General features: G+C 49.0%; 7 protein-coding genes across 35 annotated transcripts; 5 read left to right on the top strand and 2 right to left on the bottom strand.

The window, feature by feature from the left end:
• The first annotated feature begins 213 nt into the window (after positions 1-213).
• SRPK1 (SRSF protein kinase 1) lies at positions 214-46,710 on the top strand. 3 transcript variants are annotated; one of them, XM_037884817.2, is made up of 16 exons: positions 214-547; positions 3,112-3,172; positions 20,619-20,737; positions 25,414-25,522; positions 25,978-26,065; positions 26,704-26,791; positions 28,541-28,647; positions 29,440-29,605; positions 30,832-30,857; positions 31,722-31,935; positions 33,278-33,715; positions 35,526-35,626; positions 36,806-36,913; positions 38,938-39,007; positions 42,952-43,044; positions 44,104-46,710. In XM_037884817.2, exons 1-16 carry the CDS (start codon positions 214-216, stop codon positions 44,286-44,288), a joined length of 2,307 nt encoding a protein of 768 aa, XP_037740745.2. In that variant the 3' UTR covers positions 44,289-46,710. The 3 variants fall into 3 exon arrangements, with proteins under 3 accessions (XP_037740745.2, XP_037740746.1, XP_043389357.1); XM_037884818.2 differs by lacking the exon at positions 214-547 and having other exon boundaries at positions 20,540-20,737; XM_043533422.1 differs by lacking the exons at positions 214-547; positions 3,112-3,172 and adding an exon at positions 15,742-15,950.
• A 1,372-nt stretch (positions 46,711-48,082) lies between these two features.
• On the bottom strand, positions 48,083-59,037 carry LHFPL5 (LHFPL tetraspan subfamily member 5). Its single transcript, XM_007063487.3, has 4 exons — positions 58,289-59,037; positions 49,664-49,900; positions 48,755-48,788; positions 48,083-48,368 (listed from the first exon to the last, which is right to left on the bottom strand). The coding sequence occupies exons 1-3, from the start codon at positions 58,698-58,700 to the stop codon at positions 48,772-48,774; spliced, it is 666 nt and encodes a 221-aa protein (XP_007063549.1). The 5' UTR covers positions 58,701-59,037; the 3' UTR covers positions 48,083-48,368; positions 48,755-48,771.
• A 4,615-nt stretch (positions 59,038-63,652) lies between these two features.
• On the top strand, positions 63,653-68,190 carry CLPS (colipase). The gene is made up of 3 exons (XM_007063488.4): positions 63,653-63,912; positions 65,235-65,357; positions 66,140-68,190. Exons 1-3 carry the CDS (start codon positions 63,826-63,828, stop codon positions 66,269-66,271), a joined length of 342 nt encoding a protein of 113 aa, XP_007063550.3. The 5' UTR covers positions 63,653-63,825; the 3' UTR covers positions 66,272-68,190.
• A 1,959-nt stretch (positions 68,191-70,149) lies between these two features.
• Positions 70,150-77,589, bottom strand: ARMC12 (armadillo repeat containing 12). The gene is made up of 6 exons (XM_027825921.3): positions 77,426-77,589; positions 75,103-75,251; positions 73,811-73,945; positions 73,365-73,538; positions 71,424-71,495; positions 70,150-70,556 (listed from the first exon to the last, which is right to left on the bottom strand). The coding sequence occupies exons 1-6, from the start codon at positions 77,562-77,564 to the stop codon at positions 70,218-70,220; spliced, it is 1,008 nt and encodes a 335-aa protein (XP_027681722.2). The 5' UTR covers positions 77,565-77,589; the 3' UTR covers positions 70,150-70,217.
• A 25,880-nt stretch (positions 77,590-103,469) lies between these two features.
• FKBP5 (FKBP prolyl isomerase 5) lies at positions 103,470-154,227 on the top strand. 22 transcript variants are annotated; one of them, XM_043533392.1, is made up of 12 exons: positions 103,470-103,636; positions 121,126-121,273; positions 128,874-128,999; positions 130,415-130,559; positions 132,205-132,347; positions 133,806-133,920; positions 142,945-143,101; positions 144,311-144,401; positions 145,764-145,847; positions 147,910-148,095; positions 151,096-151,335; positions 152,625-154,227. In XM_043533392.1, exons 3-12 carry the CDS (start codon positions 128,898-128,900, stop codon positions 152,709-152,711), a joined length of 1,350 nt encoding a protein of 449 aa, XP_043389327.1. In that variant the 5' UTR covers positions 103,470-103,636; positions 121,126-121,273; positions 128,874-128,897; the 3' UTR covers positions 152,712-154,227. The 22 variants fall into 22 exon arrangements, 21 of the variants coding, with proteins under 21 accessions (XP_043389327.1, XP_037740902.1, XP_043389326.1 ...); XM_043533391.1 differs by lacking the exon at positions 103,470-103,636 and adding an exon at positions 104,449-104,531 and having other exon boundaries at positions 128,895-128,999; XM_037884973.2 differs by lacking the exon at positions 103,470-103,636 and adding an exon at positions 104,449-104,531 and having other exon boundaries at positions 128,892-128,999.
• Positions 154,228-159,451: 5,224 nt separating this feature from the next.
• TULP1 (TUB like protein 1) lies at positions 159,452-205,763 on the top strand. 4 transcript variants are annotated; one of them, XM_043533381.1, is made up of 14 exons: positions 169,134-170,393; positions 173,534-173,582; positions 189,069-189,198; positions 189,736-189,885; positions 191,467-191,580; positions 192,909-193,025; positions 194,275-194,415; positions 194,992-195,089; positions 195,683-195,853; positions 197,857-197,969; positions 200,653-200,761; positions 201,214-201,312; positions 201,730-201,901; positions 204,946-205,751. In XM_043533381.1, the coding sequence occupies exons 1-14, from the start codon at positions 170,347-170,349 to the stop codon at positions 205,077-205,079; spliced, it is 1,644 nt and encodes a 547-aa protein (XP_043389316.1). In that variant the 5' UTR covers positions 169,134-170,346; the 3' UTR covers positions 205,080-205,751. The 4 variants fall into 4 exon arrangements, with proteins under 4 accessions (XP_043389315.1, XP_037741243.1, XP_043389317.1 ...); XM_043533380.1 differs by having other exon boundaries at positions 159,452-173,582; positions 204,946-205,763; XM_037885315.2 differs by having other exon boundaries at positions 159,453-173,582; positions 192,912-193,025.
• Positions 205,764-214,393: 8,630 nt separating this feature from the next.
• On the top strand, positions 214,394-271,451 carry TEAD3 (TEA domain transcription factor 3). 3 transcript variants are annotated; one of them, XM_043533655.1, is made up of 14 exons: positions 214,394-214,581; positions 240,752-241,006; positions 249,928-249,992; positions 254,013-254,075; positions 254,201-254,263; positions 257,802-257,813; positions 258,389-258,526; positions 258,982-259,025; positions 259,882-259,943; positions 262,038-262,171; positions 262,561-262,734; positions 264,373-264,513; positions 265,077-265,229; positions 266,609-271,451. In XM_043533655.1, exons 2-14 carry the CDS (start codon positions 240,871-240,873, stop codon positions 266,720-266,722), a joined length of 1,299 nt encoding a protein of 432 aa, XP_043389590.1. In that variant the 5' UTR covers positions 214,394-214,581; positions 240,752-240,870; the 3' UTR covers positions 266,723-271,451. The 3 variants fall into 3 exon arrangements, with proteins under 3 accessions (XP_043389590.1, XP_043389591.1, XP_037740892.1); XM_043533656.1 differs by lacking the exon at positions 254,013-254,075 and having other exon boundaries at positions 214,396-214,581; XM_037884964.2 differs by lacking the exon at positions 254,201-254,263 and having other exon boundaries at positions 214,396-214,581.
• Positions 271,452-275,926: the final 4,475 nt, after the last annotated feature.

Below are 275,926 nucleotides of genomic sequence, written 5' to 3'. Positions count from 1 at the left end.
GTCCCTCCTGCACGCAGCGCAGCGCCCCCGGGCGCTGTATGTCCCATTGTGCGGGCCGGGGAGGGGGCGGGGCAACGCCGGCTTTGCGTCACACTCAGCGCTTCGCTCACAGGCCGGCGCGTGCTCGGCGGTGCCGGCGCCGCCCCGCCCTCCGCCGCTTCAGTCCGTCGGACCCGTCCCCGCCCTCCGGGGGTTGCGCATGCGCTCGGGACCATGGACCAGTTGGAGGCGGGGCTGGGCTCGGGGGTGGAGCCTACCCTGAGGCCCCCGCTCCTCCCCCTCCGTCGGAGGGGGCGTTGCCGGACGCGTTCGGAAGAGCCAGGGGGCGCGGCCTTCCTCACGAGCTCGGCCTCGAGCTCGAGCGGCACCAGCGAGGGCGACGAGGACATCTGGTGGCGCGTGCAGAGGCGCGCGAAGATACCGAAAGTGCGCATGCCTCTCCCGGCGCGGCCCAGCTCGGCGCAGGCGCAGAAGCAGGCGAATGATTTAGAGCGCACGCGCGGAGGGCAGTGGGGGCTACCGGCTCTGGCCGCCATGGAGCGGAAAGGTGAGCGCGGCGCCTTCTCCCGGGCCGGGCCTGGCGGGCCGCCGGCCCCCGACACGTGCACCCGCGGCCGCGCGTCGGCCCCTTCGTCCCTCGCAGGCAGCGCCGCCCGGCTGTCCCCTGCCCCCCCCGGCGCGCCCCCCCGTCTGCCCGCCTACTTCCCCCCCCCGGGCGCGCCCCTTGCCCGCCCCCCTGCCCGCCCCCCCCGTCTGCCTGCCTTGCCCCCCCCGGGCGCGCCCCTTGCCCGCCCCCCCCCGTCTGCAGTGGCCATGCCCCCCCCCGTGCGCGCCCCCTGCCCGCCCCCCCCCGTCTGCATGCCATCCCGCCCCCCCCGTCTGCATGCCTTGCCCCCCCCGGGCGCGCCCCCTGCCCGCCCCCCCCGTCTGCATGCCATGCCCCCCCCCCGGGCGCGCCCCCTGCCCGCCCCCCCCGTCTGCATGCCATGCCCCCCCCCGGGCGCGCCCCCTGCCCTCCCCCCCCGTCTGCTTGCCTTGCCCCCCCCCGGGCGTGCCCCCTGCCCTCCCCCCCGTCTGCCTGCTTTGCCCCCTCCCCCCCGGGCGCGCCCCCTGCCCGCCCCCCCGCGTCTGCCTGCCTTGCCCCCCCCCCGGGCGCACCCCCTGCCCGCCCCCCCCCGTCTGCCTGCCTTGCCCCCCCCCGTCTGCCTGCCTTGCCCCCCCCCGGGCGCGCCCCTTGCCCGCCCCCCCCCGTCTGCCTGCCTTGCCCCCCCCCGGGCGCGCCCCCTGCCCGCCCCCCCCGTCTGCCTGCCTTGCCGCCCCCCCCCGGGCGCTGCCCCCTGCCCCGCCCCCCCCGTCTGCCTGCCTTGCCCCCCCCCCGGGCGTGCCCCCTGCCCGCCCCCCCCCGTCTGCATGCCATGCCCCCCCCCCGGGCGCGCCCCCTGCCCGCCCCCCCCGTCTGCATGCCATGCCCCCCCCCCCGGGCGCGCCCCCTGCCCGCCCCCCCGTCTGCTTGCCTTGCCCCCCCCCCGGGCGCGCCCCCTGCCCGCCCCCCGTCTGCATGCCATGCCCCCCCCCGGGCGCGCCCCCTGCCCGCCCCCCCGTCTGCATGCCATGCCCCCCCCCGGGCGCGCCCCCTGCCCGCCCCCCCGTCTGCATGCCTTGCCCCCCCCCCGGGCGCGCCCCCTGCCCGCCCCCCCCGTCTGCTTGCCTTGCCCCCCCCCCGGGCGCGCCCCCTGCCCGCCCCCCCCGTCTGCTTGCCTTGCCCCCCCCCCGGGCGCGCCCCCTGCCCGCCCCCCCCCTCTGCTTGCCTTGCCCCCCCCCCGGGCGCGCCCCCTGCCCGCCCCCCCGTCTGCTTGCCTTGCCCCCCCCCGGGCGCGCCCCCTGCCCGCCCCCCCGTCTGCTTGCCTTGCCCCCCCCCCGGCGCGCCCCCTGCCCGCCCCCCCGTCCTTGGCTTGCCCCCCCCCCCGGCCGCCCGCCCCCCCCCCCGTCTGCTTGTCTTGCCCCCCCCCCGGGCGCGCCCCCTGCCCGCCCCCCCCGTCTGCTTGCTTGCCCCCCCCCGGGCGCGCCCCCTGCCCGCCCCCCCCGTCTGCTTGCGTTGCCCCCCCCCGGGCGTGCCCCCTGCCCGCCCCCCCCGTCTGCTGCTTGCCCCCCCCCCGGGCGTGCCCCTGCCCCCCCCCCGTCTGCCTTGCCCCCCCCCCGGCGCGCCCTGCCCGCCCCCCCCCGCGTCTGCCTGCCTTGCCCCCCCCCGGGCGCACCCCCTGCCCGGCCCCCCCCCGTCTGCCTGCCTTGCCGCCCCCCCCGGGCGCGCCCCCTGCCCGCCCCCCCCCCGTCTGCCTGCCTTGCCGCCCCCCCCGGGCGCGCCCCTGCCCGCCCCCCCCCGTCTGCCTGCCTTGCCCCCCCCCGGGCGCGCCCCCTGCCCGCCCCCCCCGTCGGCCTGCCTTGCCCCCCCCCCGGGCGCGCCCCCTGCCCGCCCCCCCCCGTCTGCCTGCCTTGCCCCCCCCCGGCGCGCCCCCTGCCTGCCTTGCCCCCCCCCCGGGCGCGCCCCCTGCCTTGCCCCCCCCCGTCTGCCTGCCTTGCCCCCCCCCGTCTGCCTGCCTTGCCCCCCCCCCGGGCGCGCCCCTGCCTTGCCACCCCGGGCGCGCCCCCTGCCTTGCCCCCCCCGTCTGCCTGCCTTGCCCCCCCTTCCGTCTGCTTTGTCCCGTTTCCCCCCCATCTGCCTTGTCGTCATCCCCCCCCCGTCCGTCTGCCTTGTCGTTGTTCGTCGTCGTCCCCCCCGTGGGCCTGCCCCCATGGGCATGCTCCCTGCTTCCCCCCAGTCTGTCTGGCTTGCCTCCCTGTCTCCTCCTATCTACCTTATCCCCCCCCCCCCCCCCCCCCCCGGGGCATGGCCCCTCCTGTCTGTCTTTCTGTCTTGGCGCCGCCGCCCCGCCCCCTGTACATGCTCTCTGACTCCTCCTGTCTGTCTGCCTTATGCCCTGTGCTCTCTCCTTTATCTCTGCTTTCTCCCGACTTCATGCTCCCTGCCCCCTCAAACCTCTGTTTTCCTCTAGTATGCACCTCCCACCTCTTCCACCCGACCCCATCTCATCAGTCTGCATTTCTCTCCCCAAGTTCTGGCGCTTCAGGCCCGGAAGAAACGGACCAAAGCTAAGAAGGACAAGGCCCAGAAAAAGTAAGTCGAACCCCACTGCCAGCCAGCTGGAAACTGGTGTCCAGTGTGGGGTGTCGGACTTGGGCTTCTCTTCTTCCCACCTAAGCGCAGGAAACCAGGGGCTGTGTGTATAGGAGTAAGGTGTAAGGTCTGGTGGCTCCTTGTGGGCAACTGAAGGGATCTCCTTTTGGCTCTGAGGGCAAGGAATTTCCTCCCTCTTTGGGTCTATAGGGCATCCCTGGAGGGTAAAGTCTGAGGTTCCCCACAGTGTTGTTACCTAAAAGTCCCCTGTGCACCCCATTCTCTGTTAATGTAAGAACTAGACCATATCTATGAGCCTTAGAGGGGTCCATTGACTCTTGATCATTTAGGCTAGAAAAGCATCTCAGTTTAACTATCAGCTCATAGGATGACATATGCAAATGAGTATCCTGATTGATTTGCAGATGAGTTTAATAATGCTTTCACTAAATTTACTAACCTCTTAGAGGCGGATGGTTTTGTCCATAGTCTTCCTTTTAGTAAGCGAGATTAAAAGAAACATCTATTACACTGCAGAAATCCATAGTAGCTCCATAAATCTTTTTAAAGTGTTCAAAATATATTTCATATACTCACTGTGGATTCTGGGGAGTGGGAGCTACAAATCCTGTTTGTTTATACAAGAGGCTAAATTTTAAGTAGCGCTAGGAATTCAACTAACTTTAAAATATGGAAGAAGTTCCTATAATTGTTACATATATATTTTTGAGAACAGCTTCTGTAAGGTGAATTCATTCAATCATGTTGTATCTAAGAATATCTAACTTAGAAACTATAACTCTTCTAAACTATTATTATTCCAAGTACAAGACAATTAACCGCCTTCCGGGGGGTGGGGGGGGGGTGTATTGGTGGTACTGAAAATACTAATCTGACAGTTTTAATATCAAATAAAGTGGGGGAGGGAATCAAAGTAATGCTTTTTTGCGGAAGGTACAGAAAAGGGATTGACATCTCTGATCTTGAGCTATTCCCCATCAATCATTATAAGTTCTTACTTTATGTTCTGTCTAAAAGATGGATGTCTGAGTTATTACAGAATTAAATGTGGCCTCCATAGAGGTTTGTATATTGTATCTACAAAGATTGTGATCACTGTGTGTCTACAAAATAACTACATCACTTTCATTATACTGCGGAGTTGGTTTGCGGAGCTCTTGATTCTGTATCTCGCTTTCCTTCCTTCCTTCGGTTTCTAGATTTCATAGAGAAAAGAAATTAAGCAAAACAATTATCTAACTCACTGGAAAAATCTGCCCACCAAAGTACTAACTTTTTACTTGTACACATTTATAAACTTCCTTTCTATGATCTTTCATAAACTTATTTCAAGGCGTGACCACATCTCTTCAACTGGACAGAGCTCATTTGAGGTATCTTTAGATGGATTTTTTTTGGGTCTGGTTGTCAGAAATGGAGCAGACAGCAGCTCGCTTGTTTAAAAGGATTACTAAACCGTCTGGAGTCCAGCACTACAAAGCAAACATTATATCATAGAAATGTAGGGCTGGAAGGGACATCAAGAGGTCAAGTCTAGCCCCCTGTGCTGAGGCAGGGTATGTTAGACATACATAATATTTCTATGTGGGAGTTAAAAAATCAGGGAGCTGCATGGGTTACCATCTTTCATCATCGGCAGTACTATTTTCTTTCTTTCAAGCACTGACTTCAATTCTACAAGCATTTAATCAGATCTGCAAATTGTACACTAACAGGTTGTGAAGGTTTAAGGATAAAAATACATACCAGTATACTAGCAAATTGAAATTTAAGGTTTAAATGCAGAAAGCCTCCATCAGGACGCTGCTTAGTCCTGAATTTGTTTTGAAACTGAGTACTGGAGGTCAGCCACTTGATTTTTAGCCCACTAATAAAAATATACTTTTTTTTTTCCTCTCTTGGAGGAGGTGGGCTTTTCAGTAACTCGTGCTTTTGTGCCAGCGGAACTTCTTCTGTTATAATACTCTGTCGCTGTTTAACTCTTTCATACAAGGATTTCAAAGCACTTTACAAAGGTGAGTAACTTGTATCCGTATCTTATAGACCAAGAAGAGGAGGAGCTCTCAGGGTTGAGTCATTAAACCCAATTTCTAGTCCTGACTCTGCCTTGATCAGACAGTGGGCAAGTGGTAACAATAATACTTACTTTTTATGAAGTGCTGTGAGAACCCAAGTGAAAAATTAAATACAACGTATTGCTTTTAAAAAGTTACATAGTGAGTCAGTGATAGTCATCAATAATACCCAGACCTCCTGCAAGCTGAATTCTAAAATGTTGTCCTCTGCACATACATTGTATATCTTTACTGAATTTAGTTGCATGCCAAGGCATGGTCTTCAGATCTGTTGTATAAAGTTCGGCATTCTTAACTGACTTAGTGATTTAAATAGAATGTCCGAAGTGGCGCTAGTAACGTACGAAGCCCTCTAAAGCTTTTTTTCCCCTCCCTGCCTGTATTTTATTTGGCATGACATCACACAGAAAAGGATTTTCTGCTTGGACCTGTCCCGCTTGCGGGATGAAGGGAACACAGATGTGGTAGAAAATATATTGTTGCTAGGAAGGTAGAAAGTGTAGTGTTGAGGCAGAGACATTGTGAACTAATTGCATGCTTGTATTCTAGAGCAGGTGTAGACACCAGGTAATATCTGTGGGACGTTTGCAATAAGTTGGCGTGAAGTAATCAAAGATTTTCTCCAAATGATGCTCCTGTGTGAGTGAACCTGTTGGATGTAACTTGTTACCTACTACACCTTGTGAGATAGGAGAATGAGGATATGTGGAAAGGAAAAATTGCCTTTGAGGGGTGATTAGGATATTGTCTCCATGGCTGCCAGTTTGTAGATAACTTGTTAATCCCCTCAAGAACTGAGGCTTGCTGCGGTAAAGGATCTCACTGTTCTGAAGTTAAATGTTACAGTAAAACAGTTAAGTGTCCATTTTAACCAGCCTGCCTTGTGTAAATATAGTGGCCGTTACTTAAATTGGTTCTTGGCTTTCTATCCAGTAGGGTCAGATCTTTAATAAGGAGGAGAGACGAAAGGGCAATTGAAGAAAAATATTTTTACTTCTGAGGAGACACAGCTGCTGGTTGCTGTGGAAGAACAAATTGGGATTAATCATAAAATACTGTAACTTGGTGGTGTGTGTATTCCTGTCCTTACTCTGGGAGGATGCTGGCTCTTGTCTGATTAGCAACCTTTTGAACATCTGGCTAAGCAGCTTTAATTCTAAAAGCATTTTCCCTACTACAGTTGATCAACATGCATGTTGGACTCAGTCCCTAGCTAGAGAGTGGCTGACATGGTTAATGAATTAGTTTGTCACTCATGTTTTGCCAATTTTTAGTGCAAATCGTTCTCTAAAATATACTAGGTATAAACTGTTGGTGAAATAGCAAATACTTTGTTGAGATATGTCTCAAATGGTGGAACAGAGATTATACTTAACGGAAAAATTAATGACGTATTTTGCAACAAGTCATGTTACAGATTTCACAATATCCGCTCTTTAACTTTTACCTGTTGCTTCAAGTTACCCAACAAATACTATTTCCACTTTATGGTATTTCCTATGTGTTTAAGAGGGGCAAAGGAGTGGGAGAGTGCAATCCAGTGGTAGTGTTGTTCACAGTTAGGGTGAAGCGGGCGGTAACTTATTTGAGCCATTTAGATTATAATTGTCTAGAAGGTGGCCACTTCTTGCTTTGAAAATAATCTGAATCTTTTTACTACCTTTTTCCAGGGCTTGCTTTTTAACTTTTTGAACTACTGTGTATATAAAGAATGGGTAGGGAGAGCTCTTTACATGTAAAAAATCAAGTTACTAGCCCTTAGTTATAAACTGAAATGAACTGTCAACATAGATGTTAAATTTCTGATGCTATCAGTTGAAAGGTTTTTAATTGAGAAGGCTGCTAGATACATTAACCATATACTATATACTTTAGGGTGAAGGAATAGATACAGAGTGAAGTAAGGAATCAAAGACACAGAAGTGTCTTTTAGTAACTGGTGACCAAACAGGAAAGTCATTAAAGTATCTGAGGGTGTCCTGAATGTTTGACCGTATATAATGTCTTTAGTCAGTCAATTCCATAACTCCTTACTATAGGAAGTTCTGGCATTTGTTTGACTGTTAAGTTTTTTAGTGGTTTTTTTTCCAGTGAATCCTGTCACCCCGTCAAATTCTGCCTGCCACCTCCCTTCCCCACTCCCCTTATTTTCACTGAGTACTTTACTCATGAGAAATCACACTGAAATTGATTAGTAGAATCTGGCCCTCAGTGTTTTCTCTCCTTGTTTATCCTACCTTGTTGCAAGGCACCATCTGTACAACAGCAGTTTTACAAAGTGTCCTTTTTTTATTAAATCCTTGGTAATGATGGAGTTGAGGTTGAGAGAACTTTGCAATATATTTCCAGTAAAATTCTATATGTATTCTTCCATAATCGATAGAACACTTGTTGGCATTCAAATGCATTTTAATTACCACTTTTGTTTGGAGCAAGGGCATTCAGGTTGTGACATTACCCCTGCTAAGCTTAGTGCTTGTGATTCTTTAGTGCATTGAAACTTGCAAAAACTCTGTGCTTCAGCAAGAAATAGTTTTGTCACTAGTCTGCTGGGTCATGTGAAACAGAGCAAGTGGCGACGCTGCAAAATCAGCATATATCTGTGTGACATGAATTCCTGTGAATCAAAATACAATGGGAAAATCTAATTTCAGCTCTGCTAATCTTGAGTATCCTTAAAGTTGGCTATAACAGCAGTGATATATAGCAAGAACATGTCTAAGGCAATAGCATTCTTTGATCATGTTACAAGGTTAATTTGATGAGACTTGTATCATATTGTTTATATTGGACTACATCCTGCTTTTGTTGTAGGAGTTCTAGTACTTAGAATTAGAATTGGTGGGTGTCAAGGTGATATCAGCCCACAGATGTTAGCTGTTGTCACTTTGTAGCTGTCAAAAATGCATCAGTTGTAAAGTCAATTTAACAGGGAGCCAATTTTAACTGATAATTTCTGGGCTTGCATATTCACTGAAGTGTAGATTACACCTGTAATTGTGATGCTGTGTGTCATCTTTGAGCATTAAGTGTACTTCCTGTAAATTATAATAGAACTAGATATACGAGGTCTCTGATGGTCTGTTTCTGGGAACTTTGATATTCAGTGCAGTTTGTATTGCAAACATTCAGAAGATGGAACTGTTCTCTTCCATCTGTTGTGAGGAAAGATCTGTTGTGTGATGCTGCTGAACCTAAAACTCCAGATTAAAAATGAGACTAAAAAATTCACTCAAATTCAGAGCAGTTATAGAAAGAACTATTTGTTCCACACACCAGAACCACTAACCCAGCAACCTGTCCTTGCAACAAAGCCCGTTGCCAATTGTGTCCACCTGTCTATTCAGGGGACACCACCATAGGGCCTAATCACATCAGCCACACTATCAGAGGCTCGGTGGCCTGCACATCCACCAATGTGATATATGCCATCATGTGCCAGCAGTGCCCCTCTGCCATGTACATTGGTCAAACTGGACAGTCTCTACATAAAAGAATAAATGGACACAAATCAGACGTCAAGAATTACAACATTCAAAAACCAGTCGGAGAACACTTCAATCTCTCTGGTCACTCGATTACAGACCTAAAAGTTGCAATTCTTCAACAAAAAAGCTTCAGAAACAGACTCCAATGAGAGACTGCTGAATTGGAATTAATTTGCAAACTGGATACAATTAACTTAGGCTTGAATAGAGACTGGGAGTGGATGGGTCATTACACAAAGTAAAACTATTTCCCCATGTTTATTCCCCCCCCTCCAACCCCCACTGTTCCTCAGACATTCTTGTCAACTGCTGGAAATGGCCCACCTTGATTATCACTACAAAAGGTTTCTCCCCCTGCGGGCCCGCCCCCCCCCCCCCCCCCGCTGGTAATAGCTCACCTTAAGTGATCACTCTCGTTACAGTGTGTATGGTAACACCCATTGTTTCCTGTTCTCTACGTATATAAATCTCCCCACTGTATTTTCCACTGAATGCATCCGATGAAGTGAGCTGTAGCTCACGAAAGCTTATGCTCAAATAAATTTGTTAGTCTCTAAGGTGCCACAAGTACTCCTTTTCTTTTTGTTCCATATTGAATTCCTTGAACCACAGCACAGTATAAACAGACACGATTTTTTAACCTGATTGCTAGTTTTCTTCATGTCAGACTGTTGGAACAGACCTGCACCTGACTAGACAGGTGTATGTCCAGATACTGACTAACACACTGGCTTTCCCATGCCAGATAAGATGACTGGTTCATCAAATCTGATATCCTGCTTCCTGCAGCGGTTTATATCTGATGCTTCAGAAAAAGTGAGTACTTTGCATTCTAGTTCTCTAGTGTTGTGTATGCAGGGAGTGAAAGGGTTGCAGCATGAGCAATTCAACCCTGAAGCATGGCATTTCATTACCGTTGGCATGAATAACTACAAAGTTAATAATGGTGACTATATAGCTATCGTATTTGACTTGTCTTTCTGTAGATTATCCTCTGCAGTATTTCCTTTTGATTTCTGAATGTACTGGTTACTTGAGTGATCCTTTTTCATGGGACATGGTGAATGAGGGGTTGACTTTTTTCACTGTACCATTTATAGCTTAATACCTCAAGTTCCCTCTACCTAGTTATTTTTCCCTTACATGTTAAATGATCGTAGGTTTTGAAATCTCATTTTATGAAGGTCATCTGCTCTTCTTTGTCCTTTATTAATATTGACTGTAGCCTGTTTTCAAAAGTGACTAATTTTGAATGCCTAGTGTGAGATACCTTAAAGGGACCTGATTTTCAGAGGATGGGCACTCGTCACTTGCTGGAAAGCGGGCCATTTAAGTTGTCAAGATGGGCACCCAAAATTGCTTGATATGTGAAACTTTAGCATTGGTTGGGGTAGTGCTTGGGAGGTGCAGTGGTGGACCAGGAGAGCCCCATTGTGGTGGGCACTGTACAAACACAGAATAAAGGATGGTCCCTACTCTAAACAGCACTGAAGTACAGGGACTAAAAATAAATGCAGTACTTGGACTGGAGTGTACTATTGTTTGATACGCCAGGGGCCACATGACTAAGTGGCTAAAATGGGAATGGAGTTGAGTCTGAGTTCTCTTCCTGATACTTCTGGTTCACATGGACTTCAAACAAATCACTAATCTCTGTGCTTCAGTTCACCCATCTGTAAAATAGGGGGAGCTTTCCGTGTGAAGCCCATTGGGAGCCTCTGACAGATGTTATCAATGCAAAATATTCTTCTATGTTTTCAGTCTTTCCTAGCATGCCCAAGCACTCTTGTAGGTATTCTAAAGGCTTTTGCAGTGGACCCACACATTCATTTGAGCCAATGATGACTCTTAAGAGGCTTCTATCAGTTGAGAGCCAATCACTGTAATGAGAAAATTCTATTATTTTGTGATCTGCATCAGTTATCTAAGTAAAACTTCAGCTATCATGCTGTTTAATCCACAAACGCATTTAAATTAGTCTAGAATCTGACTGTTGTTGCTAACTGAAATAAGCTAATGCCATCAGACTTCACCCACTCTCTCCCCACCTGGTCACTGGCAGCAAAGAGGAGATGGAGGAAGCAGCCACGTTGGAATTCAGAGAAGTAGGAAAGGGGATTGCTCGGGGAGGGTCAGTGGGCAGACAAGAGCCAAGTGTGGGTGTCTGCTCCAAGTGGCAGGAACGGAGGTGTGTGAGAGCAGATTGGGGATAGAAACAGGGTGTCGGTGTCCTGTCACCCTAGCATTACCACCGCTGGTGGAGATGCAGAGGTGATAGTACAGCAATGGTCCCCAACCTTTCTGTGGGAATAGCATATTGCTATTCTCAGAAGGCTGTGGCGGGCACCAGACACTCTACTGCCGAAATGCCGCTGATGAGCGCGGCCGCCAGAGAACCGGCTGTTGAAAAGCGGCAGGAAGCGTCGCCAACGAGAAATGGGAACGCTTCTCGGCAGCATTTCGGCAACCGGTTCTCCAGTGGTGTGTCCTGCGGGCGCACAAAAACGCTCTGACAGGCGCCATGGCACCCACAGGCACCACATTGGGGACCACTGTAGTATAGTTATGAGGAAACATCTCAACTAGCGTAAACAGGTACAGCATTTGTGTTACAAAACAATCTCCCATTTATTTAATCTAAATAGTGGTGCGCAATTACCCATAGTCCTGCAGGTAAGGCTCTTGGGATGTATTGGGGTCTGATCAGTCACTTCTTTCTGCCCCCAAAACAAACACTACTTAATTGAGGGCTCACAAGATGCAAGTCAGTCAGCTTCCTTCTCCCCATCTTCACACCCTGGTAAGCAGGGAGTTCACTGAAATCAGGGGCACAGGAGAATGGTATTTATGGTGGCTTCTCACTTTGCTATATTACATCTCTTCAACATCTCTTTTCTATTTCCCTTGGAATATCTGTTGGTCCTGACCTTCTCAAGTTTGTCCTCAGCTTCTTCCTTAAAGGCTTTGCCCTCTCTCAGGGCTTTGGGTTAGGTTTTTCCTATTGCTCTTTTAGTTAATACCAATGCAAAACCTTCCAGAAGCATTCAGAACACATGTCAAAAGTTGGTGACTTGCCCACAAGATTTTTCATTCAAATACAAAAGTGATTATCAAACTGCACATGACAAGACATAAATTAAACTCTGCTGGTTTCCATGGAAGCCCTTCACAGCTTGTGCAGCTGATATGGCACAGTTCTGTTTTGTAGAACTATTAAATGCTTGTGCAGGGAGTGGGAGTGAGGAACAAGAAACTTAATCATTTCACTTATGTACATTAGCACAATCTTAATGTGGAATTCAGGGGTTCTAATCTTCACACTGAACTCCCACTAAACAAAAGTGCTTGTATGCGTTGGCTGCTATGAGAAACATAGCTTTTTCAAAAAGAATTAAGAATATCTCCCCACCTGCGAGTTCTTCTCCTGACAATAGAACTCCTGCTGATGTAGTTTAACAGTTTCAGAAGTATAAAGCTATAGATGTCACAGGCCTGCTTTTGTTTGCAACTACCAATTCTGTGTTTGAACAAAAGGGAGGGAGAATAAAAACTTATGCCGAATTTGCAGGAGAGTGGGTGGATCTCCTATAATTACAAAATATTTAAGAACAAGAACTACAAGATGGTAACTTTGCTTCATAAAGTATGAATTATATTTGGTCCCCCAGCTCCTTCAAATTTAAAAAGTTTCAAGGATGTAGCTGAAACGGACTAGCAAGAAGTTGTAACAAAAAAGGTACATATGCAGGTTTCAAGGTAGCAAAATGGTAGGAGAGTACCAGTGTCACAACTTCAGTGTGTGTGTATATATATACACATACACACACACATTTTGAGGAATCTGTGTGTGTGTATGTGTGTGTGTGTGTATGTGTATATATGTGTGTGTGTGTGTGTGTGTGTGTATGTGTATATATATATATATATATATAAACTAGAAAAATTGGTGGGGAGGGGTAACCTGGAAACAAATTCTGTAATGCCAGACTTGAATTTCTACTACAGGACTGAATCCAAATAATAGTGACTTGTCAAATTTATGCAGAGATCTCAATGTTGTTGCTCTGCAAACCTTGTGGAGAAGAAAAGAATGGAGGCTGGCAACAGAAGCAGGCCTTCTTTTGATGGGATGTATATTAATAAGATCTTGCCTCACTTATTGCAGGTGCTCTAAGAAACAGCAGTTAGGCAGACGTAGTTCTCTTGTGGAGAACTTGACCTGATGTACTAATGTCAAAAGCAAAGTTGGGGTGGGTATTCAAGGTTTAAGAGCCTAGTCAAAGGCTTTAGTCTCCTCCAGGAAAAAAATAAAAACACCTTATTAACACCTTGTCTGTGAAGCAAGATCTTGCTGCGAAGGGCATGCAGACATGAGAAAACATGGGCAAGATGAGTACGGTGGAAACTGACTGACCTTTTGGAAGAACTCCAGGATGAGTCGGTAGCAATATCTTATCCTTGTAACTCTTAGGTTATGACTCTGCTGTGGAGACTAGACTGGCATAGTTAAATTACTATAGCTGTACCAGCATAATACCATGTTGAAGACACCGCCTTTGCCGACTGGAGAGTTGTTTCTGTCAGTGGAGGAATACCACCTCCCCAAGGGATAGTAGCTGAGTTGATGGAAGCCGTCTTTTGTCAACTTAGCTGTGTGTACACTAGGCGTTAGGTCAGCAAAACTACACCACTTGACATTTTTTTTTCACACCCCTGGCCAGCATGGCTATTGTCAATCTAATTTAAGTGCAGGCCGGCCTTAGTTTACGCTGGATTATTTAATACGCTCTGAAGATTGCTCAACTGAAGTCTCTCTCGTAATGGGGATAAAACCTTTCACGTAAAACTTAAACTCACGGCTAGCAAATGGCTCAAAGGTTTCATCACCTTTGTATAGATGGGGCTGATGGCCTCTGAGAGGTGACCTGCAAAACGGGGAGGCTGGGTTCTTTATCTACTGTGAAACTGTTGCACAGTTCAGTTGCAGCTACTATAGAAGTGAAACCCGAGTACTTTACAAGGAGGGTAAGAGAAGGGTGGTGTGACTTTTTAGTTAGCACTTGTGTAACAACACTTGGGGAAAAAAGCTGTTGGCTTTCATCGCTGTAGCCCTCCATTTAGCACAAGCGCCATTTTCACATCTGAGCTGCTAACAGGTACACACAATCAAGAAGACCGATGTAGCATTTCTGATATTTCCAAGGGGGGAAAATATTTTGTTAAGTTTATTTTTCGTACAAGACAGCTACAAAAAGGCACCGGTCCTTCCTTTATTCTTGGTCACCTTGGGGAAGGTTTAAATGCCTTTCTAGCTCCTTAGGAATCTGACTAGTGGGTGTGCAGAAAATAAATTCTTAGATGTGATAATGAAATGCAAAAATAGCCAAGTAAACTCAGGTTGTGTATGCTGGCAAGTCTAGAAATCTTGCACCTTCGTACTAGCTGTGGTGCAGTCTATTGATAGTAACAGCATAGAGTGCACTAACATAGGCCAGCTCAGAACAGAGGTAGATGGCACGGTGGTACCAGTGGCCAATCTACTCTAGTGCTTGGCTCTTCTTGATAACATCAATGGAGAATGGGAGAATAAGAAAAGGTTCCATGCAAGCAGGGTGTCTGATGGATAAAGACTTTATCTTCTCTTTAAACTAGCCCAGATAGAGAGGTAAGCAGTTAGGGGACAAGTAAAAGGATCCCTTTCAGCCTTCTCTCACCAGATGGCCAAACCTGAATGCCCTTCTAGTAGATTCTCACAAGAAGCTGAGGAGCCAAACTCTCTTACAACGAACAGCTGAGGTTGATGGAGTAATTGTGTGTTATATTCTGTAAATACACAGTAATTTGTGGCTATTGTGTTAAAAATACTGCATATAACTAAGACTTTTCTAATATATAGATGTTGCCAAGTGGCTTTGACAGCTTTTATTAAATTAAAAGGCAGTGTTGAATTTACTAAAGACTATTTAACTGAGGGAGTTAAGTATTCTTCAATGTTGACTATAAGCTAAATATTGATTAGGGCCCAATCCTACTGTCCTTACTGAGAGGAAGTCTTTGACTGATTGAGATTTGCCTCAGTAAGTACTACAGGGTAAGATCTATAGTGTATAATTCTGAGTACTTCTATCAGAAAGCATTATTAATTGCCAAAAAACTCTGAAATTGTACATTAATGTCACACTTCTGCTGATGTGTTTCCCCTTGTGTGTTCCACCAAGCAGAAGATAAGTGTGCCGACATACCTTTATGGCATCCAAGAAAGATGCTGAACACTTGGCATTAGAAAGCTATGTCCAGTTAATATTTTTAAACAATTTAGAACATTCTCACGTCTTTGTGTGATTTAACAAAGGATGAGGAGTTCTGTCTGTAACCACAGCTGTTGGAGTTTGGAATAACTTCAGAAAATGTTTCTTACCTTGATCAGCCTCCATTTCCTGCCTTATTGCTCTGGGGTTTCTATATCAAAAGGGTTGGACTATCAGCAGTTAACGACACTCATGCTCATTGGAAGCTGTGAATCTAGTGGACTGTTGAATATGCAGTGTTTATAGCCATGTCATTCCCAGGATGACAGAGAGGCAAGTTGGGTGAGATGTCTTTGGACCAGCTTCTGTTGGTGAGAGAGACAGGCTTTTAAGTTTCCACAGAGCTCTTCTTCAGCTCTCTGTAAGCTCAAAAGCCTCTCTCTCTCCCTACACCCCCCCCCCCCCCAACAGAAGTTGGTCCCATAAAAGGCTGTCAAATAGGCAGATAAAATCAGGAGATGCTTTTTCCAGTTCAGGAAGATAAAACTGAATCTGATGGAATTCAGCATTTCCTCGGGGGAAGACAGTAGAATCGGGTAAACATCGAGGAAATGTGCTAAATCGATTTATGTTCAGCCCAGAGTATGACTAAATTTGCAGAAAGATCAGCTGAGAACAACCCACTCCGTGTTGCTGCAAGGCCCTTTACCTGCAATGCAGTGCTATGCAACTGCAGCTAGGTGGTGGAGACAAATCCTTTTTCTCCCTCCCTCTCGCACAAAGCTTTGCTGCTTTCAGAGAGAGCCAGCACTCCACCAGTGGTGTAGGCACCTCTGCTGCCTGAACAATCTGCTAGCTGATTTGATTGTTTTTTAATGGCTCTTTCGAAAACTGTTGGTTCGTCTTCAGGGGTATCTTTATCAATGGGAGTCCGTGCTTCGTGCAGGTAGGCTTTTCTTTTGTCTCATGTGAACTACTGCTCTTCTTAAGGGCTTCCTTGGGGGGGGGGAGGACTTGTGTCCCTAGATGAAGACTTTTGTGGATTCCATGAAAGCTCTCAAGCTTGCCTTAGAATACTGCAGCTCGACGTCATCTTTTCTTCTTCCTTAAAATATTATCTGATCATGTGATTGCAGAGGCAGGCTGCAAATCTAGTTAATTCTTGAGATTAATTTAGGAGGTAGAGGGAACAAATATAAAAATTCGGGGTGCATTTTAGTGTAGTATTGAGCATGGTAGTTATAAAAATCACAATCTCTCTAAATTCTGCTGAGTAGCTATAGATCACCCAAGTGTGATTTCTTTCTAGGCTTCTTTTAGCATTTTTACTGTACTGACAGCTATTTGCTTCTTACTCCCTCATTTTAAATACAGGCAATGGGGCTCTCGTTCTCTCCTACAGCCCTTTCTGCCTCTTTGTAGGCTAGGCTGTCTGAGTGAAGGATGCAGACAGGGTGGATGTTATGAGGTTTTTTTTTGTGTGTGAATATTTGGGGGTTTGGTTTTGACTGAATTCTTGTTCTTTATTTAGTAGAGAGTTAAATCTTTTTACTTACTTTGACCATTAGGGTCCCCTTTTGATCTGGCCCTGCAGTTGGCATTTTAGAAGTCAGGCTATTATGGGGAGTCCGATGCCTTCTAATGAATTTGAGTAGTAGAGCAAAGATGATTTGGAGGAGAGAGTTTTTAAATTTTAAATGGTATGATGATCTGTCTCCATGTTATACGTGGCTAATAATAGGGGAATAATTAACTGTAGTGTAGAATGGTCATGTCTTGCAAGACTGAATCTCAGCTGTGGGACAGTGCGTGATGCAAACTATAGGGTGCATCAGACAGCAGATGGTCAATAGCCATGACATGTTAGTTCCATTTAGGATGGGGGGGGGGGGAGGGGCATCATAAATTTCCAGCAGAATGGCCTAAGTCGTTTCTGATAACTTCCTTGATGCAGGAAGAGCACTGCAAAGTACATCAGTGGTTTTCAAACATTTTGTTATGGACCATTTAAGATGAATCTTCTTGTGGCCCCATGTTCTCATCCGTATCCCATACCTTCCCTGAAGCAACCATGTAGTACTTGGTTACATGAAGGGAAAAAAAATCTTAGGGCAGTGTTGAGGAGACTGAATGTGATGGGTGTGGCTGTGGCTGCTGGATTTAAATTCCCTATTCAGTCTGCTGTCACCCTGGTTGTAAACTGGGTATTATTAGCACCCAAACTCTTCTCATTGCTGCAGCTCCCAAGGCTCTCATCCATCATAGCACATCTGGATTACTGAAACCTCTTTTTCTGGCCTTGACTGTGCAATCTTGCCCCACTCAGATCCATTCAGAATGCTGCTGCAGAGACAATTTTCCTAGCCGGTTGCTTTGACCATCTCACCCCTCTTTGTATCCCTCCACTGGCTCCCCTTCTCTAGCACCTCAAATATAAGCAACTTGTCTTCACTTTCAGGCCTCTTTAAGGCCTATCCCCTTCCTACCCATCATTTATCATTCACTCCATCATCCACTTGCTAAGTTTTCAAACTGGTCCTTGAAAGGAGCAACATCCTTAAAGCCACTTCATTGTTGTTCTTCAAATCCATCCTTAAAACTCCACTTTGCCAACAGGTAGTCTGCTGGTGTGCTGAGACAGCTACCTATCATGCTGACCAATATTGTTTCCTTGTACTCCCCCATATTTCTGTATCCATCTGTGTCCTGTCTTAGGACAGGACCACCTTTTCGTTCTATGCTTGTACAGCACCTAGCCTAGTGGGCTCCTGATCCATAAGGAGTATTGCTAGGTGCTATGATAATATAAATAACACAGCCCTAGCCATACCACGTTCCTTTGCGGTTTGGTTCTGTCCTCTTGTATTTGCTACCTGCCCTAGTGTTGGGGTAGCATACAAACTTGTTCCCTTTCTAATTTTCACCAAATAAAGTGACAGACTAGAACTAGCTGTGCAGGGTGCAGAGCGCTGCTTGGGTTTTTTCCGTTTATTTTTAGCTTAAAGCCTTGAACTAGGTCAAACGACAGTATTGGAAATCATTGATTATTGAATACAGATAGATGCATCATGGTAGTGTGGTAATCTGCTGGAAATGTTCGTGTGGTACAGTTCAGGACCAGTGATCTGCATGACTTGTCAGGCGCTGAATTCTTAAAGCGCTAGGCCTAATGATGCCCTAAAATACACAAGATCAACTGTCAGATTCTCTGGAGAACAGCAGTTCTGATAGCAGTTACATAAGTCTTAATAGGCTCCTAAGATTAATTGCCTTGTTCAGTTTATATAAAAAAAGGTTGAAATCCTCATGAGCAGTGCAGCATGTGCATGGGAAAGGGTTAAGTGAAGCTTGCCTTCACGTCCTATGGCCTTCCATTAAAATCAAACAGATCCCTTGTGCAAATGTAAATTGTAGAGTGTGCTCCATGCTGTCACAAGGTGACTAATGTGACTCCTATCGTTCAGTTCTGAACAGCTAAAACTGCAGTCCACATCTAATACTGTATTGACTGACGTAACCAGCACTTGCCTCAGGCTTAGTCTACGCTCCAGAGTTAGGTCAACCTAAGGCAACTTACATCTACATAATTACGTTAGTGTACATATTACAGCCTTGCTCTTGCTGATGTAAGTTCCCTACTACACCAACATAATAACTCCACCTCCACGAGCGGCTTATGTTGGTGTAATTAGGGCGACGCAGTGTCGTGTAGAAACTGTTACTTGTCAATTTCCCATCCTGGAGTGGGGAGCCAGATGTGCTCTCAGCCCCCTACACCACCCCTCTTAAGCTGGTGGAAGTGTTCCAGGTGTGGACGTGCACCACTGGCAAAAGGAGGGTAGTGTTGACATGAACCACTGCGGTGGTTATAAGAACGTAATGTTTCTAATGTGGACATGCGCTTGTAATCGTTGGGGTTTTTTTAGCAATGTGGGAATAGAATTTTAAGCAAGGTGGATCGGAGGCATCAATTACTAACTTACGAAAACAGTAGAACTTTAATTCACACTGAGTAGAAGATTCATTGTAAATTACTGGCTCTTGTCTTAGTATGTCATGCTATAAAGAAAAGATGATGCATTGATATATTTTGTCAACTGTAGTTTTGTTTTAGAAAGTAAGTATAAAAATGCAGTCTTAGTGATGTTATATCTTTTATTACTACAGTGTTCGTACAGTGCCTAGCACAACAGGGCACCGTTCTTGGTTCATCCATTAGTACTACCATAATAAACATGACTGATACAGAGACTGCATGCTTACTCGTGCATTATATAAGATTGGTAGGATAACTCTGTGAATGGGGTTGATTAGCTCTGAAAGGTTTTATGTCTAAGTATTTTTTGATTTGCTTTAAAACAGATGAAAGACTTTCCTTTTTTCAGGACTTTAACTGGCCATTGCTAATGGCACAGTTAATGCAACTGATAAAGCACCTATTCTCTGCATTTCCCAGTACGTTATCACAATGGGATGAAAACCTTCCTGCAGCCCTCAGTTAATAAGCATAAACTGAACACTGACAGCTAGCAACTAATGGAGAAGTGGGGAGAAAATGTTACTCTGAACCAGTTTCCATAGTTCCTTTGAGTATTTCTGGATTTAGAGGGTATCATCCCTTAAAGGGACATTAACAGCTAGTTTCAGTGTGTGGCTTTGAAACTGTCATACACTCAAATTTTAACTTATGTTTTTGGGGATTTAAATACCCCTTTACAGCATTGGAAACCAAAATATTGTGCTGATGCATGAGAACCAGAAAGTGACACTGACCAATCTAACTGTTGTCCCCGCAATTGACCCAGAACAGCATATATGGTGAAAAGCTAACTAGACTCTGAAATTTTCATCTCTAGACCTCTCAGTTCTTAGTAAGAGAAAAGAGGGATCTTTTAAATGACTTTCATCTTCTGTATTGGAGTACAAAAGGCACAGGTTTTAAAATGGCAGCCTCTTAATAATTTTCTTGAAGGGCAAGTTTTTAATTCCTCTTTCCTTACAAGATATCTTTTCAGCTCCTAAGATCTGTTTTATACCAACTCCTCCTCAAAGCAGATGGTGAAAGTCTGCTTCACTGAGAAGGGACTGCAGTATCCAAGAAATGTCACTGAATCCTCTTAATCTGGAATGGTTTAATGTAATGGGCATGACGTTAGTCTTAAACTAATTAACATTTTTTACTCATTTATGGTCCTCAGATTCAATATAAATAGTGCCTTAAAATAAAAATTGCTAAAAAACCTCACTGACTTGAAATCTTTAGTGTGAAAAGAGACTGGAAGAACTCCTGAGGGCAGTAACTTATCTCAGGGGATCAGCTGGGTTTTAACTCATTGTAAAAATTGTGCACACTTCTTGTTCTCACTATAAAAAATGCTCTGGAGAACAGTCAGTTGCGTTTCTCAGATATGAAGAGGAAAGAGCTGCTGTTTCTATGCCACCTGGCATTTCAGAACCTGGGAGTAAAAGCCTTTAAATGCGAGAGCAGGTTTTCTGAAGGCCACTTACTGTCGTTCTCTTCTCCCCTTTCTCCAGTCTCTCTCATGGAAGAAAGTGAAAGCTGTTGAATGGAAACCTAATGTGTCTGCAACTTTATGTTCATGCTCTCTCTCAGGCCTGAAACTCAGCATCGAGGCCCTGCTACTCATTCAGAGAATGATCTCCCTGAACAAGAGGAGGAAATCCTGGGATCAGATGATGATGAACAGGAGGATCCAAATGATTACTGTAAAGGTGAGAGGTTGCCTCTTTAAACTCATGCTAAATACAGTTTGGTGGCGTTCTCTCCCCTGTGGACATTAAACTGTGGTGTCTAATCTGATATGTTTTCTTGGCCAGATCTACAATTACAGACTTGTATCGGTATAACTATGTCGCTCGGGGTGTGGAAAAATCCACGCCCCATGAGTGACACAATTATACCGATCTAACCGCCGGATGTAGACAGCACTATGTCAGCAAGAGAGCTTCTCCCGTTGACATAGCTACTGTGGAGGTGGATTAGCTACACCCACGAGAGAAGCTGTCCTCCGGTAGTGATAGGCACGTCTCCACTTAAGCACTACAGCAGTGCAGCTGCGCCAATGCAGTTCGTGTAGACCCTGTCCCTTGTCTCCTAAGAGGTATGCAGAGCAGGAGAGAGTGGATAAAGAGAATTTGTCAGAATGGGAAGCTAATCTGTGACTACTGTGATGTGGATATTAGAATTGTCAGTCGATAAGATTCTTAAACTTTTCCACTCTTGTTAGTGAGGTCTCCCATCACTCAGGAAGAGGTTCCTTTTGACTACCAAACCAAGCCAGGATCAGCTTGAAATTTTTACCTCTAAGATGTGGGGATAAGTTTGGTCCTCGCTGTTCTGTTAACTTGCATACTTTGCACTCCGATCATCGGGACACTTGACAAACCCATTACCCATCTGCCTTGAGGAGGAAAGAATTAGCTTAGCTCCCTGGAAGGCGCGCTTGTCAGCTGTGGAAGGGAGACGAGTCTAAATTCTGAGACTTTAATCTCTACTTATGGTAGCATTTTTTTGGAGTCACATTAAGATGGCAAAGCCATGCAGCTGCAACTACCTAGTCTGTCCCCTCCACCACCCCTTTTTTTAAAGGTCATCTGAAAGGCTCTTTACCTGTCCAGACCTGAGCTGAGGGTTCTGTTTTTAATGCATCATTTAAAGATGTCACCAGTGCTCAGATTATTCCCACAAATGAATTTATGGGTATATTTTCTAAAACAGCACACCTAGGTGTCCAGCTCTCTTTGACTTTCAATGGGAATTGGGCACCTACCTCCTATTTTTGCCTTTGAGTACCCCTCTAGGCTCTGCAGCCCTCTGACGTGTGTGTGTGTGTGTGTGAATCTTTGGTGTGTTACAGGTAACTGGTAGCAACAGTTCACAGGCTTTGGAAATCGTGCTCTAAGGCTGGCTGTGCTCACGCCTTCTGTGTTAATCTGCACTGGTGAAGTGCTAATGTAGCCAGCAAACACTTGCCTAGCAACTGATCCAGGGCCTTTGGTTCTCCCAGTGCAATCCCTGAAAGCTGCTGCCCACTCTTCAGTGATAACTTGTCTTTGACAGCTCAGGACACTGACTCTGTCTTCTGTCAAGATGGCTACATGAAAAAAGCCAAGATCAACAAGACACAAATATAACAAAAAAGCACCTTCTAATTTTGAGAACCCTTTGTTTTCATTTTTTCCTCTGTCCCCTTCCCTTGGGATTCTCCTGAAAAGATCAGAGGAAATGCTTGCACGTTTCGGAAAATAGAGTGGAGTCAGTTATGCCCACCATACTTCTCTACCATGCTCTCCTTGCAGAGCTCCTCTGGAGTAGTTAAGGGAATGGGAAGAACTCTGGCTATACAGAGAGACCCTGAGCATTCCTGTCATTGGATCCTGAGGGAAACCCATGAAAAACTTAATTCAGCTACATAGTAAAATAAAAACAAAATGAAAGGGGGGGGAAAAAACTATCAAAGAAATGAATGAAAACAATCAAATAAACTTCTTCCCTCCCTGTAGCATATTCTGGACCTCTGGGCCCACAGATAGCTCTTCATGCAGGTCAGAACCATTCAATGCAGGCAATGAGAAAAAGCAAAGAAGGGAACAAGTGTTAAGTCTACACTGTAGACCGTAGATATTTATATATTTTGTCCACGGGGCTGTCCCTGACATTTTGGAATGGGTGTAGTAATCCATAGGCTCTACCACACCAGCAGGGAGTTCTCTGCATAGCACTGTATACACTAAAACAAATACATGGGGTAGATGTCCTACTGTGATGGACCCAAGGCAGCACAAGTTACAGTGGAGCACGTATCAACAGTACATGTAGGAAAGTGCATTGCTTTTGGTGTTGATGGTAGAAATGGTAGCGAGAGAGCGTGCCCTGGATGAGTTTTGCCAGGTAAATAACAGTACAAACATTGACAAACTGTTGTTAAATAGACTTAATTACAAACACCTGTCTTAAAAGGAGTGTTAAGACTGAAAAGTCAAGCTTTCAGAGGTTAGGAAATGCCAGAAATAAGGTTGTCCATGCAACATTAATTCAGCTCCCTTGTGCATGTGTATTGTGACAGTCTTGAATTATGATCGCATTTTTTTCACAGGCCCGTGTCTCATTCAATACATGGTATTGGATGTTGCTCACTGTTTGGATAGTTACTGAATATTTTTACTTTATCCTTACTGTTCACCAGTGTCTGTATCTTATTCACTGCACACCCTTCTGACCCTGTTTTGAATACAGAATTTATTTATTTTCTTGTGGGCTTTTTAATGACACTCATCACCAAAGGAGGAGTGTTTCCAAATTTATCATCACAACACCTTCAAGATAAGGTGGTGGTACCCCCATATTACCGATGAGGAACTGAGGCACAGAGATTAAGGCCAAAAGTATCTGCTAATTTGAGTGCCTAATTTGAGACCACTAGGGTCTGATTTCCCCCCAGAGTGCTTATGGGGGTTATAGCACTTGATCTATTTAGAATAGATCTCCATGGCCTTCAGTTGCAGCAGAGAGTGCTCAGCACTTCTGCAGCTCAAGCCCCAGGTATCTCCAATTGTGTACTCAGGAAATGAGGAACAAATTAATAGCCACTTAGGAGAGATTTCATTTTCAGTGACTTGCCCAGTATATTATTGAAACTTTATGGCAGAAGCAGAGAGAATTCACTTCTCCAAAGTGGCATTCAACTTCCTTAACCATCCTTTCCCTTCCTGCAGTCTCCTGCCTCCTTCACAACACTTACTCCAATTCTGCAACAAAATGAGGTAGGGGCTCCACAGACAGCAACTCATTCACTACACAGTTGTGATTTAATCCCTGAGCAACATCCATTTTGTGCATTGAATGAGGCAGAGGTTTTGTGGGGGGGAAAATAGTATGTGATCATGTTACTAAAGACTCTCAATGCATATGCATAAGTGGACCAAAGAAATGTTGCACAGGAAATCTTAATTATAGCATTTTCCAAATTCTTAGTGCTTGATTTTGCACCTTTAATATCTTTATACATTTTCCTGTGTTAGAAGAACATCATTTTGAAAAGAAGCTGGACTCCCACATGGGTCATGAGAATGGTTGGACCCTTTAGATCCACAGCACAGACTTCTGCCACTTGAGCTAATGGAGTAGCTGATAGCAGTAGCAGGCTGTCATCTTTGTGGATCAGCCACTAGAGGGAGATGAAATTTACATTTTTCTAGGGGGTTTCCACAGATACTTGTCATTGGCAAGTATGTTAGACTCTGGAATCCAGGGTTCAATTCCAAGTTCTCTAGGATTGTGTTCTGATGGTTGCAGAGACCCCTCTGTCCCTGTCCCCTCCCGCCTTCTTTAGTTTCCCTGTCCCTGGCTTTTCATCTCTCCGCATATTTCAGTGATGCTACTTTCTTCTCCCATGCTGCCCAGACACCAGGAGCGAAGACATTGGGAATACAGGAGAGACAATATCCCTGCTCTCAGTTCTGGTGTCTGATGCCGCAGCTCCCTGGAGCAATTTTAGGGAAAGTTCTAATCATGCTCATTTTGCTGGTGAGGATAGTACATGTGCAGTCCAGCCCACACAGGATCTGCTGGAAATGTTCGTGTGGTACAGTTCAGGACCAGTGATCTGCATGACTTGTCAGGTGCTGAATTCTTAAAGCGCTAGGCCTCATGATGCCCTAAAATACACAAGATCAACTGTCAGATTCTCTGGAGAACAGCAATTCTGATAGCAGTTACATAAGTCTTAATAGGCTCCTAAGATTAATTGCCTTGTTCAGTTTATATAAAAAAAGGTTGAAATCCTCATGAGTAGTGCAGCATGTGCATGGGAAAGGGTTAAGTGAAACTTGCCTTCACATCCTATGGCCTTCCATTAAAATCAAACAGATCCCTTGTGCAAATGTAAATTGTAGAGTGTGCTCCATGCTGTCATAAGGTGACTAATGTGACTAGTGCATCTGAAACCTTCAGAGAAGTTAGCTGCTGAACTCTTAACGCATCTCTGCTCAGCATCTGCAAACAGTTTTCAGAGGCTTATAGTTGGGTCCAATTTGGGGATTTTTTTTTTTCCCCACTGGGGTAGGAAAAGATTCATCTCTGAAACCGGCATGACCACCTCCTTTGCCTATAAAAGCACCTTCATACTAAATCATTCTAGTTCAACTTTAATTAGAGCATATTTTCATATGAACTTAGTGGGGTTTTTTACAAAATGCCAAGGAGGAAGCAGTGAGGCTACTCTAGCAGCATTCACATGGAGAAAACGCTCATGTGCCCGTTACGTTTAACTAGCCTATCAAAATGTGTTGAGTGAATTTTTCCTAAGCCTTGGTTCTTGCTCCATCTGTCTGTTCTTTGACATCCATATGATGGTTTGAACTGATAACTTCCCATTTACTTCTTCCAGGTGGTTATCATCTTGTGAAAATAGGAGATCTATTCAATGGGCGATACCATGTGATCCGGAAACTAGGATGGGGGCACTTTTCCACTGTGTGGCTATCTTGGGACATTCAGTAAGGTTTTTGTTCTTTTGCTGGCATTTCTGCCAAGAATCCAGAGTAGATAATCTTTGCACAGATAAGACTAGCAGACTTCCCTTATGATCTTGCATGTGCTGTGCATACAATGTCAGAAAAGATTATTGTGTTAGCTTGTGCACAGGTATTAATATTTATGTTGCATGCATGTATGCAGAAAGAATGCTTGTGTGTTCAGCTGTTTGTTCCAGCACTTCAGGCCAGTCAAGGTATAGTTTACCTTAAATGTATAAGGCAAGGAAAATAACTGGGTGTTGTAAGAGCCCTAGAGACAGTTTTCACATGAGTGAATTGGAGCTTATCTTCCTGTGTTGCTAAAGAAGCAATCCTTAATAACCGGGTCTTGGATGTGCATGAATTAAGAGAATTCTGGAGACCATGTCTTTGAATAGGAGATCAGTTATCACTAACTTGCTATGTCTGTGTTTAAGGGGGAAGAGGTTTGTGGCGATGAAAGTAGTAAAGAGTGCTGAGCACTATACAGAAACAGCACTGGATGAAATCAAACTGCTGAAGTCGGTGAGTGCCTGAAGGCAGAAAGCTCTGTTCAGCTTTGTCCATTTTCAGAGTTAATACCCCACTCAGTTTGGAAAATGGATCCTGTACTCAAGGATCATCTCTTGGTTCCATAGTAAATGGGAGGAGTGGGTTACAGACCTAACTGACTAGTGTAGTCTCTAGCTGGGCCCTATTTTTGTTTGATCCATAAAGGGGTAAAAGTAAACAAAGCTGACAGATTTACTTAAGGAACATAGTCCAGGTTTTAACTTTTTACGTGGTGGTACTTTATCCCCTCCATGGGACCTGGCCATAACCAATATTCGTGGTAGTCCCTGATGGTCATACAATAATTGAAACTCCTTGCCTCCTAATCTCCACTTTGCACCTCCCAGAGCTGGTGGCTTTGCTTTTCATTTAAGTTTTATTGGTCAGATGATAAAATATTAATGTTATGTGCTGTTTAATGGGTTGTAGGGAAGGTTGGGGGCGGGTATGCACCATTCTGGGATCCACCAGTGCTACTTAGCACAGCTCCTACTTCCCCCTTTCCTGAGGGCCCCTGAAGAGAGGGGAAAACATATTACACGCTCAGTGATGTCTAGCCCAGGAATTTTATGAAATGATGTATTTCGTGTTCCTTATCTTCATCCACGCAGGTCCGCAACACTGACCCCAATGATCCAAATAGAGAGATGGTGGTTCAGTTATTAGATGACTTCAAGATATCAGGAGTGAATGGCTCCCGTATCCTTTTATAGAACAAATGACAGAGCACAGAATTGAAATAGTGTGGGAGTTTCTTGTGCAGCTCTCTTGCCAGTGGAAGTGAACAATGTCCATGCAGCTGTTTTACTGTCCAAAACAAATCTCCAATAAAACAGACCTCTCCCAGTGGGCCTTATAGCTCCCTGCAGAGAATAGGCCTAGAATAATCCATCACCACGTAGGTTGTGAAGGACAGTGCTGCTGAGTCATGATTTAATATGCAAGACAGCATGACTGCGCTTGATTAGAGCTGAGTGACACAGTGTCTTGGGGTTTTCCTCTTTCATCCTTGACCAGGCCACATGCAGCCTTTTATTAAAATTCCTGACTAAAAAATAAAGCATTGTACAATATCAGAGATTTATCTGCTCGTGCTGAATGCAAACTGTAGGCTTATAATTTAGCAGCATAGGTGAGCTTCTAACTAAGAGGGTCTGCTTTGGCAGCCTTACAGGCCCGATATAGTTTCTAAAGCGCAACCTTATGACCTGCTTGGGAACTCTTAATATTGGATTGTCAAAGATCCCATGTATGTTTGTAGTATCAAGAACAATGGCAGACTCTCAAGTGTGTTGCATGACATGAAGCACTTTACTGGGGTTCTCCATAAAGTGTGTTCTACAGTTCTGGCCCCAGAACTTTCCTTTGTACCCTACATCCCTCCTTTTCAGAATGAGTGACTTTCATTTACTTCGCTGGGAGTAATATTGCAGAGGGAGAATCCGACCCTAGACGGTAAGCTTTCTAATGTTTATAGCTAAAGCGAAACACAGGACAGCACTATGAATAAAGTCCAGCTCTGCTGCTTAGCTGCAGTGGGAAAGCATATTCTCTAGAGAGCACAAAATCAGAGCAGCTCAGTCCATTGCTGCAAAGAAAGTGATGGAAACATTTCTGTTAATCTTTCCTTATATAAAAAGAAGAGTCTTAGAGTCTAATTGCGACTTGACGCTGCTCCTTCTATGTTGCTTTAAATTCAAGCAAGAAGAATGCATATACACGCTACCTATGAGATGAAGAAAAATGTCATGAACTTTAAGAGCTAGGCTTTTGAACAGCAAATTGTTAATATTGAATCTGTCGCAGAAGTGGCCTCATCAGTTTATGCCATTTTTACCTGTGAAACACACAGTATTGAAGTTCGGGCCTGTGAAAAGAAAAGGAGGACTTGTGGCACCTTAGAGACTAACAGATTTATTTGAGCATAAGCTTTCATCAGCTACAAGTAGCTTTAGGAAAAAAAAAAAAGCTGGGAGAGAAATAATGTGGCTTGATTTATGGATTGAGAATTCAGCTCTTTGGTCAGAGTTCAAATTTTGCTATAAAGAGATCTGGGGTGAGAGCCAAGATCATTTGGGAATTTGTCGGCTCAGCTAGGCAGTGTGTTTAAATGCTAGCAGCAGTTCAGACATAGCCCATTGTACAGATGGCCTCTTCCCATAATTTGGGATTACTGCTATGATAACACCATTGCTCCAAATGAGCTGCATTCTTAGGTATTTTAAGTTTTATATTGCCACTAACAGTGCCGGTCATTGTTTTCTCACACGTTTGCTGCTCCAAATACCTAGATGGCTACCTGTGCTTGGAAGGAAAGGGAGTTGGTAGGAGCTGCAACATCAGGAGGCAGAGGTAGTTTCTTGGGGTTAGATTTATTTTCAGCACTGTCTAAGAATCCTGGGGCTCTTTGGGTCAGGATGTTCCACTTTCTCCTTGACCCTACTGCAGATATTTGTATGGTGTTTGAAGTTCTAGGGCATCATCTCCTGAAGTGGATCATCAAGTCAAATTACCAGGGCCTTCCACTCCCATGTGTCAAAAGAATCATCCAACAGGCACGTTCCAGCTCTCACTGAATTAATACCCTGACCCCAGTGAGAACTGTTTTGTGACTGTAATTGCTTTTCCATCAAATGCAGGGAATGAGACTTGAAGACAAATTCATAGTGGTACATGTTTTCACAAAATAACTAAAATAAGTGGTTTCAGTGGTCAGTACCTGCATTCTGTTTAGCTGAGGAGGTCTGCTTTGAACAGTGAGTGTGCGTAACATAAATCCCTGCATGCTAGCTATAACAATTTAAACTTAACAGCGCAAAACTGGCTGGCTTGGCTTTTCACCCCTTCTTCCCCTCCAAATCTTGTTGCCCCTGGGGGGAAGGTAAGTCCCCTCTCCTTTCCCACAATGAGTAGTTCCCTTTATAGCTTTATAAGCTCACTCTTCACTGACTGCAGCACTTGTTTATGGGGGAGAAGGAGGACCATGTACTCTTTCCCCATACCCTTGTAAGTAACTAAGGGGGAAATGTTTCTGGGGAGGTCAGATGGGAGGGAGAAGGCTTTGAGTATTAAAATTCAAGGAGCTTAATTCTTACGTACCTATAGGTTGAGGAATAGAGGCAAAGATAGCATTTTATTATAATTGCCTAGTTAAAGTTGTATGCAAACTTCCTTTTAACTCAGTAGTAACCATGCTCTGGGATAATGGCCTTGAGGTTTAACTTAAAAGAACTTCCTGTTTGTTACCTAGATAACTATAGAACTTCGATTATTTTCTCACCCTTTCACATCTGGTTTGCTCATTATGTGCATCTTTGAATATCTGTTTTCTTCTCTCCTATGTGCAGGTTCTACAGGGTCTGGATTACTTGCACACAAAGTGTCGGATCATCCATACAGATATTAAACCCGAGAACATTCTGCTGTGTGTTAATGAACAGTACATCCGCAGGCTGGCTGCGGAAGCAACAGAATGGCAGAGATCTGGGGCGCCCCCTCCTTCTGGCTCTGCAGGTGCCTTTTCTCTAGTAGTTGTCTCAGCATTGGGAAGCAAAGGAACAGCATTGCCAATCATTTCTATAAAGCCAGTTGTAAACTGCAATACTAGTCATGTGTTCCCACAAGAAGCTTGCCAGTGTAAAAACAGAGTACATGATCATTAACACCCGCTTTTAATGTTGGTCTGACATAGATTATGTGGTAAAATAGTCATTTGTAAAGCATTCTCAAAGTCTCCTACAGAAAGCACTATATAAATGTCATGTTACTTTCTTAAGAGCTGTTTTGAGTGCATGTGATGGGTCAGCGCTCATGTGTGTTCTATAAAAGCTTACCTCCTTGAGTGCTCTAGAAAGTGGAAAATTCCTTTCTTTATACAATTCTATGGATGTATTTTGGCAAACTCTTGATGAAATGATATGAGCGCTACCCATTTACCATCTTGCAGGACAGGCCTGAAAGGGGATTAAACTGTTAGAAGTGGTTTCCTGGTTGTGTGAATACAATATGTAACTTATGGCAGAGGCCAGGCTTCATTTTTTGTTTGGAGTCTCCACGTACATTCTCAACACTCCTCCTTGGCATCTTCATATGTGCCAGTGCACAGTCCCCAGGAACTGTTGGTTGCTGGCAGGCTCTATGATATGCAAAGTGCAGCTTCCAACTGAGGCCAGCACAGTACAGCTTGGGCTGGCTAGGCGAATAGGCTCCCTCACAGTTTTGGTTTTCTGACTGCCAGGGTCCCAGTTGACATCTTGGCTTAAGCAAGGTGTACAGTGCATGAAGCAAATATCCTATCATGCTGTTACCCGCTTTACGTCCCCTTTTTCTGGTCACCAGTTAAGTGAATCTGCTGTCCAGTCTGGTTAATTGAAGCTTGACTCATCTAACAAATGTTCTGCAGTCTATTCTTTCTGGCAGGTTGCTGCTATCCCTTTTTTGAGAATTGAGGCTTTCAGAATTGGAGGATGCACTTGAGTTTTGTTTCTAATCCATATAGAAATAAGACATTGATGTATTCCCTATATACATAGGGAAAGAAGGAAGCCATCACTGTTTATTCTTTCAGTACAGCTTTACATTTCAACGGTACCTAGTATCCACAGGGAAACAAAATGGGCTCTGTGGAAGACGTTCCTGGCTTCCAATCATTCTTTATTTTTGCTCATGTGATATTTTTATTGCAGTGTGATTGCAATCTATAATACAAGCATACTAACTTATTTCTCTTTCTCTTCCAGTGAGTACTGCACCTCAGCCCAAACCAGTAAGTATGATAACTCTTTTCTTCCTTTATAAGCAAGTGTAAATGTGTGCGGTCTACATACATTCAGGTGTACAGCTTGTTTAGAATTGTTTTATGCTTTTTGTTCTATAATACGGTAAGTGGTAGGGAATCCTACTTTGAGACCCGAATAGAAGAACTTGAAGTGTGAACAAGTTCAGCGTATGGCTGTTAACACACTGAACATTTAAATTTCTGTGTTACAGGTACAGCTAGTCACAGAATGATGTCCAATTACAGTAGTTGTACAGTACCAGCTTCCCAAGATCACTAGCATTTTCCAGAGTTCAGTGTTCCTCGAGCATCATCAATCATTAACTGTGGTTAATGAGGCTGTGTGCTATTAAAGTGGCCCAAGTGGGATGAAGCTTTTAAAAATGAGTGATCTTTAGTAATGTCAGCTATTTTGCAGATATGAATCTGTTCCATGTACTATGACAAAGCTGTTGCTATCTAGTCGGCGTTTGGCCTGTGAGAGAGAGGTTGCATCATCAGAATTTACATCTCAAAAATGCCACCAGGATTGATACCTGTCATGGCATTCCCAGTGGATGGTCCCAGGATTGCATGGGTTACGGAGACTGAACTCCCTTCGCTCTTTCAGGTCAGGATGGCCTTTTCAGGTCAGGGCTGAAGCCCATTGGCTCAGCAGTAGGTGAAGGCCTTCCCAGCTGCAGTATCTGTTCTGTGGGTGGAACAGGACTTTTCAGTCTCCAGAGTTGTCAGGTGAAGACTTCACGCAAGCTCTGAAAGAATTCACTAAAAACTAAAACCTGACTGTAGCTTGGATTTTTATTAGAATAAATACCAAGCCAGATGTGTGAGAGAGTTGTCATTTCCCTGCAGGCTGACAAAATGTCAAAGAATAAGAAAAAAAAATTGAAGAAAAAGCAGAAACGGCAGGCGGAGCTACTGGAGAAGCGAATGCAGGAGATAGAGGAGATGGAAAAGGAGGCAAGCCCTGTACAAACACAGCCTGAAGAGCAGGAAGAAGCTCGGAACCCTCTTGAGATGCTCTTAAAAGAGAACCCACCTGATGAAGGGGTACCAGGAAAGCTGGGTATGGATCCAGAATATCACATGGGCCTGCATGCAAGTGTGTGTGTGTGTGTGCGCTTAGAAGCACAGTAACGTTCCTTCAACCACACTGTTAAAATTGCGGTGTACATCTCTGCTGGCCTTGAATGCTGGCCGCTGATCTGCAGTTGAATTGCCACCGCATTCCACTAACGCTGTATCCATGCTATGGATAGTAGTCTACATTGCAAATGCTGTAGTGTAGACGCTTACAGTGACAGAAGGCATTTTTCTGTCTCATAGTACATCCACCCCACCCCAAGACTGTAGTGAGATCAGTAGAGGAATTTTTCCATTGACCTAGCTTGGGGGTTAGGACAACCTAACTGTGCCACACGGCGCAGTAAATTTTTCACAGCCCTGAGGGGTATAGCTAGGTTTACCTAAGTTTTTAGGTGCAGACCAGGCGGCGGCTATTCCAGTATAGCTATGTCAGTGCAGCCATGCCAGCATAACTCCACAGTGTAGACGCAGTCTACGCTGACAGAAGGGGTTTTTCCATCAGCGTACAAACACCACCTCCCCAAACAAAGTTCACTATGCCGACCTGACCCAAATTGTAGCTATGTCAGCCAAAGAACGCTTCCGTTGACATAGCTACGTCAGTCAGGAGTTAGGTTTTTTTCACACCCCTGACCGATATAGCTGTGTTCATCTAAAGTGTAGACCAGGCCTGAGTCTGAGCAGGGACCACGGAGTCTTGTGCTGGTAAAAATGGGTTAAAGAACCATTGCATTCAGCTGTTCTGTGTGAATGTGATAGATTTTTGGGCTTACTTAAGGTCTTGCTATAGCTGTTACTCAGTCCATGTGTTATGTTTCCCTGTCCCTTAAGAGTCTTAAGAGTCTGGCAACAAAAATGATTAGGGGTCTAGAGCACATGACTTATGAGGAGAGGCTGAGGGAGCTGGGATTGTTTAGTCTGCAGGAGAGAAGAATGAGGGGGGATTTGATAGCTGCTTTCAACTACCTGAAAGGGGGTTCCAAAGAGGATGGCTCTAGACTGTTCTCAATGGTAGCAGATGACAGAACGAGGAGTAATGGTCTCAAGTTGCAATGGGGGAGGTTTAGATTGGATATTAGGAAAAACTTTTTCACTAGGAGGGTGGTGAAACACTGGAATGTGTTACCTAGGGAGGTGGTAGAATCTCCTTCCTTAGAGGTTTTTAAGGTCAGGCTTGACAAAGCCCTGGCTGGGATGATTTAACTGGGACTTGGTCCTGCTTCGAGCAGGGGGTTGGACTAGATGACCTTCTGGGGTCCCTTCCAACCCTGATATTCTCTGATTCTATGATTCTTCTAATTCTTTCTTTTCCCTTTCCTTAGGTGAAGTTGCCCATGTTCAAGAGCGAAGTATCCTAATGGAAGGCAGCGTGGAAAAATGCATACCGGAAATCAACTGCAACGGCATGGTACAAATGACTGCCTTCTCAGACTCCAGCAACCAAGGGTCTGGGAGGCTTGAGGAGGACCTTCATAATGCCAATGACTGTGATGAGCACCCTCTGGCACAGGAAGAGGACAGCTTCCATAGCTGTAATTACAGCCAGCGTAACGGAGACTCGGAGAACAGGTCACAAGAAGTAATGTCGGACTCATGCGTGCCCTTAATTTCTGAGGTGCTAGATTCCATGGTGTATCAGCCAACTTCAAGTGAAGAGCAATCGTTCAATGAGCAGGAGATCAGCCAGTTGCAAGAGAGTATACGTGCAGAGATACCCTCAGAGGATGAGAATGAGAATAATGGCCCATCTGAGAACAAAGGTACCAGAGGACTCCTTTAGGAGATCTGTCCTTTGGAGTCTGTAATGTGGCATTAATAGGAGGCTTTATATTGGCTGACCTGACTCTACCTGAGGCCATCTCTTTGAGCTCTGTCCTGACATCACTCTCCACTCTGATCTGCCTTTGGGGATTCCACTGTTGCAACCTTGGGTTGACAGGCAGTTATGCCTTTTGATGTGATGGATTCCAGAGTGTGTAAACGGCTACCCTGCACTCTCATCCAATTCAGTCTGTCCTTCCCAACTTTAAAAAGCACCCAGTTACTTTCTTTTCCAAGTATGTTTGTTTATGATCATAGTCATGCCTTAAATGGGAACGTTCCCCCTGCTCCCTCACTCTCGTTCAGATATTTTTGTTTTTTAAATATCTGTACATAAAGAACCGTATTGTACATAAAGAATTGGGTAAGAGTGCAGGGTTGCAGTTTACACATTCTGGAATCCATGACCGCAAAGGCACCACTGTCTGTTCAACCCAAGGTTGCATCAGATACCTAAACTAGAGTGAGAGAGGAGCGGGCTGACAGAATATAGGGTATATAGAAAAGCTTGTATTGACATCTCAGTTTTTGCCATGACAGGGCCCAAAATCAACTTTCCTCACAAGGAATAGCTGGGCTTTACTTTTCTAGCATAAGTTCCTTAAGTAATATTCCCTTCCAGAACAATAAATCCACTTCAGCGAAAGTGTAGGTGGGGAGGGATAGTTTTAAACTTGTAAGGAGGAAAGGGCTTCAAGTTTGTTATAGGGTTATAACAACAGAGATAACATACTATAAAACTAGTTTGATGGCAGATTCTGTATAATGCAGGAACAAAATTCTTTTGAGACATACCCAAAGGTGTGACTTGGTATAATTTAAATCACATAGATCCCTCAGTTAAACCATGGCTCCTTAGAGTCAGGGTCAAGTCAAAGATCTCAGCCCAAAATAGGAAACTGGGAACAATCCCTGTACTTCTCTTATCTTGTTGCATTACCCCATTAAAATGCAACCAGGGAAATGTAAGTGAATGTAAGAGCTAAAAAAGAAATTTCAACACAGTATCAAAACTCGGCCTGTACTGAGTCTATTGATGCCTCTCTGGATTACTAGAGAACTGCCTTTCCCGATGCATTTAGGAATCCTTACTAGATATAGTCGTTTAATGACTTTTTTTTCCCCTCTTTTTATTTCTCCAGTATATCCATCTTGGCTTATTCTAACTGTACACTTTAAACTTTGCAGCAGTTGGCATTGCTGCTCTGGGAAGCAATGCTGCCATCCTTGGAATTTAACTCTTGTAACTTTTTAAAGAAGGCTTCCTTAGGGTTGAGGCTCTCTTAGACACTATCAGAACCTACCAACTCTGCAGAAAGCGTTGTAAATTTTGCTGGTGACTGCACTGTCAAACAGCCAGTCTTAATAAAAACAAACTATTTATTTTAAAAAAGCCAAGCTAACAGAGCTCACAAAACAGCCATCTTCCTGCACTTGCACATCCTCTGTTATGCTAGGATTTCAGTGTCTTTTTTATTGTGCAATACAGGGGGAGGAGCTCTTGCACATATGTATACTGGGCAGAATGTACTAGTTAAGTCAATTTACTATCTTAATGCCCTTCTGGGGGAGCCTTGGGGGTTAACAGATATTGACTAGAGTTGATGGTTTGTAGCTAGACTGCATGGCGGATAGTTCTGATCATTGACCCGTATCCTTCCTGCATAGAACGATGCCTGTGGGGTTTGGGTGGCAGATGGTGGCCCTGTCCATGTGGATTTAATCAGCTGTTGTGCATATTGCATTTAGGGAAATCCACTGCTGGGAATTTTCTCCTTAATCCCCTTGAGCCCAGGAATGCAGATAAGCTCAAAGTGAAGATAGCTGACCTAGGAAATGCCTGCTGGGTGGTAAGTGTAAACCTTTCAGTGTTGAGTGACCAAAGCTACTAATCGGTTTCCAGTTGACTGGGGGTGGAGGGGGAGCTGAAGAAGACAATCTGTATTTACTTTAAAATAAAAGGTGCAAAACGTCTATGGTTCACCTGCAATGTCATGAGGGATAAAACTTAATACAAGGATTAAGTTTAGACAGTCCTCCTGATGTTCCTCTACTGTGCCTTGTTGCAGCTAGTTTTGCAGCCTGTCAAATCATACACTCTGAGGGAACTGTTTCATTTGTGATTTCTGAGCATGTAAGATAAACTGTAAATAGTTTTGGCCTTTAAAGGCTGTACTGCAGTGCTTCTAAATCTGTTAGATGTTCTTTCCTGCTTGAGATTTCAATTTAAATGATTTTAAATAGCAAAATAATTTGGAACGGTCTTTACTCCCTTGAAAAGTCCTAAGTTCAGGATCCTCTGTTTTGAATTGCAACTGTTGATGAGGCAATATCCTAGAAGAGTGTTGCTGCTCTGCTTTAGGTGGGTGCTGCAACACACCGTCTAGTAAGGGGGAAGGTTGGACTTCTGAAGTAACTGACAACTGCTTCTCAGTAGTGATTGAAATAGAAATGTGTCTCTCTGGGTATATTAATGTAGGTTATTAACCTTTTATTTAAAACTTGTTTACAAAAGCTTTGTCATTCACTTAACTTCGCACGATCATGATTTAGTCAGGTGTCAACTTGAACCCTCGATCCGCTAGCATTAGCGCCGAAATTGATAGCTGTGAAATACATCCCGTTTTTAAACATGATTCCTAGTGTTTAGGCTGCACGTCTTCATGTCTGACAGAAGCTGTTGGTGCCTGAGAGACGTGAAATAGGTTACCTGTCACAAGTCACTTGGTAACATTCATCACACTCTTGTAGTTCAACTTTAAAACTGACGTTCTCCACAGCTGCTGCTACTGTTTGCCATCATCTGAATTGTCAGGTTATTTTGTCTGAGGAAAAGTGCCTCTGGTTAGGGCATTTTAATCATTTGTTGAAATTTAAGAAACCACTTAACTGAAATGTAAAAACCAGTCTGTCATGTTTCATCAGCGAGATATCTCGGTAAATAGCACCTCTCTGGTCTTAGTTGAAGGAATCTCTTCCTTTAGCGATTTCAACCAGTTAATAAAGTACCTTTTTTAAAATTTTTTTAGCACAAGCACTTCACTGAGGACATTCAGACAAGGCAGTACCGGTCCCTGGAGGTGCTGATAGGATCTGGGTATAACACCCCAGCTGATATTTGGAGCACAGCCTGTATGGTGAGTTTGGCCATGCAGGGTGGACCCTCAACATTCAGTAGTTGCAGAGAATTCTGGGAAATTCCAGCATGCTGTGTACTGTGTGGACCACAGAATCATTTTTGCTGGCTCTGGCTATAATGGCACTTTAAAGAATATTCTTTTCTTCTCATCTTCAGGCACTGTGATTTTGGTTGGTATCTGATTTCATTCCTCCTGGGGACACTGATCTGACATCTCTACGGAGAACTCCCCTGTTATATTTTCAACATGCTATTTAAAACTAAAGGTTTATAGCCAAGTCCCCATGTTCTGTGTAGTACATTAGACCTAAATGTGGCAGAAACCTCAGAATTTGCAAAAGTACCCTTCTAAATTTTCCCTATACAGCCCACAACCTGAGCCAGTTCAGTATGGTGTCTCCTGTTTGTTTTGATTTCTGTTTTACACTGCCTTCAGATTTCAGACTTCCATTGTATTATAATGAACAGACTCCAACAAGAGACTGCTCAATTGGAATTAATTTGCAAATTGGATACAATTAACTTAGGCTTGAATAGAGACTGGGAGTGGTTGAGTCATTATACTAAGTAAAACTGTTTCCCCTTGTTTATTCCCCCCACTGTTCCTCAGACGTTCTTGTTAACTCCTGGAAATGTGCTGGAAATGGCCCACCTTGATTATCACTTCAAAAGGTTTTCTCTCCCCCACCCCACTCTCCTGCTGGTAATAGCTCATCTTAAGTGATCACTTTCCTTACAATGTGTATTTTTTCATGGTCTGTGTGTATATAAATCTCCTCACTGTATTTTCCACTTTATGCATCCAATGAAGTGGGCTGTAGCTCACGAAAGCTTATGCTCAAATAAATTGGTTAGTCTCTAAGGTGCCACAAGTACTCTTTTTCATTGTATTATAAATTCTTGTACTGAGGCATAATACATGACACACAGTTGAAGAGAAGCTGGAGGCTGTGACAGTTTGCTAAGGGGACTTGAGGGTCTTGGCAATTGAGAGAACATGTGAAGCAGTTTGAGGTTGTGGGATGAGCTCACTATATGTGGATGCCCCTTTTAAAGCAGTTATTGGCGATTGTATTAAATGATCACATTCCATATTTAACACCCAGTTTTAGTTCAATAAGCCCATTGTTTCAGGCTTTCTGCCGACTCAGGAAGAAAATGGTCAGTTTACACTTTGCTTTTGGGCATCTTTACAGCCATTAGAACTACAAACTTAACTTTATTTGTAAATAAAAGCTAAGATGGCAAGCAAGAGGGGATTCTGCAGCGTGTTCCATAATCAGAGCATAGAAAGCCCTTAGTACAGTTACCTAAAGACGCTAAACAAGCTCTTAAGGTATGAACACTGTAGAAAATGCAGCTTCATTCTCAATCAGCAAAAATCTGCAGCACATCAAAAATCTAAACTTTGGAGGCAGCGTAAAACAAATAGAATTTGGGATCAGGACAGCCAGGAAACACTGTCTTGCACTGGCTCAGGTTGTGGGCTGCATAGGGAAGATGTAGAAGTTACAGTGCTGCATAATTCTGTCTTTTCAAATCTAGAAGTAGAGAATTGGAGAAAATGTGCTTGGAAGGTGGTTGCAAAGAGCCTTGAACTTGGGGGAAATGGCCTTTTTGGAGGAAGCTTCATGAAAACAGCTTTTTAGCTTAAGTATCCTACGTGCTTATGATAGCTAACTAACAAAGCAAAGTCTAGTCTAGGAGTAAAGCTGGTGAATTCTTGGTTATGTACAGTATCTTAATAGTTGAACTTCATCTTATTGACACGTCATTTTGCCATGATCCAGCTTTGCTTAGTGAGATGATCTTATGAGATACACTAATGGATCTGTCGTATTGTATGGCAATGTGCAGTGCCTTCATCACAGAAGTTCAGAATAGATCTTAATGGCTTTCTAGATTTCACAAGGAATTGTTTCCCCTTCACATTCAAACTGCCACACCTATTCTGCAGTACTCATACATAAGTCTAACAGTGACAACTTGAAAAATGATTCAACACATTTTTTTCTTGTTTAGGCCTTTGAACTAGCCACAGGAGACTACCTGTTTGAGCCCCACTCTGGAGAAGACTACTCCCGGGATGAAGGTGAGTGTGTCTAGGTGTCTACCCTTTTAAAATGGAATACCAGCAAAGGTGGTGTTGGGTGGATGGAGAAAGCTTTGTGTTATGAGTCACTGAAGCAGAGGCTCCTTGCTTGGGTACATGTCTGCTTGCTTGAGTAAAGAAGTCCCAGGTTAATCGTATTGGAGGGAAACTTGAGGCTTTAATTTCCGGCACTAAGCAGTAAAGGTTCAGTTTCTGTTACTGGATACCTAACAAACACTCCCTTGTCTTTACTGCTGCCTCTTTCACATCTGTTTTAAGATGGGTACCTTCCTGCTCAAAATAAATAGGATCTAAACAGCTTTAATCATTTTCCTCTGCTCCTGATCTGAACCTTGTCTGTTGTAAAATTTATATACACAGGGCCGGCTCTAGGATTTTTGCTGCCCCAAGCAAAAAAAATTGTTGGCCACTCTCGCTTTTTTCATGCCCCCTCCCGGCCCTGCCTCCTCCCCGAGGCATGCCGCATTTCCCCCCCTCATTGCTTCCTGCGGCTCCCCCCTGTAATCCCCTGCCCTAGCTCACCTCCACTCCGCCTGCTCCCTTGAACACGCTGCTGCTCCACTTCTCCCCCCTCCCTCTCAGGTGAGGGAGAGGCAGCGTGTTCAGGGGAGTAGGCAAAGCGGAGGTGAGCGAGAGTGGGGGGGAGGGCAGGAAGTAACGGGGAGGAGTAGAGGAACCGCTCCCCGCCCCAACTCACCTCCGCTCCACCACCGCAGCCTCCCCCGAGCGCTCTGCCTCTCGGCTTCTCCCTCCCTCCACCCAGGCTTGCCACGCAGTGCGGCAAGCCTCGGAGGGAGGGGGGAGAAGCGGAGCAGCGGCGCGCTCAGGGGAGCAGAGGCAAGCTGGGGCAGTGGCGGCATATTTCTAGGGGCGGCATGGCCGGCACCGGAATGCCGCCCCTAGAAATGTGCCACCCCAAGCACCTGCTTGTTTTGCTGGTGCCTAGAGTTGGCCCTGTATATACATAATCTCTGATTTAAGATTCCATATTCCAAATGTGCTTGGTTAAGCTATTGACCCTCTGAGTCAGCACTAGACACAGATTAAAGACCTGGTAGTACCTCCGCAAACACACATGACGCTGAACTATTTATAATATAAATACCTCTTAAGTCGCGTTTTTCATCCGTGGATCTCCATATGTAAATCCCTTTATCCTCACTTACTGTTGGGGAAACTGAGACACAGAGAGGGAAAGTGACTTCCCCAATAGCACGCAGCAGGCCAGGGGCAGAGCAGGGAATAGAATACAAGTTGTCCGAGTCCCAGTCTAGTGCTCTTGCCACTGGACCAAGTTGTCTCAAAGAAAGGTAAATAAAGTGACCATCTCTAAATGTTAGAAACGTGCTATAGCAACAAGTGAAAATTTTACATATAAATATGCAGTGTAACTTCGGCTAATAGCTAATCAGAGTGTAGCCTTTCCTAGTGTTATCTTAACTTGCCCATTTTAGAATTTACAGATAATGGGTTTGCTGCCGAGCTATGACTGTACTGAGTCCATTTCAGAGCTCTGAATTTCAAGCAGATGCTATAAGACTTTGTTCAGAAGAAATACAATTTTTAAAATGGAGCTTTGTCTAGTGAGATGTTCAGCACCACTCCTGTAATTAATCACGGACCGTTTCATTGACAGCCGCTGGCTTTGTTTCACACTTTAAATAGATAGACCTTACGGGAGCAGTGGAATTAGCTAATATTTCATTCCATTTCCCAGTAGCTTAAACAGAGGGAACATTTCTGGTGCCTCTACCACTTGGTTCTGACTTTCTGTTGCCATTTGCTCTGTACTGCATACATTGAAGAAATAACTCACCTTGTTTTCTCTCCATGGACTTGTCAAGAATTCATGGTGCAGCTGCTGTTTCTGTCACTTTAATATCTATCAGTAAGACGACTCCCTAGGAGTAGTAATTTCTTAAAATCCATGTTTAGTTTAACAAGTAAACTTCATTTAACGTTTTTGTAGCAAGTTGGGTTTGTTTTTCTGCATTTCTTGGGTTGGTCCGAATGTCTCTGAATTGGTCCAGAGGCATCTATTTGCACCAGTAAATTCCCTTGACACTTATAACAGGTGCAGTTTGTATGCTGAAAAGCACAATCACATCACACAGCTGGTGTGTGTAATATATGTAAATCCCCCTGATCTAGGAGTCTCTGAGCAGTCTTAATAGGCACTGGAAAAATGCCAAATCTGCATCAGTGACAAGAACCTCTTCCAAACATTCCAGAGCACAGTTTTCCAGGGAGGAAAGTTTGCTTGGATTAAGTTGAGAAATTTCATGCAAGCCTCTTCTCATGAAATTTCTAGCCCAGTTCAGTAGTCAGGGGTTCTGATAAGCGTTCCAAAGATCACAAGCTTTTTATCTGGACTGCAGGTTTTTTGGTTATCCCATAACTGCAGTTTATAAAGTGATCAATTTATATCTGCTCCTTACTTTTTCTCTTTTTTTCACCCTGAATATAGTCTTGTTTAAAAGTCACCTGCGAAGGGGAACGTGTTGCTGTTTTGTTCTTTATAGTGTATAAAGGCCTCAAAGCTGTTTAGAAATGTTCTGCTTGTTTTACATTATAAATATCAGGTCTTGTCTACCCTCGTTAGGATTGGTTAGGGTTTTTTGTTTGGTGCAGGACTTTTCAGGCAGATGGAAAGCTAGTGACATTACATTCATTGTATTAACAGTAGAGTATAGAGGCTCCAGAAAAGGAGCTTTGTGCATCTACGTAATATACGTAGCATGCATGGTCAGAGTCCCTAAAGCACTTACAACTTGAATAGACAAGGATGGAAGAGGAAGTGGAAGCGAAGAGACGTGAAGTGACTTGCCTGTGGCACATGATTGTCTTGTCTCCTGTAGGCTATAATACTTCGGTCTAAATTACGTTGTTGGGTTTAGTGTGTGGGTGGTGTAGGTAGCCTGTGGTATACAGGAGGCCAGACTAGATCTCTTCTGGCCTTAAACTCTGATGCTGGCAAAGCAGTTCAGTGACGGAACTCAGAGCAAACCTAATTCTCAGAGTCTCAGCCTAGTACCTTATCCTAGCCCACACTAGTCCTGTCCATCACAGGACTGAAATCAGAGCAGTGTGGACTGAAAGTGTTTTAGTCTCTGTTTGAAATCGGTTTAAATTCAAATTTCAAACACTTGGAAGAAAAGCTCTCAACCTTTCAGGCACCCTTGTCTCTTCAGTTGAGGGGTGAGTGCCTCCAGGGTATTTCTTTAGACTCAGAGGACTCCTCCAGCATAACTGAGAGACCAAACTGGATATTCCTGATATTTCTTAAAGTGTAAACCACTTGCGCTTTATACATCATAAAGTTAAAATTCCTTCCCCTTCAGCAGATTACCTCTAAACAACTCCTCTGTCCCACGAGATTGTTGTTGAAATAAGCCTTTTACAGCCACTTGTCCTTTCTCCCATCTTTCTGTCCCTTTTATTTTATTCTTCCCCTTCTGTTTTAGACCACATTGCGCATACTGTAGAGCTTCTAGGCAGAATTCCAAGGCACTTTGCCCTATGTGGGAAATATTCACAGGAGCTCTTCGATCACAGAGGTGGTATTTCCCCCCCACCCTTTCCTCCTCCAGGCACCAGGGATGCAGACAATCGGGAGACGGAGCATCCACACCAGTTTTTTGTTCCACACCAGCCCACCTATCAATGAAGAATAGGGTTCCCCAGGTCCCTGAGTTCCTAGAGGGCTGGGAACTACAATCCAAGGATTCTCCTAGTGGAGGAATCTAACTCTGGACTTCATCCATTCCCTCCCAGTTAGTGAAGAAAACAAGTGACAAATTTTCCAAATGGAGGTGTGCATGCTGCTCTGTCAGTGTCCAGAGCTGTTGCTCTGTATGGAGTGCCTTGTATTGATATCTGTTATGTATGTCTCTCTTCTTTCTGAAATGTTTTGGAACACGCAGATCACATTGCATTGATCATAGAACTTCTGGGGAAAATACCTCGCAAGCTCATTGTGGCAGGAAAATATTCCAAGGAGTTTTTCACCAAAAAAGGTAAAAGGAAACAGCAAGTTTTTTCTAGGAGTGCCCTAATGCCTGTTGCTGGAACTACCAGGTAACTAGACCACAGCAAAGCCATAATCTTAAATCTTCTGGCTGCTGCACCAAAGATTCCCACAGGACCAAGGTGCCACTCTGTATGTGTGTTCTTATCTGGCTATTGAGTGCATACCAATGCTCCTCATCTCAACGCTCCCCAGCCATAAGCAGGTTGGAGAGCACTGCTGTGGTCAGCTTGTCAGCTTTGTGGGCTGATTTGGCATCATACAGTCAGTTTTTATCAACTAATGGCTTTAACGTGCTTTTGAATTCCTTTGTCTAGAATTGTCCAAGTCCTTTGCTCAGCTCCTGGCCTACTACTCTAATTCTGCCAGAGCAGCAGTACCCTGTGGTCATGAATATTGAGGTGCTGTTTCAAACCCCAAAGATTGTTCTTCCATGGATTTTCTGAAACGATACAACACTATTTGAGGAAGCGATAGTCCGCTGAGCAATAGGAAGCTGGCAGAATTGTATTAGCCAGGCCGAGAATCTCTTAGAGTAATACTTTTCTGGCATGGTGAGGGCTCTTTAAAGCTACCTAGTGGTTAAAGTGCATCCGTCTTCTCTCCTTTGGGTAGAGCATGAGGACTGAAGTGTGTTGTTCTCTGCTGTCAGGCAGCCTTCACATTTCGCAGTCTGAACTGGAAACACCTGTCTGCTACATGCAGAACCTCTCCCCTCAGACTGGTTCTGAGTGTCTGCAAGTCAGTACAAGTAGTGAGTGGCCTTGTGTTAGTGTCTGTATTTTTTTAGTTATAGTGACTAATCATGTTGTATTGAAACCGTGGGGCTGAAGTAGGAGGAGAGAGATGGGACCTTCTTATAAAACTGGCTGACCTCCAAGGGCAGCTTTATAAAGAGGGAAACCTGGGTTGTTAAAATTCAATTCTTTATGCCCCTAGACAGCATTTACCAAAGCAACACCAGAGTCCTGATACCTCCCGGAGTAACTTGGTAAGCCCCTGTGGTACCATTGGTGACTTACTGTTGATGTATCTGTTTTGTTTTCAGGGGATCTGAAACACATCACCAAACTGAAGCCCTGGGGCCTTTTTGAAGTTCTGGTGGAGAAATACGAGTGGTCCCAAGATGAGGCAGCTGCGTTCACAGACTTCTTATTACCTATGTTGGAGCTGATTCCAGAGAAACGGGCTACAGCAGCTGAGTGTCTCAGGCACCCCTGGCTTAACTCCTAGGGCTTCAACCCAACACCGCAGCCCTACACTCTGGTTTACAGCATAGCATACGTACACCCAGGTGTTCCAACTGCCCCACCCCAGATCCATTTTTTCCCCCCTTGTTCCTTTTCAGTGTGAAGCTCTTCCTTCAAGGCTTCCAAGATTTTAGATAAATTTAACCTGTTCAGTTGAGTTTGCTTATTTGATTAAGCGGAGACTCTTCTCAGCCAGTGGGCATCCTGTGAGCTTTGCCTTGATTGGGCTTTGCCAAAGATTAATTGAGTGACTGGAATACAAAATTGCCCCGAGTCTCTTACCTGTTAGTGTAGGCGTGAGTTGATCTGCATTAGTGTATGTTCCCTTAACTAAATTACACCCATGAAGGGGATATGAAGATCTGTGACTCCCTGACTCCAGGAGTCAGTTTTCCACTGCACGGCCAGTAGCCAGCAGGAGGATGAGAAATGGCAGATTGGTACCTGGGTGATAACTCCATGTGGAACAGAACTTGAAATCCTCCACCCATCCCCAGGTGTCTGTTGCGTTTCTTGGGTGACTTTCCACATTCTTTCCAGTCAAATAATTTTTCTTTAGTTTTAGCCACTGAATCCTATGAAAAGCTGTATTTAAAAACTATTTTTAATACCATTATTTTTCCCCAGTGTTCAGATTAGTTTCTGAATTCAATGAAACCTGCTACGCTCCCTCAAATGCCTGAGCCCTTGGACTAAAACTTCACATGGACAATTTAAAAAAAAAAAAGCAAAAGCTGGAACTGGTTAAATGCACAATCTTCAGAATAGATGTGTGCATGCTTTGTTGGCAGAGTGGTAGTTGGAGTGCAGGCAACTCTTCCTAGACATTTGAGTGAGCTGTAAGTTTTTTGGGGTTTTTTTTGCCCATACTGGCACTTCCTTTGCTTTTTCTGAAGTTGTCATTGCATCAGTGAGCAGTTGGTATTCAGTCTGGAAAGATGGAATGTACTTTCTCTTATTTTGACCATTCAGTTGTGAAGAGGGGCTGGTGGTATCTGTGTGTCACAGCCACACTGTGTTATCTGACTTCGAAACACCACATTTCCAAAGCTTAATGTAAAGATTTCTACTGTGTTAGCTTGCCTTAGGTGCTGGCCTTTAGAAGTAACTTCCCCAATGGGATTGCCTTTTATTTTCTGAGATGAATGAGTACTTGGGGATTAACACAAGGACAGCTGAACTACCTGGTTTGGCTTTTTCCTGTAGACACAGGGTCAGCTTCTGTTTCCTAAAATCACCCCAAATATGGTTGCCCCAGTAGAATATTATATAAGGTTTTTAAACTTCTCAGAGGGGGCTGGGTGTAACAGGTTTGTGGGGGCGGTTATTTTAATTCAAAGTTAAAGCATTGTAGTGTTTGCTAGTTTTACGATGCATCTCTCCTAGGCTTTCCTAAGCGATTTCAGATTCATTGCGTCCTACTCTAAAGCAAGGTTTTGGCAGGGTAGGGACTTGAACAGCCCTTCCTCACCATGGACCAAACAGGCCTTTGGGATCAAGAAGTTCTCAGAGGACAGAAGCTGCCTCAGGACTCTGGAACTCCCAGAAGGCCAAGAAGGCACTATTTGAGACAGTAACACCAAAGCTGCCAGCGAGGCTGTTACATGTCACTCTTGTGTGTGTGTGTTTGAAATCTCAGTTTATCGCAACCTTCCATCCACAAAAGCTGGTGTCCTTATTTAATCCACTTTAAAGGTATAACCATCTTGCCCTATATTTTCTTGCTTGTCCAGCGTAACACCGCCTGGGCCATTGACGAAATCCAGGCTGCATGTCCATTTAGGGGTTCTTAAGTCAGGTTCTCTATGCATAATCTAAGATTAAAGGAAATATACCAAAACAGTTTAAAACTGCTGAATGATTTTCCTGGAATCTGGAATTCCTTCCCCAGCTCCAAGAGTCGCTTCTTTTTCTGTTGTAAAGGGATTACAGACAGGACTGGACTGTGTATTGCTGACCTTCTGTTTTAATACTGTGAAGACTTTTTGGAAGGGTGAATGGAACTTCTGGTGGCGTCACTAGAGCTCACCCTGCCCTGTGCATTTCCACACCCTGGCTGACCTAAAGGAATGAGATCCTCATAGAGGGGTCTGCACGTTGGGTTCTGAGGTATCCGTTCCCCCATCACCACCAGAAGAGGACTTTTTTCCCTCTAGCTCAGTAAAAGAGCCAGCTTGTGGGTTGAAGACACAGAGAGGCAGCTGTCAGGATTCAGTCTTGTCCCTCGTGCTCACTCACTTGGGGTTCACTAAACTTCCAAATTGCCATAAAGTGCTCACTAAAGGATTTGTACTTGCTGTGTTCGTCTAAAACCTGAAGGAAAATACATTTTTATTCTTTCTACTTGAGTGCATTGTCTTTTCTTTGTAAATGCCGTACAATAAAACAGATTATTTAATAACCCACATCTATTCTATTCCTGATATGTTCCCTCGGTAGCTTCATTCAGAGCCATTGTCTGTCCATTAACTTTTGTATTCTGCTAGAGTAGGGAGCCAAGGTTCACGCATTTAGTCTTGAGACCCCATTCACATGCAGTATTGTCTGATCTAGGTAGATGAAATCACAAAATGAGTTGCAAAATCCTTATTTTGCTATCTTCTAAACTAGGAAACACTAAGACGTTGCTATAATAGTTTGTCCCCTTTAAATAGCCATGTGCCAAACTTTGCCATGGTTTTCCATTTAATAGTCCCTAATAGGGAGCCTTAACTGAGGCATCTAGAGCTTTCCTTACTGTAAAACAGGTTCTCAAACTTCATTGCACCATCACCCCCTTTTGACAACAAGTTACTACACGACCTCAGAAGGAGGGGACCAAAACCTGAGCCCTGCCAGGCCGGGGGGGGGGGGGGGGGCCAAAATCCGAGCCCTATTGCCCAGGGTGGAGGGGGATCCTAAAGCCTGGGGCTTCAGCCCGAGAACGGTGGGGGCCTGTAACCTGAGCCCTTCAGCTGTGGGACTTTGGCCCTGGACATTGGGGCTCGGGCTTTGGTCCTGGGCCCCAGGATGTCTAACGCCAGCCCTGGCACTCCCATTAAAATGGGGTCGCAACCCACTGTTTGAGAACCCTTGCTGCAAAAGAAGTATGAAATTGGAAGATCAGGGTGCAGCCTTTCTGGAAGGGACCTGATTTCTAGCAGCTGTAAGGAAACAAACCTTAAGTTCAACTTTGCTTTGTCAGTTTTGGATTTAGAGCTGGCAGTGTTGTCTTTAAGATCCCCAGATCAGAAGAGATCACAGTCCTGGGCAATCTGCAGAATGTGAATATGCAGAAGACTGCTGCAAGTGGGTGTTCACAGTGTGACATGAACTGGTAACTAAATCAAGTTATGCAAGTGGTTCCAACAATGCAGTGATAGGGTGAATTGAGCTGATTTTGAGTGACACCATCTGCTCTTGTGATATATTCTCTGAATTGCCTGCTATATCATGCTGGAGCCCAGCACATTTGTGCCAGAAAAGAGGCTTTATCATGCTTTGCCTTTAATGTTGCTCAGTATGGTGAGAGGTTGTGGAGCCAGTTGAGTCCTAAGGCCAATCTTTCGCTGCACATTAATCCAGTTTCTTGCTGAATTATGTTACTAACTGGACTGTGGCTTTGTTTGTGTCTCCTCTTATGGGTAATTTCAAGGGGCAGCTTCATAGGAAAAAGCCCGTTGAGTTTTTGTTGGAATTTGGGTGTTGAATGGTTTCTCTTGTAGAACAATACTCAAGATTGCAGGAGAAGCAGCCAGGTAAGAAGTAAGTTTTCCAAGGACACTAGCACAACATCAAAACACTGCAGCTTTGCCTTTTATTCTGCAATATTTTCTTGCAACAAGCCAGTACAAAATGTGACTGTAAGTAGCTAAAGCACACACTGGCTCCTCCCTCCTACTCCCCCTTCTGTAATTGATTGGGTCCCTCCCTCCAAATAAACACTGTGAGGGGGTCGAGTTTCCAGCAGCCCCTTGCATGGAATCTTTTCAAGAAATTTGTAGGGAGAATAGAGTTCCTTCAAAATGACCTATAAGAAAAGCATCACGTTTCTGGTAGTTACCTGGTGGGGCTCTAGATGTCCCTGGAAAGAGAAGGAAAAGGTTAAATTACAGTTTTGTTGCATTCTAAAATAGATCAACATAAGGGTTTTTAAATCCCATTGTGTGCAGTAAGTTATTGCTGCTTTAGTGCCATAAGGTACTAAAGCAAAGATGATATAACTAGAAGCAATGGGAATACAGGGTCTTGAAATGCATCCGATGAAGTGAGCTGTAGCTCACGAAAGCTTATGCTCAAATAAATTGGTTAGTCTCTAAGGTGCCACAAGTCCTCCTTTTTCTTTTTGCGGATACAGACTAACACGGCTGCTACTCTGAAACCAAAATTACCAGTAATCTTTCAGGAATCCTGCCAAATATACTTATACTTGGAACAAGTTTAGCAGTAATTTCAAATAGGATTACTTACTGTGGTGTTCAGCTTCTTCATTCATGGCCCTCCTCTGTAAAACAAAGAGCTGTCTTTACACTAGGGTGAGTGGGAGTGTAACGGAGGGAAAGAACAGGAGCAACTGTCTTCAAAAGTTGTATCAGTTTCATGTGTTAAGGGAAAAGGTGACCTCATTGAGGTGGCTAATGAGTGAGAAGGCTGTGTCTCATGCCCTGCTGCATACTGATTGTGGACCAACCTCATACAGTGTCTACTTAATGATGCAGTCTCCTTGCATTCATTTAATAGGTGTGGAAATGGACTAGCCCCTGCCTGAGGTTTCCCTTAACATTTGTTTAATTAATACATGATGCCCATGTGCTTCAGAAACCAAATGCTGTTTGCAGGATGGATAGTGCTGGATACTAATCCATTACCAAGTGCTTTTAACATACACCACCTGGTTTGTGAAATGGGATAGCAATCTCTCCACTACTGAGATGAAATACAAGTCTTAGGATCCTTGTAACCAATTTCTTCCCTGGATGAAATGAATTGACTTTCTCTGCCATTCCTGGTCTAGTCTCTTTGGTGGTGTCAGTTGCCATGTCTGGGTAACGTCTGCCTTCTCCTACCTGATTGGCCTGGAGCCTGTTAATGGTGGGAAAGTACTAATTTCTAGAAAGCAATTAGCCAGGTAGCCACAATGAGTGGGCAGAAGCCTGACCCGGCCTGTACTGTAGAACCTACCTGATCTCCTTGTTCTTGAATATCCCTTCCCCTTTATTTCCCATCTCTACACTTTCCAAGTCACTATAATTCACACCTATCATGGTATCTGGGCCCGATGGGCATGGCTGCAGGCTTTATAGGTGGCAGTGACCATTCAGGGGTTTTGATGTACCCTCTAATAGGCGAGCGGGGGAGAGAACAAAGTGAGGCCATTACCTTTATTTTCTACTTTGAAATCGTCTGGGAGGAGGTTATCTTGCCGGTTCCCTAGAACAAAGGCCAGGAAGGAGAGGATGAGGGCGTCGAGGATCCCAATAATGCAGAGGATGAAGGCCCAGCGCACGGTGCACGCCCCTAGTGTGTATTTGTCAGTTTTGTCCCCGCACATGCGCTTCACTTCATTGGAATCCCAACCATCCGGGTAGATCAGGCAACCTATCATTAGGCCGGCCGCTGCAGGGGGGAAAAACACAGGACGTGAGCACCAGTTGCACGGGGGCTAGTGCACTGCCACCTTGACGGGAGCTGGGTGGAAAGCGTCACCCAAAAAGATTCCTAGATCTTAATTCATCATTTTTTTTTTTTAATGAAGTCATTGTGCCCACTCCCCTTTCCACGAAGGTTCAGCGAGTGCTTGTGCAAAATGGAGCGTAACCGTTCACAGCTCAAAGTGGATCTTCTGTGAGCCTCTTCTCCTGGAACCTAATCATCCGTTAGCATCACGCAGCACCTCAGGCTGTGCTCCTGGACACTAACGGCAGAGCCACTGCTGTTGACGGCGCAGGATCCGGCTCGGAATAGAACCAGCACTGTCTGTTACGTGCCCATGACTACGAACCACCAGCTCCAAGAGCGAGCTGTGGGCTAAATGGACATCACAGAACAGCTCGCTGCTGAATAAACTACAGCACATCCCTTTCGACTGCTCTGTGCCTTATTCTCCACGGCTGGTGAAATGGAGAGGAAAGTTGCCTCTGTAAAGCAGTTTCTTGGCTGAAAAATACCCTACAAAGCTGTTTCTACATTCTAGCATCAATACCAGACCCACCCTCAAAGGCTGAATTGTGCTAAATGATGAGTTTATTAAAATGGTTTAGCTCTGGTCTCCAACTCAGGCAGCTACAGGTAGTTCAGACTCTTACCGACCAATCTGATTAGTTCCTCCCCCCAAACCATCTTCCCATAATAACCAGGTTGCACTTTTCTATTGTAAACCTCAAAGTGCTCCACTCAGGTGGGTATTTATCCTTCCAGTCGGAGAAGTGAGGCACTGAGGTAGGAAGAGAGAGAATCAAAAGCGCCTCACGATGAATTTTAGTCCTCGAGCAAGTGGCGTAACGCCCGGCAATTGTTGTTTTGCATCCAGTGCACGGTGTTGATGTGATCTCACTTTCCTGAAGCCTAGTTATATGGGAGCAAGGGCGGCTCTAAAGAGAAAAGTTACCCAAGTGCAGCTAGAACAGTACCGTTAAAGGGGTACAACATCCACCCCACACCCCCGTGTGCATGAAGTTATAGCAATATCCAGGTGTCGTTTATTTCCACAGCGGGAGGCGAATAAGCTACAGTAGTGCAAACTACCTTTCTAGCAGTGTAACTATCCGCAGTTGGGGTTGTCCCAGTGTAACTATTTTGGTTACCCACACAGTCAGACCGGTACCAAACCCGTGAGGCCAGGAGCACAACGCTCTTTGCGACAGGAAAGGCTGCTGCAAAACCTCCCAGTAACTTGGTCGCCTTGGCAACGCCCTTCCATTCCAGCATGAATATGCAACAGCATCCTGTCAAAGGCACCATCTCCCTCCCTAGGAATTGTCCCCTCCTAATGGCTTAAAAGAGATTTTCAGTGGACTTGTTTGGGCTGGAGGAACTTGTCTTACCCTTTGTTTAACCAGTGTTGGGCTAACCTCGGTCTAGGTGTATTTTATTGCAGCCCAAGGGATTGACCCCCAGGTTAATTTTGAAATGGGTTCACTTGGAATCCCCCGTGGTCAACTCCTTTTGTAAACAGTTAGCCTATCGCTGGGAGTGTACGCGACCCAGTGGTCTGATCCGTTCCTGGTCCTGAGCTGCTTTCGCTTGTGTGCCATGTCTGCACTGTAAGACACCGTTCCTGCTGCTAACTAGAGCAAATGCAGCAGTGGCTTCATTTTCCTTTTCGGCCGGGTAGCTCATCTGCCGAAGTCACAAAGGGGCTTTGGCTGCTGAGTACGGTCTAGACTCTCTGAAGAGTCATTACAGGTGACTCTTGGGTGCTAGCCCTCAGAGGAGGATGCCTGGGGTCCTAGTCCCAGTTTGCCACTGGCTGATTGTAAAGAAGTGGTTGGGGGGAGTTGTGGAGTTTAATTTTTCATACTAATGTTTGTATGATGCCTAGCACCGTGTGTGGGCTCCTGGCATCAAGTGATGAATATTTTGAGAGGAAAGGCGGGTAGTGGGGATGCTGACCTCAGTGCCCACATGAAGGACTCCTTGTATTCTTCCCCATTAGTTCCTTGTGTGCCACCCTCCTATCTGTGTCTATTTCAGGGGCTCCCTGCCATTCCCTCTGCCCTTCCCCCTATGCCAGGGGCTCTTTCTGTCCCCTATGTCCCCATCCCATACAACTGTCTCCTCTGCTCCGGGGCTTTGCACAAACAAACCGGGAAATGCTATCCAACCAAGAGCGGGGCCACGCCAGCTTGGCCTGACAGGCAGCAAAGGCTTGTTACTATTATGTGAGACAGGGACTGTCACGTTTGGCCAAAGGTATTGGCCAGTTGCCCACATGAGGACGTAATAAGGGCCTTGCCATGGTTAAATTAACCAATAGGCGTTGTAGGCATTTCAGATTCCGAGCAGGGATTCTCTTTTCAGATGTGTGTGCCTAACACAATGGTTGATTTGGAGCTCCTAAGCTACCCTAATACAAATACCACTGCAATGAGTTCTTCAAAATGTCCACATACAGCTCACACCAAAAGCTTTACAAAGCAACTTTCTGAGCAGATTGAAAGAGACTTCACTGCTCTTCACCCTCCCTCTCCCTCACCCCCCCCCCCCCCAACTCTCTGGGTCGGGGCCAATATGTTTATACAATATCTAGCACAAGGGCAGCCTAAAGTGCAAATGTTCTATCCATTGCAAATCCACATCCTATATAACTTCAATGCACATCCTTCTGCGAGAAACATGCACTTCCCTCGTACGCTACAGGAATGTTCCTGGGCCAAGAGCTCTGGACTGAGAAACTATTTCTCTCCATGGCACACGCCCTCTCTCCGGTGACACGCAGCTAATGGTTCCCTGAAGTCGCTGTGCGCTCGTGGTTATTGTACTTTGATATGCTGTTTAAATTCTGATGCATCAGGTGACAGCAGGTTAGCAGCAGCACCATCCATCCCTCTTGCTATTCAGTGGTGTAAAGATGCTGCGGTTGCCCCCCCCTACACACACACACACCCCTTCCCTGAAGCCTCCATGTCTCTCTGTCACTGAGATCACTGTAGGCCAGAGAACATTCTCAGGACGGTGGATAGCTGCTGCCTGGCAACGGTTTGCTGAGGGTTTTTTCAAAGGCTTGGGGGGAGGACAGTAGTAAGGGCATTTGTGCATCTTACTGGCTCTCCATAAGCCATCTCTCTTCATTTAGAAGCTGTGCCTTCCGGTACACTTAATTACCTTCCCCTGCAGCTCGGTGTGGAGGAGGAGGGGGACGGGCGGGGAAGCTTTAAAGGAATACCTACATCTTGGGCTGAGATGTGATCCTGATACAAATAAAATAGAGGCTCCACCTCACCCTTTATGCCCCTGCTCCACCTGCACCTAAAATAACTAGCTGCCTGGTGCCTGCTCAGTCTGAATGTAAGAACGGCCATAAGACCAATTGTCCATCTGGCCCAGCGTCCTGTCTCTGACAGCAGCCAATGCCAGATGTTTCAAAGGGCCTAAACAGAACAGGGCACTTAGCAAGTGATCCATTGTTCAGTCCCAGGTTCTGGCACTCAGAGGCTCAGGGACACCCAGAGCACCGGGTTGCATACCTGACCATCTTGGCTAATAGCCATGATTGACCTATCCTCCATAAACTTATCTAATTCTGTTTTGAACCCAGTTTATACTTTTGGTTGTCACAATGTCCCCTGGCAATGAGTTCCACAGGTTGACTGTGCGTTGTGTGAAGTACTTCCTTATGTTTGTTTTAAACCTGTTGCCTATAATTTCATTGGGTGACTCCTGGTTCATGTGTTCTGCGAATGGGTAAATAACACTTCCCTAGTCACTTTCTCCGCACCAGTCATGGTTTTATAGACCGCTATCCTATCCCCAGCCTCAGCTGTCTCTTTTCCAAGCTGAACGGTCCCAGTCTTTTAAATATCTCCTTATACAGAAATTATTCCATACCCCTAATCATTTTTGTTGCCCTGCTCTGTACCTTTTCCAATTCGAATATATCTTTTTTGAGATGGGGTGACTAAAACTCCATGCAGTATTCAAGATGTGGGCGTACTATGGATTTAAGTGCCATGATGATATTTACTGTCTTATTATCAATCACTTTCCTAACGTCTCCTAACCTTCTGTTAGCTTTTTTGACTGCTGCTGCACACTGAGCAGATGTTTTCAGAGAATAATCCACGACGATTCCAAGATCTCTTGAGTGGTAATAGCTAATTTAGACCCCAACATTCTGTATGTACAGTAGGGATTATGTTTTCCACTGTGCATTACTTTGCACTTATCAACATTGAATTACTGGGCTGGCTGATGGTGTCAGGGCTGTGAGCCACAGCAGAATACCATTTAAGGCACCCAGAGTTGCAGGGCGAGGGTGACACAACCCCTCACTGGCCTGGTTGAAACCCTCAGTGTCAACAAACCATTAGAGTCTGTGGCAGAGTCACAGAATTGAACCCGCATCGCCCGAGTCTCAGCTTTAACCCAGACAATCCTTCCTCTCAGCCCATCAGCTGCCACTCGAGCCTTTTATCACCGCTGGCGTCCCTTCCACGCCCCCCACCAGCTTTGAGATGTGATAGAGAAATCAGAGAGAAGCTACAGGCTCTGTCCATGGTGCTAGCACAATCTGCTGCAGGCGGGGAGAGCCCCTGACATGAGGCCGGCCAGCCATGCCTCCAGGGCTGATCAGCGGAGCTAGGACTGCAGGTTAGACTGGCGGCTACTGGACTGCTAGACCCAGATTGTGACTCAGTCAACAGGGACGACAGAGGCTGCTGAAAGGCTGAGGTGGCTTGGAGGCAGGTGTATGTTTCAGGAAAACTAAGACCGTGTGAGATGGAAGGATGGCTGTGTGGTTAAAGCACTCGGGCGATCTCAGTTCAATTCCCATCCTGCCAAAAGACTGCCTATGTGCCTTGGGCAAATCACGTAGCCCAATATTGTCATAACTGCCCAGTTCATTTGGGTGCCTAACCTGAGACATCTAAAAAAGACCCTGGTTTTCAGTAAGTGCAGAGCCCCCCACCCTCTGACAACCGGACCCCTTAAAAGTGTCTCATGTTGGGCACCTAAAACCACTCATCACTTCTGAAAATCTTGGCCTTAATCTCTGTGTGCCTCAGTTTGCTATCTGTAAAATGGGGATAGTCATGCTCCCTTTGTCTGGTCTACTTCCGTTGTGATCTCCTCAGCACCGGGCGTCTCTCGCGGTCTGCTTGCCCAGCGGCCGGGGCCTCTGTGACCTCCTTTTGTACCAGGAATATAAGAGTCTCTGCGGCCACAGAACAGTCTACCGGGCGACTTGGTGCAGCCGCATGGTTTGCAGTATTGAAAACTAGAGTGGGCAAAGCCCTAAACATATCGACTCTCAAGAACAGTTCAGCACAGGCCAGGGCGAGGGTGGTGTGGGTTGGACTGGACAATATCATGGCTTCCTTGGCATGGATGAGTTTGGTTGCCTTTGTCTAAAGACATACCCCACCCCCACCCCCCCGCCATCCCCGCAGGAAGGAAATCTGGCGGTGTGTTTGAAACATGTGTTCCCTAGGAAAGCACAGGCCTGGCTGCAGGGCTGCTGCCTCTCTGGGGCAGGTTGCATTGTCCATTTGCTAGCAGCCAGATCATGCACAGCCTGAAACCCTTCCTTCACCATGGGATTTCCAATGTCCAAACCCAAATCCTCCATCAGTGCCCCCAGCTCCAGCACACTAATGCCCTAGCGCTTCTCAGAGGGAGTTAAAAGCCAGGGCCTCCCAGCCTGGCTGTCCTCTGTCTATTTGTTCTACCTTAACTAGCATGGGCAGGTAATAGCTTTTAGCCTCCATATTTCATCTTTGATGGACGTAAGAGGAAGGTGGCTGGCTGTCAGTCATATCCCAAGCCCTCCTTTACCCTAATCAGATAAAGGCTTTATTTTATTAAGGAGATTGAACTCTCTCGCCATGTTTCTCTCTATTATTAATCTGTTTAAAAGCCACGTGTCACCTGAACAGAGCACAGCTCCTAACCCTTCCCTCTCTGATCTGTCTGCCTCCAAAGGGAAAAGATGGGGAGAAAGGACTAAGACTTCACTGCTTTCTTTAGAAAACCAAGTTCCTTCCCATGTGCTGCATTGTTTCCCCTTGTGTCATGTTAACAGCAGAAGCAAAGATATAAGAAATTGCTACTCAAATCCTCTGGGGCGGGAAACCTTTGGTTATTCAGGTTCCTTGGACTTTTGAACTGCTTCCAAGCCTCTTATCTTAATCTTTGAGTTTGTTTCCTTTAGACCAGTTGGAATTAGCTGATACCTTAAGGGCTAAAGTCTGCCCTGCTGCAGTTCCATTGCCTGCAGGGCCTTTCCACCAGCGCTGAAGCTGGCCCGACTTTCTCTATCTCCGTGGCATTTTCACCACCAGCAAGGCTCCCCGCCTGCTGAGCCAAGCAGGAACTGGAACAGGATGCTGCCTTCCTCTTTGACATCAATATTTCAGGAGGCTGGGGATGATGGGATTGGATTTCAGCAGCTTCTCACTGCAACAGGGAAAGCACACAGCCTTCACCATGCCCCTTGCCTCTGAGGACTAGCATCACTGGCAGGGTTTAATTAATGTCAGTTCCACCCAGTAAACCCCAGGCTAAGCTGAATGGGTTGTGTAGCCTGGAAAGTTGTTACCCTTCTGTCCCAAGCGTTACGGTAAGATGCGTGCCCTACTTTCTGATGTGCTGGGTAAACAAAAGGAGCACTGACCAACAGTGGCTGTAAATTGCCTCGCCATATTAGTCTGCTCATGCTTGTCAGCTCCCTGACCTGGCATCTGCTTGGCCTGTAGTGGCTGCAACCTGAGTTCATTAGGTGGATAATTTTATGTCCAATAATGCTTGCCTTACCGCAAGCCAATCAAGTCCCATACCTCAGAGCATCAGGTGCCTGCCATAGCAGTTGGGAGGGAATTTCCCTGCCCTGCACAGAACTGCACTTCTTGCTGGGTGCCTATGGGCTTTGCTTCATATGCCTCTAAAGCATCACCTACTGGCTTCTGCAGAGGGTGGAGAGGCTTAATTGACTAACAGTCTGTGCTAATATGGCAAACCTTGACCTCGTGTCCCATTTTAACTCATGCTCCTCATTTGTTCTCTGCAAGTCAGGAACCAATTACAGGGCATGAGTTTTAGAGACAGGGAACCACCCCTCCTCCAATGGCAGAGGGGGCAGTGAGAGAGGCGGGTGCTCTGGGCCTCAGACCCACATTCGTTCCTGGCTTTCTCACCTGTTTGTTTAACTGGAAAGGATTTTGTCCTTCCGCTCTAAGTAGCGCAGGAAAACCGCACGCATGCATGTTTGCTTCACCCAGCATCTTTCAGTCCAGAACTGGCCTGGCCTTGCAAGCTGATGTTTCTCTGAGCTGGTTCCTACCTTACAGAACTAAACTTTGGGCAGAAGGGGCTAGTGGAAAATTCCCCCCCGCTCCAGGGGAGGCCCCGCTGCAATCAATAGGGGAGTTCATGTAGGATGGGGCTTCTCATGATGAGTAAAGTATTCGAATGTGGCCCTTTATATCTGCCTAAAGTAAAGCTAGATCCAGCTAAATGTTTAGAGGGAACATGGCTCTGACTGAGCAGTTCTCCCCTTCGTGCGTCAGCAAGTGCAGCTACTGCACCAGCAAGAGCATGGCTTACCTAGGTGCAATGAGTCCGACAGGTCTGAGCTCACTTCCCGAGGGCCTGGTTTCCATGTTGCAAAACCACTCTCACATTTGGCCCTAAATGGCACCTTTACTGGTAATGTGGCCTAGCAGATGGAGCACTGAACTGGAACTCCGGCGACCTGGCTCTGGCACGGGCCTGCTGGGTGACTTGGGGCAAGTCACACCACTGGTCTGTGCCTCGGTTTCCCCATTTGTAAAATAGGGGTGATGCTAATGACCTCCTTTGCGAAGCACTTTGAGATCCACTGATGAAAAGTGCCCTGGAAGAGCTAGGTATTACTATTATTACTGGCAGTCTCAGCAGAGACCCCCATGAGTGTGTGGCTCAGGAAGACTATAAACTACCTTCTTCCTCTGGGACGTCACCTACCAGGGCAGGAATGAGGCACAAAGGTAGATGGGGATCTCAGATACCTGAACGGGCCTGTTTTGTGGCCCGGGAGGAGATCAGGTTCTAATTCTGTCCCTCTGGCTCCTTTCACCAGCATTAAATTGACCCAAATTGTAGAAGAAAAAATACAGAGTAAGTTTCTCTGTTCGGTCTGCAGTTGCCAGCCTTTTATATTGCTTCCCCCAGCTCTGGGAATGTCCTGATCTCAGATGGGCCCTGCAGAGGCTATGGTAACACAAACAGTAAGGAGGTGGCCCTCAGCCACGGGTGCATTTTTGCCCCTGGGACGGACGGGGTTGGGCTGTACCCCCTGGAGCTACTCACCTGCCGCCAGCTGCATCCAGGCACAGATGTTGTAGACGGTGGCTGAATTGCAGAAGAAGAACAGGCTGAAGCAGAGGATGCAGCCAATGATGAGGAAGGTGGAGATGCCCACGAAGAACATGGCCGTTTTGAAGGCACTGGAGGGGATGGTGCCAAAGTCCAGGGGGCTGCCCTTGCAGATGAGCTCGCCGGTCAGGGCGTTGCCAATGCAGTAGGAGAAGAGGCCGAAGTAGCCGGCCTGGGGGGTGTCGATGCTGTCGCCGATCCAGTAGGGTTGGATGAAGCTCACCACCATGACGATGGCGAAGCAGAGGGTGAAGAGCGCCCACAGCACCCCCATGGCCCGGGCGTTCCGGACGTAGTTGGTGTGATAGATCCGGGCTGCTTCCTGGGCTGGCAGCATCTTCCCCATGGCGCGGCTGGGTGGGCTGCTTCTGGGCTGGCCCAGGGCTGGGCGCGTGGGGCCGGGGGCTCCCTGGCTGGGGGGGCTGCCTCCTGCTGGGCGCCCAGGGAAGTCAGTGAGGGGGGAGGGTGCCCTGCACCTGCACCCCCCGACCCAGGGGGCGGCTCTGGGCCCACAGCCCCGTGTTCAGGGCCCAGCTCTGGCGAGCAAGCTCCGTGTCCAGATTCTCGGCTCCAGCCCCAGTGCTCCCTCTCCGGCCGGCGATGGGCGGCCCGGCTCCCAGCTGCGCTCCCGGGGGACCAGCCGCTTCCTCCCAGCCCCTGCCAGCCCCGTGTCTCCCGGCGCCGCTGCCTCCGCCCCCGCGCCCGCCCCCTTCGTCCCCCGGCAGCGGGCTCGGCCCCCTGCGCCTCCCCGGGGCCCCTGCGCGCCCCGCGCCCCCGGCCCGGCGCCTCCTGCGCGCTGCGCTCCGGGAGCGCGATTCAGCACCGCGGAGAGCTCCCGCCGGGGAGCCGCCCGGCCCGGCCTGCGCAAAGGGGCAGGGGGCGGCGGATCCTCGCCCTGGGGTGGGGGGCAGCTGCCCTGGGGGGAGCCCTGCCCGTCACTGGCGCCCCCTCCCCTCCGATCGCGCCCTTGTAAGCCCGCGGGTGGGGGTGGGGGGCTGGATGGAGAGATCTAGGGTGAGAACAAGCCAAGGAGCCATGGCGCATGGCCCTGCCCCCTCCTACCCCCAGGTGCCTGCGGCCCCCCCCCCCGCAGCCAAGCCCCCACCTCCCAGACACGCTCTTCCTCTGTCCATCATCCACTGCACATCAGCTGGGGGCCCCGCCCCGGTCCAAGCAACCAATCAGGGACTAGCCCCTGGATGGGGGCAGGGGGCTGTGCCTAAAACAAGGGCCAGGAAAGGTGGGGAACCAGCCAACCAGCTCTGGGGCTTGTGGGGGGAAGGACAGCGTGGTTATAGGGCCGGGTCTTCAGTGGGGGGGAAATCACGGCAGCTCCATTGAAGTTAATGGTTCATTTAGCCCTACAGAGAAGCACCCTTTTTATACAGGGGGGCTGGTACAATCTGTATAGTGGGGGTGCTGAGAGCCACTGAACTAAACTGGTTTCAGAGTAACAGCCGTGTTAGTCTGTATTCGCAAAAAGAAAAGGAGGACTTGTGGCACCTTAGAGACTAACCAATTTATTTGAGCATCAGCTTTCGTGAGTTTACAACTAAACTGTAAACCCTGGACATGATGGAAACCACTTCAAGCCCGGGGGGGGGGTGGCAGCCCCCCTAGTTCCAGCACCGGTGTTTTTATGTTTTAATTCTGGTGAAAGTGCTGGATTGACCATCCCAGATGGGGAAGTCCTGTTGATTCGCAGATCAGATACAATGCAGGCAACGCCAGTGAGTTTTCTCCTTCTTACTCAGCCTAGCTGCTCCTTACGTAGCTGTATCTATGCTGGCGATTCGGGGGGAAATCTTCCCCCCCCCCCTTGCCCTAGCCTCAGTGGTGCTAGCACTTCACAGGCCACGGCAAATGGCGGAGGCAGGATACGTGCCTGTCTCATCTAACCCTGCTCTGTGGCTAACACCAGGGGCAGAGCAAGGCCCGTGACCTGTCCATAACTTGTACTATATACCACTAACTAAAAGTTGCACTGGGGGGGGGCACGCACAGGTGCTCTGGGGGGTGCAGTCCAGAGGTGGTGGGAGGGTGGCCTAGGAATCCTGCTAGTCTTTGGGGGGAGGCAGGCAGCGGCATGTGGCCCAGGACCCTTGCCGGTGCTGGGGGATGGGGGGGAGGCAGCGGTGCGCAGCCTGGGCCCCCAGCTGGTGTTGGGGGGGCGGGTTGGCGGGGCTGGCAGGCTCCCTACCTGGCTCCGACCAGCATGTCCGTGCAGCTCCTAGCAGGAGGGAATGCCAGGGGGGCTCCACGCACTGCTCCAGCCACAAGCACTTGCTCCGCAGCTCCCATTGGCCAGGAACCACAGCCAATGGGAGCTGCGGGGACGGTGCCTGCAGGCAGGGGCAGTATGCAGAGTCCCCGACCCCTCCGCCTAGGAGCTCCAGGGACATGCCGACTGCTTCCAAGAGCCCCCCCTCAATATAAGCACTGCCCCACACCCCAAACCCCTGCCCCAGCCCTGAGCCCCCTCCCACACCCAAACTGCTGCTGCCCGGCCAGAGGGTATATTTCAGGGGCATGTGACTCCTTTGAGAGAGAGGGGTAAAATTACTAATAATATCGTATGTGCAGTGGCAGTTCCCCAATTCATATCTTAAGAAGCCTGTGACCCTGTAGGATGTGGTCTCAGGGTAGCCAACACCCTGCTATATGAGGGATTTTTGTGGGACTTTTGGACCAGAGGGCCTTAGGGTAGTCAAAACCTTGCTCTGGGGGACATTTGACAGACCAAGTACTTGAGAAGAGAAGAGAAGAAGAGGTCTCCATTAAGGACCGGTAGCTATACCTGCTTTGTTTGCCAATCAGAATACTGTGTAGGGCCAATGTAGTTCCTGAGGGTTTATGCCTGGGGAACTGAGGCTTATTAAGAAGACGTATTGTATATCCTTTTACTGCTTGTGTGATTCTTTCTCAAATTGATTGCTGTGCATTGAACAAATTATATCTGAATTTTCACTGGTACCGGTAACAATCTGCCCAGCTGAGGGCCATTAAAGATCCGTTTCAACAGTAAGGACAATAAAAAGGGGGGCTGGAGAAACTCACCTGCTGCTTACCGTCTGTTATCGCCCAGGATGGCTAACAAAAAGGCTGCAAACTGAAAGGGTAGCAAACGAGTTAATCATTGTTCAAAGCAGACGGAGTGTAACAGGTGTGAAACCTGCGCCGGTCCCAGAGCTGGGTTCCTTTTATCATCCAGTCAACCTGAGTCACTGAAATATATTTTAAAGCAAATATATCCAAGAACAGGTGCTGTTTGCCAGATCCTTCTCGAGGCTCAATGCTGCCAAGTATTTATTAGTAACGCTGTGGAGTTCTAGCGGACACTTTACGGGAGCGCAAGGTACACCTGGCCTGGCTGAGGTGAGAAGGTGGGCTGAATGTTTACAGGTTTTTGTCACAGTGCCCTGGCTAATTTGTATTCAGATGCTACTAAGTGGAATGCCCACTCTTTTAGATGCATCTGGTTTTACTGGAGAAATAAGTTTCCTCGCCCCCTTGTGGCACATTGTTTGGCACTGAAGTGGTTAAGTGGACTAGATTTACTGATACAGGTTTGCAAAGCAGCAGAATCAACTTTCATTTTATTATCGTATCCCTTTAAAATGAGCTAATAAAGGAGAGAGGATTGTCCAGTGCTTAGATCATGGGACCGGGCGCCTGGAGTTCTGGATTCTATTCCCAGCTTGGCCACCAAAGTCACCGTGTACAAGTCACTTTACCTCTTTGTGACTTGGATTCCCCTTCTGTAAAATGGGGCAACAGTGCTTCCCTAACTCCCTGGCCTGAATTCACTACTGGTGGTAAAGCGCACTAAGGTCCTCGGAAGAGAGCTGCGATATAACTGCAGAGCAAAATAGAGACAATGCAGCAAAAGTACTCAGACCATCTCATAAGTCTCCGAGCTCTTTACAAATATTAATTACGCCTAAACAACTGGGCCAAGGTGACTCGAGTCCAGGAATACCACCCACAAGCAATGACTCCCAGTGGTCTAACCACGAGACAGCATTCCCACCTTTCAGAGGAGGACTCATTGGATAGAAATGGTAGCACCTGGAAATCATTCTGTGATGTTAAATTGTCTCTTTTCTGGTGAAACCTTTGGGTTCTATTTTTATTATCTCATGTGGGCCCTTTGCCTATTTCTTCAGGCTATGGAGCAAGCGTGGCTTGATCACTTATGTGTATGTTTTGCTTAGCTCACTTGCCTTCTTTCTCATGCCAGTGAATATGAAAGTGGAAGTCTGGAAAATGTAATGCTCCCTGTGGAATGACTTAAAGAATGTAAATATATGGAGGTGGGCCCTGATCTGAACTCTACGTCCAAATTCCATATATATATCAAGGGCTGGATCAAAGCCATGACTCCCCCAAAAGCTTGGGCTTTGGAGATCTTAAGTGCCAATCCTGGAAAATCTGATCTCCTATTTCCATGTAGTAGATTTAATTTCTTGATCTCTCTGTTAAAAAACAACAACAAAACCCAGCTGTACAAAGATCTGTTTGATGGAGATATGCCCAGCTTCTGATGCTGTTAACGAAAGATTTTCCCTTTGTCATCGGAAAAATTTGCCAAATTTCCCCCAAATATTCCAATATTTGGATCATGGCTAGAGCAGAAGGTCCTTGCTTAAATTCAAACAAAAATAATTACAATGGCGAGTCTAACTAGGAAAAGGAAACTTAATTCCCTAGCCAAATCTTTCTTTTAATTCCCTTTGTTCATAAACCAAAATGTGTTGTCATGGGGTGGGCTCCCTGTCTGTACTGATGGTCCTGGTTCAGTGAGATGATTTTCATTGGTTCTCTGCATTCTCAGCTCCCAGACAGAGCAGTGCTGGCTCATCAGAACCCAACAGGGTGAGATCATTCCCCGCTTTGTGCTTGCCATGAGCTTGCTGACATAGCCTGTGAAGGACATGCAGGTGCACTGAATAATCTCCAGAGCCTTTGAGAATGATTAGAAAGAACCCAGAACAAACCGAGTGCTTCTTAGCTGGTACAGGAACCTCGAGGATAAGATAACAGCAGAGAAATGCTCTGATCCTGCACGCCCCACTGTGGCAAAACTCCCATTAACTTTAGTGGGTTTTGTGCCCAAGCAAGGACTTCAGTAACAGGCTCTAAGTCCTTGTACGGTATAAGGAGGCTTTACCAAATGGGGGCGGTGAACTACACAGGCAAATTCGGGTTAAGATTGCCTGCAAAAAGACTGCAGGACTGGGGCCTGCCTTTGTTACTCTTGATTCTTCTCTTCTATTTCCACCTTCAATATTTCAGACCATGAGAGAATTCGTGGGCTGGTTTGGCCTTAACAACAGAGGGAGGTGTGCTTATCTGATTGGGAGAAGGCTGGTGACGTGGTGGCAGACCTGCTTTATAGCTCTGGGACACTGCTGCGCACCTATTCCTGCCCTGAAAGCCCCAGACGGGTTCTTTGGCTGCCCTCAGGCCAGATGGCGAGCGCCCTGCTCCTGCTGCTGCTGCTCTCCCTCGCCTCAGCCCGGTCGTTTTCTAACGAGCGAGGCCTCATCTTCAATTTGGTAAGAGGAGGCTGGAAAATGCAGAGTTTGCGTGGGCCCGATCCCATGTGCTCTCCAGGGAGGGGAAGTCTCTTGGAGTGGAGGGGAATTAGCTGCCCGGTGGATTTGCAGGCTCTGGCTCAGAATATCCCTTGGCTTCCTTTCTGTGTTCAGTCAGATTCCTTGGGAATTTCCTGTGCTGGAGGAGAGAGGTTTTCAAAGGCATCTGTTGCAGCTTAGTAGTTCATTTCAATTTATTTCCTTCATTCTAATGACTTCATGAGCATTTCTGTGTCCCTTCCCCATACTCATAGGGGAATGACTCACAAACCCCGGATGGATTAATTCTAACTGCCCCACTCCCCATGGGGCAGGGAATTATCATTCTCTCCATTTTACAGATGGGGAAACTGAGGCACAGAGCGATTAATGGCCTGCTTTGCAGCAGTGTCAAGCAATCCTATCTCCCATTGAAGCCAAGGGGTGGGGAAGGAGCTCAGCAACTCTGAATATCAGGCCATTACTACGCATCATGGCCAAAAAGGAAGCTTATGGCAGAGCCAGGAACAGAGCCAGAATAGAGGTTTCTGGTGTCCCGGTCCAGGGCTTTAGCCATATGGAAGTTGCCACACATTGCCTTAACCACAAGCCAATTCATTGGGCTTGGGACATAAAAGGTGATGGAGCCAGTCAGAATGTGTAACCCGAACCAAGCCCTGGAAACCACAGCCAGGGCCTTTGTGGGATTCAGGGTGAAGAGGGGGAAATGTCAGATTCTCGGACTAGGACACTGGGGACGGGACACGCAGCTTCCTGGGCACATCCCGACTGTGAAATAGTGTTTTACCCTTAGCTGGCAATGGCAGATTGTGTGTGTGTGCAAGCGTGCACAATGGACTCACTTTTGGGGGTGGATTCTGCTATCCTTACGCATGATTTATTCAGGGCAAACTCCCATTGACCTCCCTGGGTGTCTTACTTAAGTCAGAACTGAAGAAAAACTTCAGGATTTGGCCTGTAGTGAATTGGATGAAATAAAACTTCATTTAGACTGTGTGTGTGTGTGTGTGTGTGTGTGTGTGTGTGTGTGTGTGCGCGCCCATAAAGTTCCACGCGGTGTGTGCGTGCCTATAAATACACGCTCCGCACCGAGATATACTCATAAGAAACCACCAGAGGACTTCTGTTCTCTGCCAGCGGAGACATGCCCGGCGTGCATGTGACAGAGGGCAGCTGCAAGGTGTGGCTCCCCGTCTGTGATAGGAAGAGGCACAGGGAGACTGACCTTAGCTCTGGGGCCCTTGGGGGTCCATGCGTCGGCTCTCACTGTGCTTTCCTTCCAGGACAATGGGGAGCTGTGTCTGCAAAGTGCTCAGTGCAAAAGCAGCTGTTGCCACAGGACTGACATGTTAAGCCTGGCTCGTTGTGCGAACCGAGCAGCCGAGAATCAGGAGTGTTCCCCCAAGGTACGTGGCACGTTAGCTCTGGCTCATGCTCCCACAGATGTGCCTTGTCCTTCCTCCTTAAGCGGCGGGTAAAGCAGCTGAGACCCGGATGTGCAGGCAGCTGATAGAGACCCACGTTTGCAAATTGTTTGTGGGTAACAACAATGGGGAGGGGCAAAGCCCCAGCAGCTCGGGGATCCCAGTCCAAACACTTGAACCTTTGTGGCCCCTTTTCTGTGACCTGCCGATAGTCCCTAGTGCTCTTCCTCCTTGTGCCACCCCCTCTAAAAATCTTGGGTGCCCTCAACACCTTCCATGCAGCTAGGGCTGGATTTTCAAGGCAGGTCCCTCCCACTCTGGGGACACCTCCTCTCCAAGGTAGCCCTCATCCCCCCTCTAGTAACAGCTGCTTTCTGAAGGAAGGCTGCATGGCTTACTTGCTCCTTGCTCTCTTGGCAGGAGCTTACCTGGTGATGGAGACCAGCAGCCCCTCTGCGGGACTTTCCTAACACCCCACTCAAAGACTGGGCAATTCTAGGGCTTTCCATTTAGCTGCCTCTGGCAGGTGAGGCTGATGATTTGTTTCCAGGCTGTGCTGTCCGATCGCACAGGAAGGCCTGATCCTGGACGGACAAAGGGTACGGGACAGGGTAATACCACCTCCGGGTCAATACAGGGAGTATCAAAGTAACAGCCTGCTAGGCAACAGACTGCTTTGCTGAGGCCTTGCTGGTAGACCGGAGGCGGCGCTGGGCATGCTGCAGTGTGCCGTACTATGACCCAGACCTTTGTGTCCCCTGCAGAGCATCTATGGGGTTTACTACAAGTGTCCCTGTGAGAATGGCTTAACCTGCGAGGCTGATAAGAGCATCGTGGGATCCATCACCAACACCAACTACGGCATCTGCCAGGATCCTAGGAGCTTGTCCAAGTAAAAGTGGAGTAATGGCGTAGGAAATGTTCCCACGCCTGCGTCCCACAGCCGTCACTCCCTTCCCACGCCCGTGCCCCGCAGCCGTCACCCCCTTCCCACGCCCGCGCCCCACAGCCATCACCCCTTCCCATGCATGCACCCCTCCTCTCCACCATATCTACTGTCTACACCAGGCACCTCTTCCCATTCTCCTTTCTCTGCACCTCTCACTCCACACCATGCAGATACCTGGCTCGTTGTCCCCAGACCCCTTTCCACCCAGCCCACACACTGATCCCTCTTGCTGTCACCAACACCTGCACCCGTCCCGCCACACCGATCCACACCACACGCCCACACACCTACACTCTGCTCTGCTGGAGTAATGCACAGGGATCCTGAATGACATTTGATTATCGGGCGTCCCTCTGTGCTGGGTCTGACAATTCAGAACACCCTGGGTGAAACAAGAACGCATCAGTTCAATACCCTCCAAGAGCAATTATTGTCTCTCCCCCAGCCCTAAAAAATAACTACCTGCGCACTGTATCTTAGGCTGACACTTTGCAAAAGGGGCTGCAGTCCCCTTCCTGGTGCCCCCTCCTGAATCCCATTGTTCATAAGCTGTGCCAACCTCACCCAGCCTTGGCCCTGACTTCCCACTGATTACATCATTGTCTCTCTTTCTGCAAGAACTGCCCGGCTTCTCCATGGGACTGCAGCAACTCTTGTGCCCATCCATGTCACCCTAACCGATCTGGCTGGGGATGGGCGGGGGGAAAGGCGTTCTTGTTGGACTTTCCAGTAAAACGTTTCTTCTCCTGGGGTAATGTGAGATCAGGCATTGTTCCCCATCTCCTCTAGTTAACGCAGAGGTAGCTAGGCCAGGATCTGTTCCAGGGACCAAGATAGAGAGAGCAAAGGGCCTGTAGCAGGTGGGAAGGGAGAGGTTGGGTGGAAGGTAGGGTAGAGGGGACTTCAGACCAACTCAAAGAAGGCTCATGCCTTGGGCAGAACAAGGTTGGAGAGGGATTTCCTCTCTCTGGGTGAAATCCACCCCTGCACAATGGGTACTTCAGGTGGTGCAAAAGCCCTGGTCCGGGGTGAATTAATCTCCTAGACTGATGCTTGCTCAGTATTCGTGCTGGGCATAGAACTGCGGGCAGTACTGTAGCTGGTTAACTCAGCCGGTCATTCTCCCTGTGGACTACACAGGGCAGATTGCAATTACCTCCGATTGAGTCCATCACTGAAATCATTCAACTAGCAGCTTTCTTTTGCTCTCCAGCCAGAACTCATCTCCCAGGATACACCCTGGCCACGCAACTCCCACAATGCACTGCCTTTCCTCCCCCTGAGAGGAGATCAGGGTGCATTGTGGAAAACTGAGTCCAACCAGGGAGCCTGGTCTACAGCGGTGAATGGGAGCATGAGGCACCCAAACTACAATTCCCATGAGGCACCGCAGCAGCCTTTCAGAATTGAACCATTTTGGTTTTCAGCCAAAATACTTCAGACTTCGATTTTTCTTTCTCTCCAAAAGTCAAATTTTTCTGCAGGGAAACCCCCCATTTTCTGACCCCCTCTAGTGACGCCACCTCCTAAGTGGTGTTACCCGAGAGCTCTCTGCATGTGTACATAATCCGTAATCATGTGTAAACAGTTAATAGATAAGGGGCCAATAGCGGGCAGAGTCCCTGGGTTTTGTAGGACAAATAAAACTTGTTAGCCTTGTGCCTTGCAAATGGCTTTCTTAGTGCAAGCTCTTCACAACTGCTGTTAATCTAGCGTCAGGAGTGAGAGTTGTTTGCTCCTCTGTTGTGTCACGCTAGCAATGGCCGTGAGCAGCAGTTCACCCCCTGCTGCACACTTCTGCGCTGCACACTTCTGCGCACACTGGGGCTTTGCCTGGTTTTCTTCTTTTTTAGAAAGGGAGTAGTGCATAGGAATAGGGCGGTACCCCTTTAGATAGGTTGTCTGCCCTCTATTGTGCTCATTGTATCCCATGTTTCAGAAGGCTCCAAAATCCGAGCACAGCAGTGATGTGTCTGTGTGGCTAGGCTTTGCATGTTGTGTATACTCTTCAGTAAATGTGATTATTTGGGTCCCACCATGCCCTGTGGTTCTTGCATATTGTTTACTGTGTAAAGAGAGGGACACAAGGGGAAACAGAGGCACCCAGCAAGTCAGTGTCAGAGCCATGAACCCAGAGCCCAGCTCTCCTGACTCCCCGTTAGCTCTGACCTCTAAACTATCCTTCCTTTTGTGGCTTATTTATTTGCACTGCTCTAACGAGAGCTTAGCCTGTATTTGCTCTGCTGTAACTGAGCGCCTCTCAGGTGTCCTTGAACTGACCAGTCATCTGTGAAATCTCATTCCTTTTACCAGGAGCGGGCCTGTACCTGATCCTCAGTCCTAATCTGGGCACCCAGGCTGGGATTTACTGGGGTGACCGTGCCCGGCGTCCCCAGGCAGACACAGGGTTTGAAAGCTGGAAGAGGGATCTGGGGGAGAACGCATTCCCCTTGGCACTAAAGTTTTCACTAGCAATGTGGGTGGACGGTGGTTTCCTTCTGGTGGTTTGTTCCTACTCGAGGCCCGGTTGGACCTGGCCGTGTGGCCCAGGGGTGCAGGCAGCTTGTGCCACGTGCAATTTCCTGGGAGCAACATGTCTTATGGCAGGTGGATTTTATTCTTCATCCACTCCCTGGCAGCTCCTTCTGTGCTGAGTGAGTGGTCAGTCAGCGTACAAGGGCACACCTGCCTCGGGAGGTTATGGGGATACTGCAGACTCTAGGGGCAACAGACTGGCCAGCGGGTGTCCTGTCCACCCCCAGGCTGCCAGTTACAGCCCTGCATGTGACCATCTTTGCCCTTCCTGATGCATGAGTGGCACTTGTCATTGGCCAGCTGGGTCCATGCCAAGCAGCCAGGACATAGGGGTGCAGCCCAGAGCCAGGGCTGGCTCTCCATGTTCTTGAAATGAGAGCAAATTCTGCAGGAGACCCTCCTCCCCTCAGGCCTCTTCCTTTGGCAGGGAATAGGGGGAGAAGGGGCCCAGGAGGCAGCTGGGCTCTAGGCCAGTTAGAGCTTTGCTGGTGGGACCTAGCACCTTGCATTTGCCCCAGGAGCTGGGGGGCAGGCAGCCTGGCATGTAGGCATAACAGCCTCTCCCCAGTCCGCCTTGCTCAGCATTCGGGCCAGCGTATGTCTACGCCCCATACTAACCCCATGCTGTGACCCAGCGTTGAGCCCAAGCCCCGCTTCCATCCATGCACCAATCGGCCTGCCTTGGGGTCAGCCAGCACGTAGGCCTCAGGGCCCAGGACCCGGCTGGAGGTGGGTCGGAGCCCGCGTCTCACCGTGACTCAGGCCCAAGTCCCTTCTGCAGCATGGACGCAGCTCGAGCCACAGACCCGAGTCAGAAGCTCTGCGTTGCAGTCTGGCCGCGTTGGCAAAGCTGTGAGACCCGGGTCCAACAATGACCCGTCCGGTTTTACAAGGCAGTGTGGATGCTCAAGCATGGGCTTGGAAACATCATATCCCCAAGCTCAGATCCCACCACTCTGGGCGTAGAGGCCTGGTCTGCCCTGAGGGTTTGCCCTGATTCCAGCCATCACAGTTTACGCTTACCCCGGTTTCTAGCAGGGGTGAGCCCTGATCCTCCCTCGGGGCAAATAGCAGCTTTGCCTGTCTGCACTGGGGGGTTGCACAGTGAATCAGGGCAAATCCCCAGCCTAGCTAAGGCCTGAATTTAGTTACCAAAGAGGGGTGCTGGGGATGTTTCCCAGGGGCTACACAGCTGAGCTAGGAGCCAGGCTCCTGTGAGATCCCCAGTGATATTGGGTTCTCCCTGGGGAAAGACGGAGACAGACAGCAACGGCCCATCGCTCCTGAGCTCTTTTATTAGCCTCTGGTGATTCTTACTGGTCTGATCTGGTTCTACCCCATCCCCGCCGCGAGCCAGCTCAGGGGTTGTCATCCTCATCGAAGTAGGAGCATTCGACATGCTGCCTGCTGCATTTGGCCTCCTCCTCCTTGCAGAGCTGGAGGCTCAGGATGACCTTGCAGGCCTGGATCTGCACCTCCTCCTCCGGGTGGATGATGAGGGAGAGCAGACGGTCGGCCAAGCGGGAGTCCTCTCCGAAGAGCGCCTCGTGGAGGGACAGCTCGTTGTACTCCCAGTGCACCGACTGGTACTGCGGGGTCAGGCGCCCCTCGCTCAGCTTCTCCACGAACACCAACATCTCATAGAGCAGGTTGCCGGGCAGCGAGGCGTGGAAGAGGTTGAGGAAGTCGGAGTGCACCTGGGGGCCCAAGGAAGGTATTGCTTTGGGCTGAGTTCCTCTCTGCCCCCCCATACATGTTTCCCCTCCATGGTTCTGCCAGATGGGAATGTGAGAGGGAGGGTGGAAGATCCCTCCCCAAAAGCCCTGCACAGGGTCCTGAGGATCTGGGGGGATTCTGGTCTAGCCAGGGCCGTATCTCTCTGCTCATCCTTGCCAGCCTCGAAAGAAGGACCAACAGCAGCAGGTGCTCTGAGCTTGAGCCAGACCCCGGAGCCCTGCCCAATGCGTGTGGAGCCGCTCTCAGGTGCTGGCTTTCTGCTCCTGCTGGGCCTGAAACACTTTGAGATCAGCCTCTTGGGGGATCCCAGACCCACCCGCCTCTCGATGGAGAAGGATGGGGCAGGAAAGTTAAGGAGGCATCTATGAACCTCAGCAAATGGGAGTGGTTCAGCTCCAGGGCCTGGAGCAGAGAGTTGTGGGGGGGGGGGGGGGGAGGGAGGGAGCGCTTTGCTGCCCCGCCCCACATTAACGCTCAGCGTTTGCAGGTGCAGGACAGCAGGGAGAGCGTGTTTTCTTTCGGTGGGTTGGGTTTTTGTCCAAATCAGCAACTGTATCCAAACCAGGGCTAATTAGAATCAGAACTTCCAAGTGTATTCGGCCTGGCGCAGAGCCCCCGTGGGGAAACTTCGGCCGGGGCAGCTGAAGTTTGGCAAAGTTATAAGCAACTGGGTCTTACAAGGGGAAAATGCCAGGCATTGCCGGTACCACCTATGATAGAGGACTCCAGACCCCCCTGGCCTTGCCTCCTCTGTGCTCCCTGCTCCCCTCTGACCCGGGCCCAGCTCCTCCAGACGCTCCCAGCCCCGCTAGCAGGCTGGCCCTTACCTGGCAGTTCATGATGTCATACAGAAGGTCTTCTTTCTGGGCCAGGTTGCTCAGCAGCTTGAGCACCTGCACCTAAGGAAACAGGGCAGGGTGTCTGAGCGCAGGACTCAGGGAGGGGAACACCACGCCAGGCCCCGCCGCTGCTGAAGCAAAGGTCAGTGTCCAGCAGAGCCACTGAAGGGAATGAGGTGGGAGAACTTGCAGCTGCTCACTCCAGCCCCAGCCTCACCCAGCAGGGGGCACTGTAGGGGATGGGCTTAGGAGCACTGGCTGTGGGGGAGCTCCCAGCTACTCCAGTCCCAACCTCATCCAGCAGGGGGCGCTGTCGGGCATGGGGCCGGAGCACTTGCTGTGGGGCACACCTGGCTACTCCAGTCCCAGCCTCATCCAGCAGGGGGCGCTGTCGGGCACGGGGCAGGAGCACTGGCTGTGGGGCGCTCCTGGCTACTCCCGTCCCAGCCTCTCCCAGCAGGAGGCGCTGTTGGGCGTGGGGCAGGAGCACTGGCTGTGGGACGCTCCTGGCTACTCCCGTCCCAGCCTCACCCAGCAGGGGGCGCTGTCGGGCACAGGGCAGGAGCACTGGCTGTGGGGCGCTCCTGGCTACTCCCGTCCCAGCCTCACCCAGCAGGGGGCGCTGTCGGGCACGGGGCAGGAGCACTGGCTGTGGGGCGCTCCTGGCTACTCCTGTCCCAGCCTCACCCAGCAGGGGGCGCTGTCGGGCACGGGGCAGGAGCACTGGCTGTGGGACGCTCCTGGCTACTCCCGTCCCAGCCTCACCCAGCAGGGGGCGCTGTCGGGCACAGGGCAGGAGCACTGGCTGTGGGGCGCTCCTGGCTACTCCAGTCCCAGCCTCACCCAGCAGGGGGCGCTGTCGGGCACGGGGCAGGAGCACTGGCTGTGGGGCGCTCCTGGCTACTCCAGTCCCAGCCTCACCCAGCAGGGGGCGCTGTCGGGCACGGGGCAGGAGCACTGGCTGTGGGGCGCTCCTGGCTACTCCAGTCCCAGCCTCACCCAGCAGGGGGCGCTGTCGGGCACGGGGCAGGAGCACTTGCTGTGGGGCGCTCCTGGCTACTCCCGTCCCAGCCTCACCCAGCAGGGGGCGCTGTCGGGCACGGGGCAGGAGCACTGGCTGTGGGACGCTCCTGGCTACTCCTGTCCCAGCCTCTCCCAGCAGGGGGCGCTGTCGGGCATGGGGCAGGAGCACTGGCTGTGGGGCACACCTGGCTACTCCAGTCCCAGCCTCACCCAGCAGGGGGCGCTGTCGGGCACGGGGCAGGAGCACTGGCTGTGGAGCGCTCCTGGCTACTCCCGTCCCAGCCTCTCCCAGCAGGGGGCGCTGTCGGGCACGGGGCAGGAGCACTGGCTGTGGGGCGCTCCTGGCTACTCCTGTCCCAGCCTCACCCAGCAGGGGGCGCTGTCGGGCACGGGGCAGGAGCACTGGCTGTGGGGCGCTCCTGGCTACTCCTGTCCCAGCCTCACCCAGCAGGGGGCGCTGTCGGGCACGGGGCAGGAGCACTGGCTGTGGGGCGCTCCTGGCTACTCCCGTCCCAGCCTCACCCAGCAGGGGGCGCTGTCGGGCACGGGGCAGGAGCACTGACTGTAGGAACACAAGACCAGCCTAGTGGCCTGAGCTCAGGATTGGGAGCCCATGTCCCCTGCGTTCCAAGCTGAGCTGGGACAGGGACACACGGTGTGGGTTTAGACAAGTCCCACTTTCCCATCTGTAAATCCCGTCTGAGGGGCGAGGGGAGTGCAGTTAATTCGTTAGCGCTTGTGCTACCGAGGGCATGGCAGAGCCGCCCAACGGCCCCCTTAGGGAACAGCTCGAGGGCAGGGTGCGGAAGCAGCTCACACCGACTCCTGTCCCAGATGGGGACTCCCCATCCGTCATGGTGCAGGGGCTCCTGGCTGGAAGGAGAAGGAATGCCCCCGTTTCTATACCTGGGTCAAAGTGCTCCCCGTCTGCAGGATCTCCACCAAGGAAGGTATCATCCGTCTCAGGAGCGGGTGGGTGTGATCCGGCAAGGGCAAGCCATTCAGCAGCCTCAGCCCAGCAATGTGCAGCTCCGTGTCCCAGATGGTGGTGACCAGCTCCAGGATCTTGGGCACGAACTCCTGCAGGGGAAGACGGAGCGGCCCCATAGCTGCTCACCTGACTCCAAAGGCCTGGGGCAAGCGCAGCTCCCTAGCAACACCCTCCAAGGCTGCCTGCTACTGTACTTTGTGCGACTCTAAAGAAGGACCCCCACACGTTTCCCTTCAGAGAGAAAGATCAGCGCAGGCAGGGAACCGATGCAGCCGACCCCAGAGGCAAAGGGCTGAGGGGTAACCTTGGAGCCAAAGGAGTCCAGACATACTGAGTGAGAGGCAGAAAGGGGAGCAAATACCTGGATTTTAATTCTAAACTTCCGGATACCAGCAAATGCCTTGAGGGCGTTCAACGCCTGGATTTTGATGCCTTTATCTTTGTCATCCAAGGCTGAGGCCACCAGTCTGATGTCCTCATAGGTACAGGCTGAGGCCTGGAGAAGTAAGACACAGACATGGGTAGAGTTGAATTAAAACACATGCAGGGACATCTTGCTTCTGAGTCCATTATTTGTGCCCACAAATGTAGGTGCTGGGGGGCTGGGAGCCATGTAAGTATCTGGGGCGGGGGGTAGGGAGGGGAGCCAGCAGACCTTCCTTTCCAATCGATCTGCCGATGGGGTGACTAGGCAGTGAGCTGTTTAACCCCGGGCAGAGCCCCACCAAGCCCAGGGCTGGAGCCCTGTTGCTGTCTCTTAACGCCGGCCATGTGCCAGCCAGGGGAGCAACCCTGCCAGGCGAGGGCCACCGTTTACTGGGGTGATGGACAAGAATCGGATTAACTCTGCCCCCCGTGTCTGTTCCACCCCATCTCACCCACTGAACCACACCAGCAAGGACCCAGAGGCCCCGAGAGGGATGTCCCATGTCTATCGCCCTCCTGGGGCACTTGGTCTAGTTAATTTTGTACAACAGATCTAGCAACAGGTTTAGCCCAGCCCCACGAGTTTATCCCATTCCCCTCTGCTCTGCTGTGGGGCTCGCGTTACGTTAAGAGGCCTGCGCCACCCCGTCTGCCGCTCCACCTCAACCTGCTGCCTATGGCCTGCTGTGGGGAGTGAGATGTCCGAAGGCGTCCCTGGCTTTTCGCTGAGCTGGACCAGTGCAGCCACTGGGAATACTAGGAGGCTCTGTCCATGCCCAGACACAAGGTCGTTGAAGCTGAGGGAATTGTGAGCACAGACCAGGGGGGCGTTGGTTTCCAACAGGGTCCTCCCAGACTTGGAGAAACGACTAAGAAACCGGCCTCACCCTGTTAATAAACATGGGAGCGAGGATCTAACCAAATCCTCAGCCCCTTCCAACTCGGTCCAGAGCCAGGCTTTACAGCTTGGGCCCGTCTCTCGTTAAACAGCATCTCCGCCTTCTTGGCCCCGTCAGGGCGAGATTCTTTGGCATCATGGAACAGCAAGCAGAGTCCCCTGAAAACTCTGTCATGCCAGCTGAGATCAGAGCCTGGCTCAGGCATTGCACCCCATTCTTTCTTTCAGCCTCCCGCCTTCCCCCGGATCCAGAATCTCTCTCCCCCCCGGCACCCAGCGGGGTTTGGAAGGAGCTCTGATTGAAACGACCAGTTGGCCTTTGCTCTCACCTCCGACTCCAGCAGGTAAACGCAGCGGGTGATGCTGTGTAATATCATGCTCTTGGCGTAATCGTCCTGCTTCTGGCTCAGGGAAACCAGGAGCTTCCGCAGCTCCCCAGAATCTTTCACAGCAAAATTCCCAGGCTCGATGGCGAGTCCTAGGTACAATCACCCAGCAATGAGTCCCCAGCGCGGAGGGGAAGGCACGCCACAGGGAGCGGAGTTCAGACCCTGGCAGCAGACGTGGAGCCACCCAGCCTGCAAGCTGAGCTCCAAGAGGAGAGCCGCCAGGGGAGGCTTTTAATACCATAAGGCAATGTTGCCTAGTGGTTAAAACACTGGCTGGGGACACAGGCTCGGGACTGCGTTCTAGTCCCGGTTCTGCTGCTGGGTGACCTGGGGCAAGTCATTTTGTTTCTCTGGGCCTCAGTTTCCCCATCTGTAAAATGGGGATAATGATACTGTCCTCCTTTGTAAAGCACTGTGAGATCTGCTGAGGGGGGTGTTATTATTATGAGACAGACAGAGACATTTCCTTGCTCAGCTCTTGGGCCATGTGTGACAAAGCCCAAACCCAGACAAGGCCAAGGGCTCTGGTTTGCCAGAAGCTTTGCCATGGTTCTTGGACCTTTCAGGCAACGTAGGCTGAGCTCCACATGAGCTCCCTTCCCGCCCCAGGATTTAGCATCTATCCCAGATGTGCTCAGAATATGCTCTGCTCCCGGCTGAGTTTTGCTCTGAGTTTTCAGGCTGGCGCTGGGGGTGCAAAGAGACCACATGAGCCAGACCCAATAAACCAAAGGTTTGTTGACCCCAAACGAACTGAAACTGAAGCATCCCACAGGCTGGGGGTCTGGCTGGGTGGAGAGGGGTGAGCAGGCATCCCTGTTCTCCTGGGCCATCCCCGTCTCCCATCCCTTTCAACGGGAACTGGGATTTTGTCCCTTTTCACCAAGCCCCGAACTGTCTGATCAGCCAACGGGGAACAGAAGGGTTCCAGGAGAGAGCCACATACCCAGGGCACCACGCTGGCATGTGAAAGGGGGTGTGGGGAGTTTACAGCATGAGTTCAAGGCAAACAATCCAGCCGTTCAGAACAGTTCTCAGTCGTGTGTCCCGTTGGGGAGCTTGACCTATGGCCCTGATCCAGTTCTCCATCCCAGCTCCCCAGACTGAGTTGCTGTGCCCACCGCCTCTCCATGAGTGGGGCTGTTCTAACCTGCCGTGGCACGAGGGGTACCCGTGCCGTGATGGGTCGGAGCATGCACAGGTGGATGGGAGGTGGACAGCAGTGGCTCACCCTGGCCCAGCGCAGAGATTTATCATTACGGCGGGCGGGGAGAGCCTAACACAGCAACCGACAAAAACTAGAGAGCCAGTGTAGGCACCGGTACCAGCACTGCCCTCTGCAAGGGGATGAAACAAAGATCCTCCTGCAAACCCACGGGGGCCAGCAGTTTGGGAATAGCCACGGGCTGCAGGTTTTGCCGATTGGTCACATAGCCTAGAGGGGCAGCCTTGGCATCAGGCCATGTGATCGTGCTGGCAAAAACTCAGTCCTGGATCAGCCACCTTTTAGGTTACCTGGGAGAGGGGGCCCCCTACTGGCAGTGAGGGAATGACACTTTCAGTGAAGGGAGCAAGAGAGGTGGGCTTTGACCTTTAACGAGGCCTCGCTCAAAATTAAGGCAATAAACAAACCAAACAAACAAAAAAACCCAGTGCAATTTACAGTCCTGACAATAACAACACAGAGGCGACAGAACAAATGTTCTGCCTCCTGAACTGTTCTAATCAATACTCCCACGGCACGTGCCATCCGTAGAAACATTAATCGTACATAAGCATGATGCTATCTGACCCTTTAAAACTTCCATTTGCCCTCCTGACACTAGCAAGCTAACACTGAGGGCCTCAGGTTCCTCTGATGAGAGGGGGCAAGTATCATCACGAGAGAGGGGCCTGGGCTGCAAAGTTAGCTTGGGATCCAAACTCCCCCAGAGGTGGTTTGAATCCAGGATTTTGGCTTGGACGCCTCTCCAATAGATGGGGAAACTGAGGCACAGAGCGGCGAAGTGCTGAGAGGGCCGGCCAGCAGCAGAGCTGGGATTAGAACACGGGGGCGCCTGTTTGCTCGAGGCCACTCCAGCAAGCACGCCGGGAGGCTCACAGGGTATCAGCGACAGGAGTCATTTGTCCTTGGGGGGGCCCGATCCCTTCTGCTAGCCCAGCGGGCCGAGTCCTCCCGTCGGGGCGAGCTGCTGTCAACGGCGCCGGTGAACGGCGCTGCACCGAGACCTCCTGGAAGCAGGCGGCTGCTCCCACTACTCACTGGCTATGCTGACAGGCTCCAGGCTTAAGGAGGGGCTGTTCAGTCCTGCTCGGATGGTCTTGTAAAGCAGATAGATGGCCCCAGCTCCTGTGGCCACACTGAGCATGTTTTTACGGGTGCACATCTCTAAGTACTCCATCTTCTTGCCTCGCTGCCTGGCGGCATCTGAGGAAACACCAAGAACCCGCTGGGGTCGGGGGGGGGGAGCTGTGCTCTAGAACCGGAACTCGCAGGGGCCCAGAACAGTGGCTTCAGATAGGCCCCCCAGCTGGAAATACTCAGCTGCTCATCACATGGTTTGTGATGTCACCAGAGTCCATCATGGCATCTGTGGCCCCTCTGCCCCGGGCATGTTTCCTACTGGCTGGGGGAGCCGGGAGGGGGTGGGAGGAAGGACTCCTGGGTTCTGTTCCTAGCTCAGACTAACCCTAACCCTTTCCCTCACCTGTGAAATGGGGACAATGATACTCCCTTTCCCTGGTAAAGTGCTTTGAGATCCATGCCTGACAAGTGCTGGGAATGGGCCAGCGCGGGAAGGTACAATGACGAGGAATTGGCCAAGTCCAGTTTTAAATGGTTCAACCAACAGGGCTCCCATCTCTTCCTTTGGGAGGCTATTCCACAGTTCTCGCCATCAGGAGGTTTTCTGATGTGAGCCTCAATGGTCCCTTGCGGCGGCTGGTCCCTTCGCTCCTAGAGACACTTCCCTTTACCAGGATTAAACTCTCCCTGATGTCTGAACCCTTCAACTGTTTGGAGCAGGAAGGGGCTCTCACCACAGCCATCCCAGATCCAAACACCTGTAGACTCTGAGGACATTCAGATCCGCAGCTGGGTCAGGATCCAACTTTTGCAGCTATCAACTTTCTCTGTCGTGAGTCTAACCGGCCCCGGATCCAGCTGTGGATCTGAACGCTGGTCGTGGAGTGGTCGACTGTTCTCATGTTCCCCCTCCCTTCCCACATCGGTCACAGGCGGGGTGATGGAGCGCGCTCTCCCCGTGCGATTGAAACCTTGGGCTGTTTGCTGGGGATGCAGCCATGGGGGCTTGTTCATTTGCCAGTGAGGGGGGGGTTGCTGCTTTGGGGTGGGAATCAATCACCGGTGTCTTTTAAAGCATATGGTGCTCTGGCCCCTGTGTGACTGTTCAGCACCCCTGACAGGATGCCAGAAGTGCTTGGAGCCAGGAGGGCAAGGCCCTATAGCCTGTGTTCTTTGGAGAGCCTGGGGGCCAAGGTGTGTGTGATCTATGAAAGGGGGGCAGTGTTGCCTAGAGCGTAGAGTCCTAGACTGGGACTCAGGAGAGCTGGGTTCTATTCCTGGCTCTGTCGCTGGCCCATTGCAGCATGCCGTGCCTCAGTTTCCCCAGCCGTAAAGTGGGATAGTGACACTGCCCGCCTTTGTAGAGTGCTTTGAGATCTGCGGATGAAAAGCACCGTATTGCAGCAAGGTGTGAGTATTTATTTAAAAGGTGTCACTGTCACTGGGAACCAGCACCTGCGTGAGGAGAGTGTGACTCTGCCCCACCTCCATCTCTCTAAAGGTGCGGGATTGGGAGCGTTCTTTGAACCCAAGGGCCCCGGCCGAATCTTGCCGTTGGATCCCTTGAGGAAGATCCAGCACACACCAGTGGAGGGCAGCAAAGTCCTGGAGATGGCCAGAGGGTTTCCGCCATCCAGCCTCCGAGGGATCCTCCGGGGCGAAGGCGGGCACCATTTCCACAGCTGGAGGGAGACTCCCTGCCCGCTGCACAGAGGGCCGCAGGGCACCCCAGCTCTCCCACCAAACCCGCGTCTTACTGCAAATGCTCCAAGTGTTTCCAAACGTCCCCTGCCCCCAACCTCACCCCCCGGGGCGTCCCAGAAACAGGAAGGTGCCGCCTGGAACGGTGCTGTGCCCCTCCACCCTCTACTGAACCCATGGCCCAGGGGGTGCTGTGCTGCCGGGGCCCTGCTCCCTCAGGTGAGCGGTAACACCCACGTCTTGACCCCGTCCCCTGGCTGCTCTGTGCCACATCAGCGGTGTGGGTGTTGGTCCCGGTGCCCTGAGCAAACCCCAGCTTGGGTCACTTTCGGCCTCGCCGGGTTCTCCCTAGAACTGGGGGCAGGATTCTTCACTTCCTGTCTCAAACTGTTAGGGAACATGGTAGTGCCCCGTCAAACGGCCGTCCCGTCCCACTCCAGAGGTGGCTGCATTTCAGCAGCGGGGGAAGTGAGCCGGCATATTAGGGCTGTCCCTCGGTCCCCTTGCCCCCCGCGGCTGGCTGGAATGTGAACGTCTCAGCTGCGTGCCATAGGTCCTGTTCTGCAGACTCTAGTGGGGAGTCTCCTGTGGCTGTGGTGGCTGGGGGCTCAGCCCTGCAGACCAGGAGTGGAAGGGCGGGGGAGCACGTGGGAATGGGCAGGCGGGGGAGGGGGTTTGAGCGATCTGGCCCAGGGCCAAACACATTCAGGATTTTCCAGCTCGGACCTATATTTACTGGTGAGGCTGCAGCTTTATTCTGGCAGCTTCTGCTGCGGTAAATATTGGTTTAAACCAAAAACCAGACGCCCGACTCTGGGAGCCTTAACAAACGCAGGAAGGGGCCCTGGCCAGGGAGGTGCTGGGGAGCTCTCAGAGCAGGGGGGCACCCTGGGGGGCAGGCACACAGGCAGCAAGGAAGGCAGAGCCTGGCAGAGTGGGGTGCTGGGGCGGGGACCCAGGCGAGTCACACCCAGCATGCAGGGGGCCTGAGTGTCCAGCCTGGCCCAGGGGGGCATTGCCGGAGCTCGTGCAGAAATGGATGCGCCAGGCTTTGGGCATGAGAAGCAGCCAGGGTGGGAGCTCAGCTGTTCAAGCAGGGGCAGGCACAAAGCAGTGGGGTGAGGAGCAGGGCCCATGCGTGCACCGGGGCAGGGATGAGGGACAGGAGCTGCCTGAGGGCGAGCTCAGTCCATGGGGTTTGCATTTAGGTCCGAGCCTGGCAGGGGCACGGTCTCTTCTCTACTGTAGGAGCAGGTCCAGCTCCTCTGGCAGTTCTGTCCCCTGCACGCTTGAGCCTCCCCGTATCTGGGGAACAGAACTGTGACTTGTAGGCGCTGGGTGCGGAGGACGGGGAGCTCTCCAGGATCAAGGGCCAGTCCCCAGCAGCACTTTGCCGGTCAGGACAGAGACCTGGCCCCGTCCCGAGGGAGGCGACGCAGGGTGGCTTGCTTGCGGCGACCTGCGTTACTAGGCAGATGGACGTCCTGTCCCGGCTGGAGCTTTCTCGGGGCGATGACTTCATCCCTAGGTGTCATGAGCTGCCGTAACGACGCTTGGAGGCTCAGCGCGACATGACTCCGACAGGACGAGGCATGCCCGCGCAGATACACCCCGTCCGTGACCCTGCCCAGTCACAGCCGTGTGCACCCAGCCACGCACCCGTGGGCACCGACACGCCAGGCTCCAAGGCAGGGCATGGCAGGGGCCGGGGTGTGCCCACAGGCTGCCTTTCCCCGGCCTGCCCGCCCAGCCCCACTGGCAGCGAGCTGTTTATGCTTCTGAAAAAACACACACACGTACACGCACACGCACGCCAAGGCCTCGCGCTCCCTTCCGCTGAGCGGCTCCCTGAAGACTTTTCGCTCTCTCTGTCTTACTTTCCCTCCCCCTCGCTGGGCTGTTTTTAATGCTGAGGGCACAGGATGTTCTGTTCTCTCTCTCACTCTCTCTCACCCCCCCCCCCGCCCCTTCCTGTTGGGCTTGTGGCCTTCACCTTTTTTAACTCTTTAAGGAGAGGGGCTAAGCTCGCCCTCCCCACTTTGAACAGCTGATGGCTCCGGCAGCCCACAGCAAAGGCCTGCTGCCAGCCAGAGGCTCTGTTTGCTTTGATGGTGGTGGGGGAGAGCTGGGCAGTAAGCAGCCTGGGATGTATTATGTGATCAAGGAGGGTTTTTTTCCCCTCTCCGTGGTGGAAATTCCCTCCCTGTTGCCCAGCGCCTGTAGTTGCTACATTCCTCTCCCCCAGCCCCTTGCTTCGCTCCCCAAGGCTTGGATGTCAGGGCAAGGGGAGGGGACGGCCTGGCCGGATGGAGACGGGGACCATTGGGCGAGAACTAGCTTCAGCCTGGGAAAATCCCTGCTGGAGCCAGGAGCGTCTTTTCCCCAGACAGGGTGTCTCGGACCCGGGGTTTATAAGCTGGATTCGTCTCCAGGGTGGCGACCAGGAGAGGCTGTGGGCTGCTCAGCCCCTCTGAAAATCTGGCCTGTGTTTAAAGCTGGGGAGCCAGCCCCTGAGCCAGCCGCTTTCAAAAAAACTTTGGCCTAAGTGACCCAGCTAAGGTCACACAGCAAGTCAATGCCAGCGTCAAATAGAACCCAGGAGTCCTGGCTCCTCCTCCTGTGTTCTCTCCATCCCCATGACCCCGCTGTCTTTGCAGTAGGCAGCACTGGTCACATCAGCTCTTCTGTTTTCCCAAAATCTATAGATTGGGCCTGATTCCCCACTCATTCATCCTGGTGTAAATAAGGAGTAACTCCACGGGGCCTAATTCCCCCCCTCACTCACCTGGCATAAATCAGGAGTAACTCCACCGGGCCTGATTCCCTCCTCACTCACCTGGTGCAAACCGGAAGTAACTCCACTGAAGTCAATGGGGTAAAAACTCCATTGTTTACTCTGGGATAAAGCAAGTGGGAGTGAGTGGCGAATCTGGCCCATTGACTTTGTAATGCACATGTGGGCTGGGTCCCACTAAATTACACTTGTTCCAAACACACCCTTCTTTGCAGAATTACTAATTCTGTCCTCGCAGATTCATAGATTCCAAGGCCAGAAGGGACCACTGTGATCCTCTAGTCTGACCGCCTGAATAACACAGACCATGGGACTTCGCTCTATTAATTCCTGCTTCCAGTCCAATAGCCGTGGTTGAACTAGAGCGGCTCTTTGAGGAAAAGCATCCAGTCACTATAATGTGGTTGCACAACCGGTTGAAAGACCGTACTCTGAGAGTCGTTATCAATGGTTTGCTGCCATTTGGGAGGGTGTATCTTGTGGGGTCCTGCAGGGATCTGTCCTGAGTCCGGTACTATTTAATATGTCCATTAATGACTTGGAGAACTGAGTGGAGAGGATGCTTATAAAATTTGCGGATGACACCACGCTGGGAGGGGTTGCAAGCACTTTGGAGGACGGGTTTAAAATTCAAAATGACCTTGACAAATCGAAGAATTGGTCTGAATCCAACAAGAGGAAATTCAATAAAGACAAGTGCAAAGTACTTCACTTGGGAAGGAAACATCAAATGCACAACTACACAATGGGGAATAACTGACTAGGGGGCAGTACTGCCGAAAAGGATATTAGGAAAAACTTTTTCACTAGGAGGGTGGTGAAGCACTGGAATGCGTTACCTAGGGAGGTGGTGGAATCTCCTTCCTTTGAGGTTTTTAAGGTCAGGCTTGACAAAGCCCTGGCTGGGATGATTTAGTTGGGGATTGGTCCTGAGTTGAGCAGGGGGTTGGACTAGATGACCTTCTGAGGTCCCTGCCAGCCCTGATATTCTGTGATTCTATGATCTGGGGGGGATAGTGGATCACAAGCTGAATATGAGTCGTCAGTGGGATGCAGCTGCAAAAGAGGCTAATATGATTCTGGGGTGCATTAACAGGAGTGTTGCATGTAAGACACAGGAGGTAATTGTCCCACAAACACCTGACGGGCTGGTCTAGGTTTATTTGGTCCTGCCTCAGCGCAGGGGGCTGGACTTGATGTCTTCCCGAGGTCCCTTCCAGCCCTGCGTTTCCATGATCCTGTGGTTTGTCTGGGAAGACTGTGATGTGCAAGCAGTGTGATCTCTGTATACTTCTGGGAATGTTTATTGATGATACATATGAATCTAGAATGGGCCTGCTAAAGGACATTTAGGCGTGACCAGAAATTTTACAAACCAAACGCAATGGCTAATTAAAGCACTTTCTCCCCCTCCACCCCCGCCCATTAGCAGGTGACGCTGACTAACAAAACGGATCAGTCCTGCACCGTGTTGCACTATAAATGCTATATAGCACCTTCCACCATGACTAATCATGCTGTAATTACTGATGGGCTGCTGAATGGTGTTTGGTCCACAGCTGGCTTGGATTTGGGCTCCTAGCACTTGGATTCAAAGATGCAAAAGCTTGCAAATGTTTTGTATGAGACTGACTTGACCAAATGGTAGAAATTGGGTGAGATTTTTTTTTTTTTTAAGGAATCTTCCATTGTCTGTAGGTCAGTATCTCCCAAGAGATTTTTGGCTCCATCTAGTCTGGAAAGTAGGGTCCCTTGGGGCTTCAGATCAAAACCAGAACACCAGGCGGGTGAGGGTGGATCTGATGGTCTCTCCCTCTACCCTACATTCCCTCTAAATTCAAAGGGATTCACATTACAGGTTCCATTTGCAGCCTCTCTCAAATTGTGATGTCCCCCAGGGCTGCCTTTGAGCCACGTTAGTTCTGAAATTCTCCCTCCCAAATCACACACTTATTCTGTTGAATTTAGGCTCTGTCTACATTTAAACCACTGCACCTGCACCACTTCAGCGGGGACACTACCTCTGCTGATGGGAGGGGTTCTCCCAGTCACTCTAGTTAATCTGCCTCCCTGAAAGGCAGTAGCTATGTCAACAGAAGAATTCTTTTGTTGACCTAGCACTGGCTACACCGGGGATTAGGTTAGTTTACCTTTGTTGCTCAGAGGCATGGATTTTTCACACTCCTGAGCAATGTAGCTGGGTCAACATAACTTTTTAGTATCGGGTGTAGCTAACTTTTTTAGTGTAGACCTGGCCTTCAAAGCCACAAAGTAGTAATCCTCTCCTGCTTCTCTAAACCCCTCCACCCTAGAATCCCAAAACCATTTAGGAGGGCTTGTCTACACTTGAATGTTAATTCGGATTAAGGTAGGGTGTGAATTTAAAGCGCAGTAGCCATTCTGGAGTAACTCCAACTGCAAATGATCTAAATTCAAGCGGATTAAGCAAAACCAGAACAAGGCACGCATGGATATGGCCATATTGAAAAATTATGCCATCTGTAGATGAGCCCTGAGCAACAGGCAAGTGTGACGGGACTGGGGCCAGGGGGTGAAGTGAGTTTCCCAAGAAGGTCACACAGGCCTCTGTGGCAAAGATGGAATCAGAGCCCAGGAGCCTTATTTCCAGGCAGTGCCTTGGGGTAGATGAGATGTGTGCTCCCTCTTCTGAACCAGATCTATACCCCAAATGGGCTCTGAGTGGGCCCCGTCAAGTCGGCCGTGTGTGTGTGTGTTTGTGTGTGAGAGAGAGACAAAGAAGGGAGTTGGAGGGAAGATCTCTTTGCGGGGGCTCCTGCTCCCTGTCCTTCAGGAACGTCCCATCAGCCCAGCCGTGGCAGCTGGCAAAGAGTCAGAGGGGAGATAGCACACCAGCTGTTCCCAACTCCCTTCCTATCAGTGTGCTGTATGGTAGCTCTGTCGCAATGAGAATTGTAACCCTTTGCCCCTGAATAGCATCGCCCGTCTGACGGGCTTTATCCCGCTCGCACAAGGTAGGTCAGCAGCAGCCCTGTTCATACTGGGGAAACTGAGGCACCAAGGGGCAGTGAGTTGCTCAAAGTCAAATGACGGGGTCCTTCCCACTCTTCCACTAGAACCCTGGTGTCCTGACTCCCAGCCATGTCCCTGGGGCATGTGACTGGCCCTGGTGACTCGAACAGGCTGCTGCTTGCTAACAGCTACGGGAACTCTGCCAGCAGTGGGGGGGTCTGTGCTCTTGTGCTGAATGCCTGGGGTCCGATCCCTGCAGCTGCCTGTTGTATTGATATGTACCACCATTCACGAGAAGAGATCGGTGGGTGAACCGGAGCTGGAGAGCTCGTGGCTGCAGTCATAGGGACGGTTGGTGTGTGTGACCCCGCTGATGGGTCAGAACATGAGTTGGCTTCACTGCGTGTTTGCAGTCAAGGCTCTCTGGGGGCGCGGGGAGCAGGCGTAAACCACTGTCAAGTAAACGCTGAGCTCCATTCTGCACTCACGGAAACTGTCAAGAGCTTCTCAAAGGATCCCTAAGTAGAGGCGATTGGCTATTGATACGTTGATCCAATACTGAACTCCATAAAACACCGCCGTCTTTAGGAATTTGGCTTTAAGCTGTGTAAAGCCTGGCTGGCTGCAGAATTTCAGTCTGCAAAAAGCACCAGGCCTTCTTTGGGAATGGGATTTGGGGAGGGGAAAAGGGGAGATGGTGCCCAACTCTGGACTAGGATCAGCCACAGACCAGGTGAGTGCCAAGGCAGGGAGCGGGGCCGTTAACATTTGCCTGTACTTCTCTCCTCCCCGGGCTTGTTAGTGGTGCGTGCTTGCTGTATCCAGGAGTAATTAAAGGGTTTGGTAGCACAGGAGGCTAATGTGACCTAGAACAAGTTAGAACAAACAATAGCCCAGGAGTTGTTAGCTGGGCCCAATCCTGCTCATGCTGGGGCCAACAGGAACCTTGCTGTGGATTCCAGTGGGAACCAAATTGAGCCTAGAATCCCTTGTGAAGAGTTGGGCTACGCACACAAAGAGGACGGGTATCACGCGCTGCTTCTCAGGAGAGGCTGCTGACTGGGTTTTAGGCGTCTTTGGACATCCCCCACCCTCCCAATCCTAGAGCAATCCGCACCGTGGAAGCTGCCAGCCACTCATCCTTCAGCTCTGCAGGGGAAGATCATTCCCCACTGCTGGCACATTCCTGTGGTCACAGAGTCCTAGCCGGGGCCACGGGATAGTACAGCAAGCACAGCAGCTGGCCTCGAGGAGGGGCAAGCGGGCAGAGGGAGTGTGTGCGTGGAGCAGCTGATGGCAGATGGAGCTGCTCGAGGAAATGGATTTCTCTGCAAAATGAAGGTCTGTGCTCTCCAGGTGTCTGTTTCTGGCCTCTGAGCGGCCCTGGCCCCAAGGTGCTCGAGGCCGAAGACAGAGATGATTGTGTCACCATAAGACATTTAGGTGTTTCATCGTGACTTTGCAGCCGGCAGTGTTGTCTAGCCCAGTGGTTAGAGCAAAGGACTGGGGTCTCCTTGGTTCTAGTCCCAACTCTGCCTGTGAGAGCGTGGGTTAATTTGCTGGCTGTTGCACCAAAGAACACGCTTCTGCCATGGGACTCCAGTCCCTGCAGGGCTTTAACTTTATTCCTTCAGTCACGGTCCTTCCCCTGACCTGGCATCTTCTGCAGGAGCCTGCCGACGCCCTGCAGCTCTCAGTCACTCATGTTCTATCACGGTAGAACCACCCTGTCGGTCTCCTGTTTCTGGGCTCCCATTGTCTGAGCTGGGCACGTTCCTTTATATGCTCAGTACACCGACATTGCAAATTAAGGTGTAACTGGGGCATGGGAATCAGTAACAATAGTAGTGAATATGTGGCGGCGTAGACTTCAACACAGACTGGCTGCCCCATACAAGCCTGCCGGGGGCCCTGGTTGTGTATTCAAGTTGCTAAGCACATCGGTCCACACCGCTTCTTCCCACCTATTACTGTCCCTCCAGCCTCACCCCTCCAGCGATCCCTCAGCCCTGGGTGCATGCGCCAGCCCCCTGCTTTTCCTGTCACCCTGCTCTTCGCCTCTCGCTCCTCACCCAATGCTTCGAGCTCTTCGCTCCCCTTCCCATCCTTCATCACGTCTCGCTGAGCCTTTCCCAGGCCTCCCAGCCCATCTCAGTCACCCCTATATTTCATAATCCCCCCACATGCGTGGAGGACACAGGTCCATGCTTATTCCTCTGCTCAGATCCATCTGCAATTTGAAACCTCAGACTGCAGTGTTGGGTGACTCCTCTGACCTCTGTCTGCCACAGCTCCTTCCAGCCCAGACGCATCACGAACCCATTAAATGTCCCACTGGCTCCTTGCTTCCGCCGAGGGCAAACGGGGAAGTCTTGCACGGCTCCCACCCTGCAAGCTCCCAGCGGGTCCCTCAGTGAGTGAGCAAACCCGCCCTTGAGGCCAGAGCTTGCCCCGAGCAATGTCCTCCAGCCCCTGGAAAGAAAACTGCCTATGGATCCTGCTACCCCAAAGAGCAAACTCCCTGTTTCTCCATGCAAACCCAGGAAGGTAAACACTGCGTACAGGCCTCCTCCCATGTCTTACCTCTGGGGAGAAAAAAAACTAAACACAAGGAATAATTTCCTTCCCACACTGGTGCTCTCACTCACTAGTGGAAACACAGGGAAAAGCTCGGCATGCATGAAATACTGCTAAGGAAATGGTCAGCTGCATTCTGCCCTGGGGGAAACGTGTAAGGGATTTCAGTGGAGGTAACGGGCTATTAACACATTTTCCCCCAGTACTGAACTCCATAAAATACTCCACAGCATCTTACATTTTGAAATTTCTTTGACAGCTCCAGGCCCAAGCCCAATCACCTGCCATGCTGACAGCCACGGAGCCAAGAACAAAGCCATGAAACTTCGTGCCCGGGGGTCTTACGGCTGGTTCTAAAGAACCAGGACGAGGCTGAAATGGCTGCCCCAGGTCAGCTCCGTTCCTGCTCTGCCTTAGGCCTGAGTACTTGAAAGCTCTACAGTTGTGTTACCGCTGTTCCCTGTGCTGAGACATGCCCAGATGGGGCAATAAGCTCGGGTTGCCCCTTGTGGACCGTGAATGGGGACTACATAATGGCTGCTTTGTGTCCTAGTTTCTCGCCACGCTGGTGCGACTCTGCTCCCGCAGCCTTGCTGGGACCCTGGGGAGCTTGCTGTGCCCTGCCACCCATATCCAGAGCCCGGGAGCAGGGATGCAAGTCTAGCCTAGAAGGGTCATTTCCTGCGTTCAAGAACGGCAGATAAAAGGCTTCCCTCCGCTGAGGTGGACAAGGGTGGATGAGAACAGGAGTGGTGGGCAAGAGGCTGCTGTCACATGGTTATCTGGTCCAGTTGGATGAGCACACAGCAGAGATTCTCAACTTATGGGCCACATATGCAGCTCTCTGTGTGTTATGTGGGCCGCATCCACACAATATATATCCTACCTGTATGGCCGTGAGGATGTCACATGGGCCACAGCTGTGTGCTGATTGGGCCGCAAGCAGCCAGTGGGCCATGGGTTGAGAACCACTGGCACATAGGAACTGCCAGCCTGATGATCAGACCCAGGGTCCATCTAGTCCAGGGTCTTGTCTCTTACAGTGGTCAGCACCAGGTGCTTCAGAGCAAGGTGCAAGACCCCCACAGTAGACAGATGTGGGATCATTTGCCCCCCTACATTAGGTGTCCTCTTGATTCATTGGTTCTGAATTTGCCACCTTTCAATTTAATTGAATGTCCCCTTGTTCTTGGGTTATGGGACTGGAAACTGCTGTTCTCCTTCTACCTTTTATCACACCCCCACTCGTTCATTTCCTTTCTAAGGTGAACAATCCCAGCCTTCGCTGGGCGGGGCTGTGGTCAGCACGCCGGGGTTCTACACCCAGCTCTGCTCTGTGTGTCTTTGGCCAAGTCCCTTTCTCTTCCCCCCCCAGTTTCTCTGCCTGTGAAATGGGGCTATGTGCTTTCTACATGACAGACGTGTTGTGAGGTTTAGTTCACCTCTGTACAGTGCTTTGATCCTCTAAGACGTCCATCATTGCGGCGTCGCAGTTATGTCTAATAACTCCGGGAGAAAGCAAGTTCCCAACACCCTCTCTGTTCCCAGCTGACTTCTCCTGAATTGCCACGAACGCTAAATTTGTTTCCATGGGTTATTCTAGGCTGGATACGTTCCTATAGCACGCTCCCCACAGTAGTATCTGCGCTCGTTCCAACAGTGCATCAGACAATGCGACCACACCTCTGTCATGTGTTGTTTGTTCTCTCAGCCTCTCCCCAGAGGCAGAATTGTGTGCAGTGGAGTGCCGGGTTTTGGTAGATTTTTAATGAAGATGCCCATTGCTGGGTGTTTATGTTGGAGGAGGCAGGTCAAAGCAGCGTGCCTTGCACTTGGAGTGGAAAGTGGTGAGGTCTGTGATGGTCCTTCGTTCTGGGGGGAGTTAATTCCACAGTCTCAGACCAGCCCCCGGAGAAAGTTCTGTCTCCCCCAAGGAAGAGCTTTGATCTTACTGATGAGAGTTTCATTGTGCTGGAGGAGCCAAGTTGTTGACCATGGCCTTTGTCCTGGAGCTTTACATGCTTTTTTCAATATCCTGGGCCCAGGCCATGAAGCCCTTTGAAGATAAGGACCGAGACCTTGAACATGATTTGGAATTCTATGGGAAGCCAGCATCCGGAGTGGAGGACGGGTGTGATCTGCTCACAGCCTGTGTGGCTGAGGACATTCTGTACTAGCTGGAGTTTCCTATGAAAGCATCAGCTCTTGCCCACGTATATCACAGTGCTGCAATCCAGCAGAGAGGTGATGAAGGCCTGAATAACTGAGGCCAGGTCTTTGTCCACCCAGATGAGATGCAGTCTCCTAGTCAAGCGCAGATGGTAGAAAGTGTTACTCATGGAAACTGCTATGAGAGAGCTCAGCATCAGAGAGAAATCCAACAGCTCGCCTTGAATACAGACTGCACTGACCAGCTGTGGGTTTGCATCAACGAAGATGCTTGCACAGTGGCTGCAAAGCTCTTCAAAATTCTTTCCTCTGCCCACCAGCATCACCTCCATTTTGCTTGGATTCAGCTTCTGCCAGCTGTTCTTCAGCCATCAGCTAATCTCCTCCGAGCACTGGGCCCTCTAGGTGGTAATGGTGCAGTCGTATGTGGTGAAGGATAGGTAGAACTGGGAATCATTTGTATGTTGCTGGCACTTGGATCCATATTTCCTGACCGGTTCACCTTGTGCTTGCATGTAGATGATGAAAAGGCCCAGAGGGAGAATTGATCCTTGTTGTTCTCTACAGGAGAGGGGTCTAGTAGTGGACGTGCAGTTTCCCATCTCTAATCACTGGGTACGTCCCTTCAGGAAGGAATCAATTTAGCTCTCAGGCAAGACAGCAGAATCTCCTGGTCAACAGCATTAAATGGTGCAGAGAGGTCCAGGAGGATGAGCGTTGATGTCTCTCCTCTATACATTGACAGGAGATCATCCATTAGTGAGACCAAGATGATTTCGGTTCTGTGTCCTGGCTTGAATCCAAACTGAAGTGGGTCTAAAACATAGATGCTGGAACTAGGGGTGCTGCTGCGCCCCCTGACTTGAAGTGGTTTCCCTCATATCCAGGATTTACAATTTGGTTCAATGGCTCTCAGCACCCCCACTATACAGGTCGTTCCAGCGCCCCTGCTCTAAAACGCTAGCTTCGGTTAGATGGGCTTGTAGTCAAAGAGTAAAGGGTGTCTGAGAACCGGATCGTTGCCTCCATCTGAACTGCCGACTGTTACTGTGTACTCCATGTATCTTCTGGGAGTATGTCAAGGAGGCTGATAAAGAATATTTGGCCTTCTACCTCATCTCTCATCCAAGGACCTTGAAATGCTTTGCAACGGCTAGTGGATCAAGTGAACACAAGCGCCAAGGAGGGGCAGAGGGAGGAATTATGAGAAGAGGGTGAATAAGCTGCCAAGATTATTCACTCTTATTATTATCTTACGATTCTCTCATTTGGGTTGTGTTTGCTTTCTCCGGACGTTCAAGTGACTGAGTTTCACCCACAGCAATGCGCAGAAATAAACATTTCAAAGTTGTGTGTACAAGTATTTGTGCTGGTATAGCCCCCGGGTGAGTGTGTGGGCCAGGTCCGCCTCTCTGCCAATCCGCAGAGGATAGGAGTCTGTTACAGCCCCTGCTAGGGTAGTGGCCTCTTTTGCTCCAGGTGCTTTCAGCTCTGGAGGTCCCCAAGTTCAGTCCCCGGTGTGTTGGCCAAGACGGCAGCAGTCATATAAGTACCTAGCCCAGTGTGGAGGAGAGGGGCATGTTACAAGTCCCTCTCTGCACTGTAACACACACTCACCAGTGGATTACACTTGCATCTTCACCCACTGGGCAAATGGGAACACCCTCATGGGGCTTATCTGCCCAGTTGTAACTGACGTAATCCAGTGCTTTATTTGTGCCAGGGCTGAGCCTGGAAATTCATAACCCCGGCACCTCTGGGCTTGCCACGTCAGCTATGAAAGTGAAAAAAAAATTTTTTTTGCTGGAGCCCTGGCACCTCTTTCATTGCAAATTAAGCGCTGAAGTCATCCAACGTTGAATTCAGAGTTAATGCAGTGCAGTGTTCAGGATCACCAGTCGCAACAGAAATTTTCTGATGAACTGGATGGACTCAGGGTCTCCAGCAAAAAAAAGAGGCAAATATTCCTGATGAATGGTTTGCTCTGGTCTAGGAATTAGCGTGACAGGTAGGAGGCCGTGTAAGTAAAAACGAATGGGATGGAATTTGCCTGGGGAAAACCTGGACACTTCCTGACAGTTTGATCTATTGGACCATGGAACATTCTCCGAGGGAAGAAATGGAATCAACATTGCTTGGCATTTTTAGCACTAAATTGAACAAAATGCTGGCAAACCACCATGCATTGCCGGGGACAAGGACTGAGGGTCGGGTGTGTGTGTGGGGGGGGATCCTGTACTGTTCGATTGCAAGACTTTTCCTCTGATTTTGGAGGAGAAACTTAGGCATGGTGAGGTGCCAGAGCTGGGTATACGGAACCCAGGAGTCCTGAATATTGTGTGCACCTTGCGCCTAGTCCCATTTCCACGAGACCAGCAGGCTCATGCGACTGTGCAGAACAGAGAGCCCTGAGAGATGGATTTGGCTTTTCACTGCAGCCCCAAGCGCTCTGCTCCGAAGCCCTCAGCCTCTCTCTCTGTCAGGTTTGTGGCTGACCGCAAGCCTGCAGGAGTGGTTTATCTAGAGACAGAGCACACCCACTTCCCCAGCTGCTGAGTCAGGCTGTTCCCTTCGCTTGCCTCGCAGCTCGGGTACATTGTGTCCCAGCTCTGCTGCGCTGGCACCTGGCCCAGCTCACATCAGCTTCTCACTCTTGTTTGTGTTCTCATCTTGCACTGAGGGCTGGTTTGCAGCTCAGCAACCCTCCCCTGCCCACCCCTCTCCTTGGCTCCAAAGGGATAGGGAGAGGAGGAGTGAGTGGGCGGGTTAGCAGGGGCACCTCTGACACGGTGGGGTTGGGGGGGGGCTGAAGAAGTGGCTCAAAAATGAATGGCCAGTTTCATAAGAGATTAACTGGGGTCATCTGTACACCGAGTACATATTATTGTAGCTTCCCCCTCCACCCCCCCCCCCCCCCGCGTCTCCTATGAGGCTAACCAGCCAAATAACGAGACCCAGTATCTAGATATGACATACAAGTTTGTAATCATCTCAAGGGAGACGTATATCTGCTACACACTCAAGATATTAGTCAGTCGAATGCATATGCTTCCCAAGGACCCCAGGTCATATAAAGATCTCTGCTCCTTTTGCATCACCCTGTGTCATTTCCCAGGGCGCTTGAATGAGGGGATTTGGCCCTTAGCCCTTGACCGGGTAGCTCGCTTCACTAGCCATTCAAATGTTGTTCTAATGCCCCTGGTGCTGTTGTGTAAAATGTCACAGAATGATCCAACCCGCTCACAATAACTAAGGGCTTCGAGTGCAGACAGAGCATGGCTCCGGAGACAGGAGCAGACGCAGCCTTTGGATGTAGTTAGCTGCGGTGGGTCTGTCGGGGTGCTCTGAAAAGTCTGGGGCAGCCCCATGGCTGTGTTAGCAACCTTGGTCATGGCAATAACCCAGGTGGCTTGATAGAGAAATTCCACCACGTTTACAGAACACCTTGAAGTCCCAGCAGAGAGCGGGGCCCCTTGTGCTAGGTGCTGTCCATATACTTAGGAGACAGTTCCTATGCCACAGCCCAGTCTGATCAGTGTGGCAGTGTGAGGGTTAGTTGCCCCCTTGCCCCTGCTCAAGCGTTTGGGCTGGGGGGCCTGCCCCTCAGCAGGAACCCAGGGAGCCCCCCTTCTCTCCCTAACCGTTGCTGCACAGAAATGGGGTTTCACTTCTGCAGAAACTTGAAGCCATAAGTAATGGGGCAGGAGCTGCACAGCCAGCTGTTCCCCAGGGCCCAGCCCCATTTACAATCTAACTAGACATGACGGAGAAAGAAAGCATTTCCCGTATTTTACAGATGGGGAAACTGAGGCACTAGAGAGGTCAAGGACCCGATTTTCAAATAAGCTCAGCACACTGGACGCTGAGCACTTGGAAATGTGCCCTGAACACTTCTGAAAACCTGGTCTCACAGGACTTGCCCAAGGTCACACAAAGAGTCAGTGGTAGAGATTGGAATTAAATCCAGATCTCCTGAATCAAAACCCAGTGCCTTCCTCATAAGGCCAAACTCCCTCTTAGAGGTTCTATTGACTCCAGAGTGCAGCTGGATGTATTTGGAAAATCATATTTATTCTCCAAGCTCTGTCTCTTAGATAGGATTGGATAGAAAAGCTCTGACTCAAAACTATAGAGACGCTCAGAGACCAATGCAGAATGTCAGGTTTCAGAGTAACAGCCGTGTTAATCTGTATTCACAAAAAGAAGTGAGCTGTAGCTCACGAAAGCTTATGCTCAACTAAATTGGTTAGTCTCTAAGGTGCCACAAGTACTCCTTCTCAATGCAGAATGTGTGACTAAAGAGGAAACCAACTTCAAAGGAGCCCACCAGCAGCTAGTTACAGGAGGACAACCTCACTGGTGGCGTGCAGCTGACCAGTGGATTTATTCTTAGCTGTGAATTCCCTGACTGTCTTGGTTTAAAAAAAAAAATCTTGGCATTATTTTTAACACTGGTTTTGGTGAATACCTAGCTGCGAATGGTGCTGTGTGCGCCCTCTTCACGTGAGGTAGGGTTAATTGTTCTGGGTCAACAATTTGTAAAATTGGCAGCTGAGGACCGAATGTGCTTCATGACTGAATGTAAAGTGCTTTAAAATCCTTGCCTACGCAGTACTGTGCATGCCCGATTCTGCGTGGTCGTTAGCCCTGTCCGCTCCTCGTGAACCCAACGAGGTGTAGCGAGTTTGCAGGACCTGGCCCTAGCCTGGAAACACTTAAGCATGTGTTTAATGTTAGTCGCATGAGTAGTCCGATTAACTTCCACGAACCTGCCGTTACAGGGCCTAAATCGCAAGCCACGTGAGCCATGGGGCCAAGTTAGCATCAAGTGGCTGGGATGTGGCTAGCTTGGAAGAGTGTGAACAGGACGTTATGCCACCCATGATGTGCCGGGAATCTTTTTGCCTCATCCCAGGGCACTAGCCAGTACCCGCACCACAACCGTGCCCACCCCACCAGCTGCATCTTGCCACGGCAGACTCCGTTGTGGCCAAGCGTACCGAGCAAAATTGAACCGGGGAGGAGGAGGCAGGCGAGCAGTCTGTGGAAAGGAGTTTTCCCAGCTGCCAGAGCTGCTCTAAAGGAGGGCACTGCGACTCGCCAGCCAGCCAGCACTCTGAGTTCTACTGTTTCTGGGTGCTGCCCTATCATCTCACTGCAGCTATCAGCAGGAAACTTTCCCCCCCACCCCCCTTCTCCCTCCCCTCCAATTCCCAAGTCACGACCTGGGAGGAGGTTGGTACAGTTTGTTACGATCAGGCCGGAATGTACTTTGTGTTACAAATGGCCTCAGGCCAGGACTCAGAAGCCGGACTTTATTTATACTTCCCTGCTCCAGGCTCAGCTACATCCTGCTGTCAGTTACTTCTGCTTTTATCTGCGAGGGGGATGATCTGGTCTTAAAAAGCCATTCATACTATTTAATGCATGGAAATAGATTTGTACCCTGCCTGTCTGCTCTCCAGGCTGCTAACTCGCAATTAATTTACAGACTTGTAAATTTTTTACAAGCCCATTTTTAAAATAGAGCAAGATAATATTTTGCTCTTTCATCTGGTGGAAGTTGTTAGAGAAGAAGTGCTTTCTAGTGAGTAAAAAATACGAGTGAGATCAGCCTCCTAGTTCTGTTAGCGACTCTGTATAATCCTGACCAAGTCTCGTAACCAGTTTGTGCCTCAGTTTCCCACTGAGTACAGTGAGGCCTACCTCACAGGGAGAGTGTGTGTGCAAATCATTGCACTGAGAGCCTCAGATGGAAAGCACTAGGGGAATGGCAAAATAGCTTCTTGATTCTAGATTTAGGGGACTTCTTTGAGATAGAAATAGACAGGATCCTAAACCAGAAGTTTATGGATCCAGAACACCTTTGTAAATCTTTATCCTGTGTTCACTGACGTCAACAGGAGCGGAACCCTCCTGTAAACAATCGCAACTCACACCTCATTTTCCCAACTGCGAGGTAGGTCATGTTATTTATTTGGAGACCTAAAAACTGCACTACGGAATCTATGGAACATTCAGATAACAAGGTTCGACCGAGTGTGAGTGCCCTCCCCATGGGGTCCGGAGTTATTGGCCTCTTCTCACACCTGAAATATCATCACCAGAAATGTGACTCAGCAAAAAGAAATGAGAATATTGTACCCAGTCTGTGGGTAGCTAGGAGTTCGCAGTCAGCACTGCCTCAGGGAGTATAGCCTCGGCCTGTGAATGGAAATAGAACTCTGGCCTCTTGCTTCAAAAACACAGGCTGTAGCCACTTGAACTCAAAGGAAAATATCAGTTTGCTGGTAGTACCCTCTGCCTAGGACACAATTGAGCAGCTGTGATCCAATCCAGCAGAGGGCAGTGGCACACAGATGCACATTTACCAATGTGATATATGCCATCATGTGCCAGCAATGCCCCTCTGCCATGTACATTGGCCAAACTGGACAGTCTCTATGCAAAAGAATAAATGGACACAAATCTGACATCAGGAATCATAACATTCAAAAACTGGTAGGAGAAGACTTCAATCTCTCTGGCCACTCCGTAACAGACTTAAAGGTGGCAATTTTGCAACAGAAAAGCTTCAAAAACAGACTCCAACGAGAAACTGCTGAGCTTGAATTAAGATGCAAACTATATACCATTAACTCGGGTTTGAATAGAGGCTGGGAGTGGCTGGGTCATTACACATATTCAATCTGTTTCCCCATGTTAAGTATCCTCACACCTTCTTGTCAACTGTCTAAATGGGCCATCTTGATTATCACTACAAAAGTTTTTTTCTCCTGCTGATAATAGCTCATCTTAATTAATTAGCCTCTTACTCCATCTTTTCATGTTCTCTGTGAATATATATATATATATATATATATATTCTTACTATATGTTCCAGTCTATGCATCCGATGAAGTGAGCTGTAGGCCACGAAAGCTTATGCTCCAATAAATTTGTTAGTCTCCAAGGTGCCACACGGACTCCTCGTTCTTTTTGCGGATACTCATTGACGCTGGTGTCAGTGGAGATTTTTGGGAGGGGGATGCGGGGACGCTCTTCACACCTGAGCCTATGCTGCTCACCACTTTCATGCAGTGACTACAAGTGTTTCTCACCTTGAATAAAGCCATTGCCAATTGGATATTAAATACCCTGATCCTGCACTGCTTATACCCTCAAACTCCCATGGAAATCAGGCCCACGAGAGAGAGAGAGAGAGAGGCAGGGGGTGGAGAAATCTTGGAAGCAGACAGCCTGCAGGATGCAGCACCAGCTCTTGCAGAGCTTGTACTTCTAAGCTTTGTCTAAGTTAGCACATTCTGTACCCTTACTGACAACAGCTAAGTATTAGCATGAATGGGGCTGCACCATTTTAGGTAGTCTCAAGACAAGCTGCTCCAAACAGGTGGTCTTGACATGGCATTGAAAATGGTTTAAGTGCTTGGATAGACAAGGATAAAACCCTTGTCATCACGGGGGTGCAGCCTCGCCCGTGGCTGACAGCTAGTACAGAATGTGCTTTGCGGTAGGCAGGCTATTGTGTAATACAGAGACCGATCTCGCAGTAAACACTGCATAGTCCCGCTGGGTTAGACCCAGGTTCACGCGAGCAATGGCAGGCAGTGCTGCCACCGTTCAGTGCGAATGGCCAGGCTCACGGTTGACCTCCACGTGTCAAGGATTCTTGTGCAACCGGATCACTTCCCCTCTCTTCAGGTTAAAACTTGGCACAGTGCAATGGCAGCCTTGGAACAAATATATTTAGAAAACGTCAGAAAAAAGAAGGAGGAAAGGGAATTGGTGTGTATGAATGAGGCAACTGCTTGTACAGGCTGTGCAATCGACACCTACTCTACCAGCGGAAAGCAATCCAATGCTAGATTTAAGTTCAAAAGGCACCCGGCGTATCCTTACATGGGAAGTGTATGGCACCTCCAGAAACAGGCCAGCTCATTTGCAATGCAGCTTCTCAGATATGTGGCAATACACACGTCATGGGATGCACGAGAACTGGCTGCCAAATCCTCAGTTATTTGGCACTTCCAAATTGGATGATCAGAACATCAGCTTACTTACTTTGCTGTTTTAACATGGTTCTTATTTTGGGGCTCAAAGCAGCCACCTTCTGAGGAACCAGTGCAAAGAGCTGAACCCCCCTGAAAGTGTCGCCGATCAAATTCAAGGCATTTTGGGGGTTCCTTTTCCCCTCCCCCCCGGCAAGCGAATACTGAGGAATGGAAACCTTGCCTGGTAAACATGACTCAAAACTTACCAACTTAACAGCGCAGGGTGAGGGGGAAACCAAAAGGAAGCCTATTTGTTTTTAATCTAAAATGTGCTGGAGGGATTTGCTGATGTGGCTTTTAGATTTAAAGCAGCATAGCGGGGACTTCTTTTTCTCCTCCATCTCAAGTGGTTAAGGCAGATAACACAGCCTATTTTTAGAATGAGACACAGATGAATAAAAATATCCCTTTTACCTCCACTCTCACGTCATATCAGATGCTGCTGAGATTCTCAATGCCACAAAGACAAAAAAGCGACAGGATCCTGCCTATGTCGAAAGGGAGAGAGAGGTCTTATAAATGGGGGTTGGTTCTGCTGTATTAATTCTTGCAACAAACTGATCTGGCTAACCCTGAGCTTGTCCTCAAAGGCCTCTCCCACACACAAACACACTGGAGCCAAGGTAATGAGCTTGGAGTCAACCTAGACAGCTCTGCCTCATGCAATCAGGTAGTACATCAAGACCAGCTGTCCCATTTAGGCAGAACAGCCAGTCCCTATGGTAGCAAAGTATTGGGAGATTATTTATGGTGTCATAGCTTGGGAGGAACAGAGATTTTCTGTAGAGGTGATGCTGTAGTTCATGGTAGAGGGTGATATTGAGCTGTTGTTAGCATGAAGGACCAACCTGGTTGCACCACATGCTCCCGCAGGAAAACTCTTCGAGAGGTGAAATTTGTGGATATTCCCACCCCACCTCGTAGGGCTGGCATTAAGCATTCACGATAGGGACAGATTTTCAAAGCAGCTCAGCATCCAACGTGTTGAGCTCTTCTGACAATCTCTCCCATGCTGTCTAAAGGATGGAGGGGAGCCAGTTTCACCTAACAAAGCCATTGCCCTGAGATCTATAGGATTTCCCTGCAGACTCGGTGTAACAATGGAAGCCTGGGAGCAACTCCATGAAAAGGCCAGCCTTTCTGCATTACTACCCTGGCTTCCCCGTCCCACCTCATGCAGCTCATTTCTGAGATGATCTAATCCCCCTCCTTGCACCTGGGCCAAGACCCCTACCAAGTGGCTTTGGAGCAGGAAGTTTTAACACCGTTGGGGTCAGAACTAATTCCCATAGAGACTTCCTGGGGGCGCTGCTCTCTCTGATGCTGATTAGCTGTGTTCCTCTCCCCTTCCTGCCCCCTTTGCTTAACAGAGCCCTGACCACTTGATAGTCACATTCAGGGAATTAGGATGGGGGTAGGGTGGGGTGGCCGTTGTTACTCCTCTCTCTCCTTACACACTTGCCAGATGCCTTTGGTTGATCTTTGTGCATGTTTCACCTGAGTTGGTCCTATATTTCTAAAAGCTTTGCCAGAGTCCCAAAGCCATAGCACAGAGATGCACAGGGTATAACTGGAGGCACTCCTTAACACGGGCCGTGTGTGGAAGGTATTGTCCAGAAGACTCGAACATGTGTACTATGCATGGCATAGAGAGTATATATTACTAGTTTAGAGTCCAAGGTTACTAATGGGGCCTAGACTCATGATAAGGGAGCAGGTCCTGGCTGCACTCTTTCTAGACACAACATACTGTACATCATTTCCTGCTATACGTGGTTTCTGTTCACATGGTACCAGTCAGCTTAGGCACCTCATGGGCCAGCTGGTAGGGGCTGAACGTTGTGCCACCCTGGCTAGTAAGATTAACAAACTTAGGCTCTGTCAGGCCAGCAGAGGAAGCAGTTTTCAGTGATAGAGGTTCTTCCCCTTCCTCCCCCTGTTCCAGATTCCCAGCCCCAGGCCCTAGATGTACATGCATAGGGATGATGGTTATCTTGAGCAGGCAAGCTGATGAGCTGCAATGGCAACTCACAATGGAAGAGGTGTAGCTATGACCCGAGCCAGTACGGGGGTACTGACATCAGATGGAGGATGAGCTGGTAACTGGTGTTACTGCACAAGTTGTTTTGCTCTACTCTGTGCAAAGAACCACCACATCTCCTACACACCGTCACTAAGAAGCTCTGAACAGCATCCTTATTAATAATAAATAATGCTATGCCATGGCTAGAACTACCTTATCCCCCCCCGCCCCCCCCGTCCCACGCCAACTATTGCCAGAGCATCTAAATATACATAGATAAAACACTCCTGGGTACCTGTAGCTATGTGAAACTTATGAGCTATATTATATGTGCTCCCGTACAAATATCCAATGTACTTTCTTATCCGGTGTTTTCCTGTGGTTAACATTAAATAACTTTTTCATAGCAAATACTAGAAGCTACAGTAAGTTTTAAATTATATTAAGGTTATATCCTAAACAGCCAAAGCCAGGAAATTGGGGCTTACACAACTGGCAAGCTCTGCTCAAGAGAAGCCCAGCACTAGAATAACAAGGTATTTGTGTTAGGATCGAGGTGCTTTGGAGTCGAATGTGTTGTCCGGGCTCAGGACTGGAGTAGCAGAGGCTGCTGCTGGTCATGACTCAGTGCACTAGGAGAGCAGGGGAGAGGGAGATGGGCAGGACTGAAAAATGTGGTTAACATAGCAGGGGGGCCCCAGTGCCAGAGCTTTATGTGAACCCAAGATTGGAGTGGTAAGCATCACTACTGGTCAAGGGAATGGTGCATTGGTAGATCTCTGTGGGGAAGCCTGTCAGCTATATACCTAGCTGAAATTGTTGCTATTAAGGCTTCACTTACTCATCTGCTCCAAATTCACTTATGAAAGCCTGAGAGAAAAACAAGCAATCTGAGGCTTCTATTTTGCTCTAAAGTCAACCACTTTAACATAAGCATTGCAGAGGGCTCGGAACATTGTGATCTTACATAACGTATGTGCTGCAATACGCTGGCACAAATAGGGTGAATCGAGGACAGAGTGGCTGCCTTAACTGTGAATTTCCTGGCTTTTGTGAGCTTACGTCAGTCTCACTGTTATTTTAATGTGTTTTTTAAACTGTAATCTCCCTTTTAAATGGAGATTAAAAAATAAAATAAAGAGGGGGGAGAAATAGGAGTAAAATGGACGCTGTATCTGTCTTTAAAGTAGCTAGACTCTGGTATGGAATGTCATCTGGATTCTAAAGATCTTTTTGAAAGAAAATTCCATCACCCTCTCGCCAAGGAATTGTAAAAAAGCGACCATTTTTGTGGTACAACACAAACCCCATGAGTGATCTCCCCCTGCTGGTGTCTAGGATAAAAAGCTGTGGACTCTTAGAATTATGCATATTTTCTGAACAAAAATAACAATAAAGTGATCGGTCTGTGTTTACTTGGGTTTTTTTGTATTAAAAACACACAATTGCTTGTTAAATGGAAAACTAAAACTGTTTGGGACACGGACGGGGAAAGAGTGTATCTTTCAATCTTCTAGAAAATGTTTAAATTCAGAGTAAAAATCATGATGGTAGACTTTCTTCTCTCATATATTTCATTTCCTTACTATCAGTGAAATTTAGTAAGATCCATATTTTCCCCACTATATTTTAAAGAAGGGAAAGCGCTGTTAAAGTGAGTGAGTCCTTGTTACAGTGAACTAGCTATCTGAACATTCAGCTTCAAGTTAAACTCCTCATTTCCAGCGTGTTCTGGTGGTGTCTAATTAAAAATGCAAAAACCTAATGTTATTCAACATTGTATCAAAGAACAGAAGCTCTAAGGAAGACTTTGATAAACATTATAAATCCATTGACAACTAAGCACATTCCTTGGTCATCTATTGTCGTAATACAGGGAAATAGCCGGGTCAAAATGCAGATTTGTAAGAACTAGCATTCCTAATATGAACAGAAATGCCTTATTTCATATTTATACAGCATTCAAGACAATGGGGTCCTGATTCTAATTCTGTCTGGGTGCTGATTGTCATTCAAATAGAGACACATTTTCAAAAGACATCAGGGTTAGATTTTGAAATGTTTACCACCCACAACTGGAGGACAGATTTTTAAGAGTTCAGCCTATTGGGGTCAAAGGCATGATCGAAAATCTGGCTACCTAATTTGGTGCCTAAGTGAGAGCTGAGCTGTCTTGAAAATCTGACTTTAGTTGTGGGTGTTAACTCCTGCTGAAAACTCATGGCCATAGCGTCTTCATGAAATATTTCTTATCTAGGTCCCTTTTGCAGTGTGTCCAACCCAAACACTGCAGCATTTGTGCTACTGCAAGAAAACCTGAAAGTGAAACTGACTAGAAATACAAGTAACTAGGCTAATTTCCTTGTCCAGGCTGAGTGATACAAAAAGGTAAACCAGGTTCAACCCTACTGAAAAAGATAGTTTAAAAAAAAAAAAGCTTTATTTTTTTCTAATCTGTGGCGACTCTCCAGCCCAGATTAGTGTTTTCATTCAACAAATTTCTTTTTTAAACCAAACAATAGCTACCCTGATTATTACAACACTTCATGGCTGCTCTGAAATAATGCCTTTCTATCATTAACTTTCAGAGAGTCACAAACGATTTATTTCTCTACAGCTCTATTTTTTTAAAGTCAAGGGAAAACATATGTCCAGCTAAGGGTGCTGCTAGTCTAATATTAAACCCACAGTAACAAGGGAAATTGAGAGTGCAGTTCGTGTTTACCTCCATTCTCCCCCTCTACCGTTGCTGTGTCTCTACACTGTGTTTATAACATGCCATGGGTGCTGCAATATCCAGACACATGCAAAGAGGTGGGTTGAGGATGGAGTTTTTGCTTTGAAAGGGGGAGGGAGGGGTACACTGACAGGGTCCTGCAGGCCTTAAATTGGGCCCCTTATTCACCAACTTTGTGTTGATAAAGGAGAATTTAGTAGGACTCTTCCCCCCCGCCCCACCCTTTCCTTTCACCCCTGGTCCTGGAGCAGCCATTTCATAGCTGTTACTGTAACAGTGTCCACAGCCCAAACAAGTGGCCCAATTTTTCACAAGAGCTCAGGCCCCCCTGAGTGTTGAACTCCTTTGAAAACCTGGCCATAAGGTGTCACCGTGGGGGAGCTGCTGGGTCCTCAGCCCTTTTGAAAACCAGAAATCTGGGCCAGCGGACCTAGGTAAAGAGTAGTTTACCCAACCACCCACTTCCCCCAGATAATGGCAGCAAAATGCAGCAGTGTCTGTGTTTGTGTTTGTATGTAAAAATGGAGGGAAGAGAAAATCAGAGGAATGGAAGCCACAAGCCTGTTGCTTGGTTTTGCTCCAGTGAAAGGAAATTGCTTAAAGGAACAGGGCCACTTCATCTGGCAAACAGAAAATAAATAATTATCTAGGAATCGCAGGTTCTATACCTGCTGCTGAGTCCTCTGCCCCCTTGTGTGGCCTTACGCTCTGCATGATCATGAAAGGTGGTAACATGTTTTTCTTTCTGCTGGTGCTGCCTCAGGGACCCAGACAAACCCCAGGCGAAACTGACTATCCAGGGGAAACCATGAAACTGACTATGTACCAAGTGCTGTCATGCTGAAAAAGGGACACAAAATAACTTCTCCAGTCTTCCAGCTGCAGTAATTTGAGATGTTACAAGTAATAATGCAGGGCATTAAAAACGCCAGACTTCCAGCACTAGGTAGCTTATGCTCAAATAAATTGGTTAGTCTCTAAGGTGCCACAAGTCCTCCGGTTCTTTTTACTCTTGCTACACTGTCAGGCGAGGAAAGTTGTGCTGATCTTCCAGTCTAAATGCCCATTAAGGTCGTATCTTTGCCCTGAACCGTTGTGCTGTTCAGTCATAATGGGCTTCAGGCAGGTAAGAGCCCAGAATGTGTGTGCAAAGTGCAGGATCTTCGCTACCTTCTGCCTGTCGCTAACACTTTTCTGATTTGATGCCGTGTGCGGCTGGGCTGCTTCAAGTTGTGGGTTGCTTGATTACCGCTGAGTTCCGTACCGTTGCTTTCGTATAGGTTTCATGTTCGTTGGGTTGGGTTTTTCCGTTGTACCACGCAACACCGGCTTGGGCTGATCTGTGGGTTTGGGGCTATGGGTTGCACCGACGGTTTGGGGGTTGCACCGGGGGTCGGGAGTTGCACGGGAGCGGTGGGATCGCATCGACTGTTGCGGGGAAGGCACCGGGTCTGAGAGGTTTGCCCTTGCACGGATGGTTTGGGGGAGGGTTGCACCGGGGCTGGGAGGCTGCACTGACAGTTTGGGGGTTGCCCGAGGTCTTGGGGGGGTTGCCCTCAGGATGTGGGGCGTTGCACCGGGGCGGAGGGGTTGCCCTGAGGATTTGGGGGGTTGCACACAGTTTGGGGGCGTTACAGGGAGGCTGCGGGGTGCACCGACGGCGTGGGGCCGTGCAGTGAGGATCTGGGGGCGTTGCACGGGGGCTGCACTGAGGATTTGGGGGGCTGCACTGAGTTTGTCCGGCTGCGGCGCTGCCCCGCTCTCGCACAGGGAGCTCGAGGCTGCGAGCTGCTCGCGGCAAAGGGGCTGGGAAGAAGCCGCCTTATTTACATGCGGGAGGAGCGGTAGCCAATGAAGAAGCGCCTCGGGTGCCCTTGACCTAGACGGGCAGGCTCGGCGGCCAACGGGCGCTCTGAGGGGCGGGGCCGAGCGGGGGCAGGCGGGGGTCTCGGGGCCGGCTCCGGCCCGGCGCTCGGTGTCAGTCCTAGCCCGGCAGCGGCGGGAGCGGGAGGAGGCGGCAGGTACCGGCGCCCCCGGGGTGGCGGGACCGCGGCTTAAGGCGGGGGCGGTTCCCCCCGACACCGTCCGCCTCTGGGGCAGTCCCCCCGCCCCTAGGGGCAGCCCCCTCCCATAGTGAGGGGCAGGGCCCCCCCACCTCCTGGGGCAGCCCCCTCCCATAATGAGGGGCAGGGCCCCCCCACCTCCTAGGGGCAGCCCCCTCCCCATAGTGAGGGGCAGGGCCCCCCCCACCTCCTAGGGGCAGCCCCCTCCCATAGTGAGGGGCAGGGCCCCCCCACCTCCTGGGGCAGCCCCCTCCCATAATGAGGGGCAGGGCCCCCCCCACCTCCTAGGGGCAGCCCCCTCCCATAGTGAGGGGCAGGGCCCCCCCCCACCTCCAAGGGCAGCCCCCCTCCCCATAGTGAGGGGCAGCTTCATGGGCAACTTTGGGTCCAGGCTTCCCCCCCACTGCACCCCAAGTTTCTCCCCTCTCCTAGAACAGCCCCCTGCTTCCCCCTTCCTGTCTCCCCCAAACCCTCCTCCTTACCCCTTACACTCGCAGACCGCCCCCTCCCCTCCACCTTGTATGACTTCTGCGTGGATGTATGTTGGGAGAAGAATTACATCACCCAAAGGAACATTATGGGGAGTGTGGGTGTTTTTTGGGGGAAGGGGGAGGATGAATTACACCCCCTCCAATAGGGGAAGTTTATAAAATGAGATGGTTTCCATTTTAATATTTCTGCCGAGAGGAAAGTGAGGGGGGATATAATTCCCCTGCTCTCCCTCCCCCCCAATAACCAGTAACATAGAGACCCTGGTCTAGGAGGTCATGAAGAACTGTGGATGGAACTGCTGTAATATTGCATTGTGTATATTTATTGAAAGCGCTGTGTAAGAGCCAGGTGGTAATAGTAACATTGGAGGAAGGTAATTGAGGAGGCATGGAGGAAAGGGGACAAAGGAACTTGGTGGGATGTGGGATCAGGAAGAACCTGGAGAACGGGTGGGTTATTTGTGCTGTGGATAAAGGATCCCCGGTAAGTATCACAGGAGGAGCCTCCTGTGTATGGAAGGTGTGTGAGATTGGAGTATCTGTGTAATTGTCATGGTCCTTACTCTTGGGAGGTAGCTCTATCTTATGCTCTGCTCCTAACCAAGGATTTCAAATCGTTTTTTACAAAACGTTGTTATCTCTATAAATGCAATTATGCAAGGATAGGGAAGGCAGTGTCCGTTGGTTGTGCTAGTTTTTTTTTGCTTTAGGATCTGCTGGCTGGGGTTACTTTTTTTTGTTGGGGGGAACAGAATGTTAAAAAAAAACAAACCAGTCAGTTTAAACTCTTGTGATGTGCCCTTTGTACTCTTGGAGACTAGGCAGAATCTGCGGGTGCTGTTGAATTCTGAAAGAGCCAGGTGAAAGGACCGGATTAAATCAAACCTTAAACAGATGATTGAGGGTGAGGGGGAAGTGTGTTTCAATTTTCACTGTACAGTCATATCGGATCTACCCTGTGCGTGCCTCCAGCAAAATCAGAGTAGATGCAGAATCTGTTTTAATCTCACTCTGCACGGAAAAAAAGTGAGTTAAGAGTCTTTGCTTTGAATATTTGGTCTAATTGTGTTACAACTGTGATATTTAAATATCATTTTGATCTGGAAATTTTAAGTTAAATTGACTCTGCAGCCACCCTGTTTTTTCCAGTCATTTAAAAAGTTATATATAGATTAATCTTCTTTGTCCCATATCTGAGATTTCACCTGTTTTCAGACTGAAATGTCAAACAATTTTAGATCAACTGATTGAGAAGTGGTCTACTTTCACTGTAGGCAGCCCTGTATCCTTTGCTGAAATATTGTTTTGTAACTTCCTACAGCAGTGCTCTTCAATGAATCGGAACATGGTCTGCAGCCATGATAATGGTGCACTAGGAGAGGATGTTTTTTAATCCAGTTGTGAAAGCACAGTGTTGTCACAAAATGAGGTTCCTGTGTAATGACACTTACCTAAAAATGTCCCATGGATTTTTAAAGTAGGCATAGAGAATATAACTCAGTGCAATTATCATATATAACCCAAAATAAACATGATTGAAGGCTCTTGCCCTTGCTTTTTCTCTCATTCCATAGCCCAAATAGCTCGGGTGAAGTTGCTATTTTCCTGCTGCTAACTGCATATTCAGATGTGCATATCAGTGCCACAAAGGAATATTATTTACCTGAAGAGCTGTAAGAGCCCTTGAAGGGTAAATTCAGAAATAATATGTAATGTCTCCAGATGATTAATTCTGGTTCATATTTCCAGTGCTATATTCAAGGTTCCTTCTTTGATGCATCATTTAATTGATCCTGTCTGTGAGTGAAATTGACCATCTTAAACAAACCCGAGCTTTGCTATGTTCAGTACCACAGTGTAGACAATGCCCTTAAGGTGCCAGTTTGGGGAGTCTCTTTTCATCAGATGAGTGAATTGATTCCATTTAAATATTGCTTCCTCAAATATCAACCTTTTTTTAGGACAGATCATTTAACTCAAAAACTTTCTCTACATGGCGCTGGGAAAGATGCTTCTACTTGATTTCAAACACTTAGGTTTGGCACTATCCACGGTGACTGTGTTAGAAATTGGTATTATAAATAGGATTGAAAACACTGTTTACCCCATCCTCATTGATTAATCAAGTTGTATTAGAGAGAGGGTTACCTGGAACCATGTGTGAACACTGCCCCATAAATATAATTGTGGACCAGGAACCAGAGAAATGCTGTTTGGCACAGGTTAAAACAAGGCTGGCTCCTTTTGGCAGACTTCATAAAGATGCAGTTGGGTTGGGTCAAAATAAGGTATTCCTAAATGGAAAATGAATGAGGGCAAAGGATGTTGCTCTCAATCTACAAATTCTGCTTTGAGTCCTGTATGTTCTGGCTTTTAATCTTTTTGAATTCTATTTAGATTCGATTTTAAACACTGTAATATACGTTACAGGCTCTTGAATTACAGCAAGCATTTGAGGGGTATAAAAACCAAGGAGGCAGAAGAAATGATTACTGAGATGCAAAACATAGTATCAAGTAGCGGTGGGATGAAACTGAGAAAAGAACAATTTGTTTGCAGTGCTGTGGGTTGTTTTTTTTTTTTTTTCAGAACAAAGATGTAGTCCCTGCCCTGATGATCTTATGATGTAATATTAGATGCAAAGTCATGAATGAGGGCAACAAATATTTAGGGTGTAGGAGGATGAAGGGGAGTGGAAGGACAAAGTGTTGCAGTAAGATCACACACTTAATTTAGGCACAAACATGTCTTGGTATTACAGTTACTTTAAAAAAAATGTTTGGGGCATTTAGGTTAAATAGCAGGAAAAAATACCAAACAGTAGGATCAGTTAGTGTGCAGTAATCTTCCAAGAGGTTGAAGCCCCACTGGCTGAATCCAGGAGGTAAATGTGCTTAGTGGTTAGAGCAGGGGACTTGAGAGACAGAGCAGGGTTTTGTGCCTGCCTCTGTCACTACATTTTGTCCCCTAGGGAAGTCACTTCAACTCCTTATCTCTGGTTTTCCCCATCCATAAAACAGGATTAAATACCCATTTGGCTATGCAGTGTTTTGAGAGCCTCTAATAAAATTATCTGTACTTACAAAGTATTTCAAACTGAGTTGGACAAAACACTAAAGGATGATGTACTATAGAGAAAAGCCCTAATTAGGCAGGGAAGGGACAAAATAACACTGTAGGTGTGTTCCATTTCTGACTCTTACTATGGCCTGGGCTACACTTAAAACTTAGGTTGACATAGCTACAGCACTCTGAATGCTTCTGTCGATTTAGCTGCTGTTGCTCAGGGAGGTGGAGTTCCTACAGTGATGAGAAAAAACCCCTTCTGTTGCTATAGTCCACCTCTATGCTACAGGGTTACAGCCGCATAGCTGCAGCACCATACCTATGCTGCTGTAATACCGGAAGTGTAGACAACCATACTCTACACAGTGATGTACATTTTACACATGGCTTTACAAAGCAAGGCATAATCCTTATCCTGAAGAACTCATATCCTAATGTGGACGAGACAGATGCAAGGCTACGTGGAGATAAAGATGAGGGAAGGAGAATGAGGAGGCTAGTTGGTGAAGAGAATGAGGATTCTTGGGGAGGAGGGATTCAGAGAAATAAAGGGTGGGGCTGGCAGATTTTTCTAAGGCCAGTGGAGAGTGTGAGAGCGAGAGTAAAATTGATAATAAGAAAGATGAGGGAAGCAGCAAGGCAGGAGAACTGGGAGGAATGTAGGAAGGAGGTGTGGGAGGGAAGACATGGAAATGTAGGAGGAGATTAGATCCAATGTCATTGGGGCTGAGTCTATGAAGGGACTTGAAGTTGAGGAAAACAAGCTTGGATTTGATACACGTAAGGAAGGGTGGGATTTTAGGAGAAGGGTAACTTAATCAGAGCAATGACCAAGGAAGATGACTTCAGCATGAGCTTTTTGAAGAGGCTAGAAAGGGGAAAGTTACAGTAAATGAGGCAAGAGCTGAAAACCCTTGTCCTCACCTTGCTTATCGGTGGGACTAGTGAGGGAAGAGTGGACTTTTGTGAGACGTTACTGGAATAAGTAACAATTTGAGTGAGAGACTGCATACATAGGAAGAAGAATCACGGATGACCTCAAAGTTGTGAGTATGGGAAAGAGGAAGGATAAAGTTTTCAATGATAAAGAAGGCAGGTGTTGCCCACCCAGAACCCTGGGTATGTCTACATGAGCAAGTAACACCCCTTGATTGCAGTATAGACATAATGATAAAAAGGGAGAAGAATCCTTTTGAGTTGGCTAGGAGTGGGTTGTTAGTGATGGAAGGCACAGTACCCTCAATGGAGAAGGCCAAAGTCTAAACAATATGCTAGCTTAATCTAAGACAAGTCCACACAACAGAAGGCGAGAGGGACACAGAGGAGAAGGCCAGGGAAGGATGATTTTAAGGAGAGATGTGAAGACAGGGAAGAGCCAGTAAAGTGAGTCCTTCAGGGAAAAGGAGAATTGTGTGGAAGGGAAGAAGACAGATTTGAGAGGAGACAGGAAGAAACTGCTATAGTCCTAGGACTTTCGCTAAAGGCTTGGGATACTAACTAGTACCTAGTGTATCCATTTGAATTCACAACAGTTCTGTCTGTTAGCAACTGTGAGACCCCATGTGTTAACATCCTTTGAATTAAGTAATAGCAGTTTTATTTAATATCTATTTATAATACAGTTGTTAGACTATTTAATGTTCTAGCTTACTAAATCGATATTTATATGGAGAGCGTTTCTGAGTTATTTTGAACACCTTTTTAAAAGTTTTTCATATGTTGTGCGCTGTAATAGAGAGTAAAAATATGCTCCCAAGAAAGAACTTTCATCCTAAATTTAAGCTCAAACAGTTAAATAATAAACCCCTGAAAAGAGATTAATGGGAGCAGTCACAAATCAAACTGTATCATTCATAAACATCAATGTGTTACTACATAACAAAGTGGGCTTTAACGGCAAGGTTGCTTAAGTCTTATGTGTGAGCCAGGCTAGGAAGGAGCATTTGCCCGGGGGATTAGTTCATGGGTGTTCGCTATTAAGACTGAAAGAAATCTTATAGGTGGTCTGGTACTTCCCCCTGCAGTGATGTTTCAGGTCCCTAAAGGGGAATCTCCTTTAATACTTCTGTAAAGTTTCCGAATTTCTCTAAGTGTTGTTGTACACTTAGCTGTATAAAATTAGGGAGAATAAAAAGTTCCGGGGCTGTTGCTACCTTAATTTATTTAATTGAATAACACTTGGGGTGAGCTTGCCAATGTTGGCTAGAAGTAGTTAGGTGCCCAACTCCTGCTGAAATACTATAAGCTGGGCACCTAACTAATCTACACATCTTTTAATTTATTATTTTTTTTAAATCTCACCCTTCATTTTGTGTCTGATATTGTACCTCCTCTCTCCCCCCCCCCCCCCCCCCAAAAAAAAAAAAGATTAATTGGTTTAAAAAAATGTATTGTGACATGGAAAAGTGTCTGTAGCTACATGGTTCTGTAAATGTTCAGTGCTTTATGGAAATAACAGTCCCTGAAGAATTTACATCTAAAATGTACGGGCTATTTTTGATATATTGAGATTGTGTAAATGTGGTTGTTGTCATGACAAAAACCACATAAACATGTTTTGAAAGCATCCCCAGTAGTTACAGAATTCTATGTATAAAAGCTCTAATCCCCTGCACCGTTGGGCCCTCAGTCAGTGATTGAAATTGTTTTTCAGACACGGTGTCCAAAAAAGTACAGGGACTACTTAAAATCACATTAATCAAGAACAATTTGCGGGCAGTAAGATTATACAATTATTATTAATCCAGAATTACGGAATGTCCCTTATTTAAAAGTTCACTTCGTTTCCCCCCAAAAGTATAGCGTTCAGACATTGGATTAGAACACAGATAGTAAACTAATAGCTCCCAGAGGCTCTGACCAGGATTGAGCCACGTTGTGCAAGGTGGTGTAAACTACTGTAGTATTTGTATTTCAACAGTATAGAATAATCAAGTGACGGTGGCCCAGCCTCACAAGTGGGCGGGTTGTGTATTCTTGTTTGAAACCTATTGAATGAGTGAATTTTATGAAGCGCTGGTGCACAGCAACACAGACACAGAGGAAAGCTTTGCAAAAACTACTTTTAAAAACAGTGTGGTCTGTTTTGAAAATAAGGCGTCAAGAGAGTTAGCTTCACCCTTCAGGGTTTTGAGCAGCTCTGACCGCCACTTGGGGGAGCTATAATAGCTTTAAACTGCAGATATCTGCTTTGATTCCATTCAAATAAATGGGAAACAGGAAAAACTAGCAAGAAAAATGCTATAACTTATTTTCTCTAGGTTACTGGGACATAGAATAATGGTGGGGGGTTCTATAAAGCCTGAAGCACTGATTGCACTTGGTCCGGTCAGTCATATGAGTAACAAGGTTTTTTTCTAAACAGCAATTGCAACTGAAATAATTTTTTGGGGCCATCCAGACTTGGGATGATGCAGGCGCTCTGCTTAACTCTCTTGTTAAAAGGCCAAACTGATTGTAGTTTTCACTATAGTCCTCAACTTCACAAAGAGTATTCCTGTTAATGGTGAAAAATGGAATACAAGAAGAGTAGTTATAAAAACACTTCTCACTCAGCCAAACTACAGCCAGTGTCCCCTCTTCTCTGATACAGTTGATAAGATTTCTGACATGTGGGTTGCCACTCCGATCCCAGTGTAAACGATTATTGCCTTGACTCTGTGAACTAGTTGCTGTTTCAAAAAGAGAGGTTTTTAAGTTTAAAACATGCTCTCCCATCCAACGATGAAATGTGCATGTCCATGAGAACACTCAGGTCCCTGAGCATCGTCTGAGGTATTGAAGACCTCCCATAATGCTGGCAGTATAGAGAGCTGAAAATGCCCCTTTTTTCCAATTAGACTCTAAATTTGCAGTATGTTACTTTTCAAAGACATCTGAGAGAGGTTTTGCTGTACACCTGATTGAGTGCATAAATATAAAAATCACCTTGTGTTGTGTGGAGATCAGTGGTGAGATTATCCCCTCTGGACTTCCTACCATGGAGGAAGGAAATTAGTACAAAACCTGCTCTTCTTGACCAAATTTGGTTGAAAATATCATCCCTCCACCTCCTGAGCCTGTGGGAGGGGTGGCTTCTGCAATCTCCATATGAGTGGAGGGGAGGGCTCGTTTGGGGAGAACGTCACCTCCCTGCAGAGATCTTTCCACTTCAGATAATAGTAATGCTTTCTCAGCTTGACAGATAGATAGATATAAAAATGTGCTCTGCCGTCGACCCCTGACTCTTCTAGGAAGATGGAGGGAGGCCCAGCTGTAGGCATGAAGAAGAGTCATCGTGAAGGAACCATGCTGCTGGTGGAGAGTCAGTAATGTCGACGCAGCGAACATACCATCCTAAAGATGCTACCAGGATCTGTGCAGATAATTCTGTGGCTTTTGGAACATCCATAGCTTATTGGAGCCGAGCTGCACTACCCACCCTCCCCAAGTCCCATGTCTGATTTGGAGAAAACTGAGCTGACACTCATGGCATTTCCGGGCCTTCCCAAAGGAAGCATGACTTGGCCGTGCAACAATCTTGTATTTCAGTATATACAGGAATTATTGTTCGCCCTGGTGCTTAGGATTCAATATCAACACTAAACCATTTATGTACACAGGGCTTAAAGAAGTCTCAGGTGTACAGCTATTACTTGGGCTGCCCCACCATAATGCCTGGTGGCTCCTGACAGATTGCTTAACAGTGGTGCTACAGTTTGCTGTGATGGAAAAACATTGGGTTAATTGGTAGTTACTTTTCCTCCTTGTGGTTACACCTGCAGTCTTTCTCGAGCCCTAAGTTCACCATTAAACAGTACAGACTCTTCTGACTTTACAGGGAACTACTTTTACTGTGGATCCAGCCTTCCCGTTTATACCAACCTCCGTTGTCTTGTAAACACTTTAAAATATTCAGTTGTGTCTGCATCTCAGCCAGTCACTTACCACATTTCACTTGCAAATCTCCCTCATGATTGTAGGATAAGATTAATTTACGCTCATAAGCCACCTCAGCTAGACCACCGATCTCTAGTGTCTTGGCTAGAGCAGAGGCCTGAGGAGTCCGCATAGGTTTTATTGCCAGGTCTGTCACTAACCTTTGTATCACTTAATTTCTGTGGGCCTCCATTTGCCCCTCTGGGAAATGGGTAGTATTTGCCTTTCAGTGATCTCTTATGCATGTTGTTTGTAAGTCACCATGAAATCCTTGGATTAAAGGTGCAGCATATGTGCACAATATTATAGTAGCAGAGTGCAGGATTTCTAATATAACAGGCATTTCGGGAGCTAGGATTCCCTAAATTACAGATCAAACCACTTGGGAGGCCCACGATTCTGCAAATACTAAAGCGGATACTTAACCTTAGTGCCTAAAGTTAAACACATGTGTAAGTCTTTGCAGATTGGGGTTTAGTGATCATTAGCTTTCTTCTAGTCTCCCTTTATATCCCCGGGCTAAACTCTTTCCTATCCTTGTGCTCTCCTTACCCTATGGAATCTGTAGAGTGTATTCTCTGGGACTGGCTGTGGCCTGTCAAGCAGCAACAGAGTTCCTCCAGATGGAGTCTTGCTATTTTCTCTCTCCTTTTTAAACTGAAACACTGGGTTTTCAAAACTCGTCCTCCGTTTTAAAGCAGCCCTGAAGAGATTCCTTATCATTCTGGATTTCTCATTTTGAGAGCTGCTGCTCTGTGCTAATGCTGATTAAATTCATGACCATACTAAAATACTCATCCCAGATGGCCCGTGCTCATTTTCACTCTAATTCTCTGCTGAGCTGCTTGCTTTGACTCCTGAGATTTCTGCTGGCTTTCCATGTCCTTGCCCTTTCCCAGGTAGAGTGAGTTTGAGGTTGGTAAATTGGTTAACAAATCCCAACCTGTGGTTGTTACACATGGAAACCCCCACAGCCAGAATAGTTGCCACCCAAGCAAATGTATCCTTTCATAAGGTCTATTTTATAATTGTATATCTAAACATATGCAAAGTATGTTAGATGTTTTGCTGGAATGTGTGTATTAAAAGAATGTCCAGGTGGTGGTCATTTCACATATTTTGGTTCTTACTGTTTATACAGTAACTTCTTGGCCATCTGAAACAGAATAGAGTCCTTATTCCCCACTTAGCAGCACTCTGGTTTGCTGTAGTGTAGCTCCTGAATGCTAGATGGCTGGTACTGAGCAATTCTTTTTAAAGTACCTTTTTATTTTTAATTTAAAACTAACTGGAAACACTTGTTCTGGAGGAAAAACTAAATGGATATGGAATTTGCAAACAAAAGGTAATAAAGTTGGGGGCTTATAATAAATAAATATGAAATCTCCTCACACCAAGTGGCTTTTCACTAGTGCTCAGTGTTGGCCTAATTGGTCTCATTGGGAATCTTTATCCTGGATTTCAACGGGAGCGGTGTTAGGTCAACGCTGAGTGCTTTTGAAAATCTCACCCAGGTTAGGCACTGGAGATACGCATTGTTCCTCTGGTGAATTAGGTTTAGCTTTCTTTCCAGCATCCAGAAATGTGCATGTGTGCTCATGTTCCTCTGGCTGTGCTCCGTTTGAGGCTGTGTTTTGATTGTGGACATTGAAATTAAAATAATCTAGAGCTATTCTTAAGAAAAAGTGACCAAGGAAGACAAACCAGAATAGATGGTAAAAAGAGATTGCAGTAACAGAATAGCAAGCAGAGGGTAGTCAGATATTTTAAATATTTTCACACCTTTTTAAAGATGACCTTCTGTAACCTGATTGGGCTGCCTGTTATAATGTTGTTATTCCTAACTTGTGAAAACCTTTGAAATCACACTCCCTATTATTATGTATTTATATTTAGGTAGTGTTTGCTAAGCATGATGCCATAATGTAATGCTGGGTTCATAATTACCCCCACAGTTGCCTATGGCAGGAATAACAGGTGTGGTGTCCGTGTTTATATATTTTATGTGGGCATCCTCACCAGGCTCTCACCCACTCAGGAAGCAAGAAACTGAAAACCGGAGGTTCAGGAAATAGCATATTGTATTGCATGTGTGTGGGTGCTCTTAAATTCTGTCTTCTGTAACCTTTCCATGCTGATGGAAATACAAAATGGGAATCAGGAAGTTTCACAGGTGATTTTAAATTCCATCTCATTGGTGGAAGCTATAAAATTCTCTCTTTTTTTTGGAGGAAAGATTGACCATGGATGTTTCTGGAGTTTTGTCTTGTGTAATATAAATCTCTCCCTTAAAGGAACTGACATTATGAAATAACATTAAGAATCTGGCATTAGATTTAGTTTTTAAAATTAAAGGTGACCTTCCTGCCTTGAGCCAAGATGTTATGTCTCGGCTGGGTACGTTCATGCTGAATGTTATGTAAGAATATGCCTGTTAATTGGGATCCTTGTGACTCAACCCACTGTATTCACATGTTACAAGGAACTTTGCCCATGCTAGTCCTTTATTTTTAAACAATTTGGAAAAATTTAAAATCAAGGATCCACTTGAAGACAGAATTTGTTTGTGCATTTTTTGTTATTGGCACAAGTGGCTTTCTAAACAACACCTGAATAAGTAGGCAAATTGTACTTTGAACTACACATCCATATAACTCCTATACCTCTTTAAAATGTCACTGCTGTTGGTGTGATTAGGTAAGGCTAGTACTGTCTTTAGTCTATCCTTCTTAGGGGTGCAGGCAGGCCCCACCAGTTCTGCTGTCTGTTGGCAACTGTATGGTGGGTACTCTTAGAGCAGCAGGATATTGGGCCATACAGTTCGCTTTCTCCTATTGCTTAAATGTGAGGGTGGCTTTTTATTCAACATATTTTTAAAAACTGCTTCTGACTTGGATTCTAACTAAAACCACTAGAAAGTTACAAGGATATTAGGTGGGCAGAATGATTAGCATCTGTGGCTAGGACACATGCTCTCATATTAGCTGCACAACATGTACTGTGCTTCCGCACGCTCTCTTTATTCTTAAACTGCTTTCAGCACTGCTTGGTAGGTAGCTCTTCTGTTGCACTGAGTTCTCTTCAGAATCTGTACTTCCTGCCAATTTGGGAGCAGACAGGGTTGGCAATAGTAGATAGTTAAGTACAGTTGTCAGGTACCGTAAGCTAAGATTACGTTTGCCTCTTGCCACATAGTCTTGTAGTCTGAAAGCGGATCACCAGGACCAGGGAAATTCCAGTGCTAGTGCATGGGTCCTCAGTGAAGTCTTCGCAGCTGTGCTGACATAGTTTTGTATGCTGTAATTAGTCACACAATATGGTGTGCTGTGCAGGATGGAAAACACTGCCAGGGAAGTGGGTATTTCTCAACAGAGTGTAGCATGTATTTAAGGTCTTCCCCGACCCCGCAGCCCTGGCTAATGCTGGACTTCCAATTATCCTTGCTTCTTGGGAAAACTGTAAAGCACAATAGGAACATAAGATTTGCCACACTAGGTTTATAAGATGATTGATACTTTGCTTCTGGCAGTACACTGTGCTTGGTACTTAAGAGGAAGGCAAATCCATAATGCGCTTATTCAATTATTATTGTACATGGGAGGATGGCAATCCCTTTCTGTCTTCTATTTTCTTATGATAGTGGTACTGTTTAGTTAACCCTGGCACAATGCTCCTTTTAGTGTTCCCTAATTAGTTTAATTATTCTTGGATTAGAAATGAAACCATGAATCTAACTATGCCAAAATGCCAATGGTCGCCTATAGATGGTGCTGTAATTACAAGTTCAGATAAGGTTCAGGCAACGTGGTGGCTGAGACCTCTAAATATAAATGAAAGGGAGCTTTGGTTGAAGAGCTGCTCTTATGCACCATGAGCATTGTTGGGATCCTTTGGCTGTTATACACTCTTTTTTATAAGATGCCCATCCACTGTAGTATGTGAGTGCATTGTATGTAATCTAAACAATTGGATACGTTTCCCCAAAAGGAGGCTCTGTGTCCTATGTATCTTAAAAGCTAACAACCTAAATTAAGAAAACATCAGCCAGGAGACTAATTGCTAGAAGAGAGAGATCCCAATACCTGTTGGCTGCTTTAAAAATGGGCATTTAAAAATGCTTTTTACCATTTGTGCATATCTTTAGTAGGCACCTGAAAAACCAACAAGTTATAGGGTTGAAAGATTCCGGGTCACCCAGGTGTTTGACTCTCTGATGGTAGCTGTAACTTCCCAGGCAAGGTAGTGAGCCTTCACTGCTCCCCTTACTGGGAAGGAATAAACTAGAGATTGCACAGGGGCCCCTGAAAAATGCATGTAGTCCTGGTTTCTGTGAGTCCCCTTGAGAAACAGCCAGCCTTAACTATGAGCTAACTGATGATAATCTAGAAGTGCATTGGGTTCATTTTAGCCCAGTGACTCATAATGCACATTGTGCGTTCGGTTCAACAATGTACATTGCAACTTTCATTAAAAAGGAGCTATTTTGATTGTTATGACTTTGTGTGGTATATTTGCTGGCTTCTTGCATAACGCCCGCACTAGAAGATAAGTATACTGTCACAAATGTGATTAAACTGGTGTTAATTTGCAATGCATAGCTTTCCCCCTGTTCTTAGAAGCTTTCCCCCCGTTCTTAGAAGAAAACGTATGAATGTTAGTCTGAAAGCTATTCTAAAAATTGCTGTACAAAATTGTGAATCTTTGAATTCAAATTCTGGCACATCTTAAAGTACATACCTGACTTATTTCCTTGTTTTTAATGGAATTTTGTTGATCTGAATTAGAGATACAAACGCTTAAAGGTACATAGAGAAAAATGGAGTTCCAAAAATAGTATGACTGTAATTAAAAAAAAAAAAAGAGAGAGAGAGAGAACTTTTTTCTATAGAGGCCCAAATGTAACATTTGGGCAGATGCACGGCTAAGATTGAATTGAACTTTATTTGGAGCTGCCTTCGTGTCTCTAATTCTGAAGTGGTTTCAGGAAGAACACTATGTGCCTTCTTGGGAACTGAGTCAGGTCTCAAAATAAATGACTAATGAAGTAATACAGTACTAAAGATTTCTTTTTATCAGATTTGCACAGCAAGGCTAGTGGAGAAATCTGTTGCTTAACAGCAACCAAGTAGAGTGCAAATTATTTTATTTATTTCATTGTTGTTGTTGTTCCAATACAGATCTGAAACCCTGCAGCTGCATAATTTGATTTGGAAGATAGAGAGCCAGTGTCAGGTTTAAGAAGGTTATATTTTCTCAAATCCAAATTGCAGTTGGTTACTGAATCAAAGACAGTTTATCTCTGACTTCACTCTGCAGAGAATGTAACTGTAGGGGCTGTATTACAGGCATCTTAAAAAAGCCTGTCACCAGGGAGGAAAAATCACTTCTTTCCCTCTGTCCTGGTGTATGTCAACATTTTGGTCCGTCAATTTTCTTTAAAAACAAAACAGAAAAAAATCCGCTTTCTCAATCAAAAGCAGGCAAAAACACATTAAACGGTGAAGGGAAACTTCAGCTGCTGCATCCACCCCCTTCCGTTTTCATTATCTAATCAACACACAGCTGCTTAATTACTTGAGTGCCATTTAATGGACCCTGTGTACCTATAGCTACTCTGCTAACTGACATGGTTGTGGTTTTAAAGGGACCTCAGCTCAAAATCTAGTCAATTTCAAAAAAGTTACAAGTAGCTTGAGGTCCTGCCCCTGACTCCCTCTGTCAGTTTACTTTATTTTATTATTGTGGTTTCACAGACTTTTTTATTTAAAAAATGTGTTTGTCTCCCATGTTGCAGTGTGAAGGATATGCTGGGGGCCATGGTTTGTTGTGGGAAGCAAAATTGTCTATGCACAGGAAAGAGTGAAACTGGCTATACAAAATGCTGCCAAGAGCACAAAGAAGAAGAAAACTATAGATATTCATCTTATTTTCTCAATTATATTAATCTTCAGTGACTTGTACTAGTTGAAAATGTTTGACAGAATTGTGCCCTTTTTTAAGGTTGATGGTGTCCCTTATTTAATAATGCTGCACAGAAGTAGCAAAAAAACCTTTTTTTCTTTAGCCTATGGGAAATAAACTGCAGGAGATCTGCATTCTTAAAATGTTGTTCTTGTAATTCGGTAAAGGCAAGCATTACAATATGTTTGGATGAGCATTTGAATTAGACTCTGTAATACTCTCTTAGCACATTCTGAACTTAAGCCTGGCTTTGAATAGAAGCTGGTTTTCTACATACCAATGTGGTGGTTTGTTTGTTTTTAACATAGTTTTTCTTTTGGGGAGAGGGGGTGCATATGATGTGGCTTTCACTTGGTTTACAAATAAAATGGCTCATAATACAATAAACATGGGGTTTACAGATTCCTTACTTACTGAAATAAATTTTTAAAAAGGCTACCAAATGATATTCCCCCCCTTAACAGCTTAGGTTAGGTTCATGGTTTAAAACTATGCCCTCTATTTACTTCTTTTTTAAGTAAATTATGGTTTAGGATTAAGAATCCCATGAATTTATTTTTATATAGCAGTTGGCTGTTTGCTGTCATAAATTCCTGTCATGTCTATTGGCAGTTTCCCTCCCGTAGAGGAAAATCATTATTACTTCAGACAATTCCAACTGTTATATTGTGTTAGGGTGAAATCTTTTTTTGATTTATATATGTTTTTATGGCTAGACATTTTGTTCCTTTTTTTTCTTTTAACATAAAGTCCTTTCTTTTTTGTTCATACAAACACCCAGCGGAGATTTACAAAGTCCAGTTTCCATTTGGAGCTTGAAAGAGTCTGGCGTGTTGATTTCTAGGAAGTGTGAATCAGGACTGATGTCATGCTTGTTTCGTTGAAATCCTAGCATGTGTAATACCTGTCTGTCTTCATAAGGTAGATTATACAGCTGCATCCTGTCCTCAGCTTTGCATAACTTTCTGTACACTGGATGTTAGCAACACCTATTTAGTGCAAATGGCTTCTAGTAAAATTCCACTTGGTAGTAAACACTTGGGTGGCAGCTGAGGGGTGGTTCGAAGAAAAACAACTTTAAGAAGGTTCCACTATATTTTTTAGACGGCCATTTTTTCCATGACAACATATGTAATGCCACATGTCTGGCAGTGGCTTTAGACAGTCTGAAAAATCATCAAAGTACAGAGGAAAATTAAAAAAAAAAAAAAAAAAAAAATGTCTGCAACCACAGAACATGGATGTAGAGAACATTCCAGAAAGTTGCTTCACAGCTGAAAATTGTCTTCTATCGTGCTTGTAATGATTGCCCAAGATTTTTCTAAAACAAGAGCCGGAATTCACTTCTGTATATATGGCTGTTTCAAAATCTGGTTAAGAAAAGTATTTCATAGTGGTGACTAAATATTCTGGATTCTAGGCACAGGAGCACAGGCTTGTAATCTATGCCTATTGTGGCCTGCTTCATTTGCCTGGCTGCGTTGATTACCATCATTCTCAGACTGGAGAGTTGAAAATGTTAAATGAAAGCCAATGTTTTCCACTGCTCACACTAATGTGCTGGATTATGTTTGGGGAAACAACAGATTTGCAAGAATAAAAGATGCAGAAACAAGTTCTGCTTTTGATCAACTCCAGAATTCACAATGATTTAGCGGAGTTAAATCTGAGGACTGCAGTCCGCACGGGGTCCTTTTTGGCTAGACCCATTGTGACTGGGTATTACTGTGTGTTCCTGCTTAATGTTCAGTATACGGTAGTCCAGGCACAACGTGTTGATTCAAGGGTGGCAGGGACAGCCTTAACTCTTGTTTTGTTCTGTTAGGCAGATCCTTATTCTTTCATATTCTGTGAACTTGGTTTATATAGTCACACTTGACGGGTATGTTTAGACCTCAGTTTTTTCTTGTTGTTTTTTTTTAAACTTGTTTGTTGTTGCTCCTACATTACAGATTGTGCCGCCAAGTTAAATTTTCAGATAATCTTTGCAATGGTAAATAGCTAAAAACAAGTAAACACCCTCCCCACTCCCCTTTTCTGGAATTCCTAAGCAGCTTTGTGCCCAGTTGCAATGGCTGTACAAAGTAAATGTTAACTGTTTTTTGTATTCCCCACAGGAAGCCATTTCCCAAACAGTTTGTTTACCAGCTGATTTGGTGGGCCGTGGAGCAGGAAAAGAGAAGGGTGCAAGAGAGAGAGAGACGTTAATAGAATCTGGAGGTTAAAAACTGAATCAAAACTTTTGGTCTCCTCCGTTTAAAAACAGTAAGTTAGAATGTGGGGGGTTTTTCTGCATGTTTGCATTCCTCTATCTTAATAGAATCATAGAATATCAGGGTTGGAAGTGATCTTAGGAGGTCATCTAGTCCAACCCCCTGCTCAAAGCAGGACCAATCCCCAAATAAATCATCCCATCAGGGATTTGTCAAGCCTGACCTTAAAAACCTCTAAGGAAGAAGATTCCACCACTTCCCTAGGTAATCCATTCCAGTGCTTCACCACCGTCCTAGTGAAAAAATTTTTCCTAATATCCAACCTAAACCTCCCCCACTGCAACTTGAGACCATTGCTCCTTGTTCTGTCATCTGCTACCACTGAGAACAGTCTAGATCCATCCTCTTTGGAACCCCCTTTCAGGTAGTTGAAAGCAGCTATCAAATCCCTCCTCATTCTTCTCTTCTGCAGACTAAATAATCCCAGTTTCCTCAGCCTCTCCTCGTAAGTCATGTGCTCCAGCCCCCTAATAATTTTCGTTGCCCTCCGCTGGACTCTTTCCAATTTTTCCACATCCTTCTTGTAGTGTGGGGCCCAAAACTGAACACAGTACTCCAGATGAGGCCTCACCAATGCTGAATAGAAGGGAATGATCACGTCCCTCGATCTGCTGGCAGTGCTCCTACTTATACAGCCCAAAATGCCATTAGCCTTCTTGGCAACAAGGGCACGCTGTTGACTCATATCCAGCTTCTCGTCCACTGTAATCCCTAGGTCCTTTTCTGCAGAACTGCTGCCTAGCCACTCAGTCCCTAGTCTGTAGCAGTGCATGGGATTCTTCCTTCCTAAGTACAGGACTTTGCACTTGTCCTTGTTGAACCTCATCAGATTTCTTTTGGCCCATTCCTCTAATTTGTCTAGGTCCCTCTGTATCCTATCCCTACCCTCCAGCGTATCTACCGCTCCTCCCAGTTTAGTGTCATCTGCAAACTTGCTGAGGGTGCAATCCACACCATCTTCCAGATCGTTAATGAAGATATTGAACAAAACCAGCCCCAGGACCAACCCTTGGGGCACTCTGCTTGTTAGCGGCTGCCAACTAGCAGTGCTTCAGAACGAAAGGTATCAAATTCTGCAATACTGGCCCATGTTAAATAAAACGAACCTTTACTATTGTCGCTAGATAAAGTAGAGAATGAAACATGCCGCTATATCACATTACATCTAAACTTTTATTCTCCAATTGAGAATATGTTTGACTTTGAACACATTCATGAGTTCCTGTGACTTCAGTGGTCCTTAAATACGCGCTTAAAGTTAAACATGTGCATAAGTGATTATTTAATAGATATGCACTGCAGGGGATCAGGGCCTATTCAGGAAGGAGATGTCTACATTGATGTAATTTGATTATCCCTTCCTTTGCACCTGTTATGTCTCTCCCACACCCCCCACATATCAACATTCCATTTAAATTAATGGCATATCAGGATGTGTGGTACATTGAATAGCTTAACAGTTGTGTTCTATCTAGGTGTATAGACCATCTAGAAAAGGGGTGGGCAAACTTTTTGGCCCAAGGGCCACATCTGGGTATGGAGAGCCATGGGTATGGAGGTGGGAGGGGGTGAGGGCCCTGGCTGGGGGTGCCGTCTCTGGGGTGGGACCAGAAATGGGGAGGTCAGGGTGCGGGAGGGAGCTCCGGGCTGGGACAGAGGTGTTTGGAGGGCGGAAGGGGGCCAGGGGTGCAGGCTCCAGGTGGCGCTTACCTCAAGCAGCTCCTGGAAGCAGCAGTGTATCCCGCTCCAGCTCCTACATGGAGGCATGGCCAGGTGCCTCTGCTTGCTACCCAATCCGCAGACGCCGTCTCTGCAGCTCCCATTAGCCATGGTTCCTGGCCACTGGGAGCTGCGGGGATGGTGCTTGGGGTGGGGGCAGCATGCAGAACCCCTAGTTCTCCCTACATGTAGGAGCTGGAGGAGGGACATGCTGCTGCTTCTGGGAGCCGTGCAGAGCCACGGCACGTGTGGAGCGGGGCAAGCCCCGGACCCCACTCCCTGTCAGGAGCTCAAGGGCCGGATTAAAATATCTGAAGGGCCGGATGCGGCCCCGGGCCATAGTTTATCCACCCCGATCTAGAAGCTGCCAAGTAATTTATCTTTCCACTTGGCTTTAATTTTTAGGACCTTCCAGGAATATTTTTTGACAGTCTGACATTAAACCTAACAATATCTTAGTCTTGTAGTCAAAGTGGTGGGAGAACAGGACCTGGTTAGGATGTGAGTCTGTCAGAATGCCAGTTTCCTTTGTCTCAGATAATTAATTCTCTTCTTTTAGCCAGAATACACATGGTCCCACAAAGAAAAATGTCAGGCTTTGACATCTCAAAGCCAGTTTACTAGACTCTGTGCAAGCGTCTCTTTCTCTCTGCCAGAAGACTTAGTTAAATGCTCAGTGAGTAGCAGATTTTCTGTCATTGCTTGTTTCAAATGAATGGAAAACGTGGATCATAGCAAGCTGGACTGGCTACGTTTGTGTCTTTGAAAGGTTTGCTATAAATTGCAGATAAGCCTGACCAAAGCACACCCTCTTTTATAGCAAAAGGCAGTTTCACTACACAGGGGTTCTCGGGCTCTTTCATAATGTGGGCCACATTTTAATAGAGAATCTTGTGAGCATCTTCCCTCTTGCTTGCTGTAATGCAGACCACCTCCCCTCCTATTCACAGTTGTATAACATCCCTGTGGTGACGACAGTAATTGCTTACATAAAAAAGTAATACTAAGGATGTACTGAATGTGTTTTTAATAGTCTCTTAATGTGATTGAGCAACTGGAAATAAAGAGAGCCAGCATCTATTGACCAACCAGTTCTCGGCAGACAGGCAGCAACTGCTGCAGTCCTTTGGCCATGGTTTCTGCACTAGACAGTTGATCATTCTTGAGATTAGGCTGGCCATAGCCTGGTGGTAGAGGTTGGTATCTGGGACTGATTTAATAAATGATCTCCTTTCAAATTCTTCTGCCCCTGGTTAATTGGTTGTGGTGATGAGAACTGCCTGAACATTGGCATTATGTAGGCAATAAGGGAGTGCTTATTCTGTTGTGATAGGTGCTTGTTGGAACTGTGGGAGAGCCCAGCAGTAACTTGTGGGCACATGGCAAAATTGTCCAGTAGTTTAGAGCACAGAACTTCGAGTTGGGACTTTGGGTTTCCGTTCCTGGCTCTGCCACTGGCACGTTTTTGTAACGCTTGGCAAGTCACATAAATCTTTCTGTACCTCATCATCTGCACCAATAAAATAGGACAATGTGTAACTGCTGGCTTGGGGAGTTCTGAGGCTTTGTGATATTTGTAGAGAATTTTGAGATCCTTGGATGTGAGTGCTGTAGAACGGTTTATAGAAGCTGTGTAGAGAGAGAAAAAGGCTACCTTGTTGGCTGGGGTAAGTACCCCTTTTTTGGGGTGCAGTAGGGTTTGGTTGGTAGCTTTTTTGTTGTTGTTTGGATTAATATCCATAGCTACAGATGAGCTCTTAAATACTGAATAAACCTTATGGTGGATGCCCCAAGGAAAAAAACCCTTCTCAATTAAAACAAAAAAAAAAAAAGAGAGAGAGATACAGGAGTGGCATTGCCCTAACTGATTCTTTGAGTGTATAGTGCACAAAATATTTATAATTTAAAAAAAAATACATAGTATAAAGATGAATATCACTGGAAAAGAGAGCTCTGAAGGAACACTGTCAATCTAAAATGCAATCCGTTTTTTAAAAAAAGATAGATAATTTCACAGTTATATGTGCCACTAAGTCCCTCTGCTGAGGTTTCTGGCTTTAGGACATTTAAAGGTTGTTATTTTTCTTTTCCCCCTGTTGCAGCCCGCGAAATCCACAGGTAACAGAGGAAATTAAATAAACACATGCTTTTTACTTTTCTGTTTGTTTGTTTATAACATGTATTTAACAACACTGTCTCTAGTCAGTTTCCCCTGTTAGCATGAGTTCAAAGTCATGTTTGCCTTTAAAGGTGGATGTATCCTTACCAAATGATTTCTCTACTTCTTAAACTTGAAAAATCCGTTTTCTGTTTATAAATCCCTGAATGACTGATTTCTCCCACTGGTTTCTATTAGCCTCAACCCCCAAGGCAGTGGGAAAGTTTCACCATTGTAACTAGTTTAATAGATCTGTTTTATGTCTAAACACAATTGCTTTCTAGTTCTACGTCATGCATTTCCTTGATTATGCGTTGCACAGCAGTCCAGCTACCAAAATAGAATAATGATTTTAAGGAAATTGCCAGGAAATATTTTTAAAACTTCAGGCAATTCCTTTCTCATCAGGGGGTATTGTAAAACATGTGTCCTTGATGGAGAAAATTGCCTTATTGTCAAAGCCTCAGCCGGTTGCGCAATGAGTCCAGACGAGCACGGTGTTGTTACACGGCTATCTGTACTTACACAAATTCTATCCTCCATCCTTCTGACCTTATTGCCAACTCACTGTCACTATTGTCTCATACAGCTTGCAAGATTTGGTATTTTTCTTAAAGCTCCAGCCCCTGTGGTTCTGCACATATGTGAGAATCTCATCTTTCTTTCTTAACAAGGGCACGTTTTTAGCCCTTTTTTGTTGCAGTGAGAACCACAAAACATGATCTGATGTACCCTAAAGGCTAATAAAGAGCCCCGCACTTATTATGGTAAAAAACCCTTATGATTTATTTTATTTTTTTTTTGGCAGGGCATGATGCATGACTTTTGAACTCTCCTCCCCTTCTACCCTCTCCACCCTGAGTAGTGTGTTCTTTCAGGTAATGTCCATGTCCTGTATCTTTTTCAATGAGAATTGTTTGCAGCAATGGGCTCCAACAGGAAATCCAGCTTACCAGGCACATTGGGCCCTGTGTGTCTCTTCTCTGCAATCCCCATCTGAACTGTGTGTTTAAAAGACAAACTTACTTTAGTCTCTCTCTGAGGCCTGTAGTCTGTGAGCAGTGGAAAGCAGAGGAACATGAAAGAGCAAAATGAAGGAGGTGGAAGTGGGAAGAGGCATAGGGCAAAAAGAATAACGTGTGGTGAGAAGAGATACCAGATCGAGGGGAAGGAAGGCAATATTGCCAGCCCTCAGTGTTCAAAAATCATGAGTCAGTACCCCCGAAATTGTGCGATTGGCTTAACAAATCATGGGTTTTGAAACCAAAACAAAAAACATGGGGTTCTTTTTATTTGGCTTTTGAACCTTTTTGGGTATGTCTCTGCGCAGCTGGGGATGTGATTCTCAGCCCAGGTACTCAGACTTGCAGTAGCTTAGCTTGACCTAGGTCGCTGAAAATACCAGTGTGGCTGTCGTGTCCTGGGCAGCGGCTGAGGCTAGCCATCTGAGTCCAAGCCTGCCCAACCCCCTACGTCCAAGCATGGGTGGCTAGCCCAAACCACTGCTCATTCTGTAGCATCAACACTGCTATTTTAGGACACTAACTCAAGCTAAGCTAATGTGACTCTGTCGACATATTAGGAATCACACCTCCCAGGTGCAGTGCAGATGTACCCAAGGGCACACTTCAGTCACGTTGTCAAGCTTTTCTCTGCAGCCATGTGGGTTAAACCCTATTCTAAAAAAAAGCTGAGATTTGTATGTAAGCAGAGGATTCCAGGAACTGGGGCTTAAAGAAAAATACCAAGTGTCTTGAGACTTGTTTTACTGCGAGTGTCAGCAACACAGGGAAAAAGAAGAGACATTGACAGGACAAAAAGGGGGAGCGGTGGGTCTTAAAAGGCAACAGTCATGCAGAGATTTTAGGATGTCAGCTCACTGGCACAAGAACTATACTTCCCTGCATGTCTGTACAGTGCTGAGCATATTTTGGATATAGATCTCAATTTTTTTTCAAAAAATGAGATGGACCAGGAGGATGGGCAAGAAGAAACAACAAGGAATCTGGGGTGGTGGTCCTGCTTTTAAAAATAGCTTTTGGTTTTGATTTTCCAAAGACACAGAAAATAATCCTCTATGGGAAATGGTTGACATATACTGTGGGCGTAAAGTAATTTGCAGTACAATGCACAAAAAGGTTAGTGTCCTAAATAACTTTCTCCGCTTGTGGGCCCTGAAACAGCTCCTCAGTGATTGGGCTTATTTGGTTGATGGATGAGAGGGAGTTTGCACATGTATGGTTTTCCATGCCCTTGTAAACAGAAATGTCTACCTTTTAGGGAATGAAGGCGTTTTCTATGTTACTTGGCATCTTGATCAGTAAACTTAACACGCATGCTGATCACCTTGTGTTTGGAAGCTTCGTGGTCATGAGGACGCTGAGCTGGTCCAAGCTGTATGTTTGTCTAAAATGTGTTCCTCTCTAAGATCCCGGAAGGAATGGCTAGTCTATCTCTGACGGGGGCAGTGCTTGTGCCTGTCTATTACAGTTGGTCAGGAGGCTGAGACTGTCATCCACGCCTTTGTCACCTCTCTGCTAAGCTTCTACTATAATGTGCTACTCTTGCAATCTAGGGATGCAGAACACAGCTGTCTGTTAGCTAACCGGAATGGGACACTTGGGGCATACAATTCTGGTGCTCAGGTCTCTGTCCTGGCTTTCTGCTCTGCTTGGGTTCCATTTCAGCACATCAGTGCGAATCTTTCAAACCCAGAATTATCTGGAGTTCATCTGCCTGAGACTCTTTGACTTTTTGTCCCATCATAGCAGTTGATTATCTAGCATGCTCTTGCTGTGGTTCCCTGGTATTCAACCTTCCAGGGCCAATGGCAAAACTCATCTGAGGGCGTTCCATGGATTGATACGCTGATTTGTGATGTCACAGTGTTGCCTCAAAACATGGCAGTGATTGATTGACAATGACAGAACATAAGGATGTGAAACCAGGCTAACTTTACACCTCTCTGTGACTCCATGTATTGAGTGATTGTGTGAGGTTATCGCTGATCTCTATTGCTAAAAAGATCCTCAAAGAATTAACAAGACTTTTAGTAGCTGAAAACCCATGCTGTCACACAGGTGTAACTTGTATTTATTAAAAACGAAAAATGGCTGCAAAATTAAATTGGACGGGAACAGACTACCAGCCCTACTGATGATTGAACCTGGTGATATTCTATCAAAAAGAGCTCTCCACCTGCTTGTAGCTGTTTCATCACTTCATGCTGATTCAACAGACATTTTAGGCTTCCGAGTGACACTCCTGGAATCCTCCTATAGAGATTGCAGTGGTGGTGAAGTCATATTGGCTATTCAGAGGAAATCTTGCATGGACAAATCTGGCTTTCATTGACTGTTAAAAAGTTGTTCCCAGTCACTAACAGTGCAATGGGAGATCAGATTGGTCTAGTCCTGTTTGCGTATACAAGGCAGATTCTGTGTTTTACGAATTTTCTTTTTAACAATTCGTGGCTCCTGTCCTCCATAGAAAGGGATGTTCCACTTTGCATATGTAGACCAGTTTTATGCTAATAGATTTTCTTTCCTGCAAAGGTCAAATGGCAGAACTTTGTAGTTAAGTTTCCTCCGTTGCTTTTCTAAAATGTTTCATACTTCTCTGTGCTGGTGCTCTTGCACTGGGTGCCTTAGAGGAGCGTAGACCTGTGAAAATACAAATTGCAGTTGAGTGTGGTGTATTGTATGTGTTTTGACAGCATCTGTGCTTATGAAAGTAGACAATGACAACTGACGAGGCCACAAAGAATGAAGAAGTCCAGACAGCAGGTCTTGCTGAACAAGGAGAGGACATCACACCCAATCAAGATCGAGGGGTTCTGAAGGTGAGGTCATTGCCAAAGCTAATGGCACATTTCAATAGCTGCTACACTCCTAATTCAGTGACTCTAGAGCACGTACACATCTGTTAACTGTCTGAATGTTAGTGGCATGGGTTGTCTTACAGCTTCCAGCACAATAAAGCTGAGATTTTTCAAAGTTGTCTAGGGGATTTAGTTGTCCAATTCCCTTTACAAAAATAGGAAGACTTAAATGGCATGGAGACCACAACTGCAGTACAGATATCAGCCTTCACTGTGAATTTCACTGCTAGTGTATGTCTAATCAGATCTTTAGCAGTACATCCGTGTAGTATATGTACGTATTACTCGTAGGCTTTTCCCTAGATCTAATTTCTATTACTTGGGTCGTCTAGTCTGCTGCTCAGCCCCTTTTCCTACTGGAGGCAAATCCAGGATTGTTCCGCAGTATATTTTCGAGGGCTTCATCCTATCTGTTGAATATAACGATTTCCCCAGTGATATCTCCTCTGCGCACATTCCCCGCTCCTTTTAGCTGAAGAACTGCCTTCTCCAAACAGTAGCATAAAAGCATTTTGACCAAAAGCGAATGGAATGATTTTACCCCTATGGATGTGGCATTCCACTGGCAGCAAGTAAATATTATTTTACTGACTAGATTCCTAAATATGGTACTTAAACACATCCCTGTATAATTGTAAAGCCTCTATAGCTCTCCCTATTGTGGCCTGTACAAATCTCTATATATGTGATGGGAAACAACTAATGCTATTTATTGATTTTTTTATTTTGGGGGGACAAATTTAATAAAAAGCTTATTTCAGTCATTACCTCTTTAGATTTCTGCCATCATGAGTTGGAAGACAGGGTTGATCTAGAGATCTGGTTCTTGCAGAAGATAGCTTGAATAGCCATGGCCATTGGGAGGCCGAATCAGCATCCCTAGATCGCCATGGAAATAAAAACGTGCTGTAAAAACGTGCTCTGGGTTCAAACGTGGCATAAAAAAAAATCTTCCCTTGAATATACCCGGGAAAGCTCAGCAATTTTACTTAAACACTGGATCAGAGGTACTTCTTCAACTGAAAAACAAGACCATGTTGTTGTGCTACCAACTATAGACCTGCTGGCTGGTACGCAACATTCATTGGGCTTGTTCTCTGGGATGGGGACTGTGCAAGGAACGGTGAGGTGGGTGTTTTGTTGCGCTGCTGGAACCAATGAGGCTGGGGTGTGCCAGCTCTGCCTTATTATTCAAAATATGCTTTGTGTTCTGGGAGTTTGGAGTTGTTGGAGAGAGGAGCTTAGCTGCATGGTTGTGTCTAGAACCTAGACATTTGCCTAGAGTAGAAGAGCTGTGGGACTCCGTCAACTGAAGCTGCCTGTTTGTTGAAATGGACTCTTCCCATCTTCATCCTAGTTGTCCTTCTCTCTCCTAGGTTGTGAAGAGGCCTGGTAATGAGGATAAATCCCCTATGATTGGAGACAAGGTTTATGTTCACTATAAAGGAAAGCTGGCCAATGGAAAAAAATTTGATTCCAGCCGTGACAGGAATGAGCCATTTATTTTCAGTCTGGGGAAAGGTAAGGAATGAAATGGAAATGCAATCTCAGGGATCCAAAATGCATTTTCTCTGGATAATGTCAGTTTGTTGATACATAATTCTATTGTTAGAGAGAGCTCATGATTAAGCGGAATGAACACAAGACTGGGAATAAGGAAATTTTAGGTTGTAATACTGGTTCTGTTGCTGAGTAGATGTGGCTGTGCGTGATTCAGTCACTGTGTGTGTCTATTCAGGGCCCCTGGGGTGTTGAGATCATATTTTATAGGCCCAAATTTCCAAATGTTTCCTGCTTTTGGGTGCCTCTGGAAATCTGACTGTAGGTGTCTAATATCTAGCAGTTTACATTAAGTCAATGGTTGATGCTTGCGTTCAGCACCTCTGAGAATCTGTCTGTGGGTGCTCAAAATCCGATCACAATGGAAATATATATTTCCTTCCCCTCTAATTTTGTGTGCTTCTTTACCCGTTCCTGCTGTCCACATAGTTATAGCCTTTTGCAAAATGGATTTTTAAAGTGTGCTTCATGTTGAGTGTGACAGGATTTGAACTGCATACCTGTCTATTTGTATCTTTTGCAGCCAGTGGTAACCTTTATACGCCCCAGCTTGAATAATGACTGAAGAACTCTCATGAAGTTTTAAAGTTCCTGTTGTCAGGCAGATGTCACTAGTAACATAAACGTGGGGAGAGGAGAGAGTGTAGCTATATTGAATTAAAAATATAAAGGCATTATTTCTAATTAGAATGCTTCCTTTTCAAAGCTCTTATGAGATGTCAGCAGATCTTCAAGGCAATTTGGTTTTGGCCTTCCTGAGCAACAAAGGAAGTTACGCTTAGACAAATGAAATTCTACCTTCTGTTTGCTATGTGGCAGGTTGAGAACAAAAAGGAATTGTTTTGGAGTACATGGCTTTTAATTATTATTATTATTATTTTATTTTAAATTAAGGACCACCATTTACTAACAGCCTCTATTTACTAAGAGTGCATTCCCCTTTATGGCCCTTAAGCTTACAGAATGGAAACATTTGCTCCTGTAATGGCTTACAGCTTCAAAATCCTTCTGTAGAAAGTGGACAGGAGAACATGGAACAGACTCCTGGACTGTGAAGTTTATGTAACTCTCTCTATAGAATTTGGGGTATTAAGCCAGAAGAACAGCTTAGTGCAATAGTCCTTCCCTCCTAGAACTCTGTTGTAGGGCCTTTCATGCAAGCTTGTGGGAAACTCGTGTGGAGCTGCCCTCATCTCCCAGAGGGCGTCAACACACCCTTTGTAGCCACTCTGGCCTTATCCCCTCCACAGCCCCACTCTAGCACCTAAATAACACAGTGTGTTATGCAGGCTCTCCGTGTTGGGGTGATGCTCTCTACTAATGTGGAGGGGGCTGCAACAAGTTTCCATGACCGACTTTTCTGACGTACGCTTCAGTGTGTCCCTAGATTATGATGACCGCTGGATCTGATGGATTCCTTGTAGTAATTGAGTTGTGTAGCTGTTGTGACTCTTATTGTATTGGTTTCATGACCACAAGTAAAGATCGTAAACGCTCAGAAATAGCAGAGCATTTGAAAAAAGAAAACGGACTGTGTCTAGAACTTGTTTTTGGCAATTTCATGTTATAAATCATTCCCCCGTATTGAAGCATGTCCTTCTTTTAGGCCAGGTAATCAAGGCATGGGACATTGGGGTTGCCACCATGAAGAAAGGGGAGATCTGCCACTTGCTGTGTAAACCAGAATATGCGTATGGCTCGGCTGGCAGCGTCCCGAAAATCCCTTCCAATGCAACCCTCTTTTTCGAGGCAAGTATGTGTAAGAGTGTTGGTATGGAAACTCCCTCCCTTGGGACATGCTGTTAAAAACCAATTCAACACAGCAGTTGGCTTCTTGAATTGTTTTCCCACCACCTTCAGCAACTCATGCCCATGCTTTCTCAGAAATATATGTCTAAACTAGAGAAGCAGAGCCCAAACAGGATCTGAAGCTACGAAGCCCAGAAAAGAAGCCTTAACTTGGAAGCATATGGAAAACACCTACACAAATAGGACCCAGACTCTGTTAATTTTCTGGGGGGAGGGGGGGGGTGTTTGTACATCTATAAAATAGGGGGAGGGCCGGTCAAAAATGTTTTCACATCATAAAAATCCATTAATACCAGTGAGCTAAATCAAAATAAGAGTTGGCATGGAGCAGCTGTTGGTCAGCCAAACTGAGCACATTTTGTACGTGTTCACTTGGCAAAACCTCTCAAATAAAAGTGTGCAAAACCCAACAGAAGTAAAGCATCTTTAGTTAATTAAGGCTCAGATTGTCCCAGCTCTGGCTGCAATTAATTGCCTTGGAGAGCCACTGGCCTCAGTGTGCCTGTTTTCATTGTCAGCAGGCTTAATGGCCTCTTTCTTAGTGGTGCTATGTCTGGCCAACAGAGACCGAGAAGGGCAACAGAAATGATTAGGGGTATGGAACAGCTTCCATGACTGGAACTGTTTTGCTTAGAAAAGGGATGACTAAGAGGGGGAGATGCGATAGAGGCCCATAAAATCATGAATGGTGTCAAGAAAGTGAATAGGGAAGTGTTGTTTACCCCTTTACAGCATGCAAGAGCCAGTGGTTACCCAATTAAATTAATAGGCAGCAGGTTTAAAACAAACATCAGGAAGTATTTCTTCACACAACGCATAGTTAGCCTGTGGAACTCTTTGCCAGGGGATGTTGTGAAGGCCAGTAATATAACTGGATTCAAAAAAATAATTAGATAAGTCATGGAGAATAGGTCCATCAATGACTATTAGGCAAGATGCTCAGGGATGCAATCCCATGCTCTGGGTGTCCCTAAGCCTCTAACTGCCAGCAGCTGGGAGTGGATGGCGGGATGGATAACTCGATAATTGCCATGTTCTGTTCATTCCCTCGAAGCATCTGGCATTGGCCACTGTCAGAAGACAGAATATTGGGATAGATGGACCATTGGTCTGACCCAGTGTGGCCATTCTTACATTCTTATGGTCTATTACCTAAGGCAGTTTTCACAGAATCGCACATCACTGTTTGAATTACATCCTTACAGGATTAGTATGCTCTAGTTTTATTCTTTCTCTGTGCTACTTTTCAGATATTATGCACATTCCAGTTTTTAATAAATTGGACCTGTTCCCTACCTTAGAGCTGGCTTTTATGGGCTTCTTCCTGTTGTCAGCTGAATTGGTTTTCCACATCTACGATCAACTGTTGCTTAGGCTATCTTTTATTTATTTATTTAGATCGAACTTCTTAATTTCAAAGGGGAGGATTTATTTGAGGATGGAGGAATCATCCGGAGAATCAAACGGAAAGGGGAAGGATACTCCAACCCAAATGAAGGAGCTACCGTAGAAAGTGAGTACCGGCTTGGCTGCAGGAGTAACTAAACTCACCGTAACAGCCAAATGCAAATTAAGCCTGTGTAATAGCATTTCAGGGGATTTGCAGCACTGTAGCCATCTCTGATGATGAAGCAGGTTGACAGGGTTGTTTCTGAGGAGTGCTGGGAGAGTCATCCATCATCGGTTTGCCAGTCTATATTTTGTACCGTCTCTGTGTGACCAGATCAGACCCTGCAGCTGTGCCAGAAGGGGGTTCCTAAAGCGAGTGTTCTAGCTCAAAGACTGGAGTGTGCTGTTTGTCCAATAGCACACAAGGTATATGGCCATGGTTTGTGTGGTTTTGTGTGAAGACAGGGTGACGTGGGGGGGGGGAAGGAGGAAGTCGAAGAGAGAGGCAGTTAACTCTGAGCCTGAGAGTGTCAGCATTTAATATGTTAACACAATTCTTCCTTCCTTGGCCAATCCAGAGCCACTGGCTCATAAGGGTTTAATGGAAAGCAGCTAGGTGCTGATGAAATGACCACTGAGGTATAACTCAGGCTTTTTTCTCTCTGAGTCACCCTGGTCCTCATTTTGTCGAAGGCCCCCTCTGGCTTTGATAAACAAACCAATACTAAATTGTGCAACCAGTTCTCCTTAGTTTGATGTGGAAACTTTGAAGAAAATTCGGCATGTACGGTATGAGAGTTCTGTCCCCTTGGTTGTCTTCCTTTATTCATTAATTTTTTTTTGAAGATTTTCCATTCTCGTGTTGCGGTCTGAAAGCCGCTGTAATGCAGTAGGGGACCATGTGTGGGCTGCTTTGTATATCCAAACTCTGGATTTTCTTGTGTATATATGCTTAAAATCACTGCCTCAATTTAGCTACTACTGTAGCTTTTACTTGAGTCCAATATCTATTAAATGTTACAGGCATCCATGTCTTGGCCTAAACTAGGTAGCTTCCTATTTTCATAGTCCTTTACAATGTTTGGGTTCCATCTATAATACAATTAAGGCTTTTCTTTCCCTCTCCCTGTGGCCAGAATACTACTGCTACCTTTGGATGGCTACTACCTGGTAGGCATAGATTAATGAGAAGGGTCTACTGAAGTCAGTACTGTTCTATGGGTTTAATTGAAGTCCTAATCTGGCCCAAAAGCAGTGATCTGAAATCCCATTCAGATTTCTTATAGCACTCTTTCCATCAATATGATGGAGTAATTATAGCTTCTCTTCTAAAGCAGCTATTTGATGTGGAGTGGAAGGATGAAGGAAGCCAAGTTTAAAGAGTACAATTGAACCATAGAATTAGAGAGAAATGGAAGCCTTGGCCATTTGAATGGCTAAATTGTACATTTAGGATTAGCTGGTCCCCCTTCTCCCTATATCAGAGCTTCTGTACGGTATGAGTTTATGAATCTTTTTGGGAGGGGAGAAATTGATCTGAATTGTCACATTCAACTTGTTAAGCCTATTAATTTAAATGTCTAGTCCTTTAGTGGGACTGATTTTAGAGAAAACTCCTTTGGACTCTAATTTCACTCTGCCTATGGAATGTTTTGGGTCGTAGTTATGTGTACTGAGACAAGTTTTGTGTAAAGTTTCAAGCTTGCTTTATTGTACCTAGAGGCCAAGTTAAAAAAAATAAATCAAAGTAGATACCAGTTTAATAGTCCTGACTGCTGCATTCCTTTTTATTGCTTATTTTTTGGTTTCATTTAAACATCAAAACCCATTATGCTTTTGTGTGCTCAGGAAGTTTGTAACGAGACACACAATTATCTTTATTACGCCACAAAGTAACAAATAGAACAAAGCACTGTTCTTATTTAGAGCACAAATAATTTGTTTTTAATCGCTACGAAGTGGTTTGATTTGTCAGAAAGAGGAAAACATATCAATTTAATCTGCAGTTTGGCTTTTCCTTAAGCATAGATTCTAGGGCCAGAAGGGACCATAGTGATGATGTAGTCTGACGTCCACAGACCATAGAACGTCCCGAAATAATCCCTAGAGCAGATCCTTTAGAAAAATATACAATCTTGATTTAAAACATCCTGATATAGCAGTTCTTTAAAGACTCCCTCAGAGTGGTGTTAGTAGTGGGCCTTTCTCATGGCACATGATTATAAATCCTCTAATTTTTTTTTAACTATTTAAAAAGTACACTTTCTTCTTAGCTTATTGCATTAATTTGGACACAGGCATAGTCAGGATAGTGGAGATTAATGCCTTCTGAGGCAGTTTTGCATAACACATGCAGCCTGTGCAAGGCAGAGGTCAAGAACTGTTTACTAATCCTATTCCCAAAAGTTGCTCTGTGCTAGCAGTTTGGTTCGGAGCAAGTTACCAATGTGGCCTTCAGTTTCATTCTGATCTAACGAGCTGCCCAGGGCCTGGGTTTCCTTAAATGTGCTTTAAGGACGGGGCACATTTCAGACCTGGCAGCCTCTTAAAAAAAGTATTTTGGTTTCTACCATGCGCGCGCGCGCGCGCTCTCTCTCTCTCTCTCTCTCTCTCTCTGAGTGTCCCATTCTAGACTCCATGTCCGGCACAAGGTGTAGGATCAGACACAGGTAGTGGGATTAGGATGGCACAAAACCAGAGGAATAGCAATGATCTGTCATAATAATCTATTTTCAATCAGACAGCAGCCACATTTTCACTCTTAAAATATTTCCATTGAGTTCTAGTAAAAACCCAGTGTTAACTCAGAAACTAGTACAAAGGTACCTGCCATCACTGCTATAATTAGACTGGAGGAAAACGTGCTTTTACCAGAACTGACATCTCTGGGTTGGATTTTCAAAGGCAATGTTATTAGCTTGAGTTAGAGGGCATAATTCAGAGTCCCACTTCCTAAGACACAGCCTAGAGTAGAATTTTTGCATTCTAGCTTTTGTTACAGCCTTTTTTCTGTTTTAATAGGAGTACAAATTGCAGTCAGCACATCAGGTGCATGTGCCAGCCACATTCAGAACACAGCGTTCTGTGCTCTTCAAAACAAAATCGCTCTAGGCACTGAGAGAACAATAAGTCAGCGCTGCAGCTGAAGTGATGTGCTGCAGCCGGGCTGGGGTTTCTTGCTGTGTTCTCCAAGTGTAACTGTATCCAAACGAGCTGCTTTAGATACCTCTTAAATGCACTTGGAAAAACAGAACAGGAGACTTTCCTGTTGCCGTTATATTTCCATATAATTAAAACGGAATAAAATTACTGTGCTTGAATTCGTAGCAAGTCTGTGAAAGGCCAGCTGGAAGCTTCATGCCATCCTGTATGTTCTATTCTTAAAGCTTGCATCTTAGATCACTGTCTTCGCATGCTGGCAGAGGCTGGCAACAGATTAACTGTGAATGCCATACTGCTAGAACCAGGGCTCTTACATCAAACTCACAGAATTATTCTGGTGAAAACAAGGATTTGGGAAACTGGGAGCGCTTGTTTCAATGAGCCCTCTTTTCCCCCTTAAGGCAGCATGGAATTGGAGTAGCAAGGAGCTCCCTCTCCAGCTCAGTCTCTTGGCTTATTCCCGACAGTGATTCCTGCTGGTTTCAATGATTATAATAACCTGGATAGCCCCATTATTGTGCTTGGTGTTTACAGGCAATAGCAGGCCAGATCTCTGCGCCAAAGCAAAGAAGGAGGGAGGCTTTACGTGGTACTGTAAGGTTATCAGGTTACTTGTTTTCAAAATGTACGCTGAGAATTGCTGTGGGAGTGTGTGAGGTGCACTGTTTTTTGTTAAAGCAGAAAACAAAGGTGACTTGGCGGTAATGGAAGAGTGTAGGTCAGGAGTCACCGAGCTTTCGGCAAGGGCTGGCTGGGATAACAAGGATTCCTTTTCACGAAAAATGGAGGTTTCTAAATCTGTTTGTGTTCCCCCACAGACCTTTTGAACCCTTTTGCAAAAAAAGGCATGCGGGGGATGGGGCAGATTTGGAGCTAGGGCTTGAACCTGGGTTTCCCACATGCAAGGAGAGTGCTCTAACCGAGGGGCGGTGTTCCCATCTGTGTCTTGCGCTCTCGTCTTTGGACCCGAGAAACCTTCCTAACTAAAGTTTCGTTAGAACTGATACGTTTGCGCAAAGAGTTTCAGTTTCAAGGAATTGGTATTTTCCCACAGAAACATTTCATCAAAAACATCCTGACCAGCTCTCCTCTCTCCAATGGGTGCCCTTTCATATCATTCATATAGGGGCCCTCGTGCAGCAGTGGGATAAGCCAAAAATCTGTGATTTCCTGTAGCTCTGTCTTGTGGTGTAGGGAACTGTGATGTTTAGTGGATCACTCCGACCAACGAGGAGTTCTGTCACTGCCTGTCCGGTAACTGTGGGTGCCTTTATGCTGTGCAGCGTTGGTTCAAGGCCCTCACATTGGTAGCCTTCCCACAAGCAAAAGGTCTCACCCTAGCTTCTACCAGCCTAGTTACTCTTTGCAGGGTGATACCTGCAGCCCATCCAGTCCCGAGTCCCCCCAGATCTGTCCTTCCAGGGTTCTTAAGTACGAGACACTTGGACTTTTTCTCTCTGCTTTGTCACCCCCCGTCCCCTGCCCCCAGGCATGAAACCAGCCACCCTGACACCAGCTTCTTTTAGGATGTGTGCTCCACACAGTTTGCACACCAGAGACCTGATTGGGTAAAAATAAACAAAAAGTTTAGTTAATAAAAAACCCCCAGATTGAAAAATGAAATTGTCAGGGAAGAAAATAAACTGAAAGACACAACCTTAGGCTTTACACTTCCATATTAAATAAAATCCCTTTTCAAATGCAAGTTTCCTGTTGCTTGGGAGCTGTTTCCCAGCGTACCCCTTGACCTGGATGCAAAACCTCAGACACAAGCCTGCTTTTTAAAAGGCTTTTTTTCTCTCTGTCCATGGTGTTTTCATGTTTATTCAGAGTGGAGGAAATTCCCTCTTGACTTGATAGCTGAGGATGTCTCAGTGTCTTCCGGTTAACTCCTAATGGTCCACCATTGTCCTTTCCTAGGCTGCACAATCAGCCATTTCTTGGAACTGGGTAGTGTAAACGCCTGGTTTGGGAGGTGCCCCTCCCCGCTTAACTGCTCCCAGCCCTGCTGCGAGGGTTAGCGAAATGTTGCAACACAGAGTATGTGCAGGATTTTGTATATACACAAATACCTACGTTCATAACCACAGTCTGTATACGTATCGCATAGTGACCTCCCAGTTCAGAACACGGCAAGTATTCATAAAATACAGCTTGCAGTCAGTTGGTTCAGCTGTTCGTTTTGGGGAAGGTTCAACCTTACGTTCTCCCCTTGGAGTCTCTTGACCCTGATCGTCATAGGATCTCTGTTACCAATTGCACGAAACTTGTCACGCTGTGCTTTCTAGTTCAGTGACTGGCCAGCCACGCACTGGCCTGCTCTTCTAGTTCTTAGCTACAGATGACCAATGCAAGACGTGTCCCGAGGCTGTTGGGCAACTCCAGAGCGTCATCACAATCCCTGTCCTTCTCTGCAGTATTCCAGGTGCAGCATCAGTGCTAAGATGTGGCTTTGTTAAGCTGATAAAGATGCATATATCTCTCTCTAGTGATTGCATTTTGTAAAAGTTCCAAACACCTCTAACTGTGATTAAATGGAAACTGGATTAGTCATCCATGTTGTGTGCTGGAATTTCCCAAAACCACACAACCGTGCAGATGCAGCGATAGCGCCAAGAAGAATGGCAGGTTCACCCAGTGCTCAAAGACGGATCTGTCTCATCAGAAGGCTGTTTAACAGCTGTGTGCTGAACTGGGGTGGTTCCTGCCAGGCAGAGGGCACAAAGCAAGATAACCTCTGCATGACAGAGGTTTGCCAGCTCTCTACAAGAGACCTCAGTAGCTCTTCCTGTGTGTCATTATTTTACTCCTATTTGTCTGTTTTATCAACCTCTGACACTGAAATGGATTCTCCTTCAGGTTGTCCTGGAGAGCATTTTAGTTTGATATTTTCTCTCTGTTCATTACCACTTGTAGTAACTTTCCTCGTGGATTGTATTTTCTAAATGGACAACCTACCCTAAATTCTCAATTACTGAGGGACCATCTTCACTCGTTGCTGTATTTGCATTCCACAACCAACTCTCTGTATAACATTTCCTGGGGGATGTACCCGAATACTTGGATGCTAATATCTAAACTGTATTCTTAAATTTATTCACCTAAATTTGGGTCATTTCTGATTATGCTCTATATGTATCTTATGACTTTAAAAACAAACTTTGTATTTGTGGATAATCTAAGCACTATACTCAGATCTACGGACACTCTTTTCTTAACCTGTGTACTATATAATTTTTTAACATTAGCTTTAATAAAATGTATAAATCTGTTAGCCCTTATGGGAAACATCTGAGCTGGTGCAGCAGCACCTGTGGAAAATGCCTGCAGAGTGTGGTGCTGATTTAGGATCACGAGAAATATGTGAATAGAACCAGAGAGTTTTAAAGATTGGGTAGGCCCATGGAATAGACACGGTTGGTCAGATGTTGGGTAAAGAAACTTTTCTAACCTGTTTAAAGATCAAAACTAACTTTAACTGGCTCACTCTCCCATGGTACCAGTATATTCCAGTTAGGCATTATGTTTCTCAGTTTTCTATATAAAACAACGTTCCTAGAAAGTTAACTTTTAATAGACGTGATGGTGACTGGTCAATTAAACAAAAATAATTAATTATATCCATCTTTGCAGACAGCTTATCCTAAGTGCAAAAAAAAAAAAAAAAAAGGCCACGCTGGGAAAAGCATCTGGATAGACATATTATCCCAGAGGAATGGGATTTGATCTCAGAAAGGGGACAATCAACCTCAGTCTGTAGCATGATAAAATAACATTTTTTTCAGCTTCTGTTTCAGTGGCCTCTCACACCACTCAGCTTAAAAATATATGTGTGACTGAATGGGAATAAGCATGGGGGGAAATTGTGGTGAGAGAAGAGATTCTATGACTATATGGCAGCCGTGTCTAGTCATTAGAGCATTGGGATGGTTTGTAATTTGGGTATTTATTACCAAACCTCCCGGGGCTTCCTAGCCAAAAATGGTCCCATGAAAGGAAATGAAGAATTACTCTTTCATCTGCTGGGAGCTGCTAGGCTACTGATAGCCTCTCACTGGAAAAAGGAAATTAGTCCAGCTGTAAAGGAAAGGCTAAAAAAATGGGGGGTGATTATGGAAAAAGTAACGCACACATTACATATCCCTACCCCACTCCCCCAAATAGAAGTACACCTGTCCAACTTCTTTGAACTTGAACATTTGTTAGACACGCCTGATTTGTTAAATGTGTGTGATCAGAGATTTCAGTGGACTTAATAAAATGATCAGAAACCACATGTAGTGGGTCGTGTGAAGATGCTTGCACCCTATGTACCTTATGGGACACCCTACCCCTATTGGATAGAGAGACCTGACGGTTACATTCATGTATGTTTCTCCACACAGAAGCTCAGTGTTGTAATGATGATTGTTTTGTCTGATGTTTACCGATCAAGGATTTATAAACCTGTTAAAACTGCCTAAATCAATAGTTTTTCAAAAGTGAATAGCTGAGCACCAGTTAGCACTGAACAGGAATTATACCTGGGTCTACAGGCTGTAAGTCAGTTTCCTTACTCAGGCCAGGGTCCTGCTGACTTCAGTAGAACTCGTATCTGACTAAGGATGGTGGGATCAGACCATGGGCAGGCTGCCTATTGAAATTCTCTCGAGGAGAGGTATTAAAGGAAAACACACCTTCAGTTATTTTCCCATTGCCTTGCTTTGCAGTTCTTCTGGGCAGGGGAGAGGGGAATGTTGAACCTCCTCACCACCAGAAATGTGGGCCACATGGTCAGTAGCTGGCTAGATTTTACATAAGCAGGGAGGAGCTGAACTTTCCAAAACCCAAGGAAAGCGAACGGCCATGTTGCATATCTCCGTGCAGGGTGTGTACTACATGAAGACAGAATAGGAATATATCCCTGAACAGTTCTAAAGCACCCCTCGCTGTAGTGACTAGGCACAATAGCATGAATACACTTCTCATTGTTGAGAATCTGCAAGTTGAAACCCAGTCTAAACTAATGACAAGTTTCAGAGTAGCAGCCGTGTTAGTCTATATCCCCAAAAAGAAAAGGAGGACTTGTGGCACCTTAGAGACTAACCAATTTATGTGAGCATAAGCTTTCGTGAGCTACAGCTCACTTCATCGGATGCATCCGATGAAGTGAGCTACAGCTCACGAAAGCTTATGCTCAAATAAATTGGTTAGTCTCTAAGGTGCCACAAGTCCTCCTTTTCTTTTAGTCTAAACCAATGTGGTTCTTGGAGTCTCCAGGCTTTACAATTCTTAGTAACTTTTATTTGAACTTACAGGAGATGTTGTGGGTGGTGGTACCACTTTGAGAGCACAGAGCACGTGAATCTTAAACAAGCAGGGAGTTCATGCTTTTTCCATAGTCTACAGATTCAGCCTGTCACATTTTGTTCAGCTATGTGTTAGGGACAGCTTTCCCCCCCCCAAATGTTAAAGATATTTTCACAAGAAATGATTTTCAACTTTATATTGCAAAAGAACGAAAACACTTCTTTTCCCAGATTGTAGTGAAATTTACACAAAATCACTGACCACTAATAGGCACTCCCTTGTCTTAAGTGGCCACTTTAAGTAATCACCAAGATTTTTAGCAGCATTGTGGTAACTGTTTGAGAGACTGCCCTGGGGAGTAGGCAGCAAACTTTTAAAGACAACTTGGTGTTTGCTTACAAGAGGTTTCACTTTATGTATAAACAAACATGGATGCTATAGACAGGATTCTTCTTACCTGTTGCCAGAAGCTGCGTACTGTTGTCACCTGAGACTGTATTTGTCTCTGTCTCAAAATAGAGCTGGGTTATTCCCTGAAGATTAAAAAATGTTAATCTTGTACTTTAAGCCCTTAAGGGCAGGGGACAGTGATCGGAAAAACAAAGTCTTTAATTGTGCAACTCTGTCGGCCCAGTGAAACTTTTCTGGCAATTTTGTGTGCCTTCCTTGCATCTCTTACTGTTTTGTTTCCCTGCAGTCCACCTGGAAGGATTTTGTAGTGGCAGAATATTTGACTGCAGAGATGTGACGTTCATTGTTGGAGAAGGGGAAGACCATGACATTCCAATTGGAATTGACAAAGCTCTAGAGAAAATGCAGAGAGAAGAATACTGTATCTTGTACCTTGGACCACGGTAAGAAACTCTTTTTGCTTTGGGTGAGCAGTATCTGTCTGAGCATCTTGCAGACAATCTCAGTAGCAGACTGTTACTGAAAAGGATATGTTTCTTTCATAGGATCTTCTTTACAAATGCCCACCCCTACGATCTCCTAGGAGCCACCAAACCTGTAAACTGATAATTTCAGTTTCTGGAAAGTTTGACAAGAGCATTGTTGTACCTGTGTGAAACTCTGTCTGTTGAATAGATAATCACATCTAATTTGGCTTTGTTCATAGTATTCATACAAGCTGTCACAAACGCAGGATTAAGGAGAGTTGAGTTGTGAGCGAGCGCTCTTGTTCAGATATTTGTATCTGAACTATTAAAGGAAATGCACCCATCACTATCAGTGCAATCCACAGCTTGTTTTTGTGCAGCCTTATAGCTTCCGCATATTACATAGACCAAAATCACATGCATGGTGGTTGACGATAGGAATATCCACATGCACCCAAAGCATCCTATGATCTAGCATACCTTCATTTTGCTCTTATGGAATAAAATCATCCTATCCTGACATGTTTAAACGCTGGGAGAGGGTTGGAATGGCATCCAGTTACTGAGATAAATTTAGGCCAAAATGACAATCTCTGGTTTGCAGGGTCAGGTGCCTACATATGGATTTAGGTGTTTAACTTTAAGTAGCCTGCCTTTCGGAGGCACAGGAAAAAGAGCACTGCCCTTGAAGGGTGACACTAAAAGAAAATGGAAATATACAATTAATTGAAGAAACAGCAGAGCTGAGTACAGTAGACTCCTAGAATATCAGGGTTGGAAGGGGACCTCAGGAGGTCATCTAGTCCAACCCGCTGCTCAAAGCAGGACCAATCCCCAATTTTTGCCCCAGATCCCTAAATGGCCCCCTCAAGGATTGAACTCACAACCCTGAGTTTAGCAGGCCAATCCTCAAACCACTGAGCTATCCCTCCCCCCCAGTATGGGTGATGCATCCCATCTGAATGCCAGGGGAATAGTACTGAATGCAGTCCTGTTTCTAAAAACAACATTGCCACTGACAAGAAACTTGGCACGGTTTCCTATTCAATGTCTGGCTTGTCTCTAGGGTTTGGTGTGTAGCTCCCCACTCGTACCTCCATGTGTGCATGAATAATAAGAATATTGAATGAAGTGCCTGATCACACACCCTTTCCTCTGACGCTTTATTTTTATGCTGTGTTTCAGATATGGGTTTGGCGAGGCAGGGAAGCCTAAATTTGGCATCGAGGCAAATGCTGAGCTTGTGTATGAAGTTACACTTAAAAGCTTTGAAAAGGTGAGAATAGAATTTCTCTCAAAACACAAACACACACACACTTTCAAAAACTACTGGAAGCTGTTCTGCATTGAAAGCGTTTAACGCTGTGTCTTTGGTGTGGCTGTAACGCAGCCCTGGTAAAGCAGTTACAGCAACAAAGATCTCGGTGTTCTTAATTTGTTCTCCTATGTTGGTTTGTTTTATTTTTTTGGATGCGTTTCAAGACTTGTTCCTTTATTTGTTCCTAGGCCTCTACTCTTTGTACTTCTTTTTATTTTTTTTTTAACTGGGCTGCAGACAAAAAAGTTCATGTCCTGCCAAACTGCTCTGAAAGGAGGGCAGGGCTGGGCTGCTGAACAGGCTGCGCCCTCTTTGGGAGGCCGGAAAATGTGCCCGTGTTTGTACAGTGCTAATGAAGAACAAGATGTACATGGGGTGGAGCAGATGCTGCCAGGCTCTGTCCTGGGGCATGTTTGTGGGAGGTAGGCATTTGTGCCTGGCTTCCCTCCCCCATCTCTTAACAGGGGAGAGGACAGAATTTCCCTTCTCCTTGTGGAGACACTTTACCCACCCCTCCGATGCTGGCTGGTATGTTGTTTTGAATGGGGTTTTGGAGCACATGGGGTTCGAATGGACCAGTCTTGTTAAACAAGTGTCCTCTTACCTGATCGTAGCCACAGAATGGCTTGCTTTAACACACAGCACTGACGAACCCAGCCAGTCAAGGAGAAATCCTAGACAGCTCTGTCCACTTGATGTGAAGGACTTGAGTCTCGGGTTACAGAACTGACCACTCATTTTGACTTTATTGCCTTTTTAATTCCTAAAGCTGAATGTATCTGGTGGACAGATAAAGGATTTATTTATGACTATAGACCCATACTTGCTTTTGTGATCCACTCCTCCCAGCTGCCTCCAGTGGGCAAAGTGGCTTCCTCCTGACACCAGAGAACAAACTCCTTCAGATAATGAGTGAGCATTGGCATGGCAAAGAATTGGTAATAGCAGTGTGGCTTGGAGTCAGCATGTCTTGAAATCTAGGTTTCTAGAAGTCAGTTTCTGTTGTTGGGATAAGGAGAGACGAGGTGGGTGAGGTGATGCTTTTTGTTTTATTCTGTTGGTAAAAGACAAGTTTTCAAGCTACACAGAGATCTTCAGGTCCCCTACGTAGATCGAAAGATTGTCTATTTCATCATCAGAAGTTGGTCCAATAAAAGATATTACCTCAGCCACCTCGTCTATCTAGTATCTTGGGACCAACACGGCTACAACAACACGACAAACAAGTTGGGATAAGGAGCCGCCCTAGAAGTCAGGAACTCCAGCTGATATTGTTTCCTGTCTCATCTTCTAACAGTTGTTATAAATGTTTGCACACAGGCCAAAGAATCCTGGGAGATGGACACCAAAGAGAAACTTGAGCAGGCTGCCATTGTCAAAGAGAAAGGGACAGTGTATTTCAAGGTTTGTAAAGACTTAGTAGAAACTGGGTCGCCAAGAAATGAAACTGGGATTCCAGTCTAACATTTTCTTAAATTGCTGGTGGACCCTTCAGAGAAACAATTGAAGGGCTTTTCAACATGGGAAGTTAATGTGCAGCAAGCTGGAGTTTGACTTTACAGTGCACGAGCTACTGTGCACTAAACCCCATCTGGGCGCACACTCATAGCACACTGAAGGTGCCTTTGTGTGCTTTAGCTTAATTGCCCGAGGGCGCTGTTAATGTGCAGAGTGTTCACATGGGGAGTTAATGTGAAGTAGCTGGCATGCTGTAAATTCACACGGGAGCTTGCTGTGCATTAACTTCCCTGTGTAGACAAGCTCTAAAACATCATTGAACAGGCATAAAATGTCACAGTTTGTCCCTCCCAAATAGTTTTAGCCCTAGGCAAGGCAAATATTACCCCTCTCCTGCCTACCCTCCTCTTCAAATGACCAATATGGTCTATTGCAAACTTGAGCTTCCCATCTTGGCGTAGCACAGAAGCCTGCGGAAGGAGCTGCAATGTAGGACAGCAGTTTGGTATTGGACTGTTCTTGCCTGATACGTGGCTCCTACTAAATAAGGAGGTATCGCTAAGAAAAGGTTTCTTCGTTTAACACTACTGTCTGCCTTTTTGGGCACTGTATGGAATAACCTTATGACTTCCAAACTTCATACCGCTAATGCTTATTTACACAGTGCAAATTTAATACATGGAACTCATTGCCATAAGATATTACGGTCAAGAGTTTAGCAAGATTCAAAAAAAGGATTAGACATTTATATGACTCGTGAGAATATCCACATTTACATTATGCCAAATACAATTTATGGGGCTATAAACCCTCCTGCTTCAGGATATAAGCTCAACACTGAGAGGAATTGCCAAGAAAATTCCTGTATAGGTTAGTTATTCTAAACTGTCTGCTGTGTGGTTTCTCATCCCTTGCTCTGAAGCATCTGGTACTGGCCACTGTGCCATGCAGGATATTGGCTTTATCTGGCATGACCATTCTAATAGCTCCTAATAATAGAGAGCTTTATTGAAAGGAAGATACGCACTGTCCATTTTGTAAGTAGAACGAAATTACTTGAATTCAGGGGCGCACCAAAATATAGCTGACCTTGAAAATCAGATCGCTTCCATCAAGGTTACAGCGGGTTTGGAGAAGATGTTTTAGTCTCCAGACTGTGCTCTGTCGGGCGATATTAGCATCTTTTATCTGTACAGTTAAGATTATTTGTTACAAGTCATGTTGTTTAAACGTAGTTGGCTGTTTTGATCGATTTGTATTTGTGTTAATGAAGATCTCTTATCATATCCTTGCCTTTCATATCATATCCTTGCCTTTCAGCCTTCCGCTTTCAGCTGTGAAGCTGTTTAATTTCTGAAACTGGATGAACACCATTGGTCCTTCTCCCCCTGTATTACAGCATGTTTCTGAATAAGCAGTTCTCTGTTCAGTCTATCTCTCATGGGAACTATGGGACACCCATCTTTTGGGTCCCTGGAAACTGCCTTTTGTACTCTAGTTTTGCCTGTCCAGCAGGGGAAAGGGCATAATCTTTCTCTACTCCCACAGTGGGCATCCTATCAGGTGGTGATGGCTTGCAAGCATCCTGCCCTCCTAGCTTCAAGGGGAGTGTCTCCTTGGAACCCTGAAAAGAGAGAGATGGCCGTTGAAAGGGAAGGACAGGAGAGAAGCACTGTCTCCCACTTGGACCAGGCTAATGCTGAGTTCATTTCCTCAGGCAGGTGAAAGCCTAGGATGGTGGGATGTGTGGGCATTCCTCCTAGCACTCATGGGAGTGGGGAGTAGAAAACAGGACCTGATTTTGCAGAGGTGCTGAGCACTGCAGCTTCTGTTAACTTTCACTGGAGTTGTGGGTGCACGGCACCTCTGAAAATCAACCCCCTTGTTTTTAATTTTAAAAGACTCAAGGTGGTTCAGATTGTTAAACTGTCTTAAAACTGTTCCAGAAGCACATCCGCTTCAGTTTGCCAAATAACAGTCCTTTAGCCTTGTCTTCCCTTCATCCCAGGAAGGCAAGTACATGCAGGCAGTGATTCAATATGGGAAGATTGTGTCCTGGTTAGAGATGGAGTATGGCTTATCAGAAAGGGAATCTAAAGAAGCTGAATCCTTCTTGCTGGCAGCCTTCCTCAACTTGGCCATGTGCTACCTGAAGCTGCGGGAGTACATCAAAGCTGTTGAGTGCTGCGATAAGGTAAAGGTACACCTGGCTAGAATAGGCTGTTTTTCTGTCCACTATCTCTCCTGTCTTTCTCCTCTTCCCTTATATTGAATTTCTCTACATTCCAGAGGCAACTTCCAAACTTCAGTGTAAGTTTAGTCTCCTCTCTGGTGGGCTGATACCTGAAACTTAAGGTTTTCTGAATGTTACTTTTTTGGAGGGGTAGATCAGTAGCACATTTTTATAAAGTTACGCACAGAGTGGTCTTGGACACATTACAACTCAAACAAAATTAAAAGCAACATAGAACAAAATTAGGACTGGCATCAAACAAGAGTCTTCTCAATTAAAATGTGAATTAAGAGCAATTTTGGCTTCTCAAATATTCAGAAGTTGATTAGTGTTTAATTCCCAAACAACCTCAGTCCAAGTAACTGCATTTTGTATCTGTCTTATTTATAATGTGCCAGCCTTCGTATGTTTAGGATGACCAGACTATCTTTGTAATCAGGAAAACAAGCAATTGAAACATTCTGTGGACTTGCAGTATTAATAACCTTATAGATTAACAAGTGTACTTCAAAATCCCAGTGCTGGGATTAAATAAGATTACTCTTGTATGTATTCTGCTCTTGAAACAGTATTCTGCTGCTAGTCATTTAACAGCGAAAGTTGAAAATAGTTACAGTAATCCATCCCTTCGTACAACATGCATACAAATCAACCTATTCATATCAAAGTGCCTATATCTCTGGAAGGGTGCGAAGTAGAGCCGAACAAATCTTTGTTACTGAGCCTGGCTCTGTCTAGCAATGTTGATACAGATCATTAAACTGAAGTTTTTTTAAAAGATGAAAAATGCTAGCAGAGTGTTGTGTTACTCCTGCTGTATCTGTTATAATGTGTCCTGTTCCAACGTACTTTTTCATCATGGCACTTGGACAGTATAGACTTGTTTTTGTAGAATCTCAGTATTTCTTGTGTGATGTTTGTGCTTTATGGATGGAGAAGTTAAAGTAACTTGAAACCAATCTGTTAAGTTTCAGGAACATACAAGCATCTGAACCAGGTCAATTTCAGATGTTTGATTATTTCTCTTGATCTGTGCTGCACATCTTGTTAACCCCCATGAGGGAATTTATGTGCACTTGTCCAGGGGAGTTTTGGTCCCAAAGATTTTAAAAAGACACAATTTCATTTTTACTAAGCTCCTTTGTAATGCTGGTATAATTTTATTTTGAACAGTGTCTTTCATGCAAACTTTGTTAAAATAAAATGCTTTACAGAATTCGTTCAGGAGATGAGTCATCCAAAGTAACTACCTGGTACAGATTGGTTGGATGGTGAAAAGCATTTCAGATGGGGATGTGTGGTCCACCCAATCTTCAGGTGTTCAAAATTTAGCCCTTTGCTCTTTTAAAAAAGAGTGTTTTTGTCTGAAATTTGGAGCCAGAGGGTATGACTTTTAGGGCCAGATCCTGCAGCTGGATCCATGTGGATAGACCACAATGACTTCAGTGGGGTTCTACCCACGCACAGCTAATTTGAATCTAGCCCCTAGGTGCTGGCCTGTGCATCAGTGACATTCTTCAGCATACCAGCAGCCTTTTGGAATGTCAACATTGTCAGCAGACATGTAAGCATATTGGGCATGCAGGCAGCAATAAAGGAGTTTGTGTAAACTAGAAGCTAGAGTGTTGAAAGTTTTTGTCTTGTGCTAAGTTTTTAACTTAAACTTAACTTAGCTTAAACTTTGTCTAAGTTTTATCTTAGACGTCTGTGGTTAGGACTCTTGCAGACTTGATTTGTAGTATAAGTTAGTCATTTGAACAGGAAAAAAATAAAGTTTAAACCTTTAAATATCAGCTTCTGCGTGTAATCATGAGTCATGGTACATTTGTTCAACAAAGCCTTTTTTAAATGAGTCTTACATTCTTTCCATGTACTAATAATGCAGTTACTCACAATTACCAATGGGCCAAATTCTGCCTTGGGTAGGCGTGTGTGTAATATATAATAATATGCAAGATAAAAATCTTGTCATAGGGAATTCTATTAGAGATACACAACTAAATGTAAATCAACTGAAGATCATTTTTAAAAAAAGAGAGAAAGTAATACAGCTGCCTCTAGAAGGTGCTTATCACAGTGAAACAAACTTGTGAAAAAACAAAGATGCTGCTAAGGATTAAACTCTAGTGGGTTCTGAGATTGTCACTTTAATGTTGTCCGTATGTGCTCCTCTAGGCTTGGGTTTGGTACTTAACCATGAATTCTTGCATTTGTGGGTTTGTCTCCCACTGACTATATTACTTTTGGGGGAGAGAGGGAGGTCCAATTATAATATTAATCAGCTGCAGTATAAGTATATGGATTTTCAACCAATACTGGAGGCCGGTGCCATTTTGTGTAGGGCAATTTAGGAGCACTGTAGAGATTTCAAGCCTTTCCTGCCATTCCAATTTCATCATGCTTCATGAGGCTTTAAAACTTGCAGTGCCTCTGAAAGAGAGACAAATTCACATTAGCAGAGCGTTTAGGAACCAGCATTGCATAGGACTCCAGGGCAAGGAGCTCTCAACATTATTGAGGTGTCTTACAGCAATGTCTCATTTTAGGGGGTTAGGTTTTGAGTTGTGGTGGAAGTATTTATCCCTTTAATCTGATCTTAGTTGGAGTAACTTCAGCAAAGTCAGTGAAGTTACACTGGTGTGAGATCAGAATCAAACACTCCATCTTACCAAAGACTAGCGTGCGACCAGGCTTTCCTTTGTTGTGCAACCTAACAGATAGCTAGGTAATGGAATTCTTCTTTGTGCCTTTTGGTGGCAGACTCTTCTGCACAAAAATACCCGATGACACCTGTGGCCATGTACATCTTTTATAAATTGTGCCTGGTGCATATTTGCTAAAATCATTCCCTCCAGCGCAGTCCTTGCCTGTGTTAACTGGAGTACAGTAAAGGGAAACCCCAGGGTAACTAGCAAAGTTTAAGATGGCATCCAGCATTAATATGGAAATATGTGTTCGCAGGCATTAGGACTGGATCAAGTCAACGAGAAGGGGTTGTATAGGAGAGGTGAAGCCAGACTACTAATGAATGAATTTGAATTGGCGAAATGTGACTTTCAAAAAGTACTGGAAGTAAACCCGCAGAACAAAGCTGCCAAGTCCCAGATCACAGTCTGCCAGAAGAAGATGAAGGAGCACAATGACCGTGACCGGAGGATATATGCCAACATGTTCAAGAAGTTTGCAGAGAGAGATGCAAAGGTTTGTACTGTGTTGACACTTGGAGCGCATCCGTTATGACTTGATAGCTGACTCAAGTTAAGTGAACTTTGATGGAGAAAGGGACCAGATTAACAGAACTGCAGATTGTATTCTTCTAACAGAAGATAAATCTATGGAAAGAGAGTCTTTGTATTTCTTGATGGTCCATTTTTGGTCTCTCTACAGCTGAGGCTGATATCACAGGTATCAGTTGTTGTTAAGGGTATTTGCAATGTGAACCTTTCCCAACTGGGAATGGGATTGGGACCAAGACTTAATTTTACGATTTCCATCTAGCAGCTGTTTGGTGGCATGCTCCTGGTCACTGCTGACCTCTGCTGGATTGAAGATGTCATTCAGTTCTATTGCTAGGCCTGAAATGTCTGATAGGAGTTGGTAGTGAAAATCCACTGGATATCAAGCATGTGTCTTGCAACATAAGACTCCATTCCCTCTATCTATAATATAAATGTCTCTTTCTTGCCACAACAGGCTGTGAAGTCGCCTAAACAAACAAGTACCTGATGCACACAGTACTCTAGCAGGAGGGAATACATGAGCTATGAAACCAATTTGTATAAATCCTTTACAGCCTTACCTTCAGAACTAGTGCCTGATAAAAAAAGAAAGAACCCTGCCAAATAATTAACTCTGCCAGACATTGCTACATAAGGATCAATTAATACTCAGGGCTATTAACTGTGACACAAAGAGGAAGTGAACTTAGCCAGTTGAGTTGCTCTCCCAGGAATAACGTTCTTCTGCTTCTATAGTGTTGGCCCAAGGTATCTGAGCATTGGCTATAGCGCCATCCATAACTCCACATAGTCTATCCTGAGGGCTTTTACCTTGTTTCCCTCTTCTACTCCCCCATGTCCCCAAACACCCACTTCGGTAACAGTCCTCAGTGATGGGACCAAATGTCCATAGAGGAGGGGTGAATGATACAACATCCTGTTCCTGTGAATTAGTTGAGAAAGTGCTAAGCGGTGAATCCAGTACCCTCTATAATGTACCTAATCTCGCTTAGCCAAGAGAAGTGGAGTGTAATCTGCATATGATGTACTAACTCTCCTAGCCAAGAAGGTACACGTTCCCAGTCTGTGCACGCTGTATGACTACCACTGCTACGCCGTTGGCGACCTGCGATTAGGAAGAGATTTCCTTTCCCATGTGTTTGCAGGGATTGTCTGTCCTCGCTAAAGCATGTGAGGACCCTTGGATTCCCTTTGTCTTGACTACTGCTTGTGTCTCAACTAACCGTGCGTGGTTTACTTGCTGTTGTGCAGGCCAGCAAAGCCGTGGGAGAGAACGAGGCGGAGAAAGCAACATGTGAAGAGGGGCTAAAAACTCCAGTGGCTGAAGGCAAAGTCTGAGGGGCACATCCGATGGAAGAGACGGTGGAAAGTTGATCCTTATGAACTTGGCCTGCGCCAAAACAGGTTTCTGCGGAACTCAGGACTCCACAGTGTTTATTGTAAAGCTTGTTACAGTTTGTGTGATCGTGGAAGCAAAATGCCTAACCCACAGCTTCACAAACAAAAATGTTTAAACAGCCCTTCTGCTGTGAGCATGGTCAGCAGCGGAGCAGAAGCAAAGGGACGGTGGGACCACTCCAAGTGGAACAAATATTTTTTAAAAAGAAGGGGGGAATGACAAAAAAAAAGAAAAAAAAACCAACAAAACTTGGCACTAAGAGGGTTTACTGAGACGGCTCAAGTCCTGCTTATTTCAGCTCACGTCAATTTTCCATACAATGTGCAGGGTCCTCTGAAATGAGTTAGAATGTAGGAGCTATCAGTTGTACAATTCAGTATTGCATTTGGTTGTACTGTAATAGCACAACTCGGGCCTATGATGTTGTTTAAAAACAAATTTGACTCAAGTGCTACCAAGTCAGGGTATCCTGTTGTACCTACTAGAACAAAGTGAAAGGCAGCGTGCATGGTTTGTGTGCTGCAGTGTTATGGACTTGAAAGCCAGAAGCAGAGAGGTTACCTTCTCCTGTAATTTCTTTCTTCTCTCTCACTCCAGTATAGACTTCAAATAGGTTTCTGTAGCACAGGGGACTGAACGATCTAGCTCTTCTGGTTACGTTCAGTGGTGATGAGCTCTTGGGGGTTGGTTTCTGTCGGGAGGTTTCTTGGATACGTTTCTGGGGATGTTACAACGTGGTGACAGGAACCGGCATTAAAGTACTGCATTTCATCATGACTTTCCCATTTCCTTTTCGGAAACTGTTACAATGGCACTCCCACTAGTGCTGCTTCAGTTACGTTTTTCATCACTTCCATTAGAACTCCTCTCTCTTCTTAGGGATTTATAATTTGGCTTTTAAAAAGTGTTTCATTCTGGGAGTTAATTTATTTACGTTTTTAAAAAAAAAATTGCACCACGTTTTAATGTTGGTGGTGTGCAAACGATTGTTTTCAGAAGCTGCTGTTTTCAGATGCTTAATTTACAACCTGCAGGTTAGTTTTTTTTAAATGGCGTTTACAGCTTATTAGGGGGTTGTGCAAAAAAAAAAAAAAGGGCAGATGAAATATTGTGGTTCAAAACGGTTATTTGGTCTCTTGCTGCACATACATGGTACCAGGAATCATAGCTTGCCAATGTATAGCTTTTATCCAGCACTCACTGGTGTTTTGGTGAGAGCTGTATTTGTTTATTAATAACCTACAAAGCACAGAAATACATTGTGACTTACAGATCTGACTGGGAATACACATTCTCAGCATACACTATTATGGCTCCTTTGAAACCTAGTACATACTTCTACCTTAAAGGGACACTGTCACTACCTTTTTAAAACAGCTTTTCAATTTTTATTTACTCTCCTTTGTTTGTAATACCCCCTTTTGAAGCTTGAAAATAAAACTTCTTTTCCTATCAGTTTTATTCTCCGTTTAGCAAATACAGAATTTTATTTTGCTATTTTTCCTTAATACTGTAGAAACCAGCGGGCTCTCTCTCTTCACTTCTCAGTCTCTCGGCCTTGCATTGTGACATGGGGAATGTGCATGGTTGATGATGGAACCAATTTGAAAATCTACTTGATCCTAGTGATGGAGTCCATTCATTATATAAAGGCACATGCTAATGCTGCCCTGGTGTACCCGTGCAAAGGTGCCATTGACTTTCATTGGCAGTTATGTACTTAAGGGCAGAATTTAGCCTCTCCTGTGGGCATAGTAGAGGGAGTTGGTTGCATTTAATTGTATTTCAGTGTGATCCTATCAAAACGGAAAGCAGGTTTAAAAAAACAACTTGGTAATGGATTTAAACAATGTTAAATATATTTAGAACTTAGAGCCCAAACCCCACTTTATAGACATTTTAAAGTAGTCTGAATTTTTGTCCTGAACAGGAGAGCAGTGCCCCTTGAATGAATCAGCTGATACGCTAGAGGGTCCATCGGGAGGGAAGACTCAAATTCTTTACTTGCACTTGCCCTTTTTTATTACGACTGTATTTTAAAATGTAACCCTTCTGCCCGTCAGAGTTGGCAGCAACAAGGGCCGGGTTCAATATCTAGGGGATCCATTCCAATAACACAATGCAAACTGGCTCGAGCCCCCACCAGTGACCTGGGACAAATATATACCACCCCCGCTGGGCGCCTCCAAGAGGCAATACTTCCCCTCTCGCAAGCACATAGTCTGAGTGTAGCAAAAAGCCTTTTAATAACAGAGAGAAACAGTGTGGCATTATGTTGGGGAAACACAACCAACAGGATTCATAACACAACCCCTGAGCAAAAAAAACCCACCCCAAGCAAATTGGGGTATGCCCTGTCCCTTTGGTTCTCGAGTCCAGCAACCCCAAATCACCCAAAGTCCTAAAAGTCCAACGACCCCAAAGTCTCTGTCCCTGGTCAGGGCAGCCCCAGAGTTCGAAAGTTTATCTGCGGAGCTTTACCTCCCACCCTGGGTGGAGATGGGACGGGGGTAAGAGGCACCTTACATGATCTGAAGCTGACCGCCCCACAGCTCCATAGGCCTTCGCTCTGCTCTGCCAGCCGCCCAACAAACTCCTTCGCTCAGCTCCACTCTGCTCCGTGGCCCACCAACAGCTCCCGCTGTCCTACGAACTGCTCCGCCAGCCTGTCCACAAGGCACTCCAGCTGTCCCGCAAACTGCTCCAGAATATATCTTCAGGCTCCCCCACTACTTAACACAACACTCAGTGATTTCAGCTCTTAGTCAGTTCGGCTCTTTGGTGAATTCAGCTTGTAGTAGGGGAGCCTCAGTGCTGGTGCACTATTAGCCCAAAGTGAGCTCAGCAGCCTGTAACTAGACTTCTAATGAAATCAAAATTAGCTCTGATATTCCACAGTGGAGAGAGGAGGAAGTGCAATTAGCATGTAAGGCCCTCACCAAGGGGCCCATGCCACCAAGTATTAATACTTGTCCCCAGCCTCTCTCCATTCACACAGTTTTGGAACCCATGACCCTTGCCTAGAGAGTGCTACTTAGTTGATGGCGAGTCCCTCCATCATAACAAAAGGCCAAGTACAGTTCCAAGCACAGTTCCCATAATCAGGGTAATAACAATTTATTCTTCCTGCCCCAATAACAGAGACACTGGGGATCCCACAGCAGCCAAAGTGACCATTTGGGCAGCTATGGCCTCAGTCTAGGCAGGGTGGGTGTGCCTATGCAAATGAGATCGGCCCCTGAAGTTTTTTTCCACAACTTGCCACACCTCACCACCAGATGTCAGGGTGGAGCTCATCCTGACACTGCTTACAAAAATATATAAATAAACCACCATGAAGCAAGACACTTAAATAATGGGAAGAACTCAACTTCAACCCACAAACCAGGGAAGATTAAAATCTGTCCTTGTCTTCTTTAAACCTTGCAGGGATTTGAGTGACTGTTCCATCTACTGTATGGTAGCTCCACAGTGAAGTAGATTCAATATAGCATTTGAGTCTGAACACTGAATGTCCTTGCTCTTGTGTCAGTTTAGTCAGACCTTGTCATCTCATTTGAATGTATTTTTGGGAGGCTTTAATCATCAGTTTGCATGCTTTTGGACAGCAAAGGTGATCTGACCCGGTGGATGGGTGAGCAGTTTGGTGCTTGGAAAGCTTTCCTTGCCACTGTAAAAGGACTTCTGCTTCTACAGGGATCTGCAAACTAACTTCTAAAGTTCATGCATGCATTAAGTTGTATGGCTAAACGAGTGCCGAATGCAGTGTATCTGCAAGAGATGGGAAAGACAAACCATGTTTGGCTGAATGTAGATTTTGTCCTTGTCTGCATGTGCAATGTGCATGTGCAACTGACCTCAGTTTGCCTGTTGCACCACAGGAAAGGTTTCTAGTGTAGACAGGGCTTTGGAGACCAACTTTCTATCCAGCCAGGCAAGTGGTCCCTCCCCTCCCCACAATGCACAGTCTTTCCAGTATGCCTAACGCCAACCTGGCGGTAAAGGTACCATCTTTAGGAGTGAGCGGGGAGGTAAGACTTCTTGCCCGTTCAGTACTGAATCTTGGATGAGACCAGTGTGCTTAAGTGACCATTTGTGATCCGGACTGGACGGACTGATTTCCTTGAGGGCCAAACAGTTATCTGTTATATATGTGCAACTGAGCCACTTTTCAACTGGGGACAGAGATGGAAGGTGCTGTATCTTATTGCCGTGGCCCTGGGACACCCAGCCCTAAATGCCGCACTTGTGTTCATACATATCACCAGTAGTTGGTTAAATGGGCTGTAGCTACAAGAATGAGGGTGACTCAGGTCACGTGGTCTCACATCACTTCTGTAATATGCACAAGATTCTCCCCATTCTCATCTAAATTCCCTTTCTAGAGTAACGGAGCCTCTTACTCAATCCACTTGCCCAATCCTCTGTCATAAACTGCTCCCCTAGTGTCCACCTTTGCTATCCAAAGCATTTTTCTCCCTGCCTGTCCCTTCTGTACCAATATTCCAGTCATGTGAATTATCCCACCAAGCCTGTGATGCCAGGTGTCATAATTGTGATTATTCACGAGCACATCTTCCTGTTGATTTCCCCCATACTTCTTGCATTCGTATACAGACATCTAAGATGTTCATTAGATTCCCCTCTATAATCTCTCTTGTCTCTCCCTGCTATGATTACTCATGTTCCTCCCAGAGTCTGACCCTTCACCCAGCTCTCCATGTGTTGGATTTACCTTCGGGCTTTTGTCTCCTGCCCCTTTTGAACCTTGTTTAAAGCCTGTCTCACAAGGTTACCCAGATACTCTTCCCCTTCCATGGTAGTGGACCCCATCTCTGCTCAGCATATGCTGCTTCATCCAGCCTGTCCCTGCTGCAGTTCATAAAGGGAGTAGAGAGCAAGAAGGGAGGAATTTAGTGTATCTGTAAGTGGTGGTGGTCTTCCTGTACCCCACTGCAAAGGCTGTGGGAGTCCAGACCCCATCACCTTAAAGGGAGAGCACAGACCAGATGAATTCAGCATCCTTTCTTCCTCTTCATTCAAACGCTGCCTGAAGCTGCAGTATCCTTCGAGCTCATCTGTTTCACCTGCTGGAGACTTCCCCAGCACTCAGCCTGGCCTCTGGATCCTCCATGCTACTGTAGGCTTGGTGCCTTGGGGAGAGGGGAGACAGATATACAGCCACAAGTGACCACGTGGCTTCCTTCTTTTGATAACTGCAGTAGCCTCGAATGAAAAAATAAGGGCATCCGGATCTTTGAGTCCAAGGCAGGGTTCCTCCGCCGTCGGCTAGTGGGGCTGTATTTATGGCAGATGCTCCTGGTTATTATAGTCCTGGGAGCCTGGTCAAAAGCATGTGTGTTCCTCTGTTTACATCATAATAAAGATGTAGCTGAAAGCAAAGCAAACCCTTTTCTCTTTATTTTGTGAAGCCAAAACTGCAGGATTTGAAGCCAATGTTACTTGGACAGCTTCTAAAGAAAATCTCCAAACGAACGGCGCCAGTCGTTTTCCAGCTCCGGCTGCCACGCTGTGGACTGCTGGGCAGAGAGCACCACCAGGTGTCTCTCAATTCAATATATTGCAGAAATACACAACCCTAGTGTTCCGCTCCTCCTGTGAGTGGAGAGTGGAGAGTGCCTCAGCTTGGATTTGGTTTAATTTCTATCCAGGTATCATTGTGGTGAGGAATGGGCAGCCTACAAGTCCGTGACCCTTGCCACTGGTGCATATACTTTGTTGCTGAGGCAGATGGTTCTGAGGGAGGTTTACTGCCAACTCTCCCCTCATCACTAGAGGGGCTACAGGGCTCTTGGCCATGCCTGTTAATGTTTTTAAAGCATTTATTATCCTGGGGGCAGGGGGGATGTTACATCCCTGGGTGTGTCAAAGCTGGAAACACTCATCAAGTTGGACAGTTTTTCTGTCTCTTTGTTGCTATCTGTGTCCTGCAGCAGCCGTCTGGTGTCCTACAACCACCCAGCTCATCTGCAGCTCTCCCCCACGGGAAAGGCGGCTGTGCTTTCCGTCACTCCGGCTCCCCTCTCTGCATCTGATTCTCCTTTCGCTTTTCTTGCCATCCCCCTAAACTGCTCATTCTCACCAATGGGAGAAGCTGTCTGAGCTGCCAGCAGAATTCTGAAGTGTAGATCAGTGGCGCTCAACCTCTCCGGACTACTCTGTTCCCCTTTCAAGAGTCTGATTTGTCTTGTGTACCCCCATGTTTTACTTCACGTAAAAACGTACAAAATCTGACCTAAAAATACAGACATGTCACAGCCACCACTACAGAAAAATTGTCCTTTCTCATTTTTACCATATAATTATAAAATCAGTTGGAATATAAATATTGGACTTCCATTTCAGTGTATAGTATGCAGAGGAGTATAAACAAATAATGGTCTATGAAATTTTAGTTTGTACTGACTTTTAGTGCTTTTTATGTAGCCTGTTGTAAAATGAGGCAAATATCTAGATGTACCCCTGGGAAGACCCCCAGGAGTACACGTACCCATTGAGAACCACTGGCGTGCATCCTATACCAGGAGTGAAAACACTGCGAGGAAGGTTAGCTATACTTTTTAGAAGCCTTCCTTCTATCTGCGGTGTTTCTGTAGGTTGGTTATCACCCTGCAGCCACATCCTTGTCGTGCATTGCACCAGTGTCTGCTCTCCAGTTAGGCTAGGATGTTGAATTGTACATCATCATGCCGTAGAATTGCTATTCCTGCTGGAGCTCATGGGGCTTCCCCCCCACCACACTAGCTAGAGAGTACCTGGCAAGATTTCAGCACCTGTTCATAGCTCTCTCTCTCTCTTTACCATAGTGCTCTGAGGTGAGCATAGAAGGGGGCGGGGGTAGCGTGCTCACTGTAAAAGCGGATCGATTCCCAGCGGGCAAGCATATGTAGATCAGCCCCTTAGCTGCACGGTATCTTTCCTTATTTACTTCTGTAAATGGACTGGTTCTCTCCTGCATGTCTTTGCGGAGGAGGAGGGGTTGCTAAGAAACCAGCAGCTGGATGACAACAGGATGGAACTAGAAAGTGATCTTGAAGCCCAGTGTCCCTCCTGTGAACCCTCTGTTCCACTCCTGACATGGCTCAGGAAGAGGGAGCCCTGTATTGCATCTGGTCATTTGAGCAGGGAGGGAGAGCGCCTAGAAATTTCTAACTACCCCAGCTAACCAGCTTGGGCCCTGGATGTTTCCTGGGTATCATTGCTATCGCTTGCATAAATGCAGATCTGATTATCACTTACAATATGATCAGTCTTTGTTTTAAAGCTAGGATATAAAATTTCTCTTTCTCCTCCCACAACCCTGCAGGCCACCAGGGTAGAGACTATGCCAAGCCTGCTGCCAAGGAGTGTTTTCTTGTGTGTTGTTTACTGTTCAGATGTTCTATATGGCACCTAAACACCTCTGCCTGTGGAGGTGGGGTTCTCGACACTGGCCACCCACAATCTGCTAAACAGTCTTCTGAGTGTCTGCTGCGTAACGTTGCTGACTGCAATCTTGTCAGTTATCGCAAGCTAAATAGGGTTGGGCTTGGTCTGTATGTGGGTGGGAGATCGGCAGGGTACACCTTGGTTGTTCAGGTGGTGGCATTGCTTATTCAGCAAACTGCTGTCTTCCCTTGGACTGAATCATAAACACACCCACTCCTCCTATGGCTGGGGACGCTGCCCTTCTAGAGGTGCAAACTTACGGATGATACAGTCAGTTTCTTGGCTTTAATGAATGTGGCCAATTTAAATCTTATTGCACCTTTTTGAAGAATAGGAGGTCTGAGCACCAGCGTCCTGGCTAAATTCCCACTTGCCTACAGAGATCTGCCCCAGTGTTCATCATGAATGGTTTCAGAGGTTCTCTGGGCCCTGTTTAGAGATGGTTGTGGTACCAGGAAGGGGCAGGATCATGGAGGTGTCGTCATACAGCCTGGCAGCTACCTACTAGTGCACAGCAAAGCTATGGAACCATATAGGAGAGGAAATGACGAAAAATCCTGTATTGAACTGAAACTGCAGAGGGGAATTTAAAGGGGCCAGGATGTATGGGCCAGAAACTGGAATTCAGACAGGATCTGTTAGCTGACTGTAAGGCTGTCCTCAGTGACTCGAGAGCATGACTGCCACCGTCAGGGCAAACTGTTAGAACCAGGGCATAAACCCCAAACTGGTGGTGAGTCCTACACTTGGAGTTCACAAACCACTTATCAAGTGTAAATCCTCATGGACTAGAACAGCCTGGAGTCACAGACAGTCCCCTAGGGTACTCTGATCTCGCCACCCAGGTAAGCACACTTTTGTGATAGATATAGACCCTTCCACCAAGGGTCACAGCACTATTCAGGTTAGTCCCCGTCTTAAAGGACCTGTCAGTTACCCTAGGTCAGTCGCACCTTTGATCTCTCACCAAAGACAATGCTTATAGCCAATCTTACAATAAACTATATACAGCATGATGAATGGGAAGAGGAAATTAGAGAATTATTTACAAGGTTAAAGCAGGTAAACGTAAAGAGACAAATGAGTTCCAATCTTAAGTTTCAAAAGGTCATAGAAGCTTCTATGATCTGCAAGCTCTGTGTGTCCATTAGGGCTAACCCAGGCTAAGCAACTGAGGATCTCTTGCTTATGCCTAGAAAAGCCTTGCCCCATGGAATCCAAGCAGCATAGCAATAATCAGTTCCCTTTTTTAAGAGGTTTTATACCCGGAGCTGCAAAGCTCAGCTGATGGTGGGAGGGGAGAATCCACTTGCCTGACTCACCTTCAGGGGAGGAGGGCAGAGCAACCCACCCTTTTGTCCTCTTGTTGATGGTATGTAAGGAAATGCCCGTTCCAAAAGCTACAGATGCTCTAAGTGAGATTAAAGCAGGCAGCAATTCATGTGCATTCAGTAAAGTCTAAACACATTCTTAGAAGGCTAATACCTATTTGAATGATGGTAACATGCAGGTGAGCCAGACGGATTCCAGCAACGTCCTTGTCAACGTTCAGTTGAGACATGGGGATTTCGGCATATCCTGGCACCTGGCCTGCCAGTGTCCCGTTCACATCCTGTCTCATGAAAAACGCCATGTGATCTTTAATGACTACACATGTGATCGGGACCGTCTCCAAAAGACGTGACTTCCACCAGCACGGTGCCACCTGGCACATTGGTTTGGTCCAGACTCAGAGGAGAGGCCACTAACTCCATGAGACCTTCCACCGAAGTATTGACAACTACGCTTATCCCCGTTTAGCTGAGAGTTGACAAACTCCTAAAAGCTTCCCAACTGGCCAAATTCTGCTCTTCAAAACCAGTCAGCTGGATTGGATGCCTTTAGCATGAACAAGGTGCAATCTTGCTAGTGTTATTTCTTATATACGACATAAGAAATGCTTTGCGCGGAGGCTATCCATGCCCTTCATCAAATACAAACCAAGCTTCACAAGATGTAGAGGTAGGGGTGTGTTTGCTGCTTCTTCTATAAATGGGGGCCAAGAAGGCACAGAGAGACTGAGTGAATTAACACAACGAGCCTTAAATAGAACTGGGACAAAAAAACCCAGACCTCCTAGTTCCAGTCTCTCAACTACTGACTTGGATTCCCTCCTCTACAATAACCACGGGTGATAGATCAGTTTGACCCAGTACTTGAAAATACAGGTCAAAGCACTGACTTGTCACCATTGTACATGACATGGTTCCTACCTCAGTGTCAAAGCACCTAAGAAGCACTTTGCTGCATGCTATGCTTTGTAAAACTCACCAAGCCGGGTGTGGGGGGAGAGGAGTGTTTGTGTGTCAAGCGAGAACATCTCATAATGTGACTTCTTGCTTAATTTATAGCAAAACTTTTTCTATAGTGGCAGTCCGTTCCTACGTTGCAAACAGTTTCTTAGAAGTGTATACGTAATGACTGTAAAAATAAGATCAGAAGTGAAACTGAACCCACGAGAAGCCGTGCTTGCATGGTTGGGTTTTACTTGCGGTTGTCTGTTTTTACTAAGCATTCGGGTAATGAAAAATGAGTGTATTGCTTTGCTGACCTCATGTACCTCGAGCACTGGTCTGTGCTTAACTGACCATTTTGCAGGGTGCTGAGACAGTCAGTTGGGTGAAGGCCTGTTAGCTATTTTATTAAGTATCGCTGCCATCGGGGTGAAAAGGTACAACAGTAAAGGAGCCCAGTGTTTTGAAAGCTGTGTACGGCATCACCCACTGCTGAGATGCAGCTGCCTCTGGGGCGGACGGTCTAATGATGCACGGCCACACCATGTAGCAGTTTTAAAATGAGATGCGAAGGAGAGAGTTAGGCAGAATGTAGTTATGCACGTGACTGGAATTCGATCATGATGCCTGGGCTAACTCCCTTACCCTTGTGCAAAATATGATGGGTGTCTAATGGCCATGGCTGCTTAGCAATTTTGGTTTGACATCCCCTGCTGGAAGAGATACCATCAGCAGTACATCACTCTACTGCCATGCTGGGCAGTTGGCTGAGGACTGGCTCAAAAGGGAGAGCACCCCCTGATTTGTTAGCCTTCCTGCAATGCCCACCTTTATTGGCTTCTGGGGAAGAGGTGGGTTGGAGGGACTGAACACGGGGGAGCTGGGGTAGAGTTTTCTGTGCTCTGGCAGATGGCTGTGGAGAGGAGAGGCGTGGAGGAAGGATTCTGGTGGCAAGGAAGCGAGTGTCGGAAAAAGGATTTGGAGGAGTGGGAGGATGTTGTAGGTGAAGGAGCCGCTGGTTTGGAAGCTGTAAGCTGTGATTGCCAAATGCCAGTCAGAGTGAATCGCTTGCTAAGAATAATGCATTAGCCTGGTCAAAGAATAACAAGAGCAATTGCTTTGGAGAGGGTGTTTTGATGTGGAGGGAAAGGGCTTACACACTGCAGTCCTCCCTAGCCTCAGCCCATCACACGGGGTCCCCTTTCCTCTTCGAAACCACGACATTCAAATAGATAAATGGTATTGTGATGACACCTGCTGGCACAAGATGCAGCTGGTTAGGAAATAAGACCCAGCAGAACACACCATGAGCATTAAGTAGGATGGTTGCTGCAGATAGGTCAGAGTTGTACTAACCTGAGGGTCAGAGTTCAGCTCTAGGCGCTGGGTTCGAGGGAGGATCGTGGCCCATTCTTGGAAGCAGTGCTGCTGCGTAGCTCAACTCCAGCAGAGCTGAGAAGGCTTCAAGAGCCTCACCGTATGCGTTGTGTGGTCTCGGTGCTTCCTGTCTTTGCCACCTTGCTGTTACCTGCGCTTCGTTAATAAACCATCACTGCCTTAGCAGCCAATGGCCTTAGCATCTCCTGAGCTCTAGACCCCCGGGATTTTACCAAGTGTTGCTTGTAGCAATGCGGGCTTAGGGGAGCATTCCCCTCCCAACAGGAATATTCTTCCTCCAAGATTGTTTTGTTCTGTTGAACTGTTCACATTCTGCCCCAACATGCAGGGATTCGGACTGGAACTTCGGTGATTAGCACACAGGGCATCATTCAACTCTGACTTACAACAAGGTAGATCAGAAGTAACTCCACTGAAATATGGCTGTACCAAGGGAGTAGCTGATCCCATTCCTACAGCTCCAGTTTGGTGACAATGCTTCTGTCACCTTGAGAAGTAGGAATGGGGCCAGAAACTTGCCTCTTTGGCTAAACAGATGGGGAAAGACAGTGGCTAAGTCCCAAATTGTCCTCCAGGCTACAGGATTCTGGAAGGTAAAATGGAGAAAAGAAACCAAAATCTGGGGGTGAAGCCACTGCAGGAGTTGAGCTGAGAAATGACTCAGGGAGTCGTTCATGGTTTAGTAGTGAAAATGGTATGAAAGTTTCCTATTCTAACACATTTAAATGAATGAAACCAACATGATTTAACAGTGGAACGGCTCAGGATACGTTAGGCTTGAACCAGTGGCTGCGATTTCCTTACTCTGGTCCTTGCCATAATAGGGGAAGAGTTTATCTCCAGTGGACAGACATTTTGACTCCTACCACCTGTAAACAAGGCCTTGATCTTCATATTCACAGTCAGAAAACTCTAGGGCGCCCAACTCTTGACGTCAGTAGACAGCCCTGAGAGACGATGAACGGCCTGCTGAATGAAAAATAGCTCATCGGTGCTGACAATGAAGCCGAATACAAGAGATTAAGTGCAATGACGTGATATCTTGCGTCCCTTCGGGCTAACCTCGGGAATTTTGGAGCTTTCCCCATAGCATTTCTTGATAAATGTTTTTTGTTTTGAGTAGGTTTCTGTTGCATTGTGCAGACCCTCAAGTGGTCACAAGAAACGCTACCCTGACTCCCAATCGGATGCATGAGGCTAGAGCCCTGTTGATTTCGCTGGAGCTCTGCGCAGGCACAAGGGACAGGATCAGGGCCTGACTTTCCATTACCACCAACTGAAGGCTGCACATGCTATAGATTTCGTCTTTCAGTCTCTTTCCATCCCATTTCTCCGTAAGTTTTTATACCATCTCTCACTCACATTGTGTTGGCTTTGGGACTCAACCGTGACAGTCGCATGACAATGGGAAAGTCAACAATACCATTGATCTGTCCTGACAGCTGAGTCGCATCAGATTTAAAAACCAAAACCTCTGTCACCTCAACAGGTAAAAAAGACCCAATGACCCTGCTCAGTCAGGCAGAGATGTGATTGCTTGCATAATATGCAAACAAAGTAACTTCAAAGGGAATGCCAGATGCTATGGAGTTGCACCCCTGTAAATTCATAGATGGATTAGATAGTACAGCCAGCTGCTAGCAACTAGCCTGTCTGTTCTTCAGGGTTCCTGGTGATGCTGTTACACAGGAAAGAGGGGAGAAAGTTCTGTCTTCGATCAGAGCACTGAATGGTTGTATCATTTCCTGGGATCCATTCACCCCCCTCGGTAGAGAGGGATGGAATCCTGTCGACTGTCCTGTCATCCGTGTTCACGCTGACGGAGGGCAGGCACTGGTACTGCCTCCTCCCAGAGGTTCCAGGCCTGGAAAGAGCCCCGATTCAGCTCATTGTATGGGTGCTCTGGCTACATGCCCTCCGTGCCCGGCACCCACCCAGTTTCTGGGCTTCTCCAGCTGGCTCTGAGCCCCAGGGTGTGGCTGGCAGGGCCGGATTAAGGTTATGAGGGGCCTAAGGCTAATGGGAGGGAAGTCATCAAACATTTCTCTCCAGATACTTCTGAGTAAGAGGTAGCATGGGGGATGCTACGCTGTCCTCCTGGGGTTCCTTCCTCCTATGTAGTGGAGTGCTCGTCTGTATGAGGACGAACACTGCAATGTGCTCCATCCTGCTCACCTCTTTCAGCCTTGTGCTTCTACCCGCAGCTCGCCACATGGCAGAGGGCAAAGCCAAGCCCTGCAGGTGTTTCCTCCGAGCTATGGACTCTACACCACAGACCCTGTCTCACTCTGGGAGGCAGCCAGCTTTTATTATGTAAAAGAAAACCACTCAGGTGTAAAATCCACTGAAGTAGAGGAAGTAGTAGTGGGGAAATTACATTGGATGGCGTTGTATTTTAGGCTGTCTTGCTCTGAAAGCAGCCTCCCCATGTTGCACTGGCTGAGGACAATGAATTACTGTTTTCACGGTGAACCCAAATAGTATTTGTGGGATGATACCCAGTTTGTGTCGTTAAACTGCAGTGATTCACCACATCAGGCCATTCTGTCACCAAGCTCTGCCACAATGAGAATCATAGAATAGAATCGTAGGACTGGAAGGGACCTCGAGAGGTCATTTGGTCCGGTCCCCTACACTCGTGGCAGGGCTAAGTATCATCTATTCTAGATGTGCGATCAGCAGCTCTGACATGCGGTTTTTTAAGCACGAGTTCTGTATGCACCAGCCCCCTGCAGTTTGCATTTGTTTGTTTTAAGCTTTCTGTACGAAAAAGGTAACAGAGAGAAGTGACACAGATCTTTAGATGGCTGCCCAGTCATAATATTTAGCACTTCTGTACTATGTTAGTTCTTCAGAATCACTGTACAAACATTAGACAAACTTAATCTAAAGCCTTTCAGCTTTTGAATGACTAGGAGTTGACAAAACAGAGCTATTCCCTGTTGTGTTCTCTGCCCCCCTGAACAAAAAGACTTCACTAAAAATCAGCATCTTAAAAGAACCATTAAGGATCTTTCAAAAGAACAGTCCAGCCAAGGCTGCTGTGGTGACCCCCTTGTTACATCAGGTCTGGTGTTTGTTTAAGGCTGGTGTAGAATGAAGGGAGAGCTTCCTCTTTCGTTTGCATGTGTAAATCAAGCAGACCTTGCTTATTTTTTTTTCCCTTAAAGTGCTCAGAGTTTAGGGGAGGAAAGTGAATGAGATTCTACTTTTACCAGGTGTGAAAAAGCAGAAGGGACTAAAATCTATTCTTGTGCAAAAATCTGTTCTCCCTCAAGTCAATAAGGCTACACAGGTAACTGTGAGCAGGAGTTGGCCTGTGTTCTCCTTCCCTTCTCAAATCACATCCCATGCTTACCCAACGTTTTCCACTTGGGGAAGAAGCTAGTTTGAGTTGGGGCAGAAAAATGAGGACTAACTTCAGGTTTCTTTAGCTTTAAGATTTTGGAATGAAACTCCAAAGACATCAAATGTGAGGTACTTTTATGATGGATTGAACTGCTAGAGAACCAGCCTTTAGCCTATTCAGCCAGTCTTTCTATCATAGCCTGCTAAGAAGTGGATTTAAAATCCTTGAGGGAGAGGGGAGGGAGAAACCTACAACATTGTGTGTTGAGCTTCCTCCAGTGCTTTTGCAACCTCTTAAAAGTACAAAGATGTGTTGGCCTGTGGAGCTAGTCTGAGCATAAGGAAAGAACTTGGTGACCTGTGCATCCCAGTACAGAAAAATACATCAAAGAAAAAGGTTGGATGTCTTTTGATTTTTAGTACAGTTCTATACGGTATTGCATACAGTGCATCGTAACTCTGAAGCCCCTCGATGGAAGGTTCTGTAAAAGTTTAAAGGACTGGTATCCAGAATGAGATGGTTTGGTTTGTTTTTCCTACAAATGTGTGGGAATTCGTTCCTTATACATGGGAGGGGCAGTAGTTCTGACTGGAGCTGGATAGCGTGTGTGCAGGTTCTGTGCAAGCTTCCACAGTCTACCGCTCTGGAACTGCCTCTTCCCTCCACCACCCCCTTGCCCTGCCCCCACCCCGGCACTCACCAGTTGTCCAGAAACGGGACCCAGCACACACAGAAGAACACGGTGACGGGCAGTAGGACCCCGGCCGCAGCGTCCTGGAGCTGCCTGCCAGCCTCAACCCAAGAGAGGGACAGAGGGAGCCTCTTCCCTCCCTGACAGCCAAGCAGTGCTCCGGAGAAATTGGGGATGGGGGGAGTTGCGGGGAGCAATGCCTGCTCAAACGACACCCACGGCTGGCACGAGTTCCCATGGTAACCAGATTTTTAGTGTCCGGTCACCAGTGTGAACCGGATCCCTGGCAGTGTGTTCTCGCAGACGCAGCAGGCTGCTGGCTGGCTGAGCTGCTTCCTAGCCACAGGGGGCTGCTTTGCCTTCCCTGCTGGCAGGAGCGCTCCTGCAGAGCTGCAGGAACAAACTCTCTCTCCCTCACCTGGACCTGGCCGTGGCCCCAGCCGCACCCCTTGCCTGACCAGTAGGACCTAAAAATAGGAGGGTCTAAGGCTGTAGCCTTATTAGCCTGTGGGTTAATCCGGCCCTGGTGGCTGGAACCCCTGTGCGGGCAGAACGATTGCTACCAGGTCTTGCAAGCTCGGCTTCTGCTAGCGGAAAGCGGGGGCTGAATATGCGAAGTGCTGAGCGTGGCATAGTTAGGTAAAGGGATTAGCTACACAGAACCGAGCCCTGGCCCGTGGGGTTTGACGCTGGAAAGCAGCTGAAGATACAGTTTGTCGTAGCCCCGATGCTGTATCTTGTGCAAATTGTGCACGCCAGTCAGACTCGACTCCCCTAAGAACTGGGGTAAGGCAGTGCAGGATCAGGCCCCAGAATATTGTCTTCCACAGCAATTCTAGGCCGGCAGGGCGGTTACATCAGGAGCCCAGCTCAGTCAGATTGTTTCTCCTAAGCAGATCAGGGTTGAAATCCCTTGTCTCCGAGGCTGAGCGATGTGCGTCTGGAGTGCCCAGAATAGCTTGCCCAATCCCCTGCTGCCTGCTTGTGTTTAAGATGAACCTGCCCATGTCGATGGCATCAGGCCACCAAAATGAGGGGAGGGAGGGGCCACGTGGGTGGAATCATTAGTGCTGATGACCCAGCGATGCTGAGGGCTTTGTCTGCAGTTTGCCACGCTAAATGGAAGCCAGGTTGGATATGTCTGCATGTGCTGCGGGCACACCGCCGCTTGCAGTGTGGGCATATGGAGATGGGGGGGGGGGGGTGTTCTGTGATGCCAGAGAGGGCGAGGCGTAACTGACCCAAAGAGATCCTAGGCCTGGTTTGCCTCTCGCGCGGGTTTCGTACTGGTGGAACGCCATTGATTGCCATGGTTTATACGGTGTGAGTCAATGGGGAGGCAGACCGGACTCTCTGTCGCACCGCAGTGACTCCGGGAAATGATGAGCCCGATGCAGGAGCTCAGACATGTTCAGAATGGGCCCTCTGGCCTTAAAATCTATGCAGCCAGCCTGTGGTGCTTTCCCTTCCCTGCTGCTGCTGCTCCAGCACATATCCAGGGATCCCTCGTAGGCTTGTACGGCTAGCCGTGGAGCTAGCAAGATGAAGGCTAGTCTGGTACTACGCATGCTGCAGTCACACCTCGGATCGCAGCGGAGATAAACCCACGGGGACTTATCCCCTGTGAATGGCCCTGCTTCTATAGCTGATCATGTATCCGGCTTTAGCTCCCTTCTCTTTCCATCCCAGCCTGGCGTGGGCCACACTGTGCCCTGCTCCAGCTTTCGTTCAGCACAGAGGTGCCATTGAAATGATCTGTGTGCTGTGTACGCGCACACTCTGCGTGTGTGTCTCTCTCTCTGTGCACGACACACATGCATTTTACACTCACTCATCCAGAGGCACAGCGGTATAGCGTGGGATCCATCAAGCTCTCTTGGCCCCTGTTTGAATGAATTGCTGTAACAGCTGCTGCGTTCTATAGAACCTCCCCGGAGGCCTGGCGGCCTGGCCATGAGCCCCTGAAATCCTATTACCGAGTTTCAAGAGAAATAAAAAGTTAATCCTCTCTGTGGCTCTCCGCCTCTCCGCGGCCACCGAAGCACTACACAGAGCTGCCTGCGGTGAAGGCTGGGCCGCTGTAGTGCCGGTGGGTAACAGAGAAAATGAATTTGACCGGCTAATCGACTTCATCGAAATAAGCAAATGTTGTGAGGCTGGGGCAGATTAATGGGCAAGCCAGAGCGGGGATTCCCCAGCCAGACAGGGTCAACTCTGTAGCTGGTCATGTCTTGCATTTAAAATCCCGCCCCTGTCTGTGTGCGGTGTTTTCAAGTCTGTGTCGGAGAGGAAGAACATCAGGGTGAGGAGAAGGGAGCGCTCCAGCCTCGCACCTGCCAATAAGGTGACTCTGTGCTCCAGGTCTGGGGCCAGCCTCGCTTCCCTGTGAGTCAAAGCCCTGCCAGCAGCTTGCCATGCCCCTCCAGTCGGAGATCCTGCATGAGGTGTGGACCTCAGACAGGTGAGTGTTCGGTTCCTTCTGCCCCTGGCTACTCACACACATTTGACATGGTCCTGGTTGGAGAGAGAAGGTGCGGGGGGTTAGTGTTTGTCTGCAGATCAGGCTCCAGGGTCACAGCGGAATACTGCAGCCTGGGTTTCTAGCCTTGGCGCTTCTGTATCCCTGAGCAGTCAGGGAGCATTGCCTCGGTCAAACAGACGTCTCCCTAGTGTAGACCCTACCCCTGATCTGGACGAACCTTGCTCTCCAGGAAACCAGTCTCTCCATGTTCATTCAGGGCCTCATCCAAAGCTTATGGAAGACGAGAGAGGCTTTCCCATGCACCCCAATGGGAGCCTACCATTTTAGGGTTCCCCCACAATCTATCAGTGTACCTCATTCTTGCTCTGGTGAGATGCCATCCCACTTTCTCCTGTGGGGAGGGATACTCTACAGTCATCAGTCAGAAGACCTAAAGTGTCCAGAGAGGGAAATTTCCATTTCCTGGGAAATTTCAATATTTTGGGGGGAGGGGCTATTCATCTGGAATCGGAAGAACGAGATGAAATTGGCCAGAGAACGAAAATTCTAAAATACGTCAATTCAGGGCCATCAAAAGGTTTATTTTCAATCATGTCAAAACAGGATGCTGTATGATATATATATAATCATATTATTATTCATATTCAAATTTAGTCTAAACGGAATGAACCGAAACGATAAACACATTTTGTATCAACTTTATCGACTTTGGGTCCATCAAAATTTTCATTGAAATCTCCGAGGAAAGGTTTTGGTTTCGACTAAACTTGCCCTGTTCTTACGGGAAACCCTCCTGCCTGTAAGCAGGCAGAATCTGTTGAACAAAGAGTGAAGAACGGGAGCTGCTCATGGAGGGGGTTGGGGGCGGGGGCCTGCTCCGGGGGTCTCCTGTTTCGGAGGGGTTTGTTGGGGCTGGCTGCGTGCAAACACTGTGCTGAGGGATCTTTGTCATCAAGCTCGCCTACCAGAGAGGCTGGCTGTACCTGGGAGCATGGAGCTAGTACCCGAGCCCCTACGCACCCCCAGGGTACACCCTCCGAGTCACTGGCACGCTCTGGACATGTGAGTCCAATTACTGAACCAGTTCTTTGTTGCTGCCCTAGCCAACATATTCCTTGGACTCCTATATGTCCCCCAGGAAACTGGGCTCTGATGGGCTCCAGACATCTGAGTTAGACGAGAGGCCTGCAGAATTTTCTTGGGCCAGCTGGTGCTTCTTAGTCCATTCCAAAACGAGCAGCAATCTGTGAGACTGCAAACAGATGCTTCCTCCAAAACCCAGGAGGGAGTGAAGCCAGTAATCTGCCATTCACCATCTCCATCAGCCACAATGGGCCAGAAAGGACCAAAGGTTGGCTATCGCCTGCCATGTCAGAGACCCGAACATCCGTTCCTGGGCCAGCGATGACAGAGAAGTTTCTCAGGGATCAGCACCACTCCCTTTGGCATTCCTAGGCTCCGAAAGGGGTTCTGTCCATCCTTGGCTGGAAGGATGGTCACAATTCAAAAAGGATGTTGACAGATTCAGGACCAAAAAAAAAAAAAAAAACCCCTACAAGAACGACTGAGGTCTGGAAAACCTGCCTTTGCAGCGAGACTAAAGAAACTCAATCCATTTAGCTTAATAAAGGGGTAGCTTCAGAGGAGACCTGATCACTGTCTGTAAGTACCTAATGGGAGAGAAGCTTTCTGAATCTTGCAGACAACGATCCAATGGCTGGAAGTTGAAGCTAGACAAATTCAGATTAGATACAAGGTGAAATTTGTAGCTAGGTATTGATTATTTTACCAGTGAAGGTAATTAACCCCTGGAATATCTTACTCGGGGATGGGGCGGGGTGTTTAAATCCAGGCTGGGTGTCTCTTTCTAAATGATCTGCTCTGGCTCAGCCAGAACTTGGTGACATTCTCTGGCCTGGGTTAGGCAGGAGGGCAGACTGGTTGATCCCTGCTGGTCTGAAAATGCATGAAAACATGCCACCAGGGGTTCCTCTGCCTGATCACTGGGCCACAAGCCTACCAAAGGATCCCTTCTCCCAACAGCCACTGTTGTGTGTGTGCATGCATGTGTGTGTATTTAACAATAAACATTACTAGCTACATTGACAGGCTGCAGTGCCATCTGCTGGAATGAGAGGGTCACCTCTCCAGAGGACGGTGGCGTCTGCCATCACCCACCCCACTCCACATCTCCAGCTCTGAGCAGCATTAGGACTTTCTGGGATAAACTAGAAGCAGCATCTCTCTCCCTCTTCCCCCCCCCCCCCCCCGAGCTTTAACAGCTGGTGCAGCTGTTCCGCATGTCCTTGAACTGCCTTGTTGCGCAGCTGGGTTTGCTAGGGGTCCATTTGCTGGTTCTTCTATTGTAAATGTTCCCAAATTCTCTGTTACCGTGACAAACAGCCACAGGTCCTGGGAGCAGCCAGAAGACCAGGCAAGGATCGGAATGGGAACTGAGACCCGTGGGAAATAAAGGAGATAGGAAACAGCATGTGGCAACTTAGGGCACACAGGGTGCCTCTGTGGATTGTCCATCTCTCGCTCAGAGATCCTCTGTTAGTGACCTGTAATACGCCAGTCTGCAGAATGCTCTCTGGGTACAGAGGTGTATTCCCTCTAGCCCACAGAGAAGAAAGAGGTGGGCAGGGAGTGTCCGGGGGAGTGGGAGCGGGCAGTGGATTCCCTCTCTCTCAGCTGGGATTGATGTAAACCTAAGGGTCAAAGTTTGTTTCCCTCACCACGATTTTCTAACAGGACTGGTGACTTTGGCTGCTTCCACTGTTGGGAGCCCAGCTTGAGGCATGCTGTATCAGACAGCACGGAGCATCCATCCACTGACAATCAAGCCCCTTTAAGCAGTGCTTAATTTGTAATGAAAGCGGTGCCGGGGCTCAAGCAATTTTTTTACATCTATAACTGATGCCACAAGCCCAGAGGTGCCGGGGCTATGAACTGCCAAGCCCAGAGGTGCTGGGGCTATGAACTGCCAAGCCCTGGCACAAATTAAGTACGGCCTTTAAGGCCACTTCAGGTGGGCCCTCGAAAATGGAGCCACGCAAAGTCACTGTGGCTTTTGGAGACACAGGCCTTCATCTCATTGCACTGTTTCCCCTCCACAGTGTGACTGAGGAACCTGGGAGCCCCCAGAAGCAGAAACTTAACAAGCAGGTAAGAAAATCTTCCCACTCTTCTCCTGCCTAACGCTAAGCCCCTGTACATCTGCCTGCCTTAGGTTTTCCTATGGCTCCCATCACAGCAGTATCTCACACAGTTTCGGAGAGTAGCTGATGAGAATGCAGGAGATTCAGACATGCCGTCTGTTTCGGGTACCGATTTGTGTTCCTGGACTGAGGTTGCTGGCAGGGCTGGGAAGATAATTGTGACTGAGAAGGTGCTTTGCAGAGCTGGGCTAAACTGTGGGTATGGGTTGTGAGCCCAGAACTGAGGGACTCTCCAGTCTCTTGTGCTCTGATAAAGCAGTTGTGTTTGTATATGAGGCTCTTAGAACTAATGGTGAGTTCTGGGAATGACACGCTGCCCTCTCTGGAGTCTGTACTAGCAGGTTCTACCCAAACACACCCATGCACAGTGTGGCCCCAGTTGATTCCCCTACACCACCTGCAGCCAAGACTTTGGCTAAATTCTTGTCCAGCTCTGAACGTGGGGCCTGAGCAGGCCCATGTGAACGGGGGTTCAAATGGTTCCAGTAGAACCAGGCATGTACAGGACCCCATGTTTTGTTTTGGTTTTTGCTCTTTCCTTCCAGCAAGTGCCCCAAATGGACCATTCAGAGCCCTCTTTAATGCTTTGCAGATTTCATTGCTCTCCACGCCAAAGCAGGGCAGCGTATTAAAGAAGTATGGGCTGGATGAATGGAGTATAAGGTGGATAGAAAGCTAGCTAGATCATTGGGCTCAGTGTGTAGTGATCAATGGCTCCATGTCTAGTTGGCAGCTGGTATCAAGCGGAGTTCCTGAAGAGTCGGTCCTGGGGCCAGTTTTGTTCAATATCTTCATTAATGATCTGGAAGATGGAGTGGATTGCACCCTCTGCAAGTTTGCAGATGACACTAAACTGGGAGGAGAGGTAGATACGCTGGAGGGTAGGGATAGGATACAGAGGGACCTAGACAAATTAGAAGATTGGACCAAAAGAAATCTGATGAGGTTCAATAGGGACAAGTGCAGAGTTCTGCACTTAGGAAGGAAGAATCCCATGCACTGCTACAGACTAGGGACTGAGTGGCTAGGCAGCAGTTCTGCAGAAAAGGACCTAGGGGTTACAGTGGACGAGAAGCTGGATATGAGTCAACAGCGTGCCCTTGTTGCCAAGAAGGCTAACGGCATTTTGGGCTGCATAAGTAGGAGCATTGCCAGAAGATCGAGGGACGTGATCATTCTCTTCTATTCAGCATTGGTGAGGCCTCATCTGGAGTACTGTGTCCAGTTTTGGGCCCCACACTACAAGAAGGATGTGTAAAAATTGGAAAGAGTCCAGCGGAGGGCAACAAAAATGATTAGGGGGCTGGAGCACATGACTTATGAGGAAAGGCTGAGGGAACTGCGATTATTTAGTCTGCAGAAGAGAAGAATGAGGGGGGATTTGATAGCTGCTTTCAACTACCTGAAAGGGGGTTCCAAAGAGGATGGATCTAGACTGTTCTCAGTGGTGGCAGATGACAGAACAAGGAGCAATAGTCTCAAGTGGTAGTGGGGGAGGTTTAGGTTGGATATTAGGAAAAATTTTATCGCTAGGAGGGTGGTGAAGCACTGGAATGCGTTACCTGTGGAAGTGGTGGAATCTCCTTCCTTAGAGATTTTTAAGGTCAGGCTTGACAAAGCCCTGGCTGGGATAATTTAGTTGGGGATTGGTCCTGCTTTGAGCAGGGGGTTGGACTAGATGACCTCCGGAGGTCCCTTCCAACCCTGGTATTCTATGGTTCTATGATTACTGAGGTTATTTTAGAGAAGCTGAAAAAATATGGTTTAGATATGACTGATTGCTGGGGACAAAACTACGGCAACAGAGCTCACCTGGCTTCAGCATACAAAGGTGTTCAAAATCTAATTCAGCCGGGAAATCAGTCCACATCTTTCATCCCACATGCTGCCCGCTCACTGAATCTTGGTCAGCAGGTGTTCCCCAAGTTGTCCTATTTTTGTGGAATCGTTCAAAGATTGTAGACCCTGTTTGCCGCTTCTGTTCATTGCAGGGAAGTGTTGAAAAAACATATTAGCATTATATTAAAGTGCCAAAGCACAACCAGATGGTCAGCAAGGATCGAGGCAGTCTGTCTGCTACAAGATCAGGTCGAGGGTGTTCTCGCCACTTTAGATGAGAACAAAGCTGGTCGCAATCTTATGGCAGAACTTAAGTCGGAAGCTGATTGCTTACAAACCACCATTGCAGGATTTTGGTTTCTTGTCGCGGGTGAGATGTGGTTTGCTATCTTACCAAAAATTAATGTTGTGAGCAAAAATGGTAGAGACCAGACCTTGGTGTGCGAATGACTTGTGGTTTACTTGTTGGCCTTCGAGACTCTTTATTGGAATTAAGGTTTTCTGGGTTTGTTAGGTGTAAGGATGGGAGCTGCTGCTTCGCAGACTGAAACGTTAGGAATATCCATGCAGCTCAAAGAGAGAGGTGAGGAAAGTAATTCCAGGCAAACTTGCAAAGGACGAAAGCTCATCAGAGCCCGAAACAGTTTTTGGATGCAAGGTTTCCTACCCTGTCTTAAAAAGAAAAGGAGTACTTGTGGCACCTTAGAGACTAACAAATTTATTTGAGCATAAGCTTTCGTGAGCTACAGGTCACTTCATGGGATGCATGCAGTGGAAAATACAGTGGGGAGATTTTATATACACAGAGAACATGAAACAATGGGTGTTACCGTACACACTGTAAGGAGAGTGATCAGGTAAGGTGAGCTATTACCAGCAGGAGAGGAAAAAAAACCTTTTGTAGTGATAATCAAGGTGGGCCATTTCTAGCAGTTGACAAGAACGTGTGAGCAACAGTGGGGTGGGTGGGAGGGAATAAACCCTGTCTTACACACAGTATTAACACAACTGGATGAGAGGAGGCCTAAGTACAGTGGAGGTGGAGAAGTATGAGCAAGAAACTGGGAAGTCTCATCAGCGAAGCCCTAGAAAGGCACGCTTGAAACTTAGCAAGCAGCTACCCTGAGATTTAAACTGAGTTTTGAGAACGAGATTGAGCACTTCACCGGGTGTTGCCGGTGAATCTTTATGGATGACTTGGAAATGAAAATGCCCATTGATCTCCTTAGCTACTTTCGCAAAAGGTCTTTAGATGTGAGTTTCCCTAACACAGAAATAGCACTGCATGTGTTGCTGTCTTCCTGTAACCGTGGCTGCTAATGAAGGGAGTTTCAGCAAGCTAAAATTAATCAAGACCTATCTAAAAATGTCCATGGGAAAGGTAAGGGTCAGTGGGGAAAATACGCCCCTTCGTTTCCCAGGAGCCACTTTTATAAACCCAAATATTTGGGTTGTTTTATATATTTATAGGGTGAGCCAGAGATGTTCTCTAAGGGTTAGAGATTAGGAGTCAAGATGGAGTTCTAGCCCCAGCTCTGACACTGATGTGGTGCGTAGCCTGGGTCAAGTCACTTCCTTGCTCCATGCCTCAGTTTCCCCATCTGCACAATAGAAGGACCGATCCTTCCTTACCTTGCAGGCTTCTTTAGAGTGGTGTGAAATCCTCAGGGGAAGGGTTTTTCTTGATTTTTAAGCCAGGAGTCACAAAAGGGTATGGAAAATTGATGAATCTTAAACTATTACAACAAGCCAGACCAAAGGACCTAAGAGGTCTAACTAAAATGCTACATTAGGCAAACGCCGACCCAGAAGTCCCCACCGGTGCAGCTCCAGCAAGGGTGTAGACCTGTCTCTACCATCACGTCAGCCAATCCTGCTGAGCCGGCCCAGTCCCTGTCTGCACTCCAACGGCTACCACCGATGGAGCCATACTAGTGTGAATTACATGCCCGTGTAGGCACCCCCCAGGCAGCCCCTCGCATGCACATGGGTGAAGCTCTATAGGTGAATGATAACCACCTGCATGCGTGGAACTGCCATTCAGGTCACCCGGAGGCTGGAGAGGGGAGGGTTTGCCACACCAGGCCCCAGTATCCCATGGTGGAACGATGCTGGCTACAGCAGCGCAAGGCTTGGGGGCAGGGGAGCGGCTGAATCAGGGAAATGGTGGGATCTCCCCAGGTTAGAGTTCCTCACGCCTGGGGAAAGTAGTCCCAGAAGTGCCACCCGGCCCTTAAGTAGAGCAGCACTTGTGGTGTCCCTGTGTACAGTACAGGTCGTGCCCATGCATGCTGCGTAAAGCAGGTCTTTGACCTCTAAGATGGGGCTAGCGCATTATCCCTGCTGACCTCAGTATCTCAGACAGAGAGGGTGATAAAATGCAGCTCCCCTGTGCAGAGAGAACGACTGTTACTCCTGGAGGCTGTTTCCATCTTTATTCTAAAAGGATTTAGTGTTGGTGAAAGATCAACAGCCTTGTAGGCTGGACTTTATTTATCAACTTAACTTTACTCCTCTCTCTAGTACTTGAGCACCTCACAAATATTAATGGATCAACTCTCAGATCCTTTGGAAGTGGAGAAGCATTATCTTCATTGTACAGATGGGGAAACTGAGGCACAGAGTGGCGCTGTGAGTTGCTCAAGGTCATACAGGAAGTCAGTGGCAGAGGCAGGTCCCAGCCCAGTGCCTTAACCACAAAACTACCTGGCAATGTGCAATGTGGGCTGTTGTTACAGGGTGTGTTTCTCTTCCAGAGTGCCTCAGCCGTGATCTGGAGAGCCAGATTCTGATCTCTGTTCCACCGGAGTAAATTGAGAGTCTGCATCAATGGGCCGCAGTGGAATGACTCCTGATTCACTCTGGTGCAACTAAATTCATAATCTGACTCTCTAGCAAGGGAAATATTGAACCCAGGACTCAGGTCCTGGTTGGTTGAAAGGGGTCTCAGTTCACCTTTCACATGTTTCTGAAGTAGGGGCAGCTAGATTTCACCCAGCAGGACTGTGCTGGGAGCTATTGATTTCAATGGGAGTTGTGAAAACCTTGGCTTCACCTCCCTTATTATTACCTGCAGAGTGGAAGGACCTGATTCTAACCTCCCACGAATTTGAATCCTTATTTGCACCAGTGTAATCGAGAGCAGAATCAAGTGTGCACGGAGCTGTACAAAGTCATAAAAAAATTAGATCTGTCCCCGCAGGTGATTAGAGTCTATCTTACACAGATCCACATCACACCTGAAGTGAGGACAGGTGATTTTATACCATTTTTAAAACTGTCTTTTCTTATCGTTATTAAGGCTACACATGAGCTCTGTTAGCAAGGTGGGATCTCACGGTTCCTAATTGACGTAATCTCTTCTGTTAATCTTTTAGTCATGATTCACTTTCCAGGTGCTTCAGAAGGGGTGAGACAGAAAATGTCTAACCACAGCTACTAATGACTATAGACCAAACACTGAATTCTCAGTAAAAAGAACAGGAGTACTTGTGGCACCTTAGAGACTAACCAATTTATTTGAGCATAAGCTTTCGTGAGCTACAGCTCACTTCATCGGATGCATTCAGTGGATGCATCCGATGAAGTGAGCTGTAGCTCACGAAAGCTTATGCTCAAATAAATTGGTTAGTCTCTAAGGTGCCACAAGTCCTCCCTTTCTTTTTGTGAATACAGACTAACACGGCTGCTACTCTGAAACCTGAATTCTCAGTGGGACTCTGATACAGCCTTGTTTGTACAGGGCCTGGCAGAATGGGGGCTCCAGCCACTACTGCAGTAACAAACAAGAAGAATCCTCTTTCATACAAAGTGCATGTCCCCAAAATGCTTTAACATGTGAAGGCACCAGGTTAATTAGCTCCCCCTCCCCTGCTGTGTAAGAGGTCTTAGGAAGAGCAGAAGATTGTTCAGGTGAGGTTTGAAATGAGCGAGCTGATGCCATAAAGAGAAACAGGTTTCCATCTCTGCACAGATGAAGGCTCCTACAACCGACAGGGCGGACCAATGAATAGAGATGCCATGGGGAAATTCAGGTTTGTTTAAAAAGGAAAAGAATTTGATGGACAGAAATCAAATGGTCGTACGGTAGGTCAGGAGACATGTCTCAGCACAGTTAGGAACCTGAGATGGGCTGATTTAAAAGACTGGGGATGTCAAAATGATCTCGGGGGGGGGGGGGAGCTAAAGGAATTGCATGGACCTTGTGCGTCTCGAAATGATGTGCTATTGCTCCTCTGTCACTTCACATGTGTCACGCAACCGACTTAGACACAGAGGCCTCTTCTCAGAGCATCAGGGGTGTTCACAGCTAAAACACACTAGAGGTCTGGGAGAGCAGGCCCACCTGAGAGGCAGACGCCCTCTGTGCCCGAGAATGAATTTGTTTGTCAGTGAACGCTCAGTGCGCCTATCTCAAGGTCTGGGCTAATATATACATGACTCCTCAGTGGGTGGAACGGTTTCTGATCCATGGCAGCAGCAGCTGGCAGCCCCATTCCGGCGCATACAGGTCTGTCGGTATTTCTGTGACAACACGCTCCTTTCCCCAGCGGTTCGTAACAGTTGGTTTACAGCTGAAACTTAGCCTGGAAGGTCTTATTCCGATGAAGGTAATTGCATTCTGCCTACCAAAATCTCCTCTTCTGTTGGAACTCGATGCCGTGGTTGATAGAGCAAAGACGGACAGGGAGCTGCTTTTCTCATTAGGACCTGACTGTGATCTTCCAATTTTCATCCAGACGGAGCGAGAAGAGTTTCTGTCCATCAAAATCTTTTTTTAAATAAGTGAATTGCATATGTATAAACTCTCTGGAATGAAAACTAGGAGCACAAAGGCCTTATCTTCTCAGTAGTCTGGATAATAATGTCCTCACCATGAGGGCTACAGAAATAGTTGGAGCACAAATTACTTTGCACATCCTTCAAGGGCGGCCACCTCTGGGGTGCAACACATCTGCTGTTTAGCAGCACACAGCAACAACACATGGCAGTTTGGGGAAGGAGAAACCAGTAGCCCGTTGAAGCTGCAGGGGAAAGTAGGGAGGCAGACTAAACGATGCAATCTGGCCAGGGCAGTGGAGGTCCCACCCCTTCTCTTGCAAAATATCCCAGCAGATCGTTAATTATCACAATATGGCGCTATTTCATTGAAGTGACTCAGACCTACTCTGTTTCCTTTTTCGTTTCGGTATCAATTTATACTTAGCCCCAGCCCACGCAGCAGCACAGAATAATAGCTCAGAATGAAACCGCTGGAGCACAGCTTGTAGGTGGGGACAGGAAAGGTGATTTGATCTAATGGTGAATATACCAGCAATCCAGCGAGAGGCTTCAGCCGGTGTTATTTACATCACCTTGCACCAGGCAGCGGGCTCTAAATCAGCACCTACCTCCCAAACGTTTATTATCTAGCTAATTGGCAAGCCATGTGGTCTTTATCTGATTAATCCTCATTATTTATAGCCCCGGCTCAATGGGATTAGGTGTGGTACATCTAATCCATCTGCTTCCTCTGTGCTCTGGCTCTGGGTGACCTTAATCTCAGAGGAACTGGTTCTCACAAGCTATTTCTGGACACCTTGGAGTCACTGAAATCTCTTTACCTGCCACCAGTTTTCCATAGGACCCCAGTCGTCTTTAGCACAGGCTCCTCCTGTCACTCCCTGGCTGTGAAGCAAGACGCCTCCTTCAAAGTCTCCGCTGTAGACGGATGTTGGGGCACCGTGATTATGCTGGGCCTGGGGGAATGTGTGACATGAGCCTGGCCAGCCCATGCAGAGCGGTGCTTTGCTGTTTTAGAGGAGGGGTGTGAATTGGCCAGCGCGCATGATGGCTCTCTATTCTTCAGCCCTCCTTTGCCCCATCAGGTCTTTCTTGGCTCTCTCCCCTTCTAGCGTCTTCCTGTTTGAAAAAGAAACACTCCCTTCCCAGCTGCTGCCCCCAGCCCCAACACTGATGCCCACAGAGGGCGCCATGTTCACCCCTGCTGCTTGCACAGCCCTAGCCTGGTCTCCTCCCAAGAGGTGGCCTCCCACACTCACCTGTAACACCCAGATGGTGGCTGTGTTTGTTACAATACATGGAACGCACCTGAGAGAGCATCCTGGTCGAGTGAGTGGCTGAAACGCCCTTCTCAGGGAAGTTATCCCTTCTCCGCCAGGTGCCGTGTAGGTGAAAAAGCTTTATCAGGCGAGGCTGAGGATGCATTCCGATCTTCTTCTCTCCTGACACGAATAGTGCCTTGGCAGGACCAGCTACAACACCTTACCAGCTGGTACCGTACCACCTACAGACCTCCATGGAGCCCTGGATGCAGATGGAACCTGAGTACACCATGCTCTGTATCCCCTAGCTAGTGATCTCTCCGCCTCCCTTCCCCTGGCTGTTTACTAACTGCCTTTTCTCTTTTTCCCCCCTTTGCTTCCATTCATTGGGCCACTCGGTGGTAAGTCATTCTGCTTTACAAACCATTGTTTCAAAACTGTTATTTTAGAGGTGGGTAAGAACCAGCCCACAGATCCAGGTGCCCCCTCCTCCAGATTTGGGACTGTTCTGGTGCCAGCACCATCGTACTGTCTAGCAGGTTGGGCTGAAACCCCGGATCAAACCCACCTGAGCTTCGGGGACGTTCTGATAAAGGCCCAAACTCTGCAGCTTGGGCCAACCTCTGTTGTTGTTTAAATTTGGTGACGCCTTGGTGAATGGCAGCAAGGTTTATCGAGGGGGCAAAGGGAATGTTTGACGAAGAAAGGCCTGAATTTGGACCCACCTGGCAAGCCAACAGGTATGCAGATACCTAGGCCTGGAGCTTAGCAGGCTTCAAAGAAGGACTGGATGGTTGTATGGGTAATGAGGCTATTTAGATTTAGAATAGTTTTGGAATGGCTATAACCCTCCTGCTTCAGGGCCCAGGCCAACCTCTAACCATTGGGGGTCAGGAGGAAACTTCCCTTAGGGGCAGGTTATCCCATAACTGCCCACTTTAGGGTTTCTTGTGCCTTTCTCTGATGCAGCTGGTGCTGGCCAGTGTTGGAGCCAGGGTCCTGAGCTAGGTGGTTTGATCAAGTCAGGTAGTTCCTATATTCCTAAGGACCCACATGTTGAACCAGAAGAAGAGAGAAGACCACCTGCTCTGAGACCTGGGTGACATGAGATTAGATTACGTATCTGGAGAGGCTCCTTCTCTGAGAGGAAAGCTCGCTGAACTGTCAACTAACCGGCAAGAATCTGAAAAAAACCTGAAGAAGAGCTCTGTGTGAGCTCGAAAGCGTGTCTCTCTCATTAACAGAAGTCGGTCCAATCAAAGATATCACCACACCCACCTTGTCTCTCTCGTGTCCTGTTGGGACCAACACAGCTACAACACTGCATACAACAAATCTGCAGAGAATTGTAGAAGCTGAGAACTTAAGGCAAGAATGGAGAATTACCTCAAACTCCCAACATCTCTGGCTACATGGGGGGAGAGGTGCGGCTGTCCTTCTGTGAAACAAAGACTCAATTAGGTTGACAGGCCAAAGGGGTTTTCCATCCAAAATTTGTTTCTATGGTTTTTAAAATGTTGTGCCCTTGATAGAGGTAACACAAATGAAGACCCTGTCACTACAGACACATAGCTTAGTTGCAGGGAGCAGAAGAGAACATGAGCCAGGATTCCTGGGTTCTGTTTCTGAATCTGCCATGTGCTGAGAGAACATAAGAAAGGCCATACTGGGTCAAACCAAAGGTCCATCTAGCCCAGTATCCTGTCGTTCGACAGTGGCCAGTGCCAGGTGCCCCAGAGGGAATGAACAGAACAGGTAATCATCAAGTGATCCATCCCGTCGCCCATTCCCAGCTTCTGGCAAACAGAGGTGAAGGACGCCATCACTGCTCATCCTGCCTAATAGCCATGGATGGACCTGTCCTCCATGAATTTATTGAGTTCTTTTTTGAACCCTGTTATAGTCTTGGCTTTCACTACATCCTCTGGCAAAGCGCTCCACAGGTTGACTTTGCGTTGTGTGAAGAAACACTTCCTTCTGTTAGTTTTAAACCTGCTGCCTATTAATTTCAGTTGCTGACCCCTGGTTATGAGAAGGAGTAAATAACACTTCCTTATTTACTTTCTCCACGCTGGTTATGACTTTATAGACTTCTATCATATCCCCCCATAATAGTCTCTTTTCCAAGCTGAAAAGTCCCGGTCTTATTAATCTCTCCTCATATGGAAGCTGTTCCAGACCCCTAATCATTTTTGTTGCCCTTTTCTGAAACTTTTCCAATTCCAATATATTTTTTGAGACGGGGTGACCACATCTGTAGGCTCATTAACTATTCATTTAATCACATGTGTGAAGTAATGCCTGCATTAGAAGGTGAAGCTGTTTGTAAAGAGCTCGGAGATCCTCAGAGAGGGCAAGACAGAAGGGCAGAAAGCTGTTAGTGCTGCAATAGCCAAATGAGCAAAGAAACAACAGGCCTATGATTAGAACGAAAGCCAGAACATTCCCTTCTCCAAAGAGTCCTTCCCTGGCAGTCAAGCCCTGTTGGTTCCCAAAAACTGTAAATCTGTGCCGCTGGAGGGGTGCCCAGACACACATGCAGTGCATGCTTCACACACCAGTATTATTTTGCTAGCAGGTGCAGTGCAGAGGCAGGGACTGGCTTGGCTTTGGGGCAACACTGGTTTTGTTTTGTTCTGGGAACGCGCCCAGCGCCTACTGTGATGGACGCGATACAGACTCTGCCATGAGTAAGCATCTCTCAGCCGCCCCTCCCTGCTCCGTCATTTTGATATTTAGTTAGAGAAGGGCCTGAGCTTTTACATCCGGAGCCAGGCGTCCTCAGGAGCTGGGCGAGGTTTGGAGCCAAGTTTAGGCTCGGACCCAGTTCTGTGCTGCCCTCTCTTGGGGAGGGAGATAGCCATCGCTAGCAACTGGACATGAGGCGCATTCTACCCCCAGAAGCTTTCAGCTGCTGGGCTGAGAGTTTCAGCACTGACACAGGGACTTAGACACACAGCTCCCATTCATTTCAATGGCCCATGTGACTAAACCCCCTCGTCCCCTTCGCCTGTTGTAATTTTTATTTTAAAGCAAAGGTATTGCCAGCCCTGCAGACTGAAACCCTCCCTTTATCCCCAGAGTAGGCACAGCACAGGTCCCAGAGTTGCAAACTTCTACCACCAAGGTGCCTGTGTGCACCTGGAGGGACTGCAGAGGGGAGCATATTCTTCAGAAGCCATTTATTCCTTGGCTTCTCTGCTGAGAGTGCCGGCAAACCAGGGCCAGCTGGTGTGTTTTGAGCTGTGGAGACCACTAGGAACTGCTGTGAGATCTCCAATTCCTGTCACAAACCCGTTTCCTTATCACTCTCTGCACCATTAATGAACCCCCCTCAGCCTCTATTGCTCTTGTCTCTGCTCAGAGAAGGAGTTGGCTATTTACATCGATATCAGGAATATGCAGTGTTACAGCTATCCCACTGTACTTGGCACTGGCGAGGCGTCAGCTGGAGTCCTGGGTCCGGTTCTGGGTGCCGCACTTCAGGGAAGGTGTGGACAAATTGGAGAGGGTCCAGAGGAGAGTGACAAAAGGTTTAGAAAACCTGACCTGTGAGGAAAGGTTAAAAAAGTGGTCATGGTCAGAAGACTGAGGGGGGGGACGGGACCTGATAACGGTCTTCAAATATGCTAAGGGCTGTTATAAATAGGACGGGGAGCAATTGTTCTCCACATCCACTGAAGGTAGGACAAGAAGTAACGGGCTTAATCGGCAGCAGGGGAGATTTAGGTTAGTTATTAGGAAAAGCTTGCTCACTGGCAGGGTAGTTTAAGCTCTGAAATAGGCTTCTAAGGGAGGGTGTGGAATCCCAGTCATTGGTGGTTTCTAAGACCAGGTTGGACAAACCCCTGTCAGGGCTGGTCTAGGTTTACTTGGTCCCACCTCAGCGCAGCAGGCTGGAGTAGGCTTCTTGAGATCCCTTCCAGCCCCGCATTTCGATGATTCTGTAATTGTCAAATTTAGGAAGGGATATTCAACTTCATGCTTTAGAGGTGCCAACCTCTTAGAGACCAGTGCTGCGGGCATGATATCCCGGCTCTGCCTCCTGCAGGGTTCTTACATCTTCCTCCAAACAGCTGGTTCTGACCATTGTCAGAGACATGATACTGAGCTAGATGGGCTTCTGGTCTGCCCAGCCTAGCAGTTCTGGAGTTGAGCAGAGAGACGTTTCACCTGTAGCCAAGCCCCATCCATTGGCTTAATTCTTCACTCTTTCCCCATAAGAACAAACAGCCATCCTGGGTCAGACCAAAGGTCCATCTAGCCCAGTGTCCTGTCTTCCGATACTGGCCAATGCCGGGTGCCCCAGAGGGAATGAACAGAACAGGTTATCATCAAGTGATCCAGCCCCTGTTGCCCATTCCCACCTTCTGGCAATCAGAGCTTAGGGACAGCATCCCTGCCATTAACAGACCTATCCTCCATGAACTTATCTAGTTCTTTTTTGAACCCTGTTATAGTCTTCGCCTTTATCACATCACAAATTGTCTGGCCCATCCCGTAACGGCATATCCCATCCCTTTGAGCCTGTTACCACCACTTTTACACTGAGGTAACTCCCTCGGCTCCGGAGAATCTCTCCTGACTTACACCAGTGGGAGTGGGAAGGCTGCAGCGCTCCCTTTCCAATTTACTCTGGGCATTTCAACAGCTAGTGACACTGTGTGATCACTAAACCCCAGAGACTGACCTGCATCAACTCTCCAGAAGGTTGAGTCATCTGGGCTCTTGGCCAGCAGCCCCTCGTCACTCTCCTCTGTATCATATTGGCTCTGGACAGGGTCTTGACATGTAATGAGATGATTGTGTTGTGCTGGGGAGATTGCTCCGATGTACTGGTTCTGGGACCAGAGGCAACTACTCCGACTGCCAATTGGCCTGCTCCTGTAGCCGACGGATGCTGCCTTCTCAGGAATTCCATTCTCTAGCAGGACAGATTTTGGGGAAACTCCGACCTGAAGACTGTGGAAGAAGCGTAATCCACACAGCCCTCTAGGCGCCCGAAAGACTTGCGGGCAAAGTACGAAGTTCAGCGGGAGGGTGGCTTCAAAAAAATGATTTTGGCGGGAGAAACTTTTAGAAGAATGTGGCCCAATATGATTTTTCGTTTGTTCTTTGAAGCTGTTTCCCCGAGGCCCAAGGAATTCTTGGAAGGATATTTTTGGATTGTTTAAAAACCAATCCCCACCCATCACAACAACAGCAAAACTGCCGCTGGAGCAGGTTGAGCGAGACAATGAAAGAGCACAGAGGTGGCCGAGTAGCCCGGGGGCATGGTAATGCCCTATGGATGGTTTCTGCCAGTCCAAATCATGGCAGGTTGGTAGTGACCAAGAGGGTTCTGCGGTGTTGTAACCAAGTGGCTGGTTGTGACATCAGGTAGTGACTCTGTTTTGGCTCTAGTGGATGGTTTCTGAACACAGACATCACCCCCTCAGTTGGCACTAACTTAGGGTGACCAGATGTCCCGATTTTATAGGAACAGCCTCGATATTTGGGGCTTTTTCTTATGTAGGCTCCCATTACCCCCCACCCCCTTCCTGATTTTTCACACTTGCTATCTGGTCAGCCTACACTAACTGTCCATCTCAACGAAGAGGTCAAAGTCTGAAGTGGCCTGGGAGCGCCCGTCCAAGCCTAGGAATGGTTTCTGGAGATCCCGGATGGGATGGCGTGAAGGCAGCATGCGCCCGATCATGGTCTGTAGCAGGACGTCGGTCAGTCTCTAGGGCTGGCCATCTCTCCCCTTATGTCAGCACAAGATTCATGACAAAAACAGTGACCACGGTGCAGTTCCATCCCCATCCATAGGGCTGCCTATGAAACAAGACAGGGAATAGAACGTAATAAAGAAGCCTGGTTTGAGTTTTGGGCGATTGTGACTCTCTCTGGACACCACCCACGGCTAGGAAAGGCTTGTCTGGCTCCTGTCTCTGGGCATGTCTCAACATTAGCCTGCTGGCAGAATGACTGTGAAGGAAAGATCCAGGTGTTAATGGTTAGCTCTTAAAGGAACACTATCAGATTAAACATCCAATTAAAAAAAAAAAAGCCAAGGGGTCCGGCCCTGTGTTTCTTTTAACCCCTGAAATGGTTTAAGATGGAGGTTTCAGAGTAGCAGCTGTGTTAGTCTGTATCCGCAAAAAGAACAGGAGGACTTGTGGCACCTTAGAGAAGAACAAATTTATTAGAGCATAAGCTTTCATGTAATGACCCAGCCACTCCCAGTCTCTATTCAAACCCAAGTTAATGGTGTCTAGTTTGCATACTAATTCAAGCTTAGCAGTTTCTTGTTGGAGTCTGTTTAAAATTTTTAAAAAAATCTAATTCTCTTATTTGGTGGTGGTGGTTTCCTTTTTGACATTTCAGATCAGATCATTTCACTCTGGCTCCCATGCCCTTGCACAACGGGGCAATGCTTGGGTTGTGGATGGTGCAGGGGCACGATGAAAAGAAATCCACGTTATTGTACAACGATGCTTTTCATTTTGTTAAGAAAGGGGGGAAAGGTTTAAAAAAAGATGAAATCAGTGTATTAAGATTGTTTGATCATCTTTTTTTTTTTCCCCCAACAAAACTTTACTTTTGAACCAGCTGGGCAGCGTCTTTTTAAAATTGTGAGGGGGAAAATGTTACTGCTGAATAGAGGACTGAGAACAGGAGAAAGATATCAGGCATGATTCTGATCTCATTCACCCTGCTTTTACATCAGGGTAACTCCGTTTACTTCAGCAGAGTTACTCCTGATGGGACTCAGGCCCAGTGGAATGACTCCTGATTTACACCAGGCTGGGCGAGATGGGAATCGGGCTCTAGGGGCTGAAGGCGGGACCCACTAAGGAAAAACTGCTTTTTTCAAGCAGCGAAGGGGATGTCTAGGATAGGGATTTCTTCCCTAGCCAGCTAGGTCCCTTCCCTGCATGCTCTGTTAGCCCCCTCCATCTGCCCCTTCATCCCTGGCCCTCACCTTTGCCAGTGCTTAACTGGAGCATTTCTTTAAAATCTCTGCTTAGTCAGTTGGCGAGTGTGTGTGGTTTTGAAGGTAGATCCAGATACTGAAGAGATTGGGCTGGGCTGATTTTTCCTTTATCTTCTGCACTCTCCCTCTGTCTCTGTATTGGACGCTTTGCCCCTCTCCTGCCTGCATAACCTCCTGCTCTCATGGTGCATCATTCTTCTCATCCTCACCTGGCAGCTCTGTTGCCTCCTAGATCTCTCGCCTCAGTTTCCACTCCCTGCATGTCCCTTCTCTCCTCACTGCTCCCTGCCCATGCCCACTCCAGCCTCTCTTTTCTACCCACTGTGGTTTTCTCATGTCCTCCTATCGCCCTGCCCCTCCTCTCTGAGGCTCGGTGGAGACCCACTTGTCCCGGGAAGCGTTCCAGTTATGCAGACTGCACCCCCATGCAGAGGGGTGCTGGCCCCCTCGTGCATGTTCTGTACTGCAGTGGGTTGCACAGAATCCTGCCTGTGGACCGTAGGGTCTCCAGGGCCGGGGCTCTGTTACTGGGTCTTTTGTACGCCTGTAAATGACGTGTCCCTCCATCCAGCGCCTCCTGCCAGGGCAGAAGCAGAAAAAGAAGCACCAGGAGCCCACGCTGGAAGCCAAGCCCAAGAAATCGAAAGTGAAAAAGTTGGACGATCCGAGCCCCGCAGAGGAGCCCAGTGCCCCCTCTCAGAGTAAGAGACGCGAGCGGCTCGGCCACAGCCGGGGACAGGCAGCCCCTGGGAGCTGCGGATGGGGTGATAATAAATAGGGGAGGGTTCTGAATCACACATCCAACTGCAGCCCCCACCTGCTGCCCTCTGGGCTGTGCATTCACTGAACCACTTACCCTTCTGTGCCGGCTTCCAGCCTCTCTCCTTCTCTCCAGCAGCACAGGGGCAGCCAGCAAAGCCCTGGGTTTGTCCCCAGAACAAGGCACAGGCCATCTCTCTATGCCTGTGCCCACGCTGGGACTAGGACTCAAGAATCCCAGCTGGGGGGGCCTCACTTCCATGGCCTCCCAGAGACAAACGGCCCCCCTACATCCTTCCCCGGCGAGACGCACCCCCATCCACTTCTCCCCTCCGCCAGTGTGCTATGGGGTAAATGGAGTCTGACTTCATTCCAAACCCCACCACACAGAGCATGTGCCCTTCCACTCCCACTGCCAGCTCCCCGCCTGTCCCGGTCCGTGTTTCTGTCCTCACTCTGGCCACTCTCTCCACATGCAGCTGTCAGGAAACTGAGGAAGAAGAAGGAGGAGAAACTGGAGGAAGAGAGCGAGAAGCAGCCCTACCCCAAATCCACCAAAGAGCCCAGGAAGAAGAAGGAAAGTCCCACGTCGCATTTCAGTGTGGCCAAAGCCTCAAAAAAGAAGCAAGGTAAGAAGGCATTGGGCCCCTTCCGCCCAGGAGGTCTCTAATGCATGCTGCAGACCCTCACGCCCACCACACCCAATCCTAGCACACAGCCATGACCAGCCACACACCAGCATACAGGCCACAGGCTCCTGCCCGTGTCACAATCCAGCCATATTACACTTGCTTTACACTGGCAGCCCAAACACAACAGCCAGGCATGCACGCCACAATGCACCCTCGCATCACAGCAATCCAAAAACAGCTACGCCACGCATCCCTGGCCAAACACAACCCTCGTACACTCGCATCGTGCTCCCAATCCAACACACTGCCCTGCATGCAGGACCTGATCCAAACACAGCTACGCCATGCAGATGCAGTCCCCTCTCTCACTCACTCACACAATCCAGCACACAGCTCTGCTCGTATCCCACAATCCAAAAATCACACTGCAACACAATCTCCATCCAAACCCACAACAGCACCATGCGCCCCAGTCCAAACCCAGCCCTCCCACATGTGCTGTGCACTTTCGATCCAAACCCATCTGAAAGCCTTCCTGAAAACACTCTTAGCACCGCTGGAGAACCGACACCCCCCCCTCCACCCCTAAAAGGCAATGAAAGGACGTGTCCTGAGAGAGTCCCCCAGCTCCCACGTAGGGTGAGTAACACCCGTATCTGCTTTCAGAGGACAGCTGCACAGAATGGGCAGATGGCTGCTGCAGTTTTCGACCCCATTCTAATGCCTGTCCTCTCATGCATACAAGGTCCATTTTCCGGACAAATATTTCACCCGCCCTGACCCACCAGGGTGGGTGTCTATGGGCAATGGCTCCATTCCTTGTGACCCTCTCTCCTGGGGAGGGAGGGAGAAGGCGAGGGATAGAGGAAAGGACTCCCCATGGGAAGCGTGTATTACACAGACTCCTAGGAAAAGCCCAGGAGGCAAGACAGTCACTAGGTGGCAGCCTTGTACCACACGCCCTCTGCAACCCCAAACTCTCGCTCTCCTGCACACAAATACAGTGGCCTTTATTTTCTAACCTACTATTTCCTATGGGGTAAACTCCTAGGGTAAAAAGCCCTGATCTACACCCCAGCATTTCCAACCAGGTTTGAAACTGGTTCAGCTGGTGTAGTGGAGGCCACGCTCCAGGCTGCCCAAACTGGTTCTCAAAGCGGTTTGACTTGGGGACGGGGGAGTTCCCAGCGGGGGCCCAGTGAAGTCAGAGCAGCCCTCCGGACTGGAGATTCCTACGTAGGCTTTTAAGCACACATTTAAGCTTTCTTCTCACCGGATTGATCCCATTTACACTGGCTGGCCAAGCTGGTTAGAAACCAGTTTTCCAGGATTCATGATCAAATTTGGTTTGAGCCCCAGCACGGACTAGACTCCCAGACACTGGATGGGTGAGGTGTAAGCAATGGCTGACATACGGCAATGGGTAGGTCCAGGTCCAGTGGGCCCCAGGCTAGTCCCCAGCAGTGGAGAAAGTTCCTCTAAACAGGGCAGGCGGAGCCGTCGTAATGTGGCGGTGTCCCTTTTTCTTTAATCTTCTTTTCATCCCCTCTCTGCGCCCCCCCACCCCCAAACTTCCAGAGGACTCTGAGGAGGAGGAGGCGGAGAACGATGACCCGCCGAAGAAGCCAAAAAAGAAGCTCCCCAAAGAAATCCCAGCTGGAGAAAGCAGGGAGAGAAAACCCAAGCTGAAAGGTCAGCAGCTGGAGCCCCGGAGAAAGGGCTGGCATGTGGAGGTGAACCCTGGGAGTGAACCCTGCTGTGTGAGTGAGAGGAAGGATGCTTCAGCGGTGAGGGTGCTAGACTAGGACTTGGGGGAGCTGGGTCAATTCCCTGCTCCCCCGCAGACTCCGGGTGTGACCTTGGGTAAGTCACTCCCCCTTTACGAGCCTCAGTCCCTGTTCTGTGCGATGGGGACCACAGCCCGCCCGGTCAAAGGGCGTGAGGTGCTCAGATGCTATGTTGAGGCAAGGCCAGGTGAGGTACCCTCTGTCTCTGGGGATCTATGTGTGTACATCAGAGTCCCTCTCCAGGAAATGCCCAAGGGGACAGGCGTGGAAGGATCCTTTTGCTGCATATTTCCATTTCCCTGTCAACCGAGGCAGCTGGGCTTGAGCTGGTGTTTCTTTGCCTGGCTTCGGGATGTCTCCGCCTTGTAAGCGGACAGCCCGGGAGTCAGATGGACCTCGGCATTCAGAGTCCTTCGCAGAACTGAGCTTCCGAAGCCTGAGGATCCACCGCCGTGCATGGCGGGGCGGACGAGGCTCTTTCCAATCAAGCACCCTTGAGGCTTAACCACAGGGGATTCGCTTCTCCCAGCCAGAGCCCGAGTCCGAGTTCCCCGCCAGCGTATGGCTGAGGGAGAGCCCCTCTGCTGGCAGGGTGTTCTCAGCATTGTCTTCCAATTAGCCTTCTCCCGGAGGGGCCAACAGGGAATCTCTCTCCCCCCTGGGTCAGTGGAGCAGGCTCAGGCTGGGTGTTATGGGACACACACTGCTAGAGAGCAGGAGATGGGGGCCTGGGACGCAGGCAGGGCATGGAGAGGGCAGCTCGGATCCAGGCAGAGCCCTGGCTCGGGGCTGGCCTGAGGGAAGCACCAGCGAGAGGTGGTGAGTTGCAATGGGTGGTTATTAGGGAAGTCAGCAGGACTGAGCAGTTAACACCCAGGCTGGGAATGAACAGGGACCACTGGCCAGCTGAGGCCCCAAGCCTCCAGGGAAGTGGCTGAGGGAGGAGGGCAGCAGAGGGCTGGGGCTCTCCTGTGTCTGCGTCTCCAGAGGCCCCAAAGTTACATGCCTGTGTACCCCTTCTCTCTCTCATCTCCTCCCTGCCCCTTGCGCTCTCCCCTCAACACACCTGGCTTTTCCCCCATTCCTCCTCCTTGCTCCTGGGCTTGTCCCCACTCCTCCCTGTTCTCTCTCTCTCTCTCTCCCCCCCCCCCCCGCCCCATCACTTACCCCTCACTATTCCCTCCGCCCTCCCTGCTTCTGCCCTCTTTCTCCCTCCTCCTTTCTCCCTCCCAGTAGGAGACAAAAGTGATTGCGATGCCAAGCCCAGAGCTGCCAAGCCCATGAAGAAGGAGCCGACGTCCATGTTCCAAGTGAGCGGGGACAAGAAGGAGAGAAAAGGCAAAAAGAAAGGTGAAGGGCGACAACTGCCCATACATCCCCTGGGTCCCCAGAGCTCTCGTCATCAACAAAGGGCGCACAAGGAGTCACCACTGGTACCACAGGAGCCCTTGGGATATGGCTAGGGCTGGGTGGTCAGTACTTGGATGAGAGACCTCCCAGGAACTCTGGTGATGCTTCAGCAGGGGAAGCGCCCTGCCCTGCCTCAGTGCTGACCCGGTTCCCCTGGCATGTGGCTGTACGACGTTTGGATGAGGCCCATGCGATCAGTAATAGACCCATGGCACGTCTCCGAAGAATGAAGGTGTTACATAAGAACATAAGAATTTCCATACTGAGTCAGACCAAAGGTCCATCCAACCCAGCATCCTGTCTTCCCACAGTGGCCAGTGCCAAGTGCTCCAGAGGGAATGAACAGAACAGGGAATCATCAAATGATCCATCCCCTGTCGCCCATTCCCAGCTTCTGGCAAACAGAGGCGAGGGACACCATCCCTGCTCATCCTGGCTAATAGCCATTGATGGACCTATCCTCCATGAATTTATCTAGTTCTTTTTTGAACCCTGTTATAGTCTTGGCCTTCACAACATCCTCTGGCAAGGAGTTCCACAGGTTGACTGTGCGTTGTGTGAAGAAATACTTCCTTTTGTTGTTTTAAACCTGCTGTCTATTAATTTCATTTGGTGACCCCTAGTTCTTGTGTTATGAGAAGGAGTAAACAACACTTCCTTATCTACTTTCTCTACACCAGTCATGATTTTATAGACCTCAATCATATCCCTCCTTAGCCGTCTCTTTTCCAAGCTGAAAAGTCCCAGTCTTATTAATCTCTCCTCATACGGAAGCTGTTCTAAACCCCTAATGGTTTTTGTTGCCCTTTTCTGAACCTTTTCCAATTCCAATATATCTTTTTTGAGATGGGGCGACCACATCTGCACGCAGTATTCAAGATGTGGGCGTACCATGGATTTATAGAGAGGCAACATGATATTTCTGTCTTATTATCTACCCCTTTCTTAATGATTCCCAACATTCTGGTCGCTTTTTTGACTGCCGCCAGCCAGATCTTGACCAAAACCCACCCTGAGTAACTCCATTCTCCTGAGCGAAATATTCCCTTGTCATGACAGATGCATACGGGCTCCATCTTCAGCGTCTCTCGATGGCTTTGAGATTCTCAGACGAAAGGCACGAGCGTTAGCACAGGCATCCGTAGTCCTCTCTTGACTGATTCCTCTGTGCGCGTGTCTCCCCCCATAGCCCCAGCTCTCACGAACAGTGAGGCAGAAGACGACTCCGATTCCAGCACCAAGCCAATCAAACCCAACACGAAAAAGGACACAGCTTCCATGTTCCAGGCGGGAGGCGACAGCCACAAAGAGAAGAAGACCAAAAAGAAAGGTGGGTGCTCCCTGAGCTGGGGGTGCACCATGGCAGGCTCTGGGCACAGACGGGTACAAGTCCCATTGCTCAGGGCCAGCAGCAGGGCAGCACATGGGCAGATACTGGACCCCTGGGGTTACAAACTCTTCCATCTTCACCAGGTGGGGGTATTATTGTGGGTCATATATTTGGGCTCTAGAGGAGGAGAATGTGTTGCTCCCTGCTGGCTACTTTAACTAGTGGAATCGGCCACGTCCGTTGACTTGCCTCGTGTACAAATGCCCCAGTGGCTGCTTGTCCAGGCCAGCAGCTCAATGTGACCGAGTTAGGATCCCCTTGCCCTCCCTTTGCTAGCAGGGTACCCATCACATTGCTTCAGTCATGGCCTGCCGCTGCCGGTTGGCTGTGCGGGCCTGCTGTTCCACGTGCTCTGCTCCCGGGGGGCAATCAATCCACCGGTGCCCTCCACCTGCCAGCGCGCTCAGCTCCTCCCCGCCATCCCGCTGCGATGCCGGCGGAGCTGGGCTGATGGGGTCTGGGCCGCTTCTGGGCAGCAAAGCGGGCGATGCCCATTGTGCGCATTTCTGTCTGCAGCTCTCCCCAAAGCCGCCAGGGAGGGGAGCGAGGGAGAGGCCTCGGAAAGCCCTCAGAAGAACTCCAATAAGAAAGGGAAAGGGAAGAAGTCCAAGAAGGTAAAAGGCCGGGGCTAATGGCCAGCACTGGGAACAGGGGTTTCCTCACAAGCTCCCTCACCCCTGGGGTACGGCAGACCCGGAGCCAAATCCAGGGGCAGTCGCAGGAGCTTTCTGGTGTTAATGCTGAAGGAGGACGGGAGGATGGGCAGGAAGCCCATCTCACAGAGCAGGGCCACAGAAAGAATGGAGGGTGGGGCTCCCTAAAGGGCTCCCGGCAGGTTCCCACAACAGCTGGGAGGAGGGGGTCGCCCTGGCAGGTTCCTGCAGTGGCCAGGGGGAGGGGGTCGCCCCGGCAGGTTCCCGCAGTGGCTGGGGGGACTGAGTTCAGAGAAGGGAGATGCTGAGGAGCCTGGCACTTGACTGGCCAGACCCAGGGGAGATGAGGAATATGGCCCAGGGAGCAGCTTTGTGACTGGAAGGGAAAGGAAAGTGCCAGAGCGAGATACGTCTGGGCACACAACACTTGGCGGTGGGTGTGTTTCTGGCTGCTAACGCTTTCTTTCCGGAAAGCCCTAGAGCGGCATGTGCCTGAAACAAGCCCTCCCTAAAGCCTTCTCCCCTTTCCATCCTGGGTGCCGGCTGGGCCACAGAAGGAGGAGAGACCACCGTCCCCTGTCATCGAAGTGGACAACCTGGAGGACTTTGTGCTGCGGCCGGCCCCTCAGGGGGTGACCATCAAGTGTCGGGTCACTCGAGACAAGAAGGGGATGGACCGGGGCCTCTACCCTACATATTACCTGCACCTGGACAATGAGAAAAAGGCAAGCAGTGAAATGAGGTCCCAGCCTATTAGACTGTGGAGTATGCCTCCCAGGGATCGGGGCAAACCCCTCACTCAGGGTGAGAGCTCAGTGGGGAATGGTTTTCCTGCCCCGTGAGAGTTTTTGCACAATTTTTCCCACCCTGAAATGAGGCAAAAAGTCCCCATCTCAGAAAACGCGGTGAGCCAATGATCATCTCAGCCAGCATCCATCAAAGTGTTCCTTTTCACGAAGTTCGAAATGTTTCACTTCCACTCGGATCTTGTAACTTGGTTTTTAACCTGGTGTCAGTTGAATTGACAGAGATGTCGAAAGGGAATGTCATTTTGAATCGTAAAGTGAAAGGTTTTGTTCTGGACCTGTGGAACCAGCCGTCCTGGCAGCTTAAGGAGGTTTCAAACGTTCTTCGAATCGGGAGATTGGTTGAAACCAACCTTTGCTCAGGCGCGAAAAACGTTTTGTTGGAGAATTCCTGAGTAGAGCTGGTCGGGACACTTAAAGCTGGACAAAGTACTATAGAGATGAACAATGGCCTAACGGGTCAGAACCATCCCGGGCGTAAGCCCATTGCCATCACTGGAGTTACACCAAGGCTGAGTTTGTCCCAATGAGTCTTTCCCATCTCTGCCTCCTGATATTCCATGGTGGTTTCCCCTCTTTGCTGCAGCCTGAGAGCAGTGTCACGGACCCATGCGGCAGCCATGTAGCTGTGCCTGCGTACTGCTGGGAGAAGGGTGACTGTCAACGCTCCTGTTCAGTTCAGGCCCACTGTGTCTTCCTGAAGGTGCACCCCTCCCAGGAGCTGATGCCCCATTTCCAATGGTGATGCTGATTCAGTGGTGCAGTTTTCACGCTGCTTCTGGAGTAGGGCTGCAGTTTGCGATTTGAAATGCATTCGTCTGCTGATGGATCTGTTCCCTTCCGTCCATATTCCCACAGTCCCCCTTGGGAGATACCCCAGGCTCTTCACATCCAGTGCGATTCTGTCGCTCAGCAGGTGCAGTTAGAAAGCCCTCGCCACAGGGGGTACGTCCAAACTGCAAAGAAAAACCCGTGGCTGGCCAGGTGACTTGGGCTCGGGATGCGGGGCTGTCCCATTGCTATGTAGACTTTGGGGCCCTCCCACCTCGCATACCCTGTGTAGACATATCCTGAGAGCCCAAGTCAATTGACCCGGGCTCTGAGACTCTGCACCATGGGTTTTAATTTGCAGCGTAGACATACCCAGTGTGTGAATACAAGGCCCGGCACAGAACCGAACTCCCCAGGCAGGGTCACCGCGTAACCAGTGTCTTTGAGAGTGTCTCCATTTGGGAGAGCCATAAGATGTCATCACAATCACAGCCCGGTGACATTGGGCTGCCACCCTCTCCTCTTGTATCTTGTTCTGCTGCAATGTGGGTCACGTAAATGTCACAAGACTGGCCCTCATGAGCGTGTCCTATTGCACAAGCCAGAATGTCCAACAGGCCTAGAATCACCATCCCCAGAGACTTTAAAAAGACCCCCCCCAAAGGAAGGTAAGGATCCATGGAAATCTAAGTCCCAGACATGAGTCTAGCAGTTAGTCTGGAACATGGTGAGCTCCCTAGTCGTTCCCATCTCTTGTGTCAGTGGGTCTAGGCCCAGCTCCTGGGAAAGCTGCCTCCTGCAGAGCACTCCGAGCTTCTCCTGTGTGGTGTTTCATTGTTCCAGGGAAGGCAACCGTCGCAGACGGTGGTGGTCCTGGAGACATGCGATCTCTATGGTAGCTAAGGCAGGTCGCCAAGAGGGCTTTGCATATCAGGACAGTGGCCTTGTACTGAGCTCTGTATTTACTAGGGAGGTCATGCACCACGTGCTGTATTCCCAGCAGCCTGTTAGTAAGCAGCTTGAGTGTGTTTTGAGCCAGGTAGAAGTTCTTCAAGGTGTGTGGCTTCAGTCCTACTTACCATGAGTTGCAACAATTGAGCAACCCCCGCTCAGCTCCTGTAATCCCGCCCCTTCCTTCCCGTCTCCGACAGGTGTTCCTGCTGGCTGGTCGGAAGCGGAAAAAGAGCAAGACCTCAAACTACCTGATTTCCATTGATCCCACTGATTTGTCCCGAGGCGGAGAGAACTTCATTGGGAAGTTGAGGTATGAGAAAAGCTGTGGCACCAGGCAAAACGGAGTCCTGTCCCGCCTCCCATTTCCATGAGTCCAGAGCAATTTCTCAGCAGGTGACCGTGCCAGGGAGTGAAGTGAGAATACCTGCTATATTGCAGCGTCTGCCCTGTATGGCTGGAATCATGCCAGCCTAGGTCTCCTGCTGCCTGGGCGATTTCCTGCATTCTCCTGTTCCTGCGGCTCTGAAGCCCCGTCTGCTGGGATTGGGTAAAACCCTGGTTTAGCAAACGCTGCTGCATGGTGAAGTGAATGCTCTGTGGCGAGTGGAGGGCTCCCGGGCCCTTCCCTCCAGACAGAACTTGACAGCCCATGTTGGGAGGGATGGGTCACGGGTTCGGATCCCATCCTGGTCGGTAATGAGTGCAAGTGGTCACCAACCGAGGGCTGTTGGGTAGGCTGCAGGCAGTGATTTGGTGGGTCCCAATCGTGTTCCCCATGGACAGTTGTTCACATCATGAAAAATGCCTTCATACTTGACACTAATCAGCCCCCTGGCTGGCAGCCTCGGCGGAGCATCCAGGGGTGGTCTGGGCCATTGAGACTGAACTCTTATCTCAGCCCCAGAGGGGTCCGTCCTGAACAGGATGGGCCCCTGGTGGGTGCAGCGTGAGAGCAGCCAGCCCTGTCCCTCTCTGGTCTGTCCCTGCTACAGGGATACAGGGAGGACTCCAGGACTGTCCATCTGGCTCCTTTCACTGGCACTAAATTGATGTCTAAAAGCTATCAGGAAACAGTGGGCAAGGGGTGATCCTTCCACCCCTGCTTCCCTCACTTCCCAGGCTCAGGTGTAGTTTCCCCATGTACGTACCCCCCTTCCTACATGGAGATGTGGCCCACACTGCACCATTCAGCTTCCCCCCCAGCTCCATTCGGGCTGGTTGGCTTACTATCTACAGTGCAGGCCCTGCACTGATACCGCACGTAGGGTGGAAACTGGTCCTTCGATGGGTGACGTGGGGAGAACATGTCCCCCATGGACATGGGGCAGGGGGAACGGGGCTTGCACTGAATCCCTCAGGTGGAGGAATGAGTCCCACACAGTTCAGCCTCCCAAAAGACAACTCTTGGAGGGAGGGGACCCAAGATTGGCAGCTGCTTGGAAACACAATGAGGAGCCGAAGAGGGTGCACGTGTTGTCTAGGTTGCTGCTTCCCACTGCGGCCCAGTTGAGTCCTTCTGACTTTGCAGCTGGGGGTCACAGCTTTTCTGGCTGGAACTGGAGCCTCCTGTGACTAGATCTGGCTTCCGGACTGGCGCTGGGGGGCAGGGAGGGGAGAACTGGCTCGTCTGGTTCTTTCTGAAGGGGAGAGAGGTCGCCTCTTGACCCTGCTTTCAGCAGGGAGGAGTCCTGCACGTCCCAGCAGCCTTCGCTGCGGGCCAGGGGAGTTCGCTGTGGTCTGTTGGAGCAGGGGGTGGGAGGCAGCTGTGTGTATGGCAGTTCAGAGACAGGTTCCACCCTGCGAGCACCCATAAATGACAGGATATTAGCTCAGTGCAATTCGGTGACTAGCGGAGGCTGGCTACCTCAAGCGTAGGCTAAGCACAGAGCTGCCCAGGGAGCCAAGACCTGCTCTGCGTGCAGAGTTGCACCAGTTTACCTAAAGGTGTGATTGCAAACAGGTTTCGTTATACCAGCGCAACACTGTGTGTGGACTCTCTTCGGTCAATGCAAACCCGTCGTCTCACATCGAGGTAGCATGAGTGAGTAACTTTGCAGGTGCAAGTTACAGAGAGAACCAGTTTAAACCCCTTTACGAGGGTCGACATGAGACTTTGCATCCCTTGTTTAAACCCTTTTAAGTTAAACCAGCGCGCACACAAGCCCCCACTTATATGGGGGTGTAGCAGGACTAGTGCAGGGGCCACGGGAGTCACCCACAAACTGACCAGTGTCTGAGACATGCTATTCTCCCGCTGCAGAGTGTATGTTTCTGCTCAGTTGTGTGTAGCAGGCGCCTATCCAGAATCTTACCCACAATGCCCCTCAAAGCACGACAATCCTGGTGTAAAGGAATCCAGGGTGCATTTGCAGTTAGGAGACCTGCTTGGTTGCTGCATTGGTGAAAAGGGTCATTGGGAAGCACGGTGGGATTGGGACCCCCAAGTCTCCTCTGTGCCTAGATCCAGCCCCACTTGGCTATCCGGGGGAATGCCAGCAATCTACACAAATGTGCAAGGCAAACTGAAGGGTGCGATGGATCAGGGGAGCTGTGTGCAAGGGGCAGCTGGGTCTGGAGGAAGCTCTTCCATGCCTTGGAGTCTCATGTGGCTGTACAGAGCTGGGCCTGGTGCAGGTTGTTCCCTATGCAGGATACAGCCCATGCCCCTCCCACCTCCCCATTAATCAGGTGCTTGTCAGTAAGTGACTGTCCTTGACAGACTCTGGTGGAGGAGAGCTGCTCCTCTCGCTCCCTGCGCAGAGATCTGGGCTTTGGGGACCACTCCAAAGACCCCACGTTCCCTCCTGTTTCCTCCCTTTGATTGTGCTGCTGGGGGGCATCTGCTGAGATACCCTGGTGCCCTGGAGACCCCTTTCAGAGCAGCACAGAGGGTAACCTAAGGAAGGACAAATAGAGGATCAGGAGAGGGGTGACGGTGCCACATACACCCCCCTCCCCCAGGTCCTCAGCCCGATTTCTGTCTTTTGTTGTAGATCCAACTTAATGGGGACTAAGTTTACCGTGTTTGATAATGGTGTGAACCCCGACAGAGCGAACGCCGACTGGTCAAACGTGCGACAGGAGCTGTCAGCCGTCGTGTATGTAAGTAACAGACATAGGCTCCTTCCACCTTCCCCTGGTAGAGAACCGCGCTCGCTGGGCAGCATCCCACAGTGGCTACTCAGACTCCTGTGCCCGCTGCAGTCTGTGCCAGACTGAGAGATTCCCGGATTCACTGCCAGTAAACGCGGCTGTCCTGCCTCCTGTCCTGGAGAGCAGAGGTTGATCCACCGGGCAGGCACGGCCTGGGCGGCGGCAGGACGAGCCTCTCCGTACACACATCCCAGCTGTGCTGCGTGCACATCTGGATGGGAGGCAGGGCAGTGTGGAGCACTGCGTATCCAGGTCACAATAGGGAGTCCCGGACGCGCGCTCCTGGTACCAGTGGGTCAGGAAAGAGCTGCTAAGTCCTGAGTGGGATGTTTGTTCTCCCTGTTCGGCATGCGTGAGCCTCCGGTGACGTACTGAGGAGACCGCTGGGGTTTGTGTTTCAGGAGACAAACGTTTTAGGGTTCAAAGGACCCCGGAAGATGACCGTGATCGTCCCTGGAATGAATTCGGACAATGAGCGGGTGCCAATCCGGCCCCGAAACGTAAGTTGGCGCACCAGCCAGCAATGCTGGGAGCAGGCCCCCGCTTTCCTCCGTGGCATAGCCCACTTCTTAGCAATCCCTAAGGGAGGTGGTAGTTCCCCACCCAGGCACTCAGATGCCACGGGGACAGGCACGGTATAAGAACTAGAACAGAATGGCAGAAGCCTACAGCATGGAGACGATTTAAAAGGGCATGGAAGGTCCAGACAAGTGCCCAGATGCACACATGGGACCATATACCGCCTTGGATCTCTGTGGCCAGCTCCCCTTGATGTCGGGAGGAGTACACGGGTGTGCAAACATCGTACACAGCCTCATCCAGACCCTGCACACCCTGGGAAATATTCGCAGGGGTAGAAAGACTCGCGCACGCCTTTCTCGTGCTGTCTCCTGAGCGTGTTTTCTCGCTGGTCCCAGGATAACGACGGGCTGCTTACGAGATGGCAGAACAAGAACATGGACAACCTGATCGAGCTGCACAACAAGGCCCCGGTATGGAATGACGAGACCCAGTCTTACGTCCTGAACTTCCATGGCAGAGTCACCCATGCCTCCGTCAAGAACTTCCAGATCGTGCACAGCAACGATCGTAAGTCCATAGGGAGAGTCACCATGCAAGGTCAATTCCCCGGTCAGGGAGCAGAGTGCGAGACACAGGCGATTCCCTGAGCAAGCTATGGCAAGACGGGGTGGGGGTTGTCAGTCAGGAGGGCTCTCACGCCATCTCTCCGGCTTAGGTTTTGTGCTTGTGAGCTTCAGTCTGGTCATTGTGAGCAGCATTATCCCAGGGCAGAGTAGCTGTGTCCCTGGGATATGAAGGGAAAGCTGATCTGGGCCTTGAATTGGCACCAGACAGGAGCTGGGAGCCTGTGGAGGATGTGGTGTCCTCGGCAGCTTTTCACGCTGAGGTCAGGAGGTGGGCTGCTGAGGTCTGTCCCCGGAGCACAGTCCTGGCGCCCTGCTCCGGGGCTCGCACGTTACTGACGTGGCAGCTCCGGTGCTGGGCACGCAGCTTACTGAGCACGGTCACTTCATTCGCCCTTTCTGCTCCCTGGGCGTAGGCAGCATCTGAGCCAAAGCGAGTTTCCGCTCCTGACGGCCCTTCAAAGCCAGCACCACCCCGGAGGGTCAGCTGAGTCTGTCAGCTTCAGGCATCAGCCGGAGAGTCAGGCAGCCCGTGGTGGGGGCAGAATCTTTACAGCGGGGGAGAAGGAACGGTCCCAGCAGGCTGAGTGGTGGGATTTGCCCCTGGAGAGGTCCTGCTCCCGCTTGGAAGCTTGCAGTCCATTTGATCTGAGAGGAGTCCGGGTGTGAGTTTCCGGACCATAATCTCACTTTAAATAAGGGGCTACGCTCTGCAAGGAACCTGCTCCGAGGGAGCGTTTGGCCCATTGTCCAAGCAGAATGGTACCCCTGAAGAGCCTTGCTACTCATAGCTCTGTGCCCATGGTGGGCCAAATTCGTGCTCCGTGTGGATCGTGCTGGAGTGGAGCACCAGGGGGAGCCAGAGGGCCAGGCAGGTTGTGCGAGGGGACTGGGGCTACGTGGGTCTGGTGGACGGGGGAGCCTGCCCAAGTTCTGCCGTTCCCCAGCCTGGCTCGTGCAGCTTGAGCCTGGAACCTTCCCTGGGCGTGGTTCGAGCTGCAAGGAAACTTTTCCCCTCCTGGCCTTTAAACAAGGGCTCCTGGCTCAGTTTCTCGCTGCTGGTCACTGGATGAATAACTAGGATAAGACCCTAGGACGAAGCTGTCCAGAAATCCCCACCCAGGCTGTCGGTGCCGCTGGCCATTCCTGGTGGGGGCCCCACTGATGGGGACAGCTCCAGGAGCAGGTCGCCCCAACCTGGGCCCGCTGGGCCCAGGCCCTGAGCTGGGGGAAGGGGGACAGGAGAGGCAGTGAGCACCCCGCACCGAAACCCATTCGATAAGCAAAGGGTAGAGCCCGGGAAGGATCACAGACCAAATCCAACCCTGGTGTAAGCAAGCCCAGCTCCCACCGATGCCAATAGCTGAGCGCCTGCTTACACCAGTGTTACATGGGCCCCTTTTGTGGCTGGTTTTGAATCCATGGCATCTGAACTCCCCGCATCCCATGTACGACCATAGAGGGAAGAATGATTTGGGGCAGTTCTCGGGGGCCTGTGCTTTGCCGGAGGTCAAGCTAGGTGATCAGCTTTGGGGAGCTGGGCTCTTTGGGAAACCTGGCCCCAAGTCGGGGGGTGTGATGAGACTCTTTGAAAATTCTGGCCCCTGGGCATAAGTGGGAGTTCAGCAATCCACAGACCTCGTACAGCCTCTGCTCCGGGGCTGGGGAGTCTCACCCAGAGGGCGAAACAATCCTGTGTTGGCTCCTTTCCAACTCGGCTGATGCTGGAGACAGAGTGACATTTTACTTGGTTGGCTTCATGAGTTGGCTGGATTTGGAAGGTCTCTGAGGATCAGTCAGAGGGTTCGAAGTTCAGACAGCTGACTGCTTGGGGGCTGTCGGGCTCCACCCACCCTGTGCCCCAGACTTAAGGCAGAGACCACCTGCGAATATCTGAGCGAGGGCAGCTCAGCGGCTTTATGAAGTGTGCAAAGCAGTGAGAGACTCTTCTGCCTGTCACCTGTCCAGTCCAATCAGGGGACGTTTGTGTCCAGAGTGTTGGATTACAGGACAGAAAGAACCTGTCAGGGGGCCTCCCGGTTATTTTTACAGATTTCCTGTCACCCTCGCTGTTGTAACAAAAGGAAGCCACGGGAGAGGCTGTGGGCTGGGGGAGTGTCACTGCAGTGCTGAGAATGGTCAGGTCAGGAATTCTAGCAAGGGATCAGTTTCCCCTTGGGAGAGGCAGTGTTTGGGGCTCCTGTGGTCTCTTACCCTATCAGTAAGGGAGCGGCGCTGAGAGGGGCAGGGCTGGTTCTGCTGATTAAATAGCAACGCTTATTGTCAGGCAAGTGGCTGAGCTCTGCCTCCACCCTGCTCAGCCCCCTCCTGCTCTGCTGCGTTTGACATTTGAGTGAGAGCCCCGAGGCCTTTCAGTCCCCCATGGCGCGGTGCTTCGCTCAGCCACCGCCTGGGAGCTGGCAGCAGGTGCAGGGCCCACACACTCAAACGCGGAGACATGACGCAAGCGGCATTGCTTCTTTGGAAGGTCACCTTCGATGGACAGACTGCAGAGGTTGGGTTCAAACTGAGCCCCTGGGCATTCAGATCCCTAGGGGTATGACTTCAGCCTCTGGGATCTGAAAAACTGAGCTGGAAATGTCACCAGATGGACTTCGTCGTGGGTTTTCCGGATGGTATAGAGGAGCACTTCATCTGGTGCCTCCTCCTAGTCAGGGATCTCAAAGGTTTCACATGCATTAATGAATCAAGCCTCTCAACCCGTTTAGTTATCCCTGGGTCACCGATGGGGAAACTGATGCGGCTCACAAGGTTCAAAGTGACTGGGAGGGACCAGGCCACTGGAGATCTGAATTCTGTTCTGGCCTCTGCTAGAGACTGCGTAGCCTTGGGCAGTCTCCTAAGCCAGAGTTCTGGCTGCCCGGCTGAGTCGAGGGTGTGGGGCTTTGACCCTTGGCACTCGGACCAGCCCAGGAACCTGTTTGTGTGCATGTTTGCCCTGGTGGCCTCTTATCTCCTCTCTTTCAGCTGACTACATTGTGATGCAGTTCGGCCGCGTGGCGGACGACGCTTTCACCATGGACTACAACTATCCCATGTGCGCCGTGCAGGCTTTCGCCATTGCCCTGTCCAGCTTTGATGGGAAGCTGGCCTGTGAATAACACACCTGGGAGCCCTACGTCCCTGAGCTGTCCTGAGCCTAGGCCAGTCGGAGGGGCTGAGCTAGACAGGGGTTTGCCTACAATATGGGGATCTGTGCTGACAATCGAGAACCCGTGAATCACTCTGCAGATGTGAATAACAGCTGGACTGGTATTACTAACGTTACCTGTGCACACCTGGACAGTGGTGCTGAAGGGGACCAAGTGGAGTCGTTAAATGCAAATATGTATCTACCGATTAGGGTGTAGCAGGTCAGATATCACACAGTCACCGTTCTGTCTTCCTCAGCTTCCACCCTGATGGAAGAGATGACCCCAAGCACTGCAGGGATGCTCTTTTAAGCTATAGTGGGTTGGATCATTACTGTAGAATACCAGAATATCATGTACTCTTGTCTCCATCGAGTCTCTGGGTGGTTCAGAACTGGCCACTGGTCCCAGACCACAAAGCAGAATTGCTCCCTCTATATACTTAGCATATGAGCCCAATGGTTACTCTGACTTCATCCTTTCAGGAAGTTCCTCGGAGTCCTGGAAGTACTTTTTTAGAGGTTTTTAGATTCTGTTTTATATATTGTAGCATTAGATTTAAATAACAAAGGAGTGTGGGAGGCAGTTAATTTGTTTTCTTTGTATGATAACGATCAATAAATGAAGAACTGTGGTAACAAGTCTCTGTTCATTAAAAAAATGAAATTGAACTTCGTGCTGGACCAGAGTGCTTTCTCTATCCCCAGAATAGGTACAGCAAGGGAATGGAAGGGTAAGTATCCCTCACTCGCACTGTCCAGCCAATGTGATTCCTCCCTCTCCAGGCAGAAGATGTATTGATTTCTTGAAGAGCAATACTCTGGCCTCTAGCTATGCAGCAGACACGGCTGGTTCATGGTATGTACTTGTGAAGGCACTTCTAACCAGCACCTGGCCCAAGCTTTGTAAAGAGCTTGCCTGGATTTTGTAGGAGCAGAGATGGACCTAATTCCAAACCTAGGCATTACCATCTCCCCCGTGCACCCATTGGGAAGTGGCCCCTTGTAACTATCTGCAGGCCCTGAATCTGGGCCCGCATCCACAACACCAGCACTCCCCGACAGGTCTACTAATGACTGGAGTATTGGGGTAAGGATAAGGTACCACCCACAGGGACCTGATTGGAGAAGCTCCGGAGTCCCTGATTGGGCCAAGTAACTATTTAAGCTAGAAAGAGACACAGTAATGCATCCGATGAAGTGAGCTGTAGCTCACGAAAGCTTATGCTCAAATAAATTTGTTAGTCTCTAAGGTGCCACAAGTCCTCCTTTTCTTTCTGCGGATACAGACTAACATGGCTGCTACTCTGAAAGCTGTCAAGTAAGGTGTCTGTGCAACAAGGTGAGTCCTGGTTTGCTGCTACCACGGACCCTGCTGTCTGCTACCTGACTTCTAGTGTTGTACCGGATCCCTGCCCTGTTCCCAGCTCCCGCCCTCAGCCTCATCCACTCCCTGTATCCTATCACCCTGGTTCCCAATGGCCCCAGCTCTGACCCCTCCTGCCTTGCTTCTTACGCCCAGGGCCTGATTCTCCATTGCCCTGTGTCTTGCATAGTCATTGATAGCAGCACAAACGGGATATAAAACACTGCCATTGTGAGCAGGTGCCGTTGGGCACTCGCTGTGCTACATAAAATGCTGAGCAATTTGAGTCTCTGTCCATGCTTCGAGGTCGTTAACCTTTCCTTACGCGCCAAGGAGTCGGCCCTTGAGGAACTCCAAATCCCCTCTGCATGGTGTATGTCATCTCCCTCCTTCCCTCCCTACAGGCCTTTCTGAATGAGAATGGCCCCAGCGCCACTTGCTTTGAGTGTCCAAATCTTGCCAATGGCTGCAAATATTGAAGCAACCAGCTGAGGCCACAGTAATGTAAAATCCCTCGCATCAAGTGGGTGGAAGGTAAACGCAGCTGGGCTGCTCCACAAAGGAGAGATTCAGAGCCAGCCCCCTCCTAATGCCTAAGGGGAGGGGACTCTCTTAAAAGACAGACTGGGCCTTGAGTTACCTTTATTGGATGAATATGAATTGCAAACACTTCTACCCCTGTTCTAGCCTCCCTGCCTAGCAGGCAGTGCAGCCTGCAGCCACACCACCTCTGGCTGGGATCCGGTTCCACCTGCCAAGCTGAGCATGATTGGGTTGGGTCCTTACTCGGAGAAGAGACCTCAAGGGGGAAATGCAAGGTGCTACGGGAAGTGCTGGCAATGACTCAGAAGGCGTGGCGCTCTTCCTTCTGAGTCAGTCCTTGTGTATTGATTAGTGGCATTGCCTTGTCTTTCTGAGAAGTCCTCCCAGCCCAGCCTTCTGACCACTCGTCACTTCAGCTCTCCAGGGTGTTTTCTGGAAGAGCAGGTACGTTTTGAAATTTGGCCAAGACACCAGGGCTAATTTGGGTAACTAGCTTTTGCCTACTGAACAGTCTCCTTTGTGCTTCGATTGGATGCCATGCTGTTCTTCACTTCCTGTCCTAAACTGCTGCCAAGTGCTGTGGGGCATCAGACGACTGTTGTCTGTCAGTGAATCATGCAGGTCGGTGTATCAGGAGGATTGGAAGGTGCTCTGTAAATTGACGCAGTAAGGAAGTCACTATTAACTGTTAAGCTGTCACCCTTTCCACTCCTTTAACAGTCATCGTTCTGAGGCGGGGAGGGACTCTATCCCTGCTTCTCTTTCATAAACTCCCTCGGTGGAGTGACAACTCAACTGTACTGCCATGGCAAGGCTCCCAAGCAAATTCATGAATAAGGCAGTGGTGATGAACGCTTGGGGGGGGGGGGGGAACCAGAGCTGCAGCCCCAAAACTAGCAGGGATCCGGGGGTCATGGCCTCTGATCTCCCATGGAAAATCTGGAGAGGCAATGACCCAGTGCTAATTATAGAATCTTAGAAATGTAGGGCTGGAAGGTACCTCAAGAAGTCATCCAATCCAGGCCCCAGCACTGAGGCAGGTCCAAGTAAGCCCAGCCACACAGTGTAGTAACGGGGTATAAAGTACCTCCTTACTGCTCACAGTGCAGAGAAGAGAGCAGCCTTCACTGAGCCACTGCACCCCTTCCTACCCTGTGGGTTGTCAGGGGTAGGTAGGTACCAGACCCTGACTTCCTACCCCTGTTGTGCCATGTGGGGTCGTGCAATAATCAGAATGACTAACGCATAGTAATGTTTGTGGTCCCAGATGACTGATTTTTAAAGACAAATTATTAAAAAAACCAAACAAAGGGTGTGCTTCAGAGGAACTCCCAAAGAACTGTCATCTTTTGCAACAGCCATCCATGTTCTCACGGGGAGTGGGTCCATGGGCTGCTATCAGCCGCCCTCTGTCTGAGGCACTAGAGAGTTTTGTAGCTCATCCCCCTTTACCAGGATGTAGCGGATCGTCCCCAGCTGTTGCCTTGTTGTATCAGGAAAAAGGTAGGGCCTAAGCATGGAGGAGATGGTGGGGATAATTCATCCTACCACCACCAGGCAACCTGGGCACCTCCAAGACTTATCTCCTACAACCACACTGTGAGAGCTGAGGACCTCTTGTGTGCTTAAAAGGTGGAGCGTTAGGCAGGTCAGACCCAATTGTTCCAGATCAGAGGGTCGGACTGCATTGTTCCAGATCAGAGGCTCTGTCCCCATTACATTCACTGTTCTTCTGTGCCTGCAGCCTCTGATTAGGGATAATCAAAGTGTAGAAAGTAAGAACCTTCAGCCCAGATTCCAAACTGGAACCAAACCTCTGCCGAGACTGGAAGAAGTCTGGATACCTTCTGAGGGTGGGTTTTTTCATGCTCTTCATGATTACCTGAGCATAGATGGAAAACGAAGAGCCAAAATACACCAAGAACAGCAGTTCAGTGCTATTTGGATCCATCAGAAAGGGGGCACCTATAAGTTTCATTAAAAGGCCTGGCACAAAACTTTCCCCAGAGTGTTTTTTTTTGGGGGGTGGGGGGGGGTGAGTACCATCCAAGTCAAACATCTGAATTTTTTCAGTTTTACCCATTATTGCCTCTGATCCCTAGAAAAATATGTTTACCTAATCCAAATACCAGCCCAACACAACCTAAACAATTATTGTAACACTACCGCAGAGAGCAAACACAAAGCTAACTGAAAAACAGACCCCACAGTGTATAAACAACAAGCACCTTTCAGAATTACTTCAACACGCACAATTCTAGCAACACATGCATGCAGCCAACAACAATTAACGCACACACCAGTAATCTCAAACTCGGTTACACTTGCAAATAATCAAAACTGAAACCAACTGCACTACAAGAAACAACCGAAAACAATTTAGGAGGGCAGGAGATACTTGGTCCTTTGTTTGCTCCGGCTGCTAGTACCAGAGACAGCAGAAGAGAATAAGGGTTGAAGCAGTTGAAATGTGCATCTGTTTTGTGCTATCGAGAGTGTGATGGATGCAAAGAAAGACCAATGCATGAAGATGGTGGGAGGGGCAAAAGGAATGTTTGCTGCAGGGAAAGATCAAAAAATAACAGACCTTATCAACTTAGTTTAGGCCTAAAATATTTTTCTTTTAAAGGGTTTTACAGCTCACACTGAGCGAGGCTCCTGGGCTGAGCGCGAGCATGAGGCCTATGCCTCACTTAAGTTCTAGTTGGAGGTCTTAAGTGTGGCAGCGTATACTCCCTCCACAGGGCTGAATTTCACCCAAAGCGAAATACTCTCAGCCATGTTAATGGCATGCCTCCCATTAGAGGCCCAGAGCATGGGCAGCTGGGGAAACCAGGAGGGAGATGCATTTTAGTTTCACAACTCTAAGACAGTTGCATGCAATGGAAAATGGAAAAAAAAATATTACACTCTAAGGTAGGGTAAAGCCTTACCTCCCAGGGCTGGTTAATCAAGGCTCCTGCTCTTCTAGCCAGTGGCCACAGGGTCACCCAGAACATTGTGGTTGGAGTCCCCAGTAGATGCTCTGCCTATCAGGCAAATTTCAGCTCTACCAGTAAGCAGGAGGGGATGAGTTCAAGGCCTCATGCTCACAGCCTGCCCACCACGAAAGTTGGCTGTGATTGGCCTGCCGCTGTGTCTGGGTCCTGATCCTGCACGACCTCCGCATACTGTGGGCCACAGACAATGACCAGGCCTCTTTTCTCATCACTTTGCCCAGCCTACATCTTGGTCCTCAGTTCTACCCGTGCACTGCCCAAACCTCTCTCCTGGTGGCTCCTGCTCCTCATTTGCCCCCTTTTGGTGATGCTCCCACACCACCCCCTGTTCTCACAATCATCACTGCCCAGGCCCCTTTCTGCCACTAGTTAAACCCGGTTCCACAAGGCCTACATGCATTAGTGTCCTCACGCAATGCAATCCAGCACTCCCTGTGCTAATGGTTCAACATGACGGATGGGGAGTTATTCTACTGCATGGAAATATATGAATGAACAGGGGTGGCAGCTCCATAAGCCCGAGGCAGGTTGGGGAGAGGCCTGGTTCTCTCACACCGGTGTAAATGAGGAGGAATGGCACTGGAACAAATGGAGTTAAACTGGCATAGGGAATTCAGACTCTGTACTTGGGGATGTTCACGTGGTGCCTGGTCTGTGGACAAGCACTTGATTATTACTGCTAGAGTAGCACCACTGGGCTGGGCACTGGACATGCACATAGTCCCTGATCTGAAGAATTTAGTGTCTCAATAGATCAGACAAACAAAAGCCCACAGAGGAGATGTAATTGACTAAACTTACCCAACAGATAAGTGACAAAGGCAGGATTAGAACTCTGGGGTCCTTAGCACCAAGTTAGTGCCTGCCCCACTAGACAATGCTGTTTCTCAGCAAGCAGGTATCTCACTCCAATACTTTTAACCAGGGCTAAACATTAGAGGCTGTGTTTTTGTTTTGTTTACTCTGGTTTGTCTATTTTAATATACTTTGTAATTTAAATCCTTAGAAGAGGAAGGGAATCCTCTGGCAGCCAATCTTGAACTCTGGCCTTCTGGATGATTAGAGTAGTCTCTTCCTTTTTTGCCATGAACTACCAGGAGTAACTGGGAAGCCAATGTTTTGTTACTGACTTAAAATACAATCTTTTTAATCGAGTCAGGACAAGTTTGGGATTTTTACAATGCTGTAGCTAGTCTTGTTGTTTTGCCTAGATTCAGACTTTCCAGGCACAGAGAAATATTATTTATGGCTTTATTGCTTGCCTCACTTTTATGTTATAATTTGGAAATGGAAGTGGCTGTTTCCCACCAGCGGAAGAGGAATAGCAGCGGCAAGTATTATGGACTTCTGACCCACGACTGGATCAAACCACTGGATCTGAATTTTGCCTCATTCTATAAGGGGCAGATCCAAACAACACAGAAGTTTCAATCTGATTCTTTAAACAAAATAAGGCCCCAATCACTCATGCACGTGTTTAACTTTACACACACAAATAGTCCCATTGCTCCTCCCATACACAAAATGACTCAGGTTCTTAAATTTTGCAGGATTAGGCCTTTATCACACTGCTTGGCCCAGATGCTTAGCAATAGGCACCTGCCAAGGGCAGGAGAGTTTGATGCTGTTTTATTCATCATGTTAGATTGCTGAATGTGCAGGGTGGCTGTAGCTTAACAGGCCTTGGTAGTGTTTGTCTAGTCCTGAGTCACTCGAATAAAACAAGTTCTAAATGAAAACTAAAAAGCAAAGCCCAAGTCTTATAAACTGACAAGAGATCATGGCCTGAAACGCTCAATCTGTGAGCAGTCATTTAACTGTGAATTTTTACCAACTACACGGAAAGCGTTTACAATTATTATTTGTATTTTGGTACCGCCTAGAGCTCCAGTCATGAACCAGGACCCCACTATACTAAGGGTTGTACAAATACAGAATAAAAAGACAGTCCCTGCTCTAGGAACAATTTATATAGCTGAGAGCCATTGAACCAATCTGTAAACCCTGTATGTGATGGAAACCACTTCAAGCCAGGGGGGTGCGACAGCGCCCCCAGCACCCCTAGTTCCAGCACCGAAGCCCTGCCCCCATAGACCTTACAATCTAACTAGACCGCAAGGGCTGTATTTCCAAGTGCTCAGCACTTGCAACCAAGGCCAGATTTTCCACAGAACTGAGCTCCTATTTAGGCACCAAAATTAGTGGCCGGGTTCTCAGAAGAGCCCAGCACACTGGGGGATGAGTTTTTCTGGAAAAAATCTGCCCATCGGTGCCACGGTGGGAGCTGCTGCATGCTTTTGAAAAATTGGTCCTTTATTAAAGTGCCTAAATGGGAGCTGGGCCCTGGAAAATCCAGCCCCATTTGTGGGTGCTGGGCACTAGGCGATACGGCCCTGAGCGCGCCTTGAAAACCTGGGTCCGGAGTGGTATGTTAATAAGATGGCGTGTGGGAAAGGGGAGGACAACATGAAGACAAGCCTAGGTGTCCTGCCCTGGTGTAATGGTAAAAAAAAAAGTCGGTCAACAAGCAAACTCCAAGTTCCCCAAATGAGAAGCGGGTCGGTAACCAGAACTTCCCGGGGTTTACCCTCAGCGGTGTGCGGGGAAGAGCGGAGGGGGCCCAACAGCTAAGTAGACAGGGAGACGGGAGCTAAACCGGGGGGAGTTTGGGGTCTGGTTCCACCTTGGGGTGCCATTTACTTGTGCACAAGGCTGCTCTTGGGAAAGGCTCCGGGGAGCCAGGAAGGGCAAGGGGAGGCCAGCAGGCTGGGGTCAGAGCAGATGCCCGGGGAAAGGGCGAGGTCCCCGGGCTCAGCTCCCCCCCAGCCCTGAAGCCTGGGTCAGGGGAGCACAGTGGGAACCCAGCGCTGAGCAGCTGGCCTGGGCCCCCGCTCCCGGCCGGCTCCCCCAGGGGGCGCTGCCGGGGGAGGCTGAGCAGCGGGGCCTGGCGTAAGCCCGGGGCAGGCGTGGGCTGGGGCGCGAGCCAGTCTCTCTGGCCGGGAACTGGAGCCGGGCGCGGCGCCAGGTCTGACGTCAGCAGCGCAGTCCGAGGCTGTGATTGGGGGGCGGGCGCGAGCTCTTCTGCTGCAGCCCCAGGGCAATGGCCAGGCCTGCGCCCCCCGCCCGCTGGCAGGGCGGGTCTCTGCCCCCCACCGCCCATGCATGAGAGGATCCCCCCGAGGGGAGACCCCTTATATCCTCCTATCCCCTCCCCTGCCCCTAGAGGGGCGCCCCAATAGCCCAGCCCCTTCCACCAGAGGGGAACCCCAGTATTCCAGCAGACTTCCAACAAGGGGGCCCCCAATCCCCCATCCCTTTCCAGCAAATGGGAACCCCAATCCCCCATACCCCAGCCCCCTTCCAACAAGGGGGACCCCCGTCCCCTCCTTCCAGAAGAAGGGAACCCCAGTATTCCAGCAGACTTCCAACAAGGGGCCCCCAATCCCCCAGCCCTTTCCAGCAAATGGGAACCCCAATCCCCCATACCCCAGCCCCTTTCCAACAAGGGGGACCCCCGTCCCCTCCTTCCAGCAGAAGGGAACCCCAGTATCTCAGCCCATTTCCAGGAGAGGGAGACCCTAATACCTCAGACCTTTCCAGCAGAGGGGGACCCCAATCCCCCATACCCCAGCCCCCTCCTTCCAGCAGAAGGGAACCCCAGTATCCCGGCCCTTTCCAGCAGAGGGGGACCCCAATACCCCAGCCCCCTTCCAACAAGGGGGACCCCGTCCCCTCCTTCCAGCAGAAGGGAACCCCAGTATCTCAGCCCAATTCCAGCAGAGGGGGACCCTAATACCCCAGCCCCCATGCCCCACCCCCCTTCCAACAAGGTGGACCCCCGTCCCCTCCTTCCCGCAGAGGGGAACCTCAGTATCCCAGCCCGTTTCCAGGAGAGGGGGACCCAAATACCCCAGCCCCCATGCCCCACCCCCCTTCCAACAAGGGGGACCCCGTCCCCTCCTTCCCGCAGAGGGGATCCCCAGTATCCCAGCCCGTTTCCAGGAGAGGGGGACCCTAATACCCCACCCCCCTTCCAACAAGGGGGACCCCTGTCCCCTCCTTCCAGCAGAAGGGAACCCCAGTATCTCAGCCCGTTTCCAGCAGAGGGGGACCCTAATACCCCAGACCTTTCCAGCAGAGGGGGACCCCAATACCCCAGCCGCCATGCCCCACCCCCCTTCCAACAAGGGGGACCCCCGTCCCCTCCTTCCCGCAGAGGGGAACCCCAGTATCCCAGCCCGTGTCCAGCAGAGGGGGACCCCCGTAGCCCAGCCGGTCCGGGGGGCGCTGTCCCGGTCCCTGGCCGGGGGAGGGCCGGCCGGGGCTGGAGGCCATGTGAAGGAAGGGAGGGAGGGGGAGGGCGCAGCCCAGCCCAGCTGCCTCCTGATTGACTCCCAACTTTCTGCTCCTCCCTTGCACAAACTTTCCCTTCCCTGCGCCTGGCTCCCTGCGCGGATTCCGGAGCCAGCCGCGCTCCCCGCATTCCTGCTGCCCCTGTCACCCCCGCCGGCTCCGGCACCCCCAGCTCGCCCGCGGCCGGCCGAGCGCTCCGGAGCACGGGGCAGGTAAGCGCCCCCCAGCCCGGGGGGGTCTTTCTTTGCTGAAAGGCGAGAGGCGGCTGCTAGCCATTGCCCCCCCCCGGGGGGGGGCCCACACACTCTTCTCCCCCCCCAGCTGATCGCTCTGGGTGGGGAGGGGCTCCCCCATGGGGCCCACACTCCCGCCCCCAGCTGATCTCTCTCTGTTCCACCAAGACTTCCCCCCCCCCGCTCCCCCAGCTGAGCTCGCCTGTCCTGGGGGGGCCCTGTCCTAAGATTAGTTCGGGGGAAGAGCCCCCCCCACCCCTGCAATCCCTACCCCGAAACTGCAGCTCCATGGGGCAGCCCTTCCCACTCTGCCTGGGCACTGGAGCTGCTTGGGGGGGCCTGGCCTGGGACGGGATCAGCCCCATTGGAACACTAGAGAGGATGAGGGGGTGGTACTGCCCCCAGCCCCTTCTCCCCACCCCCCCAGTGGGTTTGAGCCTCCTCCCCAGGGAAGCTGGTGGGTTTCACTCTCTATTAGCTGGGGTGGCTGGTTACAGTCCTTTGGTTGTGGAAGGACATTGTATCCATGGCCCCCTCTGCTGCCTCCTCCCCCCTCAGTGTTTACCCTCGGCCTGGAGGGGCTCATTTCCCCTCTGGTTAGTGGATTATTATTTTTTTAAATCCCAGGATTCTCTCTCTTCTCCCCACCCCCACCCCAAATAATTCAACAGTTTTCAGTTTCAAAACATCCAATCGCTCCCTCGGGTGCTCTCGCTTTCTGCCCTGCGCCTGCCTCTCACTTCAGTTTAAGTTTTTAAGTCAATGGCCTGTGATAGATTTGAATTTATATTTTTGCTTCTACTTTGCGCCTCTGGGCTTTGACTGTGTGATTGCTGGAGCTACAGTTCCAAAGAGGCCTTGCCCGCAATATATGATCCATAGATAGCGTGCGTAGAGCCAATAGGTTGCGTTATATAAACTGCCTCCTTTTCCCTCCAACGCGCTGCAGTAGCTCCCCCAAATATAACTGCTTCCCCTTCTGACTCCGGAGGGTATTATGTCTGTCTTTAGCAACTGCATTGTGTATATGCATGTACAACACATCCATATCACACACATACACTGGAAGATAATATGCTGGCTGTGTATTACACGCTTTGTGCCTAGTCACACAGTCACAGTACTAACGAGTCATTAATTAGATGCGTAATTTTCAGCCGTGCATCAGGTTTGCAATATTTTTTCATACTCTTGCTTTTTGGGGTAACAAACAAAGTAAACTTAGTTATATGAATCTCCAAAATAACATGCTCATTTGTGTATGCGTTTCCGTAGGTAACCATGCAGGTTTGGGTTAACTCTGTGTAAACTAGGTTGCATACACAGAAAGGGCATAGTGGGTGTCATTTCGGATTCAGGCGTGAACATCAATATTTTGGGGCACTGGGGATGGTGTGCCGGGGGGAGGGAAGGGAATGGTGCCCAGAAACATGGCTTTGGAGGCCTTGTTGGACAACATTGCTTGTCAAAAAAAAAAAACCAACCCCATCTCCACAGAAAATACAGTTCGGATTGATTAGTTCTGGGCAGCTGACCCAGAGTGCTAATGAATTAACAAACAGGGAAATGGCGAGCACAGAGGGCAGGGAAGAAAAGTGTGAGGTCCCAGTGGGGCTTCCTTTTGTCTATCATAAATAAGAGCAATGGTACATAGGTGGCGGGGCTGGGGGCAGGGCTGTGGCTGTCTGATCCTCCCCCAGAAAAGAGAGTCAGTCTAAATTGGATAGTTTTGAGTAAGTGGCCGTGGCCCTGTCCCCCATCTTGCCGCCGATCTGTGTGCGGAGCCGTGTGTCTTGAGTCAGGGTTTTTAATGCTGCAACAGAGAACGTCTTCCCGTCTCTGCTACCCCCGGCTTGTGTGTGGAGAGGGAGCGTTTGTGAGGTGGCTCTAAGGAGGGAGCGTTTGTGAGGTGGCTGAGGTACTTTGCAATGGAGGTGCTGCCTTAAGGGGAGACCTCGTAGCCAGGTTGCCGCCTCTATAGATAACTGGTCACGGCTCTGTAGGGACGTATTGCCGGTCGAGCAGGCCCAGACACGCAGGCACTTGTACCATGCAGGGAATGCCTCTCTAGAAAGCAATAGCTGGGTCACGCTTTATGCTGTGGAGTGATATCCAAGTGCCCTGCTCTTGTCTTCAGGAGCCATTTAAAGGCGTTCGTGTTGTTTCTCCCCCCAGTGCAAACCCTGTTGTGACAAAACATTCACGCTTCTCAACAGGCACTTTTCTGCCTCCTGTGAGGTAGGCTGGTATCATGACCCCCATTTTGCAGATGGGGAAAGAGAGGCATAGAAAGGGGGAAATGACTTACCCAAGGTCACAGAGCAGGTCATGGGCTGCTGTGACTAGAATCCAGGTCAGACTCCTGGGCCTGTGCTTTATCCACATACCAGTCTGTCCTTTCTTAGCTCTTAAAATGGATAAATGCTAATAAACCATCATAAGGATAGTGTTAGGAAGGATCTCCAGCACGTGCCATGCTTCGTAACCCCACTCAGCGGCTGGAGTATAACTCTCCTGTAGAAGAATCAATAGTATAAAGTAGATATATTCTATGTAAGTAGTCACACAATGTAATTTAAATACTAGGTAAAGATAAGAAGGGGTGTGTTTGTATGTATTGATATCTTGTATTTATAATATAATCTCCAACAGCTAAGGGCAGGTATCATTCAGCCTGGCAATTTTCATACCAAAATGCTTTCAAGGAAACCACCGTCTCATAGCATCGCTCTTCACCCTAAAGAAACTCTGGATTTGAACTTAAGCATATAGACAAAGATGATCAGGTCATAAAAAAAAGCAAGGTTTGGCTTGGCCTTTTGGTTGATGTGCTTAGATTGGGGGGAGGAGGGAAGGGAATGGATACAAAGGAGAACTTGACAGTTCAGGGCCTTGGCATATAGGGATTCAGGTCCTTTGGCCTCTGTGTCATCTAACTGTATCCAGCCAAGCTGGCAGGGAGCAACAACTTGACTCCATCTGATGGCAGTTTGGTGGCCTTAGTGAAGTGAGTTGGATGAGTCTCTGTTCCTAGCAGGCAATGAATGGCCCTCACTGCTTGCAGTTGCAGCAGTGAGCCCAAGGACTTGCTGTGCCATGGAGACTGGAATATCTTCTCCCGGCTACTAGGATCTTTGGGGCTCAGGGTTTGCGTGTGTGTGTAGCTTCTTCTGCCACTGCCCATGCTGTACCTGCGCTGTGGAGAGACCACTCCGTTCTGCCAGGGCTGTCGGGCTGGCACCGAATACGCCTTTAATAAAAATAACTCTAACAAATAGGGCGGGGGAAATCGCCCTGTATGTCCTGGGTATTTCTGGTGCACTCGTCACTAGGCCCTGCCTGTCTGACTCTGGTGCTCCAGACCACGTGCAGGGCTGCTCTTCTGAGTCTCTGTAAATACCTGGCATTTCTTTGTGGAAATATTGAGTGTCTGTGACTAGCTGAGTGTGCAGGGGGAAGGAGGAGGGGTTTGGCTGAGGTGCTGGCAGGTGAGGAAGCACCAGTGGCTTTGTTTGGAAAGGTGCAGACAGAGGATCCCCTCCCTGCTGTGCTGAGAAGAATCTACCAGCAGGTACATCACTTACTACCTTCCTCATCCCCTTTATACCGGGTACCCTAAAACCCCAGTCAGCCTACAGCTGGACTGTACCAGCCACCCCTTTGCTCCCAGCCATCAGAGGTACGAAGCTTATCTTTTTGCTTCAATCGCACTGCCCGTAAGCAGCGATGAATAGAAAGCAGCACCTCCTTCTGGTGACAGCCGGAAGCGGGTGCTGCTTCCCCCAGTTGTACCAGGCCTGTGGAGACCCAGTAAGAGGGGCGCATCCGAAAGCCTAATTGGGGCTGTGACACACTGGTGACAGCGGGAGATGGTGCAAGCGGCGGCTAGCAATACAGTGGAGGAAAAATGATTCCCAGCCAATGTGAGAACAGGTTAAAGCTGCACTTCCTGGGAGGTGAGGGTGGAAGTGGGCAATCAACTATAATTAATGCATTAAAAATTAAGTAACCACGCAACTCCTGTCGAACACACACACAGAACATGAGGCCAGCTGCAGGGATCCCTTGTGCTGGAATAACTTATAGATGTTGTGAAGAGCAGAGTTCGGCTATGCCTGATCCTTCTGGGCAGAGGGGAGACATGGATCTCAGCCTCCTCCTTACTGCATGTTCTTAGTCCCATGGAGGCTAGGGGTGAGTGACATTTGGGGTGGAGGGTACCTGTGGCATTTGCGGCACTGGAGGAATGCCACACGGGTGTTGAGCCCCTAAGATCTGCCCTTCAAAACATGGGCCCTGCTATGATGATTGTTGTTTATTATTTGTATTATGGTAGTGCCTGGGAGTCCAGTTATGGCCCAGGACCCAGTTGTGCTAGGGGCTGTACAGACACCGAACAAAAAGATGGCACCGTCTTCAAAGAGCTGACAATCTCCTGGAAGTTCCTTTAAGTGTTTAATAAAAAAAGGTGTCTTGAGCCTGAACCCAGTGATAAAATTCTTACTGGCTTTAATGGGAGCTAAGCATTGGTCAGTCAGTCAATCCTTGCTGGGAGAGGCATGTGAAAGGTGGCTGAAGGACATCTGATTGACTGACCATGTAGTCTGTATCCCTCTGAATGCCCTTCGCTAAGCAGCAGATTCAAACCACCCCAAGGATACCCCTGGTGCTCGCCCCATGTATTGTGGTAAATTATTGACATCCATCATGCAGAATCAGGGAACTGCCTCTCCAGACAGGGCTAGCTGCGCCGAGGGATCACTATGCTCTAGTGTGAGTATGTGCTGCTCTCCCAGTCCTGGATTTGAGCCTTGATTTTATGAGAGGCATTATTCAGTGTGGGTGCCTTCATCTGGGCTCATTAGACAATAGATGCGAAACTTCCCTTTGTAATGGGAATCGCACCTTTCCTGAGAGTCGGTTAGCCTGGATGTCTAGAGTGTTGGAAGGTGCCTGAAGTGTGTGAGCACCCAGTGTTTCTGTCACGTGATGGTGTTGACTTATGAAACTTTTTGGACCAAGGGAGGGAAGTTAATGATGGGTGAGGATCCTAAGCTGTGTTGTCACTGAGCCTGTAACCCGCACGTGGAAAGATGACCTCATTGCTAAAGCACAAAAGAGTTGGGTTCTCTTTGGATTTGGGCAAGTCGTTTAAACCCCTTTTGTGCCTCAGTTTCCCCCTATGTAAAATGGAAGTGCTACTGGTCCTGCTCACTGATACTTGTGAAGCACTTGGCGATCCCCTGCTGGAACACAGTGGAGCAGAGCAAATTGCTATGGAAGCGTGATTCTGAAAGCATGGTAATGCACGCTGAGCCAGTGAGGGAGGGTTTGTGAATTATTTGAGTGGGGGCATTCTCTGACTCCTACCTTGTGCTTCTCAGCCCATCGGGCCGTGCATTCAGGGCAGCTGTTCTGGAAGCCTCTACAGACCCAGCATAGCTTACGTGGCGCTCTGCATCATCGGTGCTGCAAAATCCTACCCTGCCCTTTCACGGCCACCATGTTGGATTCTCCCTCCTGATGGGTGAGACCTGGTGGGTAGTGCCTGGTTTTGAACAGGGAAAATGCCAAGTTCCTCCCCTCTGTAAATCCATGTTTGAGCCTCATCTGTGCATACATTGGGCTGAGAGTCGAACAAAGCTCCCAAGCTTTTGAGAAGGGACATGAGCGCTCGCTCCTCAGAAGAGTGCATCCAAAATGGCGTCTGGGCCATCCCAGATCCATGCAGACCTTGGAGCAGTCCTGTGTCTTTCCTGCGCAGCTGCCACTGTTCTAAGACATTAGCCACATGGACAATGTCTTTACTGTTCCTTGTGTGGCCTGGTGGGCTTAGCTTTAGGACTGTGCAGACTTCCTGGAAACATGAGTTCGAATCCCATTTGGATCAGCTGAGCCCTTCACCCTTCCAAGTGATGTTAATTAATTAGGGGCCATGCCATTTCTATGGGTAGGTCTGAGTGAGACCTTAAACGCTGAGGCTCACATCTTCAAACGTCTTTAGGTGCCTAACTCCCGTTGAAATGTATAGGAATTAGAGCCTCAAAGGTATTTAGGAACATAGGCCTGAGGTCCTGTCTACTGGTTGTGAATATTGAAGTTCTCACTGCCCGAGTGTCCTTGACCACATGTTCCCCTATTTTCCTTGTTTATGCAGTATCCCACTACTTGCCGCCCACTCTGTCCCCGAGGTGGGTGCGTTTCAGTGGTGCTGCATTGGTACAGTGGTAAAACACTCTGGGATCCCCTTGGATGAAAGTGAACTCGATTGCAGTAATTTGTAAAGATTTACCACCCAGTGGTATAAAGAGTGAATCCCCTTAACTGGCCCATCTCTGGGCAGAAACCAAAGCAGCCCAGTTTAACAGCTGTCTTGAAACTCCTAGGCTCTAGGACAGTGGTTCTCAGCCAGTGGTACGCATACCCCTGGGGTTACACAAAGGTCTTCTGGGGGTACATCAACTCATCTAGATATTTGCTAGTTTTACAACAGGCTACGTAAAAAGCACTAGCGAAGTCAGTACAAACTAAACTTTCATACAGACAATGACTTGTTTATACTGCTCTGTATACCATACACTGAAATTTAAGTACAATATTTATATTCCAATGGATTTATTTTATAATTATATGGTAAAAATGAGGAAGTCAGTAATAGTGACTGTGACACTTTTTGTATTTTTAGGTCTGATTTTGTAAGCAAGTAGTTTTTAAGTGAGGTGAAATTTGGGATTACACAAGACAAATCAGCCTCCTGAAAAGAGTACAGTTGTCTGGAAAGGTTGAGAGCCACTGCTCCAGGATACTTTGTGTTGCATGATACTATGTATTAAAAGTTATTACAATAGCACCTGCCCCAAGACCTGGGACCCATTTTGCTAGGGGCTGTACACACATAGTGAGAGAGAGTGCCAGCTCCTAAAACTTAGTCTAAATAGGCAAGACAGACAAAGGGTGGGAGGCGAGAAGGCGTATTATCCCCATTTTACAGATGGGGAGCTGAGAGTCAGAGAACACGTGACTTTTCCAAGGTCATGCAGGGAGTCTGTGGCAGGGCTGTGACTGAACCCAGGTTGCCCAAGCCTCAGTCCAGTGTCTTAACCACAGGACCAAAAGCAACGTTTGAAATAAACACAATCTTTGGCAGCATTAAAAGGCTTGAAGAACCATAATGAACACGAGAGCCCGACCCATCTCGCAGCCTTGATAGCACAGCAGAAGGCCACACTTTGGGAAAGCTAGGCCTGCAAATCACCCCTCCTGTGTGTAAAGGACTGTGGCTAGACTACTGGGCATCAGGCATGGCAGGTATCCACAGGTTAAAGTCATGAAATAGAGCAATCAGTTCTGGTCCCTGGCAATCATCCCAATTAGTCTAATGGTCAGGCTGGTTGAAGTGATCTTAATGCATGTCTGTAGCGAGATGGGGGCGGGTATCTACCATATAAAAAGGAGTGAAAATTGTTTACAATGAATATTTTTGTGCCGACCCAAGAGATAAAAATGTGAGCAATATAAAAAACGCCACCTTTTAAACACACAAGTTGTGCGGAACCCAAAGTTTGTCAGCAAAACTCCCAGCATCTTCCGGGGGACCTGGGGGAGGCAGAGCTGGGCAGAGAAGCAGGAGGAACAGCTTTACATGCTGTGATTATCAGAAGTGATTTGAATGTATACAGAAGGGGCTAGAACCAGAACCCCAGATCCAAACACTAGGAGGAATGTCAGATATGGACTCCACCTGTGACCCATTTCTAGCGATAGGTCAGTCTGAACTTGTAGAGGTCCCATTAGTTATCGGAGGATTTGCCTACATGGAAACATCCAGGAAAATTAATCTGAATTAACTAGGGTGTGAATTCGAAGTGGATTAGTGAAACCTCATGAAATCCCTGTGTGGCATTGTAAATCAGAATTAAAGTGGCCTTAATTCAGTTTAGTTTAATTTAGTTTGGAAGGCCACGTCGTCACTGTAGCAGAATAGGTGCGGTGCTGTAGCTATAATGCTCTAATCCCATAGTGTGGACGCAGGCTAAGGTGATGGAAGGGGTTTTCTGCCACTATAGGAACTGCACCTCCCTGAGCAAGGGTAGCTAGGTCAACAGAGGCATTCTTCTGTCAGCCTAGCTGTATCTATGCTAGGGGTTAGGCTGTCATAGCTACGGCACTCAGAGGTGTGAGTTTTTCACAATCCTGGGTGCCGTAGCCGTGTCGACCAGGACTAAGTGAATTAAGCTAAAGCAAATTAAGGCCATTTCAATTCTGAATGAGGGTGTTCACACAGGGATTTAATGCAGTTTAACTAATCCACTTCAAATTCACACCTTTAGTTAATTCCGATTGATATTCCTGGATATCCTCATGTAGACATGCCCTGAGATACCATGTGCTTAGCGGCCTAAGAGTTGGGACTACGGGGTTCTTTTCTCAGCTTTGGTAGAGACCAGTGGTTTTCAGCCTTTTTTTTTCATTTGCGGACCCCTAAACATTTTTGAATGGAGGTGCGGACCCCTTTGGAAATCTTAGACATAGTCTGCAGACCCCCTGGGGTTCATGGACCACAGGTTGAAAACCACTGGTATAGACTTTCCACCTGGCCTCGGACAAGTTGCTTCACCTCTCTGTGCCTCAGTTTCCCCTTCTGTAAAATAGGCCTCATAACCCCAACTTCTATGGATTGTAGTGAAGCGTAACAGTTTTTAAAGTGCTTTGAGATCCTCGGATTGCAGCGCTAAGCGTTATTTCTTCATGACTGTCTCTTCCTAGCTCCTCGTAAAATTAGATCCAGCTGTTCACAATAGTCACTAATTTCCCCAGAAGATGTTCTGAGCCTGTAAACTTTGAGCAACTCTGAGTTAGTGGAGGATGGGCTGTAGTTCTCATGCCAGCTCGCCAGCCATTTCTCCCCATCCCCCAGAGACAGGGAGCTCATATTGCTGACATTTAGGCAACTGTCCTTTTATTTTAGTTAAACTCAGCATTAATGTTATGAGTGGGAAGGTATGGGCACTGCATAGCCCCACTGCCCATCCTGTGGGGAGCAGGGACTTGAGTGTGGCCCTCTGCTCTGAGTGTTTACCCTCAGACGAACCCCCGAGAACTGGGCAGCCTGAGGCTATGTATCCTTTTTGGCTTCCCCTGTGTTTGTGCTGGGGTCCTCACCGTAACATAAATGCCCCTCCCCACGGGACTCCCTCCAGAACCCACCTGGGTCAGCCATACTCAGGGGCCAGCAGGGCATTTGTGGGTCAGTCCTTCCCCACAGCTCACCTGAGACGTAAGCTACCACTCCACCAGCTGCAATACTGCCATAAGGGCCTCCCCGTTTCTAGATTGCCCACTCGCTGCAGACTGGGAAGCTGCCGTGGTAGAGCAAAGAGGGAGGGAATGGTGGGGGGAGAGAGTCTGTGATTACTGGGTTGGTTAGATAATTGTGGGCGGGTGAGGGGGGCTGATGCATTGGATCAGGATCAGCTTAACGACTGGGCTGTGCTCTCCTCTGGAACTCCTTCTCTATGAATAATATCGCCATCAGTATTTTTAGCAACTTACATTCTCTATATGCAGGAGGCACTTCACCCACCACTGACATGCTGCCACCTCAGCAGTGGGGGCGTAGCAGCTGGTTTAACAGCACAGAGCTGCAAGGCTGAATCTTAGGGCAGGAAGGGAAGGAGGTGCTTGCTTCCCGTTGGAAGTGTGAAGGGGGAGTTCAGATGGCCAGGACGTAATGAATCAACCCCGGAAGTGGACCAAGACACCAGAGGTATCCCGCTCTTGTGATCAGTGCTATGGGATCTTAAATGTCTGCAAGAGATCAGGCTCCTGGTTTTGTGTGGCTTGCCCAAAGGATGGGTTTTAGATAGGCGCTTTCGGGTCCAAGTACCTAATGCTGCCTTTATTTCAGCAGGGGTCCTGATAATCGGTAGGTACTTAGCAGGCTTCCTCCTGTATTGGAAAGCTACAGAAATTCTCACCGCACACGGCGCTGTGACTAGAAGTGACAGAGCTAAGTTCTCCAATGTTGAGTGGAAATTGCTTGGAAGAGCAAGATGAGAGGGAGAGGATGTGGTGAAGGCAGTGGCCTGGGACTTGGGACTTGGGAGATCAGAGTTCACTTCGCAGCTCTGCCGTACGCTTCCTGTGTGATCGTGGGCAAGTCACTCCATCTCACTGTGCCATAGTTCCCCAGCTGCAGACTGAGGATGATAAGGCTTCCTTTGCCTTGTCTCTTTAAACTCTTCAGGATGGTCTCTCGCCATGTTTGGCCAGCACCAAACACACTGGGCCCTTGATCTCAGTTGGGGCCCAGTCTCTCCTGCAGTATAAATAATAATAAGAGCTGTTACTGTCCAGTTCTCGAAACACAAGAATAATTTATACGAGGCTCATCCTGGAGGATCTCAAGAGCTTAATAAATTGTGTGTGCGCAGCACCCCTGCAAAGCGCAAAGGGTAGCAACCTTCCAGGACAAGGCTGGGTAAATTTTGCCAGGGACTAAGATGTTTTAGTGTCCCTGCTCCGTGGATTGGATCTTGCTGTTTGGGGCCTCATCAGAAAGACCCGCATGCTGGAAGCTGCATGGTTCTTAACTTACAGGGGAGGCGGAAGCTCACTGGGAAAAGGGTCTGGATACGCCAGACCAGAAACCTAAAGGCCACAATGGTGGGAGCCTAGAAATACACAGACCACCGAGCCAGCCCTCTGGCTGTCAGTCTAGGCAAACATATTCCAGGCTCTGGGCTGCAGAAATATACGTGACCCCGTAGGATTCCCTTTTTCCGCATTAGCTGCCTCCTGGTGGGGATACCGGTTCTTGTTCGTTTCCTCACTGGCCCCTCTGCAGAGCGTGTTCCCCTTTGGTCGTTCTGTGTGGTGTTCATTCATGAGTCATCCGTTTAGCCCTAATGTGTGGAATTGCACAGTGCATTGATTGTCCACGCAGGGCCCGTTGCTGTTTCCTGTATGTACAGTGTATGGCATATGAAATACATACTCCCGTTACGGTTTCTGCAAATGTGTGAGAAGGTGAAACCCTCTGGAAGGGGCTCCTGTGGGGACCTTTATCCCATGATGCCATCTGTGTGGAGGGATTCTTCCCATGGTACCAGGACAGCATGCCAGGGGAAAGTGACTTGGAATGCGAGGAGTGCTTGGCTTCCGCCAGACGGAATGGCTTTTTCCTCGGCTTCGGAAAGGTGCGAAGGCCATTCCCCATCCCGGAGCTGGGTTGGCATGTGTAGGCCAGTGGCTTGTGCTCAGGGCTGCTCTGGTTTGGTAAGGTGCTGCTTTCAGATTACCCGCAGCACCCAGCTATGAATCAGGGCTGATGCCTCAGGGGCGGCTGTGTTTCCTAGGCACAGGGTGAGGGCAGTGATTGCAGCTGCTTCCATGGTGAGGATTGGGTTACACGGGGTGGAGGGAAGGGAGAGGCAGCCTGGGATGAGGGAGTGGGTGTGAAAGAACTGGAGCCTTCCTGTTTGCACAGGGGTTATAGACACCTTATGGCCCCTCTTTAGACTGGCTACTTTAAAATCACACAGCCTGTACGTTTGCACAGAGTCAGTAAGACACTTTTTCCCGCCCCACAGATCTAAGGCCTTGTCTAAGTCAATAGGGAATGAAATGGACCTAGCCCATTTTCACACGGATTTGAGAGTCCACACAGGAGTTGGCACTGATTTAGCGACCCCGGTTTAAAAAGACACCCTTAGTTAAGCCAATTCAATGCTGTTTGTAGGCTGGGCCCAAGGGAGAGCTAGCTGGGACACTCGCAACAGTTGCTGAGGAATGGGAGGGTGTGGGCAGTTGTTGGGATGGAGAATTCCCAAATGCGGGTTTGGAAGGAGGAGGAGCTTGGACAAGGAGAGGGGAGACAGTTCTGGACATGGAGGGGTGGGAGAGGGGGCAGTAGGAGAGAAGATGCAAAGACCAGAGTGGGCTGGAGGAATGTGCCAGTCCAATCCCTTCCTTGGGAAGGTAAGCCTTAGGGCACGAGCCCTATTTGGGTTCAGTGGCACCAGGACAATCCTTTATATGGACACCTGGAGTCCTTTGCCTCCCAGAGCATCTGAAATGATTAAGAGCTAGCGAGAGAACCCTGAGCTGGTCCACATTTGTTGTACTGAGAACATCTGGGATACCCCCACCTATACCCCCGCCTCTCCCTTGATGTTCCTGGTTCCCTGGGCTTATTGTTTTTTCCTGATCTTATAGAAATGGTTGTTTCTAGCTTAAGATATCCTAGGAGAATGATTTATGGATTTGCCTTTTCCTCTGAATTCCAACCCCTTCTTGTGACCAGGTCCTAGCAAAGTATTCGGTGGCTGTTTGGTGTGCGTCTGTGGAGTAGACGTTGTCGTTCTTACCAGGACAGCCCATCCCTAAAGCCAGCTCTTGCCCCGTTTATTCAGGCTAGAATACGTAGTTAATCACCTTGGCCAGACCATGGGCTTGCTGAGCTGATTGCCTGAACACTTTCAGCAGAGGCTGCTTCTCTGCTTCAACCTCCCGGATCTCTTCCTTGAGTCTTGTGCAGTTTAAGCCTATGGGATCTCTGGGAAATTGGCTTTGCTTGTAAGCTGTGCTGGGAATTCAAATGCTTAAAGCCACTTTCTCTGCTTGGATCGGCAGGTTCTCAAGCTCAGTAGGTCAGAGTTGCTTCTCACCGTCAGCAAACAGCAAATTATAATTGGAAATAAAGGTTTAACTTGTAATGATGTTTCTCAGCATGCTACTGGCCAAATTACATCTGGTCTAACTCATTCCCCTGGCAATTTCAACTGGAAACTTCCTGTCCTAACCACGCACTGTTTAACGGTTGCCGTGTTTCAGACGTGGCTGCGTTTCAGTGATGGGTGAAGTGACTCCAGTATGTAGGAGCTTGATCCCGAGGTGTGCTGAGCACCATTAATTCATGGCGGATGATACAGTGGGAGTGTCGGGCCTCTTGGGAACAGGCCTACAGTTTGTAAAGCCTTTTGGGCCCAAGGGTGCTGTGTAAATAAGATGATCCCTTTCCTGGTGGTGGCCATCTTGGTGACGCTGGAGGAGGCCAGTTTCCAACTAGTTTCATAATCTATAAAATAATTAATGCTTCAAAAGCTTTTATTAAAATGTAAATCAGTGAAGCTCCTCTTCTGGTTAAGCAGGATAGAAAGCAAATGGGCCACCCCCGCTGCCAGGTTATGTGGTCAAGTTCGAACCCAAGAGGGCTGCCCCGCTACCTAGCAGCGAGGCTCGGAGAAACAGCTGCTTTGCTTTAAAAAATATGGACCAGAGGCTACAATCCCGGCTCGGTTCTTCCCCAGGCAGATCCCCGTTGACTTGAGGGGGACTAGGGGCCCTGTGGGGTTTGACCCATTCAAGGTACATTTCCTGAGCTGGTGAGAGGTGCTGGGCCAAGTGAAAAGGCCTAAGCCCCATTCCTTCTGAGCCTCGGTTCCCTGGTGTCCCGTCTCCACGCCTCGCTGGTGTCGGGCTGGCACAAAAGCGGATGGACAGGAGGAGTGAGGCTGGGATGATGTGGCAGCCGGTAAGCTAATCGTGGGAGGGCATGAGAAACACTGGCAGCACTGCGTAGGTAGTGTCCTCCTTGGGGAGAAGCGGCTTTCAGGACAGAGGGGACATGTAGAGAGAGTCCATGCTGGGTCCGCCTCATCCTTCGACTGCCCTGTGATGATGTGGGGTGTCATGGAAATGGAGGAAAAAAGGAGAGGCGTGCTAGGTCTTGTTTGCAGAGCTTTGCAGACCCCTTAGTACTGTCTCCTCAGCGAGCGAGAGCTTGGTGCGTAGCAGGGGAGGAATGGGCCACTAAGCAAGGTACTGGGGTTCTGTTTTTGGCTGCCCTTTCTTTGCTCTGTGCCTCAGTTTCCCCACACATGTAATGGGGAGAATAGTACTTCACCCCCGGTTTAAAGCGCTTTGAGAGCCCTAGGGGGTGGCCCCGGTTGGCAAATGGGGTACGGCCGTGGTTGGTCTCTGAGGGTGCCATGCCTGCCCACTCAGGCTGTGGGGTGTTACTAGGCCGCCCGCTGGTGTGTGAGGGCCAGTGTCGGGCAGGAAAGTTCCTCTGTGAGGAGCAACTTTGTTAGGATGGGGTTGGTGGCTATCTGCCTCGCTGTGCACGGGCTGGGGGCTGGGCCCTTGTTTGTAACTGGTGGGTAGGAGGTGACCAGTGCATCGGGGGACACAAGGAGCCTAAAGGGGACGGGATGGACTTGGTGGTTGCCAGGGAGACCCAGGCCCTCTCTCCAGTCTGCTGTCGCTTCGGGAGCCACCATCCATCGGCGCTGCATCCCTCGTGGCCTCGCAGCCACGTGGCCTCTTGTGGTTTCCTCGCTCCGATTGCTTCCTGAGCTCCACGCCAGGCCGGAAAAGACAGGAAGTGATAGAGGAAAGGAAATTACTCAGGCTGTCTCACAAGGGAGCAGGAGTCAGGGGGAGGGGTGTCTGGGAGAGTCCCAGGACTTCCGAGTCTGGACCGTCCAGGGGCCCTTCGGCATCCATTCCCCTGTCTGTCTGAGTGGTGGGGTGGGAATGCAGGAAAGGAGGATGGATCCAGTGAGAAGTGGGCAAGAGAGACGGGCACTTGCTAACTGGCTTGTTACTGAGCTACACTTCCCTCTGAAACTTTGCTTTTAAGGAGCCTATAGTGCCACATCAGTGGCTTGGATTTCTAAGTCCCCTCTGCAGGCAGATTCCTTGCAAAGGGATATACTCTGATGGTAGCAAGCGGTAGAAGTGAAATCTGCTTCCGAGCAATGGGAATCCCTAAATATCAAAGGGCCTTGCAGCTCGGTAACAGTTTAGAAGAAGATCACAAGCCCCCAACCATTAGTATCGATTGGTCTCTGAGGTTTGGTCCCTGTGGGAGAGCTGTTGGGTAGAAATACCGTGGTGGTGTGCTCTGCTGATGAATATAATGCTTTCCACCACCACCCGCCGGATCCCATACTGCTGTTCAAGCTAAAGGCAGGGATTGCGCTATTCCTTGCTGAAAGGCAACCACTTCTGGGGTGGAGCGTGTGAGAGTGTTTTCCAGGAGGGGAAATAGTGACCGGAAACTACTCCCATGGAAACTGTGGGGATGGGGGGGTGGCTAGGGTCTGCAGAATGTGGTCACCCAACCTGCGATTTGACCAGGACACCAGGATTAACACCCTGACTCTTGGAAAAACTGCCATGAGGTCTTTCATGGCCAGGACTTCTGAAAGGCAACGTACCTCCTCGTGCTCCACGGGGGCACCGTCTGTTGAACCATTAGCGCTGCCTGCGGCATCCTTGGAACTCTCCCACCTGGGGATCCCCCAGCCCCAGCGTGTGAGGTTACGGGCCCTGGTGATAGGGCTGCAGGCTGAGGCTGTGATTGCTGGGTGGAGATCTTCTGGTGAGGGCTGGCCAGGTGGCGCAGTCACCACGGGTGAGGATCTGAGATCCCTGGGCTGGCAGCAATAACATGCACTCTGTCTTTGGGGAGAGGCGAGTACTGGCAGTCCCCCCCACCTCCACCGATGCTTGGGACAGTGCGGAGGGGCTCAGGAGTGGCGTTGGGAACCAGGATGTGTAGGGCCTTTCACGAGAGCTGCCAGGTTGGACGCTGGGTGTCAAGCAGGTCAACTCCCCTGTCCCCAAGCTGGTGTTGACAACGCTTCTCACCCCACTGTGGACAGAATCGACCATTGTGTGCCCTGTAAAGAGCATCGGATGTGGCCTATCCCAGCCCACAGGCCGTAGAGACAGTGAAAGAACCAGAGCAGGTCATTCCCGTGGCTGTTTTAATTTCTTACGCCAACATCCCTCGCCATCGAGGATTTTAGAAGCACCCTCCCTCCACGGACACCCCCTTGTTGTTCCCTGCCACCCCTGTAGGATGGAGCACTGTGAATCTGGGGATTCCTTCTCCCTACAGGCTCCCCTGAAATCACTCCACCTTCTCACCTTCTGAGCTGCACTGCCCCCTCCTTCCCCCTCAGGCTTTGCAGGTGGCAGCCTGGCTTTCCCGCCCCATCCCTGCCTCCCTCCCCCATTTCCTTCCCGTGCACACAGTCGGATAAAATGTATTAACATGCAGACAAAACAAACATGGAAGAACTGGGGGGGGGGAGGGGGGGGGGGAGAAGGCTGGGGAGGGGGCGTGGGGGAGAGGCTGAGAGGCAGCATCATGGAGAGTGCCCCCGGCAAGCGTTCTCCTTCCAGAAATTAGAAGCATATTAAAGAAGTCCTCTGCGTGCTTGCAAATTGTTTCCTCCTGTTGGAGTTCAGAGCCTGCTTTTGGGGCTGTGCATTCTCTTGGCTAGCACTCTAACGCATGAGGAGGGGCCGGAGAGCTGCTGTGTGAAATGGCTTGGGGCCATTACACGGGCACACTGTACTTGAAGGGAAATGTTTGCACCCCCGATGGCTCTGAATTCCAGTAGTGCTGCCTGTCTCAAAAGATCCCAAAGTCCTCCTTGGGCTGTGTAGACCTTGGCATCGCTGAGCTGCAGCCACCTCTGGGGTGGAATGCAGCAGCTGTCTGGCGGCACACAGCATTGCTGCACTACAGCCCTGAGGAGAGGAAGGGACGAATGAGATGGGGAGTTCTAGACAATGGGGTGGGCTCGTTCAGGTAGCCGCACTGGAACTGCAGTCAGGTTGCTGGGGTTAATGCCCCAGCTCTTGCAGGAATCATTGGGGGGTCCTTCATGGAGTGAGCAGGACCTCAGCTCTGCTGGGTCTCTGAATAAGTGCTCCTTGCATTCGAGCTCCAGTGAGGCAGAGTCTCCCACAATTGGGAGAGGGGACCCTCCTGTCCCATCCCTCAGATTTTAGTTGATTGCAAAGTCCCCAGTGGCTGCTACCCGCTCTCTGTATCACCTAGCTCCCTGAAGTGCCTGCTTGACCCCGGCACAGGGACAGGCTGGGCTGAATAATCCAAGGCACAAAGACTCCTGTCAGCCCTGCTGAGAGACCCCGTCTCTCCCCACCTCTGCCCCAGTGCTTTCCCCAGCCAGGGCATCTTTGTATCTTTGTCAGTGCCCTGCCCTCCTGTGGAGTAGTCTGGGGCTCAGGGGCAGCATCTGGTAGGATGGGAGCTCTGCTGCGATAGTGCAGGGCATGCGAGTGGCAGGGGCCCAGTGACCACCAGGCTGCTTCCTCCTGTTCCCAGATTGCTATCTGCGGCTCCCCTCGGGCAGAAAGCCGGGCTGCTGGCGTTGCTGTGGGGGGCATCATCCTGGAGTTACGCAAATGGCCGGGCCCTACTGAGGGCCCCGCACCCATGGTGATGAGCCTGCCGTGACCACACAGGATCTATAGTGTGTGTCTGCTTCCTGGCAATGCTGGGTCGACGTCCGTGTTGCCTGAGGGTGAGCCCAGGGGAGTCCTGTAAGTATTGCCAGCCCCCTCACCTCTGAGCTCCCATGACCATGGGGGGCTGGAGGCCCCCTCCCAGCCTGCTCCCATGACAATGGGGGATCTATACAGGCTTTCTCAAGCCCCCTCCCAAACAACTTTCACACCACAAACAGGGTGGGTTGCGTGGTGAATTTCCTGAAAACCTCCCCTCGGATTTGTGCTTTGGCTGGGAAGCTCACACGAGCAGCTCTAAATGTGACCCATTAAAATCCTGATGTCCCAGGGGGTGCGGGGGGCACTTGGATGATGGTTCTGCTCTGTGCCCCTCTGGATTTCTGCCCCAGCCCAGGCCTCTCTCCGCTCGCCGGCCCCTCTGACAGAGAGCTGTGCCAGGCCAGCAGGCTGCTGCTGCGCTGGAGACTTGAACCTGGCAATCGAACTCCATCCCTCCCCCTGTGCTATAAATATACCCAATGCTGTCTCCCCCAGGATGGGGCCGCAGAGCGAGGGAGCAGGCGGAGTTGGTGGGAGCTCGCCCCGCCGAGCTGGGAAACCTCCCGGATGCTCTGGTAGCTGAACGCCCTGGCCTTGGCTTGTCTCTGGGGCTGGGAATGGGGAGTGAGTCTGTCTGACTTCCCGAAGGTCACGGTGACCACCTCTTTCTCAGGCCCTTTGTACAGCTCCTTGCTCGGGTGCATGACCGTGGCCAGGGCAGCCCAGCCCTGCCGTTTGGCTGCTTCACCTGTGGTGGAGTCTGGTGAACGTCTCCCTTAGGGGGCTTGGTAGAATTCTCCCCATAGGAGTTTGTGGCAATATAATACACCCTCCCCATGGCTTCCCTTCCATCTCTCTCTCTCCTGTTCCTCTCCCACCCTGTGGGTTACTGCAAGGGCTGATCCCAGCTATCCCCATTTCACTTGACGGTAGTTTGCATTTGTGTGATGCCTCTTGTCCTCAAGGATCCCACAGGGTCATACAAAGATGTACACACAGCCCCAAAATGCAGCCACCTCTGGGGAGGAAAGTGGCTGGCCCTGCACAATGGTGAGCGTTGGGGCAATCCTCCCCTGGCAGGACCTCGCGTCAGCTGCATGGAACTCTGTAGGCCTAAGAGTGGTGAACGTGGTACTTAGACAACAAAGCCAGGTGTTTGGAGCCACGTGAACAGGTTTGGCACAGAGCAGGGAAGCCAGTTTCTCCCCTCTGCTCCTTCTCCCCTCCGCACCCCACATTAGGGGCCCCCTTTCTAACTGCAGGGCTGCTGCTCTGGCGGGATCTCCCCCACCCTCCCCCCGTGCCTAGGCAGAGAGCAGCAGGTGGGTGTGAGCTCTCGCCTGAAACTCCCCGCAGGGGGAAATTGGAGTGGAACTTGCAGCCTTGGATTTCCCCCCCTGGCTTTCTTGTCAGCAGGAGCGGATTCTGCACCAGGAGAGGTCACGCCCAGGCTGTAAGCTGAAACTTTTTGTCTTTCAGGTGAGAGGTGCAGCTCGCTGCACTAGCTCCCAGCCAGCAGCCTCCTGTCTGGGCTTGTCTGTGAACTTTTATCCTCTTTAAATGCGCGGGGGGGGGGGGCTGGGGAAAGAAGGGCTCCCCTGTGGGGCCAGCACGGACTGACCCATAAGGCAGGAGCTGAACCAGTTCACAGGGCAGATTCCCTTTACTTCCAGCTGTCCCTTCCTACCCCCTATGTCAACAGATCCTCCTGCCTTCCCAACTCTTCCGTAGCAGATCCTGCTTCCACCCCTGCTCCAATACGTCCTAGCTAGCCTCCCCTCTTTGCTCCCCAGCAGCAGGAAGCACTCTCCTGATTGCAAACCTGATTGTGCTCTAATTCTGTGGCACAGAGCTGGAGAGACCCGCAGACCAGGATGGGAGCTAGAGGCTGTTGTTCCCAATGCTTCTGCCTCTCCTCCTAGTTAATTCCGGAATGCAGGAACCCTCTCCTCTCACCTTCGCTCCAGGTGAGAATCCTCCTTCCAGTTCTGCTGCAGTAAGATGCTAAGTGCAGAGGCTTCTGGGGAGATCTCTCCCTGACAACAGTGTCCGGAGACATTCAGGGTCTGGCTGAGCCATACACCATGTGTGCAGGCTGGTCTCAGCCCCAATGTCACTGCAGAGGAGGGCAGCCCCAGCAATGGAGGGGCAGGCAAGATCCTTGCAGAAGGAGAGTTTAAATGCATAGCTTGAGTTAGCAGCAAGGAAAGGGCTTAAAATACTTCCTAAAGTGTCTGCAGGATGTAATTCCCAAGGTGGGTCATGGTTTGTTTGGAAGGGAGTAAGAAGATGGAAATAAGGAAAGGAGAACGTAGGCTGAATGTCAGGACAGCCTTCCTGACTATGATCTTTATCAGGAGGTGGAACAGGCTCTCTGGGGAAGGGGTGAATACACCACTGCTTGGGTTGGTTTAAAAGCAGCCTGGACAAAGCGCTGGAGAACCAGACGCCACCGTGCACTGGCTGCTAGGCAGGAACTGTGATGGTCTATCTCTGGCTCTAGCGTCTGGGGCTTCTGGTGCAAGCAGGGTGTGTAGGGGACGGTCTCCAGTGCAATTTGAAACAAACCTGCGCATGTGTCAGAAGACCCAGCCTAACATAAGAACGGCCAGACTGGGTCAGACCAAAGGTCCATCTAGCCCACTGTCCTGTCTTCTGGCTGGCCAATGCCAGATTCTTCAGAGGGAATGAACAGAACAGGGCAATTATAGTGATCTATCCCCTGTGGTCCACTCCCAGCTTCTGGCAGACAAGAAGTTAGGGACATTCAGAGCATGGGGTTGCATTCCTGCCCATCTTGGTTAATAGCCATTGATAGACCTATTCTCCAGGAACTTATCTAGTTCTTTTTTGGACCCTGTTATAGTTTTGGCCTTCACAACATCCCCTGACAATGAGTTTCCCCAGGTTAAAAATGAGATGTATTTGGGAGCTTCTGAGATCATCTCATTCTGTATCGTGTTGTAACCTTGCCCTTGCCTGTAAATAGGGGCATGTCCAGTCTCCAGGACAAAGCTCCACTCCTAGCTTCCAACCTCATCCTTGGATTTTTCACCTTCCATCTTCCTGCCTCCCAGTCCGGCAGCATGTTACTAATGCTCCTCAAACACTGGCCTTTGTTCCTGTCCCCACCTCCCCTCTCTCTGTAAAGCAGGCAGAAGCTGACCCCACCATCAGAAATAGCTTCCACTACACCTGCCTCCTGAGGCCAGACTCTGAGCTGCTGTAAATCCATGTCGCTCTGTTGAAGTCACCAGAGCTACACCAGTCTCCATCCGCTAAGGACCTGGCTCCATGGCACACTATAGCTCCTATCTGCATCCGTGTTTCCCTCCCAACCTATGACTCCTAAGCAGCCGGAGATCAAAGGCATCATTGCTTTAATATTTGATGCAGCATCTCTTGTGCTGTCGTATCCTGCCCTTGTACAGGGGTGTGGACTCGGGCTAAATAGGTCCTTTCCATCTCTGGGGGCCCAGTTTTCCTCTGATAAAGCAGAACGGTCTCCATTACAGTCACCCTGGTGTTTGTAAGATCACACTCTCTGTATGCCTCTATTACCCCCATGCTTATTCTCCCCCAAACTCAAGCATTCCCTCCCTCCACTGCTGCATCTCTGAGATTGGAACCCACCAGCGCCATGTATTGCTTCGTGTGCACTGACAGGGGTGTTGGTGTGTGGGGATGGAATTTGCAGTGCCATGTATTGTTTCCTTATTTTTACCTGGATTTTTAAGGAGCGGCTACAAGAACAGGTGTGGAGCCAAAGTGAGATGAAGGCAGGCAAGAAAATTTGCTCTCAGAATAAAATATAAAATAAAATAGTGGGGGAGAGAGACTGTGATGGGCCTAACGAATAAACAGCTGGCATTGATGAACTAGGTATCGTGGGTTATAGACACCCCTTGGGGCCCAGGTATCGTGCTGGCATTGCTGTACGTACCAGCTCTGACCTGTACCATCCCTGCTTTTCCAGTCCTGGGCACTCTTCCTGCACAGGTCCCGTGGTGGGACAGCTGTTCTGCAGAGAGTGCAGCTCAGGAGGTGTGTATTTGTGCACATGTGTGTGCCTGCACTACAGTGTCCTTAAAGCCCCCTTTGCATCCCCCACCCCCAAATCCTGATGTGGCCTTTGCTTAGGGCTGGTTCCTAAAGGCTGCTCAGACTCTCACTGGCTGCCCAGGGCACAAATTTGCCCCACCACCGCTGGTGATTGGCATATCTAGGTCACATGCCCTTTCCTTTGGTCATGCCCCCATCTCTGCTACACCGATACCAGCAGGGGAGAGTTGTTCTTCACTGGCCCTGCGCTGCCAGGGGATCCCTCGGTGATGGCTGGTCATGTCATGCGAGTGTCAGAGTCTACTAGTAATACAGCACAAAGTGGTCTCACCACGTTGGTGAGAATCCAGCCCAACGCAGTAATTAAAGTAGATTGAAACAGGAGCTCCTCTCTGCTTAGAGCGGAGATGGGGGAGCTAAGCTCCCCAGGCTTCCTCGCCTCCCCCTTACTTGAGCTCTTGGCCCTGTGTCTGTGTTTTGAGTGGGATGTTTGGTAGGTTACTTAAGAGGGCACCTGAAGATTAAGGAAGAGAGGAGGGAGGGAGGGGAAAGAGAGAGACGGTAGGAAGGCGGAAAGTGGATGACTGTATCCCTCTGGGGAGTGGTGATGGAAGCAGGTAGTTCTCATGGGCTGTGCTAAAACTTACTGAAGCTCCTGGGAGAATGAGAACTCCCCTAGGATGCTGGTTCCAGAGAAGGTAACTTCTCCGTTCTGAGTGGTGAGGTCACCCCATCTCATACGCACTCAAAGAGGCAGTGGGAGGCTTGGATGAGCTCCAGGAAAGAGGGTCGCCACTGGAGGGACCTGCCTGAGAAATGGGGACCTTCACGCTCAAGAGGTCTTGGTCTTGCATCTTGGTCAAATCTGAGAGCTTTCTGCACATCAAGGGAAAATCTCACCCCAGCTCTTTGCGACAGCTTTCCGCTCCTCATGCCCTCCGGAGAGCGTGCTTGCAAAGGTCAGCCAATCTCCTGACCACATTGGAGGGAGCTGATAAAGATGGCAAACTAAGCTGCGGGAGCAGAGTTTGATCCTGCGAGGCCCCTGACATTACTGGAGAACTGATATGAGGGACCTGCAGAACTTGCTGGCTTCCTGGATTTGGGAGAGGAGCGGGCCATGGCCCTGATTTTGAGGGAAGGAATCCCTTTGCCTTCTCCAAGGACAAGCTGATGTAAAAGAAGGAAAGTGACATGTTTTGCTCCAGCCTCCCTCCCCCACCCTGATCAGGTTAGGCAGCCCCACACCTCCAAAGAAAGCCCGGCATTGCTTGTTTCCCAGTTGTTGTTGTGGTCGCTGTTTTGTAAGGGCTGGGTGGAGCCTTGGATTCATCATCTCTTGCACTGTACGTCAAAGCTATGACTCGCCGCTCGCCTGCACCCTCCCTCCAGGAAATGGAATTGCTTGGCTTGGCAAGACACTGTTTTCCCAGTGGCTACCACTCACACCATGGCCGGGCCACTCTTGGATCTTCCTCCTCGTGTCTCCAACTGGGTGGGGCAGGACAGCGAGGAGAGAGCGCACTCCTGCTCTATCGTCTTCTGTTCCCCCCCAGCCCCAAATCGTCAGAGCTTTGACTGTGTTGTCACCTGACTGGAAGGAAAGCTCAGGGTGAGCTCTGAGGTTTCCCCACCAGTCGGGTCAGCAGGAGGAGATGTGTGTGGATACTAATTCAGCCATAAGCAGCGATGGGAGACCTGGGCACTAACACAGGCCTGCATGTGTTTTTGTACAGCGCCTAGCACCACCCCGTTTCCACCCTGCTTGGGGCTTTCAGCAGCCACTATCATATTAACAGTAATGGCTGGCTGGAGACTTGGTTCCAAACCCTTGGCTAGAGCATCCTGGGTGGGATCTCCTGGGAACACAGGGCTTGCCAGACTGGATCAGCCCAGGATCTCTTCGGCCCAGCATCCTGTCTCCAAGAGAGAACAGTCCCAGTCGGCTCAGAGGACGGTCCTACAGAGACAGCTTCCTCCTGACCTCCAGTAGTGAAGCAAGAGGGTTCACCTCCCTTCCAAACCTCCCTTCGAGGACCCTCCTGCGATATTCTGCAGTAGTTGCCCGGAAAACTTCAGCGTATCCCCCCCACCCCACAGTGCTGCAGGGTCCTGTGTTCAGCCACGGGGGTTCCTGTGCCCCACTGGGGTGGGAGGAAGCCTGGTGTCTCCAGGGGACGGGTGTTGTGGAGGGGAAGGCCTCAATATTTTCTCCGTGCGCTGCAAGAAGAAGAAATTCTGCTGCATCCTGACCCTGTGCAGAAACGGGGAGGGGGAAGTCTCTCTCGGTCTCTAGCGGGCGTTACCCTGCTGCTCTGTAGCCCGTTTGCCGCCTTCAGCAGCAGCTCCCTGACCCTGTTCCCCTTTGCCTCCTGAGCTAACGAGCTCTTGCCTGCACCTACGCTCCCCTCCCTTGGGCTTGCAAGCTCTCACACGCCCATGCTCCCCCCCAAAAAACTCCTGTCCCTCCCCCGCGTCCCAGTGCAGCACCCACAACCGGGGGCGCGCGCGTGTGTGTGTGTGTGTTTGGGGAGCTGGGAAGCTACACAACAGCCGCAGCAGCCTCCCTCTCCATCCCTCCCCCTTCTCTTTGGCTAACTGCTCCAATTCTGTTCTCCTTATTTGGCCACACTGCTCCCAAAGAAGGGGGGGGGATGCGGGTGGAGGACGGGGAGGGGGGAGCAGCGGGAGAGACTGGGTGACATCACGGGGCTCGGGGAGAGACAGGAAAAAAGTTACTTAAAAAAAAAAATAATAAATCCCTGCGCACTTGAACCAGTGGCTTGCTGCAGTTCCTTTAAAAGGAGATGTCTGTACTGGAGACCTCTCGCGCGCTCTCCCAGCCCCTCTGGGAAGCCTCTAGCCGAAGGAGACACCTCTGCGCTCAGCTCCCCACCAGCAGCAGCTGCTGCCAAACGTGCACCGAGCCTGCTCTGGGAGCTGGGCAGGAAAGGGGGGAGCGAGAGGGGAGGTGAAGTTGCAGGCGCTGGTTTGAGGCCTGTCTGGCAGAACCTGTCCGGGCAGCGGCGCTTCCCCCCGGGGGCCCCCCATGGGCGCGTTGTGCCCAACCCACAACACCCAGCGACCTTTCAGGGGGAGGGTCAGGCTTGTCCAAATAGACACGTTGAACCAGAATCCCAAAGCGAGACGGGGGCTGAGTCTTTCAGAGCTGCCAAAGGGATCCGGGCACCTGGCCCCCGTTCAGCTCAAGAGGAATTGGGCATCCAAATCTCCTGGGTGGCGCCCAAAATCCCTGCTGGGGATTTCAAACCCTGCTCCCGTCTACAGACTTCGCTTCCAACTCTTCCCATTGCAGCCACTGGGGGGGTTGAGCCTTTGGTGGGGGCAGGCTTTGGCCCCAGAGGGTTTTGCTGGCGAGGCTGGGCTTTGGGCCCTGAGAGGGCCCCCAGCAGGGGTGTCGTGCTCAGCAAAGGAGCCTAGTGCCGCATTGCCCCCCCCGCATTGCCTGTGCTGTGTCCCTGCACTGAGGCCCGACTATGTTGAAATGCAGCAGGCCGGCGGGGGCTCCAAAGCAGCGGCATGGCCTGCGAGGAGTGGGGTGATGGTGTAACTAGCAGGGGGGCCGCAGTGGAGGGATACCCACTGCTCTAATGCCCAATATGTAGCAGCCCAGCATTTCTCATGCTGGGGGGGGCCCAACCCAAATGGGGGGTTGCAAGAGCGGCGGCTGCTGGCCGGTTGCCCCGCTCTGAAGGCAGCGCCGCCGTCAGCAGCAGCGCAGAAGGGTGGCCTGGTATGGGTCATCACAGCCTGAAATATTTTCAAGGGGGAATCCCACCAAAAAAAAGTTTGGGAACCCCTGTACTAGCCCGTATTCCAGGGGTTCTCAAACTGGGGGGTTGGAACCCCTCAGGGGGTCGCGAAGTTATTATATGGGGGGCTGTCAGCCTGCACCCCAAACCGCGCTTTGCCTCCAGCATTTATAATGGTGTTAAATATATAAAAACATGTTTTTTAATTTATAAGGGGGCGGTCGAACTCGGAGACTTGCTATGTGGAATGGGTCACCAGTACAAAAGCTTGAGAACCACTGCCGTATTCTGTCTCCATTATTTTCCGTCTTTGCATTCAAGGTGGCAGAGAGCCGCTCCCTGCCATGTGCAGTTACCCCTTGAGAGCCGGTCGCTTGGCAGCTGGCTCTTGCGTGATGGGCCGATAATTGCCCAGTAAAGCCCTGCTCTCCTCTCTTGATACGGGTAGAAGAGGGATGCAGAGTTGGGGATGGAGGGTCCTGGAGGGCTGGGCTGTGATGTGGGGCAGGGGACGTGGTCGCGTCTCCGGGCTGGAGGTTCCTGTGGGCTGCGCTGTAATGTACCTCAGACCCATCTCTCCTCTGGCTTCAGTAGTTTCTATAGGGGCGTTGCTGCCAGCACGAGGGCCCCACGCTCTGAGCGCAGCACTCCGGCAATGCACCTTGCCTCCACCTTCTCCATCCTGTCTCTGGAGCCCACCCGAATTGGTGCGCTGTTGGAGGGGGGGAGGAGGGCTGTGCTCCCCTGGGCTCACTGGTCAGCGGGCGTTTAGGGCCCAGTCTGGCTCCGCGGCATTCAGCACCCCGGCCCTTTGTCTCATACATCCACTGCTGGCATCCCTAGCCGAGGAGGAACTTCCCCTCCCAGCCCCTGTGTCCCCCCTGCTCTTCTTTGGCTGGTCAGAGGCAGTGTGCTCTAGTGTCTACGGCTGGGGGCAGGGTGTCAGGAGACATCCATCGCTGACCTTTGCTTTGTCCCCTCAGGTTGTCGAGTTGCCGTTTGGGGCTCAGGGTCGGAGCCCAGAGCAGCCATCACAATAGCGTCCAACAGCTGGAACGCCAGCGGCAGCCCCGGGGAGGGGCAGGAAGATGGACAGGAGGGAATGGACAAGAGTCTGGACAATGATGCCGAGGGGGTGTGGAGTCCAGACATCGAGCAGAGCTTCCAGGAGGCACTGGCGATCTACCCCCCCTGCGGCCGGCGGAAAATCATCCTCTCGGACGAAGGCAAGATGTACGGTGAGTAAGACCAGGCCGCACTTGGTTTTAGAAGGGATCCAGGCTTGACCCAACGGACACTGCAGACACTGTGTGCTTATTCAAATATCCATCATTATGTTTCAGAGTGAACATCCAGTTAAGATGACTAAGAGCTGCTCACCACCTCCCTTAGAACCAAATGCTGCCCCTGCATTCCCACTCCAAAGTCCTATTAAATTGAGGATACATCCCTTTGGTTATTCTGTTTTGTCTCTGACTCCAGTTCAGGGGTAGAGCAGGGAATTTCCTTGGGTTTGCTGCCAGTGTTCGGTGGTTGGCTCTGGAGATGAAAGTCCTGTCTTTGCTCACAGAACACGTGTAGCCTGACAGAAGTGTGTGTGTGTGTGTGTGTGTGTGTCCAAGCGGGGATTAGGGATGCCCGAGATGGCAGTAGCTGGGGGCTCAGGATTGAGATGCAAGCATGGGGGGAGCCCAGACCTTGACTAGCAGAGCAAGTTGGGTCAGGATTGAGGTCGATCAGCAGAGCAAGTTGGGAGCCTATTGCTGGGGATGCGGTGGGTGGGTCGGGACTGAGCTGCCTTGGAAGAGCTGTGTGGCGCGGGTTCTGCAGCACCTGAGGCTCTGATGTTCAGTCTCTCGCATCCAGTGGATGATTGAAATCCCCCTGTGTCAGCCTCCGCGTTCTGACCTTATCTGGGTGACTGCTGGCTGGCGACGGGAGTGGAGGGTGGCAGAGAGAGAGAGAAGGTAAAAGTGAGTTTCTGAAGGGGAATTGCTCCTCCAGGCTCAGCCCCCAGATGCCCCAAGCCTGGACACGGAGGCATTAGGAGCTCTTGGTATGAGCGGTGCCTTCCCCTCTGCCCAGTCACTTTCCAAGGCTTGGCCCTTGCTGTCTGCACCAGGGGCACTAACCTAATGTCTCAACCACAGTATTTTGGGCCGTGTCCCTACCGGCCTGTGGGGACACAGAAAGGGAAGCCAAACTGGGGCAGGGGTGGTGGCCATCTTGGAATGGCTGAGACCTGTCAAGTGGTGTTGAACTCTGTTCCCCATGCTGAGGATCCACAGTCTCTGTGACATCTCTCCCTTCTCTCGCTCCCTCCCTCTTTTTTTTCTCTCCCTCCCTCCCTCTCTCTGCTTTGCCTGCCTGACTGGTTTGGTGAAGTTGCAGCCAGAGAGAGGCTCTGCGCAGGGAGTCCACACACCTGGGGCTGGGCGTGAAAGCTGGTGTGTCTGGCCTCTCGTGCAGGTCGCAAACAAAACACTTCCTTCTGCTTCCGAGGCTCCTTCGGCACCACCTTTGGATTTGTGTTTTCAAACTGCGGCTTGGCCTAGAAGTTCCCCCTGTGTCGATGGTTTCCCCAGCTCTGAATTTTCGGGGCCACAACCTGAGGGGAGCTAACTACATTCCCAGAGCCTTCTCCTTCCCCCACGTCTCCATTCAAAGCTCCTCCACTTCCATTTCCAACCCAATGGGCCACATTCATCCAACAGAGTCATGGATTTGGCCTGGTGTCTCCCACTAGAACAGGGTCTCCTTGTCAATACAGGGTCTGGCCGAGGGAAGTCTGTACCCACTGATGGCTCTGGAGTAGTGGGGCCCGTCGCCTCTTGGGTTCAACTTTAAATACGTTATTGGTGTGACAAGATAGGCAAGTGTGCCCAAGTTAGAGCATTAAGCATCTTCAGCTGGAAGCAGGAAGCCTTGTTGATACAGGAACCTGCCTCCACCCATTGACGGTTCAGTGGGTTAGGATGCAGTGCCCACGCTCCAGTTTCCATTGCTTTGTTGGCGTGACAAGCTAGACAAGTGCTTGCCTGAGTTGAGAGTGAGTCTGCGCCGAGGATAGGCCGGCAGTTGGAGTTCGGCCCAGGTCGGTGGCGAGTGTCTTTGTGCGGTGAGTTGGGTGACTCTCAGCCCAGTTCCTGGCAGGTCAGTTGTCCACATCAACACCTTCGCAACTGGCACCTTCACGGGTGTTGTCAGCGGCGAGGATATTGAAACTCCGCTCCCCTCGAGACGGTCCTTCCAATGCAGACGCGGGATGCTCCTGCAGTCTTTAGGGCTGTCAGTCCAGGACTCTTCTCCAGCACTAAAAGGAAGTCCAACCCCGTTGCCAGCATCCTCTGCTGAGATCTCTCAAGTCTCAACAGCTCAGCACAAGGTTGGACTTGCTCAGTGCTTGGATGAAACATCTCCAAGGAAACCCAGGGAGCTGGTGGGAATGGCACCAGTATTTCAGTATGGGCCACTCTGAGCCCCTGTGCAATGCGAGAGGAGGGATATGCTGCTGGAGCGGGGCCTTTCTAATGAAATGGAAAATAGAGGTTTAAACCCCCTCAAACTGTTCTGGGCTTTCTGCCTCCCTCGCTGCTGGTGACTAGAGCTGTGTGTAAACACACATGGTCTCCTCCTTCTCTGCTCCGGGCTGAGTCCTCCCGTGATGTCACAACTCCGTGTTTGTGACCTCAGACCTGTCTCCATGGGAATGGACTGTCATATTATAAACACTGTGTGTTATGACCTCAGAGGATGACTTACGGAGGTGGGGAGAAACACTGTCTAATAGTGGTTAAAGTGCAAGACTAAGCTTCAGGAGATCTGGGTTCTGTTCCCAGCACTGCCACCCACTCTACCTCAGTTTCCCCCATCCTTATAATAGCTAGAATACCTACTTTACACTTAATGTGTTCGTCTCTGTAGAGCACTTTGGAATCCTGGGAGGAAGCTAGAGAAGGGCTAAGGATTAGGATAGTTATATATTGATCATATTCTGAGAAACTGGGCACAACTCTTACACCCGATCAGAACTGGCCAGTCATGTCTTTGTACCAATCCCTCGGGAATCAGCACTGAGCTGAAGGGAATTGCAGACTGCTGGTAATGCCTGACCTCTCTCTCTAGTTGCAAAAGACCCTAAAGCACCTTACCAGTTGGGCACAGAGCACCCATGAAATGCAGCCACCTCTGGGGAGGGGGACAGTCGCCAGCACACTGCCTTTTTAAGTTCTTCCCTAAGCATTGGCCATTCCATTAACTGCTCACCTCCCGTGCACTGGTCTCACTGGCTCTCCACACCTCTCCCCCTGTTCTCAGATCTTCCTGCAGCAAAGCAAGACTTCTCCCCATCCCTGCTCCCAAGATTCTGGGCCACCCAAAGGGACCTGCTTCGCTACACCGCCTTTCAGCCCTTGCACCCCTGCTCCTCACTCATGCCGCCCAGCGGGGGCCCTTCTAGCCCAGGGCATCAGGGACGGAGGCTGGGGAGCGCGGGGATTCCAAAGCGGGTGCATTGTTTGGATTTCTCTGGGAATAGTTGGAGTGCCGCTGGGGAGCTTGGCCTCCACTCAACAAACCCAAGTGTGCAAACTGGTTTTTCCAGCCCCTGGGAGACATCTGGCAGTTGCTTAAAGAGACAGCAGCCCAATTCTGCTTTCTTCTTCCACGCTGCCGCACTTGGTTCAGAAACTGATTTTCACCTTCTTATCTCGCTGCATTCCCCCCACCACCACTTTCACTGTGCCTCACCCCCTCCCCACTTCCGCTCTCTTTTGTAGGCAGTGTTTAGAACTGGGGGCAGGGCTGCGGGGAACCTTCCTAGTCTCCCTCCTGGAGGAGAGAGCAAGGAGGGGTTCTGTTGAACCGAACATACAGTGGGCCCAGGTCTGCCTCTAGTCTGGGAGGGGGCTCAGAATAGCCGGGCGAGCTCATAGTCCTTGTGCACCCCAATCCGCCCGCAGGAGTGTGGCTTGGGGAGGTTGTGTGCTTTCCTACCCCAATCCTAGTTCTTCTGGGAGAGGAAGGATTGAAACCGCCATGACCCTTGCCTCTGATCTTTAAATTGTGATGTGAGGATGTCAGTTACTCAGCCAGACGTGAGGGGTCTATTACAGGAGGGGGTGGAAGAGATTCTGTGGCCTGCAATGTGCAATGTCACAGTAGATGATCATGATGGTCCCGTTCTGGCCTTCAGGTCTATGATCTGCGTGGCCTTGAATGAATCCCTGGGTTTGTGCTTCCCCATTTGCCTGGTGGGGCTGTTGACCCCTTTCACGGGCGTTATTTCCAGCCTGTATGAGCGCCCTGTGTGGCCCCCTAACGAGAAACCCCATGGAGAAGCCAAGGCTCTCCATGCTGGAATAGTGGAAGCAATGGCAAATGAGTCATTGGCCGAGCATAATCCAGGGGGGAAGGGGGGTCCTCTCCACAGGGGAAGGGCTTAGCTCACACCTGGCGCAGGTTCTCCAGGTCACACAGCCCCAGAGGGCTCCCTGAACCAGGGCTGGGTCAGCCGTGACCAGAGGGAGACTAACCCCAGCAGAGCCAGGGAACCCCACTGTTTATCTGGGCAAAGGGGGTGCTGTTCATCTACTCTTACCCCATTGCCTTTTGTTCCTGCCCAACCTGCTTACCTCCCAGTACTCCAGTATCCCACTAAGAGAATACTCTAGTATTCTCTACCACTAGCCCCAGACTCTCCATTGGAACCAGTAACGTCGTGGACCCTTACTACAGCATTCAGTAGTATTTTCTTCTCTGAGGATTTCTGCAGTAACATCCGCTCCTAACAGCTTACATGAGTCTCCCTACAGTATTGCTGGCCGTTGTTAGCTGTATTACGTAGGACCTAGAGGTCCCAGCTGAGACCGGGACTGCTTTGTGCTGGGCCCTGTACAGACACGCAGTATGAAGCAGTCCCTGCCCTTAAACACTTGCAATCCCCTGCTGTAGCATTCTTTCCTTGGGATGCCACTGTGCTCTGACAGGATGAGAGCTCTTGCCGGCGATGGGCCTAGACAGGACATGGCAGGGCATTCTGTAGCTTCCCTGGGTGAGAGTTTCTCCAGCCCACCAGCATGGCTACCTATCCAGGCAGGCATTAGAGATGGGATTTTCCAGAGGGATCCCAGAGCATTGTAGCTCTGGTGCGGTACTTGCTGGGTAGGGGTGCTCTGATTGCGGGGGACTGAGCTCCCAGCATAGAGAAGCAGAGGGAAGCAGTGGAAGGGGGGCAACCTTGACCTCTGGTAACCTCTAGCATTTGAATGGTAGCCAGGCTGTGAGCATGGGGAGACAGTGGAGGGCCGGGGCTTGTTGGGCAAGGGGTGTCTCTCCGTCTCTCAGGGTTGTTGCCAGGAACTCAGGGAGCCTGCGCCTTGCCCCCAGACAGCAGGTGTAACTTGAGTTGGACTCGGCCAGGGCTGGTATGCTGCGGCGCGCGGATTGGCTGGAAGGTTGTCCCACTAGGTTATTTTTAACAGAGCCGTCCAACTGGTTCACGTGGTGGTGTCAGGGGAGAGGAATTTGGGGAATGTGGTAATTTGGAGGAGGGACGTGCCCTCCTAGAGGGAATGGCACAACCTCTGGTGAATCATGGGGCCGGGACAGCCCTGCAAAGCCTGCCAGTACCAGAGAGTGAGAGAGCAGGACCCTTAGCTACCTGGTACCATAGAGACGGCGAGGGGGGGCAAGCACAGGGGCCTTCCCGCTGTTCCCAGAGACCGACACGCACAGACTTAGCTACGCAGGTACCATAGAGACAGCGGGGCCCACACAGAGCTGTCCTGCTGGTACCACACACAGGGAGCGGAGAATAGGGTTGGTGTGCGCTAGTACCAGAGAAAGAGACACACGCAGCTCCATGGTACAACAGAGGGTGCGTGTGCGCGCGCGCACACACACAGCTATGCAGCGGGAGGAGAGTTACCCACAGCACAGTTAACCACAGGGTGCTGGGGGGCGCCAAGGGAGAAGTGACACATGCAGTTAAAATAGAGGTGAGGGGAGAGGACACAGCGGGCGAAAGGGAGACCCACACAGTTGCAAAGCTCAGTCCCAGAGGGGGAGACCCGCTCACAGTGCTTGGGGAATGATGACCCCTTGAGGCCTCTGCAAACTTCCAGAGCACCTGGAAGAGGCTCCCACTGCGCAGAGAACCCTGCGATGGCGGGGCCAGAGGTGGACTGTTAATACCCACTGAAAATATTCCAGTGTCCCATGCCCATAGTGCACCGTCTGTGCTGTGCCCCACTGCGGGGCGTGGGCTGCCCCATATGGCTGCGCTGTGTTTGTAGTTCCTTGAGCCGTGCTCAAGACTGGGAGGATGGTGGGGATATAGGAGAGCTGGTGTGTCCCCACAATGGGAGGGCGGGAAATACAGTCACCTCACATTGACCCGCTCCACCCCACAGTCCTCCCCTCCCGGCAGGCTCCTGCAGTACATTGTAGGACGCCTACTGACCCTGAAGTCCCTCTCCTCCACTGGGGTCACTTTTTCTTCTTTTCTCCCCACCCCACCCCTTGTCCTCCTTTCTCCACCCTCCTTTTCCTCTCATCTTTGCCCCCGTGCCTCTATGCTCAGCGCTGCCCTCTCCTCTCAGCATCTCCTCCCTTGCCACGCTTTGTCCAGATCCAGGGATCTTCAGGGTTAGCTCCATTGCTCTCTCACACACCCTGCCGCCCCTTTTCTGCTTCTCCCCATGCCTCCCACCACGCTGTGGGGCCAGGCCTGCCTGGAGTGCAGCCTCTTCAGGTCACTAGGCCTCCCTGCTAGGCCAGGGCCCACCATGACTCTGGATCCTTCAGGTTGCTTGTCTCCCAGGTCCCGGCCTAGCTGTAACCCCCGGGCTCTTGTGCTCTGACAGCCCGCCAGGGCGTCAAGAGTGAGATCCACGCTGCCAGGGTGAGCAGGTGGGCACCTGCCATGTCCTTCCAACAGCACCTCTCCAGGGCATAGCTAGCGTTGGGCACCAATAACAACCGGGCAGCTGCCGCGCCTTGTGAGGGGAGCGATGCAGAGGCCGAGAGAAGTGGCGTCTGGGGCGCTCGGGGTTGGAGGGTGGAAGAGCAGATCTCAGACCCCGGGGGTGAACAAGAAGGGAATGGCGGCGTCAAGCCAGGTACTTAGCAGTTGTTTCCTGATGACTCTCCTTGGGCTGCGTTTCTTTCTAATGTGCAGTTTGCAATGGAGGGGCTGCAAGGGGAAATGCATCTAACAGTGCCAACGTGCCAGCCCCCCAAGGGAGCAGCCTCACTGGGCCCCTCAGATAGTGTGGGGAGAGGCTGAGGGCTGGAATCTCCTCCTCTCCCTCACGTCTTTGGGGTAGCCCAGTAGGTACAGGCAGGTCAGGCTGGGCCTCGGCCCACCTGATTCTGTGTGGCTAGAGACTAGGAAACCAGAGCCCCTGGTTGTGGGCGTTTATGGGAATGCAGGATTAGCTACACCTGCCTTCTAAGGGGAAGTAGTCCAGCCATCCCCTGTGGGGGCCAGTGTTAACCCAGGGCATGGGGAATCACTCCAGCTGTTCCCTGTGGGGAGCCCCATTACTCCCAGGCAAGCTTGCCTATGTGTCTGAGGGAAGAATGGCCGAGTGGATGGGCCACTGGGCTGGAACTCAGGAGACAGGAGCTCTGTTCCTGTCCTGCTGGCTGACTTTGGGCAAGTCACTGCCCCGTTTGTTGTGCCTCAGTTTCCCCCATCTGTAAAGTGGTCTCACAGGGGAAGTGAGGATTGGCTAATGCCCCTCACAAACTACAGTGAGGGCACCAGGGTGGCATGCTTCATCCCACCATGTAGGGGCGCGCTAGCCCCCATTGGTATGAGGGCCTGCTCAGGTCACCAGTAAGAGGGCGTGTGAGTGCTCTGGGGGCAAAAGGGGGGGGTCTGCCCTACCCCCGTAAGGGGTTGCACCCCCCTCAAGGGTCAGGGTCCATGCTCCAGCTGCTCTTTCTGGAGGGAGCATTGTTACTCCCGCATGTGGAGCCTTCCTTCTCTTGCCCTCCCCGGGAGGCATGGGACGCAGCGCAGCACCTGGCGCTGTCTGTCGCCCTGCGGCTGGCGGGATTTGCAGGGGCGTGAGGAGGGGGCGAGGGGCGCTCGTGCTTCTTCCCTTACAGTGTGAGGCCTGTTCGGAGAGCCCCTCCCCCTGCCCCCAGAAGGCGTGGGGCGTCGGGCGCTGCTACAAAAGTTGTTTGGCTTTTTGACTTTTTTTTTTTTTATCCTAAACTAGCTCCAAGGGCATTTCGACTAGCTCCAACCACCACCATCTGGTCCATTAAAATAAATCTGGCATGCTTCCCCACCCCCACATCGGTTGGGGGTGGGGGGAGGGGGGGGGAGGAGAGAGAAGAAAGCTCCCAGCTGCTCTGAGGTTTGAATTTAGATTGGCCACAGCTGGCCTGTAAAATGTGGAGCAAAAGCACTTCTGCTTCGGATTAGGCCGAGGATGTCGGGCAAGGCTGTTTAAAAGGCCAGCACTGCTGGAAATGCGGATTGGGCAATGGGGGAAAATGGGGGGCTTGCCAATGTGACTCACATCTGAACCCAGATCCCATTTCCGCAGCATGTAGAGTTGCCCGTTTCCCTCTCGGGGGGGAGGGGTGGGGAGGGGTGTCTCCGAGAGCAGTGTTCCCAAAGCACCAGGTTCCCGGTGGAGCGAGCACAGAAAGCTCTCCTGCCCCTCTTCGCAGTGTCCTCCGAGAGCGGTGCGGGAGGGAAGGAATCCCGTCCCGCAGATGCGATGGGAGGAGTTTCTGGGTGTCCCATGTCTGCGCCCAGCTCTCTGATCGGCACAAACCGCCCGCCATTCGGTGCGTGCCGTCAATCGGAACGGTCCCTCCATTGTGGTCGTTTCATTCTGTCCTGGCCCCTTTCTTCCCATTAACGCTGTCACCCGGGCTCTCACAGACCCTTCCAGCCTGCCCCACCAGCTGGCTCAGTCTTGCCTTGACAGCTGCCAGGACAGCACCACCTTCTGGCAAAGCCTTGTCACTTGACATGTGGCTTGGAGAGAAACCTTGGTTAGGCCAGGGCTGGGATGTGGGGGGAAGGCTCCACTTGGACTAGGGAAGAGAAGTGTTTGGGTGTCGGGCGCAGGGCAGAGGACCTGGCAAGACCTTACTCTGTTCTTAGTCTTGTTCTTACTTTGGCTTGCTCTAGGTCGCAATGAATTGATAGCGAGATACATCAAGCTCCGGACGGGGAAAACACGGACGAGAAAACAGGTAAAAAAACCCTGCTTTACTTTATTTGAAGAAAGTGTCTGAGCGTGAGACCTCTGGCTGATAGACTCGACCTCGAGGACAGTGCTGGGAGTCTGGCTCGCTTCGCTCGGCTTGTCGTTGCGCCCTGGGAGGACGAGGAGGGACTGTGTGGCAGTCCGGATGCCTGGGTTCCACTTCCAGCTCTGCCGCTGGCTTGCTGCGCGTCTTACGTTTCCCCTCGCTGTGCCCCCTTTTCCCTATCGGTGCAATGAGGATTACGCTGAGCTGTGTCACGGGGGAGGTTATGGGGCTCGGACACGGCTAGTCAAGCTCTCTGGGAGCTGCTATAGCCCAGCAAAGGGAGGGATAGTGATCGCTGAGACCCCCACCACCACCCCACTGCTTATCGGATGCTTGAGGTCCCGGAACTGATCTGTTCCTGCACAGTCATCTTATCTCCTCCCGTGGGCTTCAGCTCGCTGGGCAAGTGGGGCTGGGTGAGCCTCCTGTACACTGTGCCTGCCCAGCGTGGCACTCTGTGCTCCTCTGGGTGTGGCCAGGCCAACTAGAGATCGATGAGTCTCCTGCAGCAATGGCTAGCAGCCTCTTTTAGCTGGTGCAGTAGAGGCTCTTGTGCTAAGATCCCGCCGTTCCTGGCTGCTGACGTCCCACTGTGAGGTGTCAGAACCCCTGGAGTTTGGGATTCCGTTGGGATCGGCCCTGCGGTGTGTGCCTCCATAGCCCAGCGTCGCCCATCCCTGCGCCTCCTGAGAGTCCCGGTGGGCCCAGCCACGTCCCAAGCCATGTCCCGCATGGGGCAGTGACCTGACCGCCTCCCCTCCTGGGGGGAGCTGTGATGGCCAGTGGGGCATAGGGAATGTTAATTGAACCTTCAAAAGTCATTTGATTTGGGGTTTGGCTTGTGATTGGGCCTAGGGCTCATGGGGTCTTCCTGTTTTATACACACCCGGCCCTATCGCTTCTGGAGGAATCTGGGCCTGAACCCAAACACCTCTAGATTCAAACCTGGATCTGAATTATGCACATCGCCCCTTTCTTCCTACTGGGCCAGGCCAGCCTCCAGCTCTGAACGGTCGCTGGTGTGTGAGATCTCTAGTGAAATCCTGCGTCTTTCACCCCTCTCTTCTAGATCCAGTTGTAGAGCCCCTCTCTGCCAGTACTCTTTACCAGGACAGGGGGCGCTCGTGTAACCCAGGTGCCTCAGATACCCCAGTGCTGATGCACTAGAAATCTGTCCTGTCAGCCGTGGGCATGGGCAAAGAGCTCTCTCCCACCCCCACCAGAAGCTCAGACTGTTGTAAGGCTCAGTGGCGGGGGAATCATAGAGCTCCTTGTTCCCACTGGCTACCTGCGTCCCCTCCCTCCAGCCAGCCCCATGCTCCTTGCCCCCATTCATTGTATTGGGTGAGGTGTGCAGAACTGGGGACTAGCGCCAGGGCAGCATTGAAAATCAGCACCTGCTGTGGGAGCTCTGGAGTGTTACCTGCCTCGTGGCACCAAGAGAGTAGGAGTCCGGTATCCATTTCCATGACCGTGTCTGTGAGTGCTTCTGGACCAGTCCAGGGACGGAGCTGATTGTCCATAAGCCTTGGAGAGGCTCTTTTCATTTGCAACAGGTCTGGTTGCCAACAGCCATCCCGCTGCTCCCCATGCGTGAAACTCCCTCTGGCTGTGTCCAGTGCATGCACTGTGATGAGATTAAAAGAGCGGGTCACTGGTGCTGTGACTGGGTAGCGGGGTTCCTGCCAATGTGAGGGGGAAAGGAACTTGGAAATCTGACTTTTGCTCCGCGCTGGCTTGTGACAACAGGTAGCTCTAGACTGGCTGGCAAGAGGAGCTGTGATGGGGGCAGGACAGTCTAATGAACTGGGATTTAGGAGACAAGGGTTCGATCCCCAGCTCAGACACAAACACCTTGTGCAAATCATTAATCTACCCTTGTGCCTCAGCTCCCCATCTGTAAAATGGGGATAACAGCACTGCCCTACCTCCCAGGAAGGATAAAATCCATGAGTGATTGCTACTGCATTGATGGGGGCAGTATAAGCACCGTAGATAAACATATTGATCGATAATAAGGTGCTTGGATCCTACCAGGGGGAGGGCTGTCTAGAGACATGGATAGACTGAAGGCCACATTGGCGCCATGTAGAAGAACTTTTCCTGTGTGTTAAAGCTTTGAAATGATCCCTTGAAAACTTATCTGGGCTTGGCAGTAGGTGGGGGGCAGGGGAAGGTGCCGCTCGAACGGATGAATAGAGGGGAATTTTGTTAGGGAGCGTGCAGCCCTCACTGGGTCCCTCTGGAGACAGAGGTTTGAACCGAGAGCAAACTGAACCTGGTGATTTCCATCAGAAATGTTCCTCCATGTGTCAGAGGCACCTCGATGCACAGCAGACAGTCTCTGCACTGAAGAAGCAGCCTAGGGGCTGGGACTAGATGCAAGAGAGCAGGATGTAGGGGCAGCTGATGGTCAGAAGGGAGCGTGTGGGAAATGACGCCACTTTGCTGCACAGACCCTGCTCCCAAACTGGATTCAGTGTCGCCTGCTCCGTAGCATGACACACATGAGGCTGAAATTTCCAGCTCTGGGTGACCCAAGAGAGGTTCCTAACTCCCCACTTGGTGCCTGCTTCCCCTTGAATGCTCTCTTTAACCTGTATTAAGTGCATATCTGTTTCACTGGGTATTTAAGTGTGATGCTCGGAGTACCTTTCCCAAGCCTGGAGAAGAGCTCTGTGTGGCTTGGAAGTTTCTCTCTCTCACCAACAGAAGTTGGTCCAATAAAAGCTAGCACCTCGCCCCCCTGGGACCAACACAGCTATAACGACACTGCACGCACCTGATTTTCCAGGGTTGACAGCTCTCAGTGACCTCAGTGAGGGTTTTGGATTCTCACAAAAGCAGCCGCCTTTTATTTAAATGCCCAGACTTGGGGCTTGTCTACGCTTGACAGCGCTTCCGTGTAGACACTCAATGATGCCAGGGGTTCTCCTGTCAGCATAGTTAATCCATAAGAACAACCAGACTGGGTCAGACCAAGGGTCCATCTAGCCCAGTATCCTGTCTTCCGACAGTGACCAGTGCCAGGTGCCCCAGAGGGAATGAACAGAACAGGGAATCATCAAGTGGTCCATCCCCTGTCGCCCATTCCCAGCTTCTGGCAAACAGAGGCGAGGGACACCATCCCTGCCCACCTCCCCGAGAGGCAGTAGCTAGGTCGATGGAAGAATTCTTCTGTCTGCCAAGCACTGTCTACACCAGGGGTCAGGTGGGCATAACGACATCGCCCCGGGGGATGGATTTTTCCCAGCCCTGAGTGACGTAGCTGGGTCGACTTCACTTTTTTGAGTGAACCTGGCCCTGAAAATTTTTGCCTATGTTTTTCCTCCTCTTTGCACAGCACAATTCACAGAGAGGTTGGGGAGCCTGCCGGAGTCTGTTCCAGCTCCTGCATCTTCCATGGAATTATTAGCTATGCTGCAATTGCAGGGCCATATTCCGCCAGGCATGGATTGGCATGGCCATGTGGAAGGGCAAAATTTGCCTTTCAGAAACTCCCTCCATGACAGTGACGCACGAGAAGGAAAGAGCCCGGGCTGAGCGTGCCAGGCTGGCGGTTAGAGAAACCATCTCTATGTTGGTCAGATGTGTGCCCCCTTTGCTTAGAAGCCGCCAAGAGCCTTGGCGTCCACACCACCGTTGGTTGCAGAGTTAGAACCACACTGCAAAATGAAACAAGAGGGGTGTGCTCTCATGGCACATGCCCGCGCTATGGGCCAGATCCTCGGCTGGCCTAAACCGGTGTAACATTTACACCAGCTGAGGATCTGGCCCGATATTTTTGGCCACTGGTGCTCGCGTTCCATAGGAGGAGTGCTAGTTCTCCAGAACCTCGGCCAGGCCAGGAGCCTCCGCTGACCCCCGGGCTGGCCCCGTGTATCTCGAGCGCAGCGGAGTGCGGGATCATGTCTTCATTCTCTTTGTGTTTTCCTTTTTGAACGGCTTGGCGGGCACTAGGTGTCCAGCCATATACAGGTTCTAGCTCGGAAGAAGGTGCGGGAGTACCAGGTTGGCATTAAGGTACGTTGGAGACCCTGCCCATGCGTCCGTGGTGTGTGAGCATGGGGCAGCCCCTCTCCTTCCTCTCCTCTGCTCTGGTTGACGGCTCTGCTGTTTTCCCCTCTCCTTCTGCTTTCTCTCTGCAGGTCTCTAGCCACTTGCAGGTTCTAGCCAGACGGAAATCTCGCGAGATTCAGTCCAAGCTGAAGGTACGCGCTCCCCTGCTTCCCCCCACCTCCCGCTTGCCCCTGAGCAGTGGCTGTGCTGACAACTAACACACTCAGCTCTGTGGTGTGCTGCTTTCTCTTTCCTTTTTATGTCTTTCCCCGACTCCCTTCGTTCCTGGAACCAGACACTCCCTGGGGAAGGGGTGGCAGGAAGAGACTGCAACAGGATCTCTCCAGCTGGAGAGTCTAGCTGGGAAGCTCCTGAGGTCAGATAGAGGCCTCCCTGGAGAACCTCCTCCCGTGTGCCCTTTGCAGGATGGTGAGCGCTGTGCCCATGTTGGGACCTGCTTTGCATGGAGCGGGGAGTGTAGGGTTGGTAGGTTGCAAGGGCTGGCCAGAGCCTGAGTATCCCAAAGGCAGTAACGTAGTGAGCAAGGCTCCTAGGCTTTCCCCTTAGTGTTCTTCCTCCTTCCCACAAGCTCTTGCCCTGGGCAAAGCTCTGCATGTTTCCCTGTAGCTGGGAGAGTCAGGGCCTCCCCCAGGCTGCAGAGATGCATCAGAAGTTGGCCGCGGCAGGACCGTGAGGGAGCAGTGCAGGCTGGAGCCTAACCTAGCCAGGTGCTGCTCCAGACGAGTTTAGGAGCACTGGGCTAGGGGGTCAGGACAGCATGCTGGGCACCTCCCCAGTTGAAGCCATAACGTCCAAGGGGCGGGAATGAGATGCAGAGCCCACACCTGTGCCTGAGGCTGGGGGCCCGGAGCAAGGGGCTTTGCAGGGTGATGCTCCCCCAGCAGATGCTGATGCTCATGGGTTGGTCCCATGGCCGTGCAGAGTGATGCTGTCCCAGCTGGTTCTAGTGCACTCGGGCTGCGTGGGCCACTCTGGCCCAGAAGGTGTCGGGGTGCTCAGGCTATGGGGCCCGCACGCTGTGATGCTGCCCCCCACCCCTCCCCATAAGGAGACACGTGGGTGTTGGGGCCTGTGCTTCTAGTCTGTAGGGGGACAGTTGGGCTGTGGGACCGGCACAGGGAGATGCCGGGTGGGGGATATTTGAGCCACAGGGCTCATATGGTGGGGCGTACTCGCTAGTGCAGGGATGCTCAGCCAGGAGCTTTTGGGGGCTTCCCATGGAGACCCTGCTCCAGCTCATTCTGGCTGCCTAGAGGTCATGCTAGGGATCCAGGAGCCAAGGGAGCAGAGCAAGGATAAAACTGGAATGTTGTCTCTTCTCTGGTTGGCTTTTCTTTCTCTCCTTCCCTCTTTCTAAGTGGAGTTTGACTAACCTTTCAGTATCCGTTTCCACTGTGTGTTCTCTGTATTGTTGTTTGCTGGGTGCCAGAGGCACATGTGGGTGGGGTGGTGTCACAGGGCAGGGTGCGGGGAGGGGTTTTGCAACTGAAGCTGAAACGAAAGTTCTCATCAGGATGTTCCTCCTTTTGTGGTGGTTGTTCATTTTGTTTTGTGGGAACCCCACCATCGGGGCCCCATTGTGCCAGGCACGGCACATGTGCACATGCTTAACTAAAAGACCCTGCCCTGAAGAGCTCGAGTAGGAGACGAGAGACAACAGGTGGATGCCGCAAACAGAGGGGAAGAACGCACCATAATAGTGCAATAACTATGATTAGCCTGCACGGCGCAGGGGCCACTCCCAGGTGACGGAGAAATCTCTCTGCTGGTCCATATGCATTTGTTTGTTCCAGTACCCTCTGTCTTCCTGTCTCATTTAACAAGTCCAGGCAGAAAATCCCTGTAGAATTTAATAGGGAATTCTGTCCCTACTGTAGAGTCTATAGGATTGTTCAAAAGAACCTAGAGAGAGCCTCTGGCTTGCTGTTAAATTCTAGGGTTTGGGAGTCATTTCTGTACCTCCCTATCAATTTAGTCCCTATTAAATTCCATCTGACTTTTCCATAAGGACAGTAACTCCTCTGGCCCCGGGGACTCTCAGTAACTGGTGCGGAAGGAGGCTGTACTTAACAAGCCCTGCTTACTCCGTTACAAGGGGCACTTGAGGGCAATTTTGAAAGGGCGAACAGGGCCTTTGTGTGGAACAGCCGTATCTCCATTTTGTGATCCTCTTTGAATACAGCCACGTCCGACTGCCTTTCAGTTCTCACTATGCCTCAAACATGTGTCCGTGCACATTGCTCTTTTGCGCCCCACGTACAGGACTGTGTAATATTGATTTTTAAAATACATCCATCTCCTGAGTCTCTGGGGGCTCTTAAAATTGGTTCAAAATGAATCGGCCAGTCAAGCCTCAAGTTAAGCTCTGAGGCGGAAAAGCAATATATGATCTGGTGATCAGGGCATACATACGTAAAAAGCACACTAGGACAGTGGTTCTCAAACTTTTTTTACTGGTGACCCCTTTCTGATTGCGACCCCACCCCTTATAAATTAAAAACACTTTTAAATATATTTAACACCATTATAAATGCTGGCGGCAAAGCGGGGTTTGGGGTGGAGGCTGACAGCTCGTGACCCCCTGAGGTGTCCCGACCCCCAGTTTGAGAACCCCTGTGCTAGGATGACCACAGATGCGCTGGGAAAGATTACAGAACCCTCTGTTCCTGCTGAGTGAGCCAAATAGTTATTGCAAAAAGGAAACCTTGCTCCTTTTGCCAGTTGCCTCATATAAACACACAGACATCTAGGGACAGATTTTCTAGCGTTCCGCAACCACGCACTGGGCCCGTCTGAAAATGTGGCCACTTCGATTTCCTGGTTTTAACCCTCTCCCTCCTATGGCTCCTTCCCAGTGACCCTGGAGCTGAGCATGATAAGCAGAGGTTACTTCTGACGCCTGTTTTCTCATTTCACTTTGCCAGCTTTAAAACTTTTAAGAGATGGTGAATGGGAAAGGCTTGATTGTATTCAAAACACAGAAGATCCAATAGCCCAAGTGAGGATCTATGTACAGGCCTGGAAATTCACAAATCAATCCATCGTAAAACAGCTGAGAATCATTTCCTCATACACATCCCTTTAAATCCCCTCTACCCAGCACTCTTCCCGCTCCTATCCCCGCTCAGATCTACATGTGCACATCCACTCGGTTCCCAACCAAATACATGGTTTCCACCTTCACCACCCCCACTATCAAAATGGTTCCAGCGCCCCTGTTTGCATGCAGCCATGCACATCTCATTCCCCGCCTTTCTGCTGTGTGCACGTATAGAACCGGTGCTGGTGCATACGTCACACACGTACGTACATGTGTGAGCTGGGTAAGGTTGCTTCATGCCCAGCCGGCCCGGGGCTCCCTATCCACAGCTTCACGTACGAGTGCAGCCTATTCTGCTATTTCACTGGCGGCCCATGCACTACTCAGTGGGGCCTAACTGAGAAGAGGTTACCAGCCCGCATGGATCTGTTGTGCCCATTCCCAGGGAGACCAGGTCCATTAGAAACCACCCAGGTTTAGATCTGGTTTGTTTCCAAAGTTAAATCCGTCTTTCCTTGGTTCTTCGAAGGGTCAGTATGTTAATGACTCCTATAAGGGTGCAGACGCGCCTCTGCTCTGGGATTGTTGCAAACATACTAACCGTTGCTATTCCTTTCTTTTACGTACAGGCCATGAACTTGGTAAGTAGTGCTTGAGTTTGCAGTTACTTTCTTTAAACTTCTCTTCATCCCTTTAATATTCCCTGGCCCTCTCCCATGGACAGAGACCCCCCGCCCCCAAGGAAAAATCCCTGGTATCAGTGACTTGATGCGGGGGTGTTTTCTCTCTGAGTCAGGACCCAACCAGTACTGCTAAAGGTGCCCTCTCACACGTGAGACTTAAAACCGAGGCCCGGGCCACTTGTGCTCGACAATCCCTTGGGATGTTAACATGAGCAAATTCCAGTCTGGGGGGTGGGGGTGTGGTTTCTGTTCTCCTTCCTGAATTCCCCCTGCTGTTTCATTATTCTCCGTGACTTCCTGTCCTAAACTGTTGTGTAACAATGCATGGCAATGATAAACAGTTGCCATGCTCCACCCCAGAGGTGGCTGAATCTCAGGGGCAGTTGAAGGGCTCCCTTAGCATGTATAGATCCAGTTTGTAAAGTGTGTTGGGCTCCTTTGCACTGAAGGGGTAATCGGGGTCGGTCTGTCTGCGTCCCTATCCAGTTTGGGTTGGTAACCATGCTTTCTGTTCCTCCTCTCCTCTCTCAAAGGACCAGGTCTCGAAGGACAAGGCCCTTCAGAGTATGGCCTCCATGTCATCCGCACAGATCGTATCCGCCAGCGTCCTGCAGAACAAACTCAGCCCTCCTCCTCCTCTTCCTCAGGCGGTCTTCTCTGCTCCCCCCAGGGTAAGGGACTCCGCTCTCCCCAGGTGGAAGAAGGCTCTCCTTGTGTTCCCAGCCCAGCAGGATCTACCACATGGAATGGGCTAGGAACACTATCTAGGAAGGAGGTCGCAGGCTCACCTGCCACACTGGGACTTGATACAGGGAACAGCAGGGGAGGGGTGGCTGCAAGGAAGCTCACAGCTACTCCAGTCCTAGGCTGTCCCGACAGGCAGCTTTGTTGAGGAAAGGGGCAGGAGACTTGACCCTTGGGGAGCTCACAGCTACGGCTTTCCCCTAGCGGATTTCCTGCCGAAGACGCAGTGCCCAGGTTGCCTGTAGACTTACTGTGTAACCTTAAAGCCCCTCGAGCTGTTTAGTGACCTGCTCAAAGGGGCAGTAAGATGCGTCGTAGGGTGTTGGGATGTGCTGCTGTTAAGTCCCTGACTATTCCTTTGTGTGTGCTTTTGTTTCCCCAGTTTTGGAGCGGGTCTATCCCAGGACAGCCTGGACCCTCTCAGGAGTAAGTAAAGAGGCACCTCAAGTCTCAGTCAGACCGTATTTATGGCTGCTGATGCTTTAATCTGACTTGGTTTTCTCCCCCCCAAGTTCTTGTGTCAGTCAGAGATCAGGAAAGCAGTGTGCTGTTATGGGGAGAGCAGGGACTGGGCGGGCCAGGTCTCCTAGGTCCTATGCCCAACTCTGCCAGCTTAGGCAAATCACTGGTGTGCATGTTTTTAAATCTGCATGTGAGCAGTGTGTGGAGAACAACCTGATGCATGCAGCCGGCTCCCGTGTAGTCAGGAGAGGGTCAGAAACCTGTGTGCAGAACTCCCCACTACCTCTGGGGCGGGGGGTGGGGAACGTTTGTCTGGCCACTGCCCAGGCTGAGTGTGTTGATGGATGAAGGACTGCTGTATCTCTGGCCTGGGGCTGTGGCGATGATCCACCAACATCTGGCTGCTAATGACTTGCTCCTGATGATCTCTGGGGTCCGGCCAGCGCTGGTGTCTGGCTGATTGCTGTGTGCACTGAGAACGTGGGCCTCCGGATGAGCTGCATTTATACTAGACTAAGGGGGTGTGTCGGGAGGGAGGATTGGACATATCCCAGTTGCTGGGGGAGAGTGGTGGGGGGGGCGCAGAAGGCCTCTTCTTTTGGGGAGGAGAGAACGGGGCAGGCAGATGTAGGGAGATGAGAATTAGCAGTTGCTCTCTGTGTGCGTGCGCAGAGGCACACTGTGAGGATTTGGATATAGATGTTCTTGTCTTAATTGTCCAGGAAGCTCCCTACGGAGAGGAGGTGGGGCAGGGGGGTGGGTGTTCGCTTTATAAACGAGATTCGCATTAACCTGCCTAACGATGCACTTTGTTTTTCAGCATTAAACCATTTGCACAACCAGCCTACCCCATCCAGCCACCAATGCCTCCATCACTAGCCAGTAAGTGGGTCACTTTCACTGGTGGCCAGGTTTCCACCAGTGCATCGCCTCTTGGAGGCGCAGAGATATTCGTTTGCTTGCCTTAATTGCCCTGCCCTTGGCTCCTCCCCCAGAGGAAAACTCCTCTACCCCAGCTTCTGCCCACTGCTCATGTGCATGTTCACATATGCATCTCTGTGTCCTTCTGCTATGGCCACCCGAGCTCTAACTTCTGAGGGGCTGTTTCCTCCTCTTTCCATCACCTCCTGCACCAGGGATTCACACTTGACAGCAGAATTGTCTCTTTTGCATCAGAGGCACCACCCCAGCTACCAGTCCTTGAGAACTGGTCCCCCACCTGCCCCAAGCCCAAGATACTAGGGTGTCACCTCCGCGTCATAGTCTGTAATTCACCAGGGTGCAAAGCTCCCAAGACTGCTCCTGATCCTGAGTCTCCGCAGTCTGCAGGGACGAGAACCTGCCCTGTTTAATTCTGTTATGAGCAACACTCTGCCACCCGGTGGGCCCAGAAATAAAGCAACCTCCCAGCACACCCACTGACCCTTCAGCCTTTCCAAAGGTAACACAGCGTGGCTCTTTATCCCTCCCTTGTGGCTAGACCACGTCTAGAGGTTAGTGTGTCTGCTACTGCTTCCAAGGTAAGGGAGTCTGTTCTTTAGCCCACGCTGTAGAGGCTCATGATCTTCGCTCCAGAAGTCCTAGGTTCAATCCTTGTGGGTAACCCAGCCAGCGGCATTGTTACATATTGAACAAGAAACACAGGTGGAAATCCCCCGTTATCACGAAGTGTAATCTCCTTAGCCAGGAAGACGAGTTAGCCACAACAGATCCCAGGAGGGCTGGTAGCCAAGACCAGCGTTCCTCTAAGGCAGTGGTTCTCAACCTTTCCAGACCGCTGTCCCCCTTTCAGGAGGTTGATTTGTCTGACGTATCCCCAAGTTTCACCTCACTTAAAAACGACTTCCCTACAAAAGGAGACATAAACATACAAAAGCGTCACAGCCACGAGTACTGAGAAATGGCTGACTTGCTCATGTTTACCATGTAATGATAAAATCAATCCATTGGAATATAAATATGGTACTTACGTTTCAGAGTATGGTATATAGAGCAGGTTCTTGTCTGTATGAAATTTTTAGTTTGTACTGACTTTGCTAGAGCTTTTTCTGTAGCCTGTTGTAAAACTAGGCAAATAGCTGGATTATGTGACGTACCCCCGGAAGACCTCTGCGTACGCCAGGGGCACGCATACCCCTGGTTGGGAACCACTGCTCTAGGGGAAGGGAGGGCAATTGTTATTGACAGTGCTGTGGTGCCGACACACCTCGATCAAGAATCAAAGCCCTGTGGTGTTAGGTGCTGTGCGTGTGTGTAATTTAAATAACCGTCAGCCCCCGTCCCCAAAAGTTGACCATCTTAGCAGGGATGGGAGAGTGGGGGATTTCCCTGGCGGGACAGGCCTCTGTTTTCCCCCAGCGTTCACAGAAAGAGCGAAAGGCTTAAACACGCAGAACTCGGTCTGGAGCTGATGTGGGTCTCACATATCCGAAGGGAGTCAGCACCACGGGGGGGTCAGCGTGTGCAGGCTGAGAGTCGGACTGGGCTGTAAGCCGGGGGAGCTTCCTGGCAATGCTAACGCGCTGTGGCTCTGTATCCCTCTCTAGTGGTAGACCACATAGAGAGGTGTGTGTGTCTGCCACTGGACTAGGCCCCCAAGGAAGGGGGTTGGCAGCCCCATTGCATGACACTTCTAGAGCCAGACTGGAGGTCCCCGCCGAATGCCCCGCTCTTATGGCGCTCCAAGTTATCGTGTGTGTGCTACGATGCGGATGGAAACCGCTGTCCATGTTCATGCTGTCACCGCAGCTTACGTACTGCATGTCAAGTCAGTGCACAGCAAACCTGCCATCTAGACCTGCCCTTAGCGTAGGAAACCAGCCCAGCGTTGGCTAGGAGGAAGGGTGGCTGGGCTTGCGGAGACCTTCCAGATCTCTTTCCGCATCGACGTTGCGGGCACAGGTTTCCCTGAGCTTCCCCAGGGGGGTGGTGGGTTATCCCATGGCTTGCTGGATGGTCTCTCCTTCTCCGTTCTAGGTTACGAGCCCCTGGCTCCTCTCCCACCGGCTGCCTCGGCCGTGCCCGTCTGGCAGGACCGCACCATCGCCTCCGCCAAGCTGCGGCTCCTGGAGTATTCAGCGTTTATGGAGGTGCCGCGGGATGCTGAAACGGTAACCCTGTGGGGGGCACTGGGAGTTTTGACCCCTCACCCTGCCCTTCCAAATAGACTGATGGGGATGGGGATCCCAGAGAGCAGAGGGGGCATTTCTGCTGTCCCTATGCTTCTTAGCACCAAGCATCGGTGCCCAGGGACAGGTCTGGTGTCCCCCAGAGCTGTCCCTCCTATGCCCCTGTGCAGCAGAGGGGAATGGAGAATGATTCTAGGCATAGCTTGGGTCCCTGTGATCTCTTAGCCCAGGCGGTGATGGGAGGCTGGAGGGCTCTGGGTTCCGGCGTCTGACACAGCATCACCGTAGTGGCTGTGGTTCCGTGGTGTGCATGCGTCTAGGGCAACCGATGACAGCTCCCACATCGCTGACCCTTCCTGCTTCCTCTACAGTATAGCAAACACCTCTTCGTGCACATCGGGCAGACGAACCCCTCGTACAGCGACCCCCTGCTGGAGGCCGTGGACATCCGTCAGATCTATGACAAGTTCCCTGAGAAGAAGGGGGGCCTGAAGGAGCTCTACGAGAGAGGACCCCAGAACTCCTTCTTCCTTGTCAAGTTCTGGGTAAGAACCATGCTCCCACCCTCCCCACAATGCCCAGCTGTGTGTCTAGAGCCCCTCGCAGATGCTCCCACACACTGTGGTGGGCAGGAGCTGGCAGACCTGTTTGTACAATGATCTGAGTCGAGCCAGAAGAAGTTTGTTCCCCGGCAGAAGCCAGGGTGGCAGCTGGCAGCTGTGGACAGACATGCAGGGGCTTTTATCAGCCATATCACCTCGGGGGTGATCCTGCCTGTCCTTACAAGCCACACCAGCTTGGATTGGGTCCAGGCTTGGGTGGGAGATCTTCCAGGGTCACTAGAAACAGCAAGAACAGGTGTGGGTGAGTCAAAGATGGGCACACTTCCTTCCCAAGTCAGTGCAGTGCTGGGAGAGGGGCTGTGTTGGCAGGGGGCTCTTCCCTCTAAGGCACTGCTGAACTCAGTGACGTGCCATCTTCAAAGCTGCCATTTCAGCCCCAGCCACGTGCTTCTGCCTCCCACTGCAGCCAGTGTCCCCATGATCCCCAAGGCTCCAGCCTTCACTGGAACGTCAGCCCTGCTCAACGAGTGTGGAGGGGGTGGGGAACAAAGGCGCAGCCGACACTGTTGGCATAGGAGGGAGACCGTCCCTCATCCTGTAAGCAGTGGGTCAGTCTGCTCTCTGTCCCTCTCTGCCTGCAACCCTGGGCCTGGGAAGAGGGGGCATGAAGAGCCCCTGGAATTGTATCCCCCTTCCAGCCTGGGAACAGAGAGAAGAAGTGCCCATTCCAGTCGCCCTCCCTCCCCCCCAGGCCCAGGAGCGGGAGGAGAAGAGCCTCTGGAGCTGCAGGGAGGGCAGAACCGATGTGGGGGCTGGGAGGGGAGGGCCATGTAATTAATTGCTGAGCTGGAGGAGGGGCAGGTTGTGGGGAGCAGGGAGGCATGAAATTAATGAGTTAGAATGTGGGGGTTGGAGAGAACCTGGAAGCTCTGAGCCATCAGGGAGCAACGTGTCTCCCACAGGGGGGCAAAAATCTCCTTCCTCTATACGTTTGGGGGAGCTGGCTGCACTAATTGCCTCCACCCCACACATGCTGGTGCGGCATGAGGGAGTTCAAAAATCAAGACCGACCAAAACACACACTATCTTTTAAAAGTCTCCTGGTTTGGGGCGGGCTGGGTGGGTCTGAATCCAGATTTCTGACCTCTTAGCATTGTCCGTACTGTGTCCTCCTGAGACAGGAACGGCCTCAAGGGTGAGGACCTTGGTTTTCAGATCCAGCAGCAGTGTTTGCAAGAGCAGAGGTATTTAGCTATGATGTCCTGGCCAAATGCCAACGGGGGTAACTACCTCCTGCCTCCCTCAATTCTCTCCCCAGCCCGCTGGGCTGCAGTGGCTTATATGGTATTCTCTGCTTCCTGTCCTAACCTAGCGTGCACTCCTGCAGCACGCTGTTCAACAGCTTCTGTCTTTCTCCCCAGACGTGGTTGCATTTCAGGAGAGGCTGACGTGCTCTCTGTGCCTTCAGTCCGTCGAGAAAGATGGTATTTCTGTAAATCAGTGACTTTTTTTTTTACCTCCAGGTCCCTGTCCCTGAAAGCTCCACATTCTGGACCTTCCCGCCTCCAGCCAAAGCTTAGCTCAATTCCTGGTAACGCCCTCCCTTTCCTTCTGCTTTAGGCGGATCTGAACAGCACGATCCAGGACGGTCCTGGGACCTTCTATGGTGTGAGCAGCCAGTACAGCAGCGCAGAGAACATGACCGTCACTGTCTCCACCAAGGTGTGCTCCTTCGGGAAGCAAGTCGTCGAGAAGGTAGAGGTGAGTCCCACGCCCACGAGGGAGTGCGGGCTAGTGGCTAGAGCACGAGACGGTGAGTCAGGCCTCCATTCCCAGTTCTGCAACTGGCTCCCTGTGTCCTTTGGTGAAGTCACTGCCCCTCTGTGCCTCCGCTTCTCCATCTGTAAAATGGAGAGGGTACCTACCTTCCTGGGGATTCAGAGCTGAATTAATAGAGATCTGTGCTGTTATTAATTATTATAGGAACGTGCGGTGCTGTGTCACAGGTAAAATGTGCCAGATGCTAACAGAATCCAGCCCCAAAGACCTAACAGCCTTAAAGGCACGATTGAGTGGAAATAGCTGGATGAAAGCTGCTCCTTAAACAGATCTGGGCGCATCTAGTACCTGAGCTAGTAAATTTCAGCCTTCTGCAGTGATATTATCCCAGTTCGCTTACGCTCATGCTGCAGATCCCAGTGTCTTTGCTACCTACATCCTCCGTCCTTCATGCTCCTACTCCCGCCCGCTCCCTTGCACGCTCTGACAGCAGCCACATGCTAACTGTGTAGTAATACAGAGCACCTGGATCTGTTCTTCTGCAGACAGAGTACGCACGGCTGGAGAATGGCCGGTTTGTCTATCGAATCCATCGGTCCCCCATGTGCGAATACATGATCAACTTCATCCACAAACTCAAGCATCTCCCGGAGAAGTACATGATGAACAGCGTCCTGGAGAATTTCACCATCCTGCAGGTACCCGACGTTGCCTCCTTTCTTCTTCTTCCATCCCCATTCTCCTCTTCCAGGCTCACCATGCATAAGTGACGCATGACTTACTGATGACCACAATCATATGACCACCCTTTGTTGCATGTCGGTGCAAATCCCCTCCCCCGCATGGTTAAGACTGAAGATGTCCCCCCCATTATAGACCAGGGCCTAAACTTTCAGAAGTGACTAGTTATTCTGGGTGCACTCCTTGAGTTGCCTTAAAGAACCCTGATAGTCAGACAGTGCTGAGCACCTGCCCTCTGGAAATCAGGCTTGTTTAAGGTGATTCAAGTTGGGCACCTAAAATCATTTTGAAAACACAGGCTCTAATTTCTTCAAAGCCATTTCCTGATTGAACCAGCTTTCCTAGAACCTAGAATTTTTACAGGCCACATCTCGTGCCGAGGTGGCCCTTTGGGGAAAGTTTGAGGCAAAATCACACAGGGATTTTGAGAGAGGTTTTTTTTGGGGGTGAGGCGGGTTAATCCTTTTTTGTTCACACGAATTTTATCCTTCTAAAGTGCGTGTGTGTATAAAATACATTAAAATGTAATGTGAATAGACACTATAGAGACACCCATATTAATAAATATATATGCAGCTGTGTACCCCGATACACGTAATTCACTGGAGCTGGTCACAAAATAGTCCTCAAAACAAATACTGTTTAGATAAAACTGAAATTTTCTGAGAAATTGTGTCGATTTCAATGCCATTTCCCACAGAAAATTTATTTTCCAAATGAAATTTCTTTTGGAAATGTTTGTTTTGAAATGTATTTGTTTATTTGTAGATTTTAACATTTGTACATTATTTCATGACCGGTACTAGTAGTGTAAAATATGCTACCATATGTCAAGTCATAGCATAATCTGACATCACATGTCGTTATAGATTCTTACATGTCTTATCAGAACTAATGTAAAAAAAAAAAAAGTAATATTAAAAACATTTTAAAAATCATATACATTTCTAAAGAAAAATTTCACTTTGAAATAAAATTTCAACATTTTTCCAACACTACTTTTTGGGGGCGGAATTTCTGTTTCATGGGAAGTTTTGCAAATAATTTGTTTTTGTTCCGGTTCAGAATGAAAACAAATTGTAAAGTGTCAAAAATGTCCCATGAAACAAAAGTTTGGCGTTTGCACCAGCTCTAGATTTCACCTATGTTGTACTGGGGTAAGTGGCTTCACAAGGTACAAGCCAGTGGAGACTCGGGGGGGGGGGGTGTGTGTGTACATACATGTGGATACAGATCTATAAAATAAATTATCCACATGGTAAAACTGTCCCTTACAAGATAACACAGAACCCATCTCTGGACTCTCCTGACTCCTCTTTCTCTCCTATCCACCCAGGTTGTTACGAATAGGGATACCCAGGAAACCTTGCTCTGTATAGCCTTTGTTTTTGAGGTATCCACCAGCGAGCATGGCGCCCAGCACCACGTGTACAAGTTGGTCAAAGACTAGAGGCCCTGTGGGATGGGTGGGGCGTGGGGGGGGGAGAGGCCTTTGCAGAGAAGCTGCCCATGCAGGATGCCTCGGTGGAAGTCTTTTGAAAACGAGAAAAAGAAAAGCCAAAAAGACTGACTCACAATCAAAGATGTTTTCTACTTAGGAACAATTTTTTTTAAAAAAAGAAGAAGAAACCATAGAGCGAAAGGAGGGGCTCATCCAGAGCTGGAAGGGGAAAGACTTGGCCTTCGTCGTTCCTGAGGCCTACCGCCTGTGTGCCTTTCCCAGCATGCCGTCCTAGAGCAGCATGTTGCCACGTCGACCGACAACCCCTTCTTAATACCCAGATGCACCTCCTTGCTCAGATATAAATGATCGTGCGTCCCGGCCCAGCTCTGCCTGGCTTCGTTCTGATGAGTGGGTGGTGCTGAAATGGCCTTTCAGAGTGGGATGAGAAAGTGGATGCTGCCTCGTTTATCCAACAAGACATGGTCTGGTCTGGAAACGGGCAAGGGAAAGGGAGAATTTTTCTGCCCCACTCTTTGCAGTGGGCGATGTGCAAAGCCAGCATGGCCCACAGAGACGCAGGTCAGGTCTTTGTGTGTAACGTCCCCGTCAGTTAGTGGCAAGAGGGAATGGTGACTGTAAAAAGTGTTATCACAGCAATGGCACTGAGCACTGTATTTGTTTCAGGAGTGCAGTGATCTTGCAACACTGTCCCTGGAGCTATGGTTATGGAGGTACCCACAGCAGTATGCCTGGCATTATGGTTTGTGTGGGAGGGCGTTGGTCCCATGGCAGTGTCCCAGATGTTGGGAATGTGGGTGCGTCACCTTGGAGTGTGTGTTGAACCAGTTGAGAGAAGAGGGTCCTAAGTGCATGGCTGTGGGAGGTCAGAGCAGGTGGTGGGAGGACAGGAAGGTAGCAGAATGACAGGAAGGGGCTCAGCTGGAGAAAAGAGATCTCAGAGGCTATGGAGACCAGCAGTATAATGGCTGTACCCAGGCAGAGTCTGAGAGGCCTGGGGGGGAAAGTCCCTGGGCTGGGAAAGGTGGGATCACCCAGGAAATTCTCAAACATCCCAAGCGACTGGAAGCTTTAAGCAGCTCTTGCCGATGCTTTGGCATCTGACTTCCTGGCAGAGACGCGGGAAAAGCTTAGACCAAAGCCGGAAGATCAGTTTAGCAGGGTATTAACTTTCCCTATCGCCTCCCATTGCTTTCCTGATCGTTCCTATCTGCAGGCAATGGAGTGGGGTCTACCCATCCACCACAGTGGTACCTTATAACCCACCTCACGTTATCCCCATTAGCCAAATCCACCGATGGTGTGAACCACACAACTCCCTGGACTTCAGGGGTGTCGCATTGGCTGAAATCTGGCCACATGGCTGTGACAAAATGGAAGGTGGTGGTATGGCTGGGGTACAGCTTAAAGGGACACTGTTGGGTAGTGAAGGTCCAAAATGTAGGGTTTGTCATTTAAGGGGGCAGTCGGGAGAGTTGTCCAAACTTGAATGGAAACGTTTTTTTCATAATTTTTTAAAATTAAGTTTTAAAATACGTGTTTTTTTTAAAGAGAGAGCGTATTTTTAATTGAGGTGGAGCTCTCCTGCCCCTGCAGCGTTTGCAGCCCAGCCTTGTGAAAGTGACTAGAACCAACATGAAACTGACTCGTACAGTGTCAGTTCAGATGCAGGAACACACCAACCAGCAAAATAAAAGGTGATGAATGTCCTCCTCTCCCGCTGAAGTCCGTAGGAGTTTGGGCTCCCCGCACCATCCGGGCTCAGGCCCAGGGGTTTTTACTTAGTAGTGTTCCTCTAATTATTCATTTGTGGCTTAATAGTAAGTAATAGGGAAATGGCAACAGGATTGTGTTTTCCCCACCCTAATTTACATATGTAAATTTTCCATCTCTTCCTCTTTGGCATTTTCGGTCTGACTTTTTTCAGTTTATGCTTTTCCCTTGCCCCACCTGCCCTTCCCACACTTAACTGCCTCTCCTATGCCCTGTCCAATCCCCACTGAGGGACGTGGCTTTTCCACTGAGGAGCTCAGAGCCTGTCACTGGACATGGGGATTTCCTTTGAGAACTTTGTGACTAACGGGGGGGAAGCAATCTGTGGCTGCATTTCGGGGAGGAGGCCGTATTGCAGGGGGGAGTTAGGAGTTGGAACCTGCTTCTTTTGCCACTAAGGCGAGTGAGTCTGGCGGAGGCTGGAGCAAGAGAGAGATCGCTAGCACAAAGAGGGTGAATGGATGGGCCCACTGATGGCTGGAATCCAAGGGTCCTTGTTGCCCAGCTAGATTAGCTTGTAGGCCTGATCCCAGCGAGGCCGCTGCAAGGGGAGGTCCCAGTGCTGGAAAAATGTCCTTTTTCTAGGAGACTGCAGATCTCTGGAAAGGGGCCCAAAGAGAGCGGGAGTCTTTGAGATGGTGTCTGAAGGAAGAGACTGGCCCTGTCAGGCGGATGGTGATTGGGCAGATCTCAAGGGTTTGGTGCATGTAGGTGGCATAGATGTAGTGGAAGGAGAGCAGGGGGGACACTGTCCTTAGAGTCCTCTCCCTTCCTCCCCATCACTCTGCAGACTTCTCTTCCTTTCTCTGTCTTCAGGAGGGGGCCTGCTCCTGATGAAGGGGGACAAGGAGGGGATCTCACAGACATGTGAGCCCTACTGCATTGCGCTGCTTCCTAAACTGGTGGGTTAACGGCTTGTCATTCCATTGCTGACTTCCTCCCTCTCTGCTGGGAGGAAGGTGAGAGCAGTACTGGGCTGAGGAGGCAGAAGGGAGGGGAAGGGGATGTTACAGAGACAGACATTTTCTTGCTTCATACCCTGTCTTTCCCAGTGGACTTAGCCTCGCTTTCAAGGGGCTGAATCTTCAGTTTTGACCCGTTTCTTCTTCCTTTTTATCCCCCTCTGCTCGAGCTAGGGATTGATTAGCATGTTGTTCTGAAGGCTAGATGCCCAGACATTGCTTGGTGGCCAGGTGTACAGTTATTGTATAGCTAGGTAGGTAGGCAGGCAGGCAGGCAAGTAAGTTATGGGTCTTTGAATCCAATATGGCAGCCCTGGGTTTCTGTGACCGGGGGAAGCTGTCAGGAGCATTGAGGGAACTGTGAAGATTCCAACCCTTGAAGGAAACCATCTGTTGGTCAAAGTTTTTCTAGTACAACATATTTAACTATTCTAATAACATTGCGATTGGTGCCACCCGTGGGCATCCTGGAAACCCCTCCCCGGGGAGTCTTGACGGACACACCCATGCCCACGTGAGCCGGAGGAGCTGCATGGGACCGTTGACGGGGCGGCCTGTTGGAACCAGAGCAGTAATACGGCAAAGCCCAGTGCACTAGCTCAGGAAACAAACCTTAATGCAGAGCGTACACGGCAGTGCTGGGGAGCAAACAGTAGGCGCTGAAGTTCCAAGAACTGATGGTACGTGGAATTCAGAGCGAAGGCGCATGGAGACTCCCAGGACTTCCACCCCCGAGTTATTCTGAACCTTGGTCCCCCAGTCCCCCTAGGTGGGTGGAGCAAATGTCCCAGGCTCCCTGTCCCCCTTGGCGTGGGCGAGTAGCTGTCCCCCAGAGTGGCACAAGCTTCGTTCCTAGGAAGACTCAGTCATCGGTGGCTGATTCTCGAAGGCCGAGCACGCTGACCTCTGGACACTTCGGCCCATCTCTAGCTGTGGGGTAGGGAGTAGCTGGAGAAAAAGGAGGTGGGGAGCTGCTGTCTGTGCAGTTCGGGAGGGGGAGAATCCTGAATGCCCATAGTCCCTTTCTGTGCCCATGTTCCAGTGGTGGGGAGACCTGGCTGGGTTTCTTATATGTAGCATGTTTGTTTCACTCGCAGATCTAAAACTCTGGAAACTGAGGTTCAACCCTCCCTTTTCCAAGCATTCCCGTCAGCATGCAGAGACACACAACAATGCCCCCCTCTTCCCCTCACTAACCTGCCTTCCAGACAGAGGGCGCTGTATACACTCCTGCGGCAGGCTCCGGTCCCCTCGCCGAGGGGAGGGTGGGGGGAGTTTGCTCTGCTAGACGAGTTGGGCTTTATAAAAACCCAACACAACCCCGCCCCGCCTTTGTGTTTGCCCCGCTCCCACACTGGGCCAGAGCCCTGTTGGAAAGAAACTCTTCTTAAACTGGACTGTTTTATGTTTCTTAGCCCTTCATCTGCAACCCACCCACCTCCCTCCCTTGTAATCTCAGAGCATCATGCAGTAGATCCGCTGCCTAGTTCCCTGGCTGTTCTCACACGCCCTCTGACCTCTGGTTTGCGGACACAAATACACACCCACGTGCTGCCCGTTAGCCCGGCTGCCACTCACTCCTACGGGACAGCGGCAGAGATGCCAAGTGCTTGGCTCTCCTGTAATGGGACTTAAACAGGTACCCAGAGACTCTTAATCAATAACCAAGCCCCTTCCTCTCCTCCTCCCCCATTGTATTTATGAATTTCACATGAAGTACTGTTTTATTTTTTTAAAGACTTTGTAAAGCTTACCAGGGTTATGGTCACCATTTGTAGAGCTGTGTCAGTCCACAATGTAAAACCATTTTTTATGTATTATATTTTTTGTGTATTTTTTTAATCCAGCTGTGATGGGTTGTATCATATATTTGTTGTGTTTACTGGATCTGTCCAACTTCAACAAGGTGAGACAGTGGAGCGCCTACAAAACGATGGGTCTGCTGAAAACCATTAAAATTATTTGTTCATGGGTTGGCTCAACACAGTTCCCGAGCTGGTATTTTTATTGTCTATTGTTTTGAATCATTGCACTGACTAGAGACTCTAACAGAAATCAAACCTCATTGTGCAAGGTGCTGTACATATAGAAAGGAAGAGAGAGCCTTATAAAGAGCCTACAGGCCAAACAGACAAGACAAAGGGACTAGCATCATTCTCATGTTACAAATGTGGGGGTTTGAGAGATGCAGTTCCTTTCTCAAAGTCACACAGAGAGTCTGTGTCTGAGCCAGGATTGAACCCAGATGTGGATCCAGTCTTTATCTACGTTATCACCCTTCTTCCGATTTTCTATAACCTCTTGGATTGCAGGTGATGGGGTTTTGTTTGGTAAGGGTGCGTTTTTGTTGTTTATCCACTACAATCCATCCATCATCTTCAACAGGCAAGGCACTTACATATTCCTTGCCTTGATTTCCCCAACTGTAAGAGGGGGGAGAACGTTTGGATGAATATCAAGACCTATTTATCAGAGAAGTATTTTTCTTCCTAAATCTTGGGTCATCATTTGTTTCAAGAGACCCCAAACCAAGACAGCCGTGTATGTATTGGTACTCACATTCTGAATGTCAGAGGGATTCTTTCCATTTTTGGCCATGAATGTCAGAAGTCTGAGAGTCTGTCTGCTTGTTTGTTGTCCCCTATCCCCCTCCCCTTTGAAAACTAAGAGCCCTAAGTGGGGCTAAGAGTATCCCCACCTGCACTGAGTGTCTCCTGGAGACAGGCTACCACGCTGCTGGCCCTGGAATCCTGGGGTAGAGGGCTCCCCAGAAAAGATACGATCGCCCTGGACTGAGAGATCTTTTCTACTTAGGCTTCATGGATGCAGAGTGGGTGAAACAGATTGTTCAGATACATACAGTGCACACAATCACCATGCATATATCCATGCCAGTGCCAGGCCGGTGAATAGATGGAGACTGGCCAATCCAGGAAGCGTGTAAAGCTACGGGGCTCAGGGCGGTTTTGAAAAAGGCAGTAGAACCTGTGGCCCGACATACCCACAGCTGCCAGCCCTCTGTACCCCCTGCCGTCACTGCACCCACCCCCATCCTCCCGGCCATCATGGCACCTGCCCAGCTCCTCAGGAGCAGCCCACCAGACACGAGGAGAGCTCTGGGACCGACTGCTTCATTCTCCAGCTGGTAGATAGTTCTGGGGCAGAATGGGGAGCTGGTATTGGGGGAAGAGGGGCAGGTCTGGAGGGAAAATGGGGGAGGAGGGGAAAAACTGGGATGGGGGTCATGTGGGATCAAACGAGGGTGGAGGAAATGTGGGGGGAGCAGACCCCATTGTGTAAGGGGTGGGGAGAATGTTATGGTGGGCCTAGCAGCTGGAGCGGGGAGAGGAGTTGATATAGGGGTGGGGGGTGACTGACAGGGTGGGGAGAGAAGTGATGGTATAGGAGAAGCAGATGGACTCCGTGGACAAGAAGGAAATGGTGGGGGGAGTGAGCAGACCCATGAAATACTCTGGAGGGAGGGAATCGCACTGATCCAGGCCTATGTCCCTGCTTTTATTTAGTTGTATTAGTGTAGGGTCTAGGCACTCACTGTGCTAGGCGCTGTACACAAAGGTATTCTCCCCCCCCCCACCTTAATCTACAATGGGCTAGCCCCTTAATGACAATCTACTTCTGCTGCTTGGGGAAGGAGGAGCAGGATCAGAGACTTGGATCCTGTAGGTGCCCCATCCCCCCTTTCCTTCAGGCAATGGTGGGGAAGAGCCGGTCCCTCACTGTGTGCATGTTTCCCCAATGGAGATGCACAGAACTTGGGAGCTAGGGTTAGTATAGTATCAACTGGGCTGTGGATGGGGTGGTGTTTGGCTAGGGATGGCCTGATAGCCCATTCCTAGACCCTTGCATGCTATTCTCTGGCTCTCCACTTGTATTTCCACCAGCCTGTGTGGGTGAAACCTCCCCTTGGCCGAGTTCAGCGTCCAAACACTGGTTTAAAACAAAAGGAAGTACCACTTCACCCAACGCACGGTCAACCTGTGGCACTCCTTGCCAGGGGATCTTGTGAAGGCTAAAAGTATGACTGGGCTCAAAACAGAATTAGATAGGTTCCTGGAGGCTAGGTCCATCAATGGCTATTAGCCAAGGTGGCCAGGGACGCAACCCCATAGTCTCGGGGTCTCTAAACCTCTGACTGCTGGAGACTGGGACTGGATGACTGGGGATGGATCACTTGATAATTGCCCTGTTCTGGTCATTCCCCCGTAAGTATTGGGCACTGTTAGAGACAGGATACTGGGCTAGATGGACCATTGGTCTCTGACCTAGTACGGCCATTATCTTCTTACAATTGGGGCCTTGTCTTGTGTCAGTAAATGTACAGGTGCAAGTTAAACAGATATAACCCGCTTTAAATCAATAAATGTGTCTGCAGCCCTTGGGCTAAACTGCTGTGTAAAAGTCCTGTGTGTAAACAAACCTGAACTGACCCCGCTCTTCCCCTGTCTCCACCTCCAGCGTGTTTTCTTTCTTTCTTTCTTTCTCCATCCCAATCTTTCCTCTTCATTTCCACCTGCCCTCCTGATCTAACCTATTCATAGATTCATAGATATTAAGGTCAGAAAGGACCATTATGATCATCTAGTCTGACCTCCTGCACAATGCAGGCCACAGAATGTCACCCACCCGCTCCTGTGAAAGACCTCTCACCTATGTCTGAGCTATTGAAGTCCTCAAATCGTGGTTTAAAGACTTCAAGGAGCAGAGAATCCTCCAGCAAGTGACCCGTGCCCCATGCTACAGAGGAAGGCGAAAAACCTCTAGGGCCTCTTCCAATCTGCCCTGGAGGAAAATTCCTTCCCGACCCCAAATATGGCGATCAGCTAAACCCTGAGCATATGGGCAAGATTCACCAGCCAGATACCCAGGAAAGAATTTTCTGTAGTAACTCAGATCCCACCCCATCTAACATCCCATCACAGGCCATTGGCCCTATTTACCATGAATATTTAAAGATCAATTAATTGCCAAAATCATGTTATCCCATCATACCATCTCCTCCATAAACTTATCGAGTCTAATCTTAAAGCCAGACAGGTCCTTTGCCCCCACTGCTTCCCTTGGAAGGCTATTCCAAAACTTCATTCCTCTGATGGTTAGAAACCTTTGTCTAATTTCAAGTCTCAACTTCCCAATGGCCAGTTTATATCCATTTGTTCTTGTGTCCACATTGGTACTGAGCATAAATAATTCCTCTCCCTCTCTGGTATTTAGCCCTCTGATATATTTATAGAGAGCAATCATATCTCCCCTCAACCTTCTTTTGGTTAGGCTAAACAAGCCAAGCTCCTTGAGTGTCCTTTCATAAGACAGGTCTTCCATTCCTTGGATCATCCTAGTAGCCCTTCTCTGTGCCTGTTCCAGTTTGAATTCATCCTTCTTAAACAGGGGAGATCAGAACTGCACACAGTATTCCAGGTGGGGTCGCACTCTTCCGAAAAGAGGATTTCAGAAAGTTAGCAGAACTAACGAGCTAAGATAAAAATCAGGGTTGTAAGAGAGACAGAACTAATCTACCTCCTTCCACAGTAAGTATCCTGCATATTGGAATGTTTGTAGAAACTTAAACAGAAGGAGCCATTTTGCAAACGTGCATAAAATATAATGTGCAGTCACAAAACTTGGTGATGAAAGTGCAACACAAAAGTACCTGTTTATGAGACCTGTGACCTGTTTGAACAAAATAAAGGTTGGAAAGTAATTATGGAACCAAATGGAAACCCTGTTATAGTTTTAAGGGACCAACCCAAAGTACTGCCAGAGAAAGCATAGCAAAAGGTCAGGAATATATCTGAGACAGAAGAAAATCTAAAAGTAAAATCAACAGTGAAGAGAAATTATGAATAATAGGGATATCAGCTATGAAGAGTGGTTCATGCATAACAACTCTGAGACCACTTGGTTTTGTGATTGTTCAGGCTGCATTACAAATTAAAACTTGGGAAGTATCAAACCCAAGTCAAGTGTCCATCTCCCACGGAGGTATACACAGATCTGATTATCTAACTGGAAATATACTACTCAAGACGATGGATATGAACTTATGATATATTAAAGACAGATCACACATCTTTTAAGCCCTGAGGTAGGGTTATTATTATTCCCCCAGGAATAAAACCCCAGCTGACAGACAGCAGCCTGAAACCTTAAAATGTATCACGAAAAGCTGAGCGGACCCGCAGGCAGGTGGAACCCCCAGCAGGCCCAGCTGTCCCGCGGAGAAAGGGAAGTAGAAGACCCGGCTAGCACGAGGGCTACCGCTTAGTGCTGACGCTCATAACAAGACACATTTCAAGGATTCCCATTTTCACCACAAAGATTTTGCACCGCTTGTTTCAGGGATCTTCGGCGGGCCTGCACGCCTCCCTCCAGAGGCTTGTTCAGAACTGGGCATGGGGGACCATGGAGGGGAGGGCATGTCCCTATCAATGGAGGCACC

This window comes from Chelonia mydas, chromosome 21 (genome assembly GCF_015237465.2).
Source record: "Chelonia mydas isolate rCheMyd1 chromosome 21, rCheMyd1.pri.v2, whole genome shotgun sequence".
Taxonomy (NCBI): domain Eukaryota; kingdom Metazoa; phylum Chordata; order Testudines; family Cheloniidae; genus Chelonia; species Chelonia mydas.
The sequence above is the reverse complement of the archived record's forward strand: the minus strand, read 5'-3'. Positions and strand labels throughout refer to the sequence as shown.

Coding starts and splice junctions, on each gene's coding strand:
- FKBP5 (XM_043533383.1), top strand. CDS start 128,898: ATGACAACTGACGAGGCCACAAAGAATGAAGAAGTCCAGACAGCAGGT. Junction 144,402..145,763: donor CACTTAAAAGCTTTGAAAAG/GTGAGAATAGAA, acceptor GTTTGCACACAG/GCCAAAGAATCCTGGGAGAT. Junction 151,337..152,622: donor TGCAGAGAGAGATGCAAAGG/TTTGTACTGTGT, acceptor TTGCTGTTGTGC/AGGCCAGCAAAGCCGTGGGA.
- CLPS (XM_007063488.4), top strand. CDS start 63,826: ATGGCGAGCGCCCTGCTCCTGCTGCTGCTGCTCTCCCTCGCCTCAGCC. Junction 63,913..65,234: donor GAGGCCTCATCTTCAATTTG/GTAAGAGGAGGC, acceptor CTTTCCTTCCAG/GACAATGGGGAGCTGTGTCT. Junction 65,358..66,139: donor ATCAGGAGTGTTCCCCCAAG/GTACGTGGCACG, acceptor TGTCCCCTGCAG/AGCATCTATGGGGTTTACTA.
- ARMC12 (XM_027825921.3), bottom strand. CDS start 77,564: ATGGAGTACTTAGAGATGTGCACCCGTAAAAACATGCTCAGTGTGGCC. Junction 75,252..77,425: donor GGAGCCTGTCAGCATAGCCA/GTGAGTAGTGGG, acceptor GATTGTACCTAG/GACTCGCCATCGAGCCTGGG. Junction 73,539..73,810: donor AGTTTAGAATTAAAATCCAG/GTATTTGCTCCC, acceptor CTTCCCCTGCAG/GAGTTCGTGCCCAAGATCCT.
- LHFPL5 (XM_007063487.3), bottom strand. CDS start 58,700: ATGGGGAAGATGCTGCCAGCCCAGGAAGCAGCCCGGATCTATCACACC. Junction 49,901..58,288: donor CTGGATGCAGCTGGCGGCAG/GTGAGTAGCTCC, acceptor TCCCCCCTGCAG/CGGCCGGCCTAATGATAGGT.
- TULP1 (XM_043533380.1), top strand. CDS start 173,460: ATGGAGCCACGCAAAGTCACTGTGGCTTTTGGAGACACAGGCCTTCAT. Junction 200,762..201,213: donor AGCTGTCAGCCGTCGTGTAT/GTAAGTAACAGA, acceptor TTTGTGTTTCAG/GAGACAAACGTTTTAGGGTT. Junction 201,313..201,729: donor TGCCAATCCGGCCCCGAAAC/GTAAGTTGGCGC, acceptor CGCTGGTCCCAG/GATAACGACGGGCTGCTTAC.
- TEAD3 (XM_043533655.1), top strand. CDS start 240,871: ATGGACAAGAGTCTGGACAATGATGCCGAGGGGGTGTGGAGTCCAGAC. Junction 259,026..259,881: donor CAGCCTGGACCCTCTCAGGA/GTAAGTAAAGAG, acceptor TTTGTTTTTCAG/CATTAAACCATTTGCACAAC. Junction 262,172..262,560: donor TGCCGCGGGATGCTGAAACG/GTAACCCTGTGG, acceptor CTTCCTCTACAG/TATAGCAAACACCTCTTCGT.
- SRPK1 (XM_037884817.2), top strand. CDS start 214: ATGGACCAGTTGGAGGCGGGGCTGGGCTCGGGGGTGGAGCCTACCCTG. Junction 26,066..26,703: donor AAATCAAACTGCTGAAGTCG/GTGAGTGCCTGA, acceptor TCATCCACGCAG/GTCCGCAACACTGACCCCAA. Junction 43,045..44,103: donor GGAGTTTTTCACCAAAAAAG/GTAAAAGGAAAC, acceptor TTTTGTTTTCAG/GGGATCTGAAACACATCACC.